Source organism: Tasmannia lanceolata, unplaced genomic scaffold (assembly GCF_043159265.1).
Source record: "Tasmannia lanceolata isolate RefF3 unplaced genomic scaffold, GAP_Taslan_0.1 ptg000002l, whole genome shotgun sequence".
In the NCBI taxonomy this organism is placed as follows: Eukaryota; Viridiplantae; Streptophyta; class Magnoliopsida; order Canellales; family Winteraceae; genus Tasmannia; species Tasmannia lanceolata.
Genome location: NW_027518679.1, coordinates 41,422,585 through 41,710,942, shown reverse-complemented (window position 1 = coordinate 41,710,942; position 288,358 = coordinate 41,422,585). Strand labels below are relative to the sequence as shown.

At 38.5% G+C, this 288,358-nt stretch overlaps 12 protein-coding genes, 2 long non-coding RNA genes and 1 pseudogene across 28 annotated transcripts; 6 read left to right on the top strand and 9 right to left on the bottom strand.

Moving 5' to 3' along the window:
- Positions 1–6,947: 6,947 nt before the first annotated feature.
- LOC143884952 (uncharacterized) lies at positions 6,948–8,344 on the top strand. The gene is made up of 2 exons (XM_077388847.1): positions 6,948–7,653; positions 8,062–8,344. Exons 1-2 carry the CDS (start codon positions 7,027–7,029, stop codon positions 8,161–8,163), a joined length of 729 nt encoding a protein of 242 aa, XP_077244962.1. The 5' UTR covers positions 6,948–7,026; the 3' UTR covers positions 8,164–8,344.
- Positions 8,345–25,669: 17,325 nt separating this feature from the next.
- On the bottom strand, positions 25,670–31,968 carry LOC143873148 (putative monofunctional riboflavin biosynthesis protein RIBA 3, chloroplastic). Of its 2 annotated transcripts, XM_077376789.1 has the most exons (7): positions 31,792–31,968; positions 31,404–31,704; positions 29,664–29,885; positions 28,669–28,994; positions 27,508–27,637; positions 26,636–26,932; positions 25,670–26,013 (listed from the first exon to the last, which is right to left on the bottom strand). In XM_077376789.1, the coding sequence occupies exons 1-7, from the start codon at positions 31,845–31,847 to the stop codon at positions 25,750–25,752; spliced, it is 1,596 nt and encodes a 531-aa protein (XP_077232904.1). In that variant the 5' UTR covers positions 31,848–31,968; the 3' UTR covers positions 25,670–25,749. The 2 variants fall into 2 exon arrangements, with proteins under 2 accessions (XP_077232904.1, XP_077232905.1); XM_077376790.1 differs by lacking the exon at positions 31,792–31,968 and having other exon boundaries at positions 29,664–29,787; positions 31,404–31,614.
- Positions 31,969–35,406: 3,438 nt separating this feature from the next.
- On the top strand, positions 35,407–46,645 carry LOC143873102 (large ribosomal subunit protein uL23-like). Of its 5 annotated transcripts, XR_013247849.1 has the most exons (8): positions 35,407–35,466; positions 35,544–35,585; positions 40,178–40,235; positions 42,352–42,718; positions 43,335–43,463; positions 43,996–44,208; positions 44,296–44,377; positions 45,637–46,462. XR_013247849.1 is itself a non-coding variant. In XM_077376787.1 (6 exons), the coding sequence occupies exons 3-5, from the start codon at positions 40,217–40,219 to the stop codon at positions 43,417–43,419; spliced, it is 471 nt and encodes a 156-aa protein (XP_077232902.1). In that variant the 5' UTR covers positions 35,407–35,466; positions 35,544–35,585; positions 40,178–40,216; the 3' UTR covers positions 43,420–43,463; positions 43,996–44,377. The 5 variants fall into 5 exon arrangements, 3 of the variants coding, with proteins under 3 accessions (XP_077232902.1, XP_077232903.1, XP_077232901.1); XR_013247855.1 differs by lacking the exon at positions 44,296–44,377 and having other exon boundaries at positions 45,637–46,645; XM_077376787.1 differs by lacking the exon at positions 45,637–46,462 and having other exon boundaries at positions 43,996–44,377.
- LOC143873086 (RING-H2 finger protein ATL57-like) lies at positions 45,269–46,449 on the bottom strand. The gene has a single exon (XM_077376785.1). The coding sequence runs from the start codon at positions 46,334–46,336 to the stop codon at positions 45,542–45,544; it is 795 nt and encodes a 264-aa protein (XP_077232900.1). The 5' UTR covers positions 46,337–46,449; the 3' UTR covers positions 45,269–45,541.
- Positions 46,529–48,189, bottom strand: LOC143891841 (pentatricopeptide repeat-containing protein At5g42450, mitochondrial pseudogene; annotated as a pseudogene).
- A 2,404-nt stretch (positions 48,190–50,593) lies between these two features.
- LOC143884948 (uncharacterized) lies at positions 50,594–53,506 on the bottom strand. The gene is made up of 2 exons (XM_077388832.1): positions 53,215–53,506; positions 50,594–51,590 (listed from the first exon to the last, which is right to left on the bottom strand). The coding sequence occupies exons 1-2, from the start codon at positions 53,242–53,244 to the stop codon at positions 50,967–50,969; spliced, it is 654 nt and encodes a 217-aa protein (XP_077244947.1). The 5' UTR covers positions 53,245–53,506; the 3' UTR covers positions 50,594–50,966.
- A 7,886-nt stretch (positions 53,507–61,392) lies between these two features.
- On the top strand, positions 61,393–63,068 carry LOC143873070 (aquaporin TIP1-2). The gene is made up of 3 exons (XM_077376784.1): positions 61,393–61,607; positions 61,853–62,103; positions 62,403–63,068. The coding sequence occupies exons 1-3, from the start codon at positions 61,475–61,477 to the stop codon at positions 62,775–62,777; spliced, it is 759 nt and encodes a 252-aa protein (XP_077232899.1). The 5' UTR covers positions 61,393–61,474; the 3' UTR covers positions 62,778–63,068.
- Positions 63,069–70,265: 7,197 nt separating this feature from the next.
- LOC143873054 (ATP binding microtubule motor family protein) lies at positions 70,266–79,429 on the top strand. Its single transcript, XM_077376782.1, has 24 exons — positions 70,266–70,417; positions 70,733–70,948; positions 71,873–72,002; positions 72,126–72,278; positions 72,384–72,721; positions 72,811–72,949; positions 73,615–73,712; positions 73,798–73,954; positions 74,041–74,110; positions 74,207–74,283; positions 74,391–74,444; positions 74,604–74,684; positions 74,774–74,885; positions 75,271–75,357; positions 75,457–75,632; positions 75,718–75,879; positions 75,971–76,078; positions 76,211–76,369; positions 76,455–76,538; positions 76,664–76,869; positions 77,219–77,320; positions 77,406–77,515; positions 77,620–77,771; positions 78,782–79,429. The coding sequence occupies exons 2-24, from the start codon at positions 70,773–70,775 to the stop codon at positions 78,989–78,991; spliced, it is 3,141 nt and encodes a 1,046-aa protein (XP_077232897.1). The 5' UTR covers positions 70,266–70,417; positions 70,733–70,772; the 3' UTR covers positions 78,992–79,429.
- A 4,251-nt stretch (positions 79,430–83,680) lies between these two features.
- LOC143884936 (UPSTREAM OF FLC protein (DUF966)) lies at positions 83,681–87,626 on the top strand. Of its 2 annotated transcripts, none has more exons than XM_077388821.1 (5): positions 83,681–83,889; positions 84,029–84,246; positions 84,336–84,405; positions 84,500–85,351; positions 85,600–86,783. In XM_077388821.1, exons 2-5 carry the CDS (start codon positions 84,033–84,035, stop codon positions 85,640–85,642), a joined length of 1,179 nt encoding a protein of 392 aa, XP_077244936.1. In that variant the 5' UTR covers positions 83,681–83,889; positions 84,029–84,032; the 3' UTR covers positions 85,643–86,783. The 2 variants fall into 2 exon arrangements, with proteins under 2 accessions (XP_077244936.1, XP_077244928.1); XM_077388813.1 differs by lacking the exon at positions 85,600–86,783 and adding an exon at positions 86,803–87,626 and having other exon boundaries at positions 83,686–83,889.
- Positions 87,627–116,162: 28,536 nt separating this feature from the next.
- On the bottom strand, positions 116,163–213,559 carry LOC143873033 (plant/protein (DUF810)). 2 transcript variants are annotated; one of them, XM_077376781.1, is made up of 27 exons: positions 213,340–213,557; positions 206,066–206,145; positions 205,802–205,977; positions 205,643–205,707; positions 205,016–205,307; positions 204,530–204,596; positions 204,218–204,371; positions 202,299–202,466; positions 202,103–202,213; positions 201,400–201,609; positions 201,147–201,248; positions 193,240–193,470; positions 186,521–186,595; positions 185,922–186,002; positions 174,717–174,902; positions 174,452–174,610; positions 161,361–161,453; positions 157,688–157,759; positions 154,643–154,760; positions 145,722–145,900; positions 144,941–145,025; positions 136,677–136,778; positions 136,477–136,583; positions 125,913–125,990; positions 125,732–125,827; positions 124,814–124,909; positions 116,163–116,513 (listed from the first exon to the last, which is right to left on the bottom strand). In XM_077376781.1, the coding sequence occupies exons 2-27, from the start codon at positions 206,071–206,073 to the stop codon at positions 116,340–116,342; spliced, it is 3,285 nt and encodes a 1,094-aa protein (XP_077232896.1). In that variant the 5' UTR covers positions 206,074–206,145; positions 213,340–213,557; the 3' UTR covers positions 116,163–116,339. The 2 variants fall into 2 exon arrangements, 1 of the variants encoding a protein (XP_077232896.1); XR_013247773.1 differs by lacking the exon at positions 116,163–116,513 and having other exon boundaries at positions 124,884–124,909; positions 125,909–125,990; positions 213,340–213,559.
- A 2,003-nt stretch (positions 213,560–215,562) lies between these two features.
- LOC143884929 (cytochrome P450 71AP13-like) lies at positions 215,563–218,357 on the bottom strand. The gene is made up of 2 exons (XM_077388801.1): positions 217,398–218,357; positions 215,563–216,395 (listed from the first exon to the last, which is right to left on the bottom strand). The coding sequence occupies exons 1-2, from the start codon at positions 218,325–218,327 to the stop codon at positions 215,784–215,786; spliced, it is 1,542 nt and encodes a 513-aa protein (XP_077244916.1). The 5' UTR covers positions 218,328–218,357; the 3' UTR covers positions 215,563–215,783.
- Positions 218,358–221,870: 3,513 nt separating this feature from the next.
- LOC143873006 (uncharacterized) lies at positions 221,871–227,666 on the bottom strand. Of its 4 annotated transcripts, none has more exons than XR_013247734.1 (5): positions 227,290–227,658; positions 225,077–225,248; positions 224,830–224,941; positions 223,494–223,556; positions 221,871–223,042 (listed from the first exon to the last, which is right to left on the bottom strand). It is a non-coding gene; the product is annotated as an uncharacterized LOC143873006 (long non-coding RNA). The 4 variants fall into 4 exon arrangements; XR_013247740.1 differs by lacking the exon at positions 227,290–227,658 and adding an exon at positions 227,179–227,286; XR_013247746.1 differs by lacking the exon at positions 227,290–227,658 and adding an exon at positions 227,156–227,250.
- A 2,727-nt stretch (positions 227,667–230,393) lies between these two features.
- On the bottom strand, positions 230,394–242,963 carry LOC143884922 (ras-related protein RABE1c-like). The gene is made up of 9 exons (XM_077388787.1): positions 242,693–242,963; positions 242,473–242,593; positions 231,702–231,774; positions 231,518–231,618; positions 231,335–231,400; positions 231,137–231,234; positions 230,933–230,995; positions 230,759–230,851; positions 230,394–230,667 (listed from the first exon to the last, which is right to left on the bottom strand). The coding sequence occupies exons 2-9, from the start codon at positions 242,543–242,545 to the stop codon at positions 230,584–230,586; spliced, it is 651 nt and encodes a 216-aa protein (XP_077244902.1). The 5' UTR covers positions 242,546–242,593; positions 242,693–242,963; the 3' UTR covers positions 230,394–230,583.
- A 5,998-nt stretch (positions 242,964–248,961) lies between these two features.
- Positions 248,962–261,735, bottom strand: LOC143884913 (uncharacterized). Of its 3 annotated transcripts, none has more exons than XR_013253097.1 (9): positions 261,592–261,735; positions 259,402–259,567; positions 251,384–251,507; positions 251,207–251,288; positions 251,005–251,140; positions 250,762–250,920; positions 250,563–250,683; positions 250,283–250,447; positions 248,962–250,142 (listed from the first exon to the last, which is right to left on the bottom strand). It is a non-coding gene; the product is annotated as an uncharacterized LOC143884913 (long non-coding RNA). The 3 variants fall into 3 exon arrangements; XR_013253094.1 differs by having other exon boundaries at positions 250,376–250,447; XR_013253096.1 differs by lacking the exon at positions 250,283–250,447.
- Positions 261,736–265,159: 3,424 nt separating this feature from the next.
- On the top strand, positions 265,160–275,859 carry LOC143872970 (soluble inorganic pyrophosphatase 4-like). 3 transcript variants are annotated; one of them, XM_077376779.1, is made up of 9 exons: positions 265,160–265,315; positions 270,688–270,829; positions 271,195–271,223; positions 272,255–272,320; positions 272,401–272,508; positions 273,540–273,605; positions 273,683–273,803; positions 274,479–274,560; positions 275,622–275,859. In XM_077376779.1, the coding sequence occupies exons 2-9, from the start codon at positions 270,697–270,699 to the stop codon at positions 275,662–275,664; spliced, it is 648 nt and encodes a 215-aa protein (XP_077232894.1). In that variant the 5' UTR covers positions 265,160–265,315; positions 270,688–270,696; the 3' UTR covers positions 275,665–275,859. The 3 variants fall into 3 exon arrangements, with proteins under 3 accessions (XP_077232894.1, XP_077232893.1, XP_077232895.1); XM_077376778.1 differs by having other exon boundaries at positions 265,194–265,415; XM_077376780.1 differs by lacking the exon at positions 265,160–265,315 and adding an exon at positions 269,382–269,489.
- The last annotated feature ends 12,499 nt before the right edge of the window (positions 275,860–288,358 follow it).

Below are 288,358 nucleotides of genomic sequence, written 5' to 3'. Positions count from 1 at the left end.
CTCAGCTCAGCTCAACTCAACTCAGCCTTTGCCCCAAACTAGTTGTGGTCGGCTAATGAATCCTTTAGAAAATTTTCATGAAGAAGGAGAAAGAACCTACCCAGCTCAAAGTGACTTAGCCTAATCCTGAGTCGGCTAATGAACTCCGCCTTTGTTTTTCACAGCCCATCCCAAACCAGGATAGAGGAGGAGGGTTGGCGTCAGGTTGGCAATCGGCCATAAACTTTGCCATTTCTTCTATAAAATGAATCCTATAACTTAGGCCCTGATTACAGTAATTTTTTAGAAAAGCTTGGAAAAGAAGAGCATTTCCAGAATTTCATGTGTTTCCATTATCTGATTACGCATACAGAAAAATAACTTATGATATTAATGAGAAATTACATATAATGGGTTTTCATATGATGGGCGGCCATGAAGTTCCGTGTGGACGGTACCGCCCTTGATATTTATAATGCACAATCACTCCACAGATCGGCGGGTTAAGATCATCCTATGGAGATAGACCTATGGTGTACATCATATTTACATAGGATGATCTTAACCCACCGATCTGTAGAGGGTGATCATAGGATGTACACCATAGGATGATCTCCATTGGATGATCATATTTCATAGGATGATCATAACAAGTAAACAGTTTCAATCATCATTTGAAGTGCGGCCCACTGTACCTTTTGGGACTTCCGCACGCACACAATATAAAATCTCCCTTCTCACGTTTAAAATAACATTCCCAAATTACGAAGGGAAATGTTATCAGCACTACTATAGTTTGATGAGGGCACTCCTCACTTTATTAAAAGTACGGTATGCCCCGCACCATAGGATGATCCAAACTGTACAATAGATGGACCACAGCCTAAATAAGTTGTACACCAAAAATCATTTCCATAGGTTGATCCTAACCCTCCGAACTGAATGTTAGAAGGTTGATCTTAACCCTCTATAGATCGGAGGGTTAGGATCAACCTATGGAAATAATTTTTGGGGCACAGCCTATTTAGGCTGTGGCCCATTTACTGGACGGTTTGGATCATCCTATGGTGCGGGGCACACCGTACTTGTAATAAAGTGAGGAGTGCCCTCATCAAAATACAATAGTACTAATAACATTTCCCATTAGGAATTGTAGTCTTAATTTCTTTTCATTTTGTAATATTATTTTATGGGAATTGCTAGCGTCCATCGCAAAAGGCATTTCGCGGGCGGTCAGTCGCATGCCAGATCGACCAGCCACCTCATGAATGAAGAGAATATTCTATTTGTTAGATTACATAATTTTAACAAGGGTTCAATCAGATTTTTTAAAATAATTCATCAATTTCTTAGGCAAACGATCTTGGACCTCTCTACGACTGATGCACAGACCTAACATGACTTATCTTAAGAACTAACACCACTTTGGCTCTAGCCTATTGAACTATGATGTGCCCAGTCCGCGAATTACTGTGCAATTGCTGGGGAGCATCAAGAGGTGGCCGGCATTGTGCCAGTCTTCTTGGCATTATTTTTACTAGAAATTTGCTAGGCAGTTTCACCGAAACCATTTCCCGGATCAATTATGCAGGACAGAACAGCCACCAGGGCTCAGTTTTTAGCAGATTCTGTTTTATTCATTTAATTCATCCGAGGTGGCTGTTTTCTCCGCAAAATTGAGCCAAGAAATGGCTTTCTGCGAATTGCCTAGCAAATCCATTTCTACCAATAGCATTGACTTTAAAAAGCTTACTTCTAGTTCGAATTGCTGGGAACCCCGAGACATAACACCAACACCACTCATGTATGATGTTTGGCACATGTGGACTCCAAAATGTATCCTTACTCTAAGTCTCATTAATTCATTGCTTTATGTTGCACAACCCTAGCACCCTTGCAACTCGGGAAGGGTTGCGTAGGGTTAAGGCTAACCCAAGCCCAACCTGAGAGAACATTCCTTCAACCCGTCCCTCACCCAACCCAAGCCTCAAGTCGAGGATGGCCTCCAAATTTCTCGACTCCAACCTAACCCAATTTTTTTTTCCTAATCGGGTTTGATTGAGTAGGGTTGACCCTATGTGCGCCCCCACCCCCTCCCAAAAAAAAAAAAAAAAAAATCCTCAAGATTTTGAAAATCACGATAAAATTAGAGGATAGAGATCCGGCTCAGGTAGGGTTGGGTTTCCCGAGACCTTAACCCTAACCCAACTCCATATTAAACCAGGTTGGCTTTCTTCCCAATGAAAGATTTTTGGGGATTTTTTTATTATTTTGATTTTTTTTTCATTTTTCCAACATTCTTAAAGTTAATAGGGAAAATATTAGAAAAATGTACTTTTTAGCTGAAATTGTCAAAAAGGGAGGCTGATTTCTAAATTCTTAAAAAAGGGAGGGAGAAAACTTAGCCAATTTTCGGACCACCATACCCTTACATCATTTTGAATTTTTTACTTTTTACTTTTGGTTTTACCATCTGCAACACCCACTCTGTCTTCTCTCTCCATTCTCTTCGTCCTCCCTCTTCCACCCGTAGGTTTGGAAAAATCGAACCCACCGGCGGCGAAGTGAATCCAACAGGTGGGGTTGCACACACTCACTCCATATTCTCTCTCCATCTTCTCTCTTCCACCGCCTTTGTCGGAGAAATCAAACCCTACCGGCGGCGAAGTGCACCTAACCGACACTGATGCCCTTCTCTCATCCACCCTTCGACGGAGAACGTGAAGTCCATCTTCAACAGTAAGAACATAAACCCTAATTCCATTTTATTCGTATGTAGGGTTTCTTCTATTAGGGTTTCATGAGTGGAAGGCTTTTTGTACTTGAAGAAGATCTTTATTGATAGCTTCTATGGGCTCAGAACCACTATAGATGCCATCAAGCATTGAGATAGTCATTCAGAACCACTAAAGAGGCTCAATAGTGGTTCAATGGCCTCTGCATTGGTTCAATGGTAGTTCAATGGCCTCTATAGATGTAATAGTGGTTCAATAATTGTTGAATGCCCTCTATAGTTGTAATAGTGGTTCAATAGTAGTTCAATAGATGTTCAATAGTAGTTCAATGGCCTCTATAGTTGTAATATTGGTTCAGTAGTTGTTTAATAGTTGTTCAATGGCCTCTATAGTGGTTCAATAGTTGTTGAATGACATCTATAGTTGTAATAGTGGTTCAATGGCCTCTATAATTGTAATATTGGTTCAATAGTTGTTCAATGGCCTCTAGTGTTGTAATAGTGGTTCAATAGTATTTCAATGGCGTCTGTAGTAGTTCAATGGTGGTTCAATGGCCTCTATAGATGTAATAGTGGCTCAATAGTTGTTGAATGGCCTCTATAGTTGTAATAGTGGTTTAATAGTGGTTCAGTAGTGCTTCAATGGCCTCTATAGTTGTAATATTGGTTCAATAGTGATTCAAAAGTGTCTCAATGGCCTCTATAGTTGTAATAGTGGTTCAATAGTTAGATTCCATCTACCTTACCAGTAGATTGGATTCTATCTACCTTACCGGTGGATTGGATTCCATCTACCTTTCCATTGGATTGGATTCCATCTACCTTTCCATTGGATAGGATTCATTGGATTAGATTCCATCTACCTTACCAATGGATTGGATTTATTAGATTGGATTCCATCTACCTTTCCAGTGGATTGGATTCCATCTACCGACTTAGCTTAATTCAGTAGAACATGAAAAATCAGAACGTACTAACGAATGATCCGTAGGTTCGATACCTTATTCATTTTTTCGAGAGTGTAAAGGAAGTGAATATAAGTGCATTTCAATTTGACGAACCCTTTATTCGGCGCGCCCATACAAAGAAACAGGTGATGTTAGTCATCATTGTACTTGATGTTATTCGCAAGTTCATCTTTGTTATTCAGTAGTACTTAATTCATGACCTCGTTCTGTTTTGCAGCAATGATTGTGGGCTGTTTATTTTAAAGGAAATGAAATGGCTCACCCGTGATACTGTTTTAAAGATCTCACAGGAAGAAATTACATCGATGAGAAGTACTCTATTATCTGAGTTTCTAGAGGGGGTATATGGGTGCGTCAACTTAGAAAAATCAGACGATGGGATAAAGTGGACTCAACTTCGGAAAACTCTATTATCGATGGAAAATTTAGAATGTGTTATGTAATTTATTTATCTCTTACCTTGATGTAATTATGAGCCGTTTGTACTTGTTTGTTTTGATGGCTGAGGACCGATTATCTTCACCATACAGTTATGTAAATTCCATGGTATAAATGTAGTTGACATGTTCAGCAGGAAAAATGTAAACATGTTCATTAATTTTGTTGTTTGTAGGTTCATTGTTGTGGCCAAATTCTATGTTTGTTGTGACATGTTCATCAGATATTGGTGTATTTTATTTTTTGGTAAGAAGTCGACCTTTTTCCATCTTATATCATCAAGTTGTAAATTGCATTGAAAAAGTCGACTTTCAAGTCGGCCTTTTTGCCTTCTTATACCATCAGGTTCCATACTCAACAGGTCGATTTAGAAGTCAACCTATTTTTTTTTTTTTTGAAATGGACTTAGAAGTCAACCTATTTGCGTCTTATATCATCAGGTTGTAAATTGCACTTAAGAGGTCGACCTTCAGATCGACCTTTTCATGTCTTACATCAACATGTTATAATTGCACTATATAGGTCGACTTAGAAGTCGACCTACGAAGTCTTGTTTTAAAAAAAACAAAAAAAAAACAGAAGCGTCGAAAACACTAACACCCTAAAAACCCTTGAAATAATGGGTGCTAAGTCCATCGCCATCTCTTCCCTCATTCAGATGACCTTCGGATGAAACGGGTAAATTTGGAGGGATTGTAGGGATAGAATTGATCAGGGGGCACTATTTATCACTCCAAACCACTGTATCAACAATAAAGAACCCATATTTATCACTCCAAACAACTATTTAAACACTACGAATTAGTTATTAAGTACTAAAAATCACTATTTTAACTTTTGAACCACTATTTAGTTAATTAGAAGCACTATTAAATACTAAAGAACCCCTATTTATCACTCCTAACCATGGTTTTAAATTTCGACCGAAATCTGAAATTTCAGATTTCGGTCTCCACCGAAATTGAAATTCCTCGAAATTCTGATTTTTGGCCTGTACCCGAGAAATTGAAATATATATTTTTTAAATATGTTATGAAATTTCGTCAGAAATTTCGGAATTTTGGTTTGAAATTTCAAATCAATTAAATATTCTTTTAAAAATATTACCAAATTTCGAAATTTCAGAATTTCGGTCTAAATTTCGGTTTTTGGGAAGTCCGAAACTGGTACCGAAATCGAAATTTTAAACCATGCTCCTAACCATTATTTAAAAACTAAGAACCACTATTTACCACTCCGAACCACTATTTAAACACTAAGAACTACTATTTCACACTATGAACCACTATTTTAAAACTCACTATGTATCACTAAGAACGACTGTTTACCCCTCTGAACCACTATTTAACACTTGAAACCACTATTTTAACATTAAGAACCATTATTTAACACTCGCAACCACTAGTTCAAATCTACAGAACCACTATTTAACACTAAGAACCACTATTTAGGCCTCTAAACCACTATTTAAACACTAAAAACCAGTATTTGTCACTCCAAACCATTGTTTTAACACTAAAGAACACATGTTTATCACTCCAAACCACTATTTAAACACTAAAAATCACTATTTACCATTTCGAACCACTATTTAAACACTAAGAACCACTATTTACCACTTCGAACCACTATTTAAATACTAAGAACCACTATTTACCACTCGGAACCACTGTTTGCCACTCCGAATCATTGTTTTAACAGTGCAGAACCACTATTTAACACCAAAAACCACTTTTTACCACTCCGAACCACTATTTCAACAATAAGAACCACTATTTATCACTATGAACCTCTATTTTCAAAAAACAAAGTTAAGAGAGAGGGACTACCTTAAATTTGATGCGAAATGGAATCATAGAAAGCTTGCAAGAACCCAGGTTTTTAAATACAAAGTTTGGCTTTGAGAGCAGAAAAAATTGAAGAAGAGGTTTTACAAGCCTTTGAGAAGAGGTTTTATAAGGTTACAAGGTTTTTAAACTAAAATGGAATAATGGAAAGTTCTTATGTAACTGTGAGAAGTGGTTTAATGTTTAATGGAAGCTTTTTCATCTGTTAGAGAAGAGAAGAGGTTGAAAAGAAGATTTCATTGGGTAGTAATCATGAAATAAGATGAAAAGGTGCCTTGTGAGAGGTGGTTTAATGGAAGCTTTTTCATCCCTATGAGAAGAGAAGAGTCTGAAGAAGAAGGTTTTGTTAGGTAGTAATCATAAAACATGGTAGTAATCATAAAACATGATAAAAAGTTACCTTTGAAAAACGTGAAAAATGAATGATTAGATGGGTTAACTTCAATAGCTAAGCAAGGGTATTGTGGTCTGGAAATTGGCTAAATTTTCTCCCTCCTCCTTTGTTTGAAAATTTAGAAATCAGCTCTCTTTATGATAATTTCAGTTAAAAAGTACATTTCTCTTATCATTTTCTCAATTTAATAACCATTGGCAATCTGTTAAATTGAAAAAAAAAAAGAAAAAAGGTTGAGGTAATACAATTATTACAAATAGCCTTCAAAAAAAAAGTATAGTTTGAATAGATAGCACCTGAAAGACAGCTGGGAGGAGGACACGAGTCACAAGACGATTGCACTAGTCACCACTCACCGCCCTCCTCATTAATTCGTTGCTTTATGTTGTACTATTTTCTGACAAACCTTCGTACATCCACACATCAAGTCGTACACGTGGCTATACTTTTAATAATCACCGTACCGTGGTAAAGCTAAAGAAGGTAGGGATGAGTAACATGAGAGCTTTAAACAACAAAAGAATGTTTCCTCATTGATTGCTTACTTTATACTGTACCCTTTTGATAAAGTTGTCTCGCTCCGTCCAAGGGAAATCCTAGTTTAAATTTGCACAAGATAATATATATGTTACCACAATCTTTCCCAGAGTGTAACGCATCAGAGTCATGGCGACCAAGTTGAGCTTGAAGCTCCTAGTAGACAAGAAAAACCACAAGGTCCTCTTTGGGGAAGCAAATAAAGATTTTGTGGATTTTCTCTTCGGACTTATGGCACTACCGATTGGGTCTGTTATAAGACTTCTGACTGAGAAACGCATGGTAGGATGCTTGGGAAGACTGTATGAGAGCATCGAGAACTTGAGTGACACCTACATCCAACCAAATCAAGACAAGAACTCTCTGCTCAAACCCAAACCATCAGCCCAAAACCTTGCTCTTTTACTGTCGGAAGACTCTCCAACAACTTCAAAGAAATACTACTCATGTAGCCCAGACGTCTACTACAATCGTAAGCATAGTAACCTATATATAAGTGAAGTTAGTGGGACTGTATGTCCTGACCTCGAATGTTCAATGGACACTGAGGTAATGTACGTGGTTCCTAACAACACTGCGGTGGCTTCTTCGGGTGGAGAAGGGGGGTTCGTTAAGGGTGTTGTTACATATATGGTGATGGATGATTTGGCTGTGACACCTATGTCTACTATCTCTAGTATTACTCTACTCAACAAGTTTAACATCAAAGAAGTGGGTACACTTGAAGAGATGGTGGTGGATGTAGGTTTGGATGAGGTATGTTAATTTAGCATACTCTCACCTTCATTTATCTTTTTCTTTTAATGGGTTGGTGTTTAGTTCAAATAACCTACTCCCCGTTGAAGTAGAAATGACTAATTAATAACACCAACTCTAAGTCATTGCCTAGTGACTAAATATCACATGGTATCATAGTCATTGCCTAGTGGCATGTCCCGGTTCAAAACCCGATAACTCCGTCATATTAAAATCCACATGTACGACCAACCCCAAAAATAAAGAGACGCCACCATGAAGGGGAGTGTTGAAGTATAAATGATTAAATAGCACCCATCTCTAGCAGTTTAAGCTTTTGGAGTAATCGGTTGTTTCACACTCCTAACCTTCTTGTAATGCTTTTGTTATGTTTAACAACTTATTTGTTTTATATCTGTGTATTGTTAGGGTTTGGCTCTGCTAAATGCATCATTGCAGTCCAAGACAGCTCTCTCAGACGTATTCCTTGGGAAAGTAGATGTTCCACTAGATGATGTGGATGACACATAGAGCAGAACACTTCGTCTGTTTTGGGGGAATAAATTTTTCTTAGTTAAAGTTGTATTGAATGTTGATCAGCCTCTCTTCTAGTGTTCTGCCTTCTTTTTGTTCATCTTTTATTATTTGAGAGCTAATTTCCTGTGTGAGTTTAAGCAGTTTAATGAAAATATGGTATATACCTACGATTGTATTTTGTGTTTCTGCCTCTCAAATAGACTTTGCACGCATCCCATCTGTAAAAACAAATGAAGCCATGCTGGTTAAAATGTGATTAGCCATTTGAATATTAGCTTACCCAATGGCGAGGGAGGGTGGGAGATGAATGGATACCAGAGGGACAGAGTGAGGAGACGGTAACAGAAATCGTTAACTTTTATGCTTTTGGAGTTAACGGTTGCTTCTCCACCCCTTCATAAAAGTTAACGAAAACGGTTGTACGTGTGTGGTGGCATCTGGGGATATCACTGTATAGTTTGAAGGAAAAATGCCAAAAATAGTGAATAGGTGACGCCTTTTGATATTTTGTGAACCGAGGCTATTTTACCTTTTCTGACATGCCCTTTTACATAAATACCAGTAAAGCAAAAAAAATAACTTACAGTAAAAATTTCTCTTTCTTACTTTTCACCTACCAAAAATGACCGTTAACCTCTTCCAGGTTTCTCCATTAACGTCTGAAACTGAGGAAGGGTAATAAAGGTGAGTAGCTTATCTATTCTCTTAGGATTTGTGGTTGTATTAATGTGTTTGAACCATGTCATTATTGTGGGTAATAACCTTGTATTTATTTTGCTTGATAACCCTGTCTTATAACCCTTTCAAAATGGTTAGTTAGGGCTTCTGCTTCAAGTATCTCTGTAACCCTGCTTTATAACCCATTTATTTACCAGATAAACACTTGGTATTTTGTGAACGGATGTCAGTTTACCTTTTCTTACATGGCCTTTTACATAAATACCATTAAGGCAAAAAAAACAACTTACAGTAGAAATTTCTCTCTCTTACTTTTCACCTACCAAAAATGACCGTCAACCTCTTCCAGGTTTCTCCATTAACGTCTGAAACTGAGGAAGGGTAATAAAGGTGAGTAGCTTATCTACTCTCTTAGGATTTGTAGTTGTATTAATGTGTTTGAACCATGTCATTATTGTGGGTAATAATCTTGTATTTATTTTGCTTGATAACCCTGTCTTATAACCCTTTCAAAATGGTTAGTTAGGGCTTCTGCTTCAAGTATCTCTGTAACCCTGCTTTATAACCCATTTATGTACCAGATAAACACTTGGTATACCCCCGGAGAGGCTTGGTAACCCCCTTGGAGAGTGTTGAAAAGCCCTTGTACATGTACATTGTTGGTAACTCCCCTTCTATGTACTTAGTAATCCCGTTAGAAACTTGAAAACCTCCTTGTGTAGAGAGTTGAAAACCCCTAATTTGCAACTTGATTACCCTTTACAGAAGCCTCCGTACGGACTTGAATCCCTCATTAAGTAGCTGATAATCTCTTAGAACACCTTGTGGATTAACTTTCAAACCCCCATTGAGGTAGTAAAACCTCCTTTAGAGTCCATAACCCCACTTATGAACTTGGTAACCCATTGTGTATACTTGAATACCCCTCAAGAAGATATGAAGATCCCCTTTTAGCAACAACTCTGTTTAGAACCCCTATTTAGAATTTTATAAAAATGTCCAAAACAATGGTTTCTCTTCTTTTACACTATGATGGAGATTTGAAGGATGATGTTTCTTGGGAATATGTCGGAGGGAAGAAGACATTGTTATCTGTCAGCCGCGGAATCAATTTCGACGAATTTGAAGCTGCAATCCGAAGAAGGATTGGTGTTATAGAAAGGCAGGTTTTACTATCGATAAAATGTCGATATGTTGTGGATCCATATATAGTCACTTTAATCGACGTCGATGATGATGATGTCCTCCAAACAATGTTAAGGATGTTTGACAGATACATGTTCAATTCTGTGATGATATAGATAACTAAGAGCATAAATGACAAATGTATTAATTCGTTGAATTCGTCAATGCTTCTCCCAAACAAACTCTGCACTAGAAGACCCTCTCTTAATCATAGCATTCCTTCTACTTCGATTCCGTCCCAAAAATGTCTTCGTTTTGAAGTGGACTTGCAAAAAGACTACGAAAGTGAATTTGATGGGAGATATGTAAGTGAAGAGATCAGAGGTGCTCCAGCAGAACCTGTCATAAGGTACTGTAGTTCTTTGGCAATGTTTGAATACTTCCATATTTCAATTTATAATTCATATGGATCCAACTTGATTATATATTGCCGAATTATGCAGGTCTGAAATTGACTTAAATGAAACATTGGCAAGTGATTTGTATGGCAATCATGTTAGTGGAGGTATCGATGACTTCCAAAATATGGGAGATCTTGAAGTGGACTTCAGTAATGTTTTTGAAGACGGTTTCTGTGTGAGGGGTTTAGATTTAGAAGAAGAAAGAAATGATGATGATAATGACGATTGTAGTGATGATGAGGAGGAGGAGGATGATGATGACGATTATGGAAATATTGGTGTTAGTCCATGCGCTCAGCCTTTCAGTGTGGATTCTCCTATCAGAGAGGGATCTCAACCGGTTCCGACTGACAGTAGTCGGTCAATGAAAGCAGATGGGATGTTTGTTGGGGACCATGATGTAGATACTAATAATCTTCAGTTTGAGCAATTAACGGTTGGGGCAATATTTTCTAATATGCAACACTTCAAAAAGGTTGTCAAAGAGTACGCTATTCAGCAGAGGTTTATGTTCGTGAGGTCAAAGTCAACACCGAAGAAGTATACCGTTCGATGCAAGGTAGAGGGTTGCAAATGGCGTATAACGGGTACTAATCATATGACATGTGTGTTAGTGAAGTCGTTTGTCCCCGACCATACGTGTAGAACTAAATTAAGGGGCAATGATCACCCTCTTGTCACAGCAGCTTGGGTTGCTCAGACATGTTTACGCTTATTTGCTTGCCCAGATGATGTGAGGACGAGGATCATACGAGAATATATCAAGATTCATTGGGGTATAATTATAAGCTATTGGAAAGCGTACAACGCGATGAACATCATACTTGAGATTAAGTGTGGGAATGTGGAGGACTCTTATCGAATATTGCCTGCACTTACAGTTCAGATGATGAGAAGAAATCCCGGCAGCTATATGTGTGTTTTCAGAGCCAGAGATTTACGACCTAGGGGAGATGATAGATTTGTTTGCTTATTTTGGACATTTGGTCCCAGCATATGGTCTTTTCATCGAACACTCAGGCCTATAATTTGGTTGATGGGACACATCTGCGAGGGAAGTATCTAGGAATCTTATTTATTGCAATCGGGGTCGATGGTAACAACGGTTTATATCCATTAGCATTTGGGGTTGTTGAGACGGAGAACGAAGATAGTTTGAGGTGGTTTTTTATGTTGCTGAGGCAGTACGTATTGGCAGCGGAGATGAACATATTCACCATATGCTCCGATCGACAGAAGGGGTTGTTGCAGGCAGTGCCTAATATATTTTCCAATTCTCATCATAGTTATTGCATGCGTCACCTCGCCGCCAATTTGCGATCCGAGTTCAAAGATGTTCTACTTGAGAGATTATTTTGGAAAGCCGCACGGACTTTGAGAGAGAGTGTGTTTAGATAAACAATGGACAAGATTAAGGTGAGGAATGAACGTGCACACAAGTGGATAAGTGACATTGCGAACGAACACTGGGCTAGTTTTTATTTTAAGGGGGATAGGTATGATGTATTGACTACAAATAGATCGGAGTGTTTCAATGCTGTCCTGAAGGATGCGAGAAGATTGCCGATTGCATCATTGGTAGAGCACAGTAGACATCAGAGTACAGACTTCATTCAAAAGCATCAGAAATTGGGTCATAGTTGGCAAACAAAGTTGACTCATTACGCAGAAAAACGTATAACAAATTAGCGAGGGAAGAGAGCCGCCAGTATATAGCTTATCGAGTTGGGGTTCATGAATATGAAGTACGGTCGCTTGAACATACAGATGGCGTAAACTTGGAAGTTCGCACGTGCAGTTGTCGTGCATTCCAAACATTTGGACTCCCGTGTGAACATGCCATGGCAACCATTGGCATCACAGATTTTGATGCATACGATTACTGCGAGAAATGGTTTCATGTAGAGAGATATCGGGATACTTACGCTGAAGTTTTGCACCCGACACTAGACAGGACCCAATGGGAATTAAATCTCGAATCCTTGATGACAATATTACCGCCGATTGCAAAGTGACCACCGGGAAGGCTACGTACGAGAAGAACTGATCGCGAATTGAAAGGTGGATTACATTACAAATGCACCCGATGTCGACAACTTGGCCACAATAGAAGAAGTTGCAAAGAACCACCCGTGGTAAGACAACAAGTCAAACTGCTATTGAGCCTTCTGCACCCATACTCAGTAGGTCGGGCGTACCTTGCCAAGCTCCCTTCTTTGTGTAAGGGTGTAATTGAATTTTTTGAATGTTCTCAAATATTGTGATGACTTCTTTTTTGTTATTTTGTAAAGAATGGTTGTAATTGGAACATCAATACATAAACAATTTTTTGGATATAGATATGCTATTTGTTCTCTATTTAGTTGTCGCTCTCCTACATCTAGACCATGAAAAGGGACTTATCAACAGTCAGAATTGGATTACCAGCACAAACAATAGGATTATCAACCAATTCCCTAGGTTGATAAAGGTACTTGATGTTGGGATTCAGGTTATCAACTCCCTCCAAATAGGTCATCAACCAATCGGAAGTGAGGTTATCAACATACAAAATGGGATCATCAACCCATGCCCTTGGTTGATAAAGGTACTTGAATGTTGGAATTCAGGTTATCGACGCCCCCAAAATAGGTCATCAACTAATCGGAAGTGAGGTTATCAACACACAAAATCGGATCATCAACCCATTCCCTTGGTTGATAAAGCTACTGGAATTCAAAATCCAGGTTATCGACGCCCCCAAAATAGGTCATCAACAAATCGGAAGTGAGGTTATCAACACACAAAATTGGATCATCAACCCATTCCCTTGGTTGATAAAGCTACTGGAATTCAAAATCCAGGTTATCGATTCCCCCAAAATAGGTCATCAACGAATCGGAAGTGAGGTTATCAACACACAAAATGGGATCATCAACCCATTCCCTTGGTTGATAAAGCTACTGGAATTCAAAATCCAGGTTATCGACTCCCCCAAAATAGGTCATCAACGAATCGGAAGTGAGGTTATCAACACACAAAATGGGATCATCAACCCATTCCCTTGGTTGACAAAGTTACTGGAATTCAAAATCCAGGTTATCGACTCCCCCAAAATAGGTCATCAACCAATCGGAAGTGAGGTTATCAACACACAAAATGGGATCATCAACCCATTCCCTTGGTTGATAAAGCTACTGGAATTCGAAATCCAGGTTATCGACTCCCTCAAAACGAGGTTACCAACATTCGAAAGTGGGTGATCGACCGAAAAAAGGTTACCAACCATTTTCCAGGGGAGTAAAGCTGCTGGAATTGAAATTTAGGCTTACTAACCTCCCATTGTTTTGGGTGATTGACCTTGGAAAGTGGGTTACCAACCCAAATAAGGGTCACCAACCATTTTCCAGGGGAGATAAAGGTTCTGGAATCGAAATTTAGGCTTACCAACGTCCCATTTTTTTGGGTGATTGACCTTGGAAAGTGGGTTATCAATCTAAAAATGGGTCACCAACAATTTTCCAGGCTAGATAAAGCTTCTGGATTTGAAATTTCGAGTTACAAACCTCCCTTTTTTTGGGTGATTGACCTTCGAATTTGGGTTACTAACCCAAAAAGGGTCACCAACCATTTTCTAGGAGAGATAAAGGTTCTGCTCTCAGAAACACAACATAGGACCATAGAAAGCTGTGTACCTAACCTGTAAAAATACACATTTCAACTTCAAACACACATCATATTCTGTTCACAAACACAAACACACATCATATTCTGTTTTAATTTACAACTTCCCTAGTCATTCAGAAACACAAACACACATGTCTAAAACCTGTTTAAATTTACAAGTTCCAATATTCAAATTGAAACACAAACACAAACACACTTCCATAAAACCTGCTTACATTTACAACTTCTCCACATTCATAAACAAGTTCACAATTCCATAAAACCTGTTTCACCAACCAACTTCTTCACCCATTCACAAACACAAACACACTTCCATAAAAGCTATTTCAATTTACAAGTTCTCCACCCATTCACAAGCACTTTCACTTGTTCACAAACAAAAACACAGACCATAACAACTTTCTTTGCCATTTAACAGTTCTCATACTTTCCACCAATCTCCATTAAAAAATAAAGTTTTTACCATGATCATCAGAAAAAATAAACATCCATAAACATTAGAAGGTGTTCCTATATAAGTGTGCAGTCCCCAAACTCTCCTCGTAAAAATCTCTCACAGAGTTGTAGCTGAAATTGAGGAATGTCTATCGGCCCAAAGTTTAGTGGTTGACCATGGTAGAGATGCTCAATCGCTTTTAGGACAAAAGTGCCACAATCAACCCTGTATAAAAGCATGCATTGAATGGAGTTACTTTTAAGGTAACTACGAATGAGATAGGAATACTAAGAAAAATTCGAAAGTTTTAAGTTTGAACCCACCCATTGTTCTGCTTTCGGAAGCCATCCATCTGTGAATATAGAAAGTCATCGATGTTGCAACCCCGGCCCTTCAAATATTCCTTCATTAATGCTACCTGAATTTAAGACAACGAAGGAATATTGAGTGTTATACATATGGAAGTAACTTTAAATGTTATGGAAGATGTTAATTTACTTACAGTGGGAGATGCTCGCTCCTGAAATGAGTCACCTTCCATTGAGTTGAACTCGACCATCTTTTTATTCACCATATCAACAAGCACAAGAGCCCAATGAAAGTCTTGACAGCATGGGATTAAAAGCATCCCAATATCTTCTAATGGGATATGGTCAAGTGTACGATGCAATAGCTCGTTCGCCAACCGATCGGAGTCCAACTTATTTTTGTCATCCATTGAATCACGCCCTGAAGTCTTATATCCCTGTACAATGAAATGAATTTTGTGGGAACACTAAATGATGGATAAGTTGTAAAGTAACATGTATAGCTACAAAAAAGCCTCTTACATGTACTGACGAAGGAATATATACAATCCGTCCAGTCAAGGCATTGCTGGAGGCGCACAAATACTTCCCATATACATCCAACACCTACAACTCAAAAAAAAATCTTAATTACCTCAACCATGGCTACTGAAGACAACACTTAATTTAAAAAATGACACTTACTTGGCCACTGAGGACTCGTTTCAGGTTCCACAACGTTTCGAGATCCTCGGCCAAGACTTTTACCCCGTCAACGGTCATGAGAATACGACTGCAAAAATATACAAAGGTTAGAGGAAGCAAGTATCTAACTTTGAATAATGGTTAATTGAAAACAAGTGTACTTGCCTTTGGTCTTATTTTTTCAACTTCTGAATGAGATCAGTTCGCCTCCGTGTTACTTTCTTCGTTGCCCTCTCACTTTTTTTCTTTGTCACTGGGGGTACTGTATAGGGGCTATTCTTAGCGTAGCTTGGTTTCCTATCCCTTGTCTGATTTTTCACTCTCCTCTCAATGCTCCCTAATTTTTTCTTCCTCTTCCTCTTGTCTTTACCCTCAAGGTTATCGAGAATGGTAACAACATCTGACGCTCCTGTTACAACTGCTTCATTTACGAAGCCAACATCTTCACCCTGACTCATCACATTTATGACCTCCATTGCCAGTCCACCACTGACAATGTTTGATGTCTCCATAGTCAGTCCACCACTGACGATGTCTATTGTCTCCATATCTTCCTCCTCTCTTCTTTTTTCCCCATCTTTTCTCAATTCTTCCTTCTCCATTTCAGCTTGGTCTCCCTCCTGTCTTCTCATCGCTTCCCACTCCTTCTGTATAATTTTCCTCTCAGCTGCAATCTGTATTCGCAAATTCTCCTTCTCCGCCTCTCCACCCTGACTCTTCTTAACCTCTCCTTCTCCTCTTCATTCTGTACCCTCTTTTTTTTTATATTCTCCCATGCCTCTCCTATCTTCTTCCACTCTCTTTTTATCCTCCTATCCTCACTGGCCTCCTCACTGGCCTCCTGACCACCCTCCTCAACTACAGTATCCCTTCCTTCAAACGCAGGTGTGCCGGGTTCCTAATATACAAATAAGGGATACAACACACAAAATTTGTAAACATTACCAAGTTAAATAAAACATAATATAAAAAGAGCTCCATTGTGATACCTGCTCGTGAATGTACCGCAGTTCGTCCTCTCGTGGCGTCAATGTCACCACTACCTAACGATTCGAGAAAGTTGTTAGATCAGAAAAATTAGAGACTATCTAAAATGGTATCTAGTGGATAGGGTCTCACCTTAGATTTGTCTTTCTTCCCATGCTCAATCATATAGTACTTCTTCGATTCATTTCCTTTCGAGTTCCACTTCAGAAGACGTGGACAGGCATCTGGATTTTTTGGTATCCACAACTTCGTGTGCTCGAAAAGCCACACCTGCACACACAAGACAGACTTTGTTAATATTTTATTAATAGGAAGATAAATAAAAAGGAAAACTATTGCAGAGGCCATGATACCTGCAATGTGAGGGAGCAACCTCCAAGATATTTTCCGCCTGCAACGGATACGTTTAAATACTCGAGTAACCAATTGTATACTGCTTCCCCCCAATTATAGTCGCACATCTTCTCTAAATCATCGATATAGGGCCAAAACAGCTGGTCGGCCCGATGTGCAGCCTGAGTGAATAACACAGTAGCGAATAGGTGTAGCACGACATATTTCACACAAGTCTCTATGGAGGGTTGGTCCTCTAGACCAACTACGGCCTTGATTTGCACAGAAAGGTCAGATGCCAGAACAGATCCTCTACGAAATGGCCACCGAGGCAGTAAAGGAGTGGGTTTACTCTTGTCCGTCCACGGAAACCTCGCCAAATTAATTTTTCCCCTCTAAGTGGAAGGCCTAAAGCCAATGCAACATCGCTAGCCCTAAATAGAACTGCAATACCCCCTAGCGTGAATGTCTTCATCGCCGGAACCCACTTACTGTGTAGTGCTCTAATTAGAGGCTTATGCATGACAGCCTCTTCTAGTGGATTCTGTTCTAGGCGGATGAAGTCCTTGAAAGGGGTCTTGCCTATACCATCATAGTGGGACTGCCGGAACTGTGTACTCCGCATCTCCTTAATAAAGCACGATGGAAAACATCGTGCAGGGACATATGGATCCTGTAAAACAACATACATAATCAGAGCTTGAACTTTCATCAAGTAACTTAGATTAAAACTGTAAAGATCAAATACACTTACATGTATCTTCTTCACTTCACTCTTCTCACCTTTCACATTGCTTTTCATCTTCTTACTTTTCACATCGGTTTTCATCTTCTGACCTTTCACTTTGGTTTTCATCTTCTCACCTTTCACTTCAACTATCTTCTTCTCACCTCTATTTTTCATTTTTGCCTTGTCACCTTTCAGTTTCATTTCTCCCTTTTCACCTCTCAATTTTATTTTCCCCTTACCACCTTTCATTTTCATCTCCTCATTCTTTAAACCCATTGCAAGCTTCCTATTAGACTTTCGACTCCGGCTCTCATTTGCCTATTAACACAATTAGAGAATAAAAGAGCATTCTTTTGACTAACAATTTAAAACGAGAACAAAAAACACTACACTTACACGCGTCTTCATTGTAGACTTTGCCTTCTCCCAATCCAACTATATATATTATCACTGTCACAAAAGAAGAACATAATTAATTGTAATGGAAGTTCATGTTTCTTAAAATGGGGTTCGCAACTCAAATATGTGATTCTCAAGTGTAGAAACCATACCAAAAATTACTATATGAACAATGATCCAAAAGAGGATTGGCAACAATCTGAAAATGGGGATTATCAACCTCCCTTGAGGGAGTTTTCAACACTGGAGAAGGGGGATTATCAACCTCAGTAGGGGGTTCTCAACACTACAAATATGAATTATCAACCTCAACCGGGATTCACAACACTGGAAATGGGTATTATAAACTCCTTGAGGGGGTTTTCAACACTGGAGAAGGGGGATTATCAACCTCAATAAGGAGTTTTAACACTGGAGTAGGGGATTATCAACCTCAACAGGGGGTTCTCAACACAGGAAATGGGGATTATCAACCTCCCTTGAGGGGGTTTTCAACACTGGAGAAGGGGGATTATCAACCTCAACAGGGGGTTCTCAACACTGGACAATGGGGATTATCAACCTCAACAGGGGGTTCTCAACACAAGAGAAGGGGAATTATCAACCTCAACAGGGGGTTCTCAACAGAAGAGAAGGGGAATTATCAACCACAGGGGGTTCTCAATACACGAGAATGTGGATTATCAACCTCAACAGGGGGTTCCCAACACTGGAAATAGGGATTATCAACCTCCCTTCAGGAGGTTTTCAACAGTGTAGAAGGGGGATTATCAACCTTAATAGGGGTTTTTAACAGTGTAGAAGGGGGATTATCAATGTACCTAGAAAGGATTCTCAACACTGAAAGTGGGGGATTATCAGCCTCAAAAGGGGTTCCCAACACTGGAAATGGGAGATTATGAACTACCTAAAGGGGGTTCTCAACACTGGCAATGGGGGATTATCAACATCCTAGAGAGGGTTACTAACACTGGAAATGAAGGGATTCTCAACACTGGCAATGAGGGATTATCAATCTACCTGGAGAGGGTCTTCAACACTTAAATTGAGGGATTATGAACCTCAAAACGGGGTCCCAACACTGGATATAAAGCATCCCAACACTGAAAAAGAGGGGTTCTCCACAGTCAAAATGGGGATTCTCAACACCGAAAAGGGGGGGTTCTCCACAGTAAAAATGGGGATTCTCATCAATCTCAAAAGGGGATTCTCAACACCAAGAATGAGAGATTACCAAAAGGGGGTTCTCCACAGTCAAAATGAAACAAAATAGGGAAAAAATAAAAAATTAAACCCTACATGTGTAAAGACTTCCAAATAGTGACAATGAAACAATACACCACAAAGGTAACTTAATAGAACGAAAATAAAAAGTAAAAAAATATGAAACACGACACCCTAACATACCTGCACGATGGGGATGGGGGAAAAATGAAGCTCACGCCGGAAAAAATAAATCCCTCGCCGGAAAAATGAAGCCCTCGCCGGAAAAAATGAAGCCCTCGCCGGAATACAGTTGATAACGGAGGAGAGGTTCGGAATAGTGCAGGAAACCGCCCCACTCCAGATAAAAATGAGAGATCTTCACGCCGGTCACACCTCACGCCGGAGAAGATGGGTTTCAGGTGGTTAAAATGAAAATGGAGATAGTAAAAGTAAAAAAAGAAGCCTCTGTACAGTTAAAAACGAAGAGAAGTAAAAGCAATGGGTTTTTTTGCCTTGAGGGTATTTATGTAAAAGGCCATGTCAGAAAATGTAAAATGGCTTCCATTCACAAAATATCAAAATGGTGTCACCCATTCACTATTTTGGGATTTTTGTGTCACCAGTTGACAATTTTTCCTAGTTTGAATAGATGGCACCTCAAAGAACAGCTGTGAGGAGGACACGACGATTGCACTAGTCCACGACCCTCCTCTTTAATTCGTTGCTTTATGTTGTACTATTTTATGACAAACCTTCGTACATCAAAAGATCTAGATCGTACACGTGGCTATACTTTTAATAATCACCGTAACGTGGTAAAGCTAAAGAAGAAGGTAGGGCCATAGGGATAAGATAACATGAGAGCTTTGAACCACAAAAGAATTTTTCCTCATTGATTGCTTACTTTATACGGTACCATTTTCATAAAGTTGTCTCACTCCCTCGCAGGGAAACCTAACCCAAGGTAAGTCGTGTTTAAATTTGCACAAGAAAATATATACATATATGTTACCACCATCTTTCCAAGAGTGTAAAACATCAGAGTCATGGCGACCAATAGGGGTGTCAACGGATCCACTTCGGGTCGGATCCACCTATGTCACACCACGATCCATTTGAATTCCTTATCGGTCGGGTCAGAGTCGGATTGTTCTTCGGATCCTACTTTCCACGTCATGATCATGATCCATTTTAATTCGGACCGTCCATAGGAGTGTCATATTATGTCTCACTAAGCGGAGTAAACAATTAATTTTTTAAAAAAGAGATAGAATGGCAGTCCCCTATTAGTGTGTCTCTAAGCATTTTCTTCAACCAAATTAAAATTTTATCTATGTTTCATCTGTGTATAAAAGAATACGATGCATAAAGAACAAAACCCCTCTCTCTTTTCCTTCGTGAAAGAAAAAGAGAGAGGGGTTTTGACATGGGTGAAAATGGTGACATTGGTGAAATCGCATTCACATCCGATTCATTAAGTGATAAGAAAGGTTTTGACCAAAATACCCTTCATAGAAGGGTTAGCATTAACAAAATTTGGAGAGTAGTTTTGTAAACCATTTCGGATCGTGACTATCCAATGGGCATCTGTTATGTGCCCATGCACAATCCAAATTTTTTTGGATCCCAGATTTGATGATTCGAAATATGCCCATGGATCCTATTCATATGTTTAGATCCCGTTCATTAACTTTCGGATTCGGACGATCCATCGGACCGTCTGGATCCATTGACACCCCCTAGCGACCAAGTTGAGGTTGAAGCTCCTAGTAGACAAGAAAAACCACAAGGTCCTATTTGGGGAAGCAAATAAAGATTTTGTGGATTTTCTCTTCGGACTTATGGTACTACCGATTGGGTCTGTTATAAGACTTCTCACTGAGAAACGAATGGTAGGATGCTTGGGAAGACTGTATGAGAGCATCGAGAACTTGAGTGACACTTACATCCAACCAAATCAAGACAAGAACTCTCTGCTCAAACCCAAATCATCGGCCCAAAACCTTCCTCTTTTACTGTTGAAAGACTCTCCAACAACTTCAAAGAAATACTACTCATGTAGCTATTAACAAACTCTTCAAGCTGTCGGAGATATATAGCTGAAGTTAGTGGGACTGAATGTCCTAACTGCCAACGTTCAATGAATAGCGAGCTAATCTACGTGGCTGCTAACAACACTGCGGTGTCTTCTTCGCGTGGAGAAGGTGGGTTCGTTAAGGGTGTTGTTACTTATATGGTAATGGATGATTTGGGTGTGACACCCATGTCTACTATCTCTAGTATTACTCTACTCAACAAGTTTAATATTACAGAAGTGGGTGCACTTGAAGAGATGGTGGTGGATGTAGGTTTAGATGAGGTACGTTAATTGTTTAGCATACTTTCGCCTTTGTTTATCGTTTTCTTTTATGGGTTGTTGTTTACTTCACAATAACCTACTCCTCGTTGAAGTAGAAATGACTAAATAACACCAAGTCTAACAGCTTAAGCTTTTAGGAGTAATTGGCTGTTTCACATGAGTCATTGTCTAGCGCAGCATGTCCCACTGCAAAACCCATTAACTCTGTCATATTAAAAATCCACCATGTACGACCAACCCCAAAAATAAAGAGAGGCCACACATGAAGGGGAGTGTTGAAGTATAAATGATTAAATAACACCCATCTCTAACAGCTTAAGCTTTCGGAGTAATTGCTTGTTTCACACTCCTAACCCTCTTATAATTCTTTTGTTATGTTTACCAACTTATTTGTTTTATATCTGTGTTTTGTTAGGGTTTGGCTCTGATAAATGCATCATTACCAAGGAAGCAGGATTCTTCCCTGGGAGCCTTCCATTCCCGCTTTGATTCCCGTTTCGATTCCCGCTTTCTATTTCCGCTCTGGCAACCTTAAGCAGGATTCTTCCCTGGGAGCCTTCGATTCCCGCTTTCGATTCCCGCTCTGGCAACCTTGATCATTACAGTCCAAGAAAGCTCTCTCAGACGTATTCTTTAGCAAAGTAGATGTTCCACTGGTTGATGAGGAAGTGTATGGGGAAGTGTACCTAGAGCAGAGAATTTCGTCTGCATCTCAAGGTGGCAAAAGGGCCGTGCCGGCCCGTGTCCCGGCAAGGCATGGCACTACACGGCCCGTGCCGGCACGGCACGAATAGCTACAATGACACGGGCCGTGCCAGGCTGTGGTTTAGGCCCGTGACACGGCTGTGTTTTAGGCCCGTGACACGTGTCGGGACACGGCAAAGTCAGTGAAAAAGTGGGCATTTAGGCATTTAGGGCTATTTTTCAGGGCCGGCACGATACGGGCCGCGGGCCGTGCCGTGCCTAACCTCATACTTTTCCGTGCTGTGCCGGCACGGCCCGTGGCCAAATCGTGTTGTGCCGTGCCTGGCCCACAGGACACATCGGGCCGAGAAGTTTCGTGCCGTGCAGGCACGGCAAGGCCCCTTTGCCACCTTGATCTGCATCATTGCAGTCCAAGAAAGCTCTCAGACGTATTCCTTAACAAAGTAGATGTTCCACTGATTGATGAGGAAGTGGTCGTAGAGCAGAGAACATCATGGGAATAATTTTTGCTTAGTTAAAGTTGTATTCAATGCTGATAAGCCTCTCTCCTGTTCTTCCTTCTTTTTGTTTATCTTCTATGAGAGAACTGTTTTTCACTTGGTTGTATGAGTTATAACAGTTTAATTGGATATGTCTAAGATAGAATTTTGTGTTTTTGTTGAACCTAATCCACTGCCAAATGGACTTCCCATGCTGCCCTAAAGACAAATGAGGCCATACTTGTTAAGAATGTGATGAGCCATTTGAAAGGAATAATGCAATTGTCATGAGACTCATCTGAACCATTTGGGCACGTTTGGCTACCATGAATTTTTTTTTTCTTGGAATATTAGCGTACTAACGCAGGGGCGTATATAGCGGAAGCCAAATTACGTATTTGAAATATTCAACAGTAGGTGGTTGAATTGAGGCGGCAAAAACTAGCAGCAGATGGCTTGTTGTAGAGATAGCAACATATGACTCTATTGTACGTTCTCTAAAAATCAACAAGAGGCAACTATGGTTGAATTGAGACGGCAAAAATAAGCAGCAGATGGCTTGTTGTAGAGATAGCAGCAGATGACTCTAGTGTACGTTCTCCAAAAAGCAACAATAGGCAACTAAATTTTTTCCCCATAAAGATAATAAAAACGTTTACATTGATGCCTATTTATAGGCTTTTGAAAATATCTCCTACCAAATCTTAAATTCCTAATATTCCTACACATGGACGTCCAACCAAGATGGGAATTTCGTCCACAATAAAACTCAATAAAATTCAATTGTACCTCTTCCAAAAAGTTCTCTAAAACAAATCTTAAAAGATAACTCTACTTTCCCTATAATTTCTCAAAAAAATCCTACCAAAAGTAAAACTTCTATCATAATCCAACTAAAAGAAATTCTTAAAATTTCTCCTAGCCTTGGACGGCTAACTCTAGGAAACTAAATAAATGAAATCTAATAAAATCTAAAATTCTTGAAATTTTGTGATCAACGTGGACGGTTGATTTGATGATCGTGCCAGATGCACATGCATCACTTACCCAATGGTGAGGGAGGGTGGGAGAGGGATGGATACCAGAGGGACTACTGAGTGAGGAGACGATAAGAGCTGGGACCCAACCTGGCCCAATTTCGACAATCGGGTAAGATGGGTTTGGTTAGGGTTGAGAGATTTGGAGACGAGTTGGGTTAGGCTTGAACTTGACTTTCAAGACATGATAAATGATGTATTTGACTATTTGTCACTATGAGAAATCAACTATGCAGATGGGTTTAATGGTGTATGTCTCCAGGATACATCAACTCTTGCTCCAGGGGTGTGCACTCACGCAGCCCGGATGCCTATCGAACTTGCTTATATGAGCTGAATGCCTTGATTGTAAAACTTTTTGGGGGAAGAAAATGAAAACAAGAAGCAGGGAGAGGTAACAGAGAGAAGATATCTTTTGCAAAAGATATCTTTCTATCCTCTCTAAAAACTGAGTTATACAAAACAGAAAGAGACCCATTATAGGCGAAACGCCGAACTCTTTACTGCGGTAAAGACGTTTCCAAAACGGCGCATTAAGCACGCAGAGACGTTTCCAAAATGACTTCTCAAACGGTAACAAAATGATATTATGGTCAAGAATAATAAATATAAGAGAAAGGGAAAAAGACAAAATAAATAAAAGAAAAAACTTTGAGCCCACGCGTGCGTCCAGCCGGCCCAGGGTGAATTCACCCCGTAATTTTCAAAATGAACTGGACTGTACAACCCACACCATAGGATGATCAAAACCGCCCATTTGATGGGCAACAATGTAAATTGGTTGTGCCCCAAAAATGGGCGGTTTCGATCATCCTATGGTGTGGGCTGTTGGCGCAGCCCAATGCTAAGATTAAACAAAACCAAGAAAGAACAAGTAACAAGAAGAACTCGTACGAAATCTCACGTATGTCATGAAGATAAAATTTTATTCAATCTCAAAAACTCCCCAACTCCAATTGTTCATCTCTTTTATTACATTTCTAAAAGATTTCCAAAGTCTAAAAAGTAGCTTAAGATTTCCCATATCTCAAAATCATGTAAGCTTTGCAAGGTTCCATTCCGCCAAAACAACTTCTTATTCACGAAAACTTTCTGCATTTCTCACTTGTGAAACTTCCACTTATGAATCTTCCTAAAATAGCCATCCTCAAAATTTATTACTAAATTTTGGGTTGCATCAGTTATACATTCCATTTTGAAAAATACGGGGTGAATTCATCCTAGAAGTAGGTGAATTTATCACTGCCCATTTTTTTAATGGCATTTCCTACCATTCGTTCAAGCTCAACTTAGTGCAGCTACTTCCATTCATTTTCTTTTGTTTTTTTGCTACTTTTAGCTACCTCCATTACAATGATTACTATGATTTTAAAGTACTGTAATTTACATCACATTTTCCGAGTACCTTGACATATATGGCCACCATCTTTCCAAGACCGTGAAACCCAGTAAGCAACAGTCATGGAGACGAAGTTGAGCTTGAAGCTTCTTGTAGACAAGAAAAACAAGAAGGTCCTGTTTGGTGAAGCAGGGAAAGATTTTGTGGATTTTCTATTCGGCCTTATGGCACTACCGATTGGGTCTGTTATAAGACTTCTGACCCAAAAAATGCATGGTAGGATGTTACTTGCCTCTATGGGTCCCACTTGGGCTGGAATAAATTAGTTTAGATTTATTAGTTGCCAGAAATGAGGAGAGAGACTCAGGAGGAAATACCAATGGACATAAAGGGGTGAGAAAGTGTTTTTATTTGTAATAGGTTTGGTTGGAAGTGAGGAAGAGATAAGCTCCACCAAATTTTAAGATTTGAGATTTGATTTGAGTAGATATTTTCTTGAATTTTGGCCAATATGATTCGGTAATCTGAATTAGTTATAGTTACACATGTAAATGCCTGACTAGATAAATGAATGAAGGCATTGATAATATAAGCTTTGAACTCTATGATACAGAATAAACTGTCTCAATGATGAATAAAGAACAAACTTCAATCTGTATGCACTTCCTCTGGTGAATCTGTATTATTTACATTTGGATTAACAAATCCGGATATGGATCCAGGCAAATCCGAGCCATACACGTGGCCCATCTTGGTTCGTTTAGTCTCTAAGTATCTCTGATTTTCTAATGTTATTGGTGACAGGACGGGGACCCGCCCAATAATTGCCAACCCATAGCCCTTCAAACCAGTGAACTTGGCTGGATTGTTTGTCATTAGGCGCATCGTCCGTACCCCGATGTCCCGCAAAATCTGGAGGCAATAATCAATAAAGTTAGCCTAGCAAACATTCATCGGAGCTCGTATTAGGACAATGAACTAGTTAATGAACTAAATTAAGCCCAATCAAGATAATTACCAGAACCCTTTAGGTGAACTTCCTCTGAATCCATACAATGATATTTTAAATCAGGAGCTTTACTAAAATGAATGCTACAGATATATGAATTCTGAGATTAACTGTCCTAATGACTGAGAGAAAATAAAAAGTACTGATATGAAAATGAATATAACTGTTTGATATGATGCTTGGAAATGACAACACCGACAAAGCAGTGAAAGGAAAGGAATTAGATAGTTCCAACTAATGTAAATACTCACTAATGCTTGAAAAAATGCTTCGAGGGAAAATTTGGAAGACTGATCACTTAAGGCTCTGTTTCTTGACGTAAAATGGTTTGAGGGAAAATTTGGAAGACTGATCACTTAAGGCTCTATTTCTTGACGTAAAATGGGAGTAACACAAAATTTGTTTTAGGCCCATTTTATGTCGAAAGAAACTAATTCTAAAACCGAACAACTGCAGCTACAGTTAGTAGAATATGTGGACAGTTTTACTGGTTGAGCAAGTGTTTTATAGTTTTGAACAATTTACCTGAGCACCGATTCCATACTCACGAGAATCCACCTCTAAGCCAAGTTCCAAATTAGCTTCGACTGTGTCGTGGCCTTGATCTTGCAAATTGTATGCGCGGAGTTTGTGACCCAAACCAATCCCTCTTCCTTCATGACCGCGAAGATAAACCAGAACTCCTCTCCCTGCCTGCTCAATCAATTGCAATGCCATTGCTAACTGAGTACCACAGTCACACCGAGCTGATCCAAATATGTCTCCTGTCAAACATTCTGAATGCACTCTTACAAGAACATCTTGCCCATGCTCAATATTTCCCTGGAAATTTCAAAGTTTAAGAGAAGATTAGTGTATCATGTCTTTAGACTTGAACCCTCATGAATGACACAAGAAATCAATTTGATAAAGGTTGGCTAATCTTGAAGTAGCTTCTAATTGATGTAGTCAAATCTACAGGTACTTATCAGGCAAAAAATATCTCAATTATGAAATGGAAATGATAACATGTAAAAGATTCTATGAGTGGAAGGGTTTTCTAGAATACAGAACCACTTGAAGAAACCAGATACCCACCAAGATAATCATATTAGATTTGTGGTACAGGTTTCTAGCACAGCTATATAAAATCAACCAACAATCATTTAAACTAAATAAATTAGAATCATTTGTACAATAGGTGTGCATTCAAGGGACTGTTGATTATATAAATGTTATATTACAAACGCATTGAACAATTTGGCATCAAACATATGGCGAAATCCTTATGCATATAGGTTAATATTCTGTTCCGATTCAACCTAATCCAGGTAAGCCCATGATGCTACAAAGTCCTTTCAAAGATCTCACGGTATAGTAATTGAAGCAAACTGTAGAATTTGAGCAAGGATATTTACTTTTGCAACAGCCACATGCTCAGTTCCATCTAACTTCGAACGGTAAGTGTAAGCCTGAAATAGGCCCCATCTAGTGGGCAAACGAGAAATGGCAGTTCTTTCTACCAGTTTCTCCCTCTTCCTCCTGTACCTGCAAATATACAGTACAGGGGTGAATAAGTCAATAATATGAATTTCCTTTTTTTTCTGAACTGGAATATGAATTTCGTATTGAGTATTGGAGATAGCTACTAGAACTGAATGTGAGCAAAAAAAAAAACGAAGGAAATATAACAAGAATGCCAACTGAAAACTAAAATACATGCATTTAATTTCGTACAAAAAGAAAGTTTACTTAAGGCAGATCGAAAAAGACAATGTACCGTTCAAACTATTAGGTTTGAAAACAACAATATCATGCTAATAGTATCTCAAATTTGAGGATCTCATTTCACAAATTAAATCAGAAAGATTTATGACACTTGTGACTACTAGTTCCAGTAGAAGTAGCCAAGGTTGCCAGGGCGGGAATCGAAAGCGGGATTCGATTCGGGAGATTCGTCGGGGATTCGTCGGGGATTCGCCGGGGAATCGCCGGGAGTCGCTGTGGAGTTGGGATTCGCAGGGAATCGCCTGGGAATCGGGGTTCGTATAAAGTGGGAATCGGGGTTTCCATAAATTGGGAATCGAGGTTCCCAAAATTGGGAATCGGGGTTCCGACGGAATCGAACCGAATCACGATTCTGATTCGCGATTCGGGAGGGTGGGGAATCGCGAATCCCCACCCTCAGGTACGAATCCTGCTTCCCTGGAGGTAACCACAGCACTGCATAGTCTTCATTCAAACAGACTAGGCACATGCTTGTTTAGAGATTACGAACAAGAGCAACAATTATGCTTTTTGTATCTTATCATTGAAAGAGGGTTGAGAACAGAAGAGGGTGTAAAGGGGGCGTGCTAAAAAACCACAGTACTGCATAGTCTTTAGGTGAACCCAAGCAAGGAAAGTTTCGGTTATCTCTACTATTATGCTTTTTGTATGTGAACTAGTTCAAGTCTTCATTATCTCTAAAATTGTAACATAGGTCACAATAAGATGCAAGACATTGGCTTATCTCCAGTCAATTCAGGGAACATAATAATGTAATTAGCATGTCACAAATTGTGAGTTTGTGAATTTACCGGATAAGGTCGGTAATGGAGACGATTGGTAAGCTGAACTCCACGGCCATCTGTCTTAAATTGGGCAAACGGGCCATAGAACCATCCTCTGCATCAATAATAGCAGAAAGAACAGATACTGGCCGCAAACCCGCCAGCGTAACCAAATCTATTGAAGCCTCAGTGTGACCAGCTCTCCTTAGAACACCACCATTTCTATACTTGAGGGGAAACACATGGCCTGGTCTTCTGAAATCTTCTGGCTTTGAATCAAGAGATGAAAGAGCAAGAATTGTCTTTGCCCTATCTGAGGCTGATACTCCAGTCGACACTCCAGCTTTCGCATCCTGAAAAGGTACCAAAACAGATACCTTGATGACCTATAAATCTATACTGAAACTTCTTATTGTACAATTATTTTAGATGCAGAGTTTTCAACTATTTCTTCTCATCCATAAAAACAACAAAACAGTATGAAACAACCAATTACTCTTAAAGCTTGAGCTGTTAGAGTTGGTGTTATTTAGGCCCTGTTCGTTTGAGATTGTGACAAGTGATTGTGAGCCCCAAAATTATTATTGGGCTTAAATTTAAATGTAATTTTGATCCCAATAATAGGTTTGGGGCTCGCAATCGGCTATCACAATCTCAAACGAACAGGGCCTTAATAATTTATACTTAAACACTCTCCCTCGTGTGTGGCCTCTCGTTTTGGTTGGCCGTACACATGGCACATGTGTTCCCACTTTGGGGTTGCTCAATATCAAGGACTAGTTGTTGGATTTTGAACCCAAGACCTGTAATAACATGTAAAACAACCAATTACTCCAAAAGCTTAAGCTGTTAGAGTTGGTGTTATTGAATCATTTATACTTAAACAGAACTGAAATGGCATGGAGATAACCAGACCCTTACCACTGTCACTGTGAAGCTTAAGCTGTTAGAGTTGGTGTTTTTGAATCATTTATACTTACACAAACAGAAATGAAATCGCATGGAGATAACCAGACCCTTACCACTGTCATTGTGAAAGCAGCTGCAGATGGGTCCTCATTTTCGCTGGCAAATGACATTAGAGGAAGTCTCAACCTCTCCAAATCCTCTTCCTTCATGCCTACAGATACAATTCCAGAACCATGCCTAATAATGAAAGCTAGAGCTTGAGGACTTGCAAAAGATGCTGACATGATAAGATTCCCTTCCTCATCACCATTTTCATCATCTATGACAATCACAAACTAGAGACTACTAGAAAATTGGTTAAAATGTAGGAGATTCAGTCCTACTGATCTTGCGAATCGAGTAAAAGCATCAATAAGATTCAGCATGATACTATATGAATCACAAACCTGAAGACATGATATGAGATTTAAATAACAGAATAGAACATTAAAGGAGGATAAGAACTTTTCAGATGATTAAATGTTTACTACGAGCTTAAAGCTTGAAGCAATAGGAAATCATCATATGAAACAGGGTCAATCAATCTAAAACAGCTGTAATGTCAAACTGTTGTTTATTTGCCTTCTTCCATTCAAACCATGCGAGAACCTGCAACTCTGAGAATTATTTCAAAATCTCCTATCTTTAGATAAAAATCCTTAAGGAGCTTCATGTCCAGCATTTTATTTTCTTATATTTACAACTTGAATTCTAGCTCATGTATATTCCAATGGCCTCCCAACGTATAATGTCAGCCAGAGAGCAGAGGCATTTTTTTGTCATATGAAAATCATAATTTTTGTGTTTGGGTGAAATTGTTGCAATTTGATTGGGTTTGGGATTCTATCTAAGGTTCTGTTCACAAACCTTTACGTGACAAATAGTGCACAGAATTTTGGATTATACTAATAAAATGATGAAATTGCAGTAGTAGAATCGAGCACGAATCCAAATTTGTTGGACCCAAATGAAATTGTGTTTAAAAACACTTTTAAAACCTGTGTTAAACATGCGTTTGACCACTAGGAATGATGGTAACATTTATATGTGACTTTTTGCGTAAAATAATTAATAACTAAATAAAAACATAAACACATACATGTCACATCACGCGCGTGAAAGATTTTTCCCCAAGTCCTCAGTCTTCTTTTTAGAAATGCCAATCTCATTTAATAAACCCCAGGAGAGGCACAGTTGTGCACCACTGCAAGACAGTCTAGCACAAGATAAAATAGTAATTTTGAATTCTTATAGACCTTTTTACTTTTAAATTAAAGAAAAGTTGGCACTTTGTATGTTACATTGGGACTCTTGGGTGATACTTTTAAATTAAAGAAAAGTTGGCACTTTGTATGTTACATTGGGACTCTTGGATCACCTTTGACCAATGACATAGCTGCACAACCTGAGGAACCACATAAATAGCATGTTCTCAAATGAATAGTTCGACGTTTTCCATTCAGATTTCTATGATTTCAAATTTCCAATCATCTAAAGGTCAAAAATCTTGCACAACCAACATCATTTCACCAAGAATCACCTATTAAAAAAAAAGGCTTGTCTTTTCTGTTCTAATTGGCACTACCATGTTCTAATAATTGCACAAACTCAGCTTGTCTCTTCTGTTCTAATTGGCTTCTCAAAGCTTGTAATAACCTTTGACAGATGTTTAAATAATTAAAGACAAGCTGAGTTTGTGCGATTATTAAAACATGGTAGTGCCAATATCAGTATCCTACAAAATTATAAAAAAGAGCTGCCAATAACAGAAGAAAACAAAAGATGTATAACAGTACTATAAACATGGCCCTTACCTTGCCTTGTCGTAAGGCACCAATTGCCTCATCAATGGAAGAGAACCCCTCAGTGGGGCAATCAGGATCTCCCTCAGCATCGCTAACAAAAAAATCAACAGTCTCTGGAGTTATTTCTGCATTCAAAACAGTAAACTCTTCCAACCCATTAAAGACAGACCCATTTTGATCATTTCCCTTCAAAGAATCTCCACCCAATAAATTCCCGTCTCCATTCACTGCCCAACAAGCAAAATCCAACCACCCTTTTCTCTTCAGCCTTAGTGTTGTGCTTTGTCTTGCACCAAAGGATCGATGGCAACTGATATAGAAAGTGAATCAGGAAGAAGTATCCAAGAACAAGATGCCATGAATTGAAGAAAATCATTTACAGATATGTTATTTTTACCTTGAACTGATGATTCTATGAGGAGATAAAAGGTGCCCGTGAAGAAAACAATCCATGAAAAATGAGAGGTTTCAGAAAAAGACGGAAAAACCAGTCTTGTATTTCTACCTTTTTTTCATAATCCTTTGTTAACTGTGACTAGTCAAAGAAGTTAAAAGCCCCACCTCTAGTTTGGGATATGTGCGACCCTACCTCTTTTTATCCGCCATTGACGTACGGAACACTGGAGCCACAAGTGTCTATATAACCAATTCGATAAGGGACTGATATCGGCACGACCATATTTTGATATTGGGAAGACTCATCCCATGGATAGATTTGTATTTTTATTTTTATTTTTGCTAGTAAAAATGCCCCGCACGTGCGATTGAAGTATTTTATATTTTAGAACATTCAACCGGAAAAGCCATATATCATTAAATGATAAAATATGTCAGTTTCAGTCATTAAAGTTGTTTGAAAATGCATGTTAATACTTATTGATTGGATAGCAAATATATACATTTTCAATGCCATGATCAAACCGCATTGAGAATTACATATAGATAAGATTTTGGAATCTTATCAAAAATTAGGAAAAAAATAAACAGATCGTTTTGAAATACTTGATTGTTAAGATTTATTCCTCTATCAATAAAGAAACAAGATAGACGAAAACGGCATGTAGTACTTGGATTTGTATGTTTTTTGACTTACTGCAGAAGCAAATATTTCTGGCAGAAGGGATAGAGAAGGCCCAGACATGGCGGTCCTAATGATCTCGATAGTACTTGGGTTTGTATGTTTTTTTGACAAACTGTGCAAGCAAATATTTCTGCGACGAGGGATACAAAAGGCCTAGGTATGACGCTCCTAATGACCTCAAACATGCCCTCATGACCAATCATCAATCAAACCACGATTGATCTAAGCCGTTCTTGGGAAGCCTCACTTCAGATAATTCAATGTAAAGAAAAAAAAGCGTAAGAATTGGGTGATCCTAACTATCCAAGTAAGATTGTATAAGAGCACTAAAACCAGCGATCACTTTAGATGGTTCGGTGCCACGTGGACGTGTTCTGATCCGTTAATTTGACCCGCCGTCACAAGTCATTTGATCGCATATTGTGACTCCTTCATTTATACCACTTGGTTTGGGGTAATTACACCAAGAAAAGTTAAATGGTAAGTATTTACCTCAAAATGGGATGTCTGATCTAGATTTCATGACGCAAATATGGACCACTTAATGACGATATGCAAGATCGACGGTCTCTATTAAATACCCATGTCCTGTTGTGGGACCCATCAATTGATAGTAATGCCTGAACAAGTGGCCACACGCGCTTCTTCCTAGCATCTCAAGTATAAAATTGCCAAACCATTGTGAGAGAGTCAAGCGGGCCCCACAAAAAGAAAGACAAGTTCAAACACGATCCGGACAAGTTGCACCAAATGATACAGAACATCGCCACGTGACACTCGTTTACTGGATAGATTTATTCCCAACCACTCTAATCGCCCGCACTCTCGGAAAGTTTCAATCCGATAAAAGCATCTCATCTCGACACGTCACATCCCTCACAGGAATTTCGCTTGTCCCACTCGTTATCGCCCTTCATCTGAAGCAATAGTTTTTTTCGAAATGAAGAAACTTATCCAACGAAACATGACAAAAGCTACAGAAAAGTGACCTTACGTGGCTGGTCTCACATGCAACATACATCAGGCGAAATTCCTTTGTCGGTTGTAGCTAGCAAATCCTTGCAAAAGAGAGCAATGAATGCTTTTTGACTTTTCCAAGGAGCAGGAAATGCCAAAATTACCCTTAGGGAAATACATAATTTCATATACTCTTGTAAAAAGGATAGGTAGAAAATGAATGGGATTCAATTGGAATTAACCGAAAAGGGTGGAAGAACTTAGCCCGTCAATGAATGTTTTTTGACTTTTCAAAGGAGAAGGAAATGCCAAAATTACCCTAATGGAAATACATAATTTCATATACTCTTGTAAAAAGGATAGGCAGAAAATAAATGAGATTCAATTGGAATTAACACAAAAGGGTGGAAGAACTTAGCCCATCATTTTACCTTTATATATAGTAGTTAGATTTTGATAAGAGGACGAATCACCTTGTTTTATACTATTTTTAACGGCCGTAAAAGGCTCTATCTATAGATTGGAGGGCTAGGACGTTGTGGCACATCAAATGGACGGTTTGGATCATCCTATAGTGTGGTACAATACTTTTTGGAAAAAAAAAATACTCAGACTTTACAGGGTTACATCATATAAAAACTCAAAAAAGGAAAAATTGCCAATGGAGGACAACAAAGTACGAGAATTGCCAATGAGGGAACACTCTTTTGAAAAATTATAAAGGGAGGTCGAAAACAGGGTAATCAAGTCTAAAAATAGATTATCAAGTACGTAAACAGTGAAAACCTGACCAAAAGGCCTCTAGGGAGTTATCAAGTCTAAAAAGGGGTTATCAAGTATGTAAACAAGGATTATCAAGTTCATAAGGACTTGATAACCCATGTCTAGACTTAATAACCACTCGTGAGACTCAACAACTCTATTGAGAAGTTGATATCCCCAGGCAAGATTTGATAAGGTTGTTTAGGTTAGAGTTGTTAAGTCATATTTAGACCTGTTAACCAGTTGATAACCCTTTTTAGACTTGATAAACCCTAGGGGCATTTTGGTCAGGTTTTCCTACAAATTCCATTTTCAACCCCATTTATAATTTTTCAAACGAGTGTCCCCCATTGGCAATTCACGTATTCTGGTGTTCCCCATTTGCAATTTTTCCTTCATCCAAAGAATAATGATATGGTAACCGAATTGGGCACCGAGAGTGTAACCCAACAAAAACAAATAGCCTCTTAACACATTAGATTAGAATTAGGGCTACAACTCGGGTAGGGTGGGTCGGGTCGGGTCGGGTTTTTTTTCGGAAAACCCACGATTCCCAAACCCGGCCCTACCCATGATAAATCTCGGGTCGGGTCGGGTTTTTTCATGTTGACGCAATTTTTTAAGGAAAATTCTTGTTTGGCAAGGCAACTCAACTCATAGAAGTAGAAATTACACTCACAGTACACTTGAATCAAACAATGATGTAATTACACTCACATTACACTTGAATCAAACAATGTTGTAATCAAACAATGTTGTAATTACAATCAAACAATGCTGAATCAAACACTTGAATCAACTCAACTCATAGAAGCAGAAATTACACTCACATACAATAACAGTGGGTGCGTGGGTTTTAACTTTTAACTTTTAACTAACAATAGAAAAAAATGTACATACTATAACTTATGTAACTCGGGTCGGGTCGGGTCGGGCCCCTTCAAACCCGGCTCGACCCGAGATTCATGCGGGCTTTTGAATGCTTAACCCGGCTCGACCCGAAACCCATGAAACCTGAACCCAACCCAGGTTATTTTCGGGTCGGGTCGGGTAAAACCCGGCTCGAGTTGCAGCCCTAATTAGAATGAACTCATGAAGAGAGTAGTGACGTTATACTGAGAAAAGGAGTGCCGATATCAATTTCCCCTCATTATTGATGGTATTGGTAAAAGAGTGAAAGAGCAGGGAGATATTAGTAATTTAAGCAACTCATATATGACCTCTCTTCTTCCTCATTTCTAAACCCTAACCGCAGCCTGGATCTTCTTCTAGGTCTCTCTCTCTCTCTCCGTGTTTTTTGCCCACTTTTGACATTAATGCTAAAATCTTTCCCTTTTTCCTGTTTTCAGGGTTTCTTATTCTTCCGACCGGAAGAAGAAGAAGAATAAAGGGTAAGATCGTTTTTCTTGTCTTTTGTGAAGTTATTACCGTAATTTTCATATTTGCTTTTGAAATATTTGGCAAAATCGTTGAAAGGCCATAAAAGTTGCTCTAAAAGTTCGAACACGGGTGCACACATGTATTATAGAAATGGGTCCAAGATTTTCTTAAGAGTAATTGAGAAACAAAAATTACTTCCTCTTTGTTAACCTTGAAAAGATTTTCTTGGGTTTTAAGTCTAGTTTCAGGCACTATGTAAGAGGTTGTATAATCCCATTTATCACTAGACACTTGTTGTCGTCTCCTTGGGGTGGATTTGGCGGTGTAGGGGGGTATCAATCTATATTTTGATATTGATTATGGGAAATTGATGTAAGATGGTTTCTTAGTTAGATAGAAGTTGGGAGTTTTTTTTTTTTTTTTTTTGTCTTGTTAAGGGTTTTCTTAGGATTCTAGTTGAATATGGAAGTTAATAGTTAGGAAAATCCTATCGTCATTAGGACTAGTAGCTTGAGTAGGATGGGGAGAAGGATATTTGAAATCTGTAAAATGTGGTCATGTGGTGTATCCAGTTAGATCTTTCATTGAAAAATAAATCAGTTTCAATTTTTTATCATTTTTTTTTTTTTTTGTGATTCAAGGGTTTTATCAAAGGAGACAATGTTCTTCAACCGGTTGAAGGCAGTAGTGATCTTCCCCTTCTTTCCACATGCTTCCACTATGTCAGAAATTTAGCCCAAGATACAGTGATATCATTATCAATTTTCCTCTGTGGGGCAAAAGGTTTCTGATTTGGGTGCCACTCACCAGGGCTGTCCAATTGGGTGCATTTGGATGTAAACCAATATTACAATTTGGGTGTACACAGAAGCACGTCCTTGAATATCGTATTAGTTTTTTTTTTTTTAATTATCATATGTAAATTGTAAATTTTCTCTGCTGATCAATCCAGTGGGAAACTAGTTCTGTGGCAGATGGTCTTTACTCTGAAGGCACATTGAGTTTGTTGCGTTTTTGTTAGGCTTCAGTCCATCCTGCTAAATCTATCTCTCACTTGGTCATCTAGATAAAATTTGTTGCCTAGTAAAAGATTATTGTTGGGATATACAAGAATGGCATGTATGTGTGTCAGTCTTTACTCTGAAGGCACATTGAGTTTGTTGCGTTTTTGTTAGGCTTCAGTCCATCCTGCTAAATCTATCTCTCACTTGGTCATCTAGATAAAATTTGTTGCCTAGTAAAAGATTATTGTTGGGATATACAAGAATGGCATGTATGTGTGTCAGTTTTGGACTTTGCAGGCTGTCATTTTATTTTTCTAGAGACTTAAGCATGTTTTTTACTAGGTTTTTTCGTCTTATTTTTTCACAATTTAGATTCCATTGCCTAATAAAGGGTCAGGTAAGTAAGATCCTTGGACGTGAGATTGATGGAATTAAAATTAGTGCTCAGTTCATTTTCAAAAAAAAAAAAAGTGTTCAGTGGGGTGCTTTATACATTACGGATAGGAAATGTGCAAGCAGCCCGTGCATGAAATCAGCTTACGACATGGATAAGAAGCAACACTTGACTTTCTGATATGATTTATTCCCACCACTGATGGAGCCTTGTGTTATTGATATCATGCATGGTGAGATACAGTTTTGCAAGTTTAACTCTTGAACACAGTGAAATAAACCAATGGCATGCGTACTAAATTAAACAATTGGTCTTTCACATGCAATGTACAAACACACATTGTCGGATGGGTTTCACACACATGATGGACTTGCCCCTGCAACTGTATTATTCCATACTGTCTTTGTCAAGAACATCTATAAATTGGCCAATCTTGATTGGTAGTGTGTTATCACTTATTAGTGCCTAAAAATTTTGATCATTGGGAAGAACTTTTTTCATGGAGTTTGGTTCAAAAAAGGAAGGTTCTCTTCTTTTGAATCTAATAGCTTGGTGATATCATTGTTCAAATTCACAATTTGGTGACTTGATTTGGGAAACAAGCTATTCAAATGGCTATAGAGAGTGATCAGTTGGTCATATTGGATGTACAAGTGACTGTTCCTAAGAACGTGTTGATCAATTAGTAATTGTTGATTGAACAAAACATTGACATATATGAGCTCACAAGCTTGATGAAGGAAAACTCAAATACTCTGCTCACAAGCCCGTTGAATTAAAAATCAACACTCTCTTCATGTTATTTGCATGGCGAAGTGCTGCATTTCAAATCTTGCAGATGTGCTAAAGCTAAAAGTGTTAAGGAGTTAGAATCTCTCTTAGACATTTAGTATTGTAGTAGTACTTCAATGTTCTGTGTGCTCTGGATGAAGAAAACGTGACTAATGCTAGCATAGTGCCATGTAGCTCTCTGGCTTTGAAAAGGTGCTGGGTATTCCTTAGAATCATTTCTACTTGGTCCAATAATTCCTTACAGGCCTGAAGACTATGGTGTAGTGTGAAGACATGTTGTTTCTACTTGATCCAACGTTCATCTTCATGGCTGCACTTCAACTATGTGGACTAGGTCCACTCCTTCAAAATAAATATTTGTTGAGGGTTTGGTGGATTATGAGATTGATGGTTTGATTCGATAGCGGCCGGCACTCTAAGGTGATGTTAGAGGTTTTGTGTCAGCAATGACTATTTCTAGTCAAGTAACCATTTGATAACATAGGGTGGGAAAAAAGAAGTCAACTTTTCATTTTTTTTTGTTTTGAACCAATCATTATATAGAAGTTCGTTGAAGGAGGTATCCGAATTTGATGGATAAAGAGGAAAGTGCTACCTGAGTGTTGGGGGTTGGTGATTCCATGAGGTTCTTTGTAGACAAAGTTTCATATGCAAATAGAGTAACCTCACAATTTTGCATGAGTGAGTCTCCCTCCTAGGCATGCTAGCATACTAGAAACATTATTTTTCAAAAGAGGAGAGACATTATAAGATAGCTGTGAGGCCGGCCATGCTGTACGGCTCAAAATGTTGGGCCACCAAGAAGCTGCATGTGCATAAGATGAGTGTAGCGGAGATGCGAATTCTTAGATGGATGTGTGGCTATATAAGGTTAGATATAATTAAAAATGAAGACATTCGTAAAAAGGTGGGGGTGGCACAAATTGAGGAGAAGATGAGAGAGCACCGCTTAAGATGGTTTGGACATATCCAATGTAGCCCCTTTGGATGCTCATGTGAGAAGAGGTGACTCGTGCCAAATTGATGGAGTAAAAAGAGGTAGGGGCAGAACGAAAACAACTTGGGTAGAAACAGTGAGGAAAGACTTGATAGCTAGGAACATAACAGAGAACATGACCACCTTGGATAGGATAGAATGGAAGAAAATGATCCACGTTACGTAGAAGAACCCAACTAGAGTCAGGATTAGAGCCGGATAGATTCCTTTCACATTCTTCATGAAATTTTTCTAAAGGATTCATTTAGCCGACCCCAACTAATTTGGGACAAAGGCTTTGTTGAGTTGAGTCTCCCTCCTACCATACTTTCCCAAGATGATTGAGGATTACGGGTATGCCTTTAGTTTTCTTAGGACAGTACAGGGATTCGAATCCCTCTAGATGTCGCATTTTTATTTTCGTCTGTTGTAACAAACAATGGTCTTGTGTCCTTAGTTGTGTGTTGGACTTTGGAGTGTTTGATGCCCCGACATTCTGTTGGACAATGGTACATTCTGTTGGGCAATGGTAGCAACTAGCAAGTAAACCCAAATACTTACGAGGTACTTAGAAAGGAGGAATTTTGAATTGCAAGTAGGTGGGCGATCATCTATAATCTAAAGCAGGTGTCCTTCAATATTTCAGTAGGTCCTTCATTATATCGACTCAAATAGCTTTTTCTTTTTTAGGTGAAGACAAGCACATGGCTAAGCCATAAGGTACTAAACGATATAAAATGAAAATGATCATTTATATGTACTTTTTTCCCTTCATGGAAAGAATGATTTATCTTCTACAACCATGATTTTTTGAAAGATGTTATATGTTTTAGTGATATGGGATCTCCCAACTTTCTAATGCTATTAGATATTTCGCTTCAGAAAAACGAGAGTTATTTGTTGCCAATCTCATTTACTAGATACTGTTTTCAAAAAGAACATCTGTTAAGAAATGTGTCTTTCTTTTAGGGTCCGACATCTGTTTAGCTGTAACGAAAGCACACATTTTATTTCTGATCAACACGTTTGCAGAACATTTTTTTTGAATGTCAATGTATGCAACTCATAACATTGTATGCAACTCATAACATCCTCCTTGTTGCAATACGATGCCTTATTTGAAGTGTCTTTAGAGCAATAATTGTGGTATTTTTTGTGATTTTTAAACCTGGTATGCAATGCATATTTTAAATGTGGTTAAAATATATGCCTGCTTTGAAGTGTCTTTAGAGCAATACTTTTGGTTATTTTTTGTGATTTTTAAACCTGGTATGCAATGCATATTTTAAATGTGGTTAAAATATTCTTCAACTCAACTCAATTCAACTAAGCCATTGTCCCAAATGTGGTTAAAATATTCTTCTTGACTAAATATTTGCAGGGCTTTGAATAGTTTTAGCTCCTTGGATTAATGGTTATATTCTTGTGTTTCTCCAGTTTTAACTGATTTAAAGGTGTCAGTTTCTTCAGCAACCCATGGCCCCTCCTGTGAAAGGTATTATTGTCTATCTCTATTTTGTTACATACCCTTTTCAATATGTTTTTGTGCTTCCAGCAAAAGACCATTGTACATTTGTACTTTGGGATGCACTATACTTTATCTGACTGCATCCTCTAATATTGTGCTACACTTTCTGAAGTCATTTTCTGATTCAGTTTTGTATTACATTCTTTTAAGTTTTGGGTTACTAAATTTTTATCTTTTGCTAGTCATACTATAATTCTTGACTTCTTGTGTACGGAAGACTATCTAATTTAGGAAATGGATAATTCTGTGTGAGGTGTGACCTAACTTTCATGTTTATATGTTTTGCGCACTTTTTAAAAGCTCCCCGAGCCGGTCACCCTCTCGTCCGAGTCAAAGTTTTACCGTTGGAAATCAATGAAAATCACCTTGACTTGCAAGTTAGTAAAATTGACCACATCATTCATTGACTTGTCCAAGTTGCACTTGGTTTATCTTGGCTTAGTTTTTGAGCCTGAGGTCTTAAACACTTGTTCTGGTGACTATTTCTTTATGTTCGTGGTTTTCGTATCAACAAATTAATATCTATGAATTAAAATCAAGTACTGACCAATATTGTTGCTAATTAGTTGATGTGCTTGATATTTATAAATTATCCATTCAAATTGGCATCTTCTGGGTGTGTGGATAATTTATTTTGGTAGAGATTTGCCGAGAGAGAGAGAGAGAGAGAGAGAGAGAGAGAGAGAGAGAGAGAGAGAGAGGACTACTTGTAATGATTGGCTGGGCATAATTACAGGTTTCACACCCAGGCCATGTCCTTACATGGAATGAATATGATTTGCTTCCAAGTGTTCCTCAGTTGCTTTAATTATTCATTTTGATTTCAAGAATAATGATACTATGCAATGCATATCCTTTGTGCATTCCACAACTCAGGTTCGCCACATGTCCAGTCAAATACCAGAGAACTGGAAGAGCCATTAAAGGTTTTTAGGACAAAAAAACGAACGACACCATTGCCCTTGATTGTCTTCTCTTCCCTACTGAGTTCTGCAATGTCTTCTCCACTAGACCAACCCCGACCTTGCTACTGCAATTACTATATATGAAACCCCCACAGTGAGCTTTACTAGGATGTAAATTTGCTTATTTCTTATACAGCTCTACTGGAATCATACAGTCACTGATCTTTTGACTGGATCTTTTCTGCCCAACCGACCCCCATCTTGCAGTTACAATTGCTCATCTTTAATTACCTGTCTAGTCAAAGCCTCAGATCCCACTTCATTAACAGAGAGGCATGCATGTAAGGATTGCTTTGTGCTGAATTTTAGTTGGAAGCTGTAGAGGTAATCAGGCTTCTGGTTTTAGTGAACTGCTTCTTTTTTACTGCAAAACGTAGTCTTGGCTTCTGGTGATATGAGTGATGGTAGGGGAAGTGAGGTTCCAACTGTCAATCGCTTTCTGTGGCTAGATCAGGTTGTTCCTGCCTCTTTTGAAGAGATCTCTGCTTTGTCGTCTATGTACCTGCCTTCTGAAATATACACAAAGTGGCAAAGAATGTCACAAATTCTATTCCAAGCTGAAATATACATATGGTGGCAATAATAATCTGGCCTGTTTTACCACGGATCTTGGGTAGTCTCCTGCTACCGTTTTCTTTGTCTCGGTGTTTGTTTCTTTTCTGAATCTTTGCATGTTTCTTCTTTTCTGCCTCTAGTTGAGAATGGTATCCCATGCTTGCATTCGCCTTTTACTAGCCTATGTGACAAATATCTCCAATATTTTCAAAATATAGCGATTTTATCACGATAATTTGATAAAACAAAAAAAAAAAAACAAAATAATCCCGAGAATTAAAAAAATGTAGCTATATTTTCATTTACCCCAATAATATCCTGATAATATCGCAATATCCCCAGACCCCACAATGGCGGGAGCCTCGTGCACTGGGTCGCTATTTTTATTTATACATTTTTAAATAGTTTTATTTTATTGTATTTTCTTGATGTAAACCTGAAACTATAAAAAAGATTAATCTATCCATAGATTTTTCACTTGTGGAGAAATTCCCGAGAACGATCTTTGTGACATAGCTACTATCAACATTTTCATTGAAGTACTATTGTTCGTTGCTCTGCAGCTGCGGCCACAAAGAAAGCTGATCCAAAGGCACAGGCCTTGAAGGCCGCTAAGGCTGTGAAATCAGGTGCCTCAAGCTTAAAGAAGAAGGCCAAGAAGATTCGGACGTCAGTCACATTTCATCGGCCCAAGACATTTAAGAAAGAAAGGAACCCTAAATACCCTCGTATTAGTGCACCCCCGAGGAATAAGCTTGATCATTATCAAATACTCAAATATCCCCTCACTACCGAGTCTGCGATGAAGAAAATCGAAGACAACAACACTCTGGTTTTCATTGTTGACATTCGTGCGGACAAGAAGAAGATCAAGGCTGCGGTCAAGAAGATGTACGACATTCAAACCAAGAAAGTGAATACCTTGATCAGGTAAGTTTCTACCTTGCTTTCAACTTTTCAAGTATGTTTTTGTCTTCATCACTTGTTTTTTCCGCTGGTAACTTCATTATTGCCACTAGTTTTTTACCATTAAAACAGACCTCATTATTGCCAGTTTGCCACCAATCCAATTATACAATAACTAAGCAGTTATTTTCCATTTTGAGCACGAGGAAGATCTGATATTTGGAGGATATGTAGTTTTATTTGCCACTGAATTTCACAAAAGGATTTTAAGCTTATAACTACAACCTTCTAACTGTTAACAATTTTGACACCTTGGTGTAAGCTTGTAATCTACAGTTCTAAGGTCCTGTTTGTTTGAGATTGTGGCAACTGATTGTCACCCCCCAATCCAGTTATTAGACCCAAAATTAATGTAATTTTGACTTCCCTAATCGGATTGGGGCGTGGCAATTGAGTGTCATAATCCCAAACGAACAGGGCATAAACATGTCCTGTTTATTTTAATCGATTGTGATTAAGTTTTTTGTCTTCTTCCCTAGACATCTTATTTATCATAAACAGTTTTCTTATTTTTATAATGTTGAACAGTTGCCTCTACCCAACCTTACTCATTTGGCTCTCCTTTTTTATAAATTTTCAGGCCTGATGGGACCAAAAAGGCATATGTGAGGTTAACACCAGACTATGATGCCTTGGATGTAGCAAACAAGATCGGCATTATCTAAATTCGGTTCTTGATTTCTACCAAGTGTTTGCCATTTTAATCTGGGTAGCTGTAGCTAAACTTTGCAGTTTTATTTAGAGCTTTGAACAGGGGGACAGGAGTGAAGTTCCCTGAACAAAATTTTGTGCTCCTCAGAGTTACACTTTCCTAGTCTATTTATCTAAATTAGCACTGTGGGTTAGACGACAACAGGAAGCTCGTTTGAGAATATGGTCTTCTATATGAATTTGTTATGAAACCTTTCAGATGTGCTTGTCATTATGCTATTTTCTTAGCCACTTTCGTGGAAAGCCATTTCATGCCCGGCTTTTGCATGTGATGACAGCCGTACATGTTGACATTTTGGCAGATTTTGTCTTTCTCATTTAATTCATCTGACATGGCTGTCATCACATGCAAAAGCCGGGTGTGAAATGGCTTTTTGCCAAAGTGGCTAGCAAATCTCTCTTAGTTTTTAGTACTTCTGCTTTCCCATGTTTGGTTTAGGGGTGCAATTAATGTTGATTTTTGGTAATTCAGGTAGAGCTTTTACCATAAACTCGATTTGGGTTTGCCTTGATTCCACTTCATTTTTCAGCAAAAGCTCAATCTGGCCCGACCCAAGTTACACCGGTAGTTGTGCTACTGCTAGTGTGTCATTCCCCCAACTTACATTTGGCCTTATCATCACTGTAGACTGGTGGTTCGATTCTGAACTGGGTATCTTGTGGGACCATTGTGGATGGAAGATGATACAAAGATTACATTGGTATTGGCCATCAGCAAACAGAAAGAACTACACTGATTTGCAGTAAGCCTTCCGATGGTTTATGATCATCTTGTAGTTTTTGGATTCTGGCAATGTTACATTCGTGCTGCTTAATCTTCATTGTTGCAGGACTCTTGATATGGTGGGGTGCCATGTAGATGGTTCATAGCCTAAAACTCCCAGCAAAATTCAAGCAAAAACCGTCAACCATGTCTCTCTCTCTCTCTCCCTCTCTCTCTCTCTCTCTCTCTCTCTCTCTCTCTCTCACACACACACACACACACACACACACACACACACACACACACACACGCTTGACTGCCCCCCGACCATGGCTCAAAAGCCCATCTGCTCTACCAAAAGTACCGTCATACTAAAGCCTTTTTAAAAAGTACCATCTTACTAAAAACTTCTCGAATTAGAGGCTTAGAGCAGTGAAACCTTCTTGGAAAGTACTAATGTTGACTTAAACCAGGCAGGTGTTCTCATTATTGCAAATTTCCAACTAATACCCACTTATATAAATAAATTTATAATCTCTCATATCGTATTGCTAGGCCAGGAACCGCATTGTTCCTATGTTGGTTATTTATAATCTATTATTTCTAACACTAATAAAGAAAAATAGAAAAATCTAGTGATATAAGATAAGACAGAGAACCTTCTTTGAAAATGATGTTAAAAGTACATATACTGTACAGTACTTTATGCAGCTACAACATAAGAGACTGGAGAAAAAAGAAAATAGAAAAGAAAGCGGTTGTCAAAATTCACAGATCCTAATCGCATTTCATACCCTTAGCACTCTGACAGGATTGGAGGGTGTGTGTACAATGTTTCTAACCAAAAGAGTGAAAGACCATCAACTTCATTGGAGGGTGTGTGTACAATGTTTCTAACCAAAAGAGTGAAAGACCATCACCTTCTCAAATGGCAAGTGTAAGACCGTTCATCTCTTTCTACCCACTCTCTCTTAGTATTAGATGCTAAAAAAGAAATGAAATTTAAGGGATGTCGAGATTGAAAGAAAAGTCGGGTGGTAGACTTAATTTCCAATACTTAATATGCTGTCATAATTTAAATAAAAAGTTGCCACCAGAAATATAAAATATAAGAGGCCTAACTTTACTGTAAATCGTCAGGTCAGAAATAATAATACATTGCATGAGAATGAATTTAACTTTGGCATAGTAAATTTCAAGATTAACATTTTGGACTGCTTGAATTTAACTATTGGATGTGCCCCCACAAAACTTGCACTCTGTTATCTCTAACTCTGATTGAGGATGTTTAAGACAATCGATTTTGTCCAAGAATGCTGACCTGTGGATGTTCAACACCTCGCTGAAAAACTCATCTTTGCATGTTTTGATTTCTATGGTATCAAATTTCTTGAAGAAGACCCCTCTACGAGACTGTAATCGTGTTTATGTAGAGAACCCACATTCTGATGATCATTCACAATTTCAGGAGAAGAAACCACACTAACAACTGGCTCCTCAAACTCCGGTTCCAATCGATCCTCATGCGTTGGACCTTGCCAAATTACTGGATTTTGATCAGTCTCAGAGCCAAGAACTTGGTAGCCCACAAATCTTTCTCCATAAGTTTCTTCCCTTCTAAGAGTCTCCAACAAGGTGAACATAGAAAGAGAATAGTCATGGTGAGTAAAGTTGTGTATAACATTTGATCTGCAAAGTGGACAACTAGAGTGAGTCTGAAACCAAGTGTCAATGCAAGAAATATGAAAGACATGAGCACAGCTGGGCAGAAGTCTCAGCCATTCGCCTTCTCCAAATTCCCCCAAACAAACTGAACAATCACTCTCACTCTGATAACCCGTTTTGGCATTGGTATTCTTGTATTGAATTACAGGAAGTGCACGCAGAATAGTGAAATCCAGACCTCGGCTTTGGAACTGTAAAGAGTCATCTGTGTTGGCCTCATTTAAAAGCCGTCCTTGACGGGGATCTCTTGAAAAGGGAGGTCCATTGAAGTGAAAGCAATGTGTTCCAAAGATCTTGTAGTAGCATAAGAAGAGGAAGATTATGCAAATTGATCCAACCAAGGCGATGAGAATTGGGTTCCAGGAATACTGAGGCCCTCCTGGTGATGGTGTTGGAGGTAAAGGCATGTTCTCTGAAGGTTGTGAAAGGATTTTTTTTCCCATTTGTGATGTGTTTAAATGTTTTTTTTTCCCAAGGTTTTGAGGGACCCAGAACCGTATAGAGCTGAAAACAAGGATCTCGATGAGACCAATGCAGGGATGAAGACAAATGTCTCTTGTTTGGTGTTATTTCCGAGGGCAGTCACCTAACTGAGATGAAAACTGGAACCTTAGTATTGAAAATATAAAAGCAGTTTAGAATGAATCATTCTCTGTTTTCCTTGTCTTATTGGATGGAAATATATTCAAAACCAAAGTCCACCAGGGGAAACAAGCTGCATTTGAAATTAATAATTTTGGAGTTGTGCTCTCCTTCAAATGTTCAAAGCATATCCTTAAAAAGCATATAAATCTCATCTGATTGAACATGTTTTCTATACAGACTGACAAAAATATAAACCTTATTCCTGATCTCATTCTAGCTGCAACTAGGAACTCTATTCATCCTTTTCTCCATTTCTTTTCTGATTATTGAGACATTCTGAGACTTCTACCTGCTCCAGACTCTACATTCAACACCAAATTTAAGACAATGCATCCCTAGGAACGCGAGCCAGGATATTTTCCGATGCATACTCAGTGAGTTCTGTATTGGAATGGAGCTCACAACCACCAATCAAGCATTCCAAAACCCGATTCCTGGACCGAAAGGGAGCTCTTTAAGAAACCTCCTCGCATCCTTGAAAGTTCAAGAGCATGGGAGTAAATCAACCATACAAGTGTAGTGCTCAGCTCTTATCATCCTATGGCACTTCAATCCTCGCCTGATCAAAATATGAACAGTCCTCATCAACAAAGCCTGTGTGGTTGCAAGTGAGCAACACGAAAACAAGAGTAGCACCATTTAATCTCAAACCTGTGTCCGGGATCCTTTCAAAGACATCCAAAGCTTCCTTTCCTCGTCTGTTCTGTGCCTACCCACAGATTAGAGAATTCCGATAAACAACATTTCTTTCGGATGGTCTATCAAAAGCTTGGAGACCATCTTCCGTGCTTCCACATTTTGCATGAAAGCTCATTAGAGAATTAACAGCAAAACCGGCGTGTTTAGTCAAAGATTTAATAGCATTGGCATGAAAACTCTTGCTCATTCCGAGAACTGCTATATTGGCGGCAGCGCTGAAAGCAAAAGAAAACTTTCGATTCGTTAGGCCTCACTCCTTCCCTACACATCTCAATGATACGATTTAGACTCTTCATTCAAACCTGTTTGGCTATATCCGTCAATCATTGCATTCCAAGAAACCACACTGTTCTCAGGCATGTGACCGAAAAGCCGAAGAGCTTAACATGAATCTCTCATTCTTCAGGTGCCCACAAATCAATGTGGTGTTGGAAACAACATTAGTATCTTCCTATCATACCCAATTTCGCATAATGATCAAGAATTGAGCTACCCACAAAGACATTAGACTGAAGACCAAACTTTGTTGCACGATCATGGAATTGATTTCCAGCATTGTGGTCTTGAAGCCCGTGCATGTGTGAAGGTGCCAAAGGTGAATTGGTTATGCCTAACACCCATGAAAAGCACACAAAAAAAGAGACGGATAGCATTACTAAGACGATGACGGTGTGTGAAGATGTCAATGATGGCTGTGGGTGAGACCAAATCCCAGTCAGGCATAATGTCACACAGTTGACAAGCCTTGGAGAATGCCTTGGATTTGACTAACAACCTGTGATTCAGTGACTGAAATACCTACTTTAAGCACTTCATAACAGATTTTATCTTATTCGTTTACTTCATTTGATGTAGCTGTTCTCTCCTCCAAGTCGGCCACGAAATGGCTTTGTGAGAAATTGCCTCACAAATCCCAGGTAACAAACTAAAGGAAAAAAGGGGGCAAACCCATACATTGCCCCACCTTTCCTCTTTTTAAACTGATAGAATTGTTCTCTTCTTGTGTATCTACTCTTAACAAGAAAGTCCTCTTTTCTTTGCTCCCAAGATAAGCCCTCAATCACAGGATCAACATCGAATCTAGTGGCTGAGAATACATGACATAAACATAATATGAGGGGAGAAATACCAAAATTGCCCTCATATGTAATATGGAGCAGTAAGTAGGGCTGCAACTCGGGTCGGGCGGGTCGGGTTTTGGAGAACCCAACCCTACCCGAGAAATATCTCGGGTCGGGTCGGGTCAGGTTTTTTTCTGGAAAACCCACGATTCCCAAACCCGGCCCTACCCATGATAAATCTCGGGTTGGTTCGGGTCGGGTTGGGTTTTTTCACGTTGACGCAATTGTTTAAGGAAAATTCTTGTTTGGCAAGGCAACTCAACTCATAGAAGCAGAAATTACACTCACATTACACTTGAATCAAACAATGATGTAATTACACTCACATCACACTTGAATCAAACAATGCTGTAATTAGATGTTGTAATTACAATCAAACAATGCTGAATCAAACACTTGAATCAACTCAACTCATAGAAGGAGAAATTACACTCACATACAGTAACAGTGGGTGCGTGGGTTTTCACTTTTAACTTTTAACTAACAATAGAAAAAGTTTTGTAACTCGGGTCGGGTCGGGCCCCTTCAAACCCGGCTCGACCCGAGATTCATGTGGGCTTTTGAATGCTCAACCCGGCTCGACCCGAAACCCATGAAACCTGAACCCAACCCAGGCTATTTTCGGGTCGGGTCGATGCGGGTCGGGTAAAACCCGGCTCGAGTTGCAGCCCTAGCAGTAAGTCTTCAAGAAAATATGGAGACAAAATAATGTCGAAAAGCCTGCACATAAATTCCATCACCTTCATCACATTGAGAGAATTCCCCCCCAATAATGAAATGACTCATCAGAATATAAATTCAGTAACTGAAGACCAACATGGACATGACTAACCAAGAATATAAACAGTGGACCTTGGCTATGAAATTATTGAAACTGCCTTTAAAGCAACACCATGATACTCATTACAAGGCAGAAAGTTTAAAATCCCCTGGTTTCAAATTCAAATTGTATGGACCTTAAGTATGTTTCAGTCTATCATAAAAGCCATTACAAAGCAGAAAAGTTTAATTTCCGCAAGTTTCAAAAGTCAAATTGTATGGACCTTAAGTAGGTTTCAGTCCAACGACGTGTGTGACAATGTTCACTGATAATTGGAAGAATTAACATTGCACCTAACCTGGTTTATATAATGAAAGAAGAGATATCCTTGTTCTAATGAAGGAAACTAGTGATAATCCAATTAAAGGAGTAATTGAAGGTTAGGTTGGAAACTTGAAACCACATTCACACTGAAAAGATGAATTTCTACCATGGCCATAAAAGTCAATTGTCTTATCACCAGACAAGAGAAATGGGTTGGTGATTGTCATACTTTTGGACGTAAAGTGTTGTTGGTTTCACTGGACAAATACTTAAAAACAATTCCTTCAGAGAGGAGTCATTAAACTTTGAATTTGGGTCATCCAGCATTTGACACTGAGCTAGTTTCAACAGTAGGGTTTTGCAAGTGATAGCTCAATTCGATTGTAATTTTAGTACTCTGTTGACTGGTCAATTGTAGTAAGAGAACTTCCGACCAGTATGATCTTTCAATGAATTTACCACATAAACAATCTGGACAAAAACTGTTTTGAAAACTGTCCGAGGTTTGATAAAACACAACAATCAGAGAAATTAGACATAAAAAATAACTATAGAACACGAGATTTACATGGTTTGTCACATTGTGTGAGTACATCCATGAGCAAAGGTGATCTAAGATCTTCCCACCATAGGAGAAGAATACATAATACAAGTTACCCAAAAGGTCTACAACCAAGACTTTATCTAAAATCCCAAAAACCTAATCCTAATATAAAAGCTTTCTCCCAAAGGTAGAAACTAAATGACCTTGGGCCTCTCCCTCATGACTCCCCAGCACTTTATTAGGGGGTTCAAATGGGGGCATGGGAATATATATGAGATAGAATTCGAAAATAAACATAAAATAAAGGGATGGCAATTTCATCATAAAATGAAGGACATATCCCTATGTGCAAACCAGGCAATTTTTTCTTTAATTTGTGTTCTCCAACTCCTCCTGCTCTTCAACAACTTTGCAATTCTGCTTTAATCATATTGGAAAAAGGGCGGTGCAAGCAGGTGAGTTCTTTGAAGCCATGAGAATCATTTATAATGTCTGTTCATACAAGTAATGAAGTAGAAGCCCAAATCTCACATTGAGCTAGGGTTTAAAGGAAATCCAATATCAGATTTGGTGAACTACATTAGAATATGTTCAGAAATAGCAAGAGTACTATAAAAAGGAAAAGAAATTTGCATAGATTACTAGCCAATCATAAGACAAAAGGTCTCTTTACATTAATCTTGCATCCTTAAAGAAGTACAACTTCATCCCTGTCGCACCACGGGAGTTTTCCCTGAAGTTACAACATTTGGAATATATAATACAAAATAGAGAACACTTAGTAAGCCCTGAATTCATATAACAAGAAGTATATATCATGTCCTTATTGACTTCCGGCGTTTGCCTATAAAGCTTAGATGGTGCAGAAAATCATTATCAGAACCAGAAAATAACATCGGCCTCTTCATCATACACGAGCTAACAGTGCTTGAAAAATTCAAAATTGATGTAGAACTTGTCTGAGATGGGCTCAAAGAGCTTTAAACCAGAAAATTCGGATTTACAATTGGGTTTGGAGTATATGCTGCATTATCATTACCTTTAATAGAAACAGATGGGATTTGGGACAACTGTATAGGTGGCGGATTTTGCCACTGAGGAAGAGGCCCTGCAATAAGAAGCGTCTGTAACAATGGTCCTGCGCCCATTACAGCCTGCAATAGTTTCCCTTTCTCAGGCAATGGTTTCATCATAGCATACTTATCAATTATGGGCAGATTATGCAGCTCTATATTATAAACTCCATCAAAGAATGAGTCCACAGGAGAGGCGGAGACATAGGAATGGTGATTATAGGTTTCTGATAAACTATTAGATTCAGTGATGCTTGAATTTCCTTTGATTGTTCTGATTGTTGGGTTCTCAGGTTGGGGATTTGGAAGGGAATTATAGATTTGTGTTGTGCTTGACTGTGACAATTTGTTTAGTAATCTCTGTAACTGACATTTTGCTTCATCTCTTTCTTCGAAGGTTAGTTTCAATAGCTGAAGCAACTGATTCATCTTCTCTTCACTCCTTTTACTCTCGTCTTTCACAGACATCTGAATTGATTCAAGCTCCAAAGTAGTGCAAAGAAGTGAATGCTTCAATTCGTCGAGACTAGTCTGGACCAAGTAAATGGGTTAGAGAGAATTAAGGTGTCTGTCTTGTATACAAATCATTAGATGACTGCAAAAATGTAGTTTATAGTCGAAGATATGATCTGGTAACATGACAAAGGAAATAAAAAAAAAAAGTAGCAATTTTTCAGAGGGTTGATAAATGCATCTACATGTGTTCATACTTCAGAGTAATCCAGAGTCCCTAAACCACATTCCAAAACTATTACTTTTAATTGAAAAAAGAAAAAAATCCCTTGCACTTTCCTCCTTCCTAAAAAATCACGCGGGTTTACACTATAGTTTCAACTTCAAGACTCTCAAGACTCTCCGAGTCGACTTCCTTTTATTGTGGCCACGTTCTGATCTAAGTACATGTTTTGCCTACAAAGTTAGTCGAAACTCCTTTGTCTTTTCCGAGTTATGACGTGTCATGCCGAGTCAACTAGGATTTGCTTTGTCCATGTTTTTGACCCGCATCCGTGTTTTGAAACATTGGTTCACACAGCTCTTTGGATCCCACAATTTAACCAACAACCATAAATGCAAATCACTATATCTTCAGAACTCGGAAGAACAAGAAAATAATCTACATTGAGTTCAGTCTCATTCATACCATTTCTTTTTTCATTGATTGCAATAAGTAGAAGAAAATGACTTCGGGTTTGCCTCTTTTCTGAGAATATGTTGGGCTATTTATTAAAACAGTTTTCTGAAAGATCAGAAGTTTCTGTCAAAAGCCAGAAATATTTACTCATAGTTCAACCAAAACACACATGATTCTGAACTAAAGATTACAAGAAATAAAACATTCATGGGCACATGCTTAAACCAAAGTCATTTCAACAAAAATAAACATTTATGGACACATGCTTAAAGAAGCCAAGGTTTTAAATTTCGGTTTCGGTACCCATTTCGGCGAAATCCGAAATTTGGTATTTTTGGTCCGAAATTTCCTCTAACATTTTTTTTTTAAAAAAAAATGGCATTTCCTCTAAATTTCGGATCGAAATTACAAACCGAAATTTCGGCCGAAATTTGGAATTTAGCGAAATTTCAAATTTCGGGAAATTTCAGTTTCGGTCCCCACCGAAATCCGAAATTTTGGATTTTGGCCGAAATTTAAAACGATGCTTAAACCGAAGTCATTTTAACATTTAATAATTCAAACCCATTTCCTTCACTTGCAAAATAATCACCCACTTACCTGAATTCTGAAAAATCATGGGTTTTAAACACCTTCACAAATTTCAATAAATACCCATAAATTCTCACTTACCTGAATTCTGAAAAATCATGGGTTTTAAACACCTTCTGGAAAGATCACAAATTTCAATAAATACCCATAAATTCTAACTCAAAATCCTACAACAATAACAATATCTCAGTCATTAAACATTACAAAACATGCAAATGGCATAATATGCAAATGATAAAGCAATAAGTTATCATGAAAAGGGTGGAAACCTACAAAGCAAACTGCAAAAGTGCCTCTCAAAAGGAAAACTCTGACAAATACCCATAAACATATATGTGAAGCGGCAGATAAAGCTCAAGATCCCAAACCCAGATGATAAAAACCAACAAAACCCATTACCCAAAATGTGGAATGAAATTATCCTAAACCTACCAGCTGGTAACTCCAAGGTGGTCCTTCCATTCCCTTCTTTTCAAAACCCTAGGATTCTCACACATCTCAAGAACAGTGATCTTTTAACCCTTCTTATGAGGGTTTTCACATACTTCTAGAAAGCTAATCCACGTCAATAATTTAAAAGAAAAAGGAACGTAAATCAGCTTATATAGAAACTTGACATTTTGCTGTATGTAAAAACCCTTGCCTAGAAAAACCCTTTTCTGCAAAAGGCAAGTTTGACACACCTCTCTAGTTTTCTAAAATCACTGTAAGGAAAAAGAAATGTCTGTTTTCTAATATGTGAACATGAGCTGGTCTGATACACAGTCTATATATACTGCTTTTACCTATCTATGAATTATCCAATGGAAATGGATTAGAAGTCATGGTCAAAAGATCTATTTCTTATCAATCAAACAAAAAAAAAGATCTTTTCCTTTTTTCACCTGTGAGAAAAGATAAAACCATGGGGGATCTTTTGGAAAGAATAGTTTGTGTACGGAAAAGTCAATTGTTATTAACAAATTAACAATAGGGAAGTGATATATCCATTCCCTTTTTTACTTGGTACAGCCCCTTCTAATGTACCTATAGACAAGCTATAAATTACGACCGGAATCTGAAATTTTGGATTTTGGTGAAGAACAAAACCGAAACGCACCGAAACCGAAATTTTGGGAATTTCGGCTGAAATTTCAGCTCAAAGAAACGATTTTTCGGGACTTTCTACCGGATTTCGTCCGAAATTTCGGTTTCAGCCGTGGCCGAAATTTATACCAATACCGAAATTTAAAACCACTCTTATGGATACTCTTTACATTATAAGGGATTGTTGCGGTTAAAAAATGAGCGATTGTGTCATTTTCCTAAAGGCCCATTGGATACCTCATATTTTGTATTTGGATTTGGAATTGAGTCTTCGATACAAAATGAATAGATGTGCCAGCTCATGTTGAGGGAGACAAAGAGGGAACCGTGTAATTCTTGCTGCAGAGGAGAGGTTGAGGAGCCAAGAGGGTGAAGGAGCCTGTTAGATCAGTGGATTTCCAATTTCTTATTTCCACAGCTTTTTAGGAAATCTGATTTTTTCACTGTCACTCGCTGAATTGGAAATTCAAGAATTTGATCGGGATCCAAATGTCAACGCAATAAGGACTGCAAATGTGAGAATTCCAAATCAAAATCTTCTCGGCATCCAAACGGGCCAACAATATTTCAATGCAATACACCGAATTTCTGACTTTTGCCTTTGTTGCATTCTCTTTCGGGTCCGATACTTGAAGCATTATAATATGGAATTTTGCAGTAAACAAAAAATTAAAATGAGTTAGAGATGAACCCCATTTTCTAATTCTACTAGATTGCCTGTGAACTGCCAAAGAAAACTGAAATAAACCATCGTAGAGTTGACGCATATCTTTATTCCATTTTATATTTTTTTGCTTTCAATATTTTACTACTTTTTATAGAGAAATCCGATAAAACCTCTGTAAAACCATGAGAAAAAAACTGTTGTCTTCAGGAGGAAACCGGAATATTTCATACTTTGATTGCAGACAAGCGGTTTCGGTACTCATGGATATTTTTTTAATCCCTGTACATTATTCTTTTGTTTGATCCTTTTTAAATTCATGGGTTCTATTTCTGTTTAGAAACGGACAAGAACTGTTTGGATATGTAAATAATTTGGGTCATGTTCAATGGATGTCAGCTTTTCTAAGCTCCCATGAAATAATCCTTGAAAGTGAACCTTTCCTTTTACTACTAGAGAAATGACAGACTGAAGGGCACCCTTGCAAAAATCAACTTCAAGAGCGCCCCTATTGGTTAATTGCTGCAAAGTGTGAGCAGAAAAAAGTGGAAACCGTATTGACTTTGGAGATGGAGTACAACTTTTTTACGTTGTGGCCCATCAAATGAATGGTTTGAATCATCCGATAAAGTTTACCCCAGTACTTTTCGACTTCACACCCACACAACATATGTAATCTCTTTCAAATATGTAAACTGTACCAATATTTGAATAAGATTGCAAATTTTCAATCTGATGTATGGAGTCAGCTCTGTTTGGTTGCAGGTATTTACCTCGTAGAGTAGTGGGGTAAGCAGTCAACAGGGAGGAGACAAGCGTTGGATTTACCTGGAACTTAATTGAGAGATAAGTGAGAGAAAGAAAGAAAGAAAGAGAGAGAAGAAACATCATCCGTATCGCTGGGATTTCATCGGGAGTAGACCTACAGGGATTTCAATACTTTATTGGCAACCAAACAAGGGTGGCACCTAAATATCAAACAAAACCCATAAGTCATCCCAACTTTTGTGCAACCAAATAGAGAGATCCTTTCTTTTTCTCTTTTGTCTTAACTTCCGTCTTTACCAGGCCGACCAACCCCATGTGAACCTCCAAATTAAATATATCTATCTCAACGATTAAATCTAACGGGGCAACTTGTTACCAACGCACGCGAGTCCCTCTCCTTTTCTTTCCTTATCCTTTTGACCTTATTTTGTTTGGATTTTAGAAAGTTAGGTAAAAAAATCCCCAAAAACGTCTTTGTTTTAGCGAGTCTAGTGGTTGTCTTATTATTAAGGCACATGGGGTGGGAAATGTATGGATTTTAGAATGTTTGGCTGTCTTCTTATGTGGACACATCATGGCTTTGTTCAAAGTCTATGGTCATCCAAATGGCGGTCTTGTCACTAGTCCAACACGGCATGGACCCCTATCAGGCAATAACGATAGACTAGACATGCCAATGACATTCAATTGAACTGGACGGTGAGATGGATCCTATGGATCTAAACACTAATTTTAACCCTAAGACCCTATTTGTTTTGGATTTTGAGAAGAACACTAAGTTCAAAACTGATTATTGGACTCACAATTGGTTCTCAAAATCTAAAACAAACACAGCCGTAAGGTTAAAACATTGGTTCTCGATATCAAAGGACGATATCAAAGGAACGAGGGCATGAATCTTGGGTGATCCAACTTTGAGAAAACGCGTGTTACTCTATGGTTTTGAAACATAAAAAGGAACAAAACTTACCGGAAGCCTTTCATGTCTTTTTCTTATGCTTTAACATTGTCCTCTCTTGGTTTTCTCCTTCTCCACAACCAACCGGTGATGACTACTTCCTCTTCTATTTTGTCGTGGATTGCAAAGAGATGGACGCAGAAAAGTTCTGTTCAATCCTGAACCCGAGAGCCTCTTCTTATACATGTTTGAGGGAAGGAATGTGATTCTTCATCACCTTTTCAAATGACTCTTTCATTGTTTACACCCCTTTCGGTTAACCAAAAATAACCTCCAACTTGATGAGGGTTGTTGATCTTGTTAATGCCATATTGACGGTTAGAATTATTTCCTTACATTCTTCTACTTAGCCAGCAAAGACCTTTGTGCCATACATAAGAATAATTAATTGATTAGCAAAGAAAACTAAGTCTTATTGATTGGGATAATATTGAAAATTTTATTAAAAATTTGATTCCTTTCCGATATTGGTCTAAACGGTATCAAATGCTAGAAATTTTAGAAATCATGACTGATTACCCTGACGAATTCCAGTGCCTAACCAATACTAGAATCGGAATCGACATTCTATTTACTTGGAATAAGAATGGAATGTGATGCTGGTTGTGAATGTAAACATGCTGTGAATGTGGATGTAAACAGGTTGTGAATGTAAATAGGTTTTGAATGTGGACTCGAAGGTTGTATGTATAGTTTGTGAATGTAAACAGGTGTGATTGTAAACAGATGTATTGAACAGATTGGATGTAAACATGTTGTGAAAGTAAACAGATTGTGAATGTACACAAGTCTTGGGATTTTAATTCTTTCTTTTTTAAATTGCTGGCAATTTGTTTAAAAAATTATTAATTTAATTTTACTAACGGCAACGGTCTTATTCGCCGGTAAAGCAGTTTGAATTCAACGTGCCACTTTTATCGGCGGTCAGAACCGTCTGTGTAGCCATGACAGATTACGGGTAGTCATGACTCATGAACGCTAGAGAATGTATAGATTCAGCAATTCAACCGGCTCTATAGAGACAATATATACACTGGCGGTCCTGTATATCCGCTGATAAAAGTGGATCGCCCCTAATCCGCTGGTGTATGTTTTACCTGCGGATAACAAGATTTTTACCCGGTAAAAACCCATTTTCATGTAGTGTCCTCTTTCTTCCCCAACTATTGTTTCACAATCACGGCATCTTAACCGGTATTTCCAGACGCACCCCACCACCTTCGCCAGAGCGACTCCACTTAATTATTAAAACTACCAACCCCCAAGAGGCTAATGCCTCCACCAATTAGATGGCGGATTTGCAGAGAGAAGCTTGATTCATGTGATTGGGATTTTGCAGCCATATTTGCATAATCATTGCGGTTGGCAATATTATAATTTGTAAGGTCTATAGTGAAAGGGTTATAGTAAAAAAACTACTACTGATTAGATTATTTTAATCATCTAATTAATAAACTTTTGCTCAATGAAAGTAGACCTTTTTCCCTTCTCCCGGATGTAAACAAACACATGATTCTTGTACATTCATTTTGGAAACGGAACACGAACCGATTTCAGCAATCAAATCCGGCCCGATAAGAGTGTGAGTGATGATTCCACATCTCGAGTCAGCATCTTCGACCCGCTGTTGCCAAACCTCCTCAATAATTAGGTGTTGCCCCCTATTAGTAAGGTTGGTGCAGTTGATATTGGCTTATTTTTGTGATTCGTTACATAATTCAAGTGGTTATGGCATTGATATTAGAAAAATGCCGACTCAATGTGCCAACCTTGTGAGTTGTTGGCATGGTTGGTGCAATAAGTGGGCCTATCACTCATGTTTGAGGTGGACCCACAAGTTGTGTCAGACATAGGTGGCACTGAAATAAAATTGATTTGGTTTTGGTACTCTAATGACCACCTTGTTTTATTTTATTTTTTTCCTATATAGTAACAAATGATTGTAGTTTGCATTAAAAAAAATCTCACAAATGACCAAGGTTTTGAAGGTACGATACATTGAGATACCTATTAGAGACAAAGCTTGCAAAATGAATGATTTTTAACCTTGAACCATAGCTTAGAGGTGTGCTGCTGAGTGCGTTCCTTGAAGATAGTTGGCACATTCCAATTGTGCGAGGGATTTCATGACACTATCAATGGAATTCAACCAAGACATGTTCAATCTGAATGATTTGGTTTGAAGTACCAATCATGATTAGTGTACTTGAGTCTCCCTTAATTATCTAAATGAACTTAAAAAACATTAAGTCCCACCTAAATTTATATAGAATTTAGAGGCCCAGAGAGTTATCTCTAGAACTATATCTTTCTGATTTGGTAATCTTAAATCAGTACGAAGCAATCCAATATCGGCAAACCTAAGAGTGGGGAGTAAATCAGAGGATAAGATAGTCAGAGGACACTTAGTAGGATAAGTCTATATCAAATTAACTTGGTTAAAAAACATTCATTCATTTAGATGGGCCAATATAGGGATATATCGACCGATATTTTAATAACATTCCAGATTATTTTCCATATGACGAGTGCATAATATGTGTGTGTGTGTGTCGGGCCAATATATCATGAAACTATGAACATGCACAAAACTATAAGATCCAAGAACTCTCTGGAGAACAAAGTTGTGTTTGATCAGACCAACTCATTACCATAGAATCTACCATAAAATCATAGATCCAATTGGAGGCTGCTAATGTAGGAAAATACCCTTCATATTGTAAATGAATATGAAGCTCATATTAATCCCTTTGTTTCAAGTGAATAAATTGTATAGATGCACACTAATAGTGGACTGAACATTCTAATTCTCTCCCAAATTCTAATTATGTACATTATAGGCTGGACATAGGACACTCTGGACCATTCGATTCCAAATGTATTGTGACCCAAAAACTGAAGGTAGATCCGAAGAACACTGATCGAATAGGATACGACTGATAAGGGGTATGAACTAATCGCGACCTATATACATGGTTTAAAATTTTGGTTTCGGAACTAGTTTTGGACCCCTGAAATTTCGAAATTTCGGTCGAAATCCAGTACAACAAAGAAAAGCCTATTTTATTCAATATTAAATTTCGGCCGAAATTATTGTCAAATATTTTTTTTTAAAAAAAAAACAGGTTTTTTGGTTGAAATTTTCGCCAGAAATTCAGAAATTTCGGCCGAAATAAAATACCGTTTCGGATAAGTGTCATTTCGGTGTCGGCCTCCACCCGGTCGAAATTTAAAACCATGGCTATACATAGGTTAATCTTATCCGAAAAAATAATGGGTGATGGGAATTTATTTGGATTTAAAATGTTAAGGCAACACTAAATAAATCAGGAATAATGGAATATTGTAGAACTTAGGTCGGTGACATTTTATTTGTCTATTTGAAGCTTATCTTTTCCACCTAGACCACTTAACAATCACGTTCCAAATAGTTTAATTGCTTAAAAAAAGGCATTAATCAGACATTAGGTAGTGCTCACCCTATTTAATAAAAGTGGATTAGACAAACGAAACATGTGACAGCTGAGGCTAGGGCCAAGATGATGACACGTGTCAGAAGATAAGTCTTACGTATCACCCCATATCTTCCAAGATAGGGTTTTGGATGAGAAGAGAGGAGACCATTGACTTGATTTTTCCAAGTTTTTTTATATATATTTTGTTAAATGACTAAAATACCCCTCACCTTTAGAAACTATTCCCCTGATTCACGTTATGAAATGCCCGTGTATAAGTTGCCCATACAGGAAAATATTGTACTTTTTCACACGTTAGGAAAAGGGAATGGATTGATCGCCGATTTTATGACGACTTGTTTTTTTTGAAAGCTACAGCGGAGGCGTGGTCGGCGATTTGGCGGGCGCCAACTGGATCCAGAGCACGGAGAATGAGGATCGGCCGGTACTTTAAAAAGGGAAATAAGAAAAAGACTTTATATAGAATGTAAATATTATGGTACTGAGATCCCCACCAACATGTTTTGATAACGGCACTGCTCAGTCCATTGGGAAGTGGCATAATCATCACCCCCTTTTTTTACCTGGGCCAGCCCTCTCTACTGTATTTATGCCCATGGTTTTAAATTTCGTCCGAAAATCTCAGTTGGGACCGAAACCGAAATTTGCCTAAATTGGTTTTTTATTAAATAAAAATAATATTATTCCGAAATTTTGGAATGAATAAAATAAGACTTTTTTTTTTAATTACCGGATTTCGGCAGAAAATTCGGTTTCGGTGAGGTCCGAAACGCATACTGAAACCTTGTTTATGACTACCCTTCTACGAGATAAGCTGGTGGCCAAAGAAAGAAAAAAAGGGGCGGATATATCATTTCCCTTGTACATTATGTAAAGCATGAAGGGCCCACCAGCATGATGTTACTAGTATGTGACTGCATCAACATCTTTCACTTAGATGGACACCACCCTAGAACACCGGATCATGCTACAGTTATGCAAGATCATGATAATGTCTAGGGGATGGGCCCAAATCAAGGAAGAATTGTGGTATTGTGGGCTCCAAAATACTGTTAATATGAACAATGGAGATTCAAGAATCCAATCAATTTGGTGGTCATCAGTCTTCACAGCTACTTCCATTAGCAATGTAAAATGGGTGGGTAAAACAAATTTCAGGCCCATAAGTTAAAAAATGGAAAAGCTGGGCTCACATTTTTGTTTTACGCTCATTTCATATGTAATATGTTGATAGGATGTTGAGTTATTAAATCATACGTGAAAAGCTAATTAAAAATGTGATAAAATATTATGAGATGTGTCATTACTCTAAAAACAAAGCTTTAAAATCTCTAAGTCGGTTAGCATATTCCAAAATTCCTCGCCCGTTGTGGTTCCCACCAATCTCAGGTGGGGCCAAAGCCGCAGTTCAAATCATGTGGTCGGCGAACCGACCAATCTGTACGTCGATTTACTTATCGATTATTGGACGAAGCAATTGTAGCCATACACGTGGCAAGCTTAGAACGAATCGGAGGCCCGCCCCTAAATACTCTAGATTACCGACAATTGGATACGAGAAAAGGTCCTCGCACTTTTCCTCAAAAGAGTAGTTACCAGTAAACCGGCATTAGCCGGTTCTAAAGCCGTTATCTTAGTTATAAAAAACCCTGAACGAGGGCAAGAGTAAGAAGAAGAGGAGGAACTGAGCAAAGAAGAAGAAGAAGAAGGAGAAGAAGAAGAAGATTAAGATAAAACAAAATGCCAGTTTCAAGAATAGCAGTTGGATCACCGGGTGAGGCGACCCACCCCGACACTCTGAAAGCGGCTCTCGCAGAATTCATCTCAATGATTATCTTTGTTTTTGCCGGCGAAGGCTCCGGCATGGCGTTCAGTATGATCTCAATCAAATTCATCCATTTTCATATTCTATTCATTTTTGTTTTCAATTTAGACTTGAACCCGGTTCTTGTAATTGAGCTGGATTTAGACCGTCATGAGACAGATTAGTTTTACGCTACTGATGATCCTGTCGTGATAGTAATTCAACCCAGTTCTTGTAATTGAGAATTTGAAGAGGTTATTAGTTTATTTTTATTTATTTTTGCTTGTGTTTTTTGGTTTTTTTAAATTCGACAGGTAAGCTCACGAGTAATGGATCGACAACTCCAGCAGGCCTAGTTGCGGCCGCATTGGCCCATGCCTTTGCACTTTTTGTGGCGGTTTCTGTCGGAGCAAACATTTCCGGCGGGCATGTAAATCCAGCGGTGACATTCGGTGCCTTTTTGGGCGGGAACATTACCTTGTTGAGGGGAATTTTTTATTGGATCGCGCAGTTGCTCGGATCCGTTGTTGCTTGCTTGCTTCTTAAGTTCGCCACTGGCGGATTGGTAAGATGATCACATAAAAAATAGCCCAATTCATCAATCTATTGATGGAGGGTTCAATTTTGATCTCTTGATGCTCATTTGTGATTGATTTTCTATTTGAAGATCACATGTAAAATAACCCAATTCATCTATTTATTGATGGAGGGCTCAATTTTGATCTCTCCATCCTCATTGGTGATTGATTTTCTATTTGAAGATCACATATAAAATAACCAAATTCATCTATCTATTGATGGTGGGCTAAATTTTGATCACTTGATTCTCAATTGTGATTTGATTTTCTATTTGATCTATCACAGGAAACATCGGCTTTCTCCCTATCAACAGATGTGAGTGTGTGGAACGCTCTAGTGTTCGAGATCGTGATGACATTTGGCCTAGTGTACACCGTCTATGCCACGGCTGTGGACCCCAAGAAGGGGAACTTGGGCGTGATCGCACCCATTGCCATTGGTTTCATTGTGGGTGCGAACATTTTAGCAGGTGGGGCCTTTGATGGTGCATCCATGAACCCGGCTGTCTCATTTGGGCCCGCGGTGGTCAGCTGGACATGGACTAACCATTGGGTGTACTGGCTCGGGCCACTGGTGGGGGCTGCCATTGCTGCCTTAGTCTATGACATCATTTTCATTGGTCAGGGTACGCATGAACAACTCCCCACCACTGATTACTAGAGATCTGGGTCTCCTATTTTGTCTCCATGAAGGAATCTCTTTGTTTTTTCCCTTCTATCATTTGAAGGAATGGTGTTGTTTGGGTCCTCTGTTTTGTCTGTCTTTAAGAAGTGGGTCTCTGTTTTGGTGTTGTTTCAGTTCTTGGAATTGGGATTGGAGAAAGTTGGGTTTGTCGAATATGTGATTCTCTAATGTTTTGTTGCAATTGAAGCAAGGTCATGTATTTCCCATGAAGTGTTTTTCTGTAATGTTTTATTGCATTTAAAACAAAGCCATGCGAGCTTTCTTCTCTCTCTCTCTAAAAACTGTATCAAGTGATATGGCTGGGAATTCCTATCTTTCTTTTATTTTGTTCTCTTTGGCAAACTGTAGGATTTCACAAGCTAGCTGTTCTCCTTGTTGTTTCTATCTTGGCAGTATTTATCTTGGTATTATTTCTGTTGAATGAAGTGGGTGGGAGAGATTTGGCTTTGTTGGCTGGATTTGTATTGTTTTCTTAGGTTGTGTTTGGCTGCACAAGAGTAAGGATGGCTTAGTGGTTTTGCTTGGCATTTGGGTGTCACGTCAACAAAACTCCTTGTCAGGTTGCCAGTATACCATTGAAATCCTTAGACTCCAAGGGATGTCTCCTGGTTAATCATTGTATATCTGCTGATGTGTCACCCTTGTCCTCTCCCTATAATATCTAAGCCCAAAACCACAAATGGTGAAATTTCGGAATGATGCCTAGTCCTTCTTTCTCTCTTTCACCTCTCTCCTCTCTCTATATTGGTAATGTATTCTTCAAAGTATGTTCCAGGCAAATCCAATGCTTGTCTTTTTCGTGTTGACAACTTGTTCCACTACTCTCAGTCTATGTCTAGACATGTGACATGAGTGGTTGAGACATGTGAGAGAAGAATGGGCCCACATGAACATGTCCAAGTTGTGTTGGTGATAAAGATAGAGGGGTGATCTCAGAGGGGATGCGTGACACAGAAACGTGTTAAAAGCCACCATCACATGCTACATGTGCCATCATGATATTAATTAGTAGGCCCTAGTTATTGTCGACTTCTAAGTTCTGAGATCCAAGAAAGAGAACTGGTTTGAGCTCTCTTTCTAATAAAGAGTTGTATGTAGGTTTCCCTTTATTGAAAACTATGTTTCAATCAAAATCATGATCATCGAGGCGTGATTGTGTGTGGGATTTCCCCTCTTGCCTTGCATGTGCTTTAATTCTTTTCATTTGTGGGCAAGCTGGGGTTTGGCAGACCCTACACTAGTGAAGATGTCATTTAGGGACCTGAGGGCCACTTTTTCACAAATGAAGTGGTAATCAATCTCTATGTGTTTTATTTGAACATGTAGCGTATGATTTATCGTCACATGAAGCTATGAAACATTGACATAGAGTAGTCCCATGCCATGAGGGCGAGGACTGGAACGGGATGTGGTCCCACCCTACAGAAAGAATTTGATCCAACCCCATTATGTAATAGGGCCAATTTCAGTGAGAAGGATTGAGGTCACTCTCCTCTCACAGTTCTCCGTAACCTGCTTGTGAGCAAAACCATGCACCTATATGGTTAAGCCCACATCAAAGGGGGCACATGAAAGTGGCTATCCGGTCCTGGTGCAAGATTTCAACACCAAGAAAATTTTGCCAACTATAAAAACCGCTTTTCTAACTTCATTCAAATTTGGGTCTCACGTGATTTCAAATCCATGAGGAATGTTTTAGTAGAGTACTGCAACCTCATTGTATTACAATGACGCACAACCACTACGGTATATTGCGGGTCTATCCAGTAACGCATTTTTTTTATTGTTGTACATGAACAATAAAAAATTACATATTGCCCATGAAAACATAGAATTTATATTGTTTGTGTGGCCGTAGAGTACAGTAGTTTTCAAAAAGTAAAATATGGCCCACTTCATAAGATGATGCAAACCATTCATTTGTTGGGCTACAAAGTAAATAGGTTGGGTCACACAAGGTGAATAGGTTGTGCCTCAAAAATCATTTCCCTAGGATGACCCTAACCTTCCTTTCTATAGAGGTTTCCTTGAGTTATTGTATCATCTGTTTGGCCTTAGGTGAACCCGAACCTAACCCGACTCCAACCCGACCCGATTTCGGGTTAGATGGGTTGGGTTAGGGTTGAGAGATTTAGGGGTGGGTTGGGTTAGGGTTGACCATCCCAATCCGAGGATCGGATTCGGTTGGGTTAGGGTTGAGGGAATGCTATCTTGGGTTGGGTTACTGTTGGCCTCAACCCGATCCAAGCCGACTCGAGTTACACCCCTTGATAGAGATGAAGAAATCACCATACGAGTAGAGAGCAAGATACAGGGAGACATCGGGTTGGACCTATAGCTCAATTCGTTGAGGTTGTATATCAACTTTGAGGTCGTAGGTTCAATCCCAGCTAACCTACAAAAAAAAGAGAGAGGATACATAGCAATGAATAAGACGCTTTCATTTTAGAATTTTAATTTTAAGGGAAATGTATCCTACAAACATATTTTGATATTTGAGCAAATCCAGCTGTCTTTTCTTCTTTAGTTGGCTCGTGAGAGCTTTTTGGGAAATGTAATAACCTTTTGACATCTCTTTAAATACTAAAAGGCGAGATGGTTTTTGAAAGGGCGGTGATATCCCCCCTCCCCTCCCCGCGGATGGATCCCTCTGTTTGGTTGCCGGGTTTTTTTTGGTTCATGGGATTTATGTGGGAGAAAAAAAATCCCAGAAGATTGGTGGGGAAAAAAAAAATCCCAGGAGATTGGAGGGGAAAAAAGAGAGTCCTAGAAGTATCCCGGTAAAATAAAAATCCCATATTTGGTTGACCGGACTATGGTGGGAAAAAAAAAAAACTTTATTTGGTTGCTTGAACGGTTGGGAAGAAAAAAAATTCTTCTCAAGCTTATTTTTGGTTCCTGAGATTATTTTGGGATGGGATGAAAAGGCAATCATTACAAGAGTGGGATTAAAAAAATTCACCACACAAGCAATCATTACAAGAGTGGGATTAAAAAATTTCTAGTGCTAAAAGGCAACCAAACATGGGATGGGACCAAAATTTTACTAAAACTTCCTAGGACAAAAATTTTACTGCAACCAAACAGAATTGTTAACTTTTATGCTTTTGGAGTTAACTTAGGGCTGCAACTCGAGCCGGCTTTTACCCGACCCGCATCGACCCGACCCGAAAATAGCCTGGGTTGGTTCAGGTTTCATGGGTTTCGGGTCGAGCCGGGTTGAGCATTCAAAAGCCCGCATGAATCTCGGGTCGAGCCGGGTTTGAAGGGGCCCGACCCGAGTTACATAAGTTATAGTATGTACATTTTTTTCTATTGTTAGTTAAAAGTTAAAAGTGAAAACCCACGCACCCACTGTTATTGTATGTGAGTGTAATTTCTGCTTCTATGAGTTGAATTGATTCAAGTGTTTGATTCAGCATTGTTTGTTTGTAATTACAGCATTGTTTGATTACATCATTGTTTGATTCAAGTGTAATGTGAGTGTAATTTTTGCTTCTATGAGTTGAGTTGCCTTGCCAAACAAGAATTTTCCTTAAAAAATTGCATCAACGTGAAAAAACCCGACCCGACCCGAGATATTTCTCGGGTAGGGTTGGGTTCTCCAAAACCCGACCCGACCGACCTGAGTTGCAGCCCTAAGTTAACTCTTGCTTCTCCACGCCTTCATAAAAGTTAACGAAAACTATTAGGGGGGGGGGGGATATCACTGCCGGAAAATATAAAAAATGGTTGTGCTGATAGTATGATTTTATACGAAAGTTTATTACTTATTTGAATTTATGAAGAGATGAGCATTGTTTATAAAACTGGCTTAAGTTTTGGTTGAGTATTTTAGTCAATCCCCTAGGAAAGTAGGTGGTGTTTTGATAATTCCAAAACAACGGGTAGTTTTTTAAGAACACATGGTTCTTAAAAATCCACCACCACAAGAATAAAACCAAAATAGGAGTGTGCAGAACACTAAGGCCATCTTTTATAAAACAAACAAGGGGCGGATATATCACTTCCCATGTTTTTTAATATTTTCTTTTAGGGAAATGATTTCAGCGCTCCAATGTTTTGATAAGCATGCGCTCACTTGTTTGTCGTGTAGTGTTTAAAGGGTTTTAAGAAGAGCTTTGAGAACCGTAATATCCTCTGACATCCTTTAAATGCTACATGACAAACAGGTGGAGCACATGTTTGTCAAAACACTAGAGCGCAGAAATCATTTCCCATTCTTTTATTCTCTTTGTAGTATCAATTTTCCTACGCGCAAGAACACCAAGGCCATCTTTTGCTACCATGATTTTTTTTTTTCATGGAATATTTGCTTACCCTCAGTGTGCAGCCCTTGTTCTAGGCGTAGACATTGACTTATTTCCATGGTAGTCACCGGCATAAGTGGAGAAATTAAAGTCCATAAGAGAAAGCTTCGACTTGCCTTGCCTACCTTCATTTTTTTCTAACTCTGTTTCTGTTTTATCTTTCTGTACCTACTTTGATTATTTGCGTCCCCACTATTCGATCATTCACCATACAAATTTGTCTCACCATGACTGAGTGAGGAAAGGGTATGAAAAAGCCTGGAAAGTAAGGAAACAAAATTCTCCACCCAAAATATAATTGATTTTTTCCTTATTTTTTAGGACTTCTCTTACCTCCCATTTTTCCAACTCTATTTCTATTTTATCTTTGTGTATCTTACTTCGATTATTTGCGTCTCCACTATTTGATCATTACCATACAAATTTGTCCCACCATGACTGAGTGAGGAGAGCCGCAGAGGGTATGAAAAGCCTGAAAAGTAAGGAAACAAAAAACTCCACCCAAAATGTAATTGATTTTTTCCTTGGTTTTTAGGACTTCTCATACCTCCCATTTTTCCAACGCCATTTCTATTTTATCTTCACATTCTTACTTGGATTGAGCGGTGGAAACTACCAAGCTGGAGTGTGTAACAAGTGCATAATGTCCACTGGAGCGTCCGTGGATTTTATCATCAACTTGATGAATTAATTTCAGGATATAGGACTTTCCTATTATAACAGGTTGTTCAAAAGGATCTCCTGTTCTTCCATCAAATATTCTGCTTTTTCCCGGATACTCGGGTTCAAATACCCACGGATTTGCTGTTTGCTTACTGGCTATAGATATCCCTTCAACACAACATAGGTCATCGAAAGGATCTCGGACGACCCACCAAAGCACGAAAGCCAGGATCTTTCAGAAAATGGATTCCTATTCGAAGAGTGCATAACCGCATGGATAAGCTCACACCGTTTCTTCCTCACTTTCCCCTCTTTCTTCCGTTTCTTCCGTTTCTTTCAGTTTCTTAGTGACAATAGGCGACGGTATTCTGCCTAAATAGTAGACACAGATGTTTTTCTCTACTTTTTAGAGATCTCTAATGCCCTCTCCACTCCTACCAACTCATGTCTCTCCCTCATCCTCATCCTCCTCCCTTACAATGGGGCCAAAGAATATTCTTTTTCTTTGTGATCAAACATTACCTTTACAAATACATGAACACTTACTCCATGTTTTGGCAACCATGAAATTTTTTTTCAAGAAACATTAGCTGACCAAGTGTTGAGAGAGGGGCACCGATGGAGGAAGAGGGAGAGAATTGACAAGGCACGAGTGATGAGACGGTGTGGAGTGGTTGAAAAATATAGAACACAAAAAGAAAGTCTGTTTTGAGTAGTTTATTTTCCTTGTTTTCAGCCACTTCTGACCTTCTCCTCACTCATGCCCTTTCAATTCTCTACCTCTCCCACCCTCCTTGCCCTTCCACCACGTACTTGATAAACTGATATTCCATTGAAAATGCTTTCATAGCTGCCAAACATGGCCTTAAGAATGTGAATTTTATATGACTACATTTAAAATAATAAACTGTGTATCCCATTCTTTGTGGGCAGACCCCTAATATTTTAAATCGACTCTCTCTCTCTCTCTCTCTCACACACACACACACACACCCACACAGAGCACTGCCCTATATGGGGGTCGATTTAAGATCACTACACAGATCAGAAATGGAGCTGAGCGAGGATCGGATTCTGAGACTTGAAACAACTCGGCACTTGCATCGGCAAAATCACTCCTGCGACTTGACCATTCCCGATGATCGCCCTAGACAGTGTTCATCTTTCACAGATAACTGATGTACTAAGTTTCTAAAAAAAGTAAGCATACGACATACAAAAAGCTCCTGCCCGGATGTGGTATCCTAACCATCCAACATCCATTCCATCCCCATTGTCCATTGAGCCTGGGTCCTCTCAGAGTAAAGAGAGATGAAAGTTTCTCCCAGACGAGTGAGGTCGAATTCCATATTCTCTTTGACACGACAAGGAACTCGCCCGAGTCGATAAGGTTTTTCTTAGCCGCGTTCCGCGTTGCACACATCCACGTTCTGCGTTTTGCCCTTTAGAGTCAATAAAAACTCCTTTGATGCTCTCGAGTTATGACCTCATTAACTGCGTTCTTGGCCGCGTCTGCACCGAGTTGACAATGATTTTTCTTCTCCGCGTTCCGCGTCACATCCGCGTTTTTAAACACTAGAGAGGAAGATACCGGGAGACATGGGGTTGGGGCTATAGCTCAATTTGTTGAGGTTATTTTTATATAAACTTTGAGGTCGTACTGTTGTAGGTTCAATCTCAGCTTACCTAAAAAAAAGGATACATGGGAACAAACAAGACGCTTTCATTTTAGAATTTAAGGAAGGGAAATGTTATCCGCACAAACATATTTTGATATTTGCACAAATCCAGCTGTCTTTTCTCCTTTAATTGGCTCGGGAGAGCTTTTAGGGAAATGTAATAACCTTTTGACAGCTCTTTAAATACTTAAGACAAGATGATGTGTGGAAATATCAAAATGTGGTTGTGCTGATAGTACGATTTTATACCAAAGTTTATTACTTGATTTGAATTTATAAAGAGATGAGTGCATGTTGAGCAATGATAGATACAAGGGCCTTCTTTATACAAGGCTAAAGTCGGTTGCGAAACTGAATTCGGTTGCATTTAATGATGTGGATCTATTCAAGGGCCCTTCCCTGGCCCTTGCATAAAGAGAGCCTTGCATCTATCATTCCTCTTGTTTATAAAACTGACATAAGTTTTGGGTGAGTATTTTTTGTCAATCCCACCCTACGAAAGTAGGTGGTGTTTTGATAATTCCTGAACCACGGGTAGTTTTTTAAGAACACGTGGTTCTTAAAAACCCAACACCCCAAGAGTAAAACAAAAATAGGAGTGTCAATATAAAAAATATGAGCTCCCTTTAAAATTTTAAATAAAAAGATGCTATTTGATCGGAGCCGTACATTTTGAGGCGCGTTGAAGTGGGCCCTCTTTGGTAAATCATCGAATTCGTCCAACCCTTTTCAAACGTAAGGAGAATCTAACGTGCTAACGGCTACAAAATTTCAAATTTCGTAGCCGTTAAAACAGAGCTAAAAAGGAATTTAACCCCTCATTGCTCTTCATTTTCACATCAAATGCAAAGGATCCAAGAAAAGGAACAAAAACCCAAGAAAAGGAAAACAAATAAGCTACCATTCTTTCCCCAGATTCTTCAAAATAATTTGGGCTTCCATCTACATCTACTTTTCTCACCAGGTATACAAAGATACCCAGAATAACCCATCTCGTTTTTGTCCTTCTTTTTTCATTTCTTTCTTTTAATGATTTTTCAAAAGGGTTTCAAATGTTTTGGTCTTTTTTAAGTTTTCATTTTTGATAAAAGGCTCAGTCTAGGGTTTGATTCTAGGGTTTCAATCTTTTCATGTCATCATTCTTTTCCCCTTTTTAGGTTTAATTTTCTTTGAAAAGGGTTTCAAAATTTTTGGTCTTTTCACATTTAGGGTTTGGAATTAAGGGTTTCAATCTTTTCCTGTAATGTTCTCTGTGTGTTCATTCTTTTCCCCTTTTTAGGATTTCAAAAACCCTAAGAATCTGTCGGGTTCCGGTGATCATGGCTTTTACTCCGGATTCACAAAGAAAACATGGATTGATGGCATCATCATCGCTGTCTCCATTTACGATCTCTCGATCTGAAAGGAGGCGAACGGATCCCAGATGGGTGGACGGAAACTCGAACAGGAATGATAGAGATAGAGAGGCTAATGTTCAAGTCCTACTAAGATGCAGGTAATCTTTCTTATATCTTATTCTTGTTTGATTATTAAGATTCTTAACTATTTTCTTCATAATTTTTTTTGTGTTTTTTTTTTATGGTGGAGACTCTCAGTAGTGATCTTACTCTCAGTAGGTCCTTCAACCAGATTTTATTAAGGAAGAAAAAATGTTATGCATATGAAATGTTTCTCTATGTAAAGAAAACCCCCCAAAATTTATTAGGAAATTGGTATTCAAATGAAAATATTTGGGTAGATTGACTTAAATCAAATCAAATTAGAAAATGTATTGACAATCATATCCAAAATTAAGATAGATGGATAGTCATACCTGTTAAGGCCCTTCAACCAAAATGAAAAATATTTGGTTCACATCAAAATTAAAATACCTGTTAAAGGCCCTTCGACAAAATATCTGGTTCACATCAAAATTAGAATATTTGATGTTTTTGAATTGCTCTTGAAGTACAGGAATGTTTCTATCATCAACCTGTCTCTGTTCCTCTCTTTGGAATTTGGGAACCGATTATAAGTCCAAAACTAATTATATGACTAAATAATTACGTTTAAATTTGAGTTCAGAAGTCAGTTTTCGACTCACAATCAGTTCTCGAAATCCAAAACAATCAAGATCTTTCTAAAAACAAAAGTTGTTTTGGATTTTTGATAACCGATTATAAGTCCAAAACTAATTATTGGACTCAAAATTACGTTTAATTTTGTGTTCAGAAATCAGTTTTCGACTCAAATCGGTTCTCAAAATCCAATGGTTTTCTTTCATTCTAGGGTAGAGAACTGGTTATGTTAGCCTTTCTTCAGTCCCTTAACCAACAGTATATAATATACATCAACACTGTGTCAAATATAGTCATGATCATTTTGTTATAGAAAGGCGGGGGATGATCAGCTGATTGAGAATTCTTGTAATATGTTACAGGCCATTAACTGATGAAGAGCAAAGGCTGAATGTTGCAAAGGTGATATCATGTAACGAACAGAAAAGAGAAGTCACAGTTTTGCAAAGTATAGCTAATAAGCAAGTAGATAGGGCCTTCACCTTTGATAAGGTATGCCACTTCACCTTTGACTAATGTTTTATGGTGGCTTTTCTTGTTTAGAAAGGAGGATTTGTATTCCATCTTGTCCATCATGTGGAATTGTTTTGTAACTTTGTTTCAAATATTTGGCAGGTCTTTGGGCCCAAAGCGCAACAAAGATCAATATATGATGCCATTACACCCATTGTTAATGAAGTCCTTGAAGGTTTCAACTGTACTGTCTTTGCATATGGGCAGACTGGTACAGGTAAAACATACACGATGGAGGGAGGGATGAAAAATAAGGTATAGAAAAATGGTGCTTTTGAAATAGTTATCTTATTTATAGTTGTAATGCAATATTTACACCCAGTTTCAAATTTTCAATAAAATTTATTTCGGTCATTTCAGGGTGGAGAATTGCCCATTGATGCTGGTGTAATTCCAAGAGCGGTCCGCCAAATCTTTGATACGCTAGAAGCACAAAAGGCTGATTATAGTATGAAAGTAACCTTCTTGGAAATTTACAATGAAGAAATAACTGATCTTTTAGCTCCTGAAGACTCAAATAGGTCTGTGGAGGAAAAACAAAGAAAATCAATCTCCCTCATGGAGGACGGAAAGGGCGGTGTGTTTGTAAGAGGTCTTGAAGAAGAGGTTGTTTATAGTGCAAATGAAATTTATCATCTTTTGGAACGAGGATCTGCCAAAAGACGGACTGCTGATACATTATTAAACAAGCAGAGCAGGTAATATTTGTTCATAGGTAATTTTGTCCAATCCCGAAATTCAGACGAACATATCACCACTAAATGAATTATGTTTTGTTCTGATGCAGCCGAGCTCATTCTATCTTTTCTATAACCATACACGTAAAAGAAGCAACAATAGGAGATGAGGGGCTCATTAAATGTGGCAAGCTTAATCTTGTCGACTTGGCAGGATCAGAGAATATTTCTCGATCAGGCTCTCGAGAGGTATGTCTATTACCATCTAAAAATTTCCTGATTTACATAGAAAAATTTGTTATAATAATATTATTTTACTATTTCTTGAGTTCTCCAAAAAAATTATAAAACTGTTAACTGTTCCATGAAAACATAATTTCGTTTTATAAAACTGTTAACTGTTCCATGAAAACATAATTTCGTTGCTTGATTAAACAATACAAAAAGTAAAGTATAATCTCCCTTCTATAAGTAACCAAACCATCAAAGAATCTTTTGGTGAATAGTAAAGATTGTGTAATTATCTGCTCTCCTATTGGTGCAGAATTTTAACCCAAACAACTAATTTGGAAAAAAGATTGTAGTCGCAACTTCAAAAGGTCTAATCATTTGAATGCTTTAAAATTACATTTTGTGGGATAGTCATTACTTGAAGATCCATAGTCGCAACTTCAAAAATTCCCAAAAAGGGGATAACTGCAGAATGTATACTTTGAAAAACTTTGCCTCTTTCCATATGAAGAAGAAATAGGAAACATGTTGGCAAAATAAATATCTAGTGCGGGATAAGTGTTTCCTTGTATCCATCTATATAGACAAACAACATAACACAATTCCAGACTTTGTGAAAATGTTGAAATGTAACCCTAAAGATTTGACCCACGGTATTATGACATAACCAAATGGAATTGCAGGGTCGGGCAAGGGAAGCAGGAGAGATAAACAAGAGCTTACTCACTCTTGGGCGTGTCATAACAGCACTTGTGGAACATTCTTCTCATATACCTTACAGGTTCGATTGTAGTTTTTTTTAAACCATTCATCAAAGTTCTTCATAAGATGCCTAATTTTTCTTCCATGTTGCGAAATTCGAGCAGGGATAGTAAGTTGACAAGATTATTGAGAGACTCTTTGGGTGGAAAAACAAAAACTTGTATCATAGCAACAGTGTCTCCCTCTATTCACTGTTTAGAAGAAACTCTAAGCACACTAGATTATGCATACCGTGCTAAGAATATCAGAAACAAACCAGAGGTTTGATGATTCTTTTGCCTCATTGCAAGTTATCTGAGACTGCGTTTACTTTATTTTTGCTGAAAAATTCAGTCCTTCCTTCACAGGCAAACCAAAAAATGTCCAAGTCTGTGCTGCTTAAGGATCTGTACCAAGAAATTGAAAGAATGAAACAAGGTTTGATTGACCTTTTTTGAGTTCATCCTCACAAATTCTGATTTGGGAAAAACATCCCAAACTTATAATTCCCATCTCCAATTAAACTTCAAACAGATGTGCGAGCAGCAAGGGAAAAGAATGGTGTTTACATTCCACATGAAAGGTTTGTCCAGGATGAAGCTGAGAAAAAGGTTAGTTGTCATCAAATTTCCACTTTCTGGTAGCGCATGCATAGTCAAATATTGTCTCTATTTTAATTTTGTCTTGGTTTAGAGAAAACTTTTATTATATCACGCAGGCAATGAGTGAGAAGATAGAGCACTTGGAATTAGATCTGGACCTAAGGGGAAAGGTAAGGCCTCTAGTTTGTGTTGAAGTCTAAACTATTAAATAACACCAACTCTAACAACAGCCTAAGCTTTTGGATTAATTGGTTGTTTCACAGTTTGATCTCCACCTTTTAAGCATTCAAAATATGCATATGAATGTACTGAATTGTACTTGTTAGCAGCAACTTGATACAGTTCAAGAACTATATAATACCGAGCAAGAACGAAATCTTGATTTGGAAAGTGATCTTAAAGAATGCAAGGTAAATGAATTTGTGGGGTTTTGGTGGTGCATTTTTTACATTTATTTGGCACTCAAAATTGGTTTTACTCTTGGAAAACCTTATTGCAGCTTAATCTGGAGAACATTAGTACGGCCTTGCAAAATCTTCAAGAGAGCCACAGGATAACCAACTTGATGTTGAAGGAGAAGGAATTCATTATCGCAAACCTGCTACACTCGGGTAAGTGAAGTAAGATAATGATATCAAATCAGTTTCACTCTGTCACAAATATCTCTGATATTTTCAAAATATTGCAACATTTTTATAAAACGACAAAATACCGAAAGAATCCTGATAATTTAAAAATATAGCAAAAATATCACGATATTTTTATCAAAATTTTTACGATATTTTTATTTTATATTTTTCTTAAATTTTATATATTTATATATTTTTAAATAGTTTTATTTTATCATTTTTCCCAAAAAAAATTTAATCTATCCCGAGATTTTCCCTTGCCAAGAAATTCCCAAGAACGATATTTGTGACATATGTTTCGCTATACACTGAGGGAACTATTGATTTATCCTCCAATGTGTATGAACTTTTTTTAACATGCAAATAGAGAATTCTCTACTTGAGCGAGCAATGGAGCTGCGTAATAATTTACAAACTGCGACGGATGATACGACTGCACTTTTTGCCAAAATAGGTATTTATATTGCTCTCCTATTTAACTTTAGGAATAACTACTTCAAATTCTATACTTAGTTAATTTGAATGTGGATAAAGAATGTTGTACTTTCTACAGATCGTAAAAACAAGGTTGAAACAGAGAATCGGGGGTTGGTTCTTACATTTGGGTCTCAGCTTGATATGAGCTTAAAAAGCTTACACGAGGCAGTCGTGGGATCGGTTTCTCAACAGCACCAACAGCTAAAATGCATGGAAGAGCATGCCTCTTCATTCGTAGCGAGTAAATGTGAGGTAATAGGAGAAATCATAATCTCTAAGCAAAATTAAAAGGTCTCTAAGATTCTTTGATATTCATTGGTTCACTCATTATTTGCAGGCAACCCAAAACTTGAAACTAAGGATTGAAAAAGTAAAAGATTCATATAATTCAGGAGTCAAGGCCATGAAGGAGCTGGCTAGTGTACTAGAGAAGAAAGCTTCATCAAACCTGGAGCAGCTGCAATTGACCATATCCACTCAAAAACTGGCTGTTGACAATGTGTGAATTGAACAATCTATGATCTTTGTAACTTAGCATTTTGTCACTGTTAGAAACATGAGGTTTTCAATAATTTTTTGCTATTTTGCAGTTTTTGGTCACTGCAGTTTCAGAGGCTGAGCAGGTTCTTCACGATATCCAGAGCTCACTTGCTGAGCAAAAACAGTTGTTGGATTTCTCGGCTCAACATCAAGAACAGGTATATTTACAATTCACAAGGACTTGAGTTTGTCATGGGGTTTACCTATTTTTTTCGTGGTTTGTTTAGTCACCCAACAATAAGTCATTTAAAATATTTCTAATCGTAATACTTTCTTGTGGGTAATTCTAGGGGCTCCAAAGGACTCTTGAATCAACACAAGCGATTTCCAAGGCAACAATCGACTTCTTCAATGACCTTTACAGCCGCGCTTCTAAACTTATGATGAACATTGAAGAAAATCATACAGAAAAATCCCGCCAGTTAGCAGATTTTGAGAAGACATTTCAGGTTAACAAATAGTTTCGATGTGATAATAACAGCATGATCTACAATGGGACATCACAGAGCTGATAAATTATGTTCCTTAATACAGGAAGTATCTGCTAAAGAGGAGAAACTGGCCCTTAAAAGGATTGCTGAGATCTTAACTACTTTTACAGCTCAAAAAACAAATATGGTGAGTTTTTATCCATTCAATCCACTGTATTTATAATTTTTAGGGTGAGTATTTATAATTTTTTTTCAGGACCATTTAAGTAACAAATATGCATATGTTGTCCCTTCTCTGTTTATTGTGAACAGGTCTCAGAAGCCTTGAAAAATGTAAACAGCCATAGTATTGAAGAGAAGAAAATGTTACAACAAGAATTGTCTGACATGCAACAGGTTTCTAACACTGCTAAAAAAGATTGGAATGCATATATAGAGAAGGTAGAAAGCCAGTTTCAGGAAGATTCATTCTCAGCATCTGACATCAGGGCCAATATGCAAAACATTCTTCAAGATTGGTAATATTATATTTTGTCAAAACACACAAGTATAATAAATTTTTATATCTCTGTATTTCATATTTTCAATAGAGGAATGATAGAATGAAGGGCGCCCTTGCAAAAATCAGCTACAAGGGTGCTCCTATTGTGGTTGGTTTCAACAAAGCACATTTATGATGGCACAGAAAAATACAGCAACGGTTTTGCCACGAATGCTCTTTGCTGAAACAAACCAATAGGAGCGCCCTTGTGATTTTTCCAAGGGCGCCCTCCTGTGTTCACCCAACAGTTAGTTATTTAAACCAATATGAGCTCTGCTGGAGGGAAATGTTTTTGCTAGATGACTGTTTATGTTCCTGATATGCAGCTCAAAGAAAGTAGGTTTCTCCATGCAACACTGGGAGAACACTCAGCTATCCTTAGATCATCTCAATACAGGCAGCGCTGCAGAAATTGAATGTATTGTAGAGTAAGTACTTTATGTTTGTTTGATTACTTAGAAGTCTTACCATACCATCTTTCTTTTTAGTTCGCTCATATGTTTCATTTGGCAGAGAAAAGATTCGTGAGAATCATGCCGCATTTGGAGATTTTGTGTCCATATCTGCCTCTATTGATGTGGAATTTGATGCTGGAACCTGTGATCTTCTGACTGCTGTTAATGGTAATTTTACTGTTAATGGTTATTTTATCTCCTTATCACTTTTATTTCAGTTACATCTTCATGGTAGAAGTGCGCTTTTCATACTGAATGGTTCATAATTGCAGATTCACTATCGCTAGACCACGAAGCTAAGAAGGAAATACATTCTCTGTCAACCATGTGTTTAGATCAGCTCAAAGTAATACAAGAGAACCACACGAAAGGCATAACAGATATGAGAAACCAGGCTGTACAGTGCCTCAACAAGGAGTACATGGTATGCTTCTGAAACACCAATGCTTCTTGGGATTTTCTTCTTTTTTTCTTTTAATTTTTGACATTAAAACTACTGGAAAATTTCCCAATTAATTATGATGTTCAAAATATTTTATAAATGGCTCAACAACCATCTCAGGATTTTTACTTTTTAACAATGGCACTGATAAATAAATTCACACCTGACATTTTGAAATGCAGCAATATAACATAATGTGATTAAGGGAAGTTGTTTATTTTATTCTTGTTTCATTGGTAGTCATTTGTCAGACAATTAGATGTTAGACCCCAATTTTCTTAAATTTGATGATGTTCAAAATGATGTTCTAATTAATAATGATGTTAGCAAACTTTTATAAATGGCTCAACACAGGATTAAAAATGATGTTAGCTAACTTTTCTTAAATTTGATGACTAAAGATGTTACTTTAGTCATTTGACAAACTTTCCTAATTAATAATGATGTTCAAAATATTGTACTTTTTAACAATGGAACCATAAACAGTTGACACTTGAAAGCTACCGCAAAATTTCCTAATTTCAAAATATTTTATAAATGGCTCAACAAACCAGCATAGGATTTTGCTTTTTAACAATGTCACAAAAAAAAAACAGTTGGCACTTGAAATTTGAAATTTGGTTATGCAAAGTTATCTTTTTAATCCTGTTCCATTGGTAGTCATTTCTCAGACTTAAGACATTACTCTCCAATTTTCTTAAATTTGAACCTACCTTTCACACTGTATTCCTGAAACCAGCAACATTTTTACTATTAAGTTAATATGGTAGTTGGGCTCTCCGTGTCTCCCAAGTCGATGCCAAGACATAGACCTCAATTTTCTGAAATTAGAATCTAACTTTCATTGTATTCCTAAAACTAGCTGCATTTTTTCTATTAAGTTAATATGCAAGGATCTTTGTGTGTCCAAGACAAAGTCAAGACCGAACCATTGCAAATATCCAATATAGCTTTAATAGAATTGTGCTAATACGAGATTATTTAATAAACAGGTCGATCGTCCAACTTGTACAACGCCCAGAAAACAAACAATTAAAGTGCCCACGTTGGAATCCGTTGAAGAATTAAGGACACCTTCCTTTGATGATCTGGTGGCAAAGATGAGATCACCCAACAGATCAAAAGGAGGAAATGCAGAATTCAAGCATCAGCAACAGATAGTGTTTCAATCCCCTCGAAGTCCTCTCATGTCCGTCAATTGACTAAATTTCTGGTGGCAAAGATAGATCCGCCCAAAAGATCAAAAGCAGAAAAGGCAGAAGTCAAGCAGCTTTTTATATCAATCAAAAGTAGACGAAGAAGGCAAAGGATACAAGGCAAACTAGTTGAAGCAATTCTGTATCTTGAATTGCTCACACTAATCAGTTTGATGGGGAGTCCATTGCAGCCAAGACCATGAAAAATGTGATGATGCAACTTGCTCATCAAGACCCGCTTCTTTTTAGAGGTCCATTATGGCTTCTCATTCTCATGGTTAGATTTTGTCCCCATTTCCATTATTCTCTTAAAGTTAGAATATATAATGAGACAGAAATATAAACTTTTGGCTAGTCTTTTTAAACCCATTGTAACAGAAGACAGAAATTATCATTCTTATTCTCATTGTTATCAGGAAAAAGAATTATGGGTTCTCAGTCTCATGATTTTGTGCCAATTTCCTTTACCCCTGAAGTTAGAATATACAATGAATACACTATAAAATCATGTCTGGATTTGATGCTTCCAGATTTCTCACATTCCTTGCAATTTTTACTACTGTTAAAGCTAGGAGTACATATATAATGTGACTTTAAAGTCTCGTTTCAATGCTTTCCCTCTGCCCTCCTCTTTTAAATAAGGTTTTTAGCCATATCTCATTTAATTTGCTTTGGGTCGGAATCCAAAATTTCGAACTTACAAGCATGGTTTTAAATTTCGACCGAAATCCAAAATTTTGGCCGGAATTTCGGAATTTCGGTTCGAAATTTTGAGAAAATGGCATTTTTTTAAAAAATAAATAAATGTTACAAAATTTCGGCCCCAAATTTCGAAGCTTAATACTAAATTTCGGACCAAAATTTCAGATTTCAGTGGGGTCCGAAATAGGTCCCGAAACCGAAATTTAAAACCCTTGCTTACAAGGTGTTTTTTCTCCTCAAACCGTTGTGCTTTCTTAGAATTTTCCATTTGCCGAGGAACGAATTCTACATGGTACTGTACTACACACCATATCACAGGTGTATGGTGGGAGCTGTAAGGCTCAAAAATGGAAAAATGGGTGGGATCACCATAGTGAAGGACTACAACATTTAAATGAACCGCCTAACCTTCGGTAGATGTCCCCATACCAGATTAGCTATTATTATTGTTCTCAACTATCATTTAAATGAACCGTTTGGTTTAAGTTACCTAACCTTCTGTCGATGTCCCATACCAGATTAGCCATTATTATTGTTCTCAACAATCAACTGGATTCTTGTAACAAACAACACATTCCTTGCAAGTCTAACTATCTAGTTTATCCATCTAATTTAGACCTCTCTAGAAACCACTTGCACTCCAAGTTAGCTGTTATTGTTCCCCACCTCAGCTCCCTGTAACAATCATATCCCTAGCAAATCTAGAGAGAGAGAAAGAAGACAAATCACTGTGAAACATCATTTTTATTAGGGATTTGCTAGCATCCATCGCAGAAGACATTTCGTGGATGGTCTGTTGCATGTGAGAGCAGCCACCTCGTGAATGTAAGACAAAATCTGATGAAAAGTGAGCCTGTGTGGCAGCTCTCACATGCAACAGCCCATCCGCGAAATGCCTTCTGCGATGGAAGCTAGCAAATCCCTTTTTATTATTCATATAGTAAGGAACCTTACATTTCTCATCCTGGAACTTTATCACCTTCCCTCATCCTTAGATGGGTTCCACCTAATAATGTCCGATGCTAAGTCACGATGCGATAAAACATTGCCACCATTACTCCCACTAAAGTGTGTACTCATGCATTTTACAAACTTTAAATAAATATATGTGTACTTATAAATAATGTTTGTTGGGAATTTATCATACACTAAGGGGCCGTTTGGATACACGGATTTAGAATCCAGGTTTTAGTTTGAAAACAGTGTAAAAGAGGGTTCACAATCAAGCTGTTGTATACAGTCCTGACAGCGTTTCTTGGATTTTAAGTAAGAAATCCAGGTTTTAGAAATCTCTCCCGCATCCTGAGATTTCTAAAACCTGCAAACATGGAATGATCTGCTACTCTCTCGTTGATGGAAAGAAGGATGAGAAATAAGAAAATGACGGCTGGTCCGCTTCTAAAACCTGCAAACACGGATTTAGAAGTCGTCTTTCATTTACAATTTTGAAGAAATCCCGGATTCTAAAATCTGCGTATCCAAACGGCCCTAACAATTATTTGGACGTCCGTCACTGCCATCCGATCAAGTGCAGATGGCATCGCGATCATATATCTCTCACTTGGGAATATCATGTCCAAGATGTAACAATCAATCACCTCTCAAACCCATAGGCTTCACATGTCTTTTGAAATCAATCACCTCTCAACTCGCTCTGAATTCAGCTTTCATAGTAAACTTAGCAATATAACCTAGGTATGAGCAAGATGAAAGCAGATGTAGATAGTCTATCATCAAGGTCTAGCTAAGTCATTATTAAAATACTCTTTAAAGTAAAGAGGGTTTGATAGACAAGCTGGGATTGAACCTCCTACTTCCAAGTCGCCTTGATCTAGGGGTGCAACTCAAGTCGGGTTGGATCAGGTTGAGGCCAACTCCAGCCCAACCGAGATAGCATTCCTTCAACCCTAACCTGACTGAACCCGAGCCTCGGGTCGAGGATGGTCAAGCACGGAGTGTTGGATACGGTAAACCCCCAAAATTTAGAAACGGGGACACTATTAAAAGAGAAAGTGTATGTAATCATAACTTGTCAATATGGATTCATGTGTCGATTTTCAACATGGATATGAGTTGTCTGAAATGGCAACATCTAAAAATCTAGAAACTTGACACATACGTACACATAAAATCATTGATTATTACACAAATACGTGTCCAACCACATTAACTCTAACACTCCTCATAACAAATACGTTTAAAAGTCTCCAAAGGAGTGTCGGACACGTATGTGTCGGCTAAATCATAGGTTAAAACATTGACACCATTACTCCCACTAAAGTGTGTACTCATGCATTTTACAAACTTTAAATAAATATATGAGTACTTATAAATAAATTATTGTTGGGAATTTATCATACACTAACAATTATTTGGACATCCTTCGCGGCCATCTGATCAAATCCATATGTCTAACTTGGGAATTTCATGTCCAAGCTGTAATAATCGATCACCTATCAAACCCACAGGCTTCACAAGTCTTTTAAAATCAATCACCTCTCAACTCGGTCTGAATTCAGCTTTCATTGTAAACTTAGCAATATAACCTAGGTATTAGCAAGATGAAAGCAGATGCAGTCTTGCTAAGTCATTATTAAAATACCCTCTAAAGTAAAGAAGGTTTAGTAGGCAATCTGGGATTGAACCTCCGACTTCCAAGTTGAAGAAAAACGCCTTGATCTAACTCAGGTTGGGTTGGATCAGGTTGAGGCCAACTATAGCCCAACCCGAGATAGCATTCCTTCAACCCTAACCCGACCGTACCCGAGCCTTAGGTCAATGATGGTCAACCCTAACCCAACCTTGGTTTTGTTTTTCAAATCGGATTGGGTGGAGTCGGGTTGGGTCCGAGTTAACCTAGCGCCATATAAAAGAAAAAACAATACCCTAAGAAATCACAATAAAATTAGAGAATGGAGATCGGGTTCCCCAAAGCTTCAACCCTAATCCAACCTGAAATTAAATCGGGTCCAACCCTAACCCAACCCAATCCAACCCGAGCTAAAATCGGGTTGAACCTGTCGGGTTTGTGTTGAGCTCGACCCAAGTTGCACCCCGACCTTGATCAATGAGCTAGATGCTCAATCCCATATCGTCCCATCTTTTTGAAATAGTTCATGTTTTGCTGTGGATTTGCGAGACATGTCTAAAATGGGTGGCACATACCAAATAAGGAGGGCTGGAAATAGGATCCCATCCACAACAGTGGTCTCGCTGTGTGCGTCAATGCACGTGCGGACATGTGCCTTGGAAACGGTGTCTCTTTTTAGGACTTTCTTCGCCGATTATTTAGACTACCGACGTTTGACAAAGACGCCATTATGTTGACTAAGGGCGATGATTTTTCCACCCCCACTGTATGATAATGCGCCCCCCTTTTAGCATGATTTCAGGTTACAAGTGGGGCGTATTATCGTAGAAGGGGCGAAAAGATCAGATCACTTTTGACTAATTGTTTCTAACCACTCACAGAGCAATTCCCTCGTTTCTCTTCTATAAACCTTTCAAAATCAATTAAAAACTAAACGCTGAGATTTTTCATATCAGAGGAAAAGGACAAACGCTAAGGGCGTTATCTATCAAAAACAGCCCCCCAAGTGCTGCAACTGAATATAAAAGATTACAAAATCTATTTGTTTATAAACTAAAAACTAAATTAAGTCAGCTGGATTGACGTTTGACATGGTCAAATACCACTCGATGAAAATTCTAGAAAGAAAAGGGTACCTGGTTTTACAAAATTGCCTCTGCTTTTGTAAACAATGTTGCATCGCTTCAAGGGCACTCCCGGTCTTTTTCCTGTATCGTAAACCCCGATATCATTCTGCGTACCGTGATGTAGACAGAATCGGCCCTATATTCGTCCGAAAAAAGAGGCCCGAATTCTCGCTGCCCTTTGTTCTGAAAAATAAAAAAAGAAAGAAGAAATGATATATTAACCCCCTTTTCTTCCCTGGACCACCCCCTATGATCATATCAAATCCTTGTATTTTTTAATTATTTTCACAGAAAGGATCATGGGTTATTTTGTTTGCACGCTGTTGTCCTCCGTATCCTTGATTTGAATTCCATCTCTGTTCACACTAACCTTTTTTCAGCCCCTATATAAATGCCATTCCTGCACTCTCTCTGTTTCAAATAACTCTTCGTCAGTAACACATTGAACAACCTTACATTTTCTTTCTCTTTCCGATCTCTAACCGGTAAGTATTAGTCATCCAAAGCTTGTTTAAGTCTGATTTTCAAATCAGGCGAGGATTTTTCCTTGGTGGTATTTTTTTTCTTCTGTTTCTCTTGCTTTTTTTTGTAACATTTTACTGAGTTTTACCCATTTTTATTCAGTGTAATGGCGGTTAGTTCCAGAGGAAAAACAGAGCTTCTTGTAGGAAAGAAATGGAAAGATAGGGAGACTAGTCCTGAAAGGACTAAAGTGTGGGTAGAACCAAAACTCAAGGTGGAGAAAAAAGTTCCAGTCGTTTACTACCTCTGCAAGAATGGAAATCTCGAACATCCTCATTTCATAGAAGTTCGTCTCTCAAGTGAAGGACTATATCTCAGAGGTATAAATAAAAAAAAATTTGGATGAAATTTGTTTGTGCTTTTGTTGTTGGTATGTTGTTTGATCTTTAAAAATCTCTATGTTTCTCAGATGTAATCAATCGTCTTAACTTTCTAAGAGGGAAAGGAATGGCAAGCATGTATTCTTGGTCTTCCAAGAGGTATGTTAACACTAGTTCTGATATTTTCTTGCTTAATCATTCTTCTGTTTTTTCTTTTTCTAGATGTAAATCAGAAAGAAATTTCTTGATACAGGAGCTATAAAAATGGATTTGTGTGGCACGATTTATCGGAGAATGATTTTATCTATCCAGTTCATGGTCATGAATACATTCTAAAAGGATCCGAGCTTCTTCAACCTGATTCAAACTCCAGATCTGAAGAAATAGTCTCATCTTTCAATTCTGAGAAGCCTTCAGAAGATCAGAAATCAAGTGAAGAATCCGATTTTCCGATTATCCGAAGAAGAAATGTTTCTTGGAGTTCTCTAGATCTAAATGAATACAAGGTCTACAAAACAGAATCAATGACAGAAAACTCTGAAAGAGCTTTTAATGCATCTACTCAGACAGATGAAAAAAGGCGGAGAAGAAGAACAAATAGAGATGAAGAAGAAGAAGAGGCACAAATACCTTCTATTATTGAAGAAGTTGATGAAAATTCAAGAACTGAGCTTAGTAGAGAAGAGATCTCTCCTCCACCTTCTTCTTCCAGTCCAGAAACCCTAGAATCTCTGATTAAAGCAGATGGACGTGTTGTGAACTGCTCAATCAGTGCAGAGGAAGCTGAGATACGAGATCACACTGCTATTAATCATCAGAGTGGAAAGATTTCTAATGTTCTTATCCAGTTGATTTCTTGTGGATCTATGTCTGTTAAAGAAAACAAATTCTCATTGATTTCACATTATAGAGCGAGATTGCCAAGTGGAAGCTCGAATCAGGGGAAAGAGATTGAGTGTGTGATGGAAACCTCGAATAATTTTAAAGGAATTCAATTGGAAGATAAGGAGTATTTTAGTGGGAGTTTGATCGAGACTAAGAAGGGAAATGGAGTTATTGGAGAATTTTCTTCTTTGAAGAGGTCATCTTCTTACAATGCCGATCGGTAAGGATTTTCCTTTTTTTTTTTTTTTTTACCATGTTTTGAATTTTTAACCCTTCAAAATTCAAATTACTGAGGTGGCTTTCTTTGAATATTTGGAAATGAAGTACTGCTTTTCCTGATTTCGGTTTTTTACCTTTTTTTTTTTTTTTTTTTTGCTTTGGTTTCAGTTTCTATTTTAGGTAACTGTTTAGTCTCTGGTTTTCTACTAACTTATATGAAATTACGAGAATGCCCCTTAACTTTTCCAGGAAAAATAATCTCAAGACGCCAATTTTAAGGGCGGGGTGCTGAGATTCACGTCCCCCGTTTTGCCACAATACACCCATGAGTCCATGACCCATCTTTATTGGGAGAGGGTGTGCAGTACCAAAATAAATGGGGTGTAAATATCAAGCTTTGCTTAATGAAAGTCATGTGAAATTTAAAGACACCATTATGAACATTGCTCGAGGATTAGTACAAATTATTATTTTTTAATTTCGTATGGAAATGCTATTAAGACCTCCTCGTTTTGATAATGACACTACTTTATTAACCGAGTCTATTGCATTTGCTGATAGCCACATCAGATGAATTAAATGAATAAGATAAAATCTGAGCTTGTGTGTGGCTTCTTTCAAGTGCAGCAACCTAAGCGTGAAATGCCTTTTGGGTAAGGGTGCAACTTGGGTCAAGCTCAACCCGACGGGTTCGACCCGATTTTGGCTTGGGTTGAGTTGGCATTTCATTGGGTGGGGTCGGGTTAAGGTCGGAAAAGCAGGTTGGATTAGGGTTGAGGCCTTGGCAACCTGACTCGACCCGACCTCTGTCCTCTAATTTTTTTCTTGATTTTCTTTGGGTTATTGTATTTTTCTGTTTAGCCTTCACCTGAACCAACACGACTCAACCCAACAGGATTTCGGGTTTAAATGGGGTGGGTTTAGATTGGGAGATTTAGAAGCAGGTTGGGTCAGGGTTGACCATCTGCAACCTGAGGCTCGGGTTGCGTGGGTTGGCCTCATCCATATCCAACCCGACCCAAGTTGCACCCTTACTTCTGGGATGGTTAGTGCCGGGTAAATTTATAACAGCCTTTAAAAGCTGATTAGAGAAGTAATGAGCGGACTGCAATTATTTAAGCAAGAGAGTGCGGATATCAATTCTTGTTCTGTTTGTCCTTCTTATAAGACTACTTACCTCTTTTTTTCAACTTTTCACAAAAAGCAAGGAGCTTATAGAAAATCAAGTGAACTTTTTAGGTCTTCCTCGAAGTTTACAAAAGTAATTAATATTTATATATGTTACAATGGGTGGTAATTAATTGGTTTGGAAAATGTGATTGACATTTGATCAATCCTCCATTGTTTGACTAACAAGCAATCACTGTTAATCTCTCTTATTTGAAAATATTAAGTTTGATCCTTTTATTTACCAATCTTAGTTTCGCTTTCATTTATCTTTTTTCATTTCAGGAGCTCAAAGTCGAATTTAATGGAGAAAGAAAGAGATGTTGGCAGGGCAAAATGCATGCCAACAATGACAAAACTGATGGGGACAAAGAAAGAAGGGAGCTCCATCTCACGCAGCATTCATGGTAGTAAAAGAATCAATGACGAACCTATGAAATAAACCTTGTTTTGTTTTAAAGAAAATCTTGTTAGGAGAAAAAAAAAAAAGGAAAATGTTATCAGCACTACTGTATAATGATGAGGGCACTCCTCACTTTATTAAAAGTACGATATGACCCGCACCATAGGGTGATCCAAACCGTCCATTAGATGGGCCACAACCTAAATAGGTCGTGCCCTAAAAAATCATTTCCATAGGTTGGTCCTAACCCTCCGATCTATAGACGGTTAGGGTCAACCCTCTAACATGCAGATCGGAGAGTTAGGATCAACCTATGGAAATGATTTTTGGAGCACGACCTATTTAGGCTGTGGCTCATCTAATGGACAGTTTGGATCATCCTATGGTGCGGGCCATACCGACTTTTAATAAAGTGAGGAGTTCCCTCGTCAAAATACAGTAGTAGTGCTGATAACATTTCCCCAAAAAAAAACCTTCTTATTTATTTTTTTTGTCTTGTAAAAAATGGGTCGGTCGAAAAGAAGCTTTGGAGAAATATTAGGGGTTTTGAGGATGCCTTGAAGACTACGGCACGGTGTTGTACTAACGAGAGCATTTTTTTAAGTGCTTGTGTATATGGAATAGTATATCTTTTCTAGGTGGTAGGCCTATTTCAACTTTGATGACTTGTTTTATTGACTTCTAATCAGGGCTGCAGGGATTATTATAGTGCTCTCCCGCTTTCCAATTCCTAGTTTTAAATCTAGTTAGTGTCTTGGTTTCAATGACTAACATGGGAACTTGCACATAGAATATTGTCCCCAAGCATGAGGTGTGAGAATTGAGTGAGAAAAGGGGGAGGCAAGGGCGCGAGATATAAGATAAAATGAATGTAAAGTCGGTGGAGGACATTAATTTGTTTTAGGGTTTCGAACGTTTGGTTAGTTGTCATTGCTCGTGTCTAATCTAGTTGCGCAAAAGTTGAATTTTGTGTCTTGGTTAATGACGATTGCAATGTTCAATTCTTTTTTGTATCTTAGCCCTTCATAAATTTTAATGCAATGGATTAGGGTGTGGCAACTGAGCTTTAATACCAAATCGAAGAAAAAAGGGTGTGTGGGGGTGCAATTGTTATGTCCTTAGTAGGGGCACCTAGGTATGGGATTGGGTGGGACCAATGCTGGCATTGGACAGGTTTAAAGGACCTAGCCTAACGTGTTCCATCAGCTCTAAAGCTTTTGATGTACTGGTTAGGTACTTAAAAAGACATTTTTCTATGAAAGGTGTAGAACCGTCCAATAAGGAAAGGCCAAAGGACAATAGGCCGGATGAACCTCTTTATTGTACATGTCGCAATGGTCTATTCCGTATTATGATCTTTTTTCTCAACAATAAATGCATGCAGATCCGAGCGGGCCTCAAAATATCATATGTAAAGAGAAACATACAATGAGTGGAGCCAATCACATATGGCTCATATGGTCTTGGTCCCACCACGAATAGACATGTCCATGCATAAGATAAAAGTATTACAAAAATCAGTGTGTTCTCAAAAGATTTATGGATCAAGGGCTCTGGTCATCCGCGATCAAAGTACTCTAAATCGCATTTGGCCGGGCTTCAAGTCCTTAAACCCATCTGTTTTGACAACCTGAAGTGTTTGATGGTCAGTGCAGAAAGCAAACGACAGGGTGAAATTCGACAAAGAAGAACACAAACAGCTGCCATGGCAAGGATATAGAACTGAAATTAAAGAGAAATCCATATGAATCCATTCCTTCAATGTTCCGCGCCCCCCCCCCCCCCCCCCCCCAACGGCAGTAGGTATTCGCCCTGCCCCTTTTAACGAGATTTTGGCGTAAGAAAGCGTTAAACTTGCCCACCGTTCACGTTATAAGGGGGGCGAATGCGTACTGAGAGGGGATGAAAATATCATCTCCCAAAAAGTAATGCTAAATATAAATTATGACATGTCTAAAATTGGTTAGTTGCAGCCCTACTAATGAGATGGACTAGGGTTAAGTGTAATGATCAAAGCCCACCATGATATGGGCTAATCAGTAAACCAAAAAACCCAACCCAGTTGGCATTGCATACCCACATCTCTGAGTGAATGCTGGAGTCATGACTCGTAAGTACATACAATTCTCAGTTTTTTTTTTCAAATATTAAATAAAACAAGGGTGATGATATTTTCACCCCCCCCCTTGCATTACTTGCACACTCCTCTTCTAACGTGATTTGACATAAAGTGGCCCACTTTTCACGTCAAATCAGGTTATACGTGGGTGTGCACGTAATGCAGGGGAGTGAAAATATCATCTCCCAAGTATAAACAGTACTGTTGTGTTTTTTAGTGACTTGGAGTTAGTGAGTACTCTTTTTTCTTCTCTTCTTTGCTTGGAATTGAGTGAGTGCCTGGTAAAGATTACGATAATACATACTATTTACCTTTTATGTGTGCCACAGGACATCAAATCTTATCACGAGACCATACTCTGATTTGATGCTTCTCCAAGCTCTCATTTTACTAGATTTTTTTAGTAAAGGCAAAAGAGTTCCAGTGTATAAAACCACTAGAAGGGTGTCTTTTGGTTAAAAGAGGGTGCACCCATATCATATCGACATCCATTGATTCTAGTACTTCATTAGAGGATTTCCATCAATGGCAACAGGCTGATCTATGGTATAAAATTTTCCAAATCTTGGGTTCTGCCTCTATTTACTTGAAAGATCAACGGAACCTTTCTACGTTTTTTCTTCTTCCTTTGATTCTCTATCACTTTCTGTTTCTTTAGAGCGTAAAATTTTACTCCCAATTTTTCACTTTTTTGAACGTAAATCAAAACTAGGCACGTTTCTTTAAGTTTTGGAAATCTAAGCTATAAAAGACAGAGATAGCTCTATTTTGGAAATGAATGTAAACAACCTAGAATTAAACCTTCCAACAAATGAAGATATCTCTAAAAAGTTAACTACCAATCTAAGTCTCTAGAAGACATTATATTAAAAGGTAAAGTGGAAAATTTAGAAAATATCACCTTTTCTAAGAGAAGTAATGGGCATGGAAGAGTCTAACATGAAGGGGAAAAGGAGATAGAGACATCAGTAATCAATGGTGTTAGCGAAGTTAAAACCCGATCGGATAGGGTTGTTAAAATTAAAATTTTCAATTAATTACGAGAGGAATTCTAGACTGAAGGGAACCCTTGCAAAAAAGAGGTAAAAGTGCTCTCCTATTGGCTGCACATCACCATCATGCTTATGTAAAGGCTGTAAAGTCAAACATGATGGTGATGTGCAGCCAATAGGGGAGCCCTTTCACCTCTTTTTTGCAATGGCTCCCTTCAATTGGAACCTTAGAGGGATTATGAATGATCCAACTATCTCCAAATTAAAAAAGATCATTAAAATACAAATCCTTTGCTTAATTTGTGGCAATCATGGAACCTTTTTCTAACCCTAATGAATTGACCAATTTCTAATGCAAATTAGGTTTTGAGAACACTCTAGTGAATGAAAATTGCCCTAGAATTTGGATCTTTTATAACAATTCCCTTCAAGTTAATGTTTTGAATTCATGCAATCAAGCAATAAGTTTTAATATTATTTAAGCAATGTAGTGTTCTCTGCCATTTTTACTATTGTTTAAGCTAGTGTTTCTATTGTTGAATGGAGAACGTTGTGGGCGTATCTTCCTAGATTAGTTGGCGAGGACTTCAACACAATCCTACAGAGCCATGAAAAACTTGGGGGAAGACCCCCCTAACCAAAGATGAATGAACAATTTTCAAGATGCTGTCAACCTAGAAGGACTAATCGATCTAGGGAAACAAATTCACTAGGAACATCAATCAAACCGAGAGCCAGACTTGATAGAATCTTACTAATTCTATCTCTGGATTGAGGAATTTTATAATACTAAAGTAGAACATCTTTCTAGAACTTGCTCTGACCACTGCCCCCTTCTTTTTAAGATAACTTTCAAGGACCAAGCTGTTAGAAAATCATTTAAATTCTAAAAAGTGTGGATTCACAATGAAAATTTCTATCAACTTGTAAAAGATGAATGGAATCCCCCGATTTATGCAAACCCCTAAATAGACTAAAAGGAAAACTTAAAAACCTTAAAATAAAACCTAAGAACTAGAATAAGGAAGTCTATGATAATGTCTTCGAAAATGTTAAAAATGCTGAAGATGGGATTATTATAAGTGAAGCAATCTACGATGAACTCCCATATGAAGCTAATCTTGACAAAGTTCTAGAGGCTTAAAAGAATTTAAAGGACAAACTACTTCAAGAAGAAATGTTTTTAAGACAAAAAACTAGAGAAAAGTAGCTTTAAGAGGGTGATAAAAATACCAATTTTTTTAATGCCTCTATGACCAATAACAGAAAATTAAGCTGGATTCTTAAAATCCTTCATATGAACAATTTGGTGGAAGATCCATATGAAATAAGCAATATTGTTTGTAACCACTTTAAAAAGCTATTATCCAGCGAAGAAGTGTTCAATGAGGATGACAACAACCTTATTACCATTGTCTTTAGCCTTCCTCTAGAAAAGTGCCCTGGGTCCTGACGGCTTCAATGGCATCTTCTATACTCATTGTTGGGATGTTATTAAAAATGATGTTGTGGAGGCTATAGAGGAATTCTTTAAAGGCGAAAATCTACCAAAATATTACAAATCAACCTTCATTGCCCTAATCTCCAAAAAAGAAAAAAGAAGAAAGAATTAATGATTTCAGACTTATAAGCCTTCGTAATTTTTGTTACAAAATCATTTCAGAAATTATGACTAGACGTCTTGCTCCAATCCTCCCCCAAATTATATCTCAGGAACAAGGGGCTTTTGTTCAAGATAGAAGTAATGTAGACAATATCAATATTGCCTAAGAACTAATTGAAAGCATAAATCACAAAGTTTGAGGAGGAAATGTTGTTTTTAAATTTGATATGGAAAAGGCTTATGATAGAATGGATTGGAATTTTATATCAAAAGTCTTGAGAAAATTTGGGTTTAACTCATTTTTTATCATGTTAACCAAATCGATGATACAAAATTGCTAGTTTTCGATTCTAGTAAATGTGGAGCCTAAAGACTATTGAACTCGAGGATTGTGACAAGGAGATCCTATCTCCCCTTACTTGTTCATTATAGCAGACGAAGCTCTTACTAGAAGCCTTCACTTCTGAAAATATAAATTATTATCATACCGGCAGAAATAATATTCTCATTACTCACACTCTTTTTGCAGATGATGTTATGATTTACTTATCGTACAAGGGGGAAAGCACTATGGATTATCATAGTGTTTTCCCCCTTTCCAATTCCTAGTTTTTAAATCTATTTTAGTGTCTAGGTTTCAACGACTAACGTGGGAACTTGCACATAGAATATTCTCCACAAGCAGAAGGTGAGAAAATTGAGTGAGAAGAATAAGGGAGAGGAGGCAGGTAAAGAAAAAATGAATGCAAAGGAGGTGGAGGACATTTGTTTTGCGATTTCCAAGTTTGGGCCCTCGACCTTTAGGAAGCATGTAGGTTGTTTTATTGTCATCGATTGCGTCTAACCTAGTTGCATAAAAGTTGAACTTTGTGTTTTGGTTGCTGAGGATTGCAATGTTCACTTCTTTTTGTATCTTAGCTCTTCATAAATTTTGTATCGGCTGAGTGTAATGCAATGTATGACGGTGGCAACTGAGCTTTTAGCCCAAATAGGAGAAAAAGGAGGGTTTCACTTTTGAACTAATAGTCATAGCCAGTCTGTCAACATGAAGAAGGGTTTCACATGGTCCCAATTGCTTGGCAAGTGAGACCGTACCATTGATCTGATTAGGGCGTACAATTTGGGTCGGGTTGAGCTTTTGCTAAACCAATCCGAACCCGGTACAATTTTACGTAAAAGCTCAACCAAATTTTTCTAAAAATATATCTGCCCGAGTTGCACCTCTAGATCTTATGGGTCATTGTAGAGCCACGGCATGACCAGGTCCGACCCTGAATGGAGATCTCATTTGCAAGATTGAGGCATGCAAAATAAGGGGGTGGAATTCGAAAAGTGGTCAATTAAATTAACCAGCAGTTATGAATTCATTCCTTGAATGCTTCAATTCTTGGAGTAAAACTTTGACATATTTTAAATTGTCATAGTTGGCACTGCACCCACATCTTGAGTGAATACTTGAGTCATGATTCATAAGTACATACAATTCTCTATTTTTCTTCTTCTTCTTTTGTTATGTGTCTCTCAAATATAGAATAAAACAAGTATAAACAGTACTAGTGTGTCTTCTAGTGACTTGGAGTTAGTAAGTACTCTTTTTTCTCCTCTTCTTTACTGTTTACTGAGTGAGAATCTCTTTATTCTGCCTGGTAAAGATTACGATAATACATACTATTTACCTTTTATGGGTGTCAAAGGACATCAAATCTTATCACGGGATCATACTCTGATTTGATGCTTCCACAACCTCTCATTTTACTGGTTTTTTTTTAGTAAAGGTAAAAAAAGTTAAATTGTATAGAAAAAATTGAAGGGGGGGCATTTTGGTTAAAAGAGGATACCCTTATCAACATCCATTGATTCCTCTACTTCAATAGAGGTGGCCCTTTGGATTTCCATCAATGGGAATGGGCTGATCTATGGTGAATTTTTTTTCCAAAAGACATAGCACATAAATAACCGCTATGATCTTGTGTTCTCTCTCTATTTACTTGAAAGATCAATGGAACCTTTCTAACGCTCTGTTTCTTTAGAGGGTAATATTTTAGGCCCTATTGTTCACGATCAATGGGTTGCTATTTGCGGGTTGGGTGTTAATAAGTTATTATCTTTGTATTTTAAATTATTATATTTGTATTTTTTTAATTTTTTTTTGAAATGGCAGAGAAAATTCAATAAAGAAAAGAGGATGTGACCGACAAGGACCACTACAAGACAGAAAGAAACACAAAAACAAAAAGAAGATCATGTTTTTGCCCGCGGAGGCATTCATCTTGGCCGAACAACGTAAAATCTTAGTAAATATATGTTGAGTACAACACTTCAGAGGAGGAAGTTTCCTATTCGGAAGCTAACTCTCCACCGTCTCACACTCTTATTGCTCCAGTTCTACAAACCCTGCGAGGGTGCCGTGAATTAGGGGTGGACATGGTTCGGTTCGGTTCGGTTTTGGGCTAAACCCAGAACCGAACCATGTATAATCGGTTCCCTGGAAGTGGAACCAGAACCGAACCATATATGTGTGGAACCGAACCGAACCAGAACCATATATAATCGGTTCGGTTCGGTTCTGGGTTTACCCAACCAAACTACAAATAGCCAAACAGGTATATATCCCTATCAAACATGCCCTATCAAATTATATGTGAACAGTATATATGGACTACAAACAGGTATATACCATTCGTATCAAAGTTTTGGGCAATTCCTAATATACAATATCCAATGCATATCAAAGTTGGGATAACATTTATATATGTGGACTACAAATAGGCCCTATCAAATTATATATGAAGTTATGAACTACAAATTGGTAAAAGGGGGGTGAGTTAAAATTTTAAAGGCAAAGGAAAACGTTACAGAGGGGTGAATTAAATGGGGGAGGACTGATTTTATCAAATCCCTAAGTAAGTAGTGTCGGTTCTCGGTTCGGTTCTCGGTTCCGGGATCCCAAACCCAGAACCGAACCGAATATCCACCGGTTCCAAATTTTTAGAACCGGAACCGAACCATATATAGCTGGAACCGAACCGAACCGAACCATATGTGCCGGTTCGGTTCGGTTCCCCGGTTCGAACCGGAACCATGTCCACCCCTACCGTGAATCCTAGTTTCTCAAGGATTGAAATACCTACAACAAAAACTCTATAAATAGGCTTAAGCCTTTGTACCTTGTTAAGTGGGAAAAAGTGAGAGATCCTTTGTGTGAGAGGAGAGGGAATAGTTTCTCTTGTAAGGGGTGGGTTTTTCTCTTGTAATGGGTTTTCTGTTGGTTGTTTTTTGTTTGACAGGGTGAGGCCCGCTAATTTACATCTCATGCATAGGGTGGGACCCTGCATTTTAAACCATGTTTTGACAGAGTGAGTCCTATAACAGCTTCACTTAAACCCATGCTTCTTATGGGCCCACCATTTTACTTCATGTTTTGATGGGTTGGTCCCACGATCTCTACCCAAGCCATGCAAATGGTGGAGCTCACTATTTTACACATGTTTTCATGGAGGGAAGCATTATTTTACAATTTTTTCATGGGTAAGCTGGGGTTTGGTGATCCCATGGGGTTTGGTGATCCCACAGGGTTAATTATTAAATAAGGATAAAGATGTTACACTCATGAGTACAAGACGCCATCTCTAACTTGGAAGATCCAAAAACTCAGGATAGATAAAGACTAAACACTAAACCTAAGAGTTCAAACTACTTAATACTTTTGAGTTACATAATCGGCCATCTTGATGGGAGATTGTTGAAATCTTTGAGAGCTTCATAGGCAATTTTTCTTTGGAACCTTCTGTCATGGTTCACTTTCCGAGGGCGATACATTTGATTTCTCTGGGCCTTTTCATTCATTGTCCTCTTACTCAATTGGGATCAAATTGACTAGATGATGCTCATCCACCCATGACACTTTCTTCTTCTGACCTTCTTGCATAGGTTGTTTCTCTCTCCCTGACTCATCTTCAACGAATGATTTCGAAAGATTGACAGTAATATCCCTTCCTTATTTATCGTTGAGCTGATTTCCTTCACTCATTTCTATTGTTTCTAGATCCTCGGTTTCTGTTAGATCATTTTCACTGTCGGGGGATTATTCCAGAGGGTGATTTTTTTCTTCCCCTGATTCCTCATCTGTAGAGCTGCCTTCTTCACTGCTTGTGAATCCATCTAACAGGCGATTTTGCAAATTCTAGGTTTCAAAAGGTTCCTGATCAAGGTTATCTACATCTCATTCAGTGTCCATGAGGCTTAGAATAGAAAAGGAAATCCGGATGGCAATGTGAGGTCATTCAAGATTTTCTTTTACAAAAGCCCTTCCTCGTAAAAACCCCACAATTCACACCTTGGTACACAACTAAGGGTTTGTTTGCCTATGGGGATGGTAGGGAGAGAAGTCGTGGGTTGATTTTTTGGTCTCCCTCCTTGTGCCGCTTCATTGGCATTGTTGCCTCTTTCTTGAGGCAGTCTCTGTTTGAGTGACTGAAGGTGTGGCAAGTAGTGCAAGAAGATGGGCACTAATCATATTCAACGATTTGCTAAGTAGGGCTGCTAGGGGTGTGGATAGTAACTGATTTAGGAAGCTTTGCACCGACTTCTACTTCTATGCATAGTAGGGCATAACTGAGCCATGAGTAATAAGTTGTTTGGGCATCCATGTAAAAGGGCATTATTTTACACTTGAGCATAGGCTAAAAATACTTGTAACAGATATAGTCAAAGAATAGGAGAGTCATTGCAAGTTATCACCATTATTAGGAACCTTACGTTTATAAATCTCAAATAACCTCGAGAGCCAATCTTAAATTTCATCATATAGAGGAGGAAAAAACAATACACAACCTTTCAACTTTCAAATCCCTCCATCAAACTAATTTTGAGCTTCCCGCGGCGGATACATGTACATGCGCATCAAGGTGGCAAACAGGCGTGGCGGCCCGCGGCCCGGCACGCCACGGATAGCTACAGTGATGAGTGCCGTGCCTGCACAGCACGAAGCCGCGGGCCGTGCGGGGCTTGGTTGGGCGGCACGGCCCGTTTGCCCAAGCACGGCACGGCACAGCACGGCCCGCTAGCCCAGTTCTCCCTTTATAAAATGTATTTTTTTTTAAAAAACCCGAAAATACCGTCCAAAAGTTGTTTCAAATGGCTAGTTTTGGGGTATTTTAGTCCAAAACATATATTTTCAAAAAATAAAATAAAACACGGGCCGGCACGGCACAGCACGGCTGGCAGCGGGCTGTGCCGTGCCTGGCCTCGAGGATTTCGGCCCGGCCCGGCCCATGAACCCTTCCGTGCCATGCCGTGCCCGGCCCGCGGGCCTATCTGGCCTCATTTGGTCGGGCCGTGCAGGCCCGGCATGGCATGTTTGCCGCCTTGACATGCGCACAATAGCACACTAAAGTATAATGAACACGAAGTAATCTATTCGCCCCTCTTTTTCCCTGGACCAACCCCTCTAGTGAATTTATGACTCCTCGTTTACACTCCAATATCAGGATGAACTTGTTTCAACACCTTAAAGATGTATATCTTATAAGTCTCTATCCCCTTCTTAACTTGCTTCTTCTTCTTGTCCCCACTCGCTCCACCTCCCTCCTTCGGAAGTTTCTTTCCAGCCTTTCTCTTCTTATCAGCTACGGATGGCTTCTTCTCAGCTGGCTTCTTCTCGGACTAGGGCGCCATTGGGATGGGAGATGAAGGGGTGTGTCTTTAGGAAAAATGGGGGAGGAGTAATCAAGGAATTACTCCTCCCCCATTTTTTATTTTTTTTGGTGATCCCTTACACGATGCTTAGCCATGAAAAGGGCTCTCAGAGGCACTCTTAGATACATGGGTGTCTTCTCATAGATGCGGGCTTCGAGTGGTGCTAACTATGCATGAAAGTCTTTACTTATTGTTGGAGTTCTTCATTCTCCACAGCTAGATCAGGCTGGCCGACATTAGGTGTAGTGACTTCTTCGTCTCGTCGTGCATGCGTCAGAGATTCCTTGTGCTCTGATACCAACTGATGCAGGGGAGGGTGAAGCGGTAACACAAGAAGTGACTAGAATAATCTCATGGGAGTTTAAAAACCCATGGCACGGTTTGGAGAAAAACTCTAATATAACACGTGAAAGGAGCCAAGCTCCTTCGCCCACGTGAAAAAGCCAATGCTCTCTTCACAAGTGATGCCTCAAAAATAAACTTTATTCAATCTTTTTCTTTCTTTCCTCATGCCATTACATTATATAGAGAGCCAAAACCTAAGAATAGCAACCCTACATACTTGCCTAACCATTATTCTCAGTCTTCTAACTAATGCAACATAAATTAAAAGTAAAAACATGACTAAAATATTCCTAAAATAGTAATCCCATAATATAGCTATACCGTATCCGTAAAATGCCTATAACTTAGCCAAAATAAGTCCAAATTGCATAATCTTGGACTCTTTAGATAGATAATCGAAAAACCTTTCTAAAAACACCAGAATTAGGCCAAAAGAACAAGGTTTGATGCCCTAAAAAAATACTACAGACAAAATGACGAAAAATAAAAAATAAAAAATAAAAGACTTGTTTAACGCCATGCGTTCTGCATCAGTTTTGTTATTTTTGATGAGGCAAGGGTATTTTGATCATTTTTGCGAGAAAAGGATATTTTGGTGATTTTTATGAGGCGTAGGCATTTTGATCATTTTTTATGAGATAAGAGTATTTTGTCATTTGTTATGAGATATGGGTACTTGGGTTATTTTCTCTGAGATATGGGTAGCCTTTTTGTTTTTTATGAGATATGGGTACCTTTATTAGTCCATATGCGCTGGTGGATCTCACTCTCATATATATATTGGTGCCATTTTGTTTGGTTGTTGAAAACAGCATGCAAATTATAAAACGGATTCATGGGTACTTGATCAATGGCTAAGAATCTTTTCAAAAGGAGTTATTATTTATCAAAATCAATGAACAGAGTTGATCAATAGCTGTGGCCCCATTTGAAATAAACAATTACTTCAAAAGTTTAAGCTGTTAGGCCCTGTTCGTTTCAGATTGTGGCCTCGATTGTGAGCCCTCCAACCGATTATTGGCCCAAAATTACATTTAAATTTCGGTCCAATAATCAGTTGGGCCAGGGCTCTCACCATCTGTTGTCACAATCTGAAATGAACAGGGTAAAGTTGGTGTTATTTAATCATTTATACTTCAACACCTATGGGGTGAATCGCTCAAGCCAGGTACATGGAAGCAGGGTGGTATTAAGGCAAGTTGAGAGCCACCTTAGTTGAGCCACCTCGATATACAGCTTTAGATAAACTTATTCAAGAGCAATCATGCATAATTTGGAGTCAAAGGCCTGTAGAGTTGTGGCTAAAGATATCGCAGTTAAACAAATGTGTGAATCGGATTCAAAATTAGGCTTGATTCGATTTTGAGAGTCATCACATGAAATTGCTTTATGGTACCAATGTTTTAACATGCAGAGAACCAAGCATACTTTCTTAGGCCCTGATCGTTTAATATTATGAAAACCAATTGTGAGTCCAAAACCAATTATTGGACTCAAAATTAAATTTTGGGCCAATAATCGGTTGGGGCCCTCACAATCTGTTGTCACAATCTGAAACGGACAGGGCCTAATATGTGTGGCTTAGCTTCAATTGACCGAAAACGATTGATTTGGGTCAGATTTCTAGTACAACCCTCTCTATTGCTTATTGTTAAAAGATAAGAGATTGAGTGGAGTAAAATTTCCTAGGAGATAGCAAAACTTACGTGGGAGATATAGAATTCCATTGGTCTTTAAAATAATCAAGATAATCTCCGTAAAACCTGGTGGACAATCCAATCATGTTTAGTTATCACCTTGCAAAGTTCTCATAGCTAACTATGTATGGAACAAAACTTGGCTCCAGACTGGTCCGGAGGAAGATCCTCCTGGCCCCCTCTAATAGCAGGGGGTGTGGCAATATCAAATCCATGGCTACTTTTTCTTTTCAAAAGTAATTGATATTTTCACACCCCTTGCTATTATACTATTAGCAATGGGTATGGAGGAACTTCCTCCAAACTGGCCTGGAGCCAAGTTTTATTCGTATGCATGTATGCACGTATGAGTTGGTTGCCCAAGAAACAAGGACGTAGGGGGGAACATCCTTGGTAGTTTTTCCATTGATGGATAAAGAATTCATGAAGGTAGTAGGCAGTTTTTATGAGAACTGGTCTCAAGTCTCAACTTTAACTCTATAAAATACTAGCCCATCAAATTTTGTCTATCCATCACACGACAATGGGCATAAGCAAAGAAGAGGGTCGAGTTTAAGACTAATGGATAACAACCGGATGGCAGTTTTAATGTTTCATGTATATTATGGTTGTAAGCTCTATCTATTTGAATTAGTTTAATCAGAAACATCTTTCAACATTTAGCATGTGTAAACATGAGATTGAAACTTCTAGGAAATTAAGGTTACATATATGGAGATCATGCATCTCCAAAAATATCTTCAATATCCCTTATCTTTAACATTTAATGAATATTAGGCCGGCCTGACATATCCTTAGCTGTGGTCATGGTGTGTGAGTTTTGTCATAGCTCCAAATCTGATGATCACAGAAGAAGAGAAATCTTATTGCAAGTGAAGCCAAAGTGAATTAATGGTGCCATCCCACTCAGCAGCAATTGGGTTGCATTTATGAGAGCCAACGATTCTTTGGTGTATAAAGAAAAATAAAGAAAATTTAACCTCATGAACCATGACGAAAATGCTAAACACGTCTCTCTCTCTCTCTCTTTCAAGAAAAAAAAGAAAAGAAAACAGGGCTTCTAATCCCATCCACTTTTCTATTTCCACCAACTTGCGTCCACACCACTCATGAAAGTTCTTTCTCTATTAGAACTTTCTTAGCCTCCGTTTCTATAATAACAGCTCTACTAAATTGATATTTCTCTACCGAGTCTACCATCTACAAAGTCATAATTTATCTAGAGATTTGCCAGGGACTTTCTCAGAAAGGCATTTCACAGCTGGCTGTGGCTGTTGCATGAGAGAGAGAAGCCGCGTACCTCAGATGAATTAAACAAAATCTCAACGTGCTTCTTTCCTTTGCCTTCCTTTTCTTTTACACCTCACTTGCATTTTAGGACACATGTTTTGATAAGGCGAGACCCATCATTTTACACCCATGCATGGCATTTGGGAAGGGCCTACTATTTTACACCTCATGTTTTTATATGGTAGGGCCCACCATCTCTACCCAAACCCCTGCATATATTGTGACCCACCATTTTACACAATGTGTTTGGTAGGATGGGTCCCACCACCTTCATTCAAACCTATGCACCGGATGTGGCAAACCATTTTATGTCATGTTTTGATGGGATGGGTCCCACGATCTCCATCTAAGCCCATGCATATGGTGGATCCACTATTCACACCCATGCATGTGCATGCCAAGAATCCTTATATACACACGCACGTACTTCGTGTTTGATTCAACAACAGCCTCTGTAAACTCCCGGCTGCTGTTGGATCAAATATTAAGGGCGGTGCCCTGATTATGCATAGGTGACGTGAATACCATATAAAAGCTCTATATACATCACTGTAGCCTAAAGGCGGTGTGTGATCAAGTGGGAAAGTGAGAATATCAAGCATATGGGAGCACGTATTACATTATCTGAATGTGAAACCCGGAATGGTGTGGCTCTTTGGCGTAAAGTCATGGGTTTGCTCCCCAGTGACAAGCGTTCGAATCTCCCCTTGCTTACCCGATGCGCGTGGTTTCTGGGTGATTGCGCGCATCCGTAGGGAAATAGTCCTGCCCACGAAGGGGGTGGGGACACCCTTCGTTACCAAAAAAAAACATCTGAATGTGACATTTATGGAATTCGTTGACTTACTGGAATATGATATTTTGTACCTGAGGAAGAAGTTCTACTAACTAAAACAAAAGATAATTAAGAGGGTGACTTGTCTATGATAAAAACCCCATTTATGACAATATAAAAGTCGGTATGCATGGGTACATTCAATTAAGTAAGGAAGATGACGCAGTCGCAATGGCTCATGGGTCATTCTTGAAGACCGGTATTCTTCTAGAATGACCCAGGAGCATTGTACTTAGGCCTCGTTCGTTCTAGATTTTGACAACTGAGTCCAAAACCGATTATTGGTCTCAAAATTAAACATGATTTAGAGACCAATAATTGGTTTTGGACTCGTACGGTTGTCAAAATCCAAAACGAACACGGCCTTATATAGTTATATATATAATACATTCTTAGCCCAACCTATGCATGAGTTTAAAATATAATCCACCCCATCAAAACATAAGGTAAAATGGTGAGCCCCCAACCGATGCATGGGTTTGCGTCGAGTTGGTGGGACCCACTCTAACAAACATAGTGTAAATGGGTTGAGTCAAGTTGGTGGGGCCTACTTATGGGTGTAAAATGGTGGGCCCCACCATATGCATGAGTTTCGGTAGAGATGATGGATCCAGCATATCAAAACTTCAAGTACAAAATGCTAAGCCCTGCTCAAGCTATACATGGGTGTAAAACGATAGACCTCACCTTATCAAAACATGTGTTGTAAAATGATGGGTCCCACTCATGCTATGCATGAGATTCTGACTTAGTGGATCATACGCAAATAATTTCTGAGATGTCGAAAGCCTTTTGCGATCGTTGAATGGTCTAATGAAGAAAATTCACTTGTTTCACACTAACTATACAATATAACAAAAATAAATAAATAAGAAAAAAACCAGCCATTACCCATTAGAATGTCTACAAGAACAAGTCATTGACTTCTATATACATTTTGATGTTTACTTCTCTTCTCTCTCTCTCTCACACACACACACATCTAGAAAGAGAGACTAGAACTCTCCTCAAACCCTTTGAATTAGAATATGTGTTCATTATCCAAACCGAAGAATCCCTTTGAATTAGAATATGTGTTCATTATCCAAACCGAAGAATCACGATCAAAATTCAAGCCACGAAGCCACGTAGGCCTTCGCCATTCACCAAAAAGCGCAATGATCGAACGGTTACAATAATCATCTGATAGGCCGTGCCCTAAAAATCTAAACCATTCATTTGACGAGCCTCTACCTAGGTAGGCTGTGCCCCAAAAATTTTCTCCATAGGATAATCCTAACCCTCCATGGATGTTAAAAATGGACAACGCCCCTACAGAGACCCCGCAAATCAGAGGGTTGGGATCATCCTACTGAGAAATTCAGGGCACTGCCCATTTACATCGGGACCCTAACAAATGAAGGGTCTAGATGACCCAATATTGTGGTCCCTCACCCTTAATATATAATAATTTCGGAGAAAACATAAATGTAAGGATGAACCTTTCTTGTGTACCAAGAATGATGGCCCCCACACTCTCTAGAAAATGGAACTCAAAAAGCTCCATCTCCGTGTGAAAAAGCGACTCGGTCTTGGTCTCTCTGCTTATAACTCGTTCTCGCTCACCTTCTTAGTTCTTACACATAAAATACAAAACTTCTAGAACAAAGAAAGAGAGACCGAAGGTTCCCCGAAACACTACTCGGCCCACCGAGTCGCGACTCGTACTACGTTCACGGTTGCGTCACCCTTGACGGCTACCAAATCACCATCCACTTAGAATATTTTACCATTGACCCACTTCTCCTACTCCAATAAAGTCCCCAAAATCAAGGCTATTTTGGTCATTTAAAAAGTATCAATATCTAGCCAATTCCTTATAAATATAAGTCCCGTGCTTACTAAGCTCCATTCTCTACTTGTTTATCTTGTTCAAACAAATCAAGCTTTCTTCATCCATCCTTATTCAACCTTTTAGAGCCATGAAGCATTGTAGGGAAGAAGTACGAAGAGAGGGAGAGATAGATAGCATAACCATGGCAAATTGCTTGGTTTTGTTGTCTCGTGGGCACGGCATCTTCCCAGAGCCCAATTCGGCCGCTCCGTTGCCGGGGCGGATCTTTGCTTGTAAGACATGTAACCGAGAGTTCCCCTCATTCCAAGCGCTCGGAGGTCATCGGGCGAGTCACAAGAGACCGAGGCTAAACGAGGGCCCTCATAACCAGGTGCCGGGCACATCAGCTAAGCCGAGGACCCATGAGTGTTCCGTATGTGGCCTAGAATTTTCCATCGGGCAAGCGCTGGGAGGTCACATGAGGCGGCATAGATCGACTTTGGAGGGTTTTTCTGAGCCACGCTTGGTGAAGAAACTAACCAACTCGAAGGTTTTGTTCTTGGACTTGAATTTCCCTCCTGTGGAAAATGATGGAGATTATCTTAGGGGTACTGGATTTGTTGGGAACACTCCCATGGTTCCTCTTATTTTTTTCTAGATTTTTTCATTGAATTTAGCTTAGAAATGATCACATGAATATACCATTTCTGTTATTTTTTATTTTGAATCATAGCAGTTGTAAATATGTATTATTTTTTCTTTATTTCATGTGGAAAGGAGTTATGTTTTATTATATGAAGCCTTCTTGGAATTAAAAAAGACTTGTGAGAGGTACCATAGAAATACAATTTCTATATCTATATGTGTTTCATAGCTGAATTCATCTTATTCATCTAATTCATATGAGGTGACACTTCTCCCCCCAAAAGACAGGTTGGCATTGGCAAGGGCGGCCCCTTGTTGTATCAAAGTCTATTATTTATAGTAGGGGAATTTTAAGAGATCGTCACAAAAGACATTTCGCAGAACGTCTGTTGCATGAGAGAGCAGCCACCTCATGAGTAATGACAAAATCTCATGAGGTGGCTGCTCTCTCATGCAACAGACGTCCCGTGAAATGCCTTTAATTTGCGGTGGTCCCTAAAAATTCCCTTATAATAGCAAAGAAAAATGAAAAAGTAAAGGAATAATTAATGCACTTTGGCGACCTGGCCGGATCGAATGGTGGTGCCCCTGGCAGATAGATAAATAGATATGGGATACTATATTCGCGCTACGATATTAGGGAATGATATTAGCACAACTATGTTTTGCTAATAGGTGCGAAGTCACCGAGCTTATATGCTTCGGTAGCTGTTACAATTCCCAAAAAGCTGTTAGCAGCCTTTGACAGCTGGTTAAAGAATATAAGACAAGTTGAGTTAGTGCCTCATCAAAACTTGGTTGTGCTTATATCATTTGCCTTTGATAAATAAAATATATCTTTGCAATCTATTTGATAGAATCTTTAATAATATGTTATTCCAATAATAATCTAACTTTGGTGTTGGGCCTGTGGCTCAATGGTTGAGATGAGGTCGCAGGTTCGATCCCAACTTATCTTCTGGAAAAAAAAATCTAGTTTAAAGGTGGTGCGTGATAAAGTTGGAAGTCAGAATCTCAAGCATATATGGAAGCACATATTTCTTTATTTGAATGAGACGAATAATGGGATTGGTTGACTTCTTTTGTGCCTAAGGCTATGTGTACGTGAATGCATGTAGACTAGTGGGTAAGTAGAAGGCACGTAGGAGACAAGAATTTGAAAAACTTACCTAGGGTTTATGTTGTTTGGTTACGAGAGAAATAATTAAAAAAAGAAAAATTATTAAAAAAATGTAAAGTTTTGTCTAAATTGTGAATAAAGGGTAGTGACTTGAAATTTATAAAAAAGGTGTTGTCAGGTGAGAGAAGATGGCTTTTAGGACAAATATACCCCCCCTACCTCTTTTTTCTCTCTACCTTTTTGCATCTATCCCTATGCACTTATTACCTTCTCACCTACCACCTTCTTCTTCCTCAAAAATTTTCTAACGTGGAAAACTCCATAGAAGGGTTTTGAAGGTTGCCATTTACAACATGTTTGGTATTCATGAGGGTTTATTCATGATTAAACTTATCAAAGCAGTGTAACAAAATGCAAAGAAAATGAATTTTAAGCCTAAAACTGAATTTTGTTGTTTTTCCCATTTTCAAGATGAATCAATTTTCTTTGCATTTTTTGGATTCCAAAACATCAAAACCAAGCTTCAATTTATGGTTATCTGCATGACACTAATATCACAATGTATATCCCTATTATCCTTGGAATTAGTACTCAATTGAAAATAAAAATCTTTGGAATTATACATATTCTACTGGCTTCCGTCGGAAGTCCGAACAAAACTTCGGACTTCCGAATGGAAGCCAATATACGTAACCAAAATACTGGTTCCATTCGGAAGTCCGAAGGTTTGTTCGGACTTCCGAACAAACGTTCGGACTTCCGATGGAAGACAGTCAGACTTTGTAGTTCGGTAATTGTCATATGTTAGTGCATCATTTTGGTATTTTTTTCGTAATTTTACTACTTTGCTTCCATTTTCTCGTAATTTTTCATTTAAAACTTAGACTTCAACCACAAATCCGTAATGATTACTATTTTTTGCAATTATGTTTTTGCTAGCCACCTTTGCACCCCCAATCTTTGCATCAAAGGATGGGCCACAAGCCGAGAAGTTGCCTCAGCGAAGGTGGCTAGCAAATTCCCGAACAAAAAAAGGAAATGTTATCCACACTACTGTATTTCGATGAGGGCACTCCTCACTTAATTAAAAGTACGGTATGACGCCCCCATAGGATGATCCAAAGCGTCCATTAGATGGGCCACATCCTAAATAGGTTGTGTCCCAAAAATTATTTCCATAGATTGATCCTAACCCTCCGATCTATAGAGGGTTAGGACCAACCCTCTAATATTCTGATCAAAGGGTTAGGATCAACTTACGGAAATGCTTTTTGGGGCACAACCTATTTAGGTTGTGGCCCATCTAATGGACGGTTTAGATCATCCTATGGTGCGGGCCATACCGTACTTTTAATAAAGTGAGGAGTGTCCTCATCAAAATACGGTAGTGCGGATAACATTTCCCAAAAACATCTTAAAAAATACGGCAAAAATCCGGGTGACCCGCGGGTCAACCCGGCCCGTACGGGCCCGGCGTGGGAACCACATTTTCTACCCCGGAACCACTAGGGAACCACATTTTATACATTGGAACCACTAAGGAACCACATTTGATACCCCAGAACCACTAAGGAGCCACATTTTATACCTCAGAACCACTAGGGAACCACATTTTATACCCTAGAACCACATTTTATATGCTGGAACCACTAAGGAACCACATTTTATATGCTGGAACCACTAAGGAACCACATTTTATACCTCGGAACCACTACGGAACCACATTTTATACCTCGGAACCACTACGGAACCACATTTTCTACTCCGGAACCACTAAGGAACCACATTTTCTACCCTGGAACCACTACGAAACCACATTCAATACTCCGGAACCACTAGGGAACCACATTTTATACCCCGGAACCACTAGGGAACCACATTTCTACCCTGGAACCACTACCGAACCACATTTTATGCCTCGGAACCACTAGGGAACTACATTTTCTACCCCGGAACCACTAGGGAACCACATTTTATACCTCGAAACCACTAGGGAACCACATTTAATACCCCGGAACTACTACGGAACCACATTTTATACCTCGGAACCACTAGGGAACCACATTTTCTACTCCGAAACCACTAGGAAACCACATTTTATAACCCGCAACCACTATGAAACCACATTTTCTACCCCGGTACCACTAGGGAACCACATTTTATACCCCGTAACTACTAAGGAACCACATTTTATACCCCAGAACCACTAGAGAACCACAATCTCTACCTCGGAACCACTAGGGAACCACAATTTCTACCCCGGAACCACTAGGGAACCACATTTTATACCCCGGAACCACTAGGGAACCACATTTTATACGTCAGAACTACTACGGAACCACATTTTCTACTCCGGAACCATTAGGGAACAACATTTTATACCCCGGACCCATTATGGAACCACATTTTATACCCCGGAACCACTAGGGAACCACATTTTATACACAACAACCACTAGTGAACCACATTTTATACCTCAGAACAACTAGGGAACCACATTTTATACCCTGGAACCCCACAATTTCTACCTCGAATCACTAGGGAACCACATTTTATACCCCGGAACCACTAGGGAACCAAATTTTCTACCCTGGAACCACTAGGGAACCACATTTTATACCTCGGAACCACTAAGGAACCACATTTTATACCCCGGAACCACTAGAGAACTACATTTTATACGTCGGAACTACTACGGAACCACATTTTCTACTTTGGAATCACTAGGGAACAACATTTTATACCCCGGAACCATTAGGGAACCACATTTTATACCCCGGAACCACTAGGGAACCACATTTTATACCCCGGAACTACTACGGAACCACATTTTATACCCCGAAACCACTACAGAACCACATTTTATATCTCGGAACCACTAGGGAACCACATTTTCTACCCCGGAACCACTAGATTCTAACATGTAACCAAACATGATTGTATACATAGAGAGAGATAGAGATAGGTTAAGATAAACATTGCAACCAAACAAAGAGTCTCATAAATAGGGTGAAAAAATCAAAGCACAATAAACATGAAAACATGAAGAGAAGATGTTAAACCTAACCGAAGCTATGTTTATCACCCAAATAAGCAATGGAGATTTTTTTTTCCAAACTACAATGGCAATGGAGCTATATCACGTTGGCAATGGGCTTTTTTCCAAAAGTACAATGGCAATGTACCTTTATCACGTTGCAAATGGAGTTTTTTTTCAACACTACAATGGTAATAGAGCTTGAAAACATTGGCAATGGAGCTTGGAAACGTTGGCAATGGAGTTTTTTTCAAAACTACAATGGCAATGGCAAGCTTCAAAAACCTTCCATAAAGCCTTGAGGAAGAAGAAGGTGGTAGGTAAATGGCAACCTTCAATACCTTCTCATGGAGTTTTCCACGTTAGAAATGCCTTGAGGAAGAAGGTGGCAGGTGAGAAGGTAATAGTGTATAGGGATAGGTGAAATAGTGGAGGGAAAAAAGAGGTAGGAGGGGTATATTTGTCCTAAAAGCCATCTTCTCTCACTTGACAACACTTTTTTTATAATTTTCAAATCACTACCCTTTATTCACAATTTAGACAAAACTTTGCATTTTTTTAATAATTTTCCCTTAAAAAATAAGAAAAAATTAAAAAATTATTAAGAGACCATTGTATCCCCTTAAAAACAAAATGTAAAATACCGCACACATAAGATAATGGTGTATCTCCGTTATCTTATTGATTTCCATAGAGCAAAAGATCATCGAAATCTGATAAAAACGAGCGAGATATAAATTTTATAAGATAACTGCGCAAAACTAGAAAAACATAGTAGGTTGTAATGGCTAGTTCTTAGGTCAACCAATTAGGGTCAACGAACTAGCCATTATAGACTAGAGACGGCTAGTTTTGGCTTGGTTCTCTATAAGTGTGTAAGCCCGTAAAACCATTAAAACACAGTCTTAAACTCTCTTGGAATGCATACTTGCGTGTTTATCACCCTTGTGCCTCTATTAGGATTATCTTTTAAGGGATTAGAGTAGGTTTTTAATTTGCAGTTCCTCTTAAGTGATTGTAGTGAGATTACAGTAGCATTGGCCTTGTGTGAAGTCTTTGATTTTCATCTTTCTTCATCATTGTATCGGTGGAGAGGACCTGGAAGACCCTTGGGCGAGTGTACGGGGCACATAGTCACCTTGGTAAGTGTAATTGTGGAGGGCACCCAGAATACCAATGGGCGAGTCTACGAGGCATGGTGTCACCTCGGGAAAGAGCTCGGTGAAAGCTTGTAACAGTTTGGTCTTCACTTGTCAGTCTTGGTTTAGTAGAAGCCATGAAAAAGATTTTCAAGGAGTGGATGTAGGTCCGGATTTGGACCGAACCACAATAAAATATCTCTCTCTCTCTCTCTCTCTACATCTTGATTTTATCTTCTTAGTGCTTAATTGCTTTTGTTCTTCTTGATTTAATTTTAGTCTATCGTTTAAAAGAGCAAAAAGTTTTAAACCTCTCTCTCTCTCTCTCTCTCTCTCTCTCTCTCTCTCTCTCTCTCTCTCTCTCTCTCTCTCTCTCTCTCTCTCTCTCTCTCTCTCTGCGCCTACCTGGCCACAGTGTTTACACACCCAAACCAAAAATAATATTCAATATAGCCAATTAAGCTTTTAAGCAACCAAACAGAGCCCAAGGAAACCAACCATGATTCCAATTTTAATATTTAGGGTTGTCCAAATGTTGTTATGGAATCAAATTTACAGAAAATTTCTCATATTATCCCAATCAATAAGAGTTGGTTTTTTGCTAAGATCAATAAGACTTTTTGAGACTAATGTAGGACATTCCTTACTTCTCTAGGTATCTTGGCTAGTTAGTTTGGTAGTAAGTGTTAGTTGAAATTAGAATTCTTGTTAAAATAGGAGTCCTAGTCCTAGTTAGATTAGAAGAGACTAGTTTAAGTAAAGTTAGGAAAAAAAATCTATCTCTAGAAGAACTTCAAAATATCGGAAAGAGTTTTTATATGGTGCCCGACCATCAAAATCTCCACCAGATCAAAATCCAAAATCTCCACCAGATCAAAATCCAAGGGCCAGGTGGTTTGCCACCTAGCCCTTGAGATTTTGACGGTCGGGCATCATATAAATTCTCGGAAGGGAAAATAGTCATATCCTTAAGATTTTCAAATTTTTAGATTTTATACTTTGGATAGTGAATATGGCAAAAACAACTATCTAACTTTTCGTTCTGCAACAAGATCTCACCTCAGTAGTTTTTCCTCTTCCAAAACCCTTTCAACGAACCTAGCGATAGAGAAAGGAATCGGAAATCATGAGTGAAATCTCGTCTCCTGGAAATCATGCCATGAATCTCATCTCCTGGAACCGCAGAGAAAAAGAGCAAAAAGATGGGAAGGTAGAGAAGAAGAGATCATTGGCATGGCAGAAAAGGAAGGAGACTCATCCTGTTTACAAATCTTAAAAAATAACCTTAACCCTGAAAATGCAAATGCAAATTGTATTTTCTTTAAAAAGAATAAAACTACTCAAAGGTGGTTTTCTTCTTTTCCCTATTTTTTAAAGAAAAATTGGATGCAAGAATTCCAAAATCCGAGTTAAAAATAGTTAACCAAACATTGAATTTCTCCACATTCTTCACTACCAATGTGCAAAGGTGAGATTTTAATAGTTTATTATTATTTATTTCTGATTTTATTATTTATTTTATTTTTTTGTATTTTACCTCTTTTACTTATTGATTGGGGTGTGTGTACATGCAGTAGTATTGAGCATTTTTGGCATAGTTTAACCTGCTCTTTATGAATTTCACTGATTGCATATGTGTGCTGACAGGAATAGTTTATTCTCTATTTTAATCATTGCTATTTACCCTTTCGTAAGATACCATCTCACAAGATAATATTATTTTTCTCTATTTCAAACATATTCTTCATATATAACTTCTCATTGGGATTTTATAAGTTTGTGACTAACTCGGGCACCATATTCTTTATGCAGGATTAACATCACTCTCCCATTTACTGATATTGATTTGATTTTCTCTCTTCAGGATTTTGAGGCAAGGAGATACATTGATTAGAAGGTTAACACCACACTAAACTTTCGTACGTAAATGGAAATGCTCTTTAACTAAGCCAACTCATATTAGCACTAGCATGTTTTTAAAATGATTCAACTTTAATTAATTATATAATAATGAAGAACTTTTTTTTCATTTTTCATCTTCAAAATTTGTTTTTTGATTTTTATGTCTATTTCGGGTTCGATGTTGGTTACTGTTATTGTGAAAATGATATATACTCATTATCTTTCCTTTTCCCCATTCAATTTTGTTGTTTTATTTATATATCACCATTTTGATTCAATTTTAAAAAGGGAGAATGATAAAAAAAAAAATGGGACTTTTAACTGAAAATATGAAAAAAAGGGTTGTGTTGACTAAATTCTCAGAAAGGGGAGGAACGCATCCCAAGGCATGTTTTAAGACAAAAATGGCCTTTGCTTGCTTTTCCCTCCAATAAGGTAAGAAACGGATCACAATGCATTTCACCAACCATTTTTACCTTTTCACCTTCTTCTTCCCCATGCCAACTGATTAAACTCCATTACCTTTTGTAAAACTCCATTAAAATTTCATTGAAGACCGGTGAAACTCCCCTTGAGAACATGTAGATTTTATTGGCTCTCTTTATTCTCTTTGGCTATGAAACCTAGGGTTCTCTGGTAGGCCCATTGTCATACATTTGCTTAGGTTTTACATGTTCTTTACAATGCTATAATGTATTGTCATCATCCTCTTTATTTGTTAGGGATTTGTTATTTGTTAGGCATTTGTTATTGTCATCATCATCTTTACAATGCTGATACCAAGTGAAATCCCAATAGGCAACCCAAGAGGGGGGTGAATTGGGTGTCTCTAAAAATATATCATCTTTAAAAACTTTTGTTAGATTAGTTTCAAAAGCTTAAATGAATATTCTCTCTTAGACCTTTTAACAAGCACTTGTTAGGTGACTTTTGAAAATTCTAGTTGATTATTTCATTTTTAGTCTTTTTATCAAAATACTTTGTGGGTAATTAAAGATTACAAATATAATGTAAATCACACAACAAGATGAAGGAATAAGATGAATGGTTTCTTTTAGGCCTTTTATCAAACACTTGGTGGAACCCTAGTTCATCTATTCTCTTTTTAGTTCATTTTGACAAACACTTTATGGATGGTTTATATAAGTAAAGCAAAATGAAGAATAATGTTCAACCACAAGAGTTAAACACTTACCACAAGAGTAGAGAGGAAGAGACAAGAGGCTCTGACACAAGGGTTTTTATAGTGGTTCGGTCATAAACCCAAGACCTACTCCACTCTTCTCAAGTTTGCTCTCCTTAAGGTATCCACTATCTTCCAACGAACTTAAATACGACATTCATTTCGCCTTGTACAATTCGAGCGTCCAAGCTCCAAGGGTCTTAAATACTGCGTCATTTTGTTGCCGAAAGATGTTGTTCACTTGCCTCTAGATAGGCTAATATAATGTAAAGCTCACAATACACTCTCAAAGATGATTACAAGTAATGCCTAATCTAATCTCAAAAGCATTTTCCTTAATAAAGGCACAAGAGAGATGAAGAGAGTTTCTATCCAAAAATAATGGCCAAATAATTTTCAAGGGTTTAATTGAGTTGGAGAATGTTCATCTTGATTTTTAGACCCTTTGAATGGATATATATGAAGGCCCAACTTAATATGACCGTTTGGGGGGCAAAACAGTCATTTTCGGGTCAAACCGTTAACTAGCCGTTGGGTCACAACGGTTATTTTTTTTTGTTCCAAGTTATTTTCTCAGAGCTCCGAGAAATGTCTATGAGTTCCGAGAATAATTCTCGGAATTCCGAGACTGGTTTTTCAGCAATCTGTGTCCGACTTGAAAAATTCGACGCTCTTATACTCTACGGATATGAGAAAAATGAGAGCTATCTGTTAAAAATACATTTAAAAATATTTGAAAATGTTTTAAATAAGTTTTCGTAGGATTTAATTGCTGGTCCAGGTTGTTTCTTTGGAACTCTGTTTTCTTCAATGTTGTGTTGAATGACATATGGGTCACAACATGTTGGTACACCACCATGGCCATTCACTTATCCATTTAAGTCCTTAAAGGGTGTGTTAGTCTCTTTGAAAAATATATTTTAAGGAGTTTTAAGATGTGCCTTGATCAAGAGAAAATGTAAGAGATAAAGGAGATACATACTACCATTCTAAGTACTCTCTTGAACTTCTCTTGAGCCAATCTTCATTTGATCTTCAATGTAGTGTTGGCTTGCTTTTGGGATCTTCAAAGTTGAGCTTCTTTCTTTGACACCTCCAAGGATGATGCCACAATTTGGTTCAAGCTCCTTTGCAAGTTGTTGATCTACAGGCTTTGGCCTTTATGATCTTCCTTTGTGTGTTCAATGCTTTGAGATGATTGTGAGGAGCTTCTCCTTGGTTGATTCTTCAGGGTATGGTTTGTCCAAGTATGCTCTAGCTCCTTTGTCCTTTATTTGGTTCATCTTCAAGCATAGGCCATCTGTGTGTGTTGGTGATATCATGGATTAACCTATAAATTTCTTTTCCATAGCACAACACTCAAGGCAAACAATTAGTCCATAAAAGACTAATCAATATGTGTTTGTTAATCATCAAAACAAGGTGATTCAATGAACCCATGGGGAACCCTTGGGCTAACAAGGGTGTATTGTCATCATCTCTCTATCTCGATTTCTCTATCTCTCTATCGCCCTCTGTGTTTCTGTTTAGAGTAAACCCGGATGAAACTCATGTCTATACAATCAGAATCACTCTTTAAATGTGTAGAACCAATACTTAGTTCTCAGAACCACTGTTGATATGTGGGAACCAGTATTTAGTCCTCTCAACCACTAAGTAGTGGTTCCAATGATATGAATAGTGGTTCTGAATGTGGAAATACACCGAGGACCCTATGTAGAAGATCAGAACCACTATTTAAACACTTAAACAATATATTTATACCATCCTAACCACTATGTAGACCTCTGAACCACTATATAGTGGTTCCGAGAGTATAAATAGTGAGAATAAAAGGTTATGCACTCAAAACCTCTATAAGAAAGTGAGAATAAAAGGTTATGCACTCAAAACCTCTATAAGAAAGTGAGAATCAATGTATAAATAAGGGTTTAAACACTCAGAACCAGTAATTATACCTAGGAACCACTATTTACCACTATGTAGTGGTTCCAAGGTATAAATAGTGGTTCCAAGGTATAAATATTTTGTTCACATATTATAATAGTATTTCATTGGGTGTCAAAGTTGTCATGAAAACAGTGGTTTAAATATTTGTCTAAACACTTAGATCTTATGGTGGTTCATAGTTTAGAAGGCCTAATACTTGTTCCGAGAATATAAATTGTGAGAATAAAAAAGTAATACAGTCAAAACCACTATAAAAAGTGAGAATGATTGTATTTATAGGGATTTAAACACTCAGAACCACTAATTATACCTAGGAACCACTATTTACCACTATGTAGTGGTTCCAAGGTATATATATTTTGTTCACATATTATAATAGTATTTCATTGGGTGTCAAAGTTGTCATGAAAACAGTTGTTAAAATATTTGTCTAAACACTTAGATCTTATGATGGCTCATAGTTTAGAAGGCCTAATAGTTGTTCCGAGAATATAAATTGTGAGAATAAAATAATAATACAGTCAAAACCACTATAAAAAGTAAGAATGATTGTATTTATAGGGATTTAAACACTCAGAACCACTAATTATACCTAGGAACCATTATTTACCACTATGTTGTGGTTCCGAGGTATAAATAGTGGTTCCGGGGTATAAATATTGATCGAAACTAATCTAACTCCCAATGCGGGGCCGCTAATTAAGGCTAACCAAGTTCTTGGACTCCTTTTGGACATCCTAGAAACTATTTGTAAAAAAATTTCTGAAGCTCCCATTGATCCATTAACTGATAAGGCTTCCTCTACCGATGCATCAGCCTGCCATGAATGGATCAGCTTCTTCTATGGCGGCATCGTCACTTTATCTGATTCTACAAATACATATTTGCTATGTTTTCTTCCTGCAACATTACAACTAATGCTTCCTTGACTCCCCCTCAACAGAAGCTCCCCCTCTAGACCCTAGACAGAAAAGTGATTATCAGAACAAAGGATGTGTATGTCACATTTAAATGTACTTGGATGGTAGGATTTAGGATAGTCCGATTGACATGATTTTTGGGCCGTTGGATTTCCAGCATAGGGCATATCCATCAGATGATGGTCCAAAACTTCAACTCAACCAAAGGTGGGCCGTTATTTGTCCGTTTGCTTTTCGAATTGTTAAAACATCCATTTGGATAGCCCAAAACAAATTGATAAATATATGCTTGACATCTCCTTAGATCCTTATATAAAACCATGATTTTAAATTTCGGTTTCGGTATAAATTTCAGTCATGGCCGAAACCGAAATTTCGACCGAAATCCCAAAATTTTTGCCGAAATTCGGTACAAAGTCCCGAAATGTCGGTTCTTTGGGCCAAATTTTCTGCAAACATTCTGTAAATAATATTATTTTATCAAAATTTTGTCCTAAATTTGGACTGAAATTTGGTACATTTCGCCTCGGTTTCAGTTTCGGTCGAAATTTAAAACCATGGTTTTATAAAAGATAAAACCATGCATGTTGAAGTAGGCTGGAAATCAATCAATTAGTGGAGTAATTCTCTTGTTTTATCTAAACCCCTGTTTGGATTGGAAGAAAAATATTTTGTGCGGAAAATGTTTTTCTTTGGATTTTTTTTCCCATGATATAGAGTGGAATAATGTACTAAAGGTTAATTTAGAGGGATATCATTAGAAATTGAAATTGAAATTGAAATCGGAAACGAAAATTTTGAAATATTTTTCCCTCTCCAAACATTTCCAGAAGATTCCTGCAAAATCCAAAGAAGGCCTAATTTCCTGCAATCCTCTTTAACCATTCTTGGTAAAAGCTTTTGCACATACATATTTTTGCTGAGAATGAAAAAAAAATGAAGAATAAGGAGGATAAACAGAAAAATTGATGGAGAGATGAGTTCTCATATAGTAGTTGATAAATCAATCAATAAATAAATGCTATCAATTATTTGTTCTCAAAACTATCAACTTTATATTCACTTAACGAAGAAGTGTCTGCTGGTAACTATTTAGGTTTCGCTTCTCCAAAGATATGAAAAGACATTTGTTTTAAGCAGCAGATCTGGGTAATTTATATTGCTTTTTGAGAAATAGATTAGCCTCGGAATCACTTCTGTGGCATAAAATTCTCAAAAGGGTTTGAGCTTCAGCACCTGATCTGCCTCTGTTGTTTTCCATTCCTAACCCACTTGCATATTTCAAGTCATCAATCAATACACGAGTCTGCAAAAACATTAGGATTCTCCTCAGTCAGCAGGCTAAAGTCCGCGTAAAACAAAGAAGATTTTTCTACTTTTAATATGGAAAGCTGGTTCCTCTGTTTGAATTAAAGTAAAAAAAAAAAAAATTACATGAAAAGTGAGTTTTCCAGCATTTGATCACCTCATTTTCCATCGATTATTTTGCCCAAAATCGAAAATATTCCAAGTTTTAAAGGAAAATTGCAAAGGTAGTAGATCCTAGAATTTTATTTTCCATGGAAATTTGCAAGTAGATCCTAGAATTTTATTTTCTCATGGAATTACTTTTTCCATGTAAAAATTTATTTTCCTTAAGCTTCTTTGAACTGGATTGTCAACTGGAACCTGGCATGTCTGTATTGAAAGAGGAGTGACCCTGTGCAGCAAGGATCTACTGTATTAACGTGGGATCTATTGTAAATGTGGGACCCACTTTGGATTGATATTAGCCATACACGTGTTTTGCCTAAAACTAGGCTCCACTGTATTATAGTAATGGAGCTGGGCTGACACAGGATCATATCAAAATATACAACTTAGTTTATACAAGTATGAATTCAAAACGTGAAACAAATGTAGATATCTTTTTAGGCCATGTTTGGGAGCAATGAATTTTTTTCATGGAATATTAGTTTACCAAGTGGTGTGAAATGAGCAAGAAGGGTTGGAGACAGAAATGAGGAAGGGCACGGGTGAGGAGATGATCCGATGTGGTTGAAAAGAGTTTTTCTTTTCCTTGTTTTTGCCAAGAATGTGGATGGTGCAAAGTTGAAATGCTAACAAATCTCCAAATGAGGAGCTCTCACCTATTTACACACCCTCAACTCTACCCTAGGTCTAGATTGTGCCATATAGCAATCACCTAACAACCTAGGACTACCCTATATTGTTCTAAGTGTTTTACACTTCTCTATACGAAGTCCACTACAAAGAATGTCCAAGAATACTTGAATCCACTTATCTATATGAATCTGCACAGAGTCTAAGCCCATCCAGAGACTTCCAGAATTCTAGGCAAGGCAAGGGCCCAATAGCATTTGTTGTGACAACTTTTTCCCACTTGATTATGTCAGCATCCTCGCCACGGAACCTCCCAATCTCTTCTATGAATTGCAAAAGTATCTCTATCGGTACCCAGCTTGCTTCCCTCTCATGTAGTCCTTTCCACTTCACTGAGTATTTAATATATGTAATACCAAGTGTCTCAAAATCCAGATGCTGGGCAAAATGCAGCCAAAGCAAATCCTTAACTCGGCGCGGTGTGATCGAGTACTCGTGTGGTCATAACTTGGTAGAGTCAAGGGAGTTTTGATTGGCTTTGTAGGAAAACATGGACATGGAATAGAACTCCGCTAAGGTTAAAGGGAGTCAACTCGGGGAAGTAGACGATGAGAGACGGGGGGTTGATTTTGAATCTATTTTAAGAACATTGCGTTCGCTTGTAATTCTACCCACTATGACAGACTCTACCTCCTTGCCGAAGAAAGTTGAAATGGTCTTTAGTGCATCTTGGAGACTCCATAATGGGCTTTTAGGTAACTATTATGAAGGACTGGATGTATCTTCAGCCTTGGTGGAAGCTGAAGTTTGTAGTGAACTTTGGTTACTTTCTTCATTACTGGATGTATTTTGCCCTGCTACCAAAATAAAGCTACTACTAAATAACCCCTTTTATCACTATCTTTCAAAACTCTTGAATGTTGGCAAGCTACAACTTGCCCACAAACTCTAATAAAGGTATGTGTTCTATAGAGCGGTCCCTTAATTTTTTTGAAAAATGACAATTTCTATTTAGATTTCAATCTTTCAAACACCTTTACAAGGGTCTGGGACCAGGAGTCCCAAAAAAACAAACAAAAGATACCCTTTGGTATGACTTCAAAAACCCAGAAAATCCCTCTATTCCAACCCCGATTCCATACAGACCAGGTTACGACCACTCCATTTTTATAGAGATTACTAGAAAGACCTAAATTTCCAGTGTTGTCCCGAACGCTACGGAAACCAACCTTCTTCCACAAAAATCCAATGGCATCTTAGCACTAAACTGCTCACCTAGGAAGAACACTTCTCCAGCTCCTCCAGAATGTGCTAGATTTGGAAATCCGGAATGTATGTGAGAAGGTCCTCCGGAACCATTTCCAAGAAACCAGGACTCTTTCTCCTAGCAATCCTTTCTTCCACCAGCCAGATGCCCAAAGACCTTGGCCCAAAAGCTCCTGAAGTTTTAAAGTTAAAATGGAATTTTTACCAGGGCCGGTCGACCGCGGAAGCAAGTTTGGAAACCCAGACTTGGCTTTCAATAGCGGGCCGGTCTCGGTCGACCGCGGATGTGTTTCTGGAAATCCAGAAACAATCCAGTAAGGTCGGGCTGGTCGACCGCGGATGTGTTTCTGGAAATCCAGAAACAATCCAGTAAGGTCGGGCTGGTCGACCGCCATAGGGCCGGATGACCGCGGATAGAAATCTGGACAAAAATAAATATGTCCAGGTTGCTCTCCCCGTACGACCGCCATGGCTCGGTCGCCCGCTGCGGTTTGAAATTTGAAATTAAAAAGATGAACCCAATAAGGGCGGGCAACCGCCACAGCCTGGTCGACCGTCGAGGCCTGGCATTGTAGCCGTTGGAGCCTGCGGGGCTTGACTTTTTTAACCCAGTTTTTTACCCTTTTGCCCTCAAACGGTCATATTTTCAAATGAGCTATATATACCTCATTTAAGACCTCTTAAGAGACAACTCTCCCATTCCTAAACATGTTTTAATCTTGTGAAGAGTAATTAAACACCATAGTGCCTCATTTGGGATATATCTAAAGGGATTAGATCTAGAGCTTCAATTTGTACATCTTGTGAGCAAGTTTTATTTGTATAAGCTTGAGAGCTTCATCCACGCTTGAAGAGGGTTTTGTATTTTCATTTTCTTTTACATATTTGTAAAGCGGCGAGTGCGAAGGGACGCGTAGCCATCCCAAGAGAGAGTGTTGGGAGACACGGAGCTTTCTCCGGTTCGTGGCGAGTCTTGCGAGGCGTAGCCGAACCAAGTTGTAATTGGGTTGGCTATCAACGGTTTTGTTGGTGGAGTGGAGTAGGTCCGAGGTTGGGACCGAACCACTTAAAAATCTCGGTGCACTCTCTCTTTACCCTTGGTTTTTATTTTGTATTGTGCATTAGATTTTTACTTTGTGTGCTTGATTGTTTATTTGCCATTTGATTTCGCTTCCGCATTTGTTTTTGGCAAGAATTTTTTAATACCCAATTCACCCCCCCTCTTGGGTTTCCATCTACCCTGGGATTTCAGTTGAGGATGAGAGCGGATCACTCAATACTCCAAGGGGATTCCAATGGACTCTCCTTGCTATGTAAGGATTACCATCCAATAGCCATAATCCAGTATCCACTATCACTTACAGATACTTCCCTTCAAAATACGGGACTATTAATGCCCTCTAACCCAAAACCATACCTTTACAGCTTCCCTCTCCTTGATACTAGAGCTATATAAAGTGAAATGTACTCAACACACGGAACCATGACTAGAAAAGGTAACCTAATCCTGACAGAGTGCTTCTTTACGCACCAAAAAGTTAGATAGTTAAGGAATGTAGCTTCCTACCCCACACCCAAAAAAATAATAATATAAGGGAAACTTCTGAATTTCGCTTTAAACATCTTTAGCCTCAAACCTAGTGAAAATACTATAAGATGGGTCCCCCACTTCCCCGATCCCAAAAACTTCATCTGGGACAACAACTAGAGGAGGCCAATGGTAGCTTATCCATAGGCAAGGCTCACACTGGGCATATGGGAAAATTATTTGAGTGATAATGGAAACCGGCTAAAAGATTTCTCCTTTATCTCTACTGAAGTAGATCCCAAGGGCTTCTCCAATTTCTTTTTAAGAAGCTTTCCTTTAGAACTAGCCTTCCTGGCCCTAAATTTTAATCCAAGATGGCTCAACTTAGAAGCTCGAGTTTCAAAAGCTTCCTGAAAATTCCTTACTTTTGGAGCATGACCAGATTTTTTACCCTTCATGGTGGGACGAACCATCGGACCAGCTTTTCCTGTAGGGGCAAGAGGGTCATTTGACTTAGAACCGGGTCCGTCAGAAAACGGGCAAGTTTGACCAGAACTCCTGATCCCAGATCCCATCGCACCTTTCTCCGATCCATTCTTGAGTAGCACGTCATTGGAATTTGATTTGTCAGATTTGAAATTTGAATTCAGCATAGGTCCCAAAAGTTCGTCGGAGAGCCAATCCTGCAACTTCGGAAGAGCTATTTTCGCTTGAATTTCAATTCCGATGGTATAGTCGTGGTCTAAGATCCTGATTTTAACAAAAGTACCTGAAAACTTCCATCGGGGAGCTAGGATTTTGGCAGATACAAAGCTCATTAAGTGCTGGTGGTTCCCTTCCATCTTTGTCTCCAGAACCTTGCCAAAGAGGCTCCCTATAGCCTCCACCGTTGATATGGCCCACGCATGTAATGGGATACCATAGAAATTGACCCAGAGAGCTTCCATACCTTGAAGAAAATCCCTACTTCAAGGTGAGAGAGAGCAATTGATTCCCCAATGCCTTAGGTCCCTTAGAGAGGATCTGTTGAAGAGTGTAAGGTCATTTTGGTCATTACATGTATAAGTGAGGGTATTGTAGTCTTTGTACTATGTTGCCATATTTTGGGCTCTATATATATATCATTACATGGGAGAGCTCCTCAGTGGAGAATCTCACCATCTTCTCCCTCACTCTTCTTCTTCTCCGTCTCCTCCTTATCCCCATTTCTAACATGGTATCAGAGCAAAGATCCTAAGGGAAAGAAAGAGGAAAGAAGAGTCATTTCCACTCCATCTCTCCATCTCATTCTCATCAACATACTATTCTGAAGACGCGACAAGATGAGACGCCCCCACCATCTAAAGACGCGACGAGACGAGACAAGAATCCCTCCTCATTTTTTGGGTTTCTCCTCTCTAAATCCTAACTCCATAACCCTCACACCCTAACCTACATCTTGTGAACCCCTAAACCCAAACCCCTTTACCATTTGTAAATCCACCATTTTTCCGAACAAAAAAAAACACAGAAGTCCCCTCTTGTATATTCTTTTGTTCCCTTTTCTTCCTCCATAAGTCCCTTTCTTGTTCTTTCTTTTGTTCTAAATCCATAAATCTTTTCTTTTCTACATCTTAATCCATTGTCGGTTTCTTTCTAGTTTTCAAACCCTTTCTTTATGGTTTAAATCTTTTCTATCTCTCATTCTTTCGTGTTTTGAGTCTCACCTCCCTTCTACTTGTTGTGATCGCTCTCGTCGTCGTGCTGATTCTGGGGGAGCTGTTATCTTTGGTGGCCATTGAGTATGCCATTCTATTCAATGTGGCCGTTGCTATCCTTTTTTTGTTATGTATTTCATTATGTATTCACCACACTAGCTTGAGAGGAAGTGTTACACTAAGCTGGCTGTGTGTATGAGCTTATTGTACCTTTTTTGTTGTATGGTCTTTGTAGCAAGCTGGAGTTCCATAGTATATACACTCTAGCTTGAGGGGGAGTGTTGAAGAGTGTAAGGTCATTTTGGTCATTACGTGTATAAGTGAGGGTATTGTAGTCTTTGTACTATTTTGCCCTATTTTGGGCTCTATATATACATCATTACATGGGAGAGCTCCTTAGTGGAGAATCTCACCATCTTCTCATTCACTCTTCTTCTTCTCTGTCTCTTCCTTATCCCCATTTCTAATAGGATCTTTAAGGCTTGCTTTTCTAATTCGAACATAAAAAGAAACTCGTCCTTTGCCAAGATGCAGGGGCAATGTAAGATGGGATATCCCAATGCTTTTGTGTCCAAAGCCAAAGATCCTCTAAAGTTTCATTGTGATCACTCTTTTTCCCTATCAGACAAGCTTTTACGGTATCCATTCGTACTTCCACTTATCTATCCGAGATGAGTAAGGATGAAATCCCTCCCTCTGCATGTTCTCAGATTTTACCAGTGTCAGGCCACCGCTCGCCCTCACTACAGTCAACCTCCAGAGAGGGTGTTGGACTAATACAGGTCATCCAATTTGAAGGGTTTTTAGCCTGCTGGCACCAACGACATTTATCCCGCCATTTGAAGTTGAAGTACTTACAAGAGGGGAAAAACTAGTCCCCATCCCGGCTGCCTACTCTTTTCGTAGCTCCCCATTTGGGGTCTCCCGCCCCCCAACCACGCCCCACATATAGGTGTGGGTGACTTCTCTCAGGTAGCGAAACAGTTGGAGAGATCATTTTCTCTTTATCTTGCTTGCATCGTCTGCACCTTTTTCGCCCAATGAAATTATAGTATTTGCAATAAAGGCACGACCAGTCACCCGACCTTATACTCGACTTATCCCTAGCATCCTTTTCCACAGACTTGCCTTTTAAGATCTCGGCTGATACCTTTGGAGTCAAAAACCTCTCCTCCTCTGACACCAACGGCATACCTTTCAGTTTTGGTACCGATCCCATATTTTAGAACTCCGTGGTTTCTAATCAATACACGTACTACATACATATTATACATATGGATTAGAGCGGTCTCTTAATGGTTTCCACAAACTTGTCTTTGATCGTGAAGGGGCACCTTTCTTGTTGCTAGACTGGTTTCACCATGATGATCTTTGATGGAGACATTGTGCTTCCTTCTCCAATGTGTAGCAGCCCTTTGCTGATAGATGTAGTAAGCTTATGCTGATACCTATGATTTGTGGACACGGACACGGAGCTTCGGACAAGGCAAACCCCCAAAATTTAGAAACAGGGACACAAACGAAAAAAAAAAAGTATATGTAATCCTGATTTGTGGAAACAGTTTCGACACAGATACGAATTGTCCAACATGGCAATATCTAAAAATCTAGTAATGGTGAGACATACATATAAAATTACCGATACTATCACAATTTGTAACAATATAAATATGGTATTCATTTAACAAACTAATAAATTTTAGAATTAATCAACCATAATCTAAAACAAATATGAGATAATCTAATAACACATTCATCAATTTATTCTAGTTCTCTTACGTCTCCAATATACAAGGAGAAAGGGAGACCAATATGATACAATTAATATAAAATTGGAATGAGAGTTTGTTTAGGGATTTAGGTATAAGGATGGGATATAACATCAACTATTAGTTAAAGTAGAGCTAAGAAAGAATTTATAATAAAAGAGGTAAACACAATATTCAATAATAAAAAAGAATGGCATGACAAGGTACAAAAACGTGTCCACATGCCCACATTAAGTCTAACACTTCTAGCAATACATTTAAACGTGTCCAAAGAAGTGTCGATACGTGTGGACACACATGTCGTGTCGGACACGGCAAGACACGTGTGTCATCAATAAATTCAAAGTGCCGGCTAAATCATAGGCCAATACCCATTATAACGAGCATGCAAAAATCTTATCAATGTTACTTGGTTTCAACCTAAGAGAAGTGACTTGGCCTAGTGACCTAAGCATGGACACTTTCCACTCGCAATGTAGCCAAGAGAGGCTCGGAATGAATGCTTGTATTGCACAATTCAAATGCTTAAAAAGTTTTGATTTGATCTCCAAACAAAGAGCTGTCACCTATTTATTTATTTATTTTATTTTATTTTATTTTGAATGGTAGCTGTCACCTATTTATAGATACCCTCATACCCAACTCTAGACCAATGGTCTGGATTGCACGAAATGAGAAACATCTAATCGCTCGAGACCTAAAATGTTATAGGCCTTTAGATTTGTCTCTACAATCAACTACAAAGAGGGTCCTAGAACACACTACAGCATCCCACTTGCTTATACAACAATCATACAACAGATAGAAAAGACCCTCTGGATTGTTAAGATTGGTCTGATTAGAGTAATTTTTAGGCCATAAGAAACCAATGTGGAGCCCACCCTATGGATGGTACAAACCAAAGACCAACACATGAGTGTTGGATTATGATATGATGCATAAAAAAAAAGGGCGGCCCAGTGCACGAGGCTCCCGCCATTGCGGGGTCTGAGGAGGGCTATGATATGATATGATGCATAAGACACTAAAACAAATGCCAGTGTCTATGGCTCTATGCTACATAAATATCCATTATTAGTTTATTGTTTTTTTTTTTTTTTTTTTTTTGATAGGTAAGCTGGGATTGAACCCCATTTATTAGTTTATTTTTTTCTTGTTTCATGAATGAGTTTTAACAGCTTAACGGCTATAATTTCAGTTTCTTCAAAGTGCATATAACATGAATTGGAGCAGAAGAACAAACCTCACAGCTGTGTAAATTTATTACAGGGCGAACACGTGCTGCAAAGTTTTCGACCATCCCTCGAGGCAGCCCGTCTCCGCCAGATATAAAGAACTCCTGCAATGTACAGAAGTAGTTTCAAAAAATCAGATTACATTTTCTTCCCTTCCAAGATTAAGATAGTGTTATGATGCACAAAACAGCTGTAATAAGTTTCATATGCTACCAAATCTGACCCACTACTGCAATGTACAGAAGTAGTTCAAAAAATCAGATTACATTTTCTTCCCTTCCAAGATTAAGTAAGATAGTGTTATGATGCACAAAACAGCTGTAATAAGTTTCATATGCTACCAAATCTGACCCTCTTCGTTTGTTTTTGCTACTTGGCTAAATTGAGAACAGGTCGAAAATTGAACATATATTAGCTAGAAATAACGAGTCCTCGAAAATATATACATAACATGCATAAATTGGGTAAATATATAACACTATGACCTTCAGGGAAAATTATAAACATGCACCCAATTATCATTTTGAATTTTTCGCACTGAAAAGCTACAGAAATTCTGGCATTTGGGAAATTGTAGAGAAATCTGATAGTCCTGTAGAGTGGGCAAACAACACTTAACTCATTTGGAAAAGAACCTTTTGGTTATGCATTGAAGTGTTTACTACACATTGGAAAATAAAAATGCTACGACTCGTGGCTAACATGGGCATTTTTATAAACATAGATTCTGGGAAGTTGAAATTATAAATGAGTAAATTGTCAATTTCAATTCTAATTCTAATTCTCCAAATAACAGTTATCTGAACAAATTTGTCCACATAAAACAGACTTTCCCAAAAAATCATAGACATCCTTAGTTATTAAAAAATAAAAATAAAAAACAACTTACAACCACATGCTAATCATTAGGGGCACCATCCACTTACCTTTAAGATTTCTAGATCTTCTTCTAATAATTTAGCATCATTTGGAGAGAAGACGCGTGATGGCCCTCCATCTAATAGCACTCGAAGTAACCCATCCTGGCAAAGTGATGCTGATTCGAGTAAGTTGCATATTCTAAAATTAGAAGTAGAGTTATAAGAGAATGGTCAGTAAAGCACATGCCAGAGATGCCTGAAGAAGACCCGTTACAATACGATCCCTAAGTGGCTCAACAATTACATCACATAGTTGATTTAGTACCTGTAGAAAACACGAATAAATAATTAGTATCAAATAATTTATGCCACTTGATGGGGCATCAAAGTTGATGCTATCTAGCAGCGTTTGTTTTATAGACAAAAACTACATTAGGATTTATAATCCATAACTTCTTAACTCACATTGCCATGAATAAATTTAATTTTCCCCATATGGGGAGGAAAATTAAGGGAAATGATTCAGCGCTCCAATGTTTTAATAAACATGCGCTCACTTGTTTGTCGTGAAGTATTTAAAGGGTTTTAAGAGCTTTTTGAGAACCGTAATATCCTCTGACATCCCTTTAAATACTCCACGACAAACAAGGGGAGCACATGTTTATCAAAACACTGGAGCGCAGAAATCATTTCCCAAAATTAATTAATCCTTAAGAAGTTTGATAAGAAGTTTGAGCTTAGAAACAACTTTAGTCAAAGCAACAGAAAGGCCTAAATGAATCATAACCGACCATAATGGCTTCATGAGAAACATGTTAAGATCTTTTGCTTGGTACTATACATTATACTAAATTGCATATTTGAGAAGATTCAATTTTCGTTTTGCCTCAATATGTTTATTTAGCCACAATGATTTAGCAATAGCATGTACAGAGATGACATTGAAAACTAGGATAACCAAGATATGGATGTCAAATTTAAGCAAAGAAACCAGATACCTGCAGTTTTACAGTCTACAATGCAATATACTTGAGATTAAACGTGGCTACATTTGGTTAATCCTAACTACAACTTTTGAGACCTATGGTTCCAACTGCACATCTGTAGTGTTTTAGTTTAAATTAGGTGAAGCTCAGTCAAATTATAGTTCTCTGATAAGTATTTAAGAATTGTTTTCCATACTGAATTGGTATATTTGGCCATATTTGGATGTTTTTTTGTGAAATTTGTGTCAAAAGGGTAATATCAGGAACACGTAATACTTGTAACATTTTTCCCCACTGTGCTCAGAAAAGAGTTCGTCATTCAAGCTCATAATAAATAAATAACAATAGTACTCTGGAAATGAATCCTATCGCCATCTATACAAAATAGCCAATAAGTTTTAGGTATTAATCGACCAGGTAAGTTCAGCCAATTTACATTGAAAAATCTTCTTCAAACAATTTACTTTTCTTTTATTATTTTTCTTTGAAAGATAGAGACAATATTTTAAGGAAAACAAAGGCTAAAACACATAAAACAAGGGCAGGAATTGCCCAACAAGAAGATATCCTCTAACTACACCATCTTTAAGTAATGAACCCACAATTTCCTTCTCTCTTTTTTTTTTGAATGGTGATGAACCCACAATTTCCTTAACATCTCTATGAATATGGGAACCAAGGGATCCTCTTTCCTCTGCATAAAACAAAGATGTTATCCAAAATATGAGCCAAATGCATACACCTGGACTACGGACAGTTGCCAAAAAGGTGATGTTAGAGAACCAAAGCATCCCTTCCAAGAGATGCAGTTTCAGGAAAGACTTTCACACTTAAACCAGTCCAAGATGATGTCCAAACTGTACAACAATTACTGATTTGATGTAATCTGTAGTAAGGACTTTTACATAATGAAAACAGCAGCAAATCCACAACTATCATAGGTCTAGGGAAGATATATGAGATTTAAGCAAAAACAAATACAGAAAACAGCTAAAAAATAAGCCAATAATAGAGATAAGAGAGAAAGAGGATTTACTATATGGAAAAGCCTCAAAATCCAGCAAAGTTTCACTCCAAGTCAAGATATTGGAAGACCCTGGAAAGAAGAGAAACAGGTCTCTCAACAAAATAAAACCCAACACATAAAACTTTCATGAGCCTTTCCCTCCGCACTTAAATCTCACAGATGGTGTATCATAATGAAACATAAACTGAAATATCCCTCGCATAAACACCTACTTCATAAGCTACTAATGTCCTTTTATGTAAAATCCCTAGTTTAAGAAATAACTACTACCCTTTAAGCTAATAGACTTCAAATAAAAAAAGTCACTAAGGTCACATAGACCATTGGTGGGCCATGGACGCTACACATGCATCAATCCTTGGTGGACCCTAGTCTCATGAATGGATCATTCAACCTGTTGGAGATGAACTAAACCTCGAGTTTGGGTGCTCTATAATGCTTATCTCCTCACCATGGTATTCATATAAGTCATAAATGTTGAAGATGTTGGATGTCTCCATAGCCTCTGGCAAGTTAATAACATGCAAAATTACTCCCAATCTTCTTCAGCACAGGGAATAGCCCATCCTACTCAAAAAAGTTATCCGAAAGTCACCGAGGAACTCTGTGTTAGAGACAATGAGATTGTCCTGGGCTCTGAGGCACCCCATATAACTTCATCACCTACTGAAAATTTGATGGAGCCATATTGAAAAATTGATCAACAACACCAGAGATCGAATCCTTACCTTGTTGAGTCCGCATATTACAATCATGTATTCTGGCTCTGACCTCTTGGCTACTTGGCATACATGACATCTCTCCAAAAGTCTAATGATTGTCCATGAACATCTTAGGCCAAAATTTTTCTCCACCAAAGCAATCGTTCTATCCCTACCAAAGTGCCAAGGTAGACACCCCTCTGGAGCTCAGACAGAATATTCTGGCAAATAATTATCCGAAGGATAAAGTTTAATTACTTTGAAGAAATACCCATCCCACACAAGATAACCATCGATTGCCTAATCCTGATACCATGCCCAAATCTTGGAAAAATCTGTGCCTTGCGTATATCTCATATCAAAGACAAAAACTTCGGTAGACAGAGCCCATTAACATAAGTCTTGTGTTCAAAGCATCAACCACCATATTCTGACTACCTTCCTTATTTCTAATAACAAAAGTGAACTCCAGCAAATAAGCCACCCCTTGGCATGCTGGATGCTCAAGTAATGTTTCCCATTAATGTGCTTTAGGACCTCATAATCCAAATAAAATAAACTCCCCTAGAATCAGATAATGTTTCCAATGGTGAAGAGCCTGAATGATAGCATATAACTCAATGCCATATGTAAAGTACACAAGCGTCTATTGTCATTTAGCTTTGCATGGAAGAAAACCATAAGATGCCCCTCTTGGCTCAATATTGCTTCAATGCCCATGTGAGATGCATCACAATTTGCCTCAAAGATCTTAAAGTCTGACAACGCTAAAATAGGAGCATTTGTCAATCTTATGCTTGATCATCTCAAAGCTCTTCTCTGCCTTGGTTGTCCATTGAAATACTCCACCCTTGAGACTATCGATGATCAGAGCAATGATAGACATGAAGTTCCTGATGAACCTCTAAAAAAAGGGAGCTAAGTCATGGAAACTATGGATTTACTGAATGCTCTTGGGCTAGGCCGTGTAAGAGTAGCGTCCACCACATAGTCCATCTCAATTCTTGAAAAATCAGCCTCTGTCAAGAAGATGCACTTCTTAAGATTGGCATATAACTTGAGCTCTCACAATACATCTTCCATTCGTCACCTGGTGGAATCCTAACCTACCGGTAACCACTATGAAGATCTATCTTCGAAAGCACCTAAGCTCCCATGGAGATAGGAATCATGTCATCAAGCCTTGATATAGAAACCCATACTTGATGGTAATCTTGTTAACAACCCTACTATCAACACAAATGGCTATGGCCTGTCCTTTAGTGTAAAAAAGGCTAGCATTGCATACGGGCTCATTGTCTCCCTAATCATTCCCTTCTACAGAACTTTATCTATCTGCCCCTCAAGTTCCTCATGTTCTTTGGGATCACTGTGTGGCTGGCTTGTTCCATAGACTCAAAGATGGAATAGATGTTAGATGTCCCTAATAGGAGGTAATATACATCCAGATAATTCATCCAAGATCACATAAACATATTCCTGTATCAAAGGTTTTAGTCTAGGGGAACAGAAAAGTCCTACTGTCCTTAACCACCAACTAATATATGACCCAACTCTCCCTGGTTCCCTGCATGAAATCCACCATCGGAAGTAAATTCCTATTTTTACGTCCCCGCCTTATCCTTGCTGTCCTCTTTGTTTTATGGACCCAAAATAGCATTTACATCATCCATAAAGAATGCAGATACGCATCATGGAGAGTCATACAATCATTTTTACATGGCCTCCTCAAAAGTAACTAGCATCTATAGGCAAGGTTTCAAATTTCGGTTTCGGGGTTAATTTCGGCCCCACTGAAACCGAAATTTCAGCCTAAATCCCAAGATTTGGTAAAGGGGCTCGAAATTCCGTTTTTTTGGGCCGAAATTTCGGTAATTTCGGTCAAAATTTGGTAAAGGATTAAAAATTTATTTTTTTTCTGAAATTTCGGCGAAATTACTGAAATTTGTTACATTTCGCCAATTTTGGATTTCGCCCATTTTGATTTCGGTCTTGGGCGAAATCCAAAATTTCGGATTTTTCGGCCGAAATTTAAAACCTTGTCTATAGGCACTAAGTTGAACCTCACCTCATCCTCATAATATTCACCAATAGAAAAAGAAACATGACACTGCTTAGAAAATATTACCTCATTCTCCTTCTAGAACAATGCATTCTTGTATGGTCTAGGGTGCTTCTCCGTCTTCACTTGGCGTTTGTCAAACATGTATCGCGACACAATATTCCCACAAATGCCCTAATCAATAATCATATCGCGTACCTTCCCATTCATAGTACATCGGGTGTGGAAAATGTTAATATGCAACCAATCTTCCTCTTTGCTGGAATTAGGAGAAATTACACCCCACATGACCAACACCTTGAAAAGATATCTCGACGTGATCTCCTCGTCTGCTGCCGCATAGGTTAACTATCATATATTGGATCCCCAACATTTTCCTCATCACATGTAAATAAGTCCGAGTCATTTAAAGCACTCAACAATTCCTCATTTCTGCTTTGCAGGCTAGTCCCTTCCAAACATCTCTAACTGCTGTAGCCTGCTGATTTCCTCCTTCAAATCCTTAAGGGGCTGTTTGGATACGTGGATTTTAGGATTTCCTCAAAATCGTAGATGGGAGACGAGAGAAGGAGACCAGTCGTCGTTTTCTGATTTCTCACCCTTCTTTCCGTCAGCAAGAGAGTAGGAGATCATCCCATGTTTCCAGGTTTTAGAAATCTCAGTTTGGGGGAGAGATTTCTAAAACCTGGATTTCTTACTAAAAATCCAAGATTATAAAGAGAAGCGAAACGGACGGTCATCCAGGATTTTGAGGAAATCCAAGATTCTAAAATCCGCGTATCCAAACGGCCCCTAAGGTTGAGTGCTTCCACATCCTTACCCTTACTTTCAATCTCCTTATTGACTTGCAGCCCACGATTGAAAGTTTCCCAGCATGCTGGTAGGATTGTTACTCCGTTGTGTTGCTGCATTGCTAGATTGCGAGCATCATCTAATGAAAATTTCAGAAATAATAAATTAATACTATTTTTTACCTGATTTTGAACCGAAACCGAAATTTAAATCCATCGTGGAGAGTCATCATATCCTGTGTGGGCCTGCAGTCCTGCCACATTATGTGCCACAACCTTCCCTTCTCTTTCCATAATGGCACCTTGGGTATTTGAAGATGAAATTCTTTCCTATATTCATCCACGCTACGATCACCTTGCCTCATATTCTGCATCATCTGATACAAGTACTGCAAATATTATTCCGATGGAAAATTTTCCGGTAATATCTTCTTCATTTGCTCCCATGAAGTTATCTTTAGCTTTCTCAAGAGTTCTAGCCTTGACTTGAGCTGTTTACACCACGCCGACGTCTTTCTACTTAGCTTGATGCCACAATTTTAACTTTTTTATGATTAAGCATGCCCTTATAATTGAACATTCATTCTATGGAGTTCAACCAATCAATAAAAACTTTTCATAGCTACCTCCATTCAAAATATATAAATGCCCAACATGAGCTTAAAGGATAATCTCTGTCAGCTGAAATGCACATGTTGACCAGTGCCTGACTAAATGAAAAAATTTTAGAGGCCAATTATGAGAATTGTTTACTGGAATTGTGAGATTTAATAAAGTTTGGATACGATAGAATTTATAAATTTTGAAAATTGGCAAAATAACCCCATATTTTGGAAGTTAAGATTTTGACCTGTCCCGAAATGACAAAAAAATGTTAGATTTTGTACTAGATTTGGATAGTGACTTTTTTTCTCCTTTTTAGAATTGGGTCTTGAAACTATTTTTAATAAATCCAAATGGGGAGTATTTCCCTATTTTGCATCGAATTCATTTACTTAAATGACTTTGCATGTAAATTCCTAGTTCCCTATATTTCTCCTATAATTCTGTAAATGATACAGCTTACCAGGGCATTTACGAAAATAACCACCTAACTTCGCCCAACTTAAATACAACGTCTAATGACACAGAAACCTATTTTCTTTATCAGAGATCTAAGAAGAGGCAAGAAGAGAGGGGCGAAGCAGAAAGAGGAGAAATCTTAAACTTGCTCCATTAGAAATCAAAAACAGTTTGAGGAAGTGACGATCAAAGCATCAGATAAGGGAAATCGTACTCTTTTGATTGTAACTAACCGCTTTTATGATCTCCTTTTATCTTTTCCGTCAATTGCTATTTATTGGAATTTGAAAGGGGTTTCTTAGGATTTTGAATGCATGCAAGGCTTATCATGATTTTTATGATCTATTTGTTATCTTTTCCACCAATTATCATCTCTTGGAAGGATCTGAAAGTAGATTCTTAGGGTTTTGAATGCATGCAAGGGTTCTTATAATTTTTGTAATCTATCATTCTTGGAAGGATTTGAAAGGGATTCTTAGAAGGATTTGAAAGAGAAATGTTAGGATTTTAAACACATGCAAGTATTTCTATGATCTATGCGTTCAATTTCTTACAATTTCAGTCCATTTGATCTCTTTTCCACATATTGTTGTTCTTGGGGAAATTTGAAAGAGAAATGTCAGGGTTTTAAATGGATGGAACTATTTCCATGATCTACGAGTTCCAATTTCTTACAATTTCAGTCCCTTTGTTCTCTTTTACCATCTGTCACTGTTTCTTGAGAAAATTGAAGGGAAAATCCTAGGTTTTGTTTTGTAAGAGCATAATTTTTTTTACTCGTGTTACCATGGGTCTCAATTCCATGCGTTTGAATTCCAAATCATGTTGATGTCCATTATATCTATGTTGTAAGTTTTAGATTTTAATTTTATTTCAATTTGTACTTAGATCTCTGGCTAGGTAATTTGGCCTTATCTGATCAATGAGGATTATGTGAACATGCGAAATATCTGGCCTCATCTGATAAAAGTGGATTACGTGAACATGTGAAATATTGGCCTCATCTTATCAATAAGGATTACGTAAACAAGTGAAATATTTGGTCCCATCTGATCAATGGGGATTGTGTGAACCCATCTATACATTTGATGTAGCATTATTTGAACCTTAAGCCAAAGGGTATATACTCGATCTCACCTGATCAACAAAGATATGTGAATTTCTGATATATGTGAATTTCTGAAAGATAAGTGAATTTCTGAAAGATTTGTGAATTTCCGAAAAGCTTTGTAAGTTTTTTTTACTAAATATTGTACCATTTAAGAAATATCATGAATTGGAAATTCATTATATGAACTGTTTCATTGATTGATTTCTGCAATAGGGATTTTTAAATATTTAAATGATGTTTCCAAGTGGAATTTTGAACTTTTGATCATAGTTCAGTTACATATTGAGCAATTCAGCTCACCCTTCTCATTATGAAATTTTTTAGAGTGATAGTGGGAGCTAGAGCTTAGTTCCTGTTGGTATATTTTGGAAAGCGACTTAAGAAATTTCAGCTTGGAGCTGCAGTGTAAATCAGTGTACATCTTAACTTTTTATTCTTTTGGAAAGTGTAGTGTTGTACATAGAACAACAAGAAAGAAATGATATGTTTTTTTGAGCTTTTAAGCCTAATTTGTTAATCAGACCCACGGTTGTAGTTCTTTTTAGTTTTGCTCTGAATCAATTATATGGTTTGTAAATGAAAGTTAGACTTCCATTATAGTACTACCATATTTGATCGACTATGGCATCCACACCCTGAGATTTGAAAAGATCGGGATTTTGGTGTGTGACAAAATATGGGATATCAACTAGATATCAAACTCCCTAGGGCCCCTTTCCATGAAACGGGTAGATCTAGGATTTTCTTCCTTCTCATCCAGCTCGACACGCAGAGCAAGGTCAAAGAAAAAATATAGATACTACGAGATTTGACTACTATCGTCATGCTCCCACACTTCGTAGATATGTAGTCGCCATGTAAGTTAGTGAACGTTCCTTCATAGTACTTCAATCTCTTCATCTCACCCCCTCGCCATCTTGCTCCTACGTGGATTTTACCCAAGCCAAATATCAGGTAAACTTAGGTCTACTAAAACCTGATACAGTATCACGCACACTCTAACAGTTCACGATGGTCCAAACTGTGCAAATAATAACATATATGACAACCTATACTAAGAACTTCTAGAGCATGAGAACAGTTCCAATACCAAATGTAGCACAAATCTAGGGCAGCTATATGAGATCTAACCAAGAATAAATCCATCAAAAAGCGAGATAATAATCCAATAATAGAGAAGAGATAGAGAAAGATGATTTACTTTGAGGAAAATCCTCAAAATCCAGCAAAGAAGCTCCCACACCAAGTCAAAACCTCAGAAGCTGAAACCCTAGGGGGGAATCAAGTTTCTTTTCAACAAAACTAACAAAAACAACTTAGGTGAGCCTTCCCCTCACCACTTAAACCCCACAAATGGTGTATCATAGTAAAACCTGATATGTTAAACCCTTAGTTAGAAAATAACATAATTTTTACTCCTATTTTAAAAGATACTAGAGTTATTTTATGACAAACCCTTAGTTGTAAAAATAACAACCACTTTTAAGCTAATAAACTTCAAAAAAATAAGTCACTAAGGTCACACCGACCTTTGCTGGGCCATGCATGCATCAATCCTTGGTGGGTCATGATGTTACGCATGCATAACAAACTCTTCTATGAACACTTAAGCTGGTAAGGAAGGCACAAAATTCAGCTTTGTTTGAATTCTAATGGCAATTGTGCCCAAAAATGTTCTAACAATGCTTCCCTTCTCATTTCTAAGAGCCATCCAACATGCAGCCCTTAGATTGCCCAAAGAATACCCTAAAACTTTCAACTTGGTAAAGATGGGAGGCGAATATGAACATCTAGACATTTTTTTATCGTTACAGTTCCTTCCATACATGATAACACCCCATTATTTTATCACGATCTTGCATTCAATAACACCAAAATTCTTCTTTTCCAAACAAACAACTAAATGAGTCTCGATAATTATGCCATTTTATCTTCAAATTTCCCCAACTTTGTTCTATTCCAATGGTCCAAGCCACCATGAAAGGTGCTATTTTCCAAAGGATTTGCCTTTTCTCCCGTAGATGCCGTCAACATCATTACGCCACAAGATTCATAAAATAAATTGCATAAGAAAATGAATGCTAGACTACTCTTTCTTGAACCTCTTTGTTGTTGTTTATGTTTCGAAATTACGATAGGTCCATAGCTTCCTTTTTCAATTTGCAATAGATGAGAATATGATTGCTAAACTATTCTTGTTCTTAACTTGAACCTAAATGCCATCCCAAATGTCTTATTTTTCAACACATAGATCGTATTGTTGTTCTGAAGGTTCACAACAAACACAACAGATGAGAATATTGGAGCAATTTCGGTATTAATGGTTCGGTCGAAATATGCAAAACATGGCAACTTTTCATATTGAAAAAGCAATTTTTTGTCGAAATGTGAAACCCTGACAAAAATCAACTCCAGTCGCAAAAAACAGAAGAACAACTAGAATCCTTTAAGATATTTCTAAAAAAGACAAAAAAGAAAAAGAAAAACCAGCAGATAAGAATCTTACCTGGATTTTGGCCGAATTTCGTACCGAAATGTTTACGTAATTTAACAAGATTTTGGCCGAAATTTCGTACCGAAACCTAAATGTTTCGGTTTCAGTAATGATCGAAACCGAAACCAAAATCTAAAGCTTTGGTTGAGATGAAAGAGTAGAAAAAGATAAATTCCATCACGAGAGAAGGTGACTAGTCATTTATCCTTATCAACAATAAGAGTGCAATTAGAAAAGAAGAACTCACAGAATTCAAGTAATATGATAAAAGATAAAACATGCACTCCAAGCTGAATTTCAGGACATAATTCATATTTATGTTGTTTTATGCATTCCTAAACTCATGCTATGGTAGATGCTCCTTTAATGTGCATTATAACTATTGAGGAAATCAATAATAGAAGCAGAATGCATTAATTCATAAACGCCAACAAAAATGTAATTTATGATAGTTTGGTTTGAACTTGGTCGTAGAGATATTGGACTTCATTTTAGTACTTTTTTGACAGCTACTTCTGAAACTTTTTCTGTTTTTAAAGCAGGACAGGTAAGTGTATGAGCTACAGGGAAATCACACCATATCAAGTGCCTCAATAAGTGTTTCCAATCTAGATTGGGAAACACTAGGTTTGTATAAGTTGTCTATCAAGGGCTCCCTTAGATCCCAAAAGACGATCTTGGTTCCTGCAAAAAAAAAAAAAAAAAACACGAAACGGATTTGTATTAGCAAGCAAAATGTCTTCAAGGATAGATATAAGAAAGGCATAAATTTCTTACCAGTTAACTCACAAATTCTGTCTATAGCAGCATTAATGTCTCTTCGACTCCCATCAAATGCATCCTTGACTAAGCTTCTTGATTTCCCATTCATTGACGTCCCTAAATCCAAGAAAATACAGCATGAAAGGAAAATCCACAACTGTTTGATTTTAAGCACGCACTGGAAATTTCTTTTTTTAGGCTGGAGATATTGTCTACTTGCAAAATCCACTACATATAAATCATCCTCGTCAAGAAGAAATAAGTGTCAGCGCTGATTTTGGCTAAAAAGCTTCAACTAGTGGTACTTAGTGTAATCAGAAGAGTAGTGTATGTAATAATATAAATTCAAAATTTACAAAACCCTAGAAACAAAAAATTGTACTACCTTGTAACAGAAACATATTATAATTCCTTGGGACAACATTGAACCACAAATTTTCACCTTCATTCTCTTAAATGTAACCTCTCCTTCCTTCCTGAAAATAGAAGCTTAGGTATTGAATATGGAGCTTGAAGCATAGATGTATTATATTATAGGACTGAACACACATTTTATGTTGTCAATAACCTCTTTTCTTTGTTTGCAAAAAAATAATTGCACGAGAGGGAAGTGAACATAAGAAGCGATGTGGGATACAAAAGGGGTGGGCTCTAGAGAAGAGAAAATGCAGGAAGAGTAAAGCAATAAGGAAATGATGGGAAACCAAATAGGAAGCATGTGACTATGTGAGAAGCATCATGGAAATTGAATATGAAGCATGTAGGAAGTCTGACGGGAATTGAACGAATATGAATGGACAAGGTTATGAAAGGCTGGGAAGGCAGGGAAAATGTAGGTGACGGTTACAATTCGGGGAAGACCTAATATGAGGAAGTTTTAGAGATTGATAGTTTTACAAGTTTGACTTTTTAGTGATTTACATTTAGCGTTAAACTGTACTTTGAGAGTTTGGATAAGTTCCAAAGAGAAATTCGCATAAGTTCCACTTGAAACATAAGACAAGTTTTTAAAGTTTCAAACAGACTCCTTTATTTAAACGGAGAATTTTCAAGTTTAAGATACAATCCTTTGGCGTTAACAAAAGGGGAAAAATATTTACTTAGAAACTAATAACCTAAATAGGAAGCGTATGCTTGCTTAAGAGAAAGTGTGATTCCACTAAACTTCGGAAGCTAGAAGAATTTAGCGTCTGAACTCTGAAGCGATTTTCTAGTAACAAAGACTATGTTTTTACTGGATTAGTGACTTTCACAGAGCAAGATGTTCTAAAAAAATGGAGCTAAACAAGCATATTATCACACGTTTATAAATATTATTAGTTTACTACATATACACTGGATTTTAATTTATATGACAAGTAGATATTTTAAGGTATATATATATATATATATATACAGACTAGAAACACTTCTCTCTCTCTCTCTCTCTCTCTCTCTCTATATATATATATATATATATATATATATATATATATAAGAATTGTATAGTACATAAACTAAAATAAACGATCCCTTTGAGAGAAAGTTACAACAACCAACCTACTAATATCTATTAACGACCTGCAACAACTAACTAATATCCACTCTCATCAATCAGTTTGAGGTTCTTCTCAATCCAAGTGTCAAGTGGCTTGGCCCCAAGGTTACTTGTCTCCTTAGGAAGGTCTATGATGTATTCCCATTGAGAGATGAAGATACCCTATTTCAAACGAGGAACCTCAGTCCTAAGAAAATATTTTAACTTGCATAGATCTGCAATTTCAAATTCATTTCACTGATATTACTCAAGCTTTTGGACCTCCACCTCATCATCTCCAGTAAAAAACAATATCATCTACTTAAAAATGTGTGCCACCATCCTTGGGAATGTTTAACGAACAAGGTATGATCTGCCTGATTAAGAAATTAGCCAACCTTCACAACACTTCTGAAGGTCTCAAGACACCACCCTTGGTGACTGTCTGAGAACATACAAAGCCATAAAATGCCTTCTTTAGCCTGCAAACTTTCCCTTTTGTATCAAGAAACTAGAAACCAGATGTATTCTCATGTATACCTCGTATAAATCACCATGAACAAAGGCATTTTTCACATTTAACTGATAGAGGCTAATAAAAGTTTGTTGCAACTGATATGAATACACAGAGTTCATCTTTGTCTGGCGCAAATGTCCCCAAATAATCAATGTCATATGTTTGTGTATAGCTCTCGGAAACCAACTGAGCCGTGTACCTTCCCAATGATATCAATGTAGCTTATATTCCATCTTGTACACTCATTTACATTAATGGGTTGCTTCCCTCTAGGAAATTCCACAAATTCAAAACTCTATTCTTCTCTAGAGCTTTAGTTTCCTCACACATTGCATCTCTCCATGGAGAAGCATAGCTACAAAAGAATGATGTGATGGAGATAGTGACTCAAGAGAAAATATTAGCAATGGATTGTTGGGAACATGTACACTTACTCCTACATACAAAATAGGAAGATTAATAATAATGTCATCAATAATGTCAAATGTAGGAATGAGATCAGAAACATGAGACGGAGAAGCAATGACACACAATGGCTGGTTCTCCTTGGGCTTCCTCCTCATATAGACGTTCAACTCTTTAGCCTGCTCACCTGTGTCCCATAGACTAGTAGGATCACTGAGTCAGAGGCATACAATGACATAGGGACATGCTGATAAGGAAGAACATCTGTCCTCTCTTTGCTTACTCTCCCCTTGAAGAGAGGCACCATGAGAAGCAAAGAACGAGACTGACTTATAGAAGGCAACATCCACGGACACTAAATGACTCCAAGAAGTGAGCATATAGCAATGATACTCCCTTGTGAGAGCTGGAATACCAAACTGAAACATTCTTGAAAACTTTAGGGTCAAGTTTAGTACAAAAATAGTTTTGAATATAGGGAAACAAAACACTATAAGGAATACAAAGCTCAACATGAATTGAGTAATTATATTGGAGACTGAAAATCTTTGAACATGTGAATGGTTTTAAATTTCCACCGAAATCGACATGAAATAATCGAAATGTTTTTATTTCAGTCCCCACCGAAACAATACGGAAATCGAAATCGTAAGTACATTAGTGGTGATGGTATACTATATCAGAATGTATCACACACACACACACACACACACACACACACACACACACACACACACACACACACTATGAATTACATGTGAAATGCGGTATGTACTGAATTATTAGACATGTACGACGCATTTTACTAAGTGTTCGATGTTATTAAATCATTATCAATAGTTATATGATGGTTTCTAAGTGTGTATTTGTGCTTATTCTAGTATTTCTTGAAGTTTCATCTTAAAATTCAATCATTTGCATATGTTTCCATACATTTCCGTGATTTTATAGGATTTCCACCAAAATTTCCAACCAGAGACCGAAACCATTCTATTTCTGCAACGGACGAAACCGAAAGAGTTTTTATAACAATATGCCAGATAAAAGTGCACGAGTTACTTTGAGGAGGTTGTAATGTTTTCTTTCATAAACTCTATTTAGTTGAAAACACTAGTGGTTTTATGTTCAATCCCATGGTCATTCATGTATGACTTTAATACACATAATCCTCCCATTATCAAAGTGAAGGCTTTTAATGGTAGCATCAAATTGAGTACAAATCATCTTATGAAAGTACTTAAAGAGGGACACTTCACCTTTAGACTTCACCCAAATACTCCAAGTACAACCATCTACCAAGGAAACAAAATAACAATGGCCAAAAAAAGTAGTGGGAGCTAGTACCCAAACAAGGGAAGTTCACAATAGTGAGATGACATTACTTTTCTTAGAACTCTATGGGTAAGAAAATCTACAATGCTTTGCGAGTTCACAAACCTCATGTTGAAGATTTAATGAACTAGAATCAAACAATAAGTAAATCCTCAAAAAGAGTCTCAAAAAATAAGTAAATCCTCAAAGATGTACATGTACTTGGCAAAGAATAAGTAAATCCTCAAAAACTAGTCGACTAGGCTCCAAGAAGGTTTATGTTGGAAATGAGCTAGGGTTAGAAGAAAGGAGGAAGAAGAGGAATGGAGAGATGGGAGAGTCACCACTAGGGAGCTCTTCATGTAAATGATGTATATATAGGCCCAAAATAGGGCAACAATGTACAATGACCACAATAACCTGTACACTATAAGTAATGACTAAACTCCCCCTAATACATGTTATTCAACACTCCCCCCTCAAGCTGGAGTGTATATACTATAAAGCTCTAGTTTGCTACAAAGAACTATAACAACAACAACTAAAAGGTACAATAAAAAGACCACACATCAAAAGAGTACAATAAGCCCATACACACATCCAGCTTAGTATAACACTCCTCAAGCTGGTGTGGTGAATACATAATGAAAGCATGATACTAAAAAGGACAGCAACGGCCACAATAACAGCATCGAGATCAATGCCCATATACAAGAGCAGCTCCCCTGAAGTAACACAACAGCGAGAGATCAAACAGGGCCTCCGCTGAAAGAGAGCACAGCGAACAGGTCCGCATATCACGAGCAATAGAGGCACCATGGCGGAACAGCTACGATCCAGCAAGCAAAAGGGGGCACGCCAAAGGTGCGCACAATGAACATCGGCGAAGCAGCACAACGCCAAGTGAAGAAGATAACAACCGATGGGGAAACTATCGGAGACAAGATCGACGGGAAAATTGTTGCCTGGAGAGAAGGGATAGAAAGAGAAAAAAGGATAACCAACCAATGATGGGGAAACCATCGTCTGGAGACTAGGTCGGCAGCATGGACATCGTCACCTGAAGAAAAGAAGAAAATGAGGGAAAAGATAAACCAACCAACGATAGGTACACCATCGTTTGAAGACTAAGTCGACGGTATTAACATTGTCGCATCAAAAGATGCAACCAACGATGGGGAAACCATCGCCCGGAAAAGAGAGGTCAACGAGAAAAGACTTTCGCCTGTAAGAGAGCCGACCAACAATTAATACGGAAGTCATCGCCCGGAAAAGGAGGGAGAAGATAACCAATCAATGATGGGGAAACCATCATCTAGAGACAAGGTCGACGGCATGAAAATAGTCGCCTGAAAAGGAGCCGACCAACGATGGGGACACCATCACCCAGAAAAGAGAGGTCGACGAGAAAATATCATCGCCTGTAAGAGAGCTGACCAACAATGGATATGCAAGCCATCGCCCGGAAAAGAGGAGATAAGGCATATAGCCGAGAAGACAAAGACTGACTAGGGAGCCCAACAACACTCTCCCTTGGGAGAAACTACAAGAGCCCGAAGATGACAAGACAAGGAGGACAATATCAAGACGACACAAAGAGATAAGGCCTAAAGTCGGACAACACGAAGAGACACGAAAAACAATGCATGAAAACAAGACAACACCCCCCCCCCCTAAAGAGAAGACAACGCAACTCAACACCTCCCTCAAGAAAACAATACGAAAACAACACTAATACTCCCCAAGAAGACAACTAAGAGGATAATAACAAAAAAAAGAACATAACAACACTCCCTCAATAAGACAACATAAAGAGGACACAACCCAAAAAGGGCAACTCAAGACAATACGAATGAAAAGACAATGACAACACTCTCCCTCAAGTTGAAGGTTGAATACCTTCAACTTCCAATGAAAAGAAGAGAATCAAGGCACCACACCTCCCTCGAACATTTCATTGAACATTTGGTGTGCGCCTTGAATAACAACCCAAAGGAAGAGAAAATAAAGAGATTTGGAGGGAGTTTGGGTTTATTGGAAGCCATTTGAAAAGGCCAAATGGGATTATCGTGAGAAAGTATGGTCAAAAAAGGAAATTTGGGATTGTGAGTAGAGATTAGTAGTTTTGAGTGGTGAGCCAAAGAAGCCAAATTGGGTTCTGGGAAGAAGATTTCTTCCCAAATGTGAATTCAAAAGACAAAGAAAGGAAAGATTAGGGGTTCGGGTTTTGAATGGAGATGTGGGGTGGAGGAGAACACACAATGAGTTTAAGGCAGAGCCAAAACAAAGAGATATCTTTTCTTTACTTTTTTTAAAAAAAATTCGGATTTACTGCAAACAAAAGGTGAGGTAGGAGGTTGTTGTATGGCAAACCCTTGTTGGCATTTACGACAAACCAGGTGTGCGAAAACCAGAAAATAAGGATGGAATACGCAAAGACCAGAAATAAGACAAATATGGAAGGTTTGGAGGGATACCATGCTCTTGTTGGGGTTGAGGACCAGCGGCAGAGAAATATTCAAAGAAACGCATTACATATTTACATATTTACATATTTACATATTACAAAAAAATTATGAACATTCTTTAAAGTTTAAACATCATAATGATTTTCATCTCCATTCATAAGCATCTTTCCATGTTATGCAATAGATCCATTGAAAGAATTCTCATCAACATATTTTTTTTCTCGACGTTCTCGATTAGTTTGGCGTTTACTCTTATGGACCAATGAAATGCCTATGGTTTGATACATAATAAATTGTCCATCCCGTTAACAAAAAACACACGCAAAGATGCGTGAGTTGGGGTGGTTTGACAGAAATATGCCAGCAAAATAGAGAGATAAGATAGGGAGTAGAGAGAATCAGGAAGAGTTTTTCGAGTAGGGTGGATGTGCAAAAACAGGTTACGGGGATGGGGGAATAGCGTAAGTGGGAGTTTCCAAAATAGAGAAAATTGTGGGGGAGATCTCCAAGAGAGATTTTAGAATTTTGTATTGTCAGCAACCAAAAAAAAAAAAAGGAAAACCAGCAACGAGAGAAAAAAAAAGAGAGAGATGCATGAAGAGAGATGGAATGGCGTGGATAGGAGAGAACTCTTCTTCTTCTTTTCCATCCCTAGGATCTTGCTCTGATACCATGTTAGAAATGAGCTAGGGTTAGAAGAGGAATGGAGAGATGGGAGAGTCTACACTAAGGAGCTCCTCATGTAAATGATGTATATAAGGCCCAAACTAGGGCAAAAATATACAATGACTACAATACCCTCTACACTATAAGTAATGACTAAACTAAGCCTAACACATGTTATTCAACCGTTTATAATATCAAAACAGTGGAATGAGGGGTTTCAGAAGCCCTATTTGCCCATGCATGTCATAAGATCTCTTGTCATGTCTTGTAGCACATGGGGCGACATGCCAGATACACTTACGTCTATCACAGGTAGAAAATCCGATATATAAAAAAAAAATTCTCATATTTTCTGAAATTTTAAACAATGTTCATGGATTTTGGGTTTAAACTTTAAAGAATGTTCATAATTTATTTGTTAGAGAAATTATCTCAACATCTGCCAAGTCAAAAACATGTTCAACCAGTTGAAAAAAATCATACAAAAAAAAAACCCTACAGCATTGCCCTTTCTGAAGACTGATGTTCTTTGGCATCTACGCATAATCTTTCTTTGTCTTTTCTTTTTGGGTGTGTTGGGGATGAAATGTCTAGTTCACATTTCCATAGTGAAAGTTCAGATCAAACTTTAAAAACTTTCCTTTCTATAAATAAAGATGGATTGTTGATTTCTAGTGCGAGCTCAAATTAAAATTCAGGTCTCTGAATGTATAATGTGAAGCTCAACACTTAGCGAGCTCAAATTAAAAATCAGGTCTCTGAATGTATAATTTGAAGCTCAACACTTGGTCGCTTGAATATGCAAATGTACGAAGACAAGATTTCTAAGCTAGATTTCTAAGCACTTCCGTATAAATAGGAATATTTTTTTCATCAAAAATCACAAAGAAAATGTATTTGATTTTCTAAGCACTTGCTTATAAATAGGAATATATTTGATTTTTCATCAAAGATCACAAAGAACACAAGAAAAAAGAAAGAAAATATAGGTTCAGAGAATTACTCGACTCGACTCGAATCAACTCAACTCAACTAAGCCTTTGTCCCAAACTAGTTGGGGTTGGCTAATGAATCCTTTAGAAAATTTTCATGAAGAATGTGAAAGAATCTACCCAGCTCAAATTGACCAAGTCTAATCCTGACACTAGTTCGGTTCGTCTACATGGATCATTTTCTTCCATTCTCTCCTATCCAAGGTCATGCTCTCTATTATGTTCCTAGCCATCAAGTCTTTCCTCACTGTTTCAGAGAATTACTAATGTTAAAATTTCTAAGCACTTGCAAACTAAACAAGATTTCTAAGCACTTGCTTATAAATAGGAATATATTTGATTTTTCATCAAAAATCACAAAGAAAAAAAGAAAAAAGAAAGAAATTCTAGGTTCAGAGAATTACTAGTGTTCAAATTTTCACGAGGCCCTTTCCTTGCCCACCGCTCCCGAATGCTATCTTCCAGCTTGTTTAGTTGACTAATTGCATACTGTTGGCATCACAAGAAATTGTATCAGAAATTCAGAACTATCAAATGTGTACTGATCAAGCAATCAACATCTCAAGGAAAAACAGGTCAGAAACTCAAAAATTAAAATCAGTTATAGGAAAGCTATCGAGCTCATAAAACAAAATACGAAGTTCCAACTCAAAAATACAAAAAGACAAATATTTTGGGATTTATTCAAACTATGCTTGCACGTGGTAGAGGGTTTGCATAAAACTAAGACTGCCTATTAATTAGATGTATAAAATATTGACACACATCTCAAGTCCTATATAGTGCCCAGTTAAACTGTCTTTACTTTTTTATGAAGGTTAAGCACTGGAAAAATGCATACAGATTTGTTGTATTCCATCAAGAATAAAATGTGTCTGGAGAACATAAATACACCAGTATGGTGGTTATCAATTCATAGCTAAACATAACGGATGACCTAAATTTCAAAAGTACATAAATACACCAGTATGGTGTTTTTGAATTTATAGGTAAACATAACGGATGACCTAAACTTTAAAAAATAAATACAAAAGATTCAGAGGATTTTTAGATTCAAAACCCTGAAAGAACAAAAGAATGCAATTGTAATCATAAATATAAAGGTATCACTAAATCTCAGAACCTCATTGGAAAGGTGATCGAGTGATAACTAGACAAAAAGTAAGAATTGAATATTAAACCCACATGTAGAGTATTTAATCGGACACACAGTGTGGGTGTTGATAGAACGTTAATTTGGCTAGACCTTCTCTCATCAGGAAGCCTTGGATCAGTTACTTCCTTCTTTACAAAAGCTTTAATCCCAACTTCCTTTTTGTATCGCGTGAGAATAGGCACAGGCGGAATCAAGTCTTCTTTGCTAACTGCACGTCCAATAAGTGCATAAATAGAAGGATTTTGGTGACACATCTTCAGTAACATCTGAGAGTATTTAACTGATAATTGGAAGAAAAGCCTAACAACAAGAAAAACCATTGCAGTAAAAGTTTAGCACATGTAAATAAGTTTGAGCAAGAGTTAATAGAAAGGGCATAACTAATCCACTGAGCAATAATGTTCATGAGCTACTTACAAGATAATCCAGTGTTTCAAGACTTGTATTTTCAACGGTATATTAATCTTTTCGTTCAAAAGATGTACATTGCATACTTATAGTTTGCAAAGGAATACCGCATCATAGGAGAAGAGGATTTACTGTCACTCCCCCTTATCAGTCCATGAGTTCTGTCTGCAGACCATATTTGTATAAGTACACATATAGGTCACTCAATGATAGACAGAAAAGTAGTCCCCATTTGTACTTCTATTGTAGATTCAGGTAACCTCAAATAAAAAGAAAGGATTTGAGGATTCGGTAAATTTTAAGTCTCCTACACTGTTTAAAAATGCAGATGCAGCGCAGAACACGGCCATAGAAAATCCTAGTCGACTCGGAACGACGCGGTCAAGTACTCGGTTGACGCAGCTGAGTAATCAGTTGACGCTGTCATAATTCGGGAGCGTCAAAGGAGTTTTTATTGACTTTGTAGGGCGAAACGTGGAACGCGACCAAGGTAAAAGGGAGTTGACTCGGGGGAGTCCACTATGACACGGGAGAGTTTTAAAACTATGCTTTTACGTAATAATACAGCTACACATTAAGAATTTTGGTAGGTTAAGTAAATGTAATGATTTATTTCCATATACAAAACTTACTATTAGGATAGATAAAACTCAGAACATGTGATAATTGTAAGTTTGTTATAGTATTTCGAGAAAAAAAAAAGATCAAAGATCTCTAGAAGTGTCACAGTGAATCCTCTTGCACAGGAATCCAACACGTGTCTGTCATGTACTTCACCAATTTAGAAGAATCCATGTCACATAGGTTACACCCAATCATTTAAAGGATTTGATCATAGTGTAATATTTGTTTAGAGGACTATTTGCCTCCAGGCCAAAATTTTTCATTTTCTTTAATTTTTCTAAAATTCATACTATTTTGAGTGTTTTCCTTCTTGTAAGTGAGGACACTCAACCCTGTTGAACTAAAAAAGTACTGCACGATTTCAAAATATAGGCGTTGGTCCTCCATTTTTCAGTTGTCCCCCTAAATTTCAGTTGTTTAAGACATGAATGAAAATCTCCAAGGTTGTTCCTATCAGTTGCTAGAGTGGGAAGCGAGTACGAGAAGCGATGTGGCATGCAAAAGCAAGATGCGAGAGGATTAGAGAAGAGAAAATGCAGGAAACGAAAAGCTCTAAAGAAAGTAAAGAGAAAATGTGTAAGAAGCGCCATTGAAAGTCAACATGAAGCATGTACTAAGCCTAATTGAAAATGAACATGAAGCACATAGAAAAGGATTATAGTAGGTTGGTAGGGAGGAATGGTTACTGTAGGTAAGGATTACAAGTTGACAAGAAAATTTTGCAAATAATTAGAATCACAACTTTCAACTTTTAGGAATTTCACATGTTTTATTCATGTATATTTAATGTTTAAGTGTTAGGAAAAAGTGCACATTATTTTTATTTGAACTTGTCAAGTTTTAAATGCACTCTTTTTTTAATCAAAAGGAGAAAATATTCTTTTAAGAAGAAATAATCACCTAAATAGGAAGCGTGCTCTTAATTAAGAGGAAACGTGTAGGAAGAGTTTGGGAGGCATGCTTCCCCTAAATTTGGGAAGCGAGAAGAACTTAGCTTCTGAAGCGAGTTTCCGGCGAAGTGAGATTCCCATCACTTAGGAAGATTCAAGTAACTATGGTTTTCATCATGTTTAACAAAAACAACTACACCTTGCAAGAGTATAACAGAAAACTTTTTATTTTTGGAGAAGAACTATTGAGATTAGTTGATAGGTACGTCCAAATCTTATTTTTTACTAATAAACGACAGCACACTTCTCACATGCATTCTCAATTCTATGAAAATTAGGCTACTGATACTGGCACAAACATGTTTTGTTAATTAGACGAAATCACATTGTCTTTTATTATTTAACTAGCTGCCAAAGGCTTTTACAATTCCCAAAAAGCTATCAGCATCCAATTAAAAAAGAACAGACAAGGTGAGATTGTCCATTATCAAGGCATGGTAGTGCGAATATCATTAGCAAACAATTAGTCACGCGGGGGGGGGGGGGGAGGAGGACCTAATTCCGACTGAATAGACTATGACAGAAAAGGAACTATTGAATTTGCAGGCACTGATTCGACACTATTTTTTTCCAAAGATAGCTTTAATTGATGAAGCCAAACCAAAGTACAAAGGTGGGGACAAGGTGTCGCACAGTATTACAAAATGTCCTTCCAGAGCTCATATATAGACCCTACGTAATGATTAACAAGTAAAAACTTTGTTGCCCAAATCATCCTAATCTAGTCTGACCAAAATGTGAGAGATTACAGGCAATATCTGAATCACTTTGAGAAACATGAGCAATTACAGACAGTTACTGCCACAAATCAGTTACTGAAAGTAACTCCAGAAACATGTGCAATTCCAGCAGCATGCATAATCAGTCATCTTATTCTTTATACCATGATTGGAATTTGTCTTTCTCATTCTACCTTGTCTACAGACGATTGTGTTTTGCTATGTCTCCCCTGCTGTCCACGGCTCTATTAGTCTCCAGTCTTCACCTGAGGCAATAATCTTATCTTCCCAACTAAGTCCGAGCATTAATAACCATTGCATCTCGATCCTGCGGCTCTACTGATTGATATATCCATCTCAACAGTCTTGGGGAAACTGCTAGCCATCATTGCAGCTTATGCAACATCCTGTGATCTTGAAGATCTTCCCTAACGGCTCCGGCGTAGGGGAACCTGTGGCTGGATTGAATCCTTCGCGACGGAAATGCCCTCTTCCATGGACCTGCAAGCAACGGCTGGCTGAAAAGCCGTTGTGCGCAAGAGACTTGCCCCTATCACGCCCCTATTATACAGTTCCCTTATTAGTATAGATTGTAAGGCGCCCCTAAACGCACGCTCTTCTTAGTATGTCGCACCAATGCACCAGCATCCTCATTTGCTGACCACCGCGTATGCTGTACATTTGGTGCAATCACATCCATTAGATCTCTGATCCCATCGATTATAGAAGCCATGTTCCACGATCAAACAAATTTATTAAAAGGCCACTGCATTACGTTGGCCGAATCACCCTCAACAATCAGGGGATCCCGTCCATTTGTTGCATACCATCTTGGCCCCCATAACAGAAGCTTTGCCACGGCTTCGTTTGCATCACAAATACCGGGCCTAAGAATGACATTAGTTTTCGACCATTGTAATCCCGAATTAGACCACCGATAACCGCGAGACCTGGGTTACCCTTTGAGCTTCTATTAAAATTTTATTTTGCTCCACCCAAAGTGGGGAGGAGACCACTTGGTGTCACTAGTCTTTTTTTCCCTTTTTCCAATCATTGTCACTTTCCAGTTTCTAAGAATTTCAACAACATTATACCATGGCGCACCCTTTCCGCACATGCTCCAAAGAATAAAGTTGATCTTGATATCGGTGATTAATATTCCCCATCTTTGCACTTTGTCGTTGAAAATGGCAGTTGTTGTGTTCTTTCCATACGTGCCATATCATCACATATGGAACCAATCGCCACACTGCTTGACGCAGCTCGCCGAAAGGTGCTCCACACCACTCCAATATGATTTCCTAGACTGACCTTGGAAGAGGCCACAATAATCTAAAGCTCTTTATGATACACATCCTTGGTAGGAAAAAGGGCAATGTACCGACAAGTGGTCCAAGGATTTCTCGTTGTTCTTGCAAAAGACACAACGGCTTGCAAGACACTTTCATTCTTTTCAAACGGCCGCACGTTGATTTTTTTCCTCACCACTGTCCATGCAAAGGCCACCACCCTAGGTGGGGCCTTGTATTTCCCCACTCGTGCACAACAAGAGTCTCTTCTAAGAGGAGAAGCCAGTCTGTAGAAAAAAAGATCAGACTAAGAATGAGCCAGCCGGGTCCGACATCCACACCCTATGGTCTGAGCAATTAGAAGAACAGTAGCAAGCATAAAGACGCGACAGGAGGTTGGTGAAGCACTCTATTTGGTTGTCTTTGTTACTCCTAAGCCCAGACTCCAGACTACCCTCTCATTCACTCCTCTCTCTATATAGTCACTCATCTTTGCCTCCCTCTCGATTGCTAAAAGGTGTATAGGCTCGGAAATGCATGTCACAAAAAGGGACTCACCTAACCATGGGTCTACCCAAAAGCTTGTCCATCCCACCTCCCCACCCTAAACCTAAGTAGTCATAAAACCATCAGGACTCACAGATGGACTTCCATACACCTGAGCCTTTGCCTAAAGTAGGGTTCTTACTCCCCTGAGCATAAGAAAGGGGGGTGGCTAGGGTTTGAGGGGTAGGGAGTGTGGTAGCTAGGGTTAGGGTTTGGAAGAGGAGAGGGGGCGCGGTTAGGGTTTCACTCCACGAAATCCGAAAAATCCAAGATGGGTTTTTCGATTTTTTTCCCTTTTTTTACTTCTTTCCAACACGAATCAGAACCTGTAGCTCCAATACAACGTTCGTATTATTCATAGCTCCATTGGAGAGAAGAAACAGAAAAGAGAAGAGATAGAGATAAAGAGAACAGGAAGTGGAATGACTCTCCCTCCCATAACATGTATTACATGTGTATCTAGGATTCATATACAATGTATAAAATACCCATAATCGGGTACACAATTACACCACTTCGTCTAACAGGATCCATTGACACCAATGGATTCTGTCTTATGGTGGTGATCAGAGGAAAGCTCTACTCAGTGTTTGTGGTCTAGCAAGCCTTCTGCTAGTAGCTACATTTTCTACTTAGCCAGGAAATTATTAGTACAGTGTTGGATAATGCTTTCTGGTCAAACTATAGATTTGTTATCAATGATGATGAATCCCTGGTCATCATACTTTGTTTGGTGAGTCCATGAAATCCATAATTGAAAGATTGAAAAATATAAGTATTCGAAGTACATACCGATTTACAGAGTTATTGATAAAAGATAGGATGCGAAAGGAATTGGAATTCTTTCAATCATGTCCACTCTGCAAAGAGGGACAATTTGGAGCACTAGAGATTGGATGATCTAGTGTTTGTCAACTACAACTTAAAATTTCAAGAAAGGTACAGAGCTTTTAATTAATGTTCTCATTTCTCAAGACTCACACTTTAATGTTAAAGTAAACAAATTAAATTTCTAATATTTTGTAATAGTAATTTACTGAGGAAGACATCCACCACTAGCAAACACAATAACAGAGACATAGTGATGTCTTGATGGACTAGATATTTGAGGATGATTTTGACGTTTTCACCACGGACGATTTAGTTGGATAAAAGTGGAACCAAGGTTGCCAGAGCGGGAAGCGTAACAGGAAATGGGAAGCGGGAACCGTGAATGGTCGAAGAATTTATTTTAATAGTTAAATATTTTTTAAAAAATTAAAAATTACTAAAAAATATAAGAAATAATTATATGAACCAAATATTTAAAAAAAAATACTTTTTCTTAAAAGATCCAACATTTACTTAAAGGAAAATCACAATCAGATGAAATGCCTGTGTTGACCAGCCTGTTGACCAGTGCATTGACCAGTGTCTGACAAGAAAAAAATTTAGAAACCAAACTCTGAGATTTATTTTACCAGACTTTTGAGATATAATAATGTTTGGACAGGACCATTCAAAAATAATAATAATAATAATACTAATGTTTGGATAGGATAGAATTTATGAATTTTTAAAATTGGAAACATACCCCATCGTTTGGAAGTTAAGGTTTTGACACGACCCGTTTTTTTCGAATTTTGTACTAGAACTGGAAAGTTGACCTTTTATCCTTTTATATTTGGGTCTTTAAACTATTTTTAATAGATTCAAATGGGGGTCATTCCCTTATTTACAAGTACTTAAATGACTTTACATGTAAATACTAAGAAGAGAAAGAGAAGAGGACTAGCAAGAGACAAGGAGGGTAGATACGAAACGCGCTTCCCATAGAGTGGGATACACGTTTCCCATAAAGTGGGAATCGAATTTCCCATAGAGTGGGAATCACTTATCTCACGTTTCTGAAACGGGATTCCCAAAAATTGGGGAATCGAGAAGATTCCTGTTTCCGAATCGATTTTCGAGGAATCGAGATTCCCCATTCTGAGTAGAGATTCCTGCTTCCAATACCTGTTGTTGAGGCAAGGACATCGAAAATGTTGGTGGAGTAGGAATTGTTGGTGTTGACGATGAGTACTAGTCGATCGTGTATGATGATCCGACCTACGAAAGCCCCTAGCAGATGACAAATGAGAGACCTGAACAATTTCAAACTTGATTTATGCATATAATATTTATATTTGTCATTTGGTATGATGAATGGTGAGTTTTATTGACGTTTTATACTGAATTTGATATTAGCAGTCTCTCTAAGAGCTAATTCCATACCTGTGGTAGATGTTTTAAATAGTAAAATGTGTCATTTTTTGTTAAATTTGGTTGATGCAATGGTTTCCTATGCTTATCTAAATATTTTCTACTTTCTTGAATTTTTAAAAAAATTTAATTATTTTAAAAAAATCAAGAACGGACAAAACATCGAAAGATTCCATTCCAATGAGAGCAAAACGAATGCCCTCCAAATTGGAATTAATAACTAAGGTAATATGTGAACAAACCAAAGAAAGTGGACAGACCACATGGTGGTGGATCATCCTACATCAACATTGAACCTGATGAAGATCATCTATTAGCGGTGGTTGAGCTGAAATTATAGTTTGTAGATGTTAATGTGTAAATACTAAATACTTTTCATTAATTAGATTAACAATTTTTTTAAACAATACATTATACTAAATGCTTATCATGATTAAGAGAGAATAACAGAAAGTAGAGATGTAGCTTTCCAGACCTCATTAAATATGGTAAGCTGTGTAAAACAGTAGCATTTGAAAGACCAAATACAAAGGATGGTCACACAAGTAATAAAATGCCTAAACAGTGACATCAAATTTAATCAATTTAATAGACCATTGTGTTAAAAATCTAAAATATTTGGAGAAGTTTTAATTTTACCAACATAGGCTTTTCACTTCAATTGGCAGGAAAAATGTTATGAACTAGACTTGACATTTGTTATGCTACGGGAGTTGGGAAGCAGTAAATAGAAAATTTAGATACATTCGAGGAACAAAGTCATTGAAATTAAATTTTCAATCTAACATGCTTGACGTGATTGGAGGATGTCCTGAGGAAAGAAAATCAACATTTGGGCATGTATCACTCTTTGTGAAGACTCGATCATGGTTCAATAAGAAATAAAAGGAGTGCTGCACAACATACTATGGAGGTAGAATAAATAGCATGTAGTGTAGCAAGCACATATCCTGTGTGGAATAGGCATGTCTTAAAGGATTGGAATATGGGACTACCTTATAGGCCTTTAAGAATTCTTTTTGATATTCAGATTGACAACCCTCTGATCAATAATGGGGCTAATAGCAAGTGCATACGACATATTAAAGATAAAGTAAAAGGAATGAAGCAAGTATGCAATACTTTCCCTTGATCGGTATGGATGAAAATCCCTTAGACAAAGGGTACATCTCTAGAGAGATGTTCGAAAAACAAGTTGAAATGACAGGACTTAGAGAAATGTTCCTCAACTTGGTATTATCCTAGTAGCGTAGATGCCTTGCTGGAATATCCATCCTGGGCATGATGCATTCAGACTCTGAGTAGCCAAACATGGGACTAACCTCACTAGCGGGCAATGGAATATCCAGGCTTGGGCTTGATCCATTAATGATGCTTTATAGGATTTATCATTTCATGGATGCCACCGTGAACATCATGTTTTAAGAGTAGTCTTGTGTGAAAGTCGAATGATAAATGAACATACATCATTTTGTGAAAGCCACGGGGAATATCGCAGTCATGAGAGTAGTTTTATGTGAAAAGTTGAATGAAGAGTGACCATCATGACTAAATGGGAGCTGTTGGTGGGTGTGGGCAAGATGATTGTTGGCACGCACCTCTCTCATGATGACTGGGTTATTCAAAATGAGGGCTTCTGTCCATTACCGCCACAAGCGCCCACCGGACATCTTCTCTATCTCGCAAAGGGTATGTTATGTCTGTTAATGAACGGACACTTAAAGCACTTATTTAAAGACAAATGATTAAGAGAAAAAATTGTTTACAGATTGTGGCCTTCGGGAAAGACTGGTTGAGATAATTAGTATCATGAGAACGTTACAATACGAATGCATTATTAGAAGCATTTAGTATTGTTATATCGAGCATTTACTTAATACAAGATTTGGTACGCACACTCATATACTTCCCACCCTCATGGAGTGGTAAGATAATTCATACAGAAAACTTTTAACGTTTCTCCAAATTGCATACATAGATAGTCTATCAGGACAAAAAATAAATCATTTCCTTCTGTTATAGGCAAAATCATGTATCAACTCATTTTTGGTAGGAAGAGATTAATTGTGATATTAGATGGAAGCAATTACAAGTAACACAACAGACGAACTAATTGTTTTTCTTGTTGAAACTAAGGTGCAGATGTTAATTATTGAGAGAAGGCTATACTCACCTAACTTGTCAACAACATGATGTGTATAAACTTGAAATGCATTATCAAGGCCACGGAAGAGACTATTCAATTCATCGGGCCTCATTGGTACTTTAAGAGCGAAAAATTGATCAACCGTCTACAACATAAGGAAAATGGTGTCAATTGGGAGGGATTATTATGTCGTATAAGTGGATACAAAAATATTGCTGAATATTAGACATAAACATAAGCTCTGGTGCATGTGATAATACCAATTAATGAGTTGATGTAGAGAGTTTCCCATGGATTTCAAGGCGAACTAGAAAAAAAATTACATAATAACTTCTCCATGTTGAAAAAAAGTAGAGGACCACATCCAACTACTAACTCCAAAGTAGATATATAAAACAATAACGTGAAGTTTTACTAACCATTAAATACAAAGAATGTGGCATCATCAGTGTTGATAAGAGTAATAGGCGATGTTATTGCTACCAGCTAAAAGTTTTATTCAATGTATTATCCAAATATGCTAAAGAAATACACAAGGACAACTGCACCCATTTACCTATTTTCTTTTCTTCTGTTTGATTTTATTGGTACAATGCTTGTAGGTCCTAATCCCTCAATCAAAAAGGGACTTTCGGGTTATTTGCTATAGAATAATGTCAGTTGTGATTTGCATGCCATGATCTAGTGGTTTGGATCATTTGTTTGGTGTTGGAACTTTGAGCACCATACGTGATCATGGTGGCCCACCAAATTCACAAACTCGACCCTGACAGAACAACCCACGAGTTTGGAAAGGACCCCCAAAAAACTGAAGGCATGTAAGTCTCTGTGACAGTGCTCAAGATGATATAGTTAAATATTCGATGCAAGGGATTATCTAGTATGCCTATTCTACAAGGATCATTCTTTCCTCACTTTTAGTCAAAAAGAAAACCAATAAATTTAACAATCCAACTGAACCCAAATTTCCATTGAAAATAGTTGAAATGTTGATTCCAAATGCGGCTATGCAAACCTCTATAGGAAGCCAACATACAGTGTTACTAATTGACTCCATGCAAACAATGACACTACCATGACTCGTGTGTATACAACTCGAGCTTGGGGTCATGTCATCTGAATCGAGAGGAACCAAAGTTTAGATTTTCTGGAAGTTTAACTAGCAAGCATATGTATCCTCTTTTTTTTTTGTTTGAAAGATGACAATTTCATTAATAATCAAGGAGGGGACAAGATGTCCCACGCCAAGTACGGATGTGAAATTAACACAATTACAGGTTATAGCTAATTATAAGAACCAGTGACCAACATGGTCTCCCTAAATACTCCTTTTACTAAAATGTCCGCTGCCTCAGTAGCCGATCTTCTTCTGTGTTCAATCTTGGGTCCAAAATTCCTATAAGATCCAGGATTTCAGCTATTAGCCCTTGAATCTGCCAGGGACCCGTTGAAACATTCGAAGCCCAACTAATTGCATTAGCTGAGTCCCCTTTCACAATTATATGTCTCAAATCATGTTCAAAAGCCAATCGTAGACCAAAAAGAAGAGCTCTTACTTCTGCCTCATTAGCATCACACTCGCCTACCAGTCCCGAGTATGACATGATGGTAAATTCCCTTTCATCCCTTATCAGACCCCCAATCCCAATTTTACCTGGATTACCTAAGGAGCTCCCATCGAAATTCAATTTGAACCATCCTGAGGAAGGTGGCTTCCATTTTGGCATTAGTTCCGTCCTAATAATCCAGTCCCATATGGTCGCCAGTTACGAAGGATGTCAGAGGATGTATATGGAACTCTCTTTTTTGCTTTTGTCCAAGAGATGGATTTCCACTCTGATATCCGCAATAACACGGCTTGTGCTCCTTTGTGATTCCTCAAAGATCCTTTGATTACATTCTTTCCAGATATTCCATACAATGGTATACGGAATAGTACTCCATAGTAGGCATCCCAGATCCCCAAAGGAACCAGTGTTCCAGTTTAGCAGTACTTTCCTGATAGATTTAGGGCAGACCCATGACATTCAAAAGATTCTAAACGCCATAGTCCAAATTTTGAAAGAGTAGATAGTGAAGCATTAGGTGATCCAGCGTTTCCTCCGCCTCCAAACAGAGGCAGTATCTACTCACTAGGTGGAAGTTCCTTTTTTGAGCCGATAACAAGTGTTAATCCGTTTGTGGACAAGTGTCCAAACAAAAGCCATTACTCTTGGTGAAGCCATCGATTTCCATACTCTGCTACTAGAAGAAGCCCGACCACAATTAATAGAGGTAAAAAATGAATTAGCAGAAAAATCCCCATTCGATTCTGGCATATCCTCATCATTTTTTAAATTCGAGCAGTACGTGGAGTTTAATTGTGTGAGGAGCAATTGTAGGTCAAAGATTTCCTCATCCTTAGGTACCTTCTTAGTCTCACATCCAAGAACCCCTGCCCATGCCCATGTCGTTCTCTCTAACTAGGTAACCTGCCACAGATGCCTCAGGATTTGAAGCTATTCTAAAGTCTCGGAAAAGACTCAAAGAGCACTTTGTCACCACACCATAAGTCGCGCCAAAATCTGACTTCCAGTCCTTTTCCAATCTTATAGCGAACGTGACCATCAAATTTTGATTTCACCAAGCAGATGGATCTCCAGACTCCAGACCCCTTGCCACAGCCCGGGGTTTTAGTGTTCCAATCGCCCCATTCCGTTCCATATTTCCTTCCAATGACTTTGTGCCACTGCGCTGATGAAGAGCCATCTGATGGAACATAGGAGTAACCAGATAAACACCATCCCTTCCAAGAAACCTTTAAAAGACTACAAAATGACTACACAATCATGAACCTAAAAATTCAGATATCCATGGAAACTAATAACTATCAAATTACAAGCAATCAAATAGCTAAATAAAATCTAAAATACTGCCAGTAACAACTTGATTAAAAAATCAGATGCACAGTAACAATATCAAACCAGGGAAGATAAAATACCTGAAAGAAAAAAAAAAAAAAAAGAGTATGCCACTTACAGGGAAAGGAAACCACCAAAAAAAAAAGAGAAGAATGCAGTACAATAAGCATACCTCTTCTATAATCCTATAAACTTCAACTATTGAATTGCCATGTCGTTTTTGAGCTGATATGGGATCCCACCGCTGCAAAAAGGATTTCCATAGATATTAATAATCCATGGAATAACAGGAAGCACGCATATGAGAAATAAAATAATAAAGAAAAGAAAAACAAAGACTCAGAAGCAACATGAAGCATGTATATAGTGGTAATGTAAATATTATAATAGGGATTTGGCCTGTAGTTCAATGGTCGAGGCTTTGTTTCTCAACCTTCAGGTCCTAGGTTCAATCCCAGCTTACCAACCAAAAAAATATAAATATTATAACTTCATAGGAAAACACCAAGATCTTAAAAAGATAAATATATGTAAAAGAAAAATTGCAACAAATTAATGTAATGGATAAAAAAAAAGAAACACAAAGAATGATGAACAATGATACACTCAATAATGAACACAACGACACCAGGAGTGACTGCAGAGGAATGGAGGCCATTGAGGCAAAACTATAAACCAGTGTAGCACCAGGGATACTACTTACACTTCCAAGGATATAAATATTGGCTCTAAAACCATGCTTCTTCACAGAAACGAACAGGGTATCAGGACTCACAAAATACATGAAACTAAACTTGTTAAATGGAAGAGACTTAAAAGCTAATAATTTATAATATATACTAAGCATATTTCTTTTCATTGTCATGTTTTGGTGCTAACCTTTAGTTTTTCCATAACTAATTCGTTTAAAATTAAAATGACAAAAAAATCCGCGCCTTTCCATTCTATATCTAAAATCTTCCCCCCCCCTCCGCGATCTCCCTAAAATCGCTCCCATAGGCCATATATGAAATCTCTATAAACCAAGTACATTTCCATTCCCTTTCCTTCTTTATTCTCGACCCTAATCTTTCGTAACCCTAAAAATTTGGTTTTGACGATCTCCAATGAAATGTGAGATATCCCAATTAATTAATTCAGTTTTAACGATACGCAAATCCTCCCTCCCTCAGCTGCAAGATCGTCGCCAGCTTCGGACGTCGTTCTCAGCCACCCATCCGCCATCGAGAAAACCAGGTGCAGCTGCCCTATTTTTCAGTTTCCTCAGAAAAAGCTGCATCAAAAAGTGCCAAAAGAAGAAGTTGAAGTGTATCTATCTCGTTCCTTTGTTTCTTTCTTTTCATTTTTCTGGTGTTTCTTGCCAACAGAAAACGTGGTGTTATTCCACAAAAAGCAGGACAACTGGTCATCCTTTCATCAGGATTAAAGGATTACAACTACTATTTAAAAAAAATCCTTGGTTTTTAGTTGGCACTTTCCTGCATTTCTACATGTGTAAATCGTATCACCATTTTTGTCTTCAGTTGGATCTTTTCAGTTATAATTTAGATAGTTGGATTCAAGATTAGATTTAAGATCTTTTATGGGGAAGTTGTTTGGCGTCCGCCCCGTAAAATATGGGGCAAGTTGTTTATGCCCTGTTCGTTTGAGATTGTGACAACCGATTGTAAGCCCCCCAGCTGATTATTGGACTGAAAATTAATGTATTTTTGCCTCCAATAATTGGTTGGGGGGTCACAATCGGTGGTCAAAATCTCAAATGAACAGTACGTTAGTGTCTCTCTTCTAGGCCCGTGCAATACCTCACATATAGCATGGGAGGCCCATTATTATACACCTCGTATTTTGATGTGTTGGAGTCCACCATTTTACAGCCTATATTTTGATGCCATAGGCCCACCATAAACGGTAACACATTTTCTGGAAAGCGTCCTGTGCATCTTCCTTAAATATCAAATATGTGAGGTTGGTCATGCCAATCCTACCGTCAATGATAGTACGATTATGCTTTGAGGTTTGAAAAGAGGGAATTTAGAACAAAGAGAGGATCATTAGCCAAATAACAGTGAAAGATTGTTTCTCACTCTTTCCCTTTACCAAAATAGATCATTTCCTTTACTCTTTGATTCCCCTTTTTCTTTGATTTCCACAGGAAACTGGGACCCAAGAATTGTTTCCTTTTAACTATGGGTTGGATATATGAAGTAATGGAATTAGCAATGGTTTGAAAGGCTTATGCCTTAATATGTTTTTTATTTTTATTTTCTTTCTTTTTAGGGCCACTATTTTTCTTTTTCTTTTTTTTGAGGGTGTGAGGGAGGTAAGACCTATTCCACATACCAAAGAATTTTTTATAAAAGATTTTTACTAACTTTGCAACCATTCAATTTGATCGCATGGTTTTAAATTTCCACCGAAATTGACACGAAAAGACCGAATTGTTTCTGTTTTCATCCCCACCAAAATACGTACCGAAACCAAAACAGTAAGTGTATTAGTAGTATACTATATCATTATGGGGTATATAATTATATCTCTATAATTATATGAACTGCGAATGAAAAGCTGTGTATGTATTATGCATGAATATTTATATGATTTACATATGTACTGAAGTATTAGATATGTGCTAGCAGAATACTATATCAGTATGTGTTACATAGTTATATTTCTATGAAATACATATGAAAGCAGTGTACGTATTATGCATGAATATTTATATGAATTACATATGTACTGAATATTAGATATGTGCTAGTAGTATACTATATCAGTATGTGTTACATAGTTATATTTATATGAACTGCGTATGAAAAGCGGTGTACATATTATGCATGAAAATTTATATGAATTACATATGTACTGAATTATTAGATATGTGCTGGTAGTATACTATATCAGTACATGAATTGCATAGTAATATTTAGATGAACTGCATATGAAAAGTCCTGTATGTTATGCATGAAAAAAAAATCATGTCATATCTAATAATTCAGTCGTATCCCTTCTACCTCAAATATATTAAATCACATTCTATCTCAAAGAATGTAAACTAAATCCTTTCTACCTCAAAGAAAGAAAAACTCGCGCCATATCCCTTCTACCTCAAATATATTAAACTAAGATCGATCTTTTCCATTTATTTTGTTGTTTTGAGTCGTTTAGGAGCGCATTGAGGTGTAACTTATTAGCTTCTTATGAATTATTATCTAAGATTCCAGACTTTATTATCCTTTTCGATGTAGTGAATGTTGGTTTTATTTCTTACTATTTCTTGCTTGATGATATATTCCTTGAAAACGAAGCAAATATTTCCAGACTTTCATACTAATTTTCCAATTTTAGTTACCCTGCCCATTATTTTTATGAATTTTTAAATTCCAAAATCAAGAAATTTGTGAAGCTTACACCTCACCTCACAAGAGGATGAATGACTCACCTCAGACCTTCGCATATAAAAACATAGATGCTCAATAACCACACATTCGTGTACAAACAACAAGAAAATAGTCATAGGATGAGAAATAATGGTGATTATTGGAAAAAAATTATAGGCTACTAAGATTTGCGCTACCATGTTTTGACAAAGACACAAACTCACCTCCATCTTTTATCACTTAACCAGCTGTCAAAAGCTATTACAATTCCCAAAAAACCCTCGGCAGCCAATTTAAAAAGTAAAGACAAGGTGAGTTTGCCTCATTATCAAAACATTGTTGTGCAAATATCAGTAGACAAAATGTAAAAGCAGTGAATGTCAAGCTTGATTATGGATACCAGCTTATCATTGAAAATAAAGAAACATTGATCAATGTATAAGCACTAAAAGAAACTTAAAGAATTACCTCTTGCTGGATCGCTCGTTCAACCCATCCTAAAATTCTTCCTAGTTGTGAGTTCTCCCAACGCATAACCAACGTGCCAGATACAGTTTCAACCTAAAATTAAAACGCCAGATATGTGTAAAAAGAATAAAACAAAATCAAATAATAATAAGATAAAGCAAATGAGAGAAATCAATCAAATGAAATAAACACTAACCAGACTTGCAATAGAAATCTAGAAATAGTTTAAACCAAGGTTTTAAATTTCAACCGACATCCGAAATTTCGAGTTTCGGTCGAGAAAGCGAAATAGGGTTACCCGAAACGGTATAAAATTTCGACCGAAATTTCGAAAAATAATTCGAAACGGTATAAAATTCGAAAAAAAAATTAGGAGTAAGTAATAAAGGCATGAAAGAAGAGAAGGGAAAAGAATGAAGAAAGAGAAGAAGAGGCAGGAATTCATGGGAGTTGAGAAGTAAACCCCATAACTACAATGACTTTTGTTAAAGTATAAAAGATAAATAACGCCTTTCTCCAACAGCTTAAGCTTTTGGAGAAGTTGGTAAGTTAACATGGTATCAAAGCAAAAGGTCTCGAGTTCAAACCTCCCGGATAGCAAAAATCCACATGTGATGGTCGGCCCAAAGTGGGACCACATGTGCCACGTGTTTGCCAAGTGGGCCACACGTGCAGGAGAGTGTTAAAGTATAAAAGATAAATAACGCCTTTCTCTAACAGCTTAAGCTTTTGGAGAAGTTGGTAAGTTAACAACTTTACTAAATGTAGTCTCACAATATCAAAACAAAAAAAATTACATTAGTGATGACGAGACCCATCATGAACACACATTATTCTTAACACTCCCATGCCCATCTTGGAACAATTTTTGCAAAATTGATTTTGACAATTGTACAGATGTCTGCAAGCCGATGACTGGACCCCATATGTGCGATAGAAATTTCCTTGCAAGTAACCATTTCCTAAACAATGTCCCAATCTACTTAAACGTGCATTGCCCACTCTTGAACACTTGATTATTGACTATGTCAAAAGCTTGGTAGTCAAAATCAAATTGATTGGCTTGCCAATAGTAAACCTCATCTCATCCATAAGAGTCTTCAACCAAATTACCTCACATGTAGTGTGAGCCATGGGACGAGATTTAGTTGTTGCACTAGAACATCCAAACTTATTCTGCTTCTTGCTTCTCCAAGTAACAAGATTCCCTAAAACAAAATTAGAATATCCAATACGAGCATTTGTTGGACGAGTATATTGCCAAATCAGTGTCCAAAAAAAAAAAAAAAAATCTTTCACCCAAGTGGTTATTTTACTTAACCTAGAGCACCCTTTCAGTATCTCAAGATGCGTTGAATTGCACTCCAATAATCAATTGTAGGTCCGTGCATAAATTGGCTTACAACACCTATTGCAAATGTGATATTAGGATAATAATAGTCAAATAAACAAGGCAACATTATCCACCAGGAACCTCAAATATATCTCCAATCCTTCGACAATTTGGTATTAGGAATTTAGGATCCATATGAGCATCAATAGGCTTAAACCATAGCATAATATTTCTAACAATAAGTCAGTATCATGTTCCCTTTGTGATAAGTTGATATCGTGCTTCAACTTGACTATTTCAATTCCAATGCCCAAAATCCTTGAATTAAACATGTTCGTGCAGATATCTCTTCAAAGCATCCATGGCCTGATGATCATTGCCTCTAATGACAATATTGTCAACATACTTGCTAGAATCACAATATTAGTACAATCTCTAAATAAATATCAAATGGTCCAAATGACTTCGACAAAAATCATTGTTGGTGGTAATTAAACTAAATTTATCAAACCAAGCATGAGAAGAAAGCTTCAAACTGTAGATTTCCTTCTTCAATTTATGAACCTTATGACTTCCCTCTAGTAGCAAACAGTAGAGGTTGCTCCATATACAAATCTTCTTGCAAATCACCATTAAGAAAGGCATTCTTCACATCCAATTGCCACAGTGACCAACCTTTATTTGAAGCAATATAAATAATTACCCACATAGAGTTACGATTTAAAGCAGGATCAAAGGCCTCTAAGTAATCAATGCCAAAGCCGTTTATATCCTTTACTAAACCATTCCAGCCTTCAATCTCTCAATGGTTTCATCTAGGAGATATCAAACATCATAAACCCATCTACAACCAATTCCATGTTTTCTTTCAAGCAAATCAATTAGTTCCCACGTGTTATTTTATAAGTGCAACAATTTCATCGTCCATAGCATTCCCCCATTCATCATGAAAAAATGTGCAATGGAACAATTCATTGGTTAATAAGTACTCATCATAAATTTCCCATGTTCCTGACATGAGACCACGACTGAATCATTAGGAGGAGAATTATGCAACATATTTTTTTATGACAGCATGTGGAGAAACATCATATAAACCAACTGTATGGGACATCTAATCATAGATTCAAGCTTCAATATGCATCGATACAAAATTCTAATGAAATTGTTTCATTAAAACATTTCCACCTACACGTTTCCACCGAAACAGCCAAAACACAATTAAAAAAACTTCGCTTTCCAGCGCCCATAATCATCATGCTGTTGATTTTTTCTAAAAAAAATAAAAAACAACCATAAATAAAAAATCAAAAGAAATACGTCAAATGATGCCTATAAGGTTGTGTTGCACTAATCGATTGTTCTTCTACGTCTACATCTTCTCATTTTTGCAATTCATCAGATCTCTTACTATCGTGAGCATCGTCATTTCGCTTCTCACGCCGCAGACCGCTATCAAGCTTATATAATTGCCATGAAAAACCAGCAAGGTAACCCTTTCTTCTTCTTTAATTAGAGACCGTCCTTCCCATTTGGTAAAAGGGAGAGGAAAGAAAAAATAACACATAATCCCTATTACGTACGATTTATAAAAGGCTTTAACATCAACACTAGCTTATTTTGATAATGAGAATGCTCTTCATTTTATATTTTTTAAATTAGATGTCAAAGGCTAGAAAATGAAGAGTGGCGTCATTACATATGGAAATATTTATCAGAAAGGTGACGATCGGTCATACATATAAAAAAACATCTATCAGTCCCATTTTATAAATTATAACTGTTTATTTATTCAGCACTACCATATTTTAATAATGCACTACATTGCTCCAAATGGTGACAATGAATGTCAATTGGTGTTTGATGTTTTTAGACCATTATGGATAGTTATCTTGCTTATGTGATAGTTTCTACGTGTGTATTTGCACTTATTAAGACATTTCCTGAAGTTTCATTTAATCTTAAATTTCCATTGTTTGCATAGGTTTGCATATGCTTTCAAGATTTTACAGGATTATCACCCAATTTCCAACCGAAACCAGAATGTTTCCTTTTCAACGATGAACGAAACGCATACCAAAACCAACCCTCGAATCCATGCATCTAATTACCTCATGCAAGTTTTCCAAATTTGCCCCAACACTTCTCATACGTGTGACTGGAACAAGCCCACAATGTGACACATTCTATTACCATGTCCTCTACCACCACCACAGCCTCCCCTCGACGCACCAGCACGACCTCTCTCAAAATCACCACCGCCTTTGCCAGCACTACCTCTGTCTATTGAAGATGTCAAGTTACACTCGTCTTCAACACTAAGATGTAAGGAGGGCTTGGAAATCCCAACACGTTGAAGACGTGAATAAACATTACTCTCAAGGAATGAAGCTCCCCACTAGCAAGTATTTGTCTACAAATTGAATTGTAGTTTGGTTGCAGGAGTGGGAAGCACGTGAAAATGGTTGCAGGAAGCGAGGGATATAGAAAAGAGAAAATGGTCTGGACTGAGTCCATGAAGAAAATTTGTAATCCTAAACTCTTTACCACTTCCTATTTAAAAGATCTAACTCATATGTCAAGGGCTAGTACACATTTAAATCTTACCTCATACAATGAAAAGTGTTGTAATACCTATGTCACAAATATCGTTCTCGGGAATTTAACGGCAAGGGAAAATCTTAGGATATATTATTATTTTTAATTTCTTCGGGTTTACATCGGGAAAAACGATAAAATAAAATTATTAAAAAATTATAAATAAATTAAGAAAAAATATAAAATAAAAATATCGTAAAAAATATCTTGATGTTGTTGCAGTAAATGAAAATATTATATTTCTAAAATTCTCGGGATTATTTCGGGATTTTGTTGTGTTATCAAAATTTTGCGATAAAATCACTATATTTTGAAAATATCAGATATTTGTGAGTGTGACAGTGTAATACTCACTCAAGTTCCCTTTTCCATGTTGAAACAAGAATTTATTCTCAAACAAATCACATGTGAGATTTCCATTTGAAGAGTAACTCTCTAGTATTGTTCCCCATACTTCATTGGTTGTACAACGAACATCACATTAGCACTAACTTGGGTTTACATAATATTTCACAGCCTATTCATAATCTGGAAATTTTCTCTCAACTCCCCCCTTGCACCAAAAGCTATCTTCACAAAATGAGACCATAGGAGATAATTGGGCCTATGTAACCTGCCAGTTGTAAGCTTCATCCCTGACATCACTATGATATCGGAAAAACTAGTTTTACTATAACTCATTATTGAGACTCATGGTAAAAAAAGACGGTAACCAGGGGCGGAGCTACATGTAGCATAAGGGTTCAGTTGCCCCTGTTGAGTTGGGCCAAATCCTTAATAGGCCCAGCTCAATTGGGCCCAGCCCCCTTTAAAATTTGAAGGCCTGCCCCCCTTATGTATAAGCCTGTTTAAGCTTGCCCCCATATGCATGAATCCTGGCTCCGCCAATGACGGTAACTTATCTGCACAAGTAATACCAGAGGACAGCAACCAGTCAACACATTGAAACCCATGGCCAAGGCAGCAACCAATACAGTAGACCCTGATCCACTCAATCAAGGCAGCATGTAGAATATACAAGAAAGGAAGAACAACTCAAGATTCATGAAGAGGACAGAAACCAATCACCACAAACAAAAGAACAAAAGATCCGCACAAACGAGGCCGCAAGTTAACACCAGCTACGGCAGCACAACTCTCAGCAGACAACAGAAATATGGCAGCACACGAATAGGACTGCAGCTCTCTATTGTCACTTATATGTGAAGCAAATAACATATAACCCACTTGAGAAACATAGGCCACATTAACAGCACAAAGACTAGATCAAGCTGGTAACAACTCTTAACTTTGATGCACAGGGGTAGCACACAGTCTTCTCAGTCCCAACTCTGCCAATATTCCTTCTCGGTTTATCAGTAAAAGACGAGAACAATCAATAGCTTACATCCAGGCATGGAAACAAAAAAAACACATGGGTTTTTTGTGCGACAAGAAAAGAAAACCATACAGCTTGGTACCAAAACCAGTTCATGGGTTTTCTACGCACAAGGAAAGAAAACCCTACCTGTTAGAATAAGCCTATGGGCATTTTAGTCGTTGTACCATCTCTTTAGTATATAAATAAATGAGTGAGGGGGGAGATACCTCAACTCACTTTTCTCTCTCTCTCTCTCAACATGGTATCACCAGAGCCCTAGGGATTCTGATCCGTAGGGAAACCCCGTAGCCTCCATCTTCTCCGTCTCTCTGAAAACCCTAACCCTTATTCTTCTCTATCATCTCCCCGACCCTAACCCTAACACCCCCCCCCAACGCCACCAGCCCCATCCTCCTCTCACCACCCTCCCTAGGCCCCCACCACCCTCTTGCCCACCTCCTCTTCCAACCAGCACCCTCTCCCCACCCCCGCCCATCCAAGCTTTCGCCCCACCTCCAGACCCCCACCCCCCTCGCCCCTCACCTTCCACCCTTCTAGCCCCTTCTCCCTCACGTTTCCAGCCCCTCTCCCACCATCGCCCCTCACCTCCCCTCCCTTCCAGCAATTCCCACCCACCCCTTCTCCCCATCCAGCCCCTCCACCCCTATCTCTCTTCAAAACAGCCCCTCCAGCCCCTTTTTCCCTCTTCCGCCCACCTTTTTTTTCCATTCACCCAGCCCTTATCCCCTCCATCACTCGCTTTCCAAAACCATAATCCAAAAAAAATCCATAAAACCCTAATTCTTTTCTATCTTTATCCCTTGATGTGTTAAATTAATCTTCTTATCTTCCTCTCCCGCATCTTCCTATCTTCTCTATATCTTCTCTATGGGCTCATCTCTGCACTTGTCTGTCGCCCGTGAGACCGCCCTATGAACCTCTCTATTGATTAGTTGGTTTCATCATTCATTTTTTCCACTTCTTGTTGTAGCCGTTGGTGGTGGTCTCTTCGTTTGTCGATATTTGCTGTCCCTATGGATCTTCCTGTCATTGTTGATCCCTCTATTGGCATGACCACCGAGGTTCGTGCTTCTACCACACCCTCGGCCTCTTCTTCTTCTTTGTCTTCTAGCTTGGCACCTGTGGACAATTCTTACCCACAGCTGAACATTGCCAAGTTTGATGGAACCAACTACCTGCCCTGGAAGGTTGCAATTGAGACATACCTTCTTGGACGGGGTAAGGTGCGTTTTCTTCGTGAGGATCCTCCTTCGCCTAAGGATCCTATGTATACCCGTTGGGAACAGAAAAATGCGTTGATTAAGAGCCTTCTATGGCAGAGTATGACTCCTGACATTATTCTACTCGAAAGGGGAGATACGCACGGTATTCACTCGTTCTGCAGAAAAGTTGGCTAATATCTTCACTAAACCATTGAATAAATCAAAGCTAAGTGACATTTGTAACAAGCTAGGAATGTATAATTTATACATTCCAGCTTGAGGGGGAGTGTTAGAATAAGGCTATGGGCATTTTAGTCATTGTACCATCTCTTTAGTATATAAATAAATGAGATACCTCAACTCACTTTTCTCTCTCTCTTTTCTCTCTCAACAGTACCAAACCTAGGGTTTCTCAAGAAGAAAAAGGAAATCAAGATGAAGAAGAGAAGACGAAGGGAAGGGAATCCGTGGGAGTTGAAAATCAAACCCCACAACTCCCATTGCTTTATTAAGTACACTCTGTAAGAATAAGCCCATGCGCATCACAGTACTTGTACTCTTCTCTTTAGTATATAAATAAACTAGTGAGGGGAGAAAACCCTAACTCACTTTTCTCTTCTCTCTATTCTCTCTCAACATGGTATCAGAGCCCAGGGTTTCTGATCCCTAGGGAAACCTTTAGCCTCTACCTTCTCCATCAACCCTAACCGTAACGTCCTCCCCCATGCGCATCACAGTACTTGTACTCTTCTCTTTAGTATATAAATAAACTAGTGAAGGGGAGAAAGCCCTTACTCACTTTTCTCTTCTCTCTATTCTCTCTCAACATGGTATCAGAGCCCTAGGGTTTCTGATCCCTAGGGAAACCTTTAGCCTCTACCTTCTCCATCAACCCTAACCGTAACGTCCTCCCCCATGCGCATCACAGTACTTGTACTCTTCTCTTTAGTATATAAATAAACTAGTGAAGGGGAGAAAGCCCTTACTCACTTTTCTCTTCTCTCTATTCTCTCTCAACATGGTATCAGAGCCCTAGGGTTTCTGATCCCTAGGGAAACCTTTAGCCTCTACCTTCTCCATCAACCCTAACCGTAACGTCCTCCCCTATCTTTCTCCCTCTCTCTAACCCTAACCCTAACCCTAACCCTCCTCTTCTCACCCCCACGCCTCCTCCCATCTGCGCCGACCTCTCCCCTCTCTCGCCCCCACGCCTCTCTATCTCCCCGCCCCTCTCCCACCCTCGTCCCTCCCCTCCACCTCCTTCCAGTACCCGCCACCCCCTCTCCTCCCTTCCTCCAGCCCTCTCGCCCCCTCTCACACCCTCGCCGCCTCTCCTCCCCTCCTGTCCAACCCGTCCCTCCCTCCCCTCCCCTCCCCTCCCCTCCCTTTCGTCAAGCCCCCCTCCCCCTCTCACACCCTCGTCCCTACCCTCCCCTCCCATCCAGCCCCTCCCGCCCTCCCCTCCCTTCCGTCCAGCCTCCCCACCCCTTCCCCCTTTCAAACCAGCCCTCCGAGCCTCGTCCCCCCGCCCAACCCCTCCCCGCCCCTTCCCCTATTTCGTCCAGCCCCCAGCCCCTCCCCCGCCCTTCCGTCCAACCCTCATACCCCCCACCCCTCGCTTCTCCGACAACCATATCCCACCCAAGCAATTTTTTTAATTCAAAATACATAAAACCCTATTTTTCTATTCTCCTTTGATGTGCTAAATTAGCCTCTTTGTTCTTCATCTCCTGGTTCGCGGTCTCTCCTCATCTTCTCTATGGTCCATCCTTGTCCTTGGCTCGTGAGGCCGCGATATGAGCCCTCTCCTTGATTAGTTGGTTGTCCGTCGATCTCCCTTTTCTTTTTCCTCTCTTTGTAGCCGTTGATTGTTGGTATATCATCTCTCCAGACTCTTGTCGTCCTTATGGACCCCCTGTCATTGTAGATCCGTCACTTGGCATGACCACAGATACCGTTGCGGCTCCAACACCCTCGGCTACTTCTTCCTCGTCTCATCCTCCATTGTCAACTGTGGAGAGTTCTTATCCACAGTTGAACATTCCAAAGTTCGATGGCAACAACTATTTAGCATGGAAAGTTGCAGTTGAGACTTACCTCCTTGGACGGGGTAAAGTCAGTTTTCTTCGTCAGGACCCTCCTTCGCCAAAGGACCCTTCTTATACTCGCTGGAACAGGAAGATGCGTTGATTCGGAGTCTTCTATGGCAGAGTATGACTCCTGCCATCTATTCTACCATGATACTCCTCCCGACTACGAAGGAGATCTGGGATCACACTGCTGCGACCTACTCTGGAGTTGAGAACCTCACCCGTATCTGCTCCACTTACTCCGAGTGGATGTGTCTGCGTCATGGTGACATGTCTCTTGAGGCTCACTATGGACAATTCATTTCTTTATGTCAGCAGCTTGACGTCTTCCTACCCCTCACCTCTGATGTTAATGTTCTCCGCCGCTAACGGGAACAGATTCGAGTTGTGCACTACCTTGAGAGCTTTGGCCCTGAGTTTACTCACATGCGTCATCAGATTCTCAGGTCTGGCCAGATTCCGTCGTTGCACGAGGCCTACTCTCGCGCTCAGCAGTGCCTTGGAGAGACTCCCTCCAAACTTCCTTCTGACAGTTCTGCCCTCACGGCATATGATGGTGGTACTCGGCTTCCCAGGGGTGGTGGTTCTTTTTCTCGTGGTCGTGGTCGTGGTGGTCGTGGTGGCCGTGGTGGGGGTGGGCGTGGACGCCCTTATTGTACCCACTGCCAAGGTGAGGGTCACATGATTAAGACTTGCTACACGCTACATCCAGAGCTTCGACCACGACGTTCAGCACATCTTACCACTACTAGCCCGTCTAATACAGCGCCCCCTGCTCTTGCCTCTACTTCTGCTAATGATCCATTCACTTTTACAAGGGCAGATTATGAGGAATTACAGCGTCTTCGACAGAGTGCCTCCCAGGCCACTGCAGGCTTCCCCAGCCATGTAGTTCACCTACGACCTTACTCTCTAGCTCAGGATCTTGGAACATTGACTCAAGAGCCTCAAATCATATGACTGGTAACTCGTCTCAACTCTCCTCCTTTCGATCATTTCCATCTGATTTTCAGTCCATCACTTTAGCTGATGGTTCCACTACACCTATTACGGGGATTGGGACCACTTGTCCTTCACCTCACCTTCCATTATCATCTGTCTTGTGTGGTCCCTAAGTCTCCCTTTAGTTTATTGTCTGTACGTCAAATTACGAAGAACCTTGCTTGTTCTATCTCATTTTATCCTTCTTACTGTGTTTTTTAAGATATTCCGACAGGGAGGACGATTGGATCGGGACGTGAGGTGGATGGACTTTACCGCCTTGACTATAGTCCTTCTACTTCTATAGCTTTACATAGTTCAGTGGATACCTTCCAGTGGCACTCTCGACTTGGTCACCCATTACTTCAGCGCCTCCGATAGACATCTTTAGTTCCTGCTTCTGTTTGTTCATTTCAGTGTCAGTCTTGTGAACTCGGGAAGCATCACAGAGTGTTAGTTGAGTCGATAGTCTATTTCAGCTTGTTCATTCTAATGTATGGGGACCTTCTAAGGTCACGTCAAATAATGGATTCAAATATTTTATAGTCTTTATTGATGATTATTCACGCATGACCTGGGTGTACTTACTAAAAGATCGATCTCAAGTGTTCTCTGCTTTTAAAAATTTCCACGCTGAAATAAAAAATAAATTTGATTGCAGTCTTAAATGCCTTCGCACTGATAATGCTCGTGAATATTTCTCTTCTTCTGATGGTTTCCAGGACTACCTTTCCTCTCAAGGCATTACCCATCAATCATCCTGTGCCTACACGTCTCAACAGAATGGGGTCGGTAAAAGGCACTACCTTCTTGAGGTGGCTCATACACTACTCTTTCAGATGCAAGTCCCGAAGACCTTTTGGTCTGATGCCATTCTCACTGCCTGTTTTCTGGCAAATCGTCTTCTGTCTTCTGTGTTGAAAGGTGATTCTACATATCATTTACTATACCCACGATAGGACCCATTTCCTCTTACGCCTCATGTTTTTGGCTGCGTATGCTTTGTTCATCATCTGAGCTCTGGTCGGGATAAACTCGATCCTCGATCAGAACGGTGTATCTTTCTGGGATACTCTCGTACCCAGAAGGGCTATCGGTGCTACAGTCCCCGTCTATGCCGATGGTTTGCCTCAGCCGATGTTACGTTCTTTGAATCAGAATCCTTCTTCAGTCCTGGCTCATCTCCAATCTCCTCCAATTTGGAATCTGAGGTGTCCATTTCTCCTCTACATCTTCAGGACATTTCAAGTGCTCATTTACCATCTCCTTCTCCTTGTCCACCTGATCAAGTCGAATCTTGTATTCCCAGTGTCGCCCCTCCACCTATTAAATTTCAGTATCAACGCCGCCAGCAACACGGTAAGTAAGCACAGCCGCCTCACCCCGAGAGATTGTCCTCATAGGCAGAGATTCCCCCATCCTCTACTCAGGTAAACTCCTCTCGTGTAGTTGTATCTGAGTCGCCTATTGCTTCCAGGACTCGTTCTCATTCAACTACCCATCCTATCTCTAATTTTGTTTCTTATGATCATCTAACTCCCACTTTCAAAAGCTTTGTGCTCTCTATGTCTTATGCTGTGTTACCACAATCTTTGGATGAGGCTCTTAATCACCCAGGATGGCGAGCTGCCATGGACCTTGAGATGAGTGCTTTGCATTCTAACCATACGTGGGATCTGGTCACTCTACCTGCTGGGGCCCAACCTGTTGGTTGCCGTTGGGCATTCTCCATTAAATATCTACTGATGGCACTGTTGAACAACTCAAGGCCCGTTTAGTGGCAAAGGGCAACACTCAAACTTTCGGCGTGACTACAATGAGACTTTTTCCCCAGTTGCGAAGATACCTTCGGTGTGGGTTCTATTGTCCTTGGCCGTCAATAATGGCTGGCATCTTCACCAGTTAGATGTGAAGAATGCCTTTCTGCATGGCGACCTCGTCGAAAAGGTGTATATGGAGCAACCTCGAGGATATGTTGCTCAGGGGGAGTTGTCATCTTTTGTTTGTCGCCTCAGGAAATCGTTATATGGGTTGAAACAATCTCCACGTGCATGGTTTAGCAGATTCAGTGAGGCAGTTATGAGGTTTGGCCTCAAACAGTGTGTCGTGGATCATTCTGTATTTAGCCATCAGTCCTCAGCAGGATGCATTATGTTGATTTTATATGTTGATGATAGCATTATTACGGGCAGTAACTCAGGCGAGATTCAGAAGCTAAAGGCATTCTTACAAAGAGAGTTTGCTACAAAAGACTTAGGACGCCTCAGATACTTCCTTGGGATAGAAGTGGCATACTCCTCTACTGGGTTATCTCTATCACAGATGAAGTATGTTTTGGACTTGTCGGAGGAAAAAGGAAATCTTGGCGTAAAACCTGTGTCTACACCTATGGATCCAAACGTAAAACTAGTTCCAGACGAGGGTGAATTGTTGCAGAATCCTGGTAGGTATACGAGGCTGGTAGGTAAGCTCATATACCTTACTGTTACTCGTCCTGATATATCCTATGTTGTTGGAGAGGTTAGTCAGTACATGACCTCTCCTCGCACTTCACATTGAAGTGCAATAGTTCAAATCCTCAAAGTATCAGAAGGGTGCACCAGGAAAGGGTTTACAATTCAAACGTCATGGTCATATGCGCATTGAGGGGTTCTCTGATGCTGATTGGGCTGGATCTCCTGCTGATAGGAGATCAACTACAGGATACTGTACCTTTGTGGGAGGTAATCTGGTCTCATGGAAAAGTAAAAAACAGGACGTCATTGCAAAGTCAAGTGCTGAGGCAGAATACAGAGCAATGGCTCATACCAGTACCGAGATCATTTGGTTGAGATCTCTCCTGTCTGAGATCAGTATTAAGTTTCCTTCGCCTTCACAGTTGTATTGTGACAATAGGGCTTCCATCTATATTGAGACAAATCCAGTATTTCATGAGTGGACGAAACCTTTGAGTATAGCAAAGTTGAGTGACATTTGTAACAAGCTAGGAATGTATAACTTATACATTCCAGCTTGAGCGGGAGTGTTAGAATAAGCCCATGGGCATTACAGTAATTGTACTCTTCTCTTTAGTATATAAATAAACTAGTAAGGGGGAGAAAGCCCTAACTCACTTTTCTCTTCTCTCTATTCACTCTCAACACACTCTAACAGTAAAAAATTACAATATATACCATTAGTGATGATGGTTCCATAATAACACACTATTCTAACCACACGAGATCCATATACATATACACACTAGGTTCAGAACCATTTTAACAAAGGGAAAAAGAGAACAGATAGTGCAGGAAAATGATTATCAGCACCGTATAACGAGGGAGACCAGTTGAAAGATGAAAGCAAAAAGATCGCCAACCAGGAGTTAAACATAAGAGAAGATTGAACCACAGCTAGGGAATATTAAATATAGATCAGAAAAAAAGTAAAAGATAAATAAGTCTTGGGCTCTTGTCAGAGTTTTATCCCAAGTAAAGTTCTAGATGCGCATCACACAAATTTCTCACCTGGTATAGAGTTAATTTTGTCCTGCAGTAATCTTCTTTAGTTTCCTCTTCACATACAGATGTAATAACTTCGATTACATACTTCTCTAGAGTATCAGCTGCCGGAAATACTGACACGACGTCCTCCGTAAGATGTTCGGCACTGTCAAGAAAAGGTTTCTGATGGAACATGTTTGAGTAAGCTCCAAACAGCAAAGAAACAATTCACACTGTACTGGCAAAGGGACGTAATGAAATATTTAGCCACGTTATAAGACAAACTTACCAGTTTGTACCCATAAAGTTTATGAATAAGACAAGCAGAAACAACAGTTGCTTTTGGACTCCAATGCAATAAAATTGGCACGAACATGGCTGACTCTTTCTTCAGAAGTTTTTTGGACTCTTCCGCAAGTGATGCTAGTGCGTGCTCGGGAGCTGTGTCAGCCCTAGCTTCAACTGCCTGCAAAATCTGCAGGTAACAAATGAAACATAACATTTTGTAAATCCCTCCTCCAACGAGCCCTTAAAAAAAATCCCTTCTCCTACGAAAAGAAACGTCTGAAATCAGTAGCACTTGACAAACTTTGAACCTGTCTGGAATTGTGCAAATTTTACAAAAGTAGGTATCAACATGACATACACGCATAAACAACTTACAGATCTCAGATGAAATTTAGCCTACTCATGTTTTGTCCAAATTCAGTAGCAGGTAAGCACAGGCTTTCACCCACAGATAAGGAAATCAGTTCTGGCAAGCACATAGCACATAAACAACTTGCGTAGAGAAAAAAATAATGACAAATAGGTAAGTCAAAGTTATATACATACGTGCATTACTGTATATATTAATGTAGGTGCTAACTCTCACATTAAGGGTTGAGACTCTTCACTTTTAAAGAAATTCTCTTACCCCGAAGGCCCTAACATAGGTAAAAGATAACTTTAACCCTTATTTATTCCTGCAACAACCTCATAAATTATCATTTCAACTAAGGAACATGCATGGACATCCCCATTATAGAAGGCATTTCTCATATTCTTTTCCTTACTCAAAACAAATCTAAAATGTATTGTAATACCAGGCCCCGTGATCAGAATTTTATTTTTTTTGTGGGTGTCTTAATCAAATTTGAACATATTCTTTTGCTAAGGCTGTAAATTATCAAGATGGGCACAAGTTTAATTAAAAGGCATATTGGTGTCGATTTTAAGTTCTTTTGGAAACTTAGTGCGTATGTTTGTTTGGCCCTTGTTTTCAGGTTGGTAATTCACCACTTTCACTTAGAAGTTAGAAGCTTCCAAATCCTCCTACATAACAGGTATGAATAAGGTAGGTGACAGCCATTTGACTTGTACTTTTAAGCAACTTAGAATTTGTGCATGTATCTGTTCTTTATTGAATGTGGAAATGTATAGATTGATGTTTATTCCTGGTTGAGATAAATGGACTTGTACCTCATTTAGTTATGAGGGATATTGCTTTATAAATTGTTTTTGTTCGTCAGAAAGGTAAATATTTGAATGTTAATGGAAAAGGAGAATCAAATTATTGAACTGCTCTTATGATAGTGAAATTTGAACTTATGATTGTAATTGTAAACAACGTGCATGGGGCATAGAGAATATGGGGGGTTGGGCGGCGTTGATGTCGTCATGGGATTCTTAAATCCAAAGCCAACATGAGCCGAGTGCGGAGCCTTATGTTGGTAATGTTCTCCAACGACCAGGAGTAACTGGGGCGGTATGGCGAAAGCATATTGTAAACAAGACCCACACGACCACTACCAGTAGACGGAGGGGTGGATTGGCGTGGGGGCAAGGTAGCGGGCTGATCTGGGGACACCATAGGACCTAGAGTAGCCATCTCATTTATTCATAGTGTTGAATAACATGTAAGGGTAGATTAGGCATTAGACATATATTAGAGGGTATTACTATCTTTGTACTCATATTGCCTTAGATGGGCCTATATATACGTCATATTCATGAGGAGCTCCCTAGTGGAGACTTCCCATCTTCTTCACTCTTCCTCTCTCTAACCCTAATTTCATTTCTAACATGGTTTCAGAGCTTCAGGGCTGATCTCAACAAAAGGAAAGAAGAAGAGCCATCCTTCATCTCCCCGCCACACTCTCTTTATCTATCTCGCAATATCTTTGTCGTATGTATTTTGTTTTCTTTTTTCCGGTTTGGGTTTTTCGGGAAACCCTAAAATCTCTCAAACCAAATCCCTAAAATTTCTCATTCCTAAAATCTCTCTTATTCCTATCGCTGCCTCTCTCTTGCACAACCCTTTGTTGCCTCCTTTTTTCCGATTTTGTTTCCCTATTTTTCTCTCCCATTCTCACCGCAAATCCCCCACAATCTCTCCCCACACGCGTTGTCCCACTATCTCTCTCTCATACTCCTCTATTTGTTGTAGCATCTCTATCCCTTTTTCTCTCTTGCTGTCAAAGCCATAAGACCCCTTCTTTTTTAGTTATGGCAAAACCCTTTTTCTTCTTAGATCCCTAAAACATAAAAAAAATCTCATATTAGTTTTCGGGTTGCAGAAAACCCTGTCGTTTTTCCTTCTTGTGAACCCATTTTCGGTTCTCCCTCACTCTCAATTCTCCATTCACAACCCACTTTGGCTTCCTAAATCTCCATTCCAACCATTTATTCTCTCTTTTCTATATTTTTTGGCATCTTTGGCCCTCCACTCAAAACTCCCAATCTCAACTCACAATCCCAAATCCCTTTTTTGACCATACTTTCTCACCACCATCCCATTTGGGGAAGCCCAATGGCTCCCAATACACCAAAACTCTCTCCAAATCTTTTTATTTTCTATTCCTTATGGTTGTTATCCAAGGCGCACACTAAGTATTCGCTGAAATGTCCGAGAAAGGTGTGGTGCCTTGGAATTCTTCTTTAATGGTTGTTGGTGTTGTTGATTTTCTTTTGTTGCCTTATGGTTGTCTTCTTGTCATCTCTTATCTCTTTCTTTCTATTGTCTTCTATGTCATTTGTGTATGTGTTTTCCAAGTGTTTGGTGAAATGTCTAAGAATGTGTGGTGCCTTGATTGTCTTCGTTTCGTTGCAAGTTGAAGGTATTCAACCTTCAACTTGAGGGGGAGTGTTCTCATACAGTTCTTTGTTGTTCTCATGTAGTTCTTTGTGTCTTTTCTTTCGAAGGAGTGTTGTTATTTCTCTTGATATTGTCGTCTTTGTTGTCTTCTCTTAAGGGGGAGTGTTAGTGTTGTCTTCTTGTTAGTGTTCTTAGTATTGTCTCCTCGAGGGAGTGTTGTCTTGTTTTCATATCTCTTCGTGTTGTCCGGCTTTATGCCTTATCTCTTCGCGTTGTCTTGATATTGTCCCCCTTGTCTTGTCATCTTCGGGCTCTTGTAGTTTCGCCCGAGGGGGAGTGTTGTTGTGCTCCCTACTCAGTCTTGTCTTCTCGACTTTATGCCTTATCCCCTCTTTTCCGGGCGATGGTTTCCCCATCGTTGGTACATTCTTTTCAGGCGACGATGTTCATGCCGCCGACCTTGTCTCCAGACGATGGTTTTCACATCGTTGGTTGGTTATATTCTCCCTCCTTTTCTGGCCGATTGCTTCCATATCCATCGTAGGTCGGCTCTCTTACCGGCGACGGTCTTTTCTCGTCGAGCTCTCTTTTCTGGGCGATGGATTCCCCATCGTTGGTCAGCTCTTATCAGGTGACGATGTTCATGCCATCGACCTAGTCCCCAGACGATGGCATCCCCATCATTGGTTGGTTTATCTTTTCCCTCCTTTTCTTTTCATCAGGCGACGATGTTCATGCCGTCGACCTTGTCACCAGACGATGGTTTCCCCATCGTTGGTTGGTTATCTTCTCTATCTCTTCTTCTCTCCGGGCGACGGTTTCCCCGTCGACCTTGTCTCCAATGGTTTTCCCATCGGTGCTTATCTTTTATTGGCGTGGTGCTTGCTTAGCTAGTGTTCCTGCTCGTGGTGCTTTGCCATTGCTCACGTGCGCACCTTTGGTGTGCTTTTTTTCTCGATGGATCATTGTTATTCCCCTGTCAAGGTACACGGTTCGATCCTTCGTGGTTCCAGACTTATTTGACAGGTTCTCATTCAGGGGGAGACCCTATTGTGACTGCTCTCGCCGTAGTGCTACTTCAGGGGGAGCTGTTCTTTTTTTGTGACCGCTGATCTCGATGATCGTACTCTCACAGTGGCCGTTATCTTTTGTTATGCTTTCCTTATGTACTCACCACACCAGCTTGAGGAGTGTTATACCAAGCTAGATGTGTGTATGAGATTATGTATTTTTGGTTATTTGTAGTTGTTATTGTAGTTTTCTTTGAACCAAGCTGGAGTTCCATAGCTTATACGCTCCAGCTTGAGGGGGAGTGTTGAATAACATGTAAGGGTAGATTAGGCATTAGACATAGATTAGAGGGTATTATTGTCTTTGTACTGAGATTGGCCTATGTATACATCATATTCATGAGGAGCTCCCTAGTGGAGACTTCCCATCTTCTTACTCCTCTTCTTCTTCCTCTCTAACCCTAATCTCATTTCTAACACATAGCATTCATATCATTCATATTTTTCATGATATTATCTCTTGATGTTCTGTTAGTATACCCTGATAGCGTAGTTTCAAATTTTTATTGGATTTTGCTGTATATCTGATTCATGCTTTTATTTCTATATTCTCTAAGGAATGGAATTTACATGTTTTAATTTTAATGCTATTTATTTGTACTAGTTGGGCTGACGAACCCTAGATAGTTTTTTGAAACTAATACCAAAATACACCCCACAAGTTTTGCGATTTTGGACGATGACGAGACAAATGCTAACGGGAAATCCTAGGACAGAGGGCAGAGTTGCCAGTTTGGCCATGTGGCACTGACGGTCAATCCGTGTCATCTTATTTTCATTTGCATTATTCTAATGTTAGTAGTTTATAATTTCAAACAGAAATAGATATTTAGTATTGTTTCACTTGTGAGTTGTATCATGTTTCTTCTGTGGTAGCAGTCCGGGTTTTTGAATAAAAATACCTCCAAAAAAAAATCCTGGTCATTACATGTATAAGTTAAGAAAAACAAAAAAATATATCATATGAACCTCAAGCACCAACTTTATAACTCTCCATGGAAAATATAATACAAACCTCAAGCACAAACTATATAATTCACCATGTGGGCTTCATGATCTAATGGTCATAGGCAAAATTTTGATTTGCAATTTGATCATGATTGAAATGAAAACATGTCAATTTCGGATGCAAATTTAGGTTGAAATATTGTAAAAGTACGGAAATGTGTGGAAACATATGTAAATGATGGACATTTTATATGAAACTTTAGAAAGTGCTAGGATAAGCACAAATACCCACGCAAAAACCAACATATAGGCAAAAAAACAACCTATAATGGTTTAACTACATCGAACACCTAGTGACAATTATTATCATGCAAGTTTGATAATTCAGAACATACCATATATCACATTTAATTCATATAAATATTTATACTACGTATACACTACATTTCAAACACTTTACATACACTACATTACAGATGAAATTCATATAAATATAATTATGTAACAAATCATGGTATAGTATACTTCTAACACACTTTATCTTGGTTCAATCCTACATAAGGAAGGAAAGATTGAAGAGGATGTTAACCACAGAATAAGATCAGGTGGATTGAAGTGGAAGCATGCTTCAGGAGTTCTGTGCGACCGTAAAATACCTGCCAAGTTGAAGGGAAAGTTTTATAAGACAGTTGTGAGGCCAGCCATGATGTATGGCTCAGAATGTTGGGCCACCAAGAATCAGCATGTGCATAATATGTGTAGCGGAGACGCGAATGCTTAGATGGATGTGTGGCCACACAAGTTTAAAAAGAATTAAAAATGAAGACATCCGTAAAATGGTGGGGTTGGCACCAATTGAAGAGAAGATGAGCGAGCACCGCTTAAGATGGTTTGGGCATATCCAACGTAGGCCTTTGGATGCTCCAGTGAGAAGAAGTGACTCGTGCCAAGTTGATGGAATAAAAAGAGGAAGGGTCAAACCGAAAACAACTTGGGTAGAAACAGTGAGGAAAGACTTGATGGATAGGAACATAACGGAGAACATGACCTTGGATAGGAGAGAATGGAAGAAAATGATCCATGTAGACGAACCCAACTAGTGTTAGGATTAGACTTAGTCAATTTGAGCCGGGTAGACTCTTTCACCTTCTTCATGAAAATTTTCTAAAGAATTCATTCGCCGACCCCAACTAGTTTGGGACAATGGCTTAGTTAAGTTGAGTTGAGTCGAGTTATGGGAAGAATTAACCGTAGTCAGGACTAAGTGGGGTCATCCGTGGTGTTTGGGGGGGGATTTTAATGAAGTCAGATGGGTGGAAGAAAGGATGGGGTGCAGTAGATCCAATCAACAGATGGGTGACTTCTCAGATTTTATAGCTAGGAATGAACTGATTGATATACCTTTGTCGGGGGCCAAATTTACTTGGTCAAGGAATTCCAGGAAGAGTCGGATTGATCGCTTTTTGTTTTGCCCAGAGTGGATATCCATCTTTCCAGACTCCTATCAAAAGGCTCTTATTCATTCGGTCTCGGATCACTGCCCCCTATTGTTGGATCCGAGATTGGGTTCTTAGGGTCCTTCCCCTTTTAGATTCGACTTGGCTTGGTTGGAAATTCCTAGGATGGTGGAGTTGATGGGGGGATGGTGGGTATCTCACCAGGCAAGTGGGGCGGCGGACGTTGTCATAGGGGAAAAGCTCAGAGCGGTAAAAAAGAAACTCAAAGAATGGAACTCTAATAGACTGGGGGAACGATCAGGAAGGAAATCGTTGTTATTAGACCGCATTCGTGAGATCTCTGTGTCGGATGAGGAGGGGATTGTTGCAGAGGAAGAGTTGTTAGAGTTGGGTCGTTATAAGGACGAACATAGAAGTCTTCTATTGCAGGATGAAATATCTTGGAGGCAGAAATCAAGAGCTTTATGGTTAAAGGAGGGGGATAAAAACACAGCTTATTTTCACTGCATAGCTAGTGCGAGGAGGAGAAATAATCATATAGCGACGCTTGAGGTTGACGGTGTTCCTTCATATAATCGGGGTGTCATCACCAAGGAAATTCTGGATTTCTTCAGGTCTTTATATTCCTCGGAAGTCTTTGTGAGACCAGTTTTAGATGAAGTGCATTTTAAGGTTCTAGACGATCACAGCAGGTGTGCTCTGGAAAGGCCTTTCACTGATGAAGAGATAGAGTCTGGCGTTTTTTCGATAGATCGCGATAAAGCTCCTGGGCCGGATGGTTTTTGTCTGGCTTTCTTCCAATCTTGCTGGGAGTATGTTAAAGGGGACATCTTTACATTTTTCAAGGACTTCTTCGAAGGGTTGGAGCTGGATAGAGGTACTGGAGCGCCATTCATAGCTTTATTGCCAAAAACTAAAGGAGCAGTGAAGGTCTCGGATTTTCGCCCTATTAGTCTAGTTGGTTGCCTTTATAAAGTTTTGTCAAAAATTTTGGCGGACAGGCTTAAAGTGGTTCTTCCTTCCATCATCTCGTTGAATCAGTGTGCTTTTGTAAGTCAGAGGCAGATTCTGGATTGCTCTCTGGTGGCCAATGAAACGGTGGATTGGATGTTTAAGTCGGGTTCTGCGGGTGTCGTGTGCAAACTTGACATGGAAAAAGCGTATGATAGAGTTGAATGGCATTGTTTGGACCATTTCCTTGGGAAAATGGGTTTTGGGAATCGTTGGCGGGGATGGATAAAAAGTTGCTTATCGTCGGCGTGGTTCTCCATCCTAATTAATGGTTCTCCAAAAGGATTCTTTCGATCGACTCGAGGCTTGAGGCAAGGGGACCCTTTATCTCCTTTCCTGTTCGTTATCGTTGCTGAAGCTTTGAGTCTCTTAATGGAGAAAGGCAAATCCGTGGGATTAGTTGAAGGGATTCAATGCGGACCGAACGGCGTTCTTCTGTCTCATTTACAATTCGCAGATGATACCCTTTTATTTAGTTCCCCCCAGATTTCTAAAATATTGAATCTTAAGGCTGTTTTGAGGTGCTACGAAATCATCACCGGTCAAAGATCGAACTTTTCAAAGTCTAGAATGTATGCTGTGAATGTGGGGGAGGAGGAAGCAAAGACTTTGGCGAATCTAATGGGATGCCTTTTGGATAGGTTCCCTTCTTCTTATCTTGGGCTTCCGTTGGGAGGTGGCAGACCGAAAATAGGTGTGTGGGCACGGGCACCCATTGTGGAAAGAATCGAAAGGAGACTAGATTCATGGAAAAGGAATTTGGTATCAATTGGGGGAAGATTGACCTTGATTAAGGCCGTGCTGTCGAATCTTCCTATTTACCAATTATCATTATTCAGGTGCCCTGTTTCTATTGCAAAGAGAATCGAATTGATTCACCGGCGGTTTTTGTGGGGAGGTTCAAAAGAAAAAAAGAGCTTATCTTTGGTCTCCTGGGAAGATGTTTGCAAGCCGGTACTTGGCAGAGGTTTGGGGATTCGTAAGATCAAACAGGTTAATGACGCTCTCTTAGGGAAATGGCTGTGGAGGTTTGGCGAAGAACAGACTCAGTTATGGGCGAAAGTGATTAGTGGTAAATATGGCACAGGCATGGGAAATTGGAGTTCTCTTAATCGATTCAACAAACCTGGAGTGACACTGTGGAGGGATATTATGCGTTTGAGTCCATGTTTCGACCGCGGCATAAGATATAGAGTATACTCGGGGGATAGAATTTCTTTTTGGAATATGGTATGGTGTTCTGTCATCCCTCTAAAAGATTTGTTCCCTGATTTATATGTGGTGGCCAGGGACAAACAAGCTTTAGTCAAAGATTGCTTTAAGTTTCGGGCCAATAAGGTGATATGGAAGCCATTGTTCCGCAGAAATTTCTTCGACAGGGAATTGTTATCGTTGGTTTCTTTCCTTCAGATATTGGAAGACAACTACATTAGTCCAACTGGGGCGGATAAAAGGATCTGGGTGTGGGACACATCGGGTTATTTTTCGGTAAAATCTTTCCACAAAGGCCTGTATCCGTGTGCGGCAAATCGGTCTGTGGCAAAAGTGTGGAGGATGAAGGTTCCTCCTAGTATATGTTTTTTCGGATGGAAGGTGATTCAAGGCCGTATTCAAACGGTAGATTTTTTGAGGGCTAGGCATATGATCATAGTCAATCATTGTGCTATGTGTCTCGAAGCAGAAGAATCGGCGGAGCATTTATTTATCCATTGCAAAGTCGCTCGAGTGGTATGGGGAAGGGTTCTGGCGAGATTCGGCATCGAGTGGGTTTTCCCTTCCCAAGTTAAGGATCTATTTGAGGGGTGGGTGTTTACTCCATGGAGGTCAAAAGGTAAAGTTTTGTGGTCGATTTCATTACTGGCTACGCTGTGGGTTTTATGGTCGGAAAGAAACAATCGGATTTTCGAGGGGCGTTCATCTTCTTCCTATTGCCTGTATATCAAAGTAGTTGTCTTATCGATTTCTTGGGCAAGGTCTTTGCCCTTGTTCAAATTTGTTTCGGCTTTCGACCTGTGGGCGGGATGGAAAGTGGTCTGCAACAGTCAAATACCCACTCCTAGAATCGCTCAGCAATGGGTCAATCCTCCAGTAGGTTTTTATAAGCTGAATTTTGACGGATCAAGCTTGGGTAACCCTGGTCCAGCTGGGATCGGGGGCGTCTTAAGGAATTCAGAGGGGGATGTTGTGCAGGCTTTTTCCGGGCCGATAGGTGTCGCCGATTCTACTGAAGCTGAAGTCAGAGCCGCTTATCAAGGAATCCTAATGTTAGGAAGCGAGAGGGTAGCAAACACTATCGTGAAAGGAGACTCTGTAAATGTCATTCGGTGGCTTAAGGGTTCGGTAAATCCTCCTTGGAGATTTCTTCATTTATTCGATGAAATAAAGGATATATCGGTCGGATGTTCGGTGGATTTCCTTCATATTAGGAGATCTGCCAATGCAATCGCTGATAGTTTGGCTAAAGCGGGTGTGGTAAAGCAGTCTCTGGAGCTTTATGACTTTCTCCCCCCTTAATTTCTTATTGTATTGTTTTCCTTTTTTCTTTTCCTGTGTGTAGTTCTGGCCTAGTTGGGGGGGGGGGGGGGGGGGGGGGGGCGGGAGGTTTACTTTCGGTCCTTCCCCTTTTATTATATATAAGTTACCATTCAAAAAAAAAAAAAAAATGGCTTAGTTAAGTTGAGTTGAGGTGAGTATACTTCTAATACACTTACAGTTTTGGTTTCGTTGAAACATGAAACAAGCATCTTTCTCAGGATTGAGGATTTCGATTACCCTACAGGTGGACAGGCGTGTGCATGGCCCCATAATTTAATTAATATTTTTTAAAAATTCTAGAATATTCAGAAATTACACTCCAACTGAAGAATGTTTATGTCCAAAGTCCAAACAGCTCTACCCATGGTTAGCAAAATTCGGTTTCAAACAGCATTTTTTGGAAAAAAAAAACGAGTTCTGCAGGTTCAGCGTTTAATACTCGGTTTGAAACTTTTACAGCGGAAAAGGTTTGGTTTTTTTTTTCTTTTTTGAGGAAAATGTCTAAAACGCATTTTAGACCGTATTAAACACATTTCTTTGGCGAACTTTCAAACTCTAACCTGCCATATTTTGTAAGGCTCATTTTTTATGCCCAGTTTTCAGCTAAAAATGGGAGTCAAATTTTTTTTAAGACCGTTTTACGTCGAAAGAAACAAAGCATAAATAACAAAATTTTAGACATATTAAATGCGATTTTTCATGTTTCCATTTATTAGACAGTTTTTTTTACTATGGTTTTTTATCCAATACCATATTAAACCCGGATTTTTCCTATCCCATCCTTTTGCCGAATCACATGTTGCTAACTATGATCCTACCTGTTGGGTAGCCCCATATGCTTCTTTAAAACTACTTTAAATCTAGCACGATGTTAGCTTTTTAATATGGTTAGTTTCTGTACATATAACACATTATACTATTTATAGTGTGAAATCATCCTATAGAGGTATCTGAAAGCAAGGTTGCAAAAAATATTAGGCCCTGCAATTTAGGTATAGTTTTTAGCAGTTTCACCCAGAAAATTTTCTGTTTACCTACGCTATGAAGTCTAGGACAACATTCAGCCTCTATGATCAAGATAATTTTTTTATGAAGAAAGATGCGAGGCACAGTTTGCCTGTTTGATAAAATTCTGCGTGCTTCCATGAATGTATATGAATCTAAATCTTTGTATATATGCATGCATGCATAAAGTATGTATAAATGTATATGAATGCAGTATGCATATGTATATACACATAGGCCTGCACATAATTGTATGCAGCATACATGTATTGCTGACTTTCTAGAAGGCAGTGAAAACACCTTGAGCACAAAAAACTTTAGTGGAAATGAATGAACTAAAGGTTCTTCAAAACCATGGCATCGTCTCAAGTCTCAACTAGAAAACTGCTCACCCTTGCAAATGCATTTTTCATGGAAGATGAGATATATGCTTCAATCTGCTCTCCATCTGTGACTGATCCTGACTGCATAGCCTGGAAGAAACAGGGAACAGAGTTACTCTTAACTTTTTGTAGGAAAAATATGCAAAGGGAATATGAATTACATTACTGAACAGTTATCTGATGGATGAAAGTGGGTAAGTGGATAGCTTTAAAGGAAAGTATGTTTTACTTCAGAAAAAGAAACACCGAGGAGTTTTAACCGTGATACAAAGAGAGCAGCTCAATACTCTTTTCACATAGTTTCATATGCATCAGAACAAAGGTTCAAGGTTCAAAACTCCTTGACATTTAAAATCCACAAGTAATGGCCAACCCAAAAGAGGAGGGGCCACATGTGCCACGTGTAGGGCAACCCTAAAAAAGAGGGGTCACACGTGAGGGGGAGTATTAAAGTATAAAAGATTAAATAATGTGATCTCCAACAGCTTTAGCTTTTGGAGTAATTGGTAGTTTCACACACACAATCAGACTTGTATTAAACCATATCTGCTCATACTAGTAACAACAGAAGATCACAAGAGACAGAGAGAGAGAGATGAATGACATACTTGCCCAGGTTCTTCCAACATCAGTCTTCGAGTAACCATTGCAACAGTTATTATCCCCTCCATCATAGATAATCCCTACAAGTTACGAAGGAAATACCTGGGTGTTATAATTCTTTAAGGGCACAAGACTAGCGGATATTTCATAGAAATTCCATTCTGAACTCTCATATATAGTGGGATAAGTTCAGTTAATTCTTTTTTAAAGGGAAGCATGTTAAAACTCCAATTGCTTGAAAAATGAAAGAAAAAACCAAAGCCCCTTTGTATTATCAGAGAAACATAAGTAGCATGGCAATAAACTATGTTATGAAATATTTATATTTATATTTAAGCAGTCCATACAGTTCATAAGTAATAAATAATCTCATATACGAGAAATAGAAAGGGTAAAATTATTATTTTTTTCCTTTTTCTCTTCCTTTTTTCTCTTTCTTGGAAAATGAAAAAAAGGAATACTAATAATGACTTCAGTAAGATAAATGCAAATAAGCACATCGTCAAAATGGAAAGCACTTCAGTAGATAAGGATATGTTTCATAAGGTGTGTACATATAGTACTAACCCATGATTTTGTATAATCTTAAGCACAAAAAGCATGAAATATTGCAGGTGTCTAACCATGTATAGAATTTGGTAATTAGAATGCTAACTCGCCAAAGCAAAAGTTCCATCTTAACAAATAGAACAATGAAATGACTAAACTATCAAGAAGAACAATGAGTTACGCAAATGATTTGGTTTGTAAAAATATAGTGATTTGGCATGGCATGGCATGGCTGAGTTGTAATTAATTCTTTTCCTCTTTTTCTTTTGTTTTGTTTTGCTTATTGGGTTTTGGTTTGTACCGTTTTCTTTTTTAAGTGTTATTTGTTCCATATGTCTTAATTATGTAGTACACTCCAATATATCAGAATTTTATTTTGTTAGAGGATGACCCACCGAGTCATGGCTGGCAGAAAGAGAAGTCCCTATAGAAATGGTGAAAACCATAATTAGCTAGATTTCAATGAACCGAATAGAGGTGAAGGAAATGTGGCCATGAAACCAAATACAAAAGGGTTGCATGTTCAAGGAGACAAGTGACTCTTCAAGTGCCAGAATTAGAAGTGGTGGTCAACAAATATCCCAATCTCAACAACAACAAAGGAAAAGGAAAAGTTATTATTGACCCATTGCAGACGGAGAGTGATAAATGCAACAAAGGGCGTAGTAATGATGGTAGCCCTGCTGTGGTGATGATGGCTGTCGTGGTGAGGCTGAGGGCGAGTAGACCCCCCTTCACACCATACATATGGTTGGTGAACAATGATTGGTGGAGGTTGGGCATAAGAGTATCACAAATGATTGTGAAACTGAGTAGCCTGAGCCTGAGCATCATGATGGCAGAGGTATTGGGGCTGTCGTTCCAAAATTGTACCTTACATTTGATGAATTATGATCCCATTGTGGTTAGCAACTCTTTAGTGGCCCACATTCCTTATTCATGAGAACAATTATGAGGTAAATTGTCAGAGAAGTGTCAAACTAACAAAAATGGAACTATAAGCATCTCAAGCCATGACTCTTAATAGTTTATATAATGAAATACTACTGATATTTGAAAACCCGCACCAAAACAATACAAGCTTCACGACATCGTAGGCAAAGCCTAACTTCTATTCACCAATGTTAAAAAAGAGGCACGGAGAAAAGAGTAGACTCAGGAAAGTCAATGATTGGCTTGGTCATCTTTTTCAGTAACTAGAGCAAGCCAAAGAAGATTTGGATTGACTTGGTAGACCAAAACTCGGACTCGGGCAAGAACAAGACAAAGTAAAAACCAAGTTGACTCAGGTGAATCGATGATTGACTCAAGAAATTTTAATGTGCATTAACCACATTACCAAGTGGCTTGTCTGCAAAACTAATTCCAAGCAAGCATACCACACATGGTATGCCTTGGGTCTCTGGCTGGACAGTCCCCCCTGATAGGAAGCAAGGGCACTCTCAATAACTCCAATATTGGTGTGGAATGAGGATGGAGGATGGTCCACCGTCCACGTGGGAGATTTATTAGCCACTAAGGCAAAGTATTTTCTTTTGTTGTAAGGGAGGAGAATTAGTCCTTATAGCTTATTCCATTAAGTGATCAAAAGATGGCCAATATCACATCATGTGACAACAGAATTAAGTTATCAAGTGACCAAGGTAGTCCACCTTGCAACGAAAGGGAATAGAACATATTTTCATGGATTTGAATGGGCCATATGATCAAGTCTAGTTAGAAAAGCTTGTTTATTTCAGTTATCTATTATGTATAAGTGTTTAAGTTTTCTAGAGTTGTTTACCATATTATAATTGGACTAGAATTCTATAGGGAGTTTATTCAGATTTTCATAGGGTTTGAAACCTGTAGAAATTGTAAAGGCCTTTTGGCCATTTTAGCTACTAAATAAATACTGATTTTCCAATTGCTTGTTTGCTTGGATGTTTTGCCTTTGTTTAAATTATGATACTTCTAATTTGGGAGTGATGCCTAGGAGAAACCTAGCGTGATTCCAGGTATACCTAGGAGAAACCTAGCGTGATTCCAGGTCATTGTTTCTTGCTTCTTCCCCGTGCTCTTCTTTTTCTCTCTTTAATTTCCAGTTGTTTGGAACCTGCTTCTTTACCAACCTTCAATCTGTAAAACCCTATTAAAGCATCCATTCCCCTAACGTCCACCCTGCTGACCTACCATGCCCTTGCCCCCTCTCCTCCAAACCAGAACTTCACTCATAGACTGCCAATAGCCTTAGGTCACCCTAAACAACCCAGAATTCTTACCAGACTCAAGATATGTTCACGAAACCTGCAACCCGAACCCCATCAACATCCAATCCTCTGAAACCATGCAACATCCAGCATTAACCCTAACCATAACCCCACCATTCTTGATCCCTTATTGGTTCAAGAACATGTCCAAACCCTCGCCTAATATCCAAAAACACCAACGAAAGCCTCAGTTAACTTGCAAATCCAAAATCCTCAGTGAACAGCCCTGGTCTTGGTTTGTTACTGACTCAAGAGGACTATTAAACCTTCTAGAATTATTAGCCCCACTCCTACCTACTCCCCATACACCAGTCCTTGATCCTCTTAGAAACCCATTGGTTAACCTTTCTTAACTGTCACAGGTTTACTACACCAAAAACATGCCATCCTAACTTAAAACAGTTGTAAACAAATGTTACCTACTCTCCCTTACTATCCTCACCCCCCCCCCCCCCCCCCCCCCCTCTCAAAACCCAATCCAATCATCATAGATCGCCAATTTGTCAACCTAACAGTCCACTCTCAGCTCAACAGTCCCCTCATAGTCATACAGACCTACTGTTACAGTCCTAAGAATCCATTATTCACCATATTCCTTAGGCCCTGTGAATTTACAATTAAATTTCCCAACAGTCCAGCGCGAATCCACGACCATGGTATTCAGGCCTATTCATAGTTCATATAGAAAAGAGCAAAAATGGAATTCTAGCCCCAATACCAAGTAAAGATACAAATCCTAATTAAATCTATGCCGTAGATCTTTCAATCAAAGATTAACGGCTAGATCTTCGATTTTGAGCTTTCCCAGGTAGGATATGTAAATTAGATATTGGATCGATCCCCAATCTTTAAGATTCTTGTGTATTTCCTATCCTGCATTAGATTAAACGATCTTAAAAACCTACGGTTATAGTGTATTTTCGTTACTTTTAGTATAACCTATTTTTGGGGCATCAAATCTTTTCCGTTCGACATGATTTTGGTCCCGGTAAATGGGTATTTCGAATACCTATCCAACGAACCCAAGATTTAGCGATTCGGACGTGATTTGAATAAGTTATGACCTTTTTTCTGTTAGGGTAAAGCAAAGTTGCGAGTTTTGTCTTATTAGGCAACTTTTACAAATCCTAATTAGAAACCTTCTTGAAATAAAACTCTAGGCTAAGTTTATAAATAAACCCATCTATAGTTATTTTTAATCACCTAAAAATTGAAGGAAAAGGAAAGAAACAGAGAAGAAGAAAATCTACGGTTTTGCATCGATTGGTTTTTGGTCTTCGAGTAAGTGCCCGAAAAGCCAATTTTGTATTTTTGGGTATAAAATTGATGTGTTTTTGCTTTTAGTATTTTTGGTTGTTCAAATTAGGATTTTAAATGTATTTCGCATGGATCTTGATTCCTTTTGAATCAAGAAAAGAGTTTTTTATTTTCTTTTTAGGGTTTTTAATGTAGAAATCATATTTTTCTTATGTGAAACTATTATTAAATCTATTTTAAAGTGTTTGAGGGTTTGTTTATATATGTTTTAACCCACACGTGTGAATTAAAGAAAATTTTATCACTGTTTTCTCACAAAATCAGCACTTAAAAGTGGATTTTTTCCAAGATTTCATCAAGTAATTGCACTGAAAATTATATATGATTATGTTCTTTTAAAATCAAATCATACGTATAATAAGTAAAGCATATATGGCCCCTTTCCTTTTGAAATCAGACCATACGTATGATTTATAAGTATATATGGTTGTTTTCCTTTCGAATAGAACCTTACGCATAGTATATAAATCATATACAATGGTTTTTTCTCTGTAAAAATTGCACCTATGTATGAAATATAATATACATAGCTATCTACTTTACAAAACAGCCCATAAACGTGACTTATAATGTGTGTGTATTGATTTTCTTTACACAGCAACCCATGCGCATGAGGTGCAAAAGTGGATATATGTTAGTTTTCGTAGTAAAACAGCCCACTTACTTGTGATACAGCCTATCTCTATTTAAGATTTGATATATGTGTGACTAGCCTCTTTATGAAACAACCAATACGAATACGAAAAAATGCGTACATGATTTGTTGTTTTTACAAAACATACCACTTACCCTATATTTGAAGAGTGTATACTTGGTTTCCTCACATGTCAGTTCATACATATGTTTTGGGAATGATTTTCGAGTAATAATAATAATTACTTAACGATTTTAATGACCGTAGATTTCTCGACAGTGCTTGTGTGTATAATCTCATGAGATATTTAAGTGTGACCTATTAGGTAGCCTTGAAAATAATCTGAAAGGAACGAAGACCCAAAATAAATAACATACCAACTAACTTGGAATAAATGCTATATGATAAGAAGCTTAGAATGATTTTATATGTGGTCTCATTACAGGTTGATTTTCATCACATTCTCACTTAGGGATGTTTCAGCTTCCCCACATTCAAAAATTCCAGGCAAGTGATAGTGGACTCTCATAATAATGGTTCCTTTAATGGTTTTGATATTATAGTTATGTTCCTTATGTTCATGCATCATATTTCTGTACCTTGGAATTTCAAAGAAAAAAAAGACGAAAAATCTTATGCATATACTCCTTCTCGTTGTATGGTAACGTTATTGACCTATATATATGCGTGGTGTGTGTGTGTGTGTGTATATATATATATATATAAAGACTCATGCTTCCACCCGCTTCGGCCAGATGATGATGACTTGGGATATATACATATGATGATTCGGATTTGAGACCGTATACTTTCGTATATGATGTGATTTTTTTCAGTACCTATCTCTGTTTTTTTTCCACCTGTAAGAGGTTTTGATTCTCGCATTATTTATCTCTACTATGATCCATTGATATCCTCTTTGTTTGTTCTCATGTCTTTTGACTATCGTACCCATACTCTTATTTCGATTTCCATATCTCTATTCAAGTTGTAGCCTATTCTGTTCATTGACATAAGGATCATTGTTATAATCTTCGAAGCACGAAGCGGGGGCAGAGGTGGGGAAGCGTGGGGTCTAGAAGAGTCTAAGTTTGGGAGCACTTTATATCTTTCAAAATTCAAGTACATCAAAAAAATAATAGTTTATAACCATTTTCATATGTTCCTTTCAAAATTCAAGTACATCTAAAAGCTAATTTCTAACCATCTTCACCATCTTCATTTGTGTGCACTCGTTCCTCGTGCCTTCTGAAGATGCACAAGCCTTTGTGCTTGCTCCAATGAAGTACTTTAAAGAGTTGGAGGAGTTTGATGTAAGGAAGTTGGTGGTGGTGGGAGCGGCACCCGGAGAGAAGGTTCCTGCTTCTTAGGTTATAATATAATTTGATTACTGTGCACTTTTATTATGTGAGCCCACTATGAGCTCATTCTGACTCAATTACTACAGTTCTTGTAGGTTGACATGATGACATGAACACAAATAAGGGAGCTAAAGGGATCGAGGAAATAGTGTTTGGCCATGTGGCCTTGTCGGGCAAAGTGCCTTTACTTAGTGAGTTGTATTGGGTTTCTGTTTGAGTCCGCTTGTTTCCCTTTTGGGGTAGCTTTTGGATTTTAGGATTTTAGAATTTGGAAAAGAAAAATTCATGTCTAAAAAAAACGGCCCCAAATCCGGGTCGTTACAATTTTACAATGATTTTACTTGGTGAATTTCACATCAGATATACCACTGCCAGCCAGTGCCCCTCTGGAATATTAGTGAACACTTCATAATTCACCCATACCATTCCTCTTCAAAATCTGTGATTTGAAATTAGTCATCATATAACATCAAAGGAACATACCTAGAACTAAAGTGCACTAAGGCATTTCTCGGTAACATGTGCACACTTTCATCAACAAGCTCTCAGACATGATCAAATTAAATAAAACAGAACCAACTGTAATGCATTGTGCTTCCAATTGTTAATCAAACCTCTGCAAAATGCAGATGATAGTCTCCCAGCAGCTTATTAGCCCATCTCTGAATTGGTAATAAGAACGACTGCATAAATGTCAAATCTTGAGACCCCTCTTCACCTTCAATTGAGCAAATGAGTCCTTTTAAGTGTAATCTTTCCTGGGGTCCACGCTGTTCTTTCAGTGGTACTTTCCTCAGCTGCTCAATGGCATGTTGCAGGAGATGTTGTTCACCTGTAATAACAAACTGCATGTTTCCAACAACTACAAGTCAGGGAAAAGCTGAAATATCATTCAAAGAAAAAATGGAGAAGACCGAGATGGACGACCCCAAAATACAAGAGGAGAATACACAGAAGAGGGGATAAAAAGAAAATTGATCAATCACGGGGGAAGGAAGTCAAAAATCTCCAAACCCCGCTTCCCCACGCCTTGACGAGCAAGGTTATTTGCCACACTATTTGCGAACCTCCATATGTGATTAAATGATTGAAGATTCGCCTCTCCTATCTTTAATTTCATCAAAAAAAATGAGCAAATCTCCAAAGAGGGACAATCAATCCTCCCCACCACCAGATGAATGTCATCCGGTGGTGGAGAGGATCGATTGTCCCTCCTTGGAGATTTGCTTAAGAGTAACTATGCATGCATAAAAGACATAAGCTTATTGGCATATAGATAGGTTAAAAGTATAACAGGGAAACAATCAAAACAATCATGCAATATGAGAAATAGGACACATCATCATTTCAAAGAAACTAGTATACCTGCCACACATGTTTAAATTCATGATAAATATACCCATACAGTGAGTATACGAAAACAAACAACTCTATTAAAAGAATGATGCAACAGTCATCACATGTACTTTGATAATAAGGCAGCAGCTAGTATTGCTCACAATCCAATCAAAGGGCTCACTAAAAAACAGATTTTGTACTTGAACTGGAAAGTTGACATTTTATTCTTTTGGAATTTAGATTTGGGAGTATTTTATTGAATTCAAATGGTATTCCCTTATTTACATGCAAAATCAAATCAAACCCTTTCGAAGCAGAACAAAACAAAGGAGGAGAAGGTAAGGTAGCATTGTTTGTGAGTGTTTCGTCTGTTGAACTTGTTTTGGTCACTAAGATTTTGTCTGATCACTTTTCCGTTGCACTTGTAACAACTCCATGTTTTCTGAGTCCTGAATTTAGGTTTCTGTTCTTAATTAAATTTCTACTTTTCTTTTGGTCGCTTAGTGTTGTTCATGTTGCGTTGTGCGGCCGTCTGCTCATCAAAGTGAAATAAGTTTTTAATTGTTGTACATAATTCATTAGGCTTTAGTTACGTGTTTTCAGTAATCTGCTTTTATTGGCCCTACGCCACTTCTGAAGTATCTTTTTATGCTCAAGAAGAATAAAAGGAGGAGAAGGTAAGGTAGCATTGTTTGTGAGTGTTTCGTCTGTTGAATTTGTTTTGGTCACTAAGATTTTGTCGGGTCGCTTTTCCGTTGTATCGGTAACAACTCCATGTTTTCTGAGTCCTGAATTTAGGTTTCTGTTCTTAATTAGATTTCTACTTTTCTTTTGGTCGCTTAGTGTTGTTCATGTTGGGTTGTGCGGTTGTCTGAATAAGTTTTGAATTGCTGTACATATTCATGAGGCTTTAGTTACATGTTTTCAGTAATCTTCTTTTATTATTATTCTCTGCCCTGATGCCACTTCTGCAGTATCTTTTTATGTTCAAGAAGAATATTATTCTTGTAATAGTTTCACTTTCAGTAAGCTTCATGTTCTCTTCCTTAGTAAATTTCCAGATATTCCAACGAATTCCATGTGAAAGTCATTTTGGTGGTATCTCATTACAATTTGATTTTTATGGGGATATGTATCTATTTGGACCTCTGATTTTTAATCATAATTTTCTAGTCCATGATGCATAGTTTTAAACCAAATTTCACATATACATGGAGAGTTTTAGGACTTTATTTTCAGGCCTAAGTTAATAATTCATAATACATCGCCATTCAAAAAATAAAAATAATTACTTATATGTGTTCAAAACATAACTTTCAGGGGCAGATTACATTTTCGAAATTCATATTGGCTTCAAACTTTTTAGTATATTAATATGAGAAAACGGTTTCTACACACAAGTGTAGATAAGTTATCTACACACTAGCTTAAAATACAGTGGAAGCCCACATTGTTTGGGTGATCCAAACCATTCATTTGATTGGCCCTCACATAGATAGGGTGTCCACAAAAAATCAGCTCCATAGGATCATCCTAACCCTTCGAACCGTGGAGGCAAAAAATGGACAGATTTGTGAAGGTTTATACACATCCATTTTACCTCCACAAATCGTAGGGTTGGGATGATCCTATGGAGCTGATTTTTTGTGGACACCCTATCTATGTGAGGGCCAATCAAATGAATGGTTTGGATCACCCAAACAATATGCCCTCCATTGTCCATTTCAAAAAAAATATGCCCTCCATTGTATTTTAAGCTAGTGTGTAGATAACTTATCTACACTTGTGTGTAGAAACCGTTTTCTCTATTAATATATCTATTATATGTCTAGCCATCAAATAATTAATGTGTTATTTTTTGCCACATCTGAATTATCTATGAGGAATGTGTGGACCCAAAAATCAATGATGTGGTATTTTTGGACTATCTACTATGAGGATTATGTGGACACATCTATATATTAATGCAGTATTATTTGGACCTCTAGCCAGGTGGTATATGTGGACCTCATCTAAGTTGTCAGTGAAGTATAAGTGGACCACATCCGAGGTATATGTGGACCTCATCTGAATTATCCTAATCGGACGTATCATGTGGACTTGGATTTTGCAGAAGACTTATGGCAGTATATTTGCTTTTAGTATTGCTTTGTTTGATTGTATGGGTTATATTTAATTACTTTTACAAACATATATGATCGATTACGATAGTCACACCTTAGGAATCAGACAAATTCGGTTCGGGTTAAGTGGCGTGACAGAGCTATCATACATAAATGTTGGTGAACTCAACTGCATGAATTTTCCCTTTCTCCAATATCTTATTTTCTTTTTCTTTCTTCTCCTGTTTTGCAAACCCTAATACTATTTGAAATACAACTCTTTCTTTGTGGAGTCATCCATGGCCCAAGCTAATAAATGATCAACTGTGATAGTCACACCTCAAGCTTCGGACAAGTTTTGGTTACAGGGTGTGACAGAGTTAACATATATAAATGTTTCGATTTTAATAGGGTGACCTAAACTACATGATTTTCCCCTTCCTCCCGTCTCTTATTTTCTCTCTCTTTCTTCTCTACTGCAAACACCAATATAATTTGAAAGATTTATAACTGTCTTCGTGGTGGCATCCATTGCCCAAGTTGCGTTAATTAGTGTCATCATTTCCTTCATTAAGGAAACTATTGGACAAAGAATTAACAGAAGGAAGACGTGTCTTTGAGAATTAACCCGCATGTTGTTGAGGTTTAGGTCCTCGCCTCTGTATTAGGTTTTATTTGGCTTCCCTACCAATTAAATACCTTGGCCCCTCTTAAGGATGGTAATCTCATCCCCTGTTACTAAGGGTAAGTGGTGGTGAGAATTGAGTCACACCTGGAAACATGGAAATGAGGGTACCATTTTCTCCGGGGAAAAATCATCCTTCTAAAGGCGTCTCTCTCTAAAGATCCCTACTTACTTCCTCTCCCGGTAAAGGATTCATCCTCCCATTGTAGAGAGAATCAACAACGTCTTTTGGAATTTCCCATGGAATGGTGATACCACCTCTAGGAGAGCTCACCTGATTAACTAGGAGCAAATGTGATGCAGATAATAGGCCAATAAGAGGCATATTTGCCCATTAGGATTTATTTACATGTTATTTAGTTTCTAGGATTTTATTTTCCATGGGATTTTATTTCCATCTCATTGCCTATATATAGGCCTCATTGTATCAAGAATTATGAACAATGATGATTATAGATTATTAAGATTCTCTCCCTGCAGAATTCTTATTCTTCTACTTCTCCCTAATTTCGTCTTTCTTCTCTACTTATCCTTCTCTCTTCTTCTTCCCATATTCTTCTTCTTTTCTCATCTCTTCTCTTCGTCTTCTCTTTTATCCCCTTTCTTCTATTTATATTCACTATCCTACATCAAATTTGGTATCAGAGCATTGATGCAATCCCCACAACCCACTGAATCAGACACAAACCTCGGTCCTCCTTCCTTTTTGTTCTTTTTACACCCAGAAACCCCCGTCCTAACAACCCCTATTTTGCAATACCAACCCAAAATCCACTCAGCCGTGCACCAATAATTCGGTCCCCATATTTGCCTCCCAAACCTTTCTTGCTAATCCCAGACACAAAGAAGAAGAAAAACCAAAACCCATATCTTTTTTCCTATAACCCTAACCTTTTTCAACATCTTCCTCATCAATCCCTAACCCTCTAAAACCTAACAGAACTCAACACCCCCATACAAACCCTAACCTGAAACCCATCTTCATCTTTTCCATCTCAGCTTTCGCCACCGCCACTCTTCCCATCCCGCTGCCACATCCAAAGAAGACAACCCAAAAGGGTTTCCTTCTTAACGGTTACAAAGGAAAGAAGAAGCCCCATGGTGAAGTATTCGAGGGAGCCTGAAAACCCTACTAAATCCTGCAAGTCAAGGGGCTCGGATCTGAGGGTCCATTTTAAGAATACCAGGGAGACAGCATTTGCAATCCGTAAGTTGCCTTTGACCAAGGCTAAAAGGTATCTCGAAGATGTTATAGCTCATAAACAAGGCATCCCCTTCCGCCGATTTTGTAGGGGTGTTGGCCGCACTGCCCAAGCAAAGAACCGACACTCAAATGGTCAAGGAAGATGGCCCATGAAATCTGCCAAGTTCATTCTGGACTTGTTGAAGAATGCTGAGAGCAACGCAGATGTCAAGGGTTTGGATGTCGATACTCTCTATGTATCTCACATTCAGGTGAATCAAGCTCAAAAGCAGAGGCGCCGAACATACTGTGCCCATGGAAGAATTAACCCTTACATGTCATCTCCCTGTCATATTGAGCTGATTTTGTCCAAAAAGGAAGCACCCGTGAAGAAAGAGCCTGAGAATCAGTTGGCTCAAAGGAAACCCAAGAAAGCTCAAGCTCTACGCAGCGGCACTTCCTCTTAGAGCTCGGATTTATGCGTCTTGGTTTTGTTCTCATTTCCTCATTTACTTCTCATGAAACCATGTTTTGTGTTACTTAAATGCGTCATCAATTGGAGATTTGTCATTGCATAACAGGGATGACCAACATCATAAGGTTTTGATAATTTTGGGATCTGAATTTGGATTATTTTTCTAAAGTTGTCTTGTCTCCTTGGGCTATTTGATTTGAGTGTATTTAAGGCTAGAATTTAAGTTTTAAAAAAATGGAATTTCCGTTTTATCAAAAAAAAAAAACCAGATTTCTGTTCCGCCTAGCCGCCGCATAGACCCTCTCCGCCGGAGCTTCCGCCGTCTCCGTTTGCCACCGCCACGACTTCCATCACCGCCATGCCATCCAGCCCCGATCTGCTCTCTGTTTCATGAGTACGAGAAAGAGAAACCCAAGATCTGTCGAGGAAGATATAAAAAGACTTTGTTCTCTTTATATCTTTAAGTGTAATTCTAATTACACACCCTACTTTCTCCCCTTGCACACCCCCTTCTATTAAACAATACCAATTTATCACCCCCACTTTCTTCTTTAGGCACCCCCCCCCCAGACCCCACCACCAAAAAGAAGAAATAAAAAGAAGAAAAAAACAGAACAAAATAAAATCCTAGAAAGTAAATAACATGTAAATAAATCCTAATGAGCAAATATGCCTCTTATTGGCCTATTATCTGCATCAAAATGTGCCAACCAAAGTCATCTAGTGGTCTTGGTAATAAAAACATGAAAACCCAAATGAGCTCTTCTGGAGAAGCAGTGATGGCTCTTCAAAAGGCACGGGAAGATATGGTCTAGGGTGATTTAATTGAAGTATAGGGGTGGTTTCGAGTTGAATTTGATTGCAATAGTAAACTCTTTCATAGGTATAACTATATTGTCCAAATGGGGGGCATTGGTGGAGTTTTCACTGACCCTAATTGAAGGATTGTTATGTCCTATGATGGCCCTGTAGCAATTGTGATGCGACTGAGGCACAAGTTTGTGTAGTGTAGAGCAGTTTTGAAGGGTTTATTATCATATGCTTATGTTTATGCCCGCCAGACTTTGCTAATCTCATTGTGGAAGGATGAAGACCCATTATTGTCGTTATATCCCGTCGGGCGATTGGGGATGCTTTCCATACTTACCCTGACCCAGCCACCAGCAACTTAGCTCTAGCTTCGGCCGATCCTTCGTCATATGCTTAGTTAAAATTAGCTTGTGGAACTCATGTCACCTAATGAATCAATTAGCTGTACTGATGAGCTAGTTTGCTAGCCCAAGGGTTGATCATTGATGCAAAAATCTTTTTTTTTTTTTTTTTTGGAATTATATCATTGATACAAAAATCTCTAAACACATTTTCCACTTAACTATGGAGATGTACTGTTTCCGTCCTTTAGGGGGTGGTAGTTCTTGCTGCTATAGTCATTCACCAATAAAGCAAGGCACTCATGTAGGTGGAGGTTGTCGAGACAAACTTCGCGAAGGGATAAGACCCGAGCAAGGTGACCTACATAAGCATCTTTAAAAAAAGGTATTTATTTAGTTTTGTTTAATGGATTCTAACTTTAGCCAGTAAGAGAAGGAAAACTGTAAACAAATAAAGAAACAAGAACAATTATAACTGGACGATGAAACACTGGACGATGAAACACCAGTTATAACATTAGCTAAATCCATATAGAATTGAGTCGCAGGAAAGTGAGAAGCTTCCATAGTGTACAATCTCAGTTGTAGATAAATAGAGAAAAGTGGGGTTCTAGTTCTCTGGATCAAAACTGACCAATCGACTCGGATTCACTTAGTGGTAATCCAATAGTTATAGCGTTGTCCTGGTGTGTCAACCATGGATGACAATGACAACCATACTACATGATGATGGGACTGTATAGATCAACCAGGATATAGGAAACATAAAGGATATAGAACATATGAGAAATTGTGTTATGTGAAAGAAGCCAATTACAGCATTCTGTGAAAGTTTCTAACATTTCAATCATGAAAGTTATGTGAAAGAAGGCAATTACTGTGTGATGTGAAAGTTTATAACATTGCAATCATGAAAGATCCTAAGAACGGGTAAAGCCCACATAAACATGTGCACGAAATGGTGAGAAAAGAGATTGTGACAATATTTTGCTTTTATATTACATATTAATATTATCTCTTTCACGGTTTTGCCAATTGTAGAAACATTTAGAACTTTGGAACATTGACTATTCTTAGCTACCGCTCATGGATTGGTGTGATTTAATTCACACAATAGAAAATGATGATCCGAACAAACTATTAGCTCATTTGTTAATAAACAATTTAGTCAGGCAGTAATCATTATTTATGAATGATTCAATATTTCACTGGCAGCTATGAGGCAAAAGTGTGGTTTTAAATTTCGGCTAAATATCGAAATTTCGGATTTCGGTTGGGACCAAAACCAGGCCAGAGTCCTAAATTTCAGCCAAAATTTCGGGAGATAATAATTTATTTTAAAATTTCGGCCGAAATTACCGAATTTTTTATTTTTATTTTATTTTATTTTTTTGCCGAAATTTCCCGAAATTTAAACCTTGGGCAAAAGTGAATGGGGCACACTGGGATACAAAAGTGTTGTGCAGTTGTTTAAAATAAAGTTCTCTAAAGAGCTACAGAACTTGATCAAGAAATACAGGTAATACTTAAAATTTTCGAAAGATCTTAAACTAATGGCAAATAAAGAGCATTCCAATTTCACATTACCTGCCGAAATAGAACCCATGCATAGCACGTATAATGGATAGTTTCTGTGATTCCTAAAATTCGCCAGGTTGACTTGAGGAGCTCAAGAATTTCTTCTACTTCCTGGAATAACAAAATAATAAACAGATAATATAATTAACAAGTTTTAAATAAAATTGTAGGTATAGATAATCCAAATATGTATGTATAGATAATCTCAGCAGCGGAGGTTGGGCAGAAAAGCAGTGTAATATTCTACAGAGGAAAGACCAACCTCGGTAAGCTTTCCCTCATCCAAAATGTCAAAAACACTGCAGAGCAATTTTTCATACAGCTTAACATTAAGATAATAGCCATCTGCCCAGTGGCATACTTCACCAGTTAGGTCACCCCGAGCCGGCCTTTCAGCAAGTACAGTGGCGATCTCCCTGAGGGATCTTAGGCATTCAATTCGTTGGATTTCCCCAGCAGAAGATGAAAGAGACTGCGGCAGTAAGAAGAGCAGAATAGGATGAAGGATAAAAAATCAATGTTGGATAAAAAAATACAAAAAAAAAAAAGGAAAAAAAATAAGTCAATGCAAAACAAGGAAATGATCTTCCATATGTGGAAGCATGGTTTTCAATTTCAGCCAAAATCCGAATATCAGATCTGGTTGAAACTTGAAACCAAAACTGAAATTTCGGATTTTTGCCGAAATTTGATTTAAAATATATATATATAGTATTATTCCGAATTTTTGGCCGAAATTAGGGAAAAAATAAAATAATAAAATTTTTATTACCGGATTTCGGCCGAATTTCGGTTTCAGCCAAGGCTGAAATTGGTACCGAAACCGAAATTTAAAACCATATGTGGAAGTAACCATATCATTGAGACCAGAGTGCAGTCAAAAAGAAGAAACATGAAATGTTCAACTTTGGCTGCAGACAACTGAAAACAAATTAAACCAAGCTAAAATAAAAAAAAGCATATACCTCAGATTCCTCAATCTTTCTCAAAAGAACTCTCAATTCACTCCCCTTACGCCCAGATTCCCCAAATCCCACAACAGGGTGATTTAAGAGCCCCTCTTCTAGCATATTTAACTGAGCAAACACAAAGTTGAAATACAACTATAAACATTTGTTCACATGTTACCAAGTCTGAATATTAAGGACAAAGATCACTTACCTGCCTCTTTTGCCACCGAAGATATGCTTTCTTATCAGAAAACTCTGTTCGAGAAATACAACAAAGCAATTCGAGTGGGACCAAGAGGGTATCCATTCTTTTTCCTTCTCTACCTGCAAGGGCATTTACCAAACCTTGCCTTGCTCTAATATCCATTGCCTCTGAAATCTGTATAAAAAATGTACAAATCAAGATTGAAAAGGAACCAACAAGATAAATAGAAATTTCATAAGTAAATACAGAAAGTGAGACAAGATTATACAATAACTGACCCAATCTAAAGAATATAAAAAAAAAAGAAGCCAATTAACAGACTGCAGTAGAGAACTCTGACAATTGGTACTACATTGACCCAATGAGAGTTGGCCTGAAATGCATGGTTTAATTGGATCATACTGCTACTAAAGCATGCATTGTTTAATTGGATCTTCAAAGGGTACATAGATCATCCACATAACCAACCAACCCAACCCCCCCCCCAGCGAACATACTTTTGCTACATTTCTCAGTTTCTTTGTGACAACATGATTTCTAAATAAGGAAGTGTTCGCTAAAATATGGGTAAATATGCCACATGATCTGGGAGGAAAATAATGCCTTTTTATTTCAAACAAGAGCAAGTATCACGTGCAATGGTCACAAAGGCCAAGAAACACAAATATATTGTCTACAAGAGAAGGCTTCAAATAAATAGACACTAGGACTTTGTTCATTTTTTTCAGAAAAACAATAGAACCCCAATTATTGACCAATGTGAATCTTGCACCAAGGAAATATTCAGAGCTTCCCTGAATTAATAATTACATAGAACCGCCTCATGGATCTCATTAGGAGGGAAGAATTGAGATATTGCTAGAGGGGACAGAATCCAGTTGATATCTTTCTTTTTTTTCAATGGTAATCCAGTTGATATCACCTCCAACAGACCATATCCAGTAAATATCTCTTGGCTCACCTCAATTTCGAAGTCCTTACTATCACAATTTCCCATTATTAGAATAAAATTATTCTTTTAACTTCAGACATTGTGCATATTTTTGTCTCCTCCTAATGAGAACATGAATAATAATCCTAATTCTTTTAACATGTCTCACAAAGCTTATATCAATGTCACCACAATTGTAACTCTTTCTAATAGAAACCTGATGCCTTCAAAGAAATGCAGTTTAACAAACAAAGTAGAAAAGCATGGTTAATGTTAGGTTCCAAGTACACGAATATGTGTCACACTCAAACCTGTCATCAATTAGATTATCATCTCTCTTTTCTTTTTTTTTAAATAAATTCCTCCACAGAAACCGACCCCTTCGCACCATATCCCAAAGGAACAGCGGCAAAGAGATGGTCGTGGTTGATTATATTATTTTTGGGGAGATGATATTTTCACCCCCGCCCCCCTCCCCCCCCTGCATTACGCGCACGCTCCCCTTATAACATGATTTGACATCAAAAAGCGTTAAAGTTGCCCACTTTACACGTCAAATCACGTTATAAGGGGAGCACGTGCACGTAATGCAGGGGGAGTGAAAATATCATCAGCCGATTTTTATTACCATCAACTAGATTATCATCAACATTAAGGCAATTTAATTTTGTCAATTTGTGTCTGCGGTCATTTTTCTAGAAAAACAACTAACATCAATGTATAGCGGGGCATCGATTGGTAGACAATATATTTAACTACAATAGCCAAAAGCAGTTCAGAAAGATTGCGCTCAATTGGAAATATAATACACACTATAAGGAAAGAACATATCAACATACCCTAAACACAGGTCATTAAATAGATCCAAATAGCAATCCCTTTTCCCCATTAATATATCGGTACCTTTGACGAAATATAAGAGATTCAAATAGAAGACATAGGCTAAGAAAAAAGACAAAGATGACCCCAGAAGTAAAGAAAAATATTAACATGCCTCCAGTTGGACACGCATTGTCTCCAGCAAACCACCCAGCCCCGGTGCACGTTGAGATTGGGGCGCAACATGGTCACTCTTACTACGAGCAAGTCTCCTCATTAATCTGGATTTCTTCTCTTTCTTTTTTTCTTTAGATGGTACGATGAGGCCACTATAGATGAAGAATAGCAAAGTAAAACAAGATGTAAGACACATGTGACTCCGAAGACAGAGATCCAAACAACAGGAGACAAGTAAAAGACAAAGGTCGGCCATAAAATAACAACAAAAAACATGTCTACGATCTAGCCAAAGATGTATGAAGCATACCCAGCAGCCCCGGCAGAAGCCAAGAGGATTTCATAAGCTGTTTCACGAAGGTCATCATCTATAATACCTGGAATCAGCAAAGATTGTAATGTCATGACTACAACAACCTATTCCATTTCTCTTTTGCTTTCTACATTCAAAGGAGGATGCATAAATACCCAATCTTACAGTTTTCCATTAGATGAAATTAGGGAAAATGAGGCACCTTCTTAACTCGTGGATCATAAAGCACTTCCTAGTCAAGTTCTATCTATTTCTTTAAATCTAATATATGAATTCAATGACCAATCACTAACCGCAATGTAACACCACAAAATTTAGTAACAAATAGACACGTCCTAAGAGTAATGAATTCCTACATCCATTTCTCCAGTTCTCCGAAGAAAGATATACAGTCAGGTGTTCTATGTACTACAACATAAAGCATACTCCTTGATGTTAACATTTTCAATTTCTTTGACATTTCAGGTATTTTATAAAGTTTACCTGTTGTAAAAGAAGGAAATCCTAACATAAGATCACTAGCATCATTTGGATGACGTCTTGAAATCCTGAGGCTATCAACTTCCTCTTCATCGTCATCATCCTCGAAGTCATCAATATCATCAACAGATAGTTCCTGAAACGGTGTAGATTGAAGGGACTGCGATTTTGATATGCTCATTATGATTGGTGATGTGGTAGGAGCAGGAACAGGTGGAGGTGCTCGTGTGGGCGGTGACCCTGCTGCTTCAGTATTTGTTACCAGAAAGAATTCTTCCACAAATCCTGTGTTATTCTGAAAAATCAAATGAATAATCAGTTACAATTTGTGCCATTCAAAAAAAAAAAAAAAAGTTACAATTTGTCCGCTTGAATTGAATTTCTTATCCAACTAAAATACTGAAAGAAGTATATAAAAGACAAACAACATGAACCAGGGCACGGCTGTGCTAAACGCTTTTAACAGAGAAGAAAAAATTAAACCAGAGACGAGATGGAGATGTGATGTTAAACTACTTAGCATTGCCGGCATGAAGCATTTGTGCATGTATGCAAGGAATGAATTGGTTTCCCCGCAAAATTAACAGTAACTATATAAACTACTCTACTAAATGGACATCCATAGCTTACGCTTGGAGGAAACCCAAGGCCGTCATGGTAATCTCTTATAGCTTCTGATAGGTCAAGCATTTCACCTACATCAAGAAATATTATCAGAAAAAATACCATAAGAAAACATGGCCAACTGACAAATGAACAAATTTTTATGAGATGAAGCCGTTCCACTACCTCTCTTAGCACAGTTGAGGACATAATCAATACTGACTTGATCTAGGTCAATGTCATCTAATGAAACTGCACCCGGGGGCATTACAACCTTCTTAATCAAGCTACCGGACAGGATAAAGTTCAGAAGTACACGCCGGTCACGCCGATAACGCTGGACAAGCTCAAGAGAACTTTCCCTAGATTCATCAAAAGTTATCAAAAATTACATTTTCAATGCAAGTGATTCATCACGGATAATAGGAGAAATTATAGAAGAATACATACTCGTCCATGGCCTTTAGAGGGTTCAAAGTTCAGTGATTCTTCTCAACGAATGATTTCCCAGTTAACAAACAGTCCTGTAACTGCATTGGCCCATCAACAAGAAAAACGTAATTTAGATAAATCATGATGAATTTGAAAAGTAAAAAAGAAGTCCAAATTTTTACTTATTTTATTCTGACAAATAAATCGAATAAAAACTAAAACTAAAAACAAATTTATCAATAATAATGTTAAACATAGAGTAATAGGTTAAATCATCGGCACTTGGGGTTGAGGAGGAAGGATTGTATAGAGTGATGATATCTAAGTGATGTGAGGCTAGACAAGATTGGGAGCCTACTGGGATCTCGAGAAAACTAGGATCAGATATATGGAGAGGAGTTGATGTGGCAAAAGATTTTTTTTTTTATTAAGGTCTAGTATAAGATTCAGAGTGGGGAACGGTGATAGGATCATCTTTTGGTAGGGCATGCAGTGTTGTCATGGGCTTCTGAAGGATGTTTCTCCTGATTCAAACAGCAGTAAGGGACAAAAGCCTGTGGATCACCCAAAAGCTATCTCGTGAGGTGTAATGATAGAGTCGAACTTGTCTTTCCCTCGTAACTTGAGAGACGTGGAGATTAATTCTGTGGTGGCCCTTCTTGAGATGTTGGAAGGAATTTATATTGGGGTCTAATAGAAAGATTTAGGAAAGAAATTCTAAGGGTTGCTTCTTTCTTTTTTCTGAAATGGCAGAAGTATATTATGAAAGGGAAGGGGGACCGAGATGGACCGCACCCAAAAATACACGGAAAGAAAAAGAACAAAGAAATAAAATAACCAAAAAAAAACGAAAACAGCATGATCTACTACGGAGGAAGAAAATCGAACCACTCTAACTCCAAACGGTCAACCCCACTTCTTGCCAACCCATCCGCCTCCCCATTAGCACTCCTCCCCACGTGATCGAAGGTAACAGATGAACCCGATATTAGATCCTCAATTTCATCAAAAAAGGATAAAAATCTCCAAGGAGGCAACACTGCTCTTTTCAACCATCGAATCACATTGAGGGAATCACCCTCCACAATGGTATTATCCAAACATTCACTATCTAATCGCTTAATACCATGATACGCCGCCATCACTTCTGCCTCCGAGGCATCACATCTTCCCAAAGGGCCGGAGTAGGCCCACACAACTCCACCACTTTCATTACGAAGCAACCCGCCAACCCCAACCGGACCTGGGTTTCCAAAACTCGAACCATCGAAATTCAATTTCCATTTCCCAAAAGGAGGAGCCTCCCAACGCTGAATAATCCGAGGCCGATTTTCCTTACTGAAGCAAACTACGCTCCATACCTCCCATAGATCAAATGCCGATACAAATCGGAAGGATGGAAGACATTTCACCCAAGATATCGATAGGGCAATAATTTTCAAGTAAAGCCAATGAGGCGATTTAGCAATCCCTTCAAAAACTCTAGAATTTCTTTCTTTCCAAATCACCCACCACACCGCAAGCAAACATATATTCCACAAAGTTTTTCCTTTCTTACTCCATGGCACACAACCCCATTGCTGCAGCAAACTTGGAATAGAGAATGGGAACAACCAAGTAATACCAAACCTCATAAATAGGAAAGCTCATATCTGACACGTGAATGAACAATGCATGAAAAGATGAGCCACAGATTCCCCATCTTCCAAGCATAGAGGGCAATGGTCAATAAGCAACATACCACGCTTTCGTAGGAAATTAATTGTTTGAATCCGATCACGGCTTACTGCCCACCCGAAGAAACAAACTCTTGGTGGACATTGAAATTTCCATACGTTGGATGAGATCGATGATACACCATTAGGCAATAAGATAAGATAGAAAGATTTGACGGAGAAGATGCCCGAAGATTCCGCGGTCCATATTCTTTATCCAAACCGTTCCTCTTAATGTAACACCCATCAAGAAGCTCAAGAAAACGGAATGCCGACTCTAACTCCCTATCAAAGAAATTCCTTCTGAAAACCGGTGTCCAAACAACTACACCCCCAATAAGGGCAAAAAAGTCCCCCACTAAAGCCTCTTTATCTTAAGCAACTCTATACAAATCTGGGAACAAATCCATAAGAGGCTTCTCCGCACACCACACATCATTCCAAAATTTTATCCTATCCCCCGAATAGACCCTAAATCTAATGTTCAAATTAAAGGAATGAGTCATTTTCAAAATATCCCGCCACACTGTCAAACCTTTGTTCTTAAAGCAATCATCTAATTCCCATGACCCCGGCAACCAACCATATTTACTCCCAATCACTCTAACCCACAATTGAGAGCGTTCATCGCCAAACCTCCATAACCATTTACCCAACAGAGCATGGTTAAATTCTTTAACTCTCCTAATACCCAAACCACCATTTTTAATGGGAAGGCAAACTTTATTCCAACTCACTAACGGAATACCTTTTTTCTCATCATTTCCTCCCCATAAAAATCTCCGTTGAATTTGTTCAATCCTCAATGCTACACTAATTGGGCACTTGAACAGAGACAAAAAATAAATAGGGATATTGGCCAACACCGCCTTGACCAACACAATCCTTCCCCCTCTAGAAACTATATTCCTTTTCCACGAGTCCAACCTCCTATCAATTCTTTCAACAATTGGTTCCCATAAAAATTTATTAGTTCTACTAACCCCCAAAGGAAGACCCAAATATGAGGACGGTAAATGATCCAACTTACATCCCAGAATTTTTGCCAATCTAATAGCATCATCCTGCAGAATGTTAACAGCATCCATTCTAGACTTGTGGAAATTGGATCTCTGTCCAGTAATTAACTCATAACATCTCAAAGTGGATTTCAAATTCAACACTTGACTCTTATCCGGCTCGCAAAATAGAAGAGTATCATCGGCAAATTGAAGATGACACACCACTACCTTCTCACTTCCAATATTGAATCCATTAAATAAACCCATCCCAATCCCTTTGGACATCAACCTAATAAGAGTTTCGGCCACCAAAAGAAACAAAAAAGGTGATAATGGATCCCCCTGCCTAAGACCACGGGATGGTTTAAAGAATCCTTTTGGGGACCCATTAATCAGAATTGAGAACCAAGCCGACGCGACACAACCCCTAACCCAACCTCTCCATCTACTTCCAAACCCCATTCTACCTAGCAAGTAATCCAAGCCATCCCATTCCACCCTATCATATGCCTTTTCCATATCCAGCTTGCCCAATATTCCTCCCATGCCAAGCTTAACATATGAATCAATAGCCTCATTGGCTACAAGAGAGCAATCTAAAATTTGTCTCTTGGCAACAAAAGCACTCTGGCAATCAGATATAATATCTGGAAGAACCACCTTTAAACGCTCCACTAACACTTTTGCCAGCACTTTGTACAAGCATCCAACTAGGCTTATAGGGCGGTATTATTTATTTTAGATGCACCAGCAATTTTCGGGATAAGGGTAATTTTGTCCAAAACCAAACCATCATAGAATTCCTCAAAAAATCTAATAATGTCCCCTTTCACGAACTCCCAACACGACTAAAAGAAAGCAAGACAGAAACCATCGGGACCAGGGGCCTTATCACCACACAGGGAAAAAACCCCTTTTCTGATCTCCTCTTCATCGAATGGATACTCCAGGGCCATTTGTTGGCTCAAACTTAATTCACTAAACACCAAACCCTCAGGTAAAGGTCTAGTAGAGCCCTCAGACGAATACATAGATGTACAAAATTTTTGGATCACCTTAGTAACTTCTTCCTTCCCCGACACTCTCACTCCATTATTCATCAACTAGGAAGCACGGGTACTCTCCCGGGGCTCCCGCACCCGCACCCGACACGTATGGGGTGCGGGTACGTCCGGGGTACGTACCCCCCTTTTTTGTAAAAAAAAAAGGTAATTTTGCGTGTCGGGTGCGTGTCGGGTGTGCACCACGCGTACCTGACACGTCCTGCTTCTTCCTGCTGCTTCTCTTTCCTCTCCTGCTTCTTCCTGCTGCTTCTCTTTCCTCTCCTGTACTCGGTATTTACATGTAAACTCTTTACTATTTTATTGTCCATTTACTTAAGATTTACGTGTAAATAACGGAATACCCCCCTTTTGGATTTATTAAAAATAGTTTCAACACCCAAATTTAAAAGGAAAAAAAGTCAACACTCCAATTCTAGTACAAAATTCAAAGAAAAAGGGTCGGGTCAAAATTTTAACTTTCTTAACTTCCAAACGGTGGGGTATTTTTCAAATTTTAAAAATTCATAAAATCTATTTTGTCCAAACATTATTAAATCACAAAAGTCCGGTAAAAAAAATCTCATAATTTGTTCTCTAAAAATTATTCATCTTGTCAGGCACTGGTCAACACACTGGTCAACACACTGGTGACAGACTTTTTTTTCTAATGAATGATGCCTCTTGTTATGAAATATGGAACTTAATCACTTATGAAATGAAGAATAATATTAGAATTTTCCATTTTGGTGATGTTATTGTTATTTGATTGCTCTACAATTATTATTTTTTAATTTTTATAAATATATAATAAAATATTAAAATATATTATTATATTCGGCGTACCCGAACGTACCCGCACCCGGTTTTTTTGGCAAATCACGTACCCACGTACCCGTGTCGTGTCGTACCCGCACCCCGTACCCGTACCCGTGCTTCATAGTTCATCAATGATTCAATCCTATTCCTCCTTCTTCTGGCACTGGCCATCGCATGGAAATAAGCCGTATTTTTATCCCCCTCCTTTAACCATTTCTAAGGGTTGCTTCTCAGTCAAGTCATATTATCTTTGCTTTATCTTCCCCCATTGGTGGATGGCACTTACTGCAAGTTTATGGTTGTTCCCTGCGCCCCTATGGTTATTGGTTTTGTTTGGTTTAATGGTGGACCAACTAGTTTCTAGTAAGAAATGTCCTAGCTGCTGTGATTTCTAGAGAGACTCTATACCATTTACTGATCAGCTGCCCTCTTCCACGCCATGGTATAGTCTTATTGTGTCTGTTTCAACAACAGCTAAAAGGTTCGCAAATTCAACAAATTAAGCATTGTAATAAAAAAAGCAAAAAAAAAAAAAAACAATAACAAAAAAGTTTGCAAATTCAACAAATTTAACATTGTAATAAAGACAAAACAAAAAAAAAAAGAAACACAACCATGACAACCTAAAGCAGATGACACACCATAAAACCTTACCAACTAACAACCTGCAAATTCACCAATCTAACAGTAAAACAGACACGATAACACATCCAAAAATCAATGTGAAGCTTCGTATACCCAAGATCTTTCAAAATGCCACCATATGAACCACTACAAACACTTCAAAAGACAACAAATAAGCTTCTTTTTTTTAATGGTTAACAAATAAGCTTAAATTCAGAAAACGTACCAATAAAATCAATATGAGGATACTTAAATCGTGAGAAACTTCATGCATTGCAAGATCTTAAAAATGAAAACAGATAGCCATCAAAAATCACTTCAATAAGCAACAAATAAACAAAATTTCAGTAAATCTAACAGTACAATCGATTCAAGAACACCTGTGCAAAGAACTTCGTATACAATGAAATCTCGAAAATGAAAAAATTAAATTAAATTAAATAGCAAACAACTCAGGAAAATAGCAGTCAAGCTTAAATTCAAAAGAAAAACAATAAATCAAGCAGAAAAATCAAATCAAGCTTAAATTCAACAAAAAAACAATAAATCAAGCAGCAAAATCAACACAAAAACAGATTGTCACGAAAACCTAAGGAGATGGACAGAGATATCATTAAAAGAAGAGATTGGGGATGAAAAAGCCACCATAAAAGACACTACAAACAGTTCAAAAGACAACAAATAAGCTTAAATTCAGAAAAAAAACGTATTAGATCATGAGAAACTTGGTGCATTGCAGGATCTTACAAATGAAAACAGATAATCAACAAAAATCATTTCAATAGGCAACAAATAAACAAAATTTCAGTAAATCTAAGAGTACAATTGATTCAAGAACACACATGCAAAGAACTTCGTATACAATGAGATCCCGAAAATGCAAAAATTAAATTAAACCTCAAACAATTCTGGAAAATAATAATCAAGCTTAAATTCAACAGAAAAACAATAAATCAAGCAGCAAAATCAACAAAAAGAATGGATTGTCAGCAAAACCTAAAGAGATCGACGGAGACATCACCAAAAGAAGAAAATGAGAATGAAAAAGGAGCGCATCTTATAAATCCGCCACAAATACTTCAATAAGCAACAAATAAACAAAATTTCAAAAAATATAAAAGCAAATTTCATTCCAGAACACACATGCAAAGAACTTCGTATACAATGAGATCTCGAAAATGCAAAGATAAAACTAAACTGCAAACAATTCCAGAAAAACAATAAATCAAGCAGCAAAATCTGATTGTAAGCAAAACCTAAAGAGATCGACGGAGAAATCACCAAAAGAAGAGAATGAGAACGAAAAAAAACAGTTTACGGTGCAAACAATTCAGTAAAAATAGCAATGAAGCTTAAATTCAACAGAAAAACCAATAAATCAAGCAGCAAAATCTAATCAAGCTTAATTTCAACATAATTACAACAAATCAAGCAGCAAAATCAACACAAAAATGGATTGTCAGCAAAACCTAAAGAGATCTACGGAGATATCACCAAAAGAAGAGAATGAGAATGAAAAAGGAGTGCATCTGATTAATCAGCTACAAATTCTTCAGTAATCAACAAATAAACAAAATTTCAGTAATTCTAACTTTAAAATTGACTCAAGAACACACGTGCAAAGAACTTCGTGTAAAATGAGATCTCGAAAATGCAAAGATAAAACTAAACTGCAAACAATTATAGAAAAATAATAAATCAAGCTTAAATTCAACAGAAAAACAATAAATCAAGCAGCAAAATCAACACAAAATGTGATTGTCAGCAAAACCTAAAGAGATCGACGGAGATATCACCAAAAGAAGAGAATGAGAAGGAAAAAACAGTTTAAACTGCAAACAATTCAGTAAAAATAGCAATGAAGCTTAAATTCAACAGAAAAACAATAAATCAAGCATCAAAATCTAATCAAACTTCAATTCAACAGACTAACAATAAGTCAAGCAGCAAAATCAACACAAAAAAAGAATCGTCAGCAAAAACCTAGAGAGATCTACGTAGATATCACCGAAAGAAGAGAATGAGAATGAAGAAACAAAGAGAATAAGGAGAAAAAAGATCTATCATGAGTACAATTTGAGGATTTGAAGTACCTTTGAGAGAGGTGAGTGAAGGATAAGAAGATTCGCATTTAGAAAGGCTCCTTGATTTGCAAAACGAGTAAGAAGAAAAGTGCGAAAAAGGCGAAGTTGAAGAGATCGAGAATAAAACAAAGATTTAGGGAAATGTGTTGAGAGGCATAGGAGTCGGGAAATATTAATAAAACAATATTATATATAATAGTTATGTGGGCGACTGGCTCGGATTAGATCGAGTTGGAGAAGAAAAACTATAGTTGCTTGCGTGATGTCAAGTTAGAGTGGGGCGCATTATCCTAAAATTGGGGCGAAAAAATCATGTACCAAAAAAGAAGGTAAAAAGACCAAAACACCCTGGCCCGTTTGTTGTTGATTTACTCGATTGCTGTCGACTAGAGACAAAAATGGGAAAGATTAGATGAAATAGCTGTCAAGTGGAACAAACGTGGAGAGGAAAGTGACGGTGCAACTATCAAAATTGACAGAAGTCGTTCGGTGCCATTATCAAACCAAAATCCAGTGCCATTTTCAATCCTGTCGTAGATTAACGTCAGCGGCGATTTTTCCTCCGATTGTTTCGTCGATGTTTTTTCTTTGACTTTGTTGCAGATTACTTCGGTGCAACAAAAAAAAGGATTACTTCGATGCAGATTCTATATGGAAAATGTTATCAGCACTACTGTATTTTGATGAGGGCACTCCTCTCTTTATTAAAAGTACGGTATGGCCCGCACAATAGGATGATCCAAACCGTCCATTAGATGGGCTTGTGCCCAAAAATCATTTCCATAGGTTGATCCTATCCCTCCGATCTTAATGTTAAGAGGGTTGATCCTAACACTCTATACCAATATGAATGTTAGAGGGTTGATCCTAACACTCTATAGATCGTATAGATCGGAGGGTTAGGATCAAACTATGAAAATAATTTTTGGGGCACAATCTATTTGGGCTGTGACCCATTTAACAGACGGCTTGGATCATCCTATGGTGCGGGCCATACCGTACTGTACTTTTAAGTTTTAATAAAATGAGGAGTGTCGTCATCAAAATAGAGTAGTGCTGATAACATGTCCCTTCTATATCAAAATAAACCTTACCTGAATCACAGCAATGAAAGATCCTTGATTTTTCTTCAAGCTTTCCTCAATGGAAGTTTATTTGCTGCCAAAGATCTCTTTTTCTCTTCTCAACTGATAGTCTGAACAGATGCTCTTACTTCACAGAGATTAAACCTATGAAAAATACTACAAGGAGCATTTTCTTCAAGAATCGAAATAATAGTTCAGATCTGTGATTTTGACTATGGAAAATAAAGAAAACTATCTAGATCTGAGTTTTAATGATGAAAAAACTAAGAGAAAAACACCAGATCTGAGGTTTTTTAGATTGGGGATCTGAAACTTCTAGCTTGGATCTACGATTTGAGAACAGACTAGGGTTTGACTCAATAAGAATGTGAATTGTATTTTCTTGGAAAAGAATAAAAATACTCGAAGGTGTTTTTCTTGTTTTCCCTATTTTTTAAGGAAAATTGGATGCAAGAAATAAAAAATTAAAGTTAAAAATAGTTAACCAAACCTTGAATTTCTCATTCGATCATAACTCTTTGTGATTTAAGTGTCTCGGATCACCTACAAAGTGTCATTTGTGTTTGAAAAACATCCATGACACTTGGGAAAGAAAAGATATGAAGAAATGATAAAAAACGGAAGTGAAAAGTCATGTTTATTTTCTTCCAACGGATAGTTTTTCAAACAGTCGCAGTCGCCCGCCGGCATCCTTCTGTCCATTTTATTTTTTTACGATCCACAGAACTGCGGTCAACCGATCTTCTGCGGTCGACCTCCGACACCTCCCTGGAAATCAATTAAGTTTCCAGTAACCAATCCCCGGTTGCCCAGGATACCCCAGTCGACCGGCCTTGTCTGAAAATTATTTTTAATTTTTATATTTAAAATTAAAAACTTGTAAAATCATTTTAATTTTCAAATATCACTTTGCATTTTGAAAATCTCTAGCAGGGACCTGCCAGGTACAGGCCATATGGAGCAGGTGTGAAGAGGTTAAAAGGTCATTTAATCATGGCAAGTTGTTCTCCAATGGTGTGGATTTTCATGGTGTCTAACCAAATCAATGGACCTAATCACCTGCCCCCGTCTCTAGAATTGGCACTGGGTCATATGCTTGTTCAAATTAAACTGAACATTAATGTCCGAAAAGTTTTATCAAAGATCATTCTTGGAACTATGATATTCTTTCTAATCATAAGATCGTTTAACGTAAATAAGTTAAGCTTACATATAGTTCTTACAATATAAAGCAACAACATAGATCCAAAAGCATCTCCACACCATGAAGCTTGGAATCTAAATTTTGATTCAGAGAGACATTGTTGGAGGAACAAGTTCAGCTCCCAAGTAGAACAAGAAAGACTAGTTTCAATTAGCATTAAAATCTTAAGTAAATCGTGGTTTGGCGACTACCATCAGATCGTTTGTTCTGTGCATTGTGATACCAAACACTTCAGTCATATCCAAATCTTTTGGTCCAATACCATGTGGAAGCTCCCAGTCAAAGCTGTGGAGAAGCTGAGCAAGAGCAAGCTCTACACTAGCCGTTCCAAATGAAATTGCAGGGCAAATTCTTCGTCCAGATCCAAATGGTATGAGTTCAAAATCCAGTCCCTTATAGTCGATAGAACTACCAATGAATCTCTCAGGTTCGAAGACTTCCGGATTCTGCCAGGAGTCTGAGTCCCTCCCAATTGCCCAAGCATTTACAAAGAAGCGTGTCTTTGAAGGGATTACGTAACCTCCAATTGTTACTTCTTCAATGGATTCCCTTGGGACCAATACAGGGGCTGGAGGGTGGAGTCTGAATGTCTCCTTGATCACTGCTTTCATGTAGTGAAGTTGAGGAAGATCTCTCTCTTGCACCATTTTTCTATCTCGTACAACTCCTCTTACTTCGTCTTGTGCTTTTCTCATCACTGTCGGGTTTATGATGAGCTCCGTCATCCCCCAATCGAGGGTTATGAAGGTTGTATCGGTTCCAGCAACAAACATGTCCTGCATTGATGGAAATGATAAATCAGTGGTTGAGTAAACTCACTAAACTAGCCCATAACTTAGGCTACTTTTGGCCATGGTTTAAAATTTCGGTTTCGGTAACCGTTTCGGATCCCACCAAAAACCGAAATTTCGGATCTAAAATTTGGTAATTTGGTTCCAAATTCCGGACAGCCGAAATTTTGTCACACTTTTTTTTTTTTAATAAATAATGTCATTAAATCGAAATTTCAGACCGAAATTACCGAAATCCTGGCGAAAAATTGAATTTCAGAAAATTTCGGTTTCGGTCCCCACCGGAATTCGAAATAAATGGCGAAAAATTGAATTTCGGAAAATTTTGGTTTTTGTCCCCAGCGGAATTCGAAATTTCGGATTTTGGTCGAAATTTAAAACCATGCTTTTGACTACCATGAATTTATTTTTCATAATAACCGGCGCCTCCAAGTGGTGAGAGAGGGGTTGGGCGGGAGAAATGGCTATAAATCAGTAAACAAAATACAGGAAACTAGCATCGCCAAGTGGTGGGAAGGGGCTAAAATCCGGAAACAAAAAACTTTACTCAAAATCCGATAGACTGTTTCCTGATTTTTTTTGCCACTTCTCATCACCGGAGAGACTAGTTTCCTGTTTTTTGTTTCCTAATTTTTAGCCACTTCACCCTCATCTCTACTTGGAGACATCAATTTATCATGAAAAAAAAAATCAAGGAAGCCTAATATCCCTTATCCACTTGTGTTGTCTACACGGACGCCACCTTTATTGCGACTTTCGATATTCTACCGGTATAACATTTACTAGACGGACCTGGCCGCTGGTGAAACCCTACTTTCTTCTAGTGAATTGCTTAACTTAGCTGACATGCAAAGTTAGTATTGATTTTGTTTTTATTTGTAATTGGAGCTCAAGTTAGGATTTTGTTGACTGAGTCTCTAGCTCCGGATTTTGTACACCTTAACAAGCATTTAAGAAGAAGAAAAGGAGAGAAATCGTGTTACTAACCATGATGATGGCCTTGATGTTGTCCATGGTAAGAGGCATGTCAAGGCTGCCATTCTTTTGTAATTCAAGCAAAACATCAACAAGGTCTTTGTTCTCCTCCATTGCTTTCTTGGAATTGAGGTGTTGTTCAATTACCTCATCAAAGAAGCGGTCGAAGCGTCTGAAGGCACTCTGAAGTCTTCGTTTCCAGCCATTTATTGAGTTAATCCATTCCATGGATGGAAAAAAATCTCCCAAACTAAATCCCCCAAGCAAAATCTGGAACTCCTCTAGCATCTTTTGAAACCCGTGTTTATCGTACTCTCCTCCTTCCGAAAAATTCTTCCCCAAGGCCACTCGGCAAAGCACATCGCTAGCAAAAAGCCCAAGCATCTTGGATAGATTAACTGGGTTCGGATAGGTTGAAGCAATCCGGCGAACAAGCCGTTCAACCTCTTGTTCTCTTACGAAACGAAATGATTGGACTCGTTTGATGCTAAGAAGCTCAAGTATACAGATCTTTCGGACGTGCCTCCAGTAGGGACCATAGGGAGCAAAGGCGATATCGGTGCAATTATAGAAGAAGTGCTTAGCTGAGAACATCTGGGGCCTACTTGAAAGTACAAGATCATGGGTCTTCATCACTTCCATTGCCATCGCGGCGGAAGAGGCAACAACAGTTGGGATCTCGCCAAATTTTAGATGAATGATGGGGCCGAATTTCTGCGAGAGACGCCAGAGGGAGATATGGGGCATGCCACCTAGCTGGTGCAGGTTGCCTATAATTGGCAACTTTGATGGGCCTGGTGGGAGTCTTGGCCCTCTGTTGTTGCCCCTATTTCTTAATTCCTTTGAGAAATGCTTAAGAATTAGAGCTAGGAAAATGGAGGCAAAGAGAAAGGAAGGTAGGATGGTTGGGCTGAGCAATCCTTCCCATTGCAAGAGGGCCATCTGAACTAAATTGCTTGAGAGGAAGAAACCCACAGTAGTACATATAGCCAAAGGGGTCAAAACAAAGAAATGTGTGCGTCACTTTCTACCTACTTTTGTATATATCGATGATTGCTGATAAAATAAGGCAAAAGAAAAACGTTAAAGGGGTGAATTTATCCTAAAGAAGTGAACCGCTCACATAAACCATTAAAGGGGGGATTTTATCCGTGGGTGGGGGGATGCGGGGGTGCGTATCAGGGCCCTAAAACAGAGGATAAATACGATCAAGGGTCACCCATTTATTTACTACTCAGATATTTCCAAGTTTGTCCATAAAATAAAAGATCACCCCACCTCTATAAAAAAGAACTATCTGTCAGTACAAACAGTCCTGTAGGTCTACTGGTAAATTCTTGAACAATAACTCAATCTCATCAACGTTTTTAACTTAGATGAACGTCTCACATCCATGGGAAGTTGTGCAAAATTCAAGCCGGGGGGCGGCAGAAGATGAACAACCAATTAAGATCAGTTGGTGTCATATTGTTGATCTTACACACTGCTTCTCTTGCGAATATAAATATGTTTACCTCATAGTAAGAACCATTGACACAAGGTAACAAAATATTGTTAGATGAACAAGGCATGTGGTACGGAAAAATATTTCTAAAATTTTCTACTTCTTTGACACACTAGAAAAGATAACTTGATCCGGCCCTATTCAATTTAAATTAGTGGGACCATCGGCCATGTCGGACAGCCACGGATTTTCTTTAATGATAATTTAGTGTCTACAAGTGGTGAGATATGTTAGGAAATAATTCTAACGGTGGTTCTGGCCTTAGCAAGATCAACAGACTAGATCCATGGTTAGTTATTTGCCTTTTGTGAAAAGGCATTAACTGAAAAGGCGTAAATATAAAGACAGTCATTTGAGAGAAGGAATCAGCGTGATGAGGAGTTGCATCCCTTCCCTCAAAGGTCTATAAAATCCCTCCTCTGGCCCCTACATGTACATAACAATTTTCTACATCCTTATCTTCGCAATATACGGCAAAAAGAGAGAGGAAGTCGGTCCCATCACCGTCTGTTGTGGAGCAATGAGAAATACAGGAGAGGAAACCCTTCCATTGAGAAGAAAACAATATACATGGCTTCTAGTGTGTTATTTTTCTATTTCAGTTCAAAACCATAGTGTTATTTGCATTTTCTCAAAGTTGGACAGCCAAGATCTGTTGCCGGCATTCATATTGTGATGAACACCAACATTGTGGTATCAGAGCTATGGTTCCTGCGAGAAAACAGTAAGAAAATCATATTAAAATTGGTGAAAATTAGTTGAGATAGGGTTTTCTTGGTAAAAATTGGTATTTTAATTTCCCCCGGCGATTCGCAACTCTGATCAGTGATCAGATGGCATAGAAACGTTGCATGTGGTCATATGAATCAAATGCAATGAATGGTTCGTCAATCCAGTGTCTTGGTTATAACCTACGGCGATTTAACGTTAGAAAAATCATTTTTTGGGAATTTTTGGATGTCGTCGGAAAATGGCATGCCGCTGGCGATAGGTTACTCTGACCGATGGTATTCCGGCTTGAATGCATAGTCTGTCAAGAGACGAGTCGAATGCTTCAAACGGCACCTCAATCAGATGTATGTAGAGCTCATAGTGTAAAATCGAAGTTTGTACAAAAACTTTGTTCTGCGGAAGAGTTTCAAAATACTATTATCGTTCGGGGGAAGGGGATGAACAGTGTCGAGCTGCGCAGGTCTAGTAAGGATCCGAATAAGATCTGCATGCAATTTTTTGAAAAAAAAAAAAGAGTGTCACGAAGACGTGCTCATCACAAAGATGCACGTGGCATCTTCGTGACGCTATTTCATGATGCAGTCGAACCCCCTGGCCCCAACCCGGCTAACCAGAACAAACCCGACCCGAGCCGGTTCGACGGTTTGAACCGACCGGCTTGGATCAGTCCGAACCGACTCCGACCTTTCTGTAGCTGGTGCTTCTAGTTTTTAAGAGTTTGGGCCTATATCGATCTAAATAGAAACTACATCTTATGCAACCTCTATAGATTGTAGGGTTATGATCATCCTATGGAAATGATTTTTAGGGCACAACCTATTTACATTGTGGCCCATCAAATGAATGGTTTGGATCATCCTATGGAGTTGGTCGTACAGTAACATTAAGGCTTGTCCACAACATAGGACGATCCAAGCCGTCCATGGTTTGGATAATCCTATGGAGTTGGTCGTACAGTAACATTAAGGCTCAATCGTAGGCCCCATTGATATTTTTTCAAATTGAAGCGTACCGTCGACAACATAGGATGATCCAAGCCGTCCATGGTTTGGATCATCCTATGGTGTGGTTCGTACAGTAACATTAAGGCCCAATTTAGGCCCCACCCATATTTTTGAAAATGAAGTGTACCATCCAGACCATAGGATGATTCGAGCCGTCCATTTGATAAGCCACAAATTAAATAGGTTGTGTCCCAAAAAACCGTTTCCATATGATGATCCTAGCCCTCAGATATAAAGAGAAATTGCTTATTATGGAAACCTCTATAGATTGGAGGGTTGTGATCATCCTATGCAAATGATTTTGGGGGCACAACCCATTTACGTTATGGCCCATCAAATGGGCGGCTCGGATCATCCTATGGTCTAGATGATACACTTCGTTTTCAAAAATATGGGTGGGGCCTAAATTGGGTCTTAATGTTACTGTACGAACCACACCATAGGAACCACACCATAGGATGATCCAAACCATGGACGGCTTGGATCATCCTATGTTGGGGACGGTACACTTCAATTTGAAAAAAATATATCAGTGGGGCCTACGATTGGGCCTCCTGAATATTACTGTACGACCAACTCCATAGGATTATCCAAACCATGGACGGCTTGGGTCGTCCTATGTTGTGGGCGGGCCTTAATGTTACTTTAAACCAACTCCATAGGATGATCCAAACCATTCATTTGATGGGCCACATTGTAATTAGGTTGTGCCCCAAAAATCATTTCCATAGGATGATCACAACCCTACAATCTATAGAGGTTGCATAAGATGTAGTTTCTATTTAGATCGGAGGGCTAGGATCAGCCTATGGAAATGATATTTTGGGACGCAACCTATTTACATTTATGGCCCAACAAATGGACGGTTTGGATTATCCTTTGGTGAGGTATGGGCGGGGGGAGAGAGAGAGAGAGAGAGAGAGAGAGAGAGTCCCTAGGTACAAGCATTACCTAAGGTCTCATTTCATGCTGTCTTTGAGAATGATCTAGAATTATATTCTTGACTTGTCCCATGTTAAATTCTAGAAGTACGCATTGTCCCCGGGGGACTTTTTATTTTCTTGTAGTCAAAATGCCTCAATTGGTTTAGCTTGTCAATTATTAACTTAAAATAATGATTGAGGATACCAATATTCCCATGGACATGTTTTGATAATGAGAACTCACCTTGTTTTACACTTTTCTGATTGGGTGTGAGAGCTTTTTGGGAGCTAGTAAAAAGTGCACGTACGACAAAGATATAAATAACAGAATGGCCTGAATAAGTAAAGTGAATATCAATATGGAAAAATACAAGAGCACTTTATACAGTGTCAACTTTCACTGCTCAATAAGCATTATAAAACAAGGCTCACTTTTCATGGAATTGACTTGATTGATATGATTCTAGGGATCCTTCAGCTTTGTTTCTAGGTTAAAGGAAAGAGGATGTTGGCCTCAACAAATGTTCAAAGATCGCCACGATTTCACAAATGTGCTCAAATGCATCTATGGTGCCTCATCTGCTACTGGCTGTGATGATCTGCTGTATACACTCCATGACTTTGGTCTTTCGAGGCTGAAGCCATTCATAATTCGTATCAGTTATTCTTGCAAAACAGAATTTTTCTCAAAAAACCTTTGCTGCAAAACATCAGACCCAGGAAGAATTTGGTTCTTATTCATAGTGAACATGCATGAAAAATCTAATTCATATCAATTACCATTCAAAAAAAAAGAAAATCATATCAATCAAGTCACTTTTAGAAAAAATTTCAACTCGCACATATATTAGCAATGTCCAAATACCTTCCAATGTATCTCAAAGACTTTGCAGATGAACCATCCTTATGGAACTTGCATTTCTCCAAATAGCTAAGATAGTGTTAAGCAAGAACAACTAAGAAACTAATAAAATTATAAGAAAGTTCAGAAAACTGATTTGTATATACTTTGCGGTTCATCTCAGTTCTTGGCATATCCTTCGATCACTGAATAATTTTTTCCTTTATTTCGAATCTATTTTGTATGAAATAACTCTAATAACTAATGACACACTGGATTACAACTTGCATTTCTCCAAATAGCTAAGAGATGTTAAGCAAGAACAGCTTAGAAACTAACAAAATTATAAAAAGTTCAGAAAACTGATTTGTATGTACTTTGCTGTTCATCTCAGTTCTTGGCATAGCCTTCGTTCACTGAAATTTTTTTTCCTTTCTTTGGAATCTATATTGTATGAAATAACTCTAATAACTAATGACACACTGGATTACCGTACAGACCACAAATACATGACTGAAAAAAAAAAAAAGATGCAGAAATATATGAATGGGAATAAGATAAAGTTAACCATGGGAAATGTTGGGGATGGTGAGGCCACCAAACATATTCATCAACAAATCCAAATCCCATATTGTTGCTGGGTAAACCTGTTACTGAAACAAAAATAGAAGATGGTCTTTGGAATTTAAATGGAAAACAATACAAAAATTTGAATGCAACCCAATTTTAACAACATGTGCCACTGCTAATCTGACGAAGAAAGACCAAGAAGTATAAAAAGATTATGGCGAAAGCATGCGTTGGAAATGAAGAAAAGTGTGCCAAAATGCAAGAAATAGTAGAAAGATCATCTACAACTGCTGCTTTGGGGTTATTTCCTATTATCCCAGCCACTGCTGGTTTCATCCAGTCTAATCTTATAGTATTGCTTAGGAAGAATCCTTTAGAAATTAACTTCCTAATGAAGCACATTCTTGTATGCCAACTGCCCATTTCTCCATTTCTCAAGTCAAATCCAATCTTATAACTTCACCATTACAAAGAAAATGAAAATTCTAAACCCAAGAAGAAAAGAATGAAAGATAATTTATTCACAGATTTTACCTGAAAAAAGGAGCTTTTCTTGAAAATCTCGAGTTATAACAGACCAGTAGCCCCCTTCACACCCTTGAAATACAGAAAATAGATGAAATAAAGTTTGTTTGAATCCTCCAAATCCAATGCTTTAATAGTATTATGCCATCTACCCAAGGACTCCACCTTACAAAGACCAGATCTTATGCAAGGGAAAAATATGTAGGTGAAAGGAAGACCGATTCAAGAAAATAGCAGTTGCAAATGAAACAAAAGAAAGACATGATTCTAATGGTAAAAAGGAAGAAAGCCTAGGATATTAAGAGGAAAATAGGGAGCTTTGATGAAGTACACGAAGATCTAAAATGGAAAAAAATAGCCATGTCGTCAAAAAAGATCATCCAGAACAGAGCAAAGATCAAATGGAAAAAGGTAAATGACTTATGAAAACATGCATCTAAGAATAGCTACTCATAGAACCATAGTCACTGAAGAATAACTTCAAATATACAATTCACTTAAACTATACCACTCACCTCGGGAATGAAAGAAGCAAAATCTGAATAGGAAAACTGTATATTTAAGTTACTTCAATTGTGTCCATGTCAATTTATGGACAAACATATACAAGTTGAATAAGGATCAAGGATAGAAAAGGAAGAATGTATCAAATCATGTTCTCTGACCTGATGCCGAAAACTAAAAAAGGTCCAGTAAACTTTAGTGGGAGATGTACTCATTGTGAAATTAAAGATATCTTCATCTAAAAAGTTGAAAAATGAAAATCAAGAAGCCCCTCTAAACAAAAAGAGTTACAAAGAGGGGATCTTCTTTGCAACAACCTACTTCTATACCTACTTCTATATGCATCTCCTACCAAGCTATGAAGCCTCCCATTGAACCTAATTGTATGTGACACCTTTTTTCGATCAATTCAACAGTTCACATCTTAAAAGTTGTTGTAAATTTCTTTGCTTTGAGCATAGATCTATATATTCATTTGACTGGACTATCATTCGAGCCTTTTCCCTATCAATGTCGAAATAATTGATAGCATTCCATTACAAGTTGGGCCACTTGTTCAATGATCCAAACTATTTATCTGCATAGCGAGACCTTGCAAATAAGTGGTTTAGATAATTGAACATGTGGGGCCACTTGAACCTATGCTCACGCACCATATAATAACTCCTAAATGAATTACCCAATACTCTGCATAATGAAAAAAGGAACACAGGAAGGAGAATACACAATGTAACATTAGAGACGTTCAGTTCCAACTGCTATTAAGAAAGCATTTATTTTCATTTACTCTAAGTTAGCAAGATATAACCAACAACAACAACTGGCAAAGATAAGGGCATACCTCATCCCCATAATTCCAAACAGAATTTTCTAAAGTGCATCTCCAAAGGAATTTATTTCTAACAGTTATGCCTTTCTCTTCAAGCATCACTTTTGCCGCCTCACCAAATGGCCTGTCAAAAGCATCAACCACAGGAACATCGTTCTCAATTGAGCTTCAATCCCAAATATAAATCATGCAGGCTTAAACTTTCAAAGCAACAAGTTACATCTCATGTCGAGAGGATTGAGGGCTGGGAGAGACTCACCTACTGACCAAATTAGAAACCAAAATCTTCTGCCAATGTCATCGTCCAAGAGACATACACAAATACTATAACAATAAAGACACAGATGCAAGAGGTAAGGTCACGAAAGCCCATTCGTTGGACTGTAATTTCACCTCACAAATTCAATGGAAGGATGCATGGAAGGATATCCCTGTGAAGACGATACATAATTTAACAACATGATCTCTGAAAACCCACACCAATAATTGAATAAAAATATTAACAACCCTCAAAGGAATACACCCAACTTCAACTGAAAACTGAGCTTCAATCCCAACAACCGAAGTCAAAGATGGCTAGACAGAACCGGATCAATCTTATGTAAAAAGAGAGAAGTAATATGATCATTTCAAGTGAAACATATCTCTTTTCTTTGTCTAGTACACCCAGAAAACTGAAAGAACTTGCATGTATTGCTAGATTTCTTACTGGGGATGGGTTTGTTTTTGGATGTACGAACAATTGCCATTTGGGGGCACAACCACATACATTCCAAAGCATAGAAAAGGGAACCATAATTCCATTTACATCTGAAAAATTTTCAACACCAAAGTTCAAAGAAAAAAAATGAGAAAGAACAAAGGAAGAAAGAAATGAAATCATTTTTTCCATTAACCATTTACCATCCAAACCCTAGAATAAAAATATGCACCCATATGATGCATAATTAGAAACCCTATCAAACAGGGCCTAAGGGCAATTTTGAGTCAATAATCAATTTTACACTCAATCAGCCTAAAGACAATTTTGAATCCATAATAAGTTTCACACTCAGATCAATTCACAAATGTGAAACTACCAATCACTCCAAAAGCTAAAGGCGTTTTTAATCTGTTATACTTTAAGAACAAATTCCAAAATGAACAGAGCATCATTCAAAGCGAAATTAAATATTGTGATTATTTGATTGCCCAAAGGCAAGAAATGATTCTAACCTAAGGTAATTCACTAAATAAACTTGCTTTAGCAAATATGATGTCTCAGTGAGGTTTTCTAAAATTTGGAATCAGAGGCCTTGGACTTATAACTTTAAAATCTTAATACTCAACATTGCCTTGATGAGTCTAGGATCCTAGTTGGTTATAAATTTTGTGTAGCAGTCCATAAATATTTCAAGTTTAAAAGCTTGTACAGTCTAATCATTTGAGTTTACAACTGCTCAATCAATCAAATGTTTACGGAACTCTGTTAATTTAATACGACCCTCCATCAAGTTGAGTGATGCAACACAACTTTCCTAGAGATTATATTTAATACCCACCAACCATAGGCATCTCCCATTTTTTTAGATGAACTTTGTGAAAATTTCAGCAGAAAAGGGGAAAAAAGAATAGAAGTTTCCACAAACCATTGTCAATTGAAAGTCAATTCTCTCAATCGAAAGTGATAAGGAAAAGAACAGTACTTTTAATACTTTCATACGAAAAAAATCATAAGAAATTTTCTGAGTAAATAATGGTTTGTCAGAAAAAATGAAATGAAACACAATTTTCCAAGAGTTTACATTTAATACCCACTTATCATAGGCATTTATTTTCATGAAATGAATATTGCTCTTCTCGGCACTTCAATGATACATAATCTCTTCTTGTAAACCAAAGATTTTAACATATCTAGATATTGCATTTGAAGTTTTATTAAAAAGATAGACACTTGAATAAAAAAAATTAATTCGAAAATATAAACTTAATAAATTGATGGAAATGATTTAAATGAACAAATAAGAAATTTTACAGGAACTTAATTGCGTGGGAAAAAAATCTATTGATAATCTTTATAAGAGGAATGATAGACACAAGGGAGCCCTTGCATAAAGAGCCAAAAAGGGCTCTTCATTGGATTTACAAATTTATTTGAGCAAGCAAATAAGATCCAAACAAATTTATAATATGCACAACAGAGAAGTAGTCCAACCCATCAGAATATTGAAAAAAACTAAATGGAAACTCTTGGTCAAATCCAAATACTTGGTGAAATTAAGGATACAGCCCATGGATCTTGCTTTTGAAGCCAAAATCCACACCTTCAGATAATGAGAGAGTAAAAAAAATACTAAACTGAGATATATGGAGCAGTTGCACCTTCAATCAATGGATTTTTAAGAGCCACCCTGTTGGGTTTCCACATAAGGAGAACTTGCAACGAAATTTCACCCATAAAGAGAGAGAGAGAGAGAGGGAGAGAGAGAGTACCTTGAGCAGTTTGGTAGAATAAAAAATCACCAAAAACCGTATTTCCGAAAAGCTTCAGAACTTCTCCTTGCATGTTCTCTAAAAAGCAGAAGACGGTATGCAGGGAAACCACACTTTGCAAAAGCATGCATAAGATGGCCAGACACCTAGTGGGACGGGTGATAAAGTCGAGAGAAGAGGCCATGGTTATTGGTTGAGACTGCGGTAATTGTTTGGATACTTCTGCATTGGTAACTGGGGAGACGAAAAGACAGAAATAGTATATGGTACGGACGCGTAAGATTGTTTTCTAAGAAATAAAAACGATAATCAAAGGCCATAAGATCAGGATATAGCGGGAATTTCGGGGAAGATGGTTGACGAAATTTCGAGGTTTAGGCTTTTAGAATAGTAAGGATTATGATAGCCTTTCACAGACTGTTAAACAATGCAAAATGGTTTTTTTTTTTTTTTTTTTTTGATAGGTAAACTGGGGTTAGGCAGACCTAAAGTACACCATGAAGAGCAAAGAGAACAACCTCTAACACATGAAGGGGGATACGAGGACTTAAAAATGGGCCAAACTAAAAGGAACATAAACCGATGAAAACCAAAACAACCAAAGCAAAACAATGCTCCAAGCAACAGCAACAAGAGAGGCCAAGCCCAAACGAAACCAAAGACCGAGACAGAGGGGCCTAAGAAAGCTTCGATGAGAAGGGGAGACTACGCGAAGAAGATGCTAAAAGGAGCAGGGAGGGGCTCTTGGTCTTCCTTCTTTGGACCATATGCCAAGGTCCAGGATCAGACGCTATGCCAAGAATTTCAGACTTGTCGGGTTGAGGAAGGTCATTGATGGAGGTGTGATCCAACAATGCAAAATGGTTGCTGAGTGAGAGGTACACTAGAGCTTGTGCAGATCCTGCAGTTCCTATTTCCCCCTTCTATATATCTTTTACCTCTCTTTTTTCTCTTCTGTTTTTGAAGGCGAAGTGATATATAGCTTGGTTGCTATGTATCAATAAAGGGCCAAAAGGCATTAAAATTCCCAAAGTTTCATTAAAGGGTTGGAGAGGATTTGTTTGAGGCATGCACTTATCTTTTGGCTCTTGAAAAACAAAAAATTTAGTCAAGATGAGTTAATATAGAACTCTTGTATTTTACAATCTGTAAACTCAGTTTAGTTTTACATGAATTTTTGGTTTATGGCAGGCATTCAATTATATGGTATGCTTTTGTCTAGACATTAAACAGGACACTGACCAAGCGGCGCAATCCATGTGTACGCCTAGGATCTTTACCAATTTTCATTCTCAAGTGAAAGGTTCATACCATCTTTACTTTATTGAAAGTTTGAAACGATTCATATTGATTTTTAATTGTCATAGATAAGTTTTATCATGGTTCATGGATAAATCATCCACTTTTCTTCGTTTGGTTGGCATAACTTCCTACTTGAAGACTACTTTAAAGACAACTTCACTACTATTTCACCAAGAGAGCACTACTACTCTACGGGGATACATGTAGGACAACTGAACACACCCTTGATAAATTCCGGTACTTAAACACTATCAGAATCCCCGGTCAATATACAGGTGAATTGGGAATAGGAATGGAATGCGGCTGGCTGACAATACAAAGGCAGACTTAATGCATACAATGGTGCAAATTGAATACCTCATGCAAAAGTGGCCAACCATGGGTCAATTCTTCCCATTAGGAGCGAAAAGTTGATAAATTGCCAAGGAGAAATAATATTTCCACCCTCTTTTCACAGCAAGTTCAACACCGTTTGTTTGTCCACTGAATGACTGTTTTCAAGAAAAAGACAAATCAAAACGAAAAGGGGGGCAGTGGTATCATTTCCCATTGCAAAAATAGACAAAAAAAATCCCCATAGAATAACAACACAAAAAATACAAGCAATTTGCTCAGTGTCCTCCAAACACTCGACTGATCTAGTACACTCCACTTGCACCTAAAGCTTCACCTGGGTGCAATCTGAGCCGGGTCAACACGACCCGAACCTGGCCCCTGTCCTCTAGTTTTATCGCAATTTTCAGAATCATAGGGCTATGTTTTCTTTCTTTCTTTCTTTTCGTATTTTTTTTATTTTTGCCCCGAGCAAACCCGAACCCAACCTGAACCAATTTGGAAAAGATAGGTTAGATGGCTTGAGTGAGCCTCAACTTGACCCAACCCAGCCCGAGTTGCACCCCTACCTACAACCAAGGTTTTAAATTTCAGTTTCGGTACCAATTTCGGACCCCACTGAAATCCAAAATTTCGGCGAAATCCCAAATTTTGGGCTGAAATTTGGAATTCCAGTTCGAAATTCCGAAATTTTGTAACAATTTTTTTTTTTTAAATGACAATAAATCAAAATTTCGGACCGAAATTCCGTGAAATCCACAATTTCGGGAAATTTCGGTTTTGGTCCCCACCGAAATCCGAAATTTAAAACCATGCCTACAACCAATCATATGGTGCCCCAACATGTGACAGCCCTCCAATCAGGATTGTGCACAACAAGTGCTTGTGTGGTATTTCTGAAGCTAACAACAACGCATCCCTGATAGAAAAACCCTAAAAACTTCTCACAAGCAATTCATGCAAGAAAAGAGTCTTCTTACCTTTTTCTTCTTCTTTTTTTCTTAAGTGAGTCTCCTAACTGTACACTAAAGACTACAATTTACATCATTGTTCATGTGAAATTTTGGGCCGAAATTTGGAATTCCAGTTCGAATCGAAATTCCGAAATTTTGTAACAAATTTTTTTTTTAATGACAATAAATCAAAATTTCAGACCGAAATTCCGCGAAATCCGCAATTTCGGGAAATTTCGACCGAAATTTAAAACCATGCCTACAGCCGATCAGATGGTGCCCCAACATGTGACAGCCCTCCAATCAGGATTGTGCACAGCAAGTGCTTGTGTGGTATTCTGAAGCTAACAACAACGCATCCCTGATAGAAAAACCCTAAAAACTTCTCACAAGCAATTCATGCAAGAAAAGAGTCTTCTTACCTTTTTCTTCTTCTTTTTTCTCTTAAGTGAGTCTCCTAACTGTACACTAAAGCCTACCATTTCCATCATTGTTCATGTGCATATCAAGTTGTGATTCAAAGCCAAAGACTGTTATCATATAATATAAATTCCTCAAAGACTGAGAATCTACATTCCACACTAGACTAAGTACTTGAAAAGAATGATAAGGAGAAAAATACACACCCACCGTCATATCATTATCTTTATCAAACAATTAGTTTCCAACAGAGTCATCCCAAGACACTGCTCTATCTACATTCCTCTCAGGAATTGCAGCAAGATGATCTCTCAGGAGCTTTACCATCTCCTGCCGCCGCATCTGGTTTGTTAATTTTGATCGTCTGAGGCTGCATCCGTGCAAAGATAAATTGCTCAAAACTAACACGTGAATGGATAAAGAGGACAGAATGTATTAATTGTAATGGAGAGTATCCGTACCTCAGATTTGGAGTCGGTTTCTGCGAGCCTCTGCTTGATGTCCCTTGCTATAGAATAGAAAACTTGCTCCACATTTAAATTTGTCTTTGCACTCTGCAATGCCGGATATTCAGTATAAAGGAACAGCTAGCAGTTTAAAAGAAGGAAAAATCGGCATGGATAATGGTTGCTTACAGTCTCAAAAAACTTGATGCCGTACTCATCGGCAAGTGCTTGGCCCTTTGAAGTAGGCACAGCCTGGAAAGAGGTTTTATTGGTAATGAGAACAAATTTAGCAGGCAGAATGTAGGGTATCAAGCCAAACACGAAAAGAAAAAAGAATTAAAAGATGGAGAAAAGGGATAGGACTGCAAAGAGGAGGATCCAAGTTGAACTTACCCTCTTACTTTCATCCATGTCTGCCTTGTTCCCCACTAATATCTTATTGACATTGTCAGATGCGTGCTGTTCAATGTTCCGAATCCAGTTCCTTATATCTATAAATGTATATCAAGTCAGCTTAGTTAAAATAAAAAGGAAAGAAAGAATAATAAATCTAGCAGTCTAAAGTTCAAATGATAAAGAGCAGAAGTGTACTGTTAAAGGATGACTCGTCGGTAACATCATAAACCAGCAAAATACCCATGGCTCCACGGTAGTAGGCTGCAGAGAAAAATAATTACTATAGAAAAAAACTTTGGAAATATAGAACAAGGACTATTTGGAAGGCCCTAAAAACTCCTCGATGAAAAGGGAAATTACAAAAAGGAAACGGAGTACCTGTTGTAATTGTACGGAACCGTTCCTGACCAGCAGTATCCCAGATTTGTAGTTTGATTCGTTTGCCATCAAGCTCAATGGTTCTTATCTTAAAATCGATACTGCATAGGAAAAGACAACTTTGTGAGCGAATGAAACAATAAACAAATGGTCCTGCATGTGATACTAAGACTAGAATGCGCACCCAATCGTAGTAATAAAACTGGTGGTGAAGGACCCATCCGAGAAGCGTAGGAGGAGGCAACTCTTACCAACACCTGCAAAAGTCAAAACATATTGCAAATCAAATTTCAGGATGACTGACTTGCACAAAGTTAATTACAAGTGTATTGAATAGTTGCTGTAAATTGTACTGATTTTTTGACAAGCATAAAGGTTGTTGCTAATAATTTCTCAAATGTTGAAGAAGTTAAAATTTCACTGTTGAGGTGCAAGTATCCACAAAGAAATGTATCACCTTTGCAAAACCTTCTCCCCACCGATAAATAAGTTTTGAGAATGTCAATCTAGAAGGTTACCTTAAGTATGAATGGATTGGTATTCAGTTTCTGACACAACAAAAAAAATTCCCCTATGTAAGCAACAGAAAAGCGGGTTTCACCCTTCAGGAGGTAAATTCAGGATTTATCCCAGCAAAAATGAAGTACTATAATTGCCAAAGGTCATCATTAGCGATAGTGCAGACACAAATTATCTGTAGTTATTAAAACTTTTGTAAATGATAGCTTCAGCAGAGAGAGAGAGAGGGAGACCTGGTTATTTAAAACCTTAAAAATGTAAGTTCATATAGCTGTTGAATACCTAATAAATGTGCATTTCTTTATAGTAATTAAGTATACTTATCTATAAATGTACATTTCTTTATCAAGACTTCTCTTGTTTAATGGTACAGATAATTCTTTATCTCTTCTCTTTTGACGACCAACACATCACTGGCTTCTTGCGTCATGTCCTTAATAGCATCTCTTTAGAAAACTTCCTCCTTTCTGCCTCCACCACAGCCTACTCCGCCCCAAATCAATCTTCAAAGGAGTTGCCGACACTAAAAACCATGTTGTCACTTCCTCCTCCCCATCTGCCTCCTCGGCCGAGCATTAGTCAGTGTAAGTCATTTTTCCCGCAATAAGGACGGGAATTTTCTGGCATCTTCAATGGTAGAAGAAATCATCCCACGTCAAGATTTGGAATACATTGGTTCTTCCACTCTGTAGAGGAGAACAAAGGCGAGGGAATCTGTAGTGAAATCAAGGTCAAGGACTTCTAGGACATTCTGGGGGTGTGCAGGAAGAGGTAGCTGAAGAAGAAATGGAATAATAGGGCTTCTGAGCCTGTTGTTGCGGAGGAATTCAAAGAGATCCAGTCAGAACTAGAATAGCAGGGAGGAGCCGAAGAGATGATGGCGATGGAAGATCAAATAGATCTCCATTCGCAACAGCTATGCGGTAATGAAATTCAAAACCAAGGATTTAAAATTTGGTTTCGATTTTGATTTCGGTTGTCAAGGAAATGGAAATGTTTTGGTTTCGAATGGAAATTTCGGTAGAAATCATGTAAGATCACAGAAACGTGTGGAAACCTATGCAAATGATATTACCAAAATTCAAATGCTAGAATAAGCACAAATACACAGAAATCATCAACATAAGAGAATCATCCATAATGGCTTAACAATATCAAGAACCTAGTGGCAGGCGTTGCCCATGTCTGATAATTAGTAAATACCACATTTCACATGTAATTCATATAAATATGTATACATAATACATATGTAATGTTTCACAAGCAATTCATACCACCATTCAAAAAAAATGTAACACATACCACCAATCAAAAAAAATAAATGTAACACATGCCGAAATGGTATACCACAATACACTAAGATTTTGGTTTCGGTATGCTTCTCAATTTCAGTATCGGTTTCAGTGGGGAAGGAAACAGAAACATTTCGGTCATTTCATGTCAGTTTCGGTGGAAATTTAAAATTATTTTTCAACAACTATGCCGCAATGAGAATGTATGGTACAAAATGGTGGACAATGTGTGCGAGAGAGAGAGAGAGAGAGAGAGAGAGAGAGAGAGAGAGAGAGAGAGAGAGAGAGAGAGAGATTTGTGTCAATGTGGTGGGAGAGAGAGAGAGAGAAATTTGTGTCAATGTGGTGGGAGAGGGAGAACGGTTTTCCCTTTTTTTTCATCACTTGCTAGGGGTAATTCACTACAACCCCAATTGGCCAATGAACATAAACGAAAAAGGGGTGGAATGGCTAATTTATGAGGTTGAGATATCATTTCCAATTATATTATGGGTCAAGTAAATATATGTAAATATTCTACACATGGCAAAAAATGCCCTAAAGAGAAAAAAAAAAGGAAAAATGAAAAACCTAACCATCCCATTGTCTAAATCCAAGGATTTATTTTGTCACTGAGAAAAGAAAAAAGTGGCTCTTGGCTCCATGCATGTAATGTGTACATAATCGAATACATGTAAATTACAAGCAACCCAAAGTCCAGCCATTGCAGCTGGTCAGACCATAATTGGACGATCCTATAACTTTGATAAATAAAGCGTCTTCAAGAGCCCACCAATAGAAGCTAACCCATTGATTTTTTTCGAGATTGACCTCATGGATGGGTGAACAACATGGCAAGGACCAAGATCACGTAGCTCACATCATGGGAAATAAATTGCCTTAATTACACATGTATAATGTAAGACCCAAGTTTGATCATTAAATCATATCTTAGCAACGACCATTAGGATAGTAAACTCATAAATTTAAGCTCTCGGTCTACTTTTTTAACCTAATAAATACTTGCTCACAAAAGCACATATTATTTGCATGAATAATGTTGGCATATAAGAAAGAGAGAGTTTGCCTTTTATTTCTTATTGACGAGTAAATTCATTGCTCTCACTGATCAAGATTCTTAAAAGGATCTAATCCATGTTGAGTTGTCATTAGGGTTTCATGACTTGTGTGAAGTTTCACTTCCTCTTCCTCTTTTCTTACTTGGCATCAGCTTTCCATTCAAATCAAACACCACCAATAGGAATCAAGAGATCTTTGTTTTTCTGATGGGGCAGATCATACAAATCCACGATTGTTGACTGTACAAGCATACTGTTAATGTCAACACTCATATAAGATATTGTCACTCTTGGATCGAGGAAGAGCTTTTTTTGAAGAAGCCCAATTTTGAAGGATCTATAATGATATAAAATTCAATTTTGTTTGGATCACATTTGAGGGACGTTTACTGGATTATCTTCGATTTTCCTCGAGGTGGGAGCTTTTATTAGTTGATTTATAAGCAGGTTAGTTGTTTCCCTTTTTATAACAAATCCAATGAAAGTGACTATTATTAACACCTGAGAGTATTGAATTACGGTGATTAGTTTTCAAATGTGTATTTGGACGACTCAGTTTTATTTTTTAAAGGTTTGCACATCACATATGATCTCCTTTGGCCTTAGTTGATCTTTTTGAGGTTACAAATATCTGTTGTTTCTTTCAATAGCTGAAGTTCGTGGGGTAGTGCATAGCCGCATGGATAAGCTCACACCAACCCTTCAATTTTGGATCCAATTCGGGATTTTCCTTGGGAGCCCAATAACTTTACTGCCCTGAGACGGTTGCTAGTTTTGATTGGATCTCATTTTTATTGAAGATTTTAGATTCTAGAACTACAAAAAGGCAATCTAGAGTTCTTAACATGAATTGTATGGAGAGAGAGAGAGAGAAGGGACATTGGCGGAGTAAATCAATTGCATCAGAATACCATTCAAAAACAACCAATTGCATCAGAATATCCCCAAGGTTCCTCAAAGAGACTCAAGTCTAGTGGAAGAGTTATCTTCTTCCCACCCCATCTAACTGCTCCAAAGATGCTAAAGAAACGAGAGGAGACATTGAGGAGAAACATGTGTAGATCAAATTCCTTGCCATCCTTAACCCTATATATGATTCCACGAGGATTTGGGTTCTTTGATGTGATACTCCCCTGCCTTGAACTTTTTATTTTCTCCCCTCTAGCAAGGCAAGGAATGGAAATCAGCTTTGCAAGCACAGGGATCAGTTCCTTCAAGATACAACCCTTGTGAAATCCAAATGAAAAGGACCAAAACCCATCATAATGGAGGACGAGGCCTATACATGACTGGATTGGAGTGGTTTCTTATTTTAACAGTCTAACACATACTCAGTTCCTTCGAGATACAACCCTTGTCCCGAAATCCAGATGAAAGGGACCAAAACCCATCATAATGGAGGACGAGACATATACATGACTGGCTTGGAGTGGTTTCTTATTTTAACAGTCTAACACATACTCCCAAAGGGTGTTGGATCTCAACAGGAAACCACCAATGGTTCACAAACGCACCCCTGCGGTTGTCATTGGAGAGGATGAGGTGTATCGTTGTAATTTATCATTTGGTGATCAGTTTTATAATAATCAAAATGTGTGGACTTGCCATTAGTTTAATGAAGTTTTCCCAATTTCTCTTCTTATTCTTCTCATGTTACAACTATCAAGTGCCAAATATCACAATTTTAAGATTACCAACTCAAATCTATTGTGGGGTAGTGATTAGTGAATGATATCTTTTCACAGTAAGAACATCATCCTGAATATCCATAATAGATTCCCAGGAAGAAAAACTATCAGTTCTTATGCAGTCTGAGAACTCTAGTGCTGCTATCACCCCAATAAAGTTGAATATGGAGGCAAACTTCCTTCGTGGACTTATGCATTGTTGCCTATATATTGGCGGTAGGCCTAAGCTTGTGATGAGAGATTGCAAGAGGCATCATTGAATGAAACCAAAGACAATGGGCGGGGAACCCAATAACTTGACATCCCAGAGATGATTGCTAGTTTTGATTGGATCTCATTTTTAGTGCAAATTTTAGATTCTAGAACTACAAAAAAGCAATCTGGAGTTCTTAACATGAATTATATGGGGTAAATCAATTGCATCAGAATATCCACTCAGAAAACGAAAAAAATAAAAATAAAAATCAAATGCATCAGAATACCCACAAGGTTCCTCAAAAAGACTCAAGACTCCCGTGGAAGAGTTATCTTCTTCCCATCCCATCTAACTGCTCCAAAGATGCTAAAGAAGCTAGAGGATACATTGAGGAGAAACATATGTAGATCAAATTTTATGTGTGTGTGTTCACGGGGGGGGCATCTAAATTTTCATGAAGAAGGTGAAAGGATCTACCGGGCTCAAATTGACCAAGTCTAATCCTGACACTAATTGGGTTCGTCTACATGGATCATTTTCTTCCATTCTATCCTATCCAAGGTCATGTGCTCTGATATGTTCCTAGCCCTCAAATCTTTCCTCACTATTTTTGCCCAAGTTGTTTTCAGTCTGCCTCTACCTCTTTTTCCTCCACCAACTTGGCACGAGTCACTTCTTCTCATTGGAGCATCCAAAGGCATGTGTTGGATATGCCCAAACCATCTTATGCGGTGCTCTCTCATCTTCTCCTCAATGGTGTCACCCCCACCTTTTTGCGGATGTCTTCATTTTTAATTCGATCTAACCTTGTGTGGCCGCACATCCATCTAAGCATTCGTATCTCTGCTACACTCATCTTATGCACATGCTGCTTCTTGGTGGCCCAACATTCTGAGCCGTACAGCATGGCTGGCCTCATAGTTGTCTTATAAAACTTTCTCTTCAACTTGGTAGGTATTTTACAATCGCACAGAACTCCTGAAGCATGCTTCCACTTCAACCAGCCTGCTCTTATTCTTTTGAATAGCCAAAAAATCAAATGCATCAGAATACCCCCGCGGTTTTTCAAAGAGACTCAAGACTCTCGTATAAGAGTTATCTTCTTCCCATCCCATCTAATTGCTCCAAAGATGCAAGAGAAGCTAGAGAACACAGTAAGGAGAAACATATGTAGATCGAATTTCTTGCCATCCTTAACCCTAAATATGATTCCACGATGATTTGGATTCTTTGATGTGATACTCCCCTGCCTCTACCTTTTATTTTCTATCCTCTAGCAAGACAAGGAATGGAAATTAGCTTCACAAGCCCAGGGATCAGTTCCTTCAAGATCCAACCCTTGTACCAAAATCCAAATGAAAGGGACCAAAACTCATCATAATGGACGACGAGGCCTATACATGGCTGTGGCTTGAAGTGGTTTCTTATTTTAACAGTCTAACTCATACTCCAAACGGGTGTTGGATCTCAACAGGAAACCACTTGTGGTTCACACGCCCGCCCCTGCTGTTTCCATTGGAGATGACGAGGTGTATCATTGTAATTTGTCATTTGGTGAACAGGTTTAATTATACTAAGTGTGTGGAATTGCCGTTAAACTACTGAATTTCCCCCACTTTCTCCTCTTATTCTTCTCATCTTACAACTATCATGTGCCAAATATCACAATTTCAAGATTTATTTTTATTTTTTTATTTTGAATGGTAAGAATGAATTTATTAAAACACAATAGAGACCGAGGCGGTCCCTAAAATTACAAAGATAAGGAGAGCATATGAGCTCAAAAAAACAGAAGAACTAAACAACTAGGGGGAGAGGAAGTCATAGAGTTCGACTCTCTCCCTATGGACACCCTCTCTAGCAAGGTTGTCAGCCTCTCCATTAGCCGACCGTCTTGTGTGATTAAAGGAAATCAAGGAGGATCCAGTTCTATGCTAAATCTCATCAAAATATGCGGCAAATGCCCAAGGTGCAATGAGTGAGCCTTTTAAGCCATCTAATTACATTGAGAGAGTCCCCTTCTACCACCAACCTATTCATATCTTCATTTTGGAGAAATTTAATTCTTTGGAGAATGCTCGAACTTCCGCCTCATTAGAGTCTGCCATCCCTATAGAGTCTGCCATCCCTATAGGACTATAAATGTCCAAATCACAACCCCCTCTTCATTCCTTAACAGCCCTCAAATATCTGAAGGTCTTGGGTTTCCCATACTCGAGCCATTAAAATTCACTTAAGGATTCCTTGAGAAAGAGGGGACCATGCTTGGATCACTTTAGGTTCATTGCTAGATGCATAACATATCTCTCTCCAACCATACCATAATTCATATGCAGATACAAATCTAAAGGGTTTTAATGTTTTCACCCACGAAATGGTTAAGGGCTTAAGGTAATCACCTTATTGAATAGGAACTGGACTCCCTTAGATGAGGGAGAAGATGAGGGATTCCCCACTAGGGAGCTCCCATGTAATATGATGTATATATAGGAGCCCAAATAGGGTTACATGTGTAAAGACAATAATACCCTCAACACTACATGTAATGACCACAATACTCTTCAACACTCCCCCTCAAGCTGGAGTGTTTGTATCATACAACTCCAGCTTGTTAAAAAGAAAACTACAATAAACCACTATAATACCCATACACCGACAAAAACAATAATCCCACCCATACACACGCCAGCTTGGTACAACATCCAATATCAACTTAGGTTATATTGTATCTATCTCTCCTTGTGAGGTTCACCTTGCTTAATGTTTCACTATAAAATATCCCTATATATGTTTTTTTATCTATGTAAGGAATCTCCCTTGTGGCCAATAGGATTGAAATGATATTTTTTGAATATTCATCTTCGATTCATAAGACTACAATCTGAAGATTATAGTAATGTATAACTAGTATAACCAAATCTGTAAGCATATGTGTAATTACAGCATTGTATAACAGTGTACATGTATGTGTACCAACTGTCAACCAGTGCCTTGTGTTGTGCCACTTATGTCTTGTGTTTGTGTATTACCTATTTAACTACTTATATTGTTCATTCTTGGGTTGATGACCTGTAACTTGAGTTGAGCCACTTACGTATCAAGTTTGTGAACTACTTATATTGTTCATTCTCAAGTTCATCACCTGTTTCTACACTTTTAGTTCAAGTATACCAAAAAAAATATTCATGGACAAGCAGACCGGACAGGCTTGTCAGCACGCTAGAAACATCATAAATCACATTTAAATTAGCAGATCATAGGCATACGCTAAACAAACTAAATTCAAAAACATCAAACATAGAAGTAAACCTGAGTCTACTGTGAAAATATAGCATATCAATCAGTTTATTTGACCTTGAACACAAAAGGGAACAAATCCCAGGCGAATTGGTTTGATATAGATCGTTTTTAGCCCTGATACGCCTTTCAATGCATATATATATATATATATATATATATATATATATATATATATATAGGGGAAAGTGATTGTGAGCGGCCCCTCATATAAGCTTATATGAGGTGACCGCTAAAAACATGGTGGGCCCACATTTTTTGGGGTTATCCGAACCGGTCATTTGATAGGCCCTGACATAGATAGGGGGTGCCCAAAAAATCAGCTCCATAGGATCATCCCAACCCTTCGAACTGTGGAGGAGAAAGAGGGGGAAATGGGCGGGTATAAATTTGCCCACTTACCCGTCCATTTTCCCCTCTTTCACCTCCACAGTTCGAAGGGTTGGGATGATCCTATGGAGCTGATTTTTTGGGCACCCCCTATCTATGTCAGGGCCTATCAAATGACCGGTTCGGATCACCCCAAAAATGTGGGGCCACCATGATTTTAGCAGTCACCTCATATAAGCTTATATGAGGGGCCGCTCACAATCACTTTCCCCATATATATATATATATATATATATATCTTGCTCACAACACATTTTAGGGTATAAAAACAATCTACAAAATGAAAACATGTTAGATTCCATACAGTAATTACATGCAACAACGCAAGAAATAATAACGTCAAGCAGCTCCTTAGTGGCTAAAATTATGAGGAAGAGTGATAGCATAATAGAAAGAAACAAAAAATCAGTAGAAACTCAAATAGAGCATTCAAACAGCACAGGAACTTAAATAAATCAAAACAAAAAAAAAATCAATTCCCTGTATAAAGACCTTTAAGACCTTGAGTTTGACTGCTACAGGTAAATACCCTTTCCTACCTTACAGCAACATGTTATATATACTTAAAAGACAAAGACAAAAAAAACAATCATAAACTGAAATCCCTAAACATGACTAAAATAAGGACTCTCTGTACAAAGCCCAAAGTCCCAGTATTTACTAATTTGGAAACTAGAAAATAACCTCTGTAACATACAAAGTCTTTTTCTTTTTCCTTATCTTCTTATATATCAGACTTCACCTCAGCACTCTCATCTTTGGACGAAAAGGTCTCCAATTGGAAACAAAGTCCAAATAACCTGAAACAGACAGCACACTTTTTGTAGGAAATGGAGTTTTAGTAGCACCACCAATTGGCCTCACTATTCTCCATAGTTGAAAACCATCAGAATTCCCCATTTCTGTGCAGCTACAAAGGTGTGGGTCACTGCTAACATCAGCATGATTTAAGTGGTGTCGTGCCAACACCATCACAGCCCTCCAAATTTCAATCTTTCTCATCTAACCATATTTTTTGCTACTGCTTAGGTTTCAAAAGCTGATTTGCAGGCTATAATGTGGTGCATGGTGGGCTAAATTTTCCTTGGGTTTTGAACCCTCAATGGGATGCTTCTTAGGCTGTTTAATGCACAATGTCATGATCCATTTCTGAGCATGGGCATAGATTCCCTACCAGAGCTACTCAATACGAAGGGATTTTTAGTTAAGGGCTGTGAATAAAAACACCAATACCGAAAAATACCAGCAAGATGATCTTCAATGAGAGATCTTGAATTTTGGAGGGATGAGCTGATCGAATGATAAAGAACAAAGCTAACTGATACACAGGGTTGGACAATATATGTATGAGACAATGGAAAATAGAGGCTTTTATGGGTTTTGCAGAAACGGTATGGGGCAAACGTGTCCATGGAGGATTGATAACAACTACTGTATCAGAAAACAATAATTAGTGTGTGTGTGTGTGTGTGTGTGTGAGAGAGAGAGAGAGAGAGAGAGAGAGAGAGAGAGAATCCACAGAAGGTTTTTGCCCGTATGACGACAATTGGGAGCTTGGTAAAGCAATTAAATTTTGTACGCAGTTGACGTGCATAAAAAAACACTTTGGTGTTTCATCTGCACATCCCTGGTGCATATACTTTCCTCAAACCGTTGATGTACAAATATTACAAAAGGAATCACAAAGAAGAAATTTTATCTAATTAAGGAACTCCTATATCCAACCTCATTGACTATGCTGCAAAATCTGCCACCCCTTTTATTAAAACAACAGAACTAAGCCAGACTACCCAATGACGCTTACTCTAACAAAAAAAAATTATACAAATTTACATGTATTATTTGCATACTTCACAATCGTATACACATCCACATGAATGCTTTGAAGGGGATAGCTACTGACAATCACAGTTCAACGGATCTCAGAACTGAGACAGATTTGCACTAATTAGGCACTGTTTGTTTTAGATTATGACAACCGATTGTGGAGCCCCCAACCAATTATTGGACCGGAAATTGCACTAAATTTGAGTCCAATAATCAGTTGGGGGCTCCACAATCGGTTGTCATAATCTAAAACAAGCAGGCCCTTAGCAATGAAATCTTCTAAAATCACATGTATCATTGACTTAACTCGATTTTAGAGAAGTAATCTCCATCCAACTATATAAAATTTCATTCTCTTCCCCATATCAATCAAAAGAGACCTCGAAATTCCTAAGCCCATTCGAACCATAACCTTAGCATCATTGATACATAGCTTGATTTTCGCAATTCAGGTCTTACTGTACCCAAAGATACAACTCAACTGTTCGGAATAAAAAAGAATATTTGATTTTTAAAAAAAAGTCATCAATTTGAAACCCTAGAACTCGTGAAAATCAATCAGATAAAAAAATAAATAAAACAATGAGATCCCGATCTAGTCGGTCCTTCACACGTAATGCAAACCAAAACCGAGACTTGAAACCCTAGAAACACCATGTAACAAACCCTAGAAACGTGAATCGCTTACCGCTGTCACCGATTAGGAGCAGCTTGATGAGATAATCGTAATCGGCACGTGCCCTAGCAGGTGGAGCGGCCATTGAAGAAGAAGAAAAAGAAGAGAAAGCCTATGAGGGACAGATTTTTCTCTGCATAAACCAAAAAACAAATGAGAAGAAACAAGATCAATGAAGGGAAAAATGACAAAAAAAGGAAAAGGAGATCACAGAGAATAAAAACAAAAATACCTGTAAAAATGGACAGAGAGAGAGAGAGAGAGAGAGAGAGAGAGAGAGAGAGATTTCTTCTCTGTGTTTTGAGATCTCCTCTCTTCTTTTTTTCCCTGCGAGGGTGGAATGCGCACTATCGTACTGGCGCCCGTTAATATCTAACGCATCCTAGTCAACCCTTTGCCGTTGGAGGAGTTAATAAAATGCGCCTCCGAGTCACAAGTCACAAGACTCACAACTCACAACTCACAACTTTCTCTTTTACCATCAATTTCTCACTTCACAAGAAATTGTATGAGATCGAATAGCAAGGCGGAGATTTTATATGGTGTAAACCTGTATAGTCTAGTATTTTAAAAAAAGTACTGTACGGCTTACACCGTAGATTTTTTATTTTTTTTTTATGATTGGTAAGCTGGGTTTAGGTAGACCCCTACCAAATATATTAAAATAAGAAAAGGATACAGCAATAAGAGGGAAGGACTAGCACCTGATCCAAAAGAGAGGGCAGATCAAGAGCAAGATAGCTCAAAAACACAAAGCAAAGAAAAAACGGCTCCCAATGAGTCTTCAACAAGGGAGGGAACAAAAAAGAAAAAGGGCAGCAACATAGCAAAAGAGGGATCAAGCACCAAACTGACCCAACCAAAATAAGGGGGAATATCCCAACCCAACACCACCCAAGACTCTCCCGGAATGAGACCCTTAAAAGGGGGGGGATCTTATTCTAGGAGCTGAGTTCGTGGATGGATGGGTTTTTTCTTTCTTTTTTGAAACAGTTTGCTAGGGATCCTCATTGGGGAAATTTGGCAAAGAAGAATGTGCTTACACCATAGATGATCCAAACAGTAACGTGCATAGGTTTAGACCTCGCAAACGGGTAACCCGCGCAGGTACGGGTAGCCTTTCATGAACCTGGAACCTACCCGGGTGGGTACGGGTATACCCACCGATAACCTGGCAAATTTAAAGAAGAAATTATATATATATATATATATATATGAGGAAAGTGTTGGTGAGCTTAAGCTCACCAAACTTATGGTGAGCTTAAGCGCCCCAATCACATGGGTTTCTCATTTTCTGTGGTGATCCAAACCATTCATTTGCAAGGCTCTATCATAGATAGGGTGTGTACCAAAAATTAGCTTCATAGGATCATCCTAACCCCTCCATTTGTGGAGGACAAAAATGGGCAGATTTGTGAACAAATAATGTCTGTCCATTTTGACCTCCACAAATGGATGGGTTAGGATGATCCTATGGAGCTGATTTTTGTTACACACTCCATCTATGTAAAGGCCTTTCAAATGAATGCTTTGGATCATCCTAACAAAGTAGGCCCCAATGTGATTGGGCACTTAAGCTCACCAACACTTTCCTCTCTCTCTCTCTCTCTCTCTCTCTCTCTGTCTCTCTCTCTCTCTATATATATATATATATATATACCAAAAGAAATTATATGATGAATGGGTGTATAAACACATAAAGGTGGTACGATGGATGTACAAACCTTGATATTTAATCCAACAGCAGCTTCTTAACAAGTCTGTTGGATCAAATAACAAGGACGGGATGATGAGTACATGTTTATACGCCCATTCATCATACAATTTTTCATTTACTTTAACAAGCGTTTGTTTTGATAGAACCAAAGATACCAGTCACATAGTCTGATTGCTTTGACTTGTTTTGTTTGGTCCACCACTCACATAGTCTATTTTTTACTGTTTAGTGTTTAACAAGCTCACCATATTTACTTTAACAAGCTTATTTGTTTTGTTTTGATCCTAACCTTGTTTTCTGTGCCAATAATCGGTTGGCGCCCTCATCATCTGTTGTCACAATCTGAAATGAACAGGTTCGCTACGTTTGGTTGCCGGAATTTTTTTTATTCTTGGGACTTTTGTGGAATTTCAGCAGGAAACCCACGTTTGGTTGGTGGGCCCAAAATAATCCCAGGAACCAAAATAACCCTGCACGAAACCCCAGAAAGGAAAAAAAAATACTCACAGGAACCAAAAATAAGCTTGCAGAAGATTTTTTTTCTTCCCAACAGTTCGAGCAACCAAACAAAGTATTTTTTTTCCCACCATAGTCCTGTCAACCCAACATGGGATTTTTATTTTACCGGGATACTTCCAGGGAGATGTTTTTCCCACCAATCTCCCAGGAAGTTTTTTGTTCTACAAAAATCCCAAGAACCAGAAAAATTCTGGCAACCAAACCCAATAACTACGTACTGAATCAGTTTGAATGATCCAATAAGGTGGACCCCACTGATTTTTTTTTTTTTTGGGTGCACTTACATGTACCCGTGCACCTCATATAAAAACTCTGAGATTATATGATGAAAGGCCGTATGAACACGTAAAGGCAGCACGACAGAGGTACCGCACTTGATATTTGATCCAACAACAGTTTCTCAAAAAGTGAGCTGCTGTTGGATCAAATATCAAGGATAGGATGATGGGTAAGTGTTTATACGGCCCTATAATTTCTCTAAAAACTCATTAAAGAGTACTTTGGCACCATGCAATATTGGAATGCCAAGTGGATGGACTTGCCCACATGTAGAAGGAAAATGATATCTGGACGTGCTCTGAAGTGTTCAATGCACAAACCATGCCAGCGGGTTTGAATTGAGTGCATGAGCATGAATATAATATTTCCACGATGGGGAAGTTTGACTAGTTAAGCAATTTACGATGTTGTTTCATCCAGAAATGTCTTGCAAATTGACTAGTTGGGCAAGTTTGACAATTTCTTACAAAGAAACGCGGTTATACCAAGTCATTTTAATGAAAACATTCCACAAAACACCTGTGATTGTCATTGTCAAAGGAACACACGACGAGGTGTATATGTGAATGGGAATTGATAATTGGGAAGATTTTATATGGCGTAGTGGGTGAGAAGTCTACTATTTTAAAAATAAAATAAAATTATGGGGTCCACTTTATAGTATGATCCAAGCAGTTCATTTGTTGGTCCGCAATGTAAATAGACTGTACACCCTAAATCACGTCATAGCATGATCTAACTGTCTGATTATAGAGGTGAAGTCACTCTGCAGATCAGGATGGTTGGGATCATGTCTTAGACGCCCGAATGTGCCGACAGTCGGGGGACAGCACTGCCCAGATTTTTTGCATCATTTAGGCAAATTTTTAGGCGCCCAGATGTGCCTTGATAATTTCCAAATTATCTTCAGAACATAAAAAAGTTCTTGCTGGGCAGCGAAACTTCTATGAGGGAGGGTGCAATGAGAGAGAGAGAGAGTAGAGAGAGAATTTCACTCCTTCTCACCTCTCCGTACCTAAGGAGAAATTATGGTGGGAAAGGTGGCTGCCACATGGGCCAACATGGCCTAAAAAAGGCAAATTTACTTCTACCTTCCAAGTTTTTTGTGGCCTCCAAATGGACCCTAAAGAAAGCCTTTAACTCTTCTTCAAGTTTGACCTTCCTCTGACATAGGACGCTTTGGCCAATGACTTTCCTCCCTCGTTACGCTCTATGGACAATGGGAAAGGAGGAGCTCAAAACTGCATGAATTTACAATGTAGGCCATATTTGGAAGCTAGGAATTTTTTGTCATGATAAACGGGTGTCTCCTAGTTGGGGTCGGCTAATGAATCCTCTAGAAAATTTTCGTGAAGAAGGTGAAAGAGCACCCGGCTCAAATTGACTAAGTCTAATACTAACACTAGTTGGGTTCATCTACATGGATCATTTTCTTCCATTCTCTCCTATCCAAGGTCATGTTCTTAGCCCTCAAGCTTTCCTCACTGTTATGAGCCAAGTTTTTTTCGGTCGGCCCCTTACTCTTTTTACTCTATCAACTCGGCACAAGTTACTTCTTCTTACTGGAGCATCCAAAGGCCTACGTTGGATGAGTTGACGGTGAGAAATGGCTAAAAAAATAAGGGAAATGTCTATTGTATTTTTCCTAGTTTTTCAAGCTTTTCTTGACCTCTCTTCGCTTGGACCCTCTCCTATCTATCCCTCTGCCATTGTAGAAGCTAATACTAAAGGGGGGGGGAAATCATGGTAGCCAAAACGTGCCCTTGGAGTTGATAGATACCAACTCCTCCCAAAAGTTAACGAAGAAATTAAATAGAGAGTCACCACCTAGGAAAAGAGCAAACGCCCCCCACACATGACTATTTATCATAAGATCCACATAGTTGTAGTGGTTGGAAGGTGTTAGGCCCCAACCCCGCTCACTCAGTGACACGTCTCTACTAGAATGCAAGTGTTTTCTTAGTCGTTCTTTCATCCATTCTATGCATATAACCTTCCACTCCCATTATATATATATATACTAGTTGCAATCCGATGCGATGCACGGGGCGAAGAAAAATTAGTATTCTAAAACACTATCTATAACCCTCTCTCTATCTACGGAATTGCAATTTTTTTTTTTTAATTTCGTGTGTATCTATTCATAGAAGTCCAATAGGCATTACTCTCCATAAATATAACGTGTATCTAATCTATACACACAACTTCTATGTATCGTCTCTTTTAAGAGAGAGAAAAATATACATGCCAGTTCCGTGTATAGACAGACCCTTAATTTATGCGATATTTCAATTCCTTGATTTTAGCCTTTTTATTTCGAATCCAAAATAAGAAGCGTATTTTACTAATTTAGGAGATTTAATCTGTCGAGAGATATTATTTTAATCAATCCTTGATTTTTGGCGATTTTTCCATTCTTTGATTTTAGGCGTTTTAAATTCCAGGTGCCACATCCCCTTAACACGTTTTTAAGTTTCCTTATTAAGGTTACGTGTGATAAAGGAATACGTGTGAAACGGTGTGCCACATCCCCTTAATGCGTTATTAAATTTCAAAATGCAGTGGGGGTGACACGGGGCGAAGAAAAAAATATTATCTTACGGATTTGTACAAATAAATTTAGAAAATGTCCTATTTTTATGGGATTCTTTATTGGGAAACTTTATTGAGTTAAATATTTATTGGAAAACTTTATTGTGTTAAATGCTTATTGCAATTTAGATGAAATCAATTTAGAAAAGTTCCTATTTTTTGGGACTCTTTATTGGAAAACTTTATTGCGTTAAATGTTTATTAGAAAAAGATACTTTATTAAGGTTATGTGTGACAAAGGAATACGTGTGAAACGATGTGCAACATCCCCTTAAAGTGTTTTTAAATTTGGGAATGCAATGGGGGTGCCACGTGGCGCCACCCCAGCTTACCACATTCAGCTTACCACGTAAGCACAAAAGCAAGTGTTGTTTCATTTTCTTTTTAGTATTGAAGATCCACTATGAGATCAGAATGGTTAGAAGATGCTAAACTTTGGATAAATATGGGGCTTTCTCAAATTATTTTGTGGGAAACATGCTCTTGCTATACATGATAGGGATAATTCTGGACCAAATATCCCATCAATCTGTAGAGACGAACGCATGTGGCTAAAAATAAATTAACATGCACAGATGAAAAAAATAATCATCCATTGGAGCATTAAATTGCATTTTCTTGATGATTGGCATGTTATGTTTGGAAATGAAGAGGGAAGAAAGGGTGAAGAAAATCAGATCGATTATCACCTTAGTTTCATTCATGGAAAATATCTTAAGACCAGGGAAATGTTGCTACCTTAGGAAGTCATGTATATGTCCCAGGAATTCTATTAGTGATTCAGATAACACTTCAAACAAACTGTAATTTGGCTTCGATTGATATTTTCTCTCTAACTGTAATCTTTTTGGGAATGGCTAGCATTCCATTCATTCAAAAGCAAGTGATTTTCAAAAAGTACAGTACTTTTTGGATGATCCTATGGTGTGGGATATATAGTACATTTTGAAAAATGAAGAACCAGACCGGCTTACACCATATAAAAACAGCAAAAGCAATATGTCCCTGCATACTCAATATTGTAGGAACAACATTTGTCTTGATAATCACATGGTAATCTGTTACATCCTATAGAACGCCATATAAAACCCCCTCGCAGAAAATTATTAGATAGAGCTAAGCTAATTACAAAAGTTTGAAGAGTTTCCACCCATCAAAACAACCTATATAACATGTAACTTATGAAGGGCATCACTATATCAGTATTGGCAATTGCAAGACTCTAGACCTGCCACTCTTCAAAACAGTATTTGTAGCATATCAGTACTCTGCCCATGGCACCATAGTTTTCCACCAACAGAAACAAAACAATAAACAGGTCGAAAAAGAGGGAAAACGATAAGAGAAAATGGTTTAAAGAGAAATATAGAAGGTGAATCTTAGATGCGTGGTAAGAGGCCCGATCAGTGGTGTGCAACCTCCGTCATCAAGATCCCACATCTCGTGTTGAAGGATCGTGGCGAGTATGGATTAGGGAGCTGCGACAGACCATATTGAGGCTCACTCTTCAACAACACCCAAGTTCCCATTGCTCTGATTGTAGAAATGTGGGAGGAAGAAGATGAGAAAGGCCTATTTATTTGATAGCTAGGAATACAGAGCGTATTTTTTGTCAACGCATTTAGAAGGGGTGGGATCGTGAGTTTAATGGAGGAAAAGAAAAGATGTTTCAATATGTTTTGTATTTCCTTGCAAATCTAACGGAAGAATTAAAGAAATTTTATCAATGAAGATAGAAAAAGGAAAGTTTACAAGTGTTTTTATTTCCTGTAACGGAAGAAGTAAAGAAATCTTATTAAGAAAGGTAAGGATATCAAGAGATTATAACGGTTACGCGGTTGAAGGGAGAGAGAATATGGGATAGCAAGTGAAGTCGGGCAAATGTGGGATGTGAATAGGAAGGGTTGCATACATTTGGAAGGTTACTAATGACAATAAAGGAGGTGATGTGGCATATGGTTGAAGAATTTGGAACGTTCTGCAATAATAGGTCTTTTTAACGATCAAAGAGAACTCATTCTAAAATTGCGTTAAGAGAGAGTTATCGATATGATTTTTTTAAATTGCTGGATAGAGGAGGGGCTGCCACGTGACAGCACCCCAGCTTAGAGGATTCCACATAAGAAAGTAGATAAAAAAAAATTACAAAAGATTTTCATAAAACTTCATTAAGTAAATAATTAAAAAAAATAGTAATTAAATAAATTATTTTTAATATTAGAGTTGCTTAAAGCAAAACGAAGAAGTAATCATTCTCTTGAAATAACATATTTTGTTCCCAAATAAGAAGTATTCATTCTTATGACATGAATTCAATTCTGACATTGTTTCAACTTCGCTCTGAACCTAATCTTCTGAATCCCTGCAAGATTGATTGTTTTTTATTTAGTAAATATTTTTTTAATGTAAATAAATATTTTTATATAGATATAGTTGTAACCTTATGAATAATTTTTTTTGTAGGATTTTTATCTGGAGGAGTTTGAATGAAAATTTGCGCATCTTCTTCTGTATTTGCTCCTTTCGTCGGTTGTTCATCTTCCGAAGCTCTTTTTTTTAGCAGTAAATTTGTCTCCTGCATAAGAAATAATTTCGAATGAGAATGCCATGTTTATATATATATATATATATATATATATATATATATATATATATATATATATATATATATCAAATAACATGTAAATATCTTTTTGTAGAATTTAAATGTAAAACCTGTATTGTCTCCAATCCTGCGTATTTTTCAGTGTCAATTATTTTTGAAACCGTGAAATTCTGCTTGGATGTTTTGAAATTGAATGCAGTCACCTTTAATTGGAATAGATATGTTCTGCCTATTAAATTTTCAATTGCAAGCGGCATAATTTCTTTCTCTTCATCCTGTAATGTAATTAAAGTTGGTTGTTTTATTCATTATAGCAAATCAGACATAATAAAAAATTGATTGTGAAATAAAATTTCAATCTCCTTCAATGAGTTTTAATGAGTTGGGTACCTTTTTCTCAGGAATGCTAATCTATGCAACAGGTTGCTGAACAATATTTTCTGCTTCCCTATCAAAAATCACAAAAGTTGTTGATGTTGTGTGGTCTTCAACCTCTACTTGTAGTCTATACCTGCAAAGTTTCAAATTGAACATATTAAACCTTAATTTTTTTAAACTTTACTAATAATATATATTTGGCCAAATTTACCTTTTTAATGGGAAGTTAACTTTCTTATCGCAAGTAGGACACCAATAATATGAACTTAAAGGATCACACTTCTTTCGACAGTCGTTGCATGAGAGATAGTACCATTGATACTGCGAGTCAACTTTTATGATTGTTGCTTTGCAGAAAAAAAGTAGAATCCTGTAATTTTCGATGTTAGTTTTCTTTTGATGGTCAATATATATATTTTCCAAGAAATGAAATTTTTAATAATATTTTTCTAACCTTTTGTTCGCTTTGATTGATGAAATCTAAGACTTGTCTCACTGTTCTTTTGTTGTTTTCAACCAATTCTCTGTCAGCAGCTAATGATTTCCTTGGTAGATTTATTGATTGTAGAATCTCTTTTGCATCCGTAACACTATGCAACATGTAATTGTTAATTTTATTTATAATTAATTTTTTTGCTATAATATTCAATATATACCTATTTTTGAACTCTAGAACTTCTGGAATTGCCAAGTTTACGTAAAACTTTGTAGCATTTGTTGAAGAGAGTGATAGATTTCCTGCGTAATTTATGTAAGAATACCATTTATAATATATTTAAAAGAACAATTTCATAATATTATTGCGATATAGGAATTAGAATGTAGTTACGTACCGAGATATTTCTTCACAGTAGTTGAAGTGATAATAAGAATTACAGGCTCAGAAATATGTAAGAAAGCATCTTTGTTTATCTCCTCTGCTAATTGTCCCCACAATGTTATTCGGATTTTTTTTTGCTGCAAAAATATATTTGTAAAATTATTCAAATACAAAATTTTATAATGTTAGTATTAATTTTCTAAATGTATTATATTGTCTTGATTTTTTACCTCTTGTCTTGAAGCTCAATTAATTTTTTATTCACCTTCTTTCCTTTAGCCTGTATTTCCTCAATTGCAGAAATTGCAGTGATTTGTCCAATTACATCTGCTGGTAGTATATTTAATATTTTTTAGCAGATGTTATAACAACAAATAAGGTAGCATATAGTGGAGGGAATATTTTTTACCTGTGAGGTAGACGTTATTATTTACTCGTCCGTCTAGAATAGTAAAAGGTATTATTTCGAATCTGTGTTGTCCAATCTCATCACTTTCATTCATTTTCTCTTTAACAGAGGTTGTTTCATGGAAGTTTATCATATATTTGTTTGAAACAACTCTGTATTCATTTTTGCTGTCAACTACAGTGAAATTCTTTATCACATACTGTAGACACCCCATTTTGACCGAACCCTAAACCGTTGTTTTTGTTAAAAAATCCTTTAAATAGGTGAATTTGATGTCCCAAAATCAGTCAAAGCGTAGGTCAAAGTCCCATTTAGGTCCCTCTAAAATTTCAGAAAAATCCGTCGCGATTTATATAGCAAACGAGAAGGGTAAATAGTGTTGTATAAATTTAGTGTCGCAGAAGGGGTGTGCATTATCCTGACCAGGAGGTGACCTGGTGGGAATAAAGCGTGGGTAATTTGCTGCAGGAGGGTGTCCCTGGGTAACCAGAGAAGCACGAATTTATTCATTAATTTTTCATTTAACATTTTTTCTGTGGGCCACCCTATGCAACCAAAACCAAAGCTAAATCTACTAATGGGGGTTGTCCTATAACATAATGGGGGGGTAAAAATTTTTAGATTTTCTATAAAAGAGAGCTTAGGCTCTCATTTGTAAAGGATCTAGGTTTCTTTCACAAACCCTAGCAGAGCTCATAAAAGAGAAACCCATTTCCCCTTTTCTTCTTCCTTGAAACCCTAATTCCATTCTCCGATCTTCTTCTCTGAGCATTTCACCGGAGTTTCGGCTGGCTGCTCTCTGGTTCAAACGCTATGTTCCTAGCAATGGATCTGTTTTAGTATAGCAAAATTTGTTTTGATCTTAATCAAACCCCAAGGTTTCGTCTTGCAGCTAGAAGTTATAGATCTATTTCAATTTCTGTTGTTTCACTTGTTAAATCTCAGATCCTTACATTCATTAACCTCAAATCTTTTAATTTCGCTTTGAAACCCTAGCTTTCTATTAAGTTCGAATTTTTGTTTTTGTTTCAAAGCTATAGATCTAAGCTTCATTCTTTCTTGTCATTTGAATTCTCTTGAAATCTCTACAATTTTACAAAGTTCGTACTAAACTCTTCGATTGTGAAATATTAAGAAATTTTTTGAGGAGTTTTAAAGAATAGCAGTTGAAGAAAGGCGAAAAGGTAAAGATCCTCTGAAATTTGGAGATTTAAAGTGTGTTGTAAAGAAAGAGGGGTAAATGAAGATCTAAGAATCTGTGGATCAGAAGTTTTTGCTAATAGCTATAGCTACAATTTCGATCAGGTAGCTCAATTATACAATTTTTTTTTTTTTTACTATTCCTCTCTATGTGTGGGATTAGAGCTAGTTTGTATATTTGTATTCCGTAATAGTCTCTTGATAGTCGTCAATTTGTTATAAATTTCGATGTGCAAGTAGTTTTTTTTTTTTTATCGCCCTTTCTCGATTTCTTCTAATTTTCAGTTTTGCTGCTTTAGTGTTTATATAGTTATCTTCATTTTTTTGGTTGGTTCATTTGTGTTCTAAAAAAAAAAGTAAAAAAAAAGTATCCAAGATCCAGTGAAGCTTTTACACCTGTTGCAATTAAGCCTAAATATATGTGATTGTGTGTTGTTGAGAATCAATGGTAGATTTTTCATAATTCATATTAATTCTCTCTGAATATGTGCTCGATGATATGTGGCTCTGATCTTGTTTGAAGACTTGTGGAAAATCTGTAGTACCTCATTATTGACCTTTTAATGTTGCATAGATATTGGCTAGTGTAAAATGTGTACATATAAGAAGTTGTGATCTTAATGTAAATAAAACATGATCCAGATTTCTAATTAGTAGTCATCTTATCGGTGTTCTTCGTTTAGGCTCTGAATGTCGAGGTTTCTTGGTTTTGACAGTTGTACATATTCTCCCTATTGATAATATGAGCTTCACTTTGTTTTTGGAAGGCATATCGAATTGACATGTTTTATTGTTTAGATGCCCATATTTATATGTTGCTGCTACATCTTGAGGTGTTGGATATTTTGAACAATATTACAGGGCATATGAACTCAAGATTTTTTTTTATAGTATGGATAGTAATAAATACATGGTGTTTTATCGGTAGTAGTACTGATTTAAAAAAAAAAAAAAGAAAAAAGAAAAAAAGAAGAAGAGGGTTTTTGACATGCTCAGCATGTTCGAACCAACTGGGGCTATTATGTTTGTTTGACATGGTTTTCAAAGTTCACTAAGTTCAGAATAATGCAAGATAAAGGATTCATTTTTTATTTTTTATAATTACCATTACTAGAATGTTCAAATAAGAGGTAGAATGGTTTCAAGTATGAGGGTACTGTTTGCTAGTTTAGCACTCAAGGCATATGTTTGCCTTGTATTTTTGTTTTGTACTAGAACAAGTTCTAATGCTTATTCTTTTTTCATTTTGTTAGAATCTGAGTTGTGCATATGCCGTATGCGTTTGAACGTGTGTGTGTGTGTGTCTGTAGATATGGTTGTGTTTTTATATGTATGGTTCGTAGCTTACCTCAGACCAATGTATTTTGTATTTCAGTTTTTTATCCAATACATTTCTGCTCACAATTCAGCCCACTGTTGCCCCTATTTCAACACAGATCCAACCCACTTCAGCTCTTGTTTAAGCACAGTTTTCACCCACAAATCTGTCCATGTTTTAAGCACGAATCTGTCCCAGTTTTGAGCGCAAATCTATCCATGTTTTAAGCACGAATCTGTCCCAGTTTTGAGCACAAATCTGTCCATGTTTTTAAGCACGAATAGGCCCCCGTTTTGTGCAGATTTTGTCCACCAAATCTGTCCCATTTTCTGCATAAGTTTAACCCGCAACTCTGCCCTGTTTTTGGCACAGTTCAGTTCAATGATTCAGCCCTGTTTTGGCATGATTTAATTCATTAATGCAGCCCCCGCTTCATTTGATAGTAGCAGCCCTTCATCTCATTTGATAGCAGCAGCCCTTATACCCTTGATTTTGAAAGTCTAAACCTTGATAATGGCGATGCCCATAGCAGCCCTACCCTGTTTTCTTTCAATTTTTGCTTATAAGTTGGTGATGTTTCTATTAATTCTAGATGAATTTTGTGAGAATCTTTTTTTTAGGAGTGGTAAGGACCCTGGATTATTAATGGTGGCATTGTTTCTTATAATGGCACGAGCTTAGCTTTTCTAATCGTTTGTCCCTAACAATTTTTAACCAAACTTCGTTTGAACATTGGGTTAAAATGCATGCCTCAACATGTGGCTATAATATTAGCATCATCCCTGTTTCCATGTTTGCTTGAGTGTCATTTTGTTCATACAATGAAAGTGAATGTTTCTTTTATTTTACACTTTATATGCTTAGAAAATACCCTTAAATGCTTGCTGTCCAGCCCTTTGTTTTCTATTTTCGGATTTCTAAAGCTTAAAATCACCAAAAACAAACATATCAATTTTGTAGATCTCGTCAAGCCGGTCAGTTCGACATATGGCGGCCCAAATTTGGCCAAAAGACGAGAGAGTTATGCTCGTTTAAAGTTTTCAGTCCATAATGATGTTTTTGTCCAAGTTTTTTAGAAATTTTCGTGTCGAGTAACTTTTGGGCTAATTCTGATCAGAATTGTTCGAAACTGTCAACTGAAAAAGTGTTCGTTATAATATCTCCTAAAACTGTCTTATTGAGCAAATGTTTCCATAAGTGCTTTTTAATATGTCAAAAATGACTTGCAAGCTTCAGTTTTTCTGAAACAACTGTCATTTCTGCAACAGCAGCTTGTTGGCCATTTTTAGGCTATTCCAGGTCTGTTTCGTCCAAAGCCATATAAAGAAAAAATGTTCTTAAAAATATTTTCTAATACTTTGTCCTTGAGTGAATTTTTCCAGAAGCGATGTTTTAAGTGTCAAAACTGAGCCCGAACTTTCAGTTAAAACACTAATATGTCTTTTAATGGCGATGGATCGGAAGAGGCCATTTTCCAGCCACTTCTGGCCAGATCCAAACAAAGTGGTCAACTGAGAGAATGTTTCTTATGCTGAGATCTACAATTTTGATTATTAAAATTTTTGATGGTTTTGATGTTTGAGGGGTCCAAAAGTCAGTGAAAAGTTGCATTTTTCACACTATATGTCATAATTGTGCTATTTCTTGAAAATCATGGACAACTTGAGCTCTATTCAATTTTAATGATTGTTTTGGATGTTTTGAGCTTGGTAACAAGTTTTAAATCATATATTGAATAATATTCATGAATTGTTTGGCAGTTTTTGACCATTTTTGGTGAAAATTACATGTTGAGTGGAAAGTTCAATTTTTTTTTTTTTTAGATTGTTTTGAGCCTATATTGATTATAATGCTTGTATTGAGACATGATGAGCATGCTAGCAAGTCACAAATCATATAATGATCAATTTTCATGATTTACTTTATATTTTAGAGCCTTATTTGCAAAAATTGCCTATTGTGTAAAGTGCTTTCAATTTTTTTTTTATGTTAAATGAGTGGTACTCGTGCTATATGTCAACCTAGACATCTAAAATTCTAGGATCACTTCCAAATCATGTCCAGACCTTCCAAATTCCATGAGTCTCATTTTAGGGGACACACTTTGTCTCATTAGAATGTTTTTTTTCTTTTTTTGGAGACAAGTCTTGTCTCATTTAGAGAGTTTTCCCTTTAGAAGGCTTACCTAGCCTCATGTTAGAGCCCTCCTTTCTAGAGTGAGCCTTTGACTCATTTGACCTCCTTTATAGAGCAATAGAGAGTCTTGGACTCATTTGCTTCCCATTTAGAGTTGGTTATCCTATATGTTAGGAGTTTGCCCCGTAGCCTTTTGGTTCGTCTGTTAGATAGGAGTTTATCCTTTAAGATGCTTTTACCTGCTAGGGATCTTAGATTATTTTCATTGTTCTTGGGACACCAGTTATTTGTTGTGGATCGTCTCTTTGAGGCGTTAGTTGCTTGGTCGGGGTTTTCCCCTTTGGATTTAGGACTTTGCCCTAGTTTGTGGTTGTGCTTGCGTGTTCCCTTTAAGATTGAAAGCATTTAAAGGTCCAGAGCATTGGAAAAGCTTTAAAATCCAAAAACATTATAAATTTGAAATTCAAAAACATATGAAAACTTTAAAAAATACCAAAAGCTTTTAAATCATTTGGAGTGTTAAGCTTTTTCTTTTAGTGGTAATTAGGAGAGTTCGTATTTTAAACTACGTTGGCTTGATCCTCTTCTATGAGGTACGTAGTGCAGCTTGGGATTCACATCCCAAGTCCAACCAAATTTTGTAAAATAAATCATTCAAACCTTTTAAAAAATACAAAAATCTTTTATACAACATGTTTTCGAAAAGCTCTTCCTCTAGAGTTAAGAGTTTCTCCTAGATAGAGAGTTTTAGAGTTAGGAGTTTCTTTTTATAGGTTGTTTGGTTGTTTTGTTTGTTATGTGTTTGTTTTAGAGTTAGGGGTTTGTCCTAGAGTTATAGGAACGCCTCCGTCCGGTCAGCTGGCGATCCACATCGCCGACTGATGACTAGAATAAGATACGCTAGTCCACCCTTTGTTTTCCTTAGGAAACACAGCCTAGTTACACATAGGTTGTAGGAACCACCTGCATTAGCTTAGGGCTAACATGCATTTATTTAAGGCATATAGGGTGTCCTAAAATCTACAATTCATTTAAATCTAAATGATCGTTCAATAAGCTTTAATTTAGGGCATATAGGGTGTCCTAAAATCTACAATTCATTTAAATCTAAATGATCGTTCAAGAAGCTTTAAGAACTAGTCCGGCCTTTTAGGTCGAGTATAGGATAGAGGTTTAGGTGTCTATGCATCCTAGCTTAGAATATGTGCGAAGAACTACGTTGCCTTGATTCTCGTGGAGGCGGGGATACGTAGGCTTCTTTGGATGAATATCAGATCATCTAAAGACTCGGGCTGAAATATTAGAGTCTTAGGTTTTGTTGATAGTACTTTAGGGTTTGTGTTTGCATTTTGTTGATGATTTTAGCGTAAGATCATGATAGCGTGTGTGCATTTCCTTACTTACTTACGTACTTAGCTGTAACATTTACCTGTTTATGTGTTTTACCTAGTTGTTTAGTTATAGTTCTTACCTGTTTAGCTGTAGTTCTCGCATGTTTAGCTGTAATTCTCTATCTTTATTAGGTTACTGATTATTATCCTTTACTATCATCTACTGATGTTTGCTCATTGCGCAGGTTTATCTTCTTAGCTATAACACTTTACGGTATTTCTGCATTTTCTATCTGTTATTTACTGCTTTCTAGATAAGATGTGTTAGGATTTTATATTAGGCGCTATGTATTCGCCCCATTGTAGATAGGCGCTATGTGAACGCCGTAGGTTTTTATTTCTGCATTTTCTATCTGTCATTTACTGCTTTCTAGATGGGATGTGTTAGGATTTTATATTAGGCGCTGTATTCGCCCCATTGTAGATAGGCGCTATGTGCACGCCGTAGGTTTTTATTTCTGCAATTGCTATCTGTCATTTACTGCTTTCTAGATGTGATGTGTTAGGATTTTATATTAGGCGCTATGTATTCGCCCCATTGTAGATAGGCGCTATGTGCACGCCGTAGGTTTTTATTACTGCAATTGCTATCTGTCATTTACTGCTTTCTAGATGAGATGTGTTAGGATTTTATATTAGGCGCTATGTATTCGCTCCATTGTAGATAGGCGCTATGTGCATGCCATAGGTTTTATTTCATTCTTCTATTATTTGCTTAGCATTTTTGTTTGTTCCTTATTTCATTTACTATTCATGATCAACTGCTAATTTTAGATTTTCTTTTCTGTACAGACTTATACCTTTAGCTATAGCTTGCATGTGTATGTCCACCAGAATTTAGACACCCATTAGGCATGTCACTCGTAACCTAGCTTTGCTTAGGTGACACCATTGTTTTCATTTTATTTTGTGTATGTTTATTTCTTTTTCCTCAGGAAATGCATGCTTAGGTAGACGATTCCTGAGAATTGTTCCTATTTCATATGATTTTTCGTCCGAAACTCTTCGAGGTTAATAATAAATGGCATAAGAGACCAAGTGCTTGCACTCGGACGAATTGCGGGTGCTCTTCAGACCTTCTCCATTCGTAATCAGGCACGAACCCATATATATTTCTGGTTATCCATGGTATACAGAGCATATTTTTGTTTAAAGGATCCATGGCCGTATACCGTGGATGGCGACTCTGAGTTTGTTTAGGTACGTTTCGAATCCGGACTTGTTCCCGAATCGAGAGGTATCTCTTATATATCGCCACTCGTGCTATGCTATGAGCGTGGCATTCGTTTCGAGAGTTCCTTGGTAGAGCTCTCCATTCACGTGGATGATCCTAAGAGGCCGCTGGGGGCTCGTCCCCCACCTCTCTCCCGGATCGGGGTCCACACATACACATGTCCTTCTTGAAGAAATGCTCTAAATTGATGAGTGAACTTATTTTTAATTGATGCTTGAATATGCTCCCCCCTATATAGACATAAATGTAGAGTTTTTAAAAATGTTCAATATAGTAATTTTATTTCAAGAATAAACAGTTATAATATTTAATTTCAAATAAAGGATGGGTGGCGAATACTTACTTCTTCATCAAGTAGAATTAAATCGAGGCTGATGAGTTCATTGTTTGACTTAATGTTAACAATATCCTACATTCTTGTTAATCTAACATGTATTTGCCAATCTTGTTTGTCCTTGTGGAGTTCTCTTAGCAACTGGCGTCCCCCTGCCATCTTTAGAGATCGGAATCTGAAAGGGAAAATAATTGCATCAAGAGATCTCAGAATCGAAAGATCTCAATAAATCCGCGTATCCAAACGACTCGAGGAACATATCATCGCTTGGTTCTTCCTTCGCTTCATTGAAAATGTTGTGTGTGTGTGTGTGTGTGTGTGTGTGTGTGTGTGTGTGTGTGTGTTGTGGTTGGCTCATGTAGGATCCCCTGGATCCTTTGTAACCTGAAAATTGTAATTCCCAGGTCTTTGCAAACATCTCTAGAATTTTCAATGGTATGGGACTTGGTGCAGATTGGAGGGTTAGGATCAGCCTATGGAAATGGTTTTTGGGGCATAACCTATTTAGGCTATGGCCCATCTAATGGATGGTTTGGATCATACTATGGTGTGGGCCATACCGTACTTTTAATAAAGTGAGAGTGCCCTCATAAAAAAAACAATAGTGCTGATAACATTTCCCTTTTTTTTTATAGGAATTTGCTAGCCACCTTCGCTATGCCACTTTTTGGCTTGTGGCCCATCCTTTGTGCAGAGGTGGCTAGCGAAAACATAAAATAGCAAAAAAAGTAATCATTACGATTTGTATTACGATTTGCTAAGTTTTAAATGAAACATTACGGAAAAATGGAAGCAAAGTAGGAAAATTACGAAAAAAAAACCAACCGGATGTACTATCTTATGACAATTACCAAAAAAAAAACTACAATGAGCATTAAAAACTTATGACAATTACTAAAAAAACTAGAAAAACTTATGACACTGATGGTTTCATTGAAGTGGCAAGAGAGTGGCAGGGTATTATGTTATCTTGTTTTTATTAATAAACTAAGATCTGTGAAAGAGAAATAGTAATATTATATTTTAATATCTCTGACATTGTAATTATACTATATCATATTATATTATATATCTGATAGATAGGAAGAGAGAAAAGGAATGAGAGGCTATTATATTATATTATACTTGAGAGAAGAGATGAGTATTATATTATATTATAGCAATCGGTGTACGCGTGGAAGGAAGAGGGACTGGGAAAAAACCTGCAAATCGAGTGGGTTGAAACGCCTCTAAAGCAGTATTGTAAAAAAATCTAAAGCAGTATTGTAAAATCTGTTTTACTTCCTCATGCACTACACTTGAAGAAGAAGCTCCATCTCTCTCTCTCTCTCTCTCTCTCTCTCTCTCTCTCTCTCTCTCTCTCTCTATTATAAGTGGAAGAAAACAAAGAAGAGAATATTGAAGGATCAGTAAGACAAATTCTGAAAAACCCAGATTGGGAATTTATCTATTTGCTGGGTTTTGTGTTGTTTCTTATGTTGGGTTATGTTTAGTTTTTGTGGAATTTGTGAAGGGATATCAGTTTTCTGAGGTGGGTTTTTGTAGATGTTGAGAATTTAGTGGTTCCTCGCCCCGTGAACTGCATAAAACTTGGTAAATATTTTTTACCAAAAACCTCAATTCTTTTTTTTTTCTCATGGAAAATATTCCGGGAAAACTTGTCCCTACATCCAAACATCGACCAATCTTCAGCCCTCCATCAATGATCCAAGCCGTCCATTTGTTGAGCTACAACTTAAATAAATTGTGCCCTTAGAAACATCTCCATAGGATGATCCACAAAAATCATTTCCATAGGATGATCCTAACCCCCCGATCTATAGAGGGGTTGCATTTTATGGAAACTTCTAAAGATCGGATTGTTATTTTGTATCCCCTACTTATAAAAGACTGTTTATGGTCATTTACATTTTTGGGATGTTTTTTCCTTTATATTTCTTGTGTGTGTGTGGTGGTGGGCGGGGGGTGTAACAGTGAAAAGAGGGGGGGCATAATTTTCTAATTCCACGTTTTCAGTGATATATATGTAGAACTGCATTTTACCATTCCACGTTTTCAGTGATATATATGTAGAACTGCATTTTACCATTCCACGTTTCCACAGAATCCATGATTTTTTAACAACCAAGAAAAATTAACAGAACCATGTGAAAAAACAAACTCAAAAAATAAGAGATACACCAAAAAAAATATAATTACCTTGCAAAGATGCCCTGGAGAGTTTCGGAAAGAGTTGTCGCTTGCCTATTAGAATAAAATTCTTTGCTAGAAAGAGAAGATACCTAAGAGGGGCTTTTAGAAAGAGTTTATATGAGAAACGTTGGATAATGAAGAGTGACAACGTTTGGGGGTTTTGGACGTTTGGAAAACCACGTGGAAAGATAGAAACGGAAGTAGAAAATACTTTTGAAATTCATTGGAAAGAGGGGCTGACACGTGGCACTAAACGTTTGATAAAGAAGAGTCACAACTTTTGGGGGGTTTTGGACGTCTGGACAACCACGTGCAAAGATAGAAACGGAAGTATAAAAAGCTTTTGAAACTCGGTGGAAAGAGGGGCTGACACGTGGCACAACCACAGCGTACCACATTCAGCTTATTACAGTAGATATATATATATATATATATATATATATATATATATATATATATATATATATATACTAACTTCTCCCGATGTTATGCTCATAATATACAACATTAACAAATAAAACACAGAAAGCATGGCAAATTTTTCATTTTAGCCTACCATATACTACTTTAGGCTTTCTTAGCAAGAGTTTAAATTTTTAGTGAAATAGACTTGCTAAGATAATTCTTTCGGCCTCTAAATTACTTGTAAATTTAAGTTGGACAAATTAAATTAAGAGTGGAGGTTAAGTTTGACTTTGTTGCATCCCCTTGCATAATCTGGAGGCACTTGCTATCTTCAAGATGCATACCTCTAAGCTAAGATTCAAGCTTGTATGATCTGTCATTGGTGAAAGTTTAGGTCGTGTTCTTCATTTCTTCTCATTCTCTAAATTTCGGAGCTGGCAAAATGCGTGGAACATAATCATTTGGAGCGACTCCACCTTACTATCAGAATTCCACACAAATTCAAGCCAAATACCACTCAAAAGCAGAAATAGGAGATCAGTTTGGATTCGTTCTTTCATTACCCCGATCGAAAATGTGAAGAAGTGACACATAAAATGGTTAAAGAACACAATCTTATTTTCTAACAGCCTTTTGAACGATTTTCAACCTAAGAATACAAGCAATTTGAGAAAGAGTAAGCATGTTGAGTGTGCATATACAAAACTTCATTTTCAGTGATGGAGATCTCCCTGTTGTAGAATTGGGGCTCAAAACAACTCTCCGCGGTGACAAGTTAACAATCCGAACACGAAAGTGTGTTTCCGGTTTTGTGTATTAACACTAGGCAATGTATCTGAAGTAAATTTGCAAGAACAAATAAAGTAAAGTGCAGTCCAAACCACAAACAAAGCACACAAGAACACCATGATTTTAAGTGATTCACCACATGATGTGTGACTACGTCCACGGGAGAAGACTTCAAAAGATTTGACTATGTGGAAAATAATTGGGTTACAAGCATGGTTTTAAATTTCGGTTTCGGCTAAAATTTCTAACTTATCCGAAACTGAAATTTTAGCCAAAATCCTGAAATTTCGGGCGAAATTCCACACGGCTAACGGAATACCATTTTTTTAGGACAAAATTTCGACCGAAATTGCCGAAATTTTGACCGTAATTTTAGTTTGAAATACTTTGACGGAATAAAAAATACTATTTTGTTATGAATTTCGACGAAATTTCCGAAATTCCGAAAGAAATTTGATAAATTTCGGGAATTTTGGTTTCAGAACGTTTCGGTTTCGGTCCTCACCGAAATCCAAAATTTCGGTCGAAATTTAAAACCATGGTTACAATAAGCACTCATCGAATAACAAAAACCCAAGCTTTCTCCGAATTACAAGAAAAACAATCTCTATGCCTTATAGGATCCAAGCGCCTTCGCTCCCTAGATAGATATGCTTTCTTCACCTTGTTCCTCACCCTTGAATCAACTTGATAGATCCAAGTCGTGTAAGTCTTTTTTATGTACAGTTCACTAAGAGCCGAAAGCAAAAACCCAAAAATTATTTATGTCGTTCTTATTTTCCTCTTGGACTCGTACACTATTTTCTCACGTTATTTTTCCCAAAGATGTACAGAACACCTTTTTTCCATATAAGGATAACCTCTCCAAATCGGTTCCCACATTGCCAGTGCTCATCGGATGCTTAGTTTACGTATTAATATAGGAGTCCTATAAGACTCCACCACTGACATCAACAAGGTGTTAATAAAAACACATTGTGCAAGAGTCCTAAAGAAGACAACTACAACATTCCTCTCCCTCCCCCCCCCCCCCCCCCACACACACAAACTCACACTTTTTTTGGGGGGGGTTTTTAAGTGAGTTCCCTTTTACAACTCAAGATTCTATAATTGTCCAAGGAGTAACATTTTTACACTATGGGCACGTTTGGCTACCATGATTTTTCTTCATGATAAATCAGTGTCTCCTATGGGCACGTTTGGCTACCATGATTTTTCTTCATGATAAATCAGTGTCTCCAAGTGCCGATGATGGAGAAGAATTGTGTCGCCCTAGCTGTTGATCCAGAACAGAACCGGAAGAGGGGGAAGTTGAGTCGATGAGTGGAGATCTATGAATGCACCTCTATTGAATCAGTGTCAGAAGATCGATAATCATTCAATCCAGAGTTGCATTTTGTCTTTTGATCGATAGATGGGCAAGACTAGACTTCTTCTGATATGGGATCTGGGTTCCCTCCCTCGAACTCCTCGATTCAATCATTCCCCGACATCCTCCCTAACAAGGGACTCCTTTTTTGGGTGAGAAGCGGTTAAAATTCAGGAAACAAAAAACCCTACTCAAAATAGGAATGACTTTTTCCTAATTTTTAGCCACTTCTCACCCTCATCTCAATCGTGCCTTCTCAAATCTCTGTCATTCTCCCATTTTCTTACCCCTCTTACCGGACACCGATTTATCAGTAAAAAAAACCTTAAGATGACACAAACTGTTCATTTGATGGGCCACAACGTAAATAGGCTGTAACCCGTAAATTATCTTCATGGAATGATCCCAACCTTCCGATAAGCAGAGATTTCTATGATATGCAGCCCCTTTTCCGGGCTACGATCATCCTATGGATGTGATTTGTCTAGTATGGCCTATTTAAGTTGTGGCCCATCAAATGAACTTTTTGGATCATCGTAAGAAGTGGGCTCCACTGTACTTTCTAAAAAAATATCTGCCACTCTGGCCTCTCCCTCTAAAATAGCCGCCATCTTTGGAATCCAGCTTTCCCAACTTCTCAAGCAACCTCTCTTTCAACCCAATAAAAGAAAAATAAAAATTACATGGCAGAGGTGGATTGCAAAAAACAAAAGAAAGAAAGAAAAGAAGAAGAAGAAGAAGAAGATACTAAGTCCAACTCATCAACCGGTCATGTGGACGGAACCCTTCTTTTCATCAACAGAATAATGCTAAAGACCCGTTACTTCCACGCCATGAAAATACCCAACCTCCAATTTTGATACTCGCACCCCATTTAACTTCGGGACCATACGATTCTGATCCCACAATACCGATATGACCAGCCAAACCACACGACCGTTAGGAATTACATCCCCTTCTTGTGGGCCCCACTGGACACCCTAAAAATCGAATATAATCCTGCCACGTGGCTGCTTAGCCAGCTGGAATCACATTTCATTCCGTTTCGAATCTCTCGTATATGCTTCCGCCATTTCGCAGTAACAGAGAGAGAGAGAGTCTTTTTAAAGCAGAGAGAAAGGCGCGTAGCCACGACTTTCCTCTTCTCTCGCCTTTTGCATTTACTAGGTTTTTTTCTTGTTCTCTCTTTATCTTTCTCTGCATTTTCGAGATCTGGAATTCTCTCTTCTTGTTCTTCTGCTCTGCATTTGAGGTTCTGTTATTACTGGTATGTTATGAGATCTTTTCCTCTGCTTGAGCTCGTTCTTTTGAGATTCGATTTGTTGAATCTGATGTGGTTTTCTTGATTCTGATTGAAGTTTATGTTTTAGCTTGTGGATCTGGTTGATTTGTTCTACTTTTGATAATTTAGAGTTAGATTTTGAGGTTTTCGGTGTTTGATTTCTCTGTTTTGTGGATGGAAACAGTTTTTGACGCAGATTATGCGTTCTCGTGCCCTAATTTCCATGTTTTTCACTTGCTTTGTTGTAGTTTTGCTAGATCTGTAGTCCTCGCCTTTTAGTGTGGCTAATGCGTTTTTATTTTTATTTTCGGTGAATTTATGGTTTTTTCTCGAAAATTTATTCTTGATTAAAAGTTGTTTTCTGGTGTAAGGTAGAGGTAGATTTTCATTTTGTTCTGGTAGTGATCGAAATGAAGGGGCTGAACCAGTGTTTAAAAACTCCTTGAAACGACAAGGAACTCGCCTGAGTCGACAAGGTTTTTTCTTGGCCGCGTTCCGCATCCCACACATCCGTGTTCCGCGTTTTGCCCGGTAGAGTCAATAAAAACTCCTTTGAGTCTCCCGAGTTATGACTGTGTTGATCGCGTCAGCTGCGTTCTTGGCCGCGTCCACGCCTAGTTGACAAGGATTTTTCTTGTCCGCGTTCTGCATCACATCCGCATTTTTAAACGCTGGGCTGAACCATGTTTGTAGCGATTTTTGTGTGAAGGTTCTTTTTTCTTAAGTATCTGTTTCATGGATGCGTGCATTTTATGGACTTCTTGTAGTCATGTTGGAGTGACTTTATTGCTTTTATACTTTCAAGTTTGCTGAATTGCATGATAATGGCTAAAGTTTTAGGATCTTAGGTTTTCGTATTCAACGATGTCGTTTTGTTAAGTCCTTACTCTGTTTCGTATGTGCTGAGTTTAATTGTTTTATATTTTTTAAGAGAACAACAGCGCAAGAGGTTATTTTTACAATCAATGGTAAATGGCAATATTTGGATCTTATTGGGGCATAGGGGTGCATGTATGTGAAATAATGACCGCTGATATTGTAGAACATCATGAGGCAACCTGCATGATCTTGGTCCCATTTAAACGCTCATCCCATGCATAAGAAAGGACTACAAGATCAATGGTTTAGCTTTTTTAGTGGAACTCTAAACAAGGCTTGATAGATCAAGGGCCTAAGATTATTCGATCAAGGCATTCTCAACGTTTTTTTTCCGTACTTATGGTTGCCATTTAGATCAATGGATCTGATCATATAAACGGCAGGAGTAGGGCCCAATATGTCTTTTAGGAAGGAGCATAAAAGTGACGTTCTTTTTAGCATTTTCCATTTTTAATATTAAATGTCCTGTGATTCAAGATCCTGGAAAGATTCATAGCATTGTTAAGTTTGTATGAGATCTGCACATAGTGAGTGGCGGAATAAACCATAGATGCAGGAAACGCCTAGGGAGGGAGGGGAACGCATTTCCGAAACGCTCTTCGGGAAATTGTGAAACGCCTGTGAAACGTCGGTGAAACGTTTGTGAAACGTGTTTCCCATTTCTTGGAAACGCGTTTTATTTCAATGGAAACTCGTTTCTTGGAATTTTAAGACTTTAAAAGGATATATTAAACCCCCTTTAGTTTACTATGGACAGCCCTATCTAGTTTAGAATTATATATATTATATTCAAGATTCTAGTACAAGCATTTTCCTATTAATGTGTGTTACCATCACATTTATGTGTTTCACTAGCGTTTCCTTTCGGTTTCACGTACGCTTCACTAGCGTTTCACAAACGTTTCCCAATGCGTTTCACATGCGTTTCTCTATCGTTTCCCGTTTCTCGTTTCCCCTTTGATTTTTTTCACTCGTTTCACGTTTCCGTTTCACGTACCGTTTCCCGTTTCCCATTTCCGTTTGCCGAACTGGTAACTATGAAATAAACATTACCCTTAATCAATCTGTTTGCAAGCTATGTCACCACATGTTTTATTTCTACTACCATATCATTCATTGCTTTTCTTTGTTCAGATTAAGAACTGAAGTGGATCCCAGAATTTAGGGGATTTGTAATTGGCTAGATTTGGCTGTCACACAGATAGCGATATTTCTAGTTACCCATTTGAAACACATAACTGGACTGCTTCCATGCGAGCGAGAAATATCATGGACAGTTACTAGTTAGATTCAGTTAGTGGTTAATTGATAGTCAGTGTTTCTTCTTGATCTTTGAACATTGATTCACATATCATATCTTAAGTCTGGATGTTGGTTATGATAATTGGCTTCTTGTTCCAAAGCAGAGTAAATTGGCCTTTGGATATTGATGGAGCTCCATTCAGCACTAATGTAGATTTTATCTTGGCACATATAGTTGTTGGGTGGCGACGTGCCTTTTATTTAGTAACTCACAGTGATTCTTTTTTGCAGTCTGGTCATTCTAGGGTCCGCAAATTAATTGTTCACGCAGTCATCTTGCTTGCGGATTTTAGATCTAAGGCTCTGTTTAAATGCTTAAGCATTCTTTGGGCAAGTAAAGTCCATGGAGAGAGGCAGGATTTTGGATGCAATTAAATCCATGGTAAAGCCATGTAAAGCCATGTGCTTTATTCTGTTTGGATGCAAGTTAACGAGAGAGAGAGAGAGAGAGAGAGAGAGAGAGAGAGAGAGAGAGAGAGAGAGAGAGAGAGAGAGAGAGAGAGAGAGAGAGAGAGATTTATTCCTTTTTCCATGCCACCAGACATGCAATTATGTTTCTTGTCTGGTGGTCTTCAAGGATTTCGATGCTGCATTGGTAAACAAGTACCATAAAGTTGGAAAAAAGTGCATTTTTTTTTGCTTGGGGTTTGCTTGAAAGATGCCTTGCATGTGGATCCAATCAGAGTTAAGTGAGCTAGGAGACTAATGCCAATCTAACAAATATCTTAATACAGTATCACCTGCTTAATTAAGAGGAGATATTTGAATTCTTATATTTTATTTATTTATTTTTGGAAACTTGATAAAAAGGACCCCCAATTGTCCTCATTCGTCTATCAATATTCATTTAAGTTCACGGTTGCCTCCTTTGTGGCAATCCAACTCGGCTAAAAAATTTCGAATTTTTTGAAAACCTTTTTACGATTTTATTTTTTCCATTCTCACGTTTGGATCGATGCCTCCCGCCATGTATAAGAAGTTAATCATGGCCTTAGTAGCTCATTTCAATTTAGTGCTACATGAAAATAGCCTTCCTCAATAGAGACTTAGATGTAGAGGTCTGTGTTTTGCATGAGTCAACCTGAAGGATTTCCATAAGAAAAATATTCATGTGGTTTGCAAGCTAAGGAATACATAGCTAAAGCAGGAGTGGTATTTTAAGTTTCTTGATGTGATATTCTCATTTGGATTGATGAAAAACGTTGGATGTCAATGTACACTTCTTAAGGTCAATAGGAGGTGCCGGAAAAAATAAAATCGTAAAAAGGTTTTGGAAAAGAATTTCGGGGGGTTTTAGTTGAGTTGGCTTGCCATGAGGAAGGAGATGTTGACCGTGAACTTGAATGAGTATTCAATGTTTTTTGGCATTGAAAATAGAATAAAAAGTAGATGATTACTATAATTGAATTTGAATGAAAAATGGATGATTTGTTCCCAAATAGATGATTGCTCTCAATGGACTTGAACAAAAAAAATGGATAATAATTGTCATGAGCTTAAATGAAAATGAGGTGCTTATTCAATATATATACTTGTTGTTGGTAAAACAAAGAAGAACAAGAAAGAGAAGAAAAAGAAGTTCAAATATTTTAACAAATCATTTAAATGGTTTAACATTTAGAAACTTAGAGAAAGCTTATAAATGTATTCATTGTAAGTTAAAGCATTTAAGAAATTGAAGGATATAAGGAAACATTACGATGATAAACATTGTTACTTTGATTTTAACTGTGGTGGTTATGGTAATGCATTTCATTACGAAACACAGCTTGATGATCCTCACACTTGCGCTTCCCAATCATCAAGGGATGGAAGTGATTCTTCCTCAATGTCCACGACTATGGAGATGACGACAATCAAGAATGTTCATCAATATAGGTATATTTATTTAATTTTGAGTGTAAGTGGGTTAATAGTTAGGATATTGAGTATCACTAGTTTAACAAGTTGAGTGCAATTAAGCAGTTGAAGTTGAGTCAAAATTACAAAGGGTTTTAAGAGACTTATAAATAAAACCATGTGCAAGGCTTGTTTTCACATGATCTTTTCTTTTAATATAAATTTTATTACCTTTTAGTGAGTAATAATTCTATCTGTCTTCGTCAATCCGACGAATATCCTTCGTGGATTTGAAAGTGTATCAATCGGAGGATGACAATATTCAACCCTGACAGTATTCAACCCTGACTTGTTCTTTGCGCTTTCGATTACGCCAGCATGGAAGTTTGTTCGCCCCTTTGTTCAGTCCTTCCACTCCGTGAATAATGTGAGCGTGACATCACTCATATATGATTTCTAGTGTATGTTTCTGGGTCTCCTTGCTTAGTTGCGGAGAAATATTTATTGTTCCAGACTTCCAGATATGTAGATACCATTGCAAGGTGCTAACTGAAAGTCTGAATGTTGGTCTTATATTTTACATTTTTGAAGTAGGGTTACAGCTGATGCCCTACTTAATTCCATAACTAACTTTTGAGTGATTGACTTATTGTACTTTTCAACACATTGATATGGTGTATGTGAATGATTGCATTTAGAAATGGCTTCACAGGCTTTTAGGAGGATCACTTTGGTTTTAGGCTTTTAGCAACTTGAAATAATAATCATCCCTTATTGTTTATTATGATTAAGAATCCTAGTAACAGTGCAGATCTGGCATAGGTTATGGGGTTTTGTATATAACATCCTTGATAAGCTTTCACTTTGTTTGTTTTCTTGAATCTTCAATTTTTGAACAGAACTTTTCTGATATAATCTTGTCTGACCCTTGAGGCTCAATTCTTTTGGCACAATGGCAGCAATCTCAATACTGCTAACCTTATGTAACAATAGAAAAATCTATATTGTTTAATATCCCTTATTACCCGTCAGTTGTCAATATGTCAAGTTTTTAGTTTTTCTCCTTTCAGAATCATATTTTAAGTTTTAACCTCTGGCTTATCTTTTAGTTATGTAGTTATGCCCTACTATTTTATAAGATGATTTGCAAATTAATTCCCACAATATTCATGTTAGTTTTGAAGATTAGTAGGAGAGGACCTGACTATTGAATTTTAATTGCTGTATCTATTTCCAGCTAGTAGTTATGACTCCGCCAATTGAAACTCCGAACAAATCGCTTAACTCCCACCAACCACACCCACCTCTCAATGAAAGAATACTTTCATCCTTGTCCAGGAGGTCAGTCGCGGCACACCCTTGGCATGATCTAGAGATAGGTACTGGCTTTCATTGTGACCTTAGTAACTCCTGCTTTCTTTCCTTCAAGTTTCTGTTAGTAATAAGTTGTTGGGAGATGATTTTTTCACCCCCCCCGGTTAGGATTATGCGCCCCCCTTTTAAAGTGAATTGTGGGCAGACTTTAAAGCTTTTGTCGTCAAATCAAGTTAAAAGTGGGGTGCATAATCCTGAGAGAGAGGGGAGTGAAAAAATCATCTCCCTAAGTTGTTTTATTTTTTTTACGTTGTTATAATATCAAAAACTGAATACGAAGTAATTTTATGTCGTATTTTCTATTCCAAGAAAAAAAATCATTATATTTGGCTCATATTTTCTCACTTTGAATTTGCAATTTTGTATGCAGGACCTGGAGCCCCAACAATTTTCAACTGCGTAAGGATTACCAAACTCTAATTAAAAGAAAATAGTAATAATATGGTTACTGATACTCGATAGTTAATCTTTGAGATGCACACTTAGCATTTTTTTATTTGCATCCTTTTGGGAATAAAGATTGAAGTCAGTACCCATGTTTCAACGATTGTGGTAGTCAAGTATGCATTGATGCATGGAGGAAACATTAAATATGTGCACTCTTGGTTCGATAAATGTTGGAATTCCTTGTTTTTCATATGAGTTGTTTTTTCCTTAACTATCATTTTTGCTACAAGTTTTTTCTTTTTTTCCATCCGAAATAATTGGAATGCTTTTATTCAATAAATGAAAACTATATGGAAAATGAAGGTATGACATGCTTTTGCCAAGGTTGTCCAAAACATCCCTCATAATTTACTATTTGTTCCTAAGTAGGGCCATTTTATTAAAAAGACAAGGGTATTAATGCCGTGAAAAAATGTTTATTTGTATGTACAAATGTAGCACTATATGAGGGATTGGGGGGGGGGGGGGGGGGGGAGAGGGGGCGCGCATTGCAGATTCCCTTGTGAACTGTATAACCTCTGTCACCTTGGGGGGGTGCTTTAAATAGGTTTTGAGTGGTTTTTAAAATTGCTCATAGTTCTCTATTTGACGAGAGTTTTTTCCTCCTACTTGTAATAGAAGAAAATTAGATAATAAAAAAAATTCCATCACTTCCTTCACCCTGCCTGCTGCCTAATCCTGAAGTGTCCAACTTCTCGGTTGTTCAAGATTATTGTTAGTCTTAATCCTTTTCTAATGATTTTTTTGGAACTTATATGGCATCTAACTTTTGCATTTGAATGCACAGGTATGTTTTGATAGAGTATAGACTTTATCTATCATTGAAACTTACATTGGTTTCGTCATCTTTACTAAAATCCTCCCATTGATCTGGTTATGTATAGCAAATTTGAAATCTGAGCAGATCATTTTCTGAATACGAGAAGGATGGATTTGAAAAATAGGGTTTAGTTAAAACAGTTATCTTCTCATTTTTTCTGCAGGTGGTGGAAATAGGAAGGGGTAGCAAGGTGAAATATGAACTGGACAAAAAGACTGGGCTGATTAAGGTAATCAAGAGACGACTGCTTGGCTGTTGCTGCTTGAGCTCTTCATATACCTAAGGAATTTGTGGTATTCATACATGCAGGTGGACCGCATACTGTATTCATCAGTTGTGTACCCCCACAACTATGGTTTCATCCCTCGTACACTCTGTGAGGACAGTGATCCCTTGGATGTCTTAGTTCTAATGCAGGTAATATATTTCAATTTCATGGTTATGGTATATAGATCTGCAAGCATTCTTGGCACATGCTATGCATGCGTGTAAAATTAATGGGCCCCACCTTATGCATGGGATCGGGTGGAGATTGTGGGACCGACCCCATCAAAATATGAGGTAATGTGGTGGGCTCCACCTGATCCATGGGTTTGAGTGGAGTTGGTGGGCCCAGCCCATCGAAACATGGTGTAAAATGGTGGGCACACTGCACCCTATGCATGGATTTGGGTGGAGATGGGTGGCCCACTCATGGGTGCAAGATGAGGAGCCCAATATGAACCTCACCTTATCAAAACATGTGTTGTACAATAATGGGCTCCACCCATGCTATGCATGCGGTGTAGAAAAAAAATCCACCATAGAAAAAATTCCAGTAAAATTTTTTCATAGAAAATGTTTATGCACGCACGCACGACCCACGCATGCATGTAGACTGGGTTTATTTGGAAAAGTTAGTGATGCTAGGTTATGAGAAGAAAATGACTATTTTTCTATGATTTGGCCGACACTTTGAATTTATTGCTGACACACTTGTCATGTCGGCAACATGACACCTGTGTCAACACGTGTCGTCACTCCATTAGACACTTTTAAGTGTGGTTAGGGGTTTCCATGTTAGGTACCTCATATCCGTGTCGAAACTCGGCACATGAATCCGTGTCCACAATCATGATTATATGTACTTTCTATTTTAGGTGTGTCCCTGTTTCTAAATTTTGGGAGTTCGCCGTGTCCGTGTCGAAACTCGGCACACCAATCCGTGTCCACAATCATGATTATATGTACTTTCTATTTTAGGTGTGTCCCTGTTTCTAAATTTTGGGAGTTCGCCATGTCCGACACTCCGTGTCCGTGTCCACAAATCCTAGCTATTTTTTTCTCTTTCTTTATGTCATCCTGCTGAAATCTGTTTTATTTGAATCTCTGGTTTTAAAAGTTTAAGCTCAGTATTCAGAATCAGAACTTGGCTTACTGTTTATCGATTCTATTGCCAACATTAACAGGAACCAGTTCTTCCCGGATGTTTCCTCAGGGCTAAAGCCATAGGTCTCATGCCTATGATTGATCAGGTAAAATCTTCCTTGAAGTTGTGTATAACTGACCGTTGAAAGAAGTTCTAATGTATTTTAATGTTGATGAGGAACAGGGTGAGAAGGATGACAAAATAATTGCTGTGTGCGCGGATGATCCCGAATACCGACACTACACTGATATCAAGGAGCTTCCACCTCATCGCTTGGCTGAAATTCGGCGCTTCTTTGAAGACTGTATCCTATTTTATTTGAGCTGGTTGATGCATCGATTCCATAAATATCATGTGAATGCAGTATTTCCTCTTGGTTTACCTAAGCTAAATTTCCCTTAAATCATAAGCAAGGGAAAGTCTCCAGGGATTCTACTACAAGAAACAAACTGAAAAATAACCAGCATAATCCTTCACTTGGATTCTACTGCATTTCTCATTGTCATTTTGCATTCCCTTCAGAACCCATTTCTCAGCTGGTCTATCTTTGATGCTAGAGTAGGCAAAACCAGTTGCAGTTACAAATATATTTCCTAACTTAGCCAGTTCATCTGCTTTAACCTTCCCTTGGTATCTCCTGGCATTCTAAGTTCCAAACCATTATGCGGGAGCTTCCATCGAAGTGGAACTGATGCATTTTTACATCCCACAGCTTTAGCAGATCGCTTGGCCCCGGTCATGTTTGGCACCTAACTATGTTAAAGAGTTTCAAAGATTAGGAATGCCCCAAGTTTCCAATACTGCATTTCTCTTTTCTTATAGAAGTACTTGCAACTTCAATTGCTGCTAAGCACTCTGTTTCTTATGTAATGATATATTGTTCTATACTTTGTGCCAAAAATTCAAGTTCCCCAGTGTTCGTTAAGCTTCTCGCATGGTTTTCTTCCTTGTTTTTTTCCTTGATGACATGGACTCCCAGACAAGAAAAATGAGAACAAGGAAGTTGCAGTCAATGATTTCCTGCCAGCTTCTACTGCCTACGAAGCTATCCAGCACTCAATGTAAGTGACTCTTTTTGTTGCCCCTCCTATTTTCATCTATTAAGTTCCATTAACATTTTAACACCACCAGGGAGGTGGGTCCCATTCCGTGGAGGAATGCTTCACAGTAGGGCACGGCACGGCCCCATTGTAATTCAATCTGGCGCTGGTCCCACCTTTGATTGATCCAAACCCTTCATCTGAGAGGCCTTGCTTTAGATCTGGCTCCAAAATAGGCAGATCATGCACTTGTAACATCAAATAACGTGTATTTTTCCATTGAATGTAGATCAATGACAAAAATCACACACTAGATGTTAGAAATGGATGGCTAGCATAATTTTCGTGACATGAGAGATCGAAAGCAAGGCCTATCAAGTGGACGTTTCAGATCAATCGAGCTACCATATCATTGGCCCTGTTTGGATTGCAAGAAAAACATATCTTGTAAAACGAATTTTAATCTAAAATGATTGTAAAACGAATATTAATCTCATTTTTCTCCGTAAAAATAGGCGTAAAATTGGTTGTACGCCCATTTTACAACGAAAGAAACTGATCCTGTGGAAAACAAATTTCCCAGGAAATAGTTTTTGTTTCCACGTTTTAGAGAAATGATATGGTTATGGGTTATTTAGAGTGATATTTTTATAGGGAAATGATATCTGCTCAAAGTGTTTTGATAAACAAGCGCTCCACTTGTTTGTCGTGTAGTATTTAAAGGGATGTCAGACGATATTACGGTTCTCATAAAAGCTCTTTAAACCCTTTAAATACAAACAAGTGGAGCGCATGTTTATCCAAACACTTAAAAGGGAAATGATACCTGCACTGCTATGTTTTGATATTGCCTTTTAGTAAAAAGACAAGCTAAAACCACGGAATATCAAAACATTATAGTGCTGATAACATTTCCCTATTATAGATTGAAAGTCTCTTAAATAAAACTTGAATTGCATCGGTTAAAATTACTTCTTTTCATGCGTAACCAAGTAATGGGAAAGCAGGAAATACTTTTCTATAAAATTCCAAACAGAGGCTTGATTTAATTTATTTTTATTTTTACTTCTTTTGTTGTGAAGGGATCTTTATGCAACCTACATCGTGGAGGGGCTCAGGAGGTAGACTCGGTGATGGAAGATGTGATTTGGAGTGCATTTCGAGCTCCATTTTTTGTGTATTGCGTTCTTATATTACTTATTTGATAAACTTATTATCTGTACGAAGCTTATGATTTCTCCACGCAAAACTCCAAGTGTGATACGTGCTTGATATACCCGAAAGAAAATACAGAAGAAAGTAAAACCTACTATTTGCACCTCCCATGTCCTACTCACTCCTGCTACCACAATGCCCCATGTTAGAAGGGTGCCCATGTTAGAAGGATCATTAGATCATACAAGGGTATTTTGGTCATTTTCTTAAGACATGGGTACTTAATATTTTCTCTTTTTGGAATTTTTTATTTTTTATTTTTAAAATTTGTTTCTTATTCTGTTTGCTTGTATCATTTTTTAAAATTCATGAAAAGTTGTGAATTCGCCAACATTACGAGAATTCATCAACATTATATGGCCGTTTGGATACATGGATTTTATAATCCAAGATTGTAAAATCCTGGATTTTACAAACTAAAACTTGGAGTTTATAATATAAAACATGTATTTTTATAATCCAGTATTGTAAAATCCCAGTTTGGGATTGTAAAAGCCAGGTTAAACTTATAAAATCAAGGTTTCAGCTTGTAAAATCCCAGTTTAGAATTCACATAATCGCACCCGGACCACTTTTCTTACAAAATGATAATTGAGCACTCCTTACTTTCTCTTTCCTTTCCTTTTCTTTTACTCGGCTTTTTTTTTTTTGCCACATCATTTCTAAGGGGTTTCACCCCATGATTGCAACCAATTGGAGGCTAAATGGTGGGGGGATTGATTTTTTGCAACCAAATTGAGCGTATGGTGGGGAGATTGATTTTTTGGGTCGGATCACTTTCCCTACAAAACTGATTATTTTAGTCCAATAATCTGTTTTGGAGTAACAATCGGTTCTCAAATTCCAAAACAAACAGTGCCTTGAGTATCATAGGACACTACCTCACTCATGAGCATTCTCAGAATTTACAAAATTCCATTAGTTGTTAAATTCAAGCGAACCTCACCTCTTATGACCTGTTCGTTTTGGATTTTTAGAACCAATTGTCACTCTAGAACTGATTGTTGGACTTAATTTACAATTGATTTTGAGTTTTGGACTCACAATCGGTTCTCAAAACCCAAAACAAAGAGAGCCCTCTGTCCTGCATTGTTGGTTTTCTCTATAAATAAAAACAAAGGGACCTATAGAAGGGAATATGATGTCACAATAAGTGAATAACAAGGCTTTCCCTAATTTCATTAAAATTCATACTGTTTATAGAATTTTCTGGGTTGAGATCTTATCAGCTTGATCGTATAGTGTTTGTGGGTTTGATAGCACCTCGGATCAACGGAGGATATCTGATCAGATACAACAAATAGAGATGGAAGGAAGGGAGAATGAAGAGAGGTTTAGCAAGGGAAACAGAACCAAACAATCACCAACATGGATGTCTGATTACGTTAATTTTGAGATTAAGAAGATCAGGGATTAAGGATTAGATTACTTACTAGTAGTTATTAAAATGATGTAATTAGCGAGGAATGTTTAGTTGTACGGATCTGTCAATCCTCCTGACAGGCATAACAAACTGATCGTTGAGAGTTTATGAGTGAAAAATATTCATTTCTCTCTCTATTTCTTCTTCTTCTTCCCTTCTTCTAGCTCAAGCTCTCTGCAACTTTCAGATCTGATCATCTGGTTCCTAACATTGGCGCTTTCATTGAGCCTTCTTGCTACCAACATGGCCGATAACACAAGAGCTCAAGCGAAGATCGATGAGCAGTTCAAGCACTATCAGCAGCAATTAAATGAGTTGCGGCAAACGCAATCACAGCAACACGAAGAACTTGTTGCCATGATTAAGCAATTACAAGTTCGTCCTCAACCTACTTCTTATCAACGCACAAATGGAGACGATCATTCTACCAGTAGTTCAGAGGAAGGAGCCCTTACAATCCCTCATCCTACATCCAAGTTTATGCGTATGGATGTTCCTAAATTCGATGGCACCGATCCTAAAGGATGGATATTCAGATTTGAACAATTCTTCAGTTATTACAGTACCCCTGAAGATCAACGGCTCCTGATCTGTTCATTTCACCTTGAAGGTTCAGCACTCTCATGGTTCCAATGGGAGAAATCCAACAACCTGATTCATTCATGGAAAGGGTTTTTAGAAGCCATTCAATTACGTTTTGGACCTTCTCTTTATGAAGATCCCAAGGGAGAACTAGCCAAATTACACCAAATTTCTTCCGTAGCGGATTATCAATGTCGATTTAAAGCAGCTTCTAATCAGGTCATTGGATTATCTGAATCATTTCTTACTAGTTTCTTCATTTCGGGGCTCAAACCTGATCTCAAGCTCGAATTAATGGTTTTACAACCTACTTCGCTACTTCATGGTCCAAACCATCAAACGGCCCTGGTTTATTACCATCTCCATCAATACCTCCAATCAAGACCATCACAGCAGCCCCTGCTCGTCCAGTTCCTGTTCGTACGAGACCATTGTCAAAAGAAGAAATGAAAATCAAGCGAGATAAGGGTCTTTGCTATTTTTGCGATGATAAATATAGTCCTGGGCATGACTGTCGGAAACGATTTGTACCATCTTGCAATCATCGATGAGGAACCTGATCTAACTTTGGAGCCTGCTAATGTCCTGATTCCTGAAGAGAATTGGGAAGATGGAAAGGGAGACGATTCCGCTGAATTCAGTTTTTATGCTCTGGTAGGACAACAGAATCCAAGCTCTATTCGCATTACCGGGTAAATTCTACTCACTCCATTCATGTTTTAATAGATAGTGGTTCAACTCACAACTTTGTTAAAGAAAGTGTTGCGAAATCACTGAACTGGCCAATTCTTCCAACTCCACCATTCAAAGTTTTGATAGGTAATGGAGAGTCTTTACTCTGCAATAAAAAATGTCTCAATGTGAAACTTACTCTCCAATCTCATGAGTTCACCTTTGATTTGTTCATCATTCCAATTAAAGGTGCCGATGTTGTATTAGGAGTTCAATGGCTAGCCAAATTGGGCCCAATACTAACCAATTTTCAGCTTTCAACAATGGAATTTCGGTGGCTTGGTAAAGCAATCAAGTTAGTTGGCGAAGCAGAGCTTAACCCTTCTCCCCTCAAGGCAACTCACTTGAAAGGCCTTACAAAACATAACTCCATTGCTTCTTATTTCCACTTACTTTGTGTTGAAAACACTCCTTCTGAATTCCAATCTATTGAGCCATTACCCACATCAATTCCAGTAGATATACACCTCCAGAATTTCAATCTCTTTTGAAACAATTTCTCAGTGTTTTTCAGGCACCTACCGAGTTACCTCCCCACCGTTCAGTTGACCACCAGATTCACCTTCTTCAAGGTTCTTGTCCTGTTAATGTTAAACCTTATAGGTACCCGCATTTTCAAAAAAATGAAATTGAAAGCTTAGTTCAAGAAATGCTGAACTCCGGAATTATTGCACCAAGTCACAGTCCCTATTCTTCCCCTGTCCTTCTAGTTAAAAAGAAAGACCATACTTGGAGATTCTGTGTTGATTACAGGGCCCTCAACTCCATTACAATCAAGGATCGTTTTCCAATCCCAACAATCGATGAGTTAATGGATGAGTTACACAGTGCCAAAGTGTTTTCCAAACTCGATCTCCGCTCAGGGTATCATCAGATTCTAGTGCGAAAAGAGGATTGTGAAAAAACAGCATTTCGAACACATGAAGGGCATTATGAGTTCTTAGTGATGCCGTTTGGGCTCACCAATGCTCCTTCCACATTTCAAAGCACTATGAACTCCATTTTCAAACCTTTTTTGCGCCAATTTGTAATCGTCTTCTTCGATGATATTCTGGTTTATAGCCCATCTCTTGAAAGCCATTTGGATCATTTAACTACTGTTCTATCTTGTTTAGCTCTCCACAAGTTGTTCGCTAAACTCTCGAAGTGCCAATTTTGTCAAGTTCAAATTGATTACTTGGGCCACTTAGTTTCTGATGCTGGAGTGCAACCAAATCCTGATAAGGTTCAGGCAATGCAAAGCTGGCCTCAACCTAAATCATTGAAATAATTAAGGGGTTTCTTAGGCTGAACAGGGAATGCAACAATGGCTTTTCCCCTCACGAATCTTCTGAAGAAAGACGCATTTCAGTGGTCCCCTGAAGCGCAAGCATCATTTGATCAATTGAAATTGGCAATGACCCAAGTCCCAGTTTTAGTGCTCCCAGATTTCTCCAAGGAATTCATATTGGAGGCAGATGCATCGAGTATTGCTATAGGCGCAGTGTTGATGCAAGACAATCACCTCATTTCGTACTTCAGCAAGAAAATGACCCCAACTATGGTCATTGCTTCAGCTGATGTCAAGGAGTTATAAGCCATTACAGAGGCAGTCAAAAAATGGCGACAATACCTCCTCGGCAGCAAATTTTTTATTTACACTGACCATAGAAGTTTAAAAAAAGTGATGGCTCAGGTGATTCAAACACCAGAACAGCAACAGTATTTGTGTAAATTGTTGGGTTACACTTACTCAATTGTATACAAAGCGGGAAAGGAGAACCAGGCGGCAGATGCATTATCCAGAATCGAAGACACTAAGTTAACTTCTGAACATGATTGTATATCTCAAGTCCAATTAGCAGTATCAAGTCCAATTTTGGATCTCTCCAGCCAGCTTCAATTGGCTAATACTAATAGTACCGAACCAGAGTTACTTGCAATCCACAAAGCCATTGCAAAAGGTACAGCCTCTCCGGCATTCTCTGTTAGAAATGGGTTGCACTATCACAATCATAGACTCTTTCTTGCTTCTCAATCCCCACTTCGACATCTCATTCTCCATGAATTCCATAGCACCCCCCAAGCGGGCCATCCAGGTGTCCTTCGAACAATATTGCGAATTTCTGCAAGTTTCTTTTGGCTCAATTTAAAGGCAGATGTTAAAGAATTTGTTCGTCAATGTTTGGTGTGCCAATAGACCAAATACACCACAGCACCACCGCTAGGCCTTTTGCAACCTCTGCCAGTTCCAAATCAAATCTGGGAGGATGTTTCCATGAATTTCATCACAGGTCTTCTGAATTCAAATGGTTACGCTACCATTATGGTAGTAATTGATCGCCTTTCTAAATACGCCCACCTCCTACACAGCCGTCAAAGTAGCCCAACTCTTCTCAGAAATTGTTGTGAAGCTCCATGGAATCCCCAAATCAATAGTGTCGGACAGAGATCCAATTTTCATTAGTAAGTTCTGGTCAGCACTTTGGAAGTTAAGTGGTACTACATTGAAGTTATCTTCGGCCTATCACCCCCAAACAGATGGGCAATCGGAAGTGTTAAATAGGTGTGTTGAACAATATCTGAGGGCTTTTTCTATGGAGAATCCAAAACGCTGGCATTCATATCTGCTTTGGGCACAAGACATTGTGGTGCTGGTTCCTTCATTATTTTAGCAAAAGTTCCTGCGGCTCGAGCCAGCTTTGGCAGAGTATTCCTACAATATCTCCTTTCATTCCACCATTAAAATGACACCTTTTGAAGTGGTGTATGGGCAAAAACCATGGGTGCTACCCTCCTATATTCCAGGTTCATCTCCCATCGAAGCCGTTGATGAAGAACTGTAGCAAAGGAATTTCACTTTGAATAGGCTTAAATCTAGTTTGTTGCAAGCTCAAGCACGAATGAAGTGTTTTGCAGATCAGAAGCGAACTGACAGAGACTTTGAAGTGGGCAACTGGGTTCTTTTGAAACTACAACCCTACAGACAGCAGTCACTGGCTCACAGAACTTCTCACAAGCTCAACGAAAGATTTTATGGCCCTTATGTCATTGAATCCAAGATAGGGAAGGTGGCTTATAAACTGAACTTACCAGAGGAAAGTCGAATCCACCCTGTTTTTCATGTGTCTTTACTGAAGCCATATTATGGACCGACTCCTCAGACAATCTGCACATTACCCCACCCCCCCACCCCCCCACCCCAATCCAAAGTATAGATAATCAACCAGTGATCTCTCCCTTGGGGATTGTGGGCAGACGAACAATCCTCCAAGGTGACACACCAGTTGAGCAAATATGAGTTCAGTGGGTTGGTTTATTACCCGAGGACACTTTTTGGGAAAATGTGCATTCCATTCAGGCACAATACCCTGATTTCCACCTTGAGGACAAGGTTAGTCTTCAAAGGGTGGGTAATGATAGCACCACGGATCAACGGAGGATATCTGATCAGATACAACAAATAGAGATGGAAGGAAGGGAGAATGAACAGAGGTTTAGAAAGGGAAACAGAACCTAACGATCACCAACATGGATGTCTGATTATGTAAATTTTGAGATTAAGAAGATCAGGGATTAAGGATTAGATTACTTACTAGTAGTTATTAAAATGATGTAATTAGGGAGGAATGTTTAGTTGTACGGATCTGTCAATCCTGACAGCATAACAAACTGATAGGGACTTCTTTTATAAAAAGGCATGTAATCGTTGAGAGGTTATGAGTGAAAAATATTCCTTTCACTCTCTATTTCTTCTTCTTCTTCCCTTCTTCTAGCTCAAGCTCTCTGCAACTTTCAGATCTGATCATCTGGTTCCTAACAGCGTTCAAGCCAGCTTACCTACTGTTAGGCCCGAAATCGGTCAACAGATGTGACAGTGACGCAAGAGCCGAGCTAGAAGGCCCGAGGAGCTGAAGTGAAGGAAATAGAGTCCGGATGAAATGTGTTCTGCACAGAAGCAAACGGGGTCAGAACGACCGACCCGGAGTGTACTCCGGACAGGCCCTTCGACACTCAAGTCAGTATGAGCAGGAGTGCAGAGCTAGTTTTAGGGTGGTGGGTGAAGAAGTTATTACCCTGATTTATGAGCTTTGGAAGCCCTTTTATAGAGGAAATTTGGGGTAGGTGGGGATGTCACATGGAGTGATGAGGAAGTGGAGGACGAAGTGATTTTGGACTTGAACGTCATTCCGCTTCGGACAGATAGTTACGCCCCACTGGAGGTAGGGCTTGTAACGAGGAGAATCACCTGGATGAGTCCATGTTGGTGGTGATTAGGGATAAATATTGTATTCCATCTAGGTTCGGGTTGAGGGAGGCGACGGGGGGAGATAGGGCTTGTAACGAGAGTTCTGATGTTTGCATATATGATGAGTCATTGAGAGCCGGACTCCGATTTCCTATGCACCCATTCTTCGCCTCGGTGCTTCAATACTACGGGCTGGCTCCGGCTCAAGTAGCGCCTAACTCATGGAGGCTACTTATAGGGTTCGTATACCTCATTCAGGGCCGGCTTCAGAGGAGCTTGTCCGTGCCCTTGTTCCGCTCGTGTGCGCAATTGAAGAGGCACACGGGCGGGGGTTGGATTTACATTAGCCAGCGCCCGGAGGTAAAAATGATTACTGGCATCCCCTCCTCTATACACTTGTGGAGAAACAGGTTCTTTTATGTCGAGGACAGGGAGTCCAGCGAGCCCTGGCCGGTCCCTTTGAAATGGGGAACCCCGGATGCAGTCGCGATGAGTCGCAAGCCGCTCCTCGAGGGCGAGGATGCGAGGACGCTTGCCTTGCTTCGGGAGGTGCTGGATCACGGGGGACCTATCGATTGTTCGAACTTCCAAGGGGAAGAGGTTCTGGTGGGGTTGGGCCTTAGTACCGCGACCCGGGCACGTACGTGGCTAGTCTTGTCTAAACTCATTTCTCCTCCTCCTCCTGTTTCTAACTGGTTTTGTTTTTGTCTATCTTTCAGAGATGCAGCAGCAGTCGCTAGTTGATAAAATGAGGAAGGGGGCCTTTGGGACGGTCCGTCAGGGTCAGAAAAGAAAGGCCTCGGAGACAGCGAGCCCGGCCCCTACCCAGGACGTGCCGCCGCCACCTAAAGCCAAGAGTTCGGTGAAATTGGTGAGTTCCTCGGGCCGGGGTGCAGGGTCCTCGAAGACGGTGGGAACACCTACTGGGACCCTTCCTCCCCCGACGAGGTCCGAAGATAATGTTTTTCGGCCCAATTGGGCCGTTCAGAAAAATGACACCGGCCTCGGTGAGAGCCGGGTAACTGTTGAGATCCAGAGCAAGTGTATTCTCAACAAAGACAAGGAACAGGTTCTCCACGAGCCGCCAGCTATGGCCGAAGAGGCCGTATTTTCTTCCCTTTATCAGGTAAGATGGCCAACGAGTACGCTCACTCTCTGTCCGTCTTTCACTTCGTCTACCTGTATTAAAATTTCTCATGTGTATCTTGTAGATTGGAGTGTACTTCAATGATCTTCAGGGGAAGAGTAAGAAGTCTCTACAGCAATCACGAACTCGGAAGCGGAGAATGGGAAGTTGATCCGGGAGGCAAAGGAGCTACAGAAGATCATTGACACGTCGGCTGAGGAGAACAAGCGGCTGAAAGAGGATTTTGCCGCTCAGCTGGCCGCACAGAAGGAGAAAGCGACGGAAGCCCTCAACGCTCAGAGGGAAAGAGCCCTAACGAGGCAGGCGACGGCCGTTCAAGAAAAGGAGGACGAACTCCTTCTCCTATCCAGTGAGGCCTATAAGATAGGGTTTTTTGACTACCTGGGGCAGGTCAAGGATTCCGACCCGGGCGTTGATTTGTCCAAGATGGTTCTACCTGACCCACCGACAATTACTGATGATGAGCCGGCCACAGCGGACGCATCCTTGGCCGCAGGGGCAGATCCAGCGCCGGATGGCGGCAACGAGGCGTTTTGAGCTCTTCTCCTCCCCTTTTGGTGACTTTTTGACTTCTTTTTGTAATGGCCTTTTGGAGGCCCAGCTTTTTGTAACAGCCAGTTGAGGCGTTGTTTTTGTAATGGTCCTCTGAGGCCCTCACATATGAACGGAAAGCAAATTTTTACTGTCTACCTTTTCCCTACTTTTGTCTCTAGTTTATACTTGTTTGGCCATGTACCGTGTAGCTATTGCTCTAGGCAGGCGTCATGGGCTTAGGTTAATCCCAATGGGTGTGGTTTCTCAGGAACTTGGTTTTTGCATCCGGGCTAGTTCCGGACCAGGAGTGGGCTCCCGGTCTTTGCGGAGACGAGCCGTGGCGAACCAAGCGTCGAGCACCCTAGTTTTAGTGAACTGGGTTTCCAATTTGATGAGTATGAAGAGTTTTGCAAACGAGCTTCTTTCATTCACATTCAGTATATATTTACAAAGTCACTTTGACGCCGGGTAGCCTAATACTGATAGTATTTTGCGGAGGACTTCGGCGGGTTCAATCACCTGTGCTTCGTCTCTCAGATCAAGAAGTTCAATCGGCAAGGATTCCGATGCATTTTTGCCTTTTGAGTGCCATGGCATAGCACTCCCTGGACTGTGGTTGATCTTCTCTGACCTCACCCACGCCGTTTGGCGTTATGAACTTCATTTTCTGGTTATACGCTGAAGCGACTGCGCGGATTAAGTTCTACCCGGGTCGTCCCAAGATAGCGTTATAGACCGAAGTGGCCCTCACTACCTGGAAGTTGACCATGGCAAAAGCTTGGCAGGGCGGCTCTCCGACGAGGACTGGAAGTTCAATCTGTCCCTCCACTTTGACGACCTCTCCTGAAAAACCGAACAGATCTGAGTTCGCCGGCCTTAAGCGGTCGTCACCTATCATCATTCTCTCGAAAGTATGATAGTACAAAATATCGGCTGAACTCCCGTTGTCGACTAGGATTTTCTTCAACTTCCAGTTTGCGACGAGCATTGTTAAGAACAAGGCGTCGTCGTGTGGCAGTATCAGATTGTCAAGGTCCGCATCCGAGAAGGAGATCTCATTCTCCGTCTTCGCCTTCTTGCTGCATGTGTGCACGGCATTAACTCGGCGTGCGTATGCTTTTCGAGCAGCGGACGAGGTGCCCCCAGCTGCCGGGCCACCCATAATTGTGCCAATGACCCCCCTTGGTTGGAAGCGGTGTGCCTCTAGTTGTGGACTGAGGAGATTGACCCCGGGCGGGGGGCAGTTGTGAACGCCGAGGGCTCCGGCCCTGGGGACCTTTCTCCTTGTGCTCACTTCGGCGGGCGTCGCTTCGGACATATTTTTTCAAATAGCCCCTGCTGATCAACTGCTTGATCTCCTCTTTCAACTGCCAGCAGTCGTCCGTGTCGTGGCCGTGGTCCCTGTGGAACCGGCAGTACTTCGAGTTGTCTCTCCTGTTTCCCTTAGAGATCATTGGGGTTGGCCACTTTATGAACTCTTCTCCGCTGATAGCGACCAGGATACTTCTTCGGGAAGTGTTCAGAGGGGTGAAGTTCTCCTCCCTCCTCTGAGGGGATTTTTCTCTTCTGACGGGCTTGTCATCCCTACGCTGTTTAGCAGGGTTCTTGTCTTCGGAGGTTCTCCTTCGATTTGAGTCCAAGGCGGCCAGGGTCTCTTCTACTGATATATACTCCTCCGCCCCGGCCATTAGATCTGCTAGGGAGTGAGGATTCCGGCGGGCCACTGCTCGGCGGAAATCATTAGATCTAGCACCTGCGAGAAGTGCGTTTGTAGCTGCTGAGGGGTCTAGATTTGGCACTTGGAGTGCCTCCCTGTTGAAGCGGCTGACGAAGGCTTTGAGAGGTTCATTATCCTCCTGCCGCAAGGCCATCAGGGATGCTGTGGTTTTCCTTGGCCTGCGGCTGCTCATGAAGTGGCGAACTAGATCTTCCCCGAAGTCATCGAAGTTGCTGATGGAGTTCCGTCTGATCCTTGAGTACCAGTCCCTTGCTGCACCGGTCAGGGTCGTCGGGAATGCTCGGCAGAGGAACCCGTCCGACGCACCATGGAGAAGCATCATCGTCCTGAACGTCTCCAGGTGGTCCACTGGGTCAGTGGTCCCATCGTACTGCGGGACATTTGGCATTTTAAATCCTCTGGGTGCTGGGGCACCCATGACGTCATCAGTGAATGGCGTTCTGCTTGAGAACGCCCTAGAAACGAGCCGGCTTTGGTCCTTGGCCAACTCTTTAATTCTGTGGTCCATCTCTTCTATTCTCTGTAGCATCGGGTCAGCTCTACGGTCTGGTGACCTGCTTCTTTCCACAGATTGGCTCGCCGCGGAGCCGGAGTGGCTTTCCAGACTCCTACGACGGGCCCGGGATTTTGCCTGTGGTGCGCGTTCTTCAGGAGCCCGGCGCCTTTGCGCAGAGCGAGACCGCGACCTCCGACGGCGGTGCGGCTCTGTCTGTGCATGCCTAGCTGCGGGGTGACGGACTTGTCCGGTGGACTGGTGAGTTCGGTCCTCACCGTGGCGCGACGACTCCCCCCTGTGGATATCTGGCCTCTCTTGGACAGGTCGTGGAGCTTCCGAAGGAGGTTGGGGAGGTGCCTGGAGTAGCTGCTGGTACTGACCAACGAGAGTTGTCATTTGCTGAAAGAGAGCTTGGACTTGCTCTGGAGTGGGCATGGGGTTCAGGTGCTCCGAACGAGGTTGGCTCTGTTCGGCCGTAGCAGAAGCTCCCACCACCAGCGAGGCGATTCGCTCACTCCGGGTCCTGCGGGACAGGACGGCTCGGGTAGTCCGCGCGGTTGGCACCCGCGCACCCCTGCTCCCTGTCATTTTTGTGAGATATCTGGGAACAACTTTTAGTTCTGAGTCCCACGGATGGGGCCAATCTGTTAGGCCCGAAATCGGTCAACAGATGTGACAGTGACGCAAGAGCCGAGCTAGAAGGCCCGAGGAGCTGAAGTAAAGGAAATAGAGTCCGGATGAAATGTGTTCTGCACAGAAGCAAACGGGTCAGAACGACCGACCCGGAGTGTACTCCGGATAGGCCCTTCGACACTCAAGTCAGTATGAGCAGGAGTGCAGAGCTAGTTTTAGGGTGGTGGGTGAAGAAGTTATTACCCTGATTTATGAGCTTTGGAAGCCTTTTTATAGAGGAAATTTGGGGTAGGTGGGGAATTAATGCTCCAAGGCAGGTGTCGACCAGCCATAGGCCCGAGCTCACCTACTCTGAGGTAATTACCAAACTACCCTTGCTGACGCGGGATCTGCAGTAGGCCCCCCTCGGGACACGTGTCGGCAGCTGATGGGCTGGTCTGCGGTGGGCCCTCCCCAAGATACGTGTCGGAAGCCGATAGGCTGCAGCGTTTTTACACCCCATCACCTACCAAAAAACATCTCAGTGATCCAAATTGTTCACCTAGTAGACTTGATCTTTTATTTCTCAAAAATAGGAAACAAACAAGGGATATGCTAAGCAATTTCACAGAAAGCCATTTCGCGGCTCACTTTCCCAAGAGTGAACAGCCACCTCAGACGACTTAAATGAATAAGACAAAATCTCCTACTGGTTGGTTGTTTTCTCGAAAAGGGAGCCGCATAATGGCTTTCTACGGAATTGTCTAGCAAATCCCATCTAACAATGGTCACTACTGGCAAGAATTGGTGTGGCCCATTCCTCTCTGTCTCTGAAAACATGACTGAATTGGTCGTAGTTACTCTTCGGGGGACGGAGTGGAAGAAGGAAAGAGATTCTGGAACGAGGAAAATGATCCAATTACTTCAAAAGAATTGAACGAGGAGCCGTATGAGGGGAGAGTATATAAACAAATACAGATCCGTGGTATCATCCTCTATACTGAGATATACCATGAGACCAACAAGTTGATTCGAGATCTCGCTATCAACCTCTTGTCCTAAAAAAAAGTAATCTTTCTCAATGAAGTCGGTTGATTAGGACAAAATTCGAG

Bases quoted from the DNA above. Each gene is read 5' to 3' on its own strand.
- LOC143873033 (XM_077376781.1), bottom strand. The intron at 174,903-185,921 runs GTGAGCAGTTTT...TGTTACCTGCAG, and splicing joins TGAAAAATGCATTTGCAAGG to ATTTTGCAGGCAGTTGAAGC. The intron at 125,828-125,912 runs GCATGTGCTTTA...TCACTTTGCCAG, and splicing joins GTCTTCTTCAGGCATCTCTG to GATGGGTTACTTCGAGTGCT.
- LOC143873102 (XM_077376787.1), top strand. The intron at 42,719-43,334 runs GTAAGTTTCTAC...ATAAATTTTCAG, and splicing joins AAAGTGAATACCTTGATCAG to GCCTGATGGGACCAAAAAGG.
- LOC143873086 (XM_077376785.1), bottom strand. From the start codon at position 46,336: ATGGGAAAAAAAATCCTTTCACAACCTTCAGAGAACATGCCTTTACCT.
- LOC143884929 (XM_077388801.1), bottom strand. From the start codon at position 218,327: ATGGCCCTCTTGCAATGGGAAGGATTGCTCAGCCCAACCATCCTACCT. The intron at 216,396-217,397 runs GTTAGTAACACG...CCATCAATGCAG, and splicing joins ACATCAAGGCCATCATCATG to GACATGTTTGTTGCTGGAAC.
- LOC143872970 (XM_077376778.1), top strand. From the start codon at position 265,209: ATGCTTCCGCCATTTCGCAGTAACAGAGAGAGAGAGAGTCTTTTTAAA. The intron at 272,321-272,400 runs GTAATCAAGAGA...TCATACATGCAG, and splicing joins AAAAGACTGGGCTGATTAAG to GTGGACCGCATACTGTATTC. The intron at 273,606-273,682 runs GTAAAATCTTCC...GATGAGGAACAG, and splicing joins TCATGCCTATGATTGATCAG to GGTGAGAAGGATGACAAAAT.
- LOC143873070 (XM_077376784.1), top strand. From the start codon at position 61,475: ATGCCAGTTTCAAGAATAGCAGTTGGATCACCGGGTGAGGCGACCCAC. The intron at 61,608-61,852 runs GTATGATCTCAA...TAAATTCGACAG, and splicing joins AGGCTCCGGCATGGCGTTCA to GTAAGCTCACGAGTAATGGA. The intron at 62,104-62,402 runs GTAAGATGATCA...GATCTATCACAG, and splicing joins AGTTCGCCACTGGCGGATTG to GAAACATCGGCTTTCTCCCT.
- LOC143873054 (XM_077376782.1), top strand. From the start codon at position 70,773: ATGGCTTTTACTCCGGATTCACAAAGAAAACATGGATTGATGGCATCA. The intron at 70,949-71,872 runs GTAATCTTTCTT...AATATGTTACAG, and splicing joins CAAGTCCTACTAAGATGCAG to GCCATTAACTGATGAAGAGC. The intron at 75,880-75,970 runs GTGTGAATTGAA...GCTATTTTGCAG, and splicing joins AAAAACTGGCTGTTGACAAT to TTTTTGGTCACTGCAGTTTC.
- LOC143884948 (XM_077388832.1), bottom strand. From the start codon at position 53,244: ATGGAAGGACCACCTTGGAGTTACCAGCTG. The intron at 51,591-53,214 runs GTAGGTTTAGGA...TACTTGGTCCAG, and splicing joins CACCTTGGAGTTACCAGCTG to ACTAGTCTCGACGAATTGAA.
- LOC143873148 (XM_077376789.1), bottom strand. From the start codon at position 31,847: ATGGATTGTTTTCTTCACGGGCACCTTTTATCTCCTCATAGAATCATC. The intron at 29,886-31,403 runs GTAAGGGCCATG...AGTAGTCTCTAG, and splicing joins GTGCCTTACGACAAGGCAAG to TTTGTGATTGTCATAGATGA. The intron at 26,933-27,507 runs GTAAATATCCTT...TGAAATTTCCAG, and splicing joins AGCATGTGGCTGTTGCAAAA to GGAAATATTGAGCATGGGCA.
- LOC143884952 (XM_077388847.1), top strand. From the start codon at position 7,027: ATGGCGACCAAGTTGAGCTTGAAGCTCCTAGTAGACAAGAAAAACCAC. The intron at 7,654-8,061 runs GTATGTTAATTT...GTGTATTGTTAG, and splicing joins TGGATGTAGGTTTGGATGAG to GGTTTGGCTCTGCTAAATGC.
- LOC143884936 (XM_077388813.1), top strand. From the start codon at position 84,033: ATGGCGGTTAGTTCCAGAGGAAAAACAGAGCTTCTTGTAGGAAAGAAA. The intron at 84,247-84,335 runs GTATAAATAAAA...TATGTTTCTCAG, and splicing joins TGAAGGACTATATCTCAGAG to ATGTAATCAATCGTCTTAAC. The intron at 84,406-84,499 runs GTATGTTAACAC...TTCTTGATACAG, and splicing joins TATTCTTGGTCTTCCAAGAG to GAGCTATAAAAATGGATTTG.
- LOC143884922 (XM_077388787.1), bottom strand. From the start codon at position 242,545: ATGGCCGCTCCACCTGCTAGGGCACGTGCCGATTACGATTATCTCATC. The intron at 231,401-231,517 runs GTACTCCGTTTC...TTTTCTCTGCAG, and splicing joins GTTCCGTACAATTACAACAG to CCTACTACCGTGGAGCCATG. The intron at 230,668-230,758 runs GTACGGATACTC...GCACGGATGCAG, and splicing joins AAACCGACTCCAAATCTGAG to CCTCAGACGATCAAAATTAA.